This window comes from Crinia signifera, chromosome 6 (assembly GCF_055691185.1).
Source record: "Crinia signifera chromosome 6, ASM5569118v1, whole genome shotgun sequence".
Taxonomy (NCBI): Eukaryota; Metazoa; Chordata; class Amphibia; order Anura; family Myobatrachidae; genus Crinia; species Crinia signifera.
The window spans coordinates 34,880,239-35,148,796 of NC_139222.1; the positions used below are offsets into that span (position 1 = coordinate 34,880,239).

At 46.0% G+C, this 268,558-nt stretch overlaps 5 protein-coding genes, 2 long non-coding RNA genes and 1 pseudogene across 22 annotated transcripts; 5 read left to right on the forward strand and 3 right to left on the reverse strand.

The window, feature by feature from the left end:
* Positions 1-13,881: 13,881 nt before the first annotated feature.
* LOC146007513 (uncharacterized) lies at positions 13,882-232,339 on the forward strand. 8 transcript variants are annotated; one of them, XM_083145918.1, is made up of 7 exons: positions 13,882-13,965; positions 15,244-15,366; positions 218,226-218,420; positions 219,072-219,195; positions 219,300-219,397; positions 219,538-219,847; positions 229,144-232,339. In XM_083145918.1, the coding sequence occupies exons 1-7, from the start codon at positions 13,963-13,965 to the stop codon at positions 230,964-230,966; spliced, it is 2,676 nt and encodes an 891-aa protein (XP_083002044.1). In that variant the 5' UTR covers positions 13,882-13,962; the 3' UTR covers positions 230,967-232,339. The 8 variants fall into 8 exon arrangements, with proteins under 8 accessions (XP_083002044.1, XP_083002049.1, XP_083002048.1 ...); XM_083145922.1 differs by having other exon boundaries at positions 13,920-14,047; XM_083145920.1 differs by lacking the exon at positions 13,882-13,965 and adding an exon at positions 14,061-14,259.
* On the forward strand, positions 38,984-50,303 carry LOC146007532 (uncharacterized). Its single transcript, XR_014444347.1, has 3 exons — positions 38,984-43,670; positions 47,956-48,029; positions 50,240-50,303. It is a non-coding gene; the product is annotated as an uncharacterized LOC146007532 (long non-coding RNA).
* Positions 66,298-66,416, forward strand: LOC146011778 (5S ribosomal RNA; annotated as a pseudogene).
* Positions 67,719-99,773, reverse strand: LOC146007515 (uncharacterized). Its single transcript, XM_083145931.1, is given in 8 exon segments — positions 67,719-74,276; positions 74,278-75,877; positions 86,403-86,547; positions 86,686-86,783; positions 86,888-87,011; positions 88,404-88,598; positions 94,815-94,937; positions 99,307-99,773. Coding segments are annotated over 7 exon segments (2,421 nt in total). The 5' UTR covers positions 94,920-94,937; positions 99,307-99,773; the 3' UTR covers positions 67,719-74,122.
* Positions 99,681-111,221, forward strand: LOC146007525 (uncharacterized). The gene is made up of 2 exons (XR_014444340.1): positions 99,681-99,816; positions 110,881-111,221. It is a non-coding gene; the product is annotated as an uncharacterized LOC146007525 (long non-coding RNA).
* Positions 121,380-134,085, reverse strand: LOC146007521 (uncharacterized). 4 transcript variants are annotated; one of them, XM_083145953.1, is made up of 7 exons: positions 133,623-134,076; positions 131,942-132,014; positions 131,740-131,837; positions 131,299-131,598; positions 130,854-131,163; positions 125,044-125,138; positions 121,380-122,207 (listed from the first exon to the last, which is right to left on the reverse strand). In XM_083145953.1, the coding sequence occupies exons 2-7, from the start codon at positions 131,970-131,972 to the stop codon at positions 121,911-121,913; spliced, it is 1,131 nt and encodes a 376-aa protein (XP_083002079.1). In that variant the 5' UTR covers positions 131,973-132,014; positions 133,623-134,076; the 3' UTR covers positions 121,380-121,910. The 4 variants fall into 4 exon arrangements, with proteins under 4 accessions (XP_083002079.1, XP_083002077.1, XP_083002076.1 ...); XM_083145952.1 differs by adding an exon at positions 123,555-123,615 and having other exon boundaries at positions 121,954-122,207; positions 130,854-131,598; positions 133,623-134,085; XM_083145951.1 differs by having other exon boundaries at positions 130,854-131,598; positions 131,942-132,020.
* LOC146007517 (uncharacterized) lies at positions 133,890-169,080 on the forward strand. Of its 6 annotated transcripts, XM_083145934.1 has the most exons (9): positions 133,892-134,109; positions 134,229-134,360; positions 135,537-135,659; positions 144,580-144,771; positions 145,785-145,908; positions 146,013-146,110; positions 146,243-146,597; positions 159,116-159,229; positions 166,549-169,080. In XM_083145934.1, the coding sequence occupies exons 3-9, from the start codon at positions 135,555-135,557 to the stop codon at positions 167,742-167,744; spliced, it is 2,184 nt and encodes a 727-aa protein (XP_083002060.1). In that variant the 5' UTR covers positions 133,892-134,109; positions 134,229-134,360; positions 135,537-135,554; the 3' UTR covers positions 167,745-169,080. The 6 variants fall into 6 exon arrangements, with proteins under 6 accessions (XP_083002064.1, XP_083002060.1, XP_083002059.1 ...); XM_083145933.1 differs by having other exon boundaries at positions 133,892-134,360; XM_083145935.1 differs by having other exon boundaries at positions 133,893-134,360; positions 166,552-169,080.
* Positions 183,558-204,378, reverse strand: LOC146007522 (uncharacterized). Its single transcript, XM_083145954.1, has 6 exons — positions 204,174-204,378; positions 203,915-204,038; positions 203,728-203,810; positions 203,202-203,586; positions 197,458-197,552; positions 183,558-189,610 (listed from the first exon to the last, which is right to left on the reverse strand). The coding sequence occupies exons 2-6, from the start codon at positions 203,997-203,999 to the stop codon at positions 189,314-189,316; spliced, it is 945 nt and encodes a 314-aa protein (XP_083002080.1). The 5' UTR covers positions 204,000-204,038; positions 204,174-204,378; the 3' UTR covers positions 183,558-189,313.
* Positions 232,340-268,558: the final 36,219 nt, after the last annotated feature.

A 268,558-nucleotide genomic window follows, 5' to 3' on the forward strand; every position in this document is an offset into this window, starting at 1 on the left:
GTAACATACAGGGATCCCCCCATAGTGCAGCGTGTCACATTGTAACATAGAGGGATCCCCCCACAGCGCAGCCTGTCACAGTGTAACATACAGGGATCCCCCCACAGCGCAGCCTGTCACAGTGTAACATACAGGGATCCCCCCCCATAGTGCAGCCTGTCACAGTGTAACATACAGGGATCCCCCCATAGTGCAGCGTGTCACAGTGTAACATACAGGGATCCCCCCCATAGTGCAGCGTGTCACAGTGTAACATACAGGGATCCCCCCATAGTGCAGCGTGTCACAGTGTAACATACAGGGATCCCCACATAGTGCAGCCTGTCACAGTGTAACATACAGGGATCCCTCATAGTAGGATGTCACAGTGTAACATACAGGGATCCCCCATAGTGCAGCGTGTCACAGTGTAACATACTGGGATCCCCCCCCCCCATAGTGCAGCCTGTCACAGTGTAACATACAGGGATCTCCCCATAGTGCAGCCTGTCACAGTGTAGCATACAGGGATCCCCCCATAGTGCAGCGTGTAACATACAGGGATCCCCCCCATAGTGCAGCGTGTCACAGTGTAACATACAGGGATCCCCCCATAGTGCAGCGTGTCACAGTGTAACATACAGGGATCCCCCCCATAGTGCAGCGTGTCACAGTGTAACATACAGGGATCCCCCCATAGTGCAGCCTGTCACAGTGTAACATACAGGGATCACCCCATAGTGCAGCGTGTCACAGTGTAACATACAGGGATCCCCCCATAGTGCAGCATGTCACAGTGTAACATACAGGGATCCCCCCATAGTGCAGCGTGTCACAGTGTAACATACAGGGATCCCCCCCCCATAGTGCAGCGTGTCACAGTGTAACATACAGAGATCCCCCCCATAGTGCAGCGTGTCACAGTGTAACATACAGGGATCCCCCCATAGTGCAGCATGTCACAGTGTAACATACAGGGATCCCCCATAGTAGGATGTCATAGTGTAACATACAGGGATCCCCCCATAGTGCAGCGTATCACAGTGTAACATACAGGGATCCCCACATAGTGCAGCGTGTCACAGTGTAACATACAGGGATCCCTCATAGTAGGATGTCACAGTGTAACATACAGGGATCCCCCATAGTGCAGCGTGTCACAGTGTAACATACAGGGATCCCCCCCATAGTGCAGCTTGTCACAGTGTAATATACAGGGATCCCCCATAGTGCAGCGTTTCACAGTGTAATATACAGGGATCCCCCTATAGTGCAGCCTGTCACAGTGTAACATACAGGGATCATCCCCATAGTGCAGCGTGTCACAGTGTAACATACAGAAATCCCCCCCATAGTGCAGCCTGTCACAGTGTAACATATAGGGATCCCCCCATAGTGCAGCGTGTCACAGTGTAACATACAGGGATCCCCCCATAGTGCAGCGTGTCACAGTGTAACATACAGGGAGCCCCCCATAGTGCAGCCTGTCACAGTGTAACATACAGGGATCCCCCCATAGTGCAGCCTGTCACAGTGTAACATACAGGGATCCCCCCATAGTGCAGCCTGTCACAGTGTAACATACAGGGATCCCCCCATAGCGCAGCGTGTCACAGTGTAACATACATGGATCCCCCCATAGTGCAGCCTGTCACAGTGTAACATACAGGGATCCCCCCATAGCGCAGCGTGTCACAGTGTAACATACATGGATCCCCCCATAGTGCAGCGTGTCACAGTGTAACATACAGAAATCCCCCCCATAGTGCAGCCTGTCACAGTGTAACATACAGGGATCCCCCCATAGTGCAGCATGTCACAGTGTAACATACAGGGATCCCCCCCATAGTGCAGCGTGTCACATTGTAACATAGAGGGATCCCCCCATAGCGCAGCCTGTCACAGTGTAACATACAGGGATCCCCCCCATAGTGCAGCCTGTCACAGTGTAACATACAGGGATCCCCCCATAGTGCAGCGTGTCACAGTGTAACATACAGGGATCCCCCCCATAGTGCAGCGTGTCACAGTGTAACATACAGGGATCCCCCATAGTGCAGCGTGTCATAGTGTAACATACAGGGATCCCCCCCCCATAGTGCAGCCTGTCACAGTGTAACATACAGGGATCTCCCCATAGTGCAGCCTGTCACAGTGTAACATACAGGGATCCCCCCATAGTGCAGCGTGTAACATACAGGGATCCCCCCATAGTGCAGCGTGTCACAGTGTAACATACAGGGATCCCCCCATAGTGCAGCGTGTCACAGTGTAACATACAGGGATCCCCCCCATAGTGCAGCGTGTCACAGTGTAACATACAGGGATCCCCCCATAGTGCAGCCTGTCACAGTGTAACATACAAGGATCACCCCATAGTGCAGCGTGTCACAGTGTAACATACAGGGATCCCCCCATAGTGCAGCATGTCACAGTGTAACATACAGGGATCCCCCCATAGTGCAGCGTGTCACAGTGTAACATACAGGGATCCCCCCCCCCATAGTGCAGCGTGTCACAGTGTAACATACAGAGATCCCCCCATAGTGCAGCGTGTCACAGTGTAACATACAGGGATCCCCCCATAGTGCAGCATGTCACAGTGTAACATACAGGGATCCCCCATAGTAGGATGTCATAGTGTAACATACAGGGATCCCCCCATAGTGCAGCGTGTCACAGTGTAACATACAGGGATCCCCACATAGTGCAGCGTGTCACAGTGTAACATACAGGGATCCCTCATAGTAGGATGTCACAGTGTAACATACAGGGATCCCCCATAGTGCAGCGTGTCACAGTGTAACATACAGGGATCCCCCCCATAGTGCAGCGTGTCACAGTGTAATATACAGGGATCCCCCATAGTGCAGCGTTTCACAGTGTAATATACAGGGATCCCCCATAGTGCAGCGTGTCACAGTGTAACATACAGGGATCCCCCCATAGTGCAGCGTGTCACAGTGTAATATACAGGGATCCCCCCATAGTGCAGCGTGTCACAGCGTAACATACAGGGATCCCCCCCATAGTGCAGCGTGTCACAGTGTAACATACAGGGATCCCCCCATAGTGCAGCATGTCACAGTGTAATATACAGGGATCCCCCATAGTGCAGCGTGTCACAGTGTAACATACAGGGATCCCCCATAGTGCAGCGTGTCACAGTGTAACATACATAAATCCCCCCCATAGTGCAGCGTGTCACATTGTAACATACAGGGATCCCCCCATAGTGCAGCGTGTCACAGTGTAACATACAGGGATCCCCCCATAGCGCAGCGTGTCACAGTGTAACATACAGGGATCCCCCCATAGCGCAGCGTGTCACAGTGTAACATACATGGATCCCCCCATAGTGCAGCCTGTCACAGTGTAACATACAGGGATCCCCCCATAGTGCAGCCTGTCACAGCGTAACATACAGGGATCCCCCCATAGCGCAGCGTGTCACAGTGTAACATACATGGATCCCCCCATAGTGCAGCATGTCACAGTGTAACATACAGGGATCCCCCCATAGTGCAGCCTGTCACAGCGTAACATACAGGGATCCCACACATAGTGCAGCGTGTAACATACAGGGATCCCCCCATAGTGCAGCGTGTCACAGTGTAATATACAGGGATCCCCCCATAGTGCAGCGTGTCACCGCGTAACATACAGGGATCCCCCCATAGTGCAGCGTGTCACAGTGTAACATACAGGGATCCCCCCCATAGTGCAGCGTGTCACAGTGTAACATACAGGGATCCCCCCATAGTGCAGCCTGTCACAGTGTAACATACAAGGATCACCCCATAGTGCAGCGTGTCACAGTGTAACATACAGGGATCCCCCCATAGTGCAGCATGTCACAGTGTAACATACAGGGATCCCCCCATAGTGCAGCGTGTCACAGTGTAACATACAGGGATCCCCCCCCCATAGTGCAGCGTGTCACAGTGTAACATACAGAGATCCCCCCATAGTGCAGCGTGTCACAGTGTAACATACAGGGATCCCCCCATAGTGCAGCATGTCACAGTGTAACATACAGGGATCCCCCATAGTAGGATGTCATAGTGTAACATACAGGGATCCCCCCATAGTGCAGCGTGTCACAGTGTAACATACAGGGATCCCCACATAGTGCAGCGTGTCACAGTGTAACATACAGGGATCCCTCATAGTAGGATGTCACAGTGTAACATACAGGGATCCCCCATAGTGCAGCGTGTCACAGTGTAACATACAGGGATCCCCCCCATAGTGCAGCGTGTCACAGTGTAATATACAGGGATCCCCCATAGTGCAGCGTTTCACAGTGTAATATACAGGGATCCCCCATAGTGCAGCGTGTCACAGTGTAACATACAGGGATCCCCCCATAGTGCAGCGTGTCACAGTGTAATATACAGGGATCCCCCCATAGTGCAGCGTGTCACAGCGTAACATACAGGGATCCCCCCCATAGTGCAGCGTGTCACAGTGTAACATACAGGGATCCCCCCATAGTGCAGCATGTCACAGTGTAATATACAGGGATCCCCCATAGTGCAGCGTGTCACAGTGTAACATACAGGGATCCCCCATAGTGCAGCGTGTCACAGTGTAACATACATAAATCCCCCCCATAGTGCTGCGTGTCACATTGTAACATACAGGGATCCCCCCATAGTGCAGCGTGTCACAGTGTAACATACAGGGATCCCCCCATAGCGCAGCGTGTCACAGTGTAACATACAGGGATCCCCCCATAGCGCAGCGTGTCACAGTGTAACATACATGGATCCCCCCATAGTGCAGCCTGTCACAGTGTAACATACAGGGATCCCCCCATAGCGCAGCGTGTCACAGTGTAACATACATGGATCCCCCCATAGTGCAGCATGTCACAGTGTAACATACAGGGATCCCCCCATAGTGCAGCGTGTCACAGTGTAACATACAGGGATCCCCCCCATAGTGCAGCGTGTCACAGTGTAACATACATGGATCCCCCCATAGTGCAGCATGTCACAGTGTAACATACAGGGATCCCCCCATAGTGCAGCCTGTCACAGCGTAACATACAGGGATCCCACACATAGTGCAGCGTGTAACATACAGGGATCCCCCCATAGTGCAGCGTGTCACAGTGTAATATACAGGGATCCCCCCATAGTGCAGCGTGTCACCGCGTAACATACAGGGATCCCCCCATAGTGCAGCGTGTCACAGTGTAACATACAGGGATCCCCCCCATAGTGCAGCGTGTCACAGTGTAACATACAGGGATCCCCCATAGTGCAGCGTGTCACAGTGTAACATACAGGGTTCCCCCCATAGTGCAGCGTGTCACAGTGTAATATACAGGCAGTGGTGCAAGTAGAAAAAAATTCTTAGTGGTACTGTGCTGCGCGCCGAAGGCGCGCAGTGCAAAAATGGGCGTGGTTAGAGGCGTGGTCATGACACAAGGGGGAGTGGCTACAAGACAAATATGTGCCAGAAATGCCCCCATAATGCCACACAATTGCCCCCGCAGTGCTAGATATGCCTCCACAATGCCACACATGCCCCCCACAGTGCTAGTTATGCCCCCCAGTGCCAGATATGCCCCCACAGTGCTAGCTATGCCCCCACAGTGCCACACATGCCCCCACAGTGCTAGTTATGCCCCTGGTGCCAGATATATGCCCCCAGTGCCAGATATCATATGCCCCCACAGTGCCACACATATGCACCCAGTGCCAGATATCATATGCCCCCAGTGCCACACATATGCCCCAAGTGCGGCATTTGAAGTGCCACACATAAACAGTTGCAGTACAGAGAGCAACTCACTGTGTCAGGTCCTAGGTCCTGTATCCTCTCCGATGCTGTGTCCTCTCCGGTCCTGTGTCCGGTCCTGTGTCCTGTCCGGTCTGGTCCTCCTCTAGTCCCCTGCCGCCGCTGCATGTTTCTGGGGAGGGGAACGCATCTCGCGTTTCTCCTGCCCCACATCTATCTCGCGGGCTGGCTCCTGATTGGCTGCCAGCCCGCGAGCACTGATTGGCTGACAGCCGACTGTGTCACAGTGACACAGGGAGGGGAAGGAGAGACGAGCAATGCGCTCCCCTCCCCTCCGAAGGCAATCAGCTGTGGCGGGGCGGCGGAGGCCACGCCCCCCGCCACTTCCATATGCGCGCATGCGCATTACAGGTATATTTGGCTATTTCTTATGGCGGTACGGGGTACCGGCAATATATCTTTTACCGGTACGCCGTACCACCATACCTGCACCCCTGTATACAGGGATCCCCCCCATAGTGCAGCGTGTCACAGTGTAACATACAGGGATCCCCCCCATAGTGCAGCGTGTCACAGTGTAACATACAGGGATCCCACCATTGCGCAGCCTGTCACAGCGTAACATACAGGGATCCCCATAGTGCAGAGTGTCACAGTGTAACATACAGGGATCCCCCCATAGTGCAGCGTGTCACAGTGTAACATACAGGGATCCCACCATAGTGCTGCTTGTCACAGTGTAACATACAGGGATCCCCCCATAGTGCAGCATGTCACAGTGTAACATACAGGGATCCCCCATAGTAGGATGTCATAGTGTAACATACAGGGATCCCCCCATAGTGCAGCGTGTCACAGTGTAACATACAGGGATCCCCACATAGTGCAGCCTGTCACAGTGTAACATACAGGGATCCCTCATAGTAGGATGTCACAGTGTAACATACAGGGATCCCCCATAGTGCAGCGTGTCACAATGTAACATACAGGGATTCCCCCCATAGTACAGCCTGTCACAATGTAACATACAGGGATCTCCCCATAGTGCAGCCTGTCACAGTGTAACATACAGGGATCTCCCCATAGTGCAGCCTGTGAGGTTATCATACTCACTGTAAATCTGTAATTACTATATTTTATTAGGTGTAGTAATTAATGTACTATTTTAGTCCGTCGGTACCCTCTTGTTCTCCATATATGTCTATATACTCCCTATATGTGTGTGTAGTTCCAGATCAGATCGCTCTTGCCCTAATATGGTCTGCCAGGAAATACCCAGGAAATAATTCACCAAAAGGTTATGTCCCATTACCATACTTTTGTTCCTGCTATCACAGGAGGGTGGAAGCTGAGGGGCAATCTCCACAGGGGGGTTTACAATTCTTTGCAAACCTCTGGGCTCTAGCAGACTTTGTGGAACCGGCCACCACAGGGGGTGATCAGCCCATAATGTAATCAGCCGATTATTGTTCCTGCTGTTTACATGAGGGGGATAGCTGAAGGACAATCACCACAGGAAGTGATCAAATTCCCCTACTATCAACAGGAGGGTTGTCCACAGGGGGTGACCACCACATAATGTAATCAGACTGTGTTTTATATCTTGTGTTGACTCTGCTATGCATATCTTGGCTACTTCCAGACTTTCTGGAACCGACCCCAGCAGGGGGCAGAAGCAGATGGGCAGCAGCAGTACCTGGGAGGGGGGATAAACCTGACTTGAATCCACCAATAGGGATTGAGTGCAAGCCCACTGATGGTATGGAGAAGCGTGGGAAATTGGAAGTTTTTAAAATGACTTGTACACCTGCCAGCTCAGTATGTTAGTCGCAATCCGGTCTCAGGGGTCCTACCCTTCACTGGATCTTGTGGAACACATCGTTTGCCCGGGAAGGGGGCATCCTACCAAGCTCTGGTGTGGAGCGTCTGTGTTGTGTGGATTTACACAGGTTTCGGCTATCACTGCTGTGTGGAACTGATCTGGGACTGTGACTATACAAGGACTGTCTGTTTGGGCCTGCTACCTGAATATCTTTCTACTCTGCAATTTACCTTTGCCACTGTTTATTGTCTATTTGTGCGTGCTGTGGAAAATAAACCATATTTTGGTTTCATCTGCTCGGTGTCTGAGTGATTGAGGAACTCGTACCCTCACATTTGGCGGCAGCGACAGTGGGATCATTCAGACACCAACCATCGAGCACAGAAAGCACAGAGGACAGAGGATCAGACCATATGTAAGGAAACGGAAAATGCAATAAGGTGATGTTCAGCAAGTGAGCAGGTGTCAGTCCTGTGAAAGGGAAAATGTTTCCAAGGGAAGGAGCAGAGGAGCTCAGGGATGGAGGTTCTTCAGTGTATCGGCAGGCTGGGAAGCCGGATCTGTTATTTATTGTCAGGAAGATGCAGTATATCTGGGAGTACTGGGAAGAAGCTCAGCAGATGGTCAGCGGGTGGAGAGTATCCAGCATACAGGACAAGTTGTGTTACCTGGGGGATGCATTCCTGCACTGTAAAGGTCAGGCCACCTCGTGGAATCTGCTGGGGGAGCCAGAGTTTGTAGAATTCACAGAGGAAGTGATTGCTACAGTTACCCAGATGCTACAAAGAGGACAATATTCTGAGGCTGAAGGACAAGTCCAGAATAAATTGATGCCCCAGATAGAACCAGAGGAAGGGTCTAGAAGGGGGCTACTGCAATCTGGGCAGACAACCGAAGGGTCTGCCACGGAATTAATTGTTACCGCGAGAGAAGGGTCGTTGTCAGGGGGGCCCCTAACTGCCCTTGAAGAAATGAGTATGGAGGAGCTGATAGCAGAATGTCAGCTGCGAGGTATACCCATCCAATCCTGCACTCGCGGGGAAATCCTTCAGCAGATCCTTCACGATCAGGGAGATCCTACAAAAGCATTTACCGATTATCGGGCATGTATCCTTTATTTCGGTGCACAGCTGAGTGTGTGGGAACAATTGGAGTGTCTGGAGGAGTGCTTTATTGTGGCAGAGGAAGAGGCGATTGATCGGGGGCTCCTGGATACCCCAGCATGGCAAGATCAGTGTCGCAGGGGGCGTGATGAAAGGCACCGTTTGCAATTGCTTCTCCCCCATCCTAGGGAGGAAGCTGCTCAGTGTTCTCTGCAGGGGGAGGTTATCCCCAAAGTGAAGGAGGTTATTCAGGAGGAGCTGCACTACTGCTTCCCTTTTGCTGAGGTGGGAGATGCAGAGCTATTATCCTGCTGCCAGGGGATCTATGAGGACTGCGTCCAAGAAGAGATCGCCGTGGTTGGAGGAGTATCCGACAACATCCAGGCCACCAGCCCACCAGTCACAGATGACGTCGTGTTTCGGGCTGCCCAGCATACTCAGCTGGGGAAGGAGGCTATCGCGGAGAAGGAGGTGTGCGCAGAAGTAGCTGCAGGTGAGCATCTGGCTTTTAAGGGGACAGAGCTGACACAGCCTGTCCTGCAGCCACCAGCGGAATTGTTTGTGATGGAGGGTCCCTCCTCAGCCCTGGACATTGAGACCAAATGCTGGACTGAAATTTGCCATGCCCCTAGTTTGGGTTTGGGGGAGGAAGGACAGGACGGGGTGGTGGAAGTGCCAGGGCCAGAGCCCCTATATTGGCCTGCTGTTTGGCCCCTGTTCCTTGGGCAAGAGGGGGAGGTGGAAAGTGGTCCCTGCCCCATTGTGCCCGAGGCAAAAGTATTAGTAGGTTACAATGTTGCAGAGGGAGGGTACCCAGAATCCGAAGAAGAGGAATCGCTACATCCCTTGTTAGTTCCAATGTATGACTTAGACTGTAATCATGCCCTTGCTGGTTCTGCAAACCAGCCGCCTTTTACAAGATGGGTTTGGTATGATGTCACCCTGTGGGACTCAGGTGGTAAATCCAAACCCCAGATTCTCTGCTCTGCAGCCCGCTATTCCAGGTTGTTATTGGTTCCAGAACAGCTTGGTACCGGGACTACAATAGTAGGGGAAGGAATGTGAGGTTATCATACTCACTGTAAATCTGTAATTACTATATTTTATTAGGTGTAGTAATTAATGTACTATTTTAGTCCGTCGGTACCCTCTTGTTCTCCATATATGTCTATATACTCCCTATATGTGTGTGTAGTTCCAGATCAGATCGCTCTTGCCCTAATATGGTCTGCCAGGAAATACCCAGGAAATAATTCACCAAAAGGTTATGTCCCATTACCATACTTTTGTTCCTGCTATCACAGGAGGGTGGAAGCTGAGGGGCAATCTCCACAGGGGGGTTTACAATTCTTTGCAAACCTCTGGGCTCTAGCAGACTTTGTGGAACCGGCCACCACAGGGGGTGATCAGCCCATAATGTAATCAGCCGATTATTGTTCCTGCTGTTTACATGAGGGGGATAGCTGAAGGACAATCACCACAGGAAGTGATCAAATTCCCCTACTATCAACAGGAGGGTTGTCCACAGGGGGTGACCACCACATAATGTAATCAGACTGTGTTTTATATCTTGTGTTGACTCTGCTATGCATATCTTGGCTACTTCCAGACTTTCTGGAACCGACCCCAGCAGGGGGCAGAAGCAGATGGGCAGCAGCAGTACCTGGGAGGGGGGATAAACCTGACTTGAATCCACCAATAGGGATTGAGTGCAAGCCCACTGATGGTATGGAGAAGCGTGGGAAATTGGAAGTTTTTAAAATGACTTGTACACCTGCCAGCTCAGTATGTTAGTCGCAATCCGGTCTCAGGGGTCCTACCCTTCACTGGATCTTGTGGAACACATCGTTTGCCCGGGAAGGGGGCATCCTACCAAGCTCTGGTGTGGAGCGTCTGTGTTGTGTGGATTTACACAGGTTTCGGCTATCACTGCTGTGTGGAACTGATCTGGGACTGTGACTATACAAGGACTGTCTGTTTGGGCCTGCTACCTGAATATCTTTCTACTCTGCAATTTACCTTTGCCACTGTTTATTGTCTATTTGTGCGTGCTGTGGAAAATAAACCATATTTTGGTTTCATCTGCTCGGTGTCTGAGTGATTGAGGAACTCGTACCCTCACACAGCCTGTCACAGTGTAACATACAGGGATCTCCCCATAGTGCAGCGTGTCACAGTGTAACATACAGGGATCTCCCCACAGTGCAGCGTGTCACAGTGTAACATACAGCGTTCTCCCCATAGTGCAGCGTGTCACAGTGTAACATACAGGGATCCCCCCATAGTGCAGCGTGTCACATACAGGGATACCCCCATAGTGCAGCGTGTCACAGTGTAACATACAGGGATCCCCCCATAGTGCAGCGTGTCACAGTGTAACATACAGGGATCCCCCCATAGTGCAGCATGTCACAGTGTAACATACAGGGATCCCTCATAGTAGGATGTCACAGTGTAACATACAGGGATCCCCCATAGTGCAGCGTGTCACAGTGTAACATACAGGGATCCCCCCATAGTGCAGCCTGTCACAGTGTAACATACAGGGATCTCCCCATAGTGCAGCCTGTCACAGTGTAACATACAGGGATCCCCCCATAGTGCAGCGTGTCACAGTGTAACATACAGGGATCCCCCCATAGTGCAGCGTGTCACAGTGTAACATACAGGGATCCCCCCATAGTGCTGCGTGTCACAGTGTAACATACAGGGATCCCCCCCATAGTGCAGCGTGTCACAGTGTAACATACAGGGATCCCCCCATAGTGCAGCCTGTCACAGTGTAACATACAGGGATCTCCCCATAGTGCAGCCTGTCACAGTGTAACATACAGGGATCCCCCATAGTGCAGCGTGTCACAGTGTAACATACAGGGATCCCCCCCATAGTGCAGCCTGTCACAGTGTAACATACAGGGATCTCCCCACAGTGCAGCGTGTCACAGTGTAACATACAGGGATCCCCCATAGTGCAGCGTGTCACAGTGTAACATACAGGGATCCCCCCATAGTGCAGCGTGTCACAGTGTAACATACAGGGTTCTCCCCATAGTGCAGCGTGTCACAGTGTAACATACAGGGATCCCCCCATAGTGCAGCCTGTCACAGCGTAACATACAGGGATCCCCCCATAGAGCAGCGTGTCACAGCGTAACATACAGGGATCCCCCATAGTGCAGCGTGTCATAGTGTAACATACAGGGATCCCCCCATAGTGCAGCGTGTCATAGTGTAACATACAGGTATCCCCCCATAGTGCAGCGTGTCATAGTGTAACATACAGGGATCCCCCCCCATAGTGCAGCCTGTCACAGTGTAACATACAGGGATCTCCCCATAGTGCAGCCTGTCACAGTGTAACATACAGGGATCCCCCCATAGTGCAGCGTGTAACATACAGGGATCCCCCCCATAGTGCAGCGTGTCACAGTGTAACATACAGGGATCCCCCCATAGTGCAGCGTGTCACAGTGTAACATACAGGGATCCCCCCCCATAGTGCAGCGTGTCACAGTGTAACATACAGGGATCCCCCCCCCCCATAGTGCAGCGTGTCACAGTGTAACATACAGGGATCCCCCCATAGTGCAGCCTGTCACAGTGTAACATACAGGGATCCCCCCATAGTGCAGCGTGTCACAGTGTAACATACAGGGATCCCCCCATAGTGCAGCGTGTCACAGTGTAACATACAGGGATCCCCCCATAGTGCAGCGTGTCACAGTGTAACATACAGGGATCCCCCCCCCATAGTGCAGCGTGTCACAGTGTAACATAGAGATCCCCCCCATAGTGCAGCGTGTCACAGTGTAACATACAGGGATCCCCCCATAGTGCAGCGTGTCACAGTGTAACATACAGGGATCCCCCCATAGTGCAGCGTGTCACAGTGTAACATACAGGGATCCCCCCATAGTGCAGCGTGTCACAGTGTAACATACAGGGATCCCCCCATAGTGCAGCGTGTCACAGTGTAACATACAGGGATCCCCCCCCATAGTGCAGCGTGTCACAGTGTAACATACAGGGATCCCCCCCCATAGTGCAGCGTGTCACAGTGTAACATACAGGGATCCCCCCATAGTGCAGCGTGTCACAGTGTAACATACAGGGATCCCCCCATAGTGCAGCGTGTCACAGTGTAACATACAGGGATCCCCCATAGTGCAGCGTGTCACAGTGTAACATACAGGGATCCCCCCCCCCCCCATAGTGCAGCGTGTCACAGTGTAACATACAGAGATCCCCCCATAGTGCAGCGTGTCACAGTGTAACATACAGGGATCCCCCCATAGTGCAGCGTGTCACAGTGTAACATACAGGGATCCCCCCATAGTGCAGCGTGTCACAGTGTAACATACAGGGATCCCCCCCCCCCATAGTGCAGCGTGTCACAGTGTAACATACAGAGATCCCACCATAGTGCAGCGTGTCACAGTGTAACATACAGGGTTCCCCCATAGTGCAGCGTGTCACAGTGGGCCAGATGTATCAAGCTTCAAAAAGTGATAACATGGAGAGTGATAAGCAACCAGCCAATAAGCTGCTAACTGCCATGTCACAAGCTGGGTTTGAAAAATGACAGGCAAGAGCTGATTAGCTGGATGTTTATCACTTTTAGAAGCTTGATACATCTGGCCCAGTGTAACATACAGGGATCCCCCCATAGTGCAGCCTGTCACAGTGTAACATACAGGGATCCCACCCATCAGTCTACAACAGGCATATCCAAACTGAAGCCCTCCAGCTGTTGTGAAACTACACATCCCAGCATGCTTTGCCATAGTTTTAGCATTCCTTGATAGCAAAACTGTTGCAAGTCATGATGGGACTTGTAGTTTATTAACAGTTGGAGGGCCATAGTTTGGACGTGCCTGGTCTACAAGAACTAGAAATCCCAGCACACACACCAGTCTCTGCCTTGCAGCACCACAGCTTGGGCTGGGGGGGGACTCAGCTGCCTCTGTCTGGTCCCAGCGATAGCACACACCTGGTATTATACTGCAGCCTGTGTGAGTAGAACAGCAGCTCCCCTGTAAGTGCCCTTATAGCTCACACCCAGCAATCACTACTATGCTGTTACTAGCAGTATAATACCTGGGGTAACCAGGTGCCAGCTGCAGCACTCTCCCTCCTGCCTGCCATGCACACCCTGGTAACACGACAGGTCGGCTCCTCCCACTCTTCCGCACACAGGAAATACACTTTGGTTACAGCCGCGGAGGAGTCTGGGAGCTGAGTACAAACCACAGGAAAATGGCCGCCGCTGTATGAGGACACTGGGACATAACTGCCGGACTGGTAGAAATGGTAATTGCCTGTGTGAATGCATAGAGAGAGAGTTATGTGATGTCATCATGCCAGGTTACCGGAAGATGATAGATTCCATGCTGTAAGTACAATTAGTAAGACTCCATAACAATTGTCCCCGGTGCGAGTGAACGGCGGCCATTTTTCCGAAGAACAGCCCTTACCTGTGGCTGCAGTATCTCGGCTTCCTGCTGAGGCAGCGCTGGTGATCAGACCGGAGGCCTCTCACTTCCAGCAGCCACGGTGTTTAAATTACGGGGGACCGATAGAAGGCATTGCCGTATCTGGTAGCAGGTGATTATGGTGATGTCCTGGTGTTATTATACAGGGGGAGCTGCCTGTGGTGTCCTGTTATACAGGGTAGCAGCCTGTGTAATACAGGGAGAGCAGCCTGTGGTGTCTTGTTATACACAGGGAAGCGGCCTGTGTAATACAGGGAGAGCAGCCTGTGGTGTCTTGTTATACAGGGGGAGTGGCCTGCGTTATCCTGATATACAGGGGTAGTGGCCTGCAGTGTCCTATTATACAGGGAGAACGCCCTGTTATACAGGAGAGCATCCTGCGGTGTCCTAATATATAGGAGAGCAGCCTGTGGTGTCCTGTATACAGGGGAAGCAGCTTGTGGCGTTCTGTTATACAGGGGGAGCAGCCTGTGGCGTCCCTGTATACAGGGGGAGCAGCCTGCGGCGTCCCTGTATACAGGGGGAGCAGCCTGCGGCGTCCCTGTATACAGGGGGAGCAGCCTGCGGCGTCCCTGTATACAGGGGGAGCAGCCTGCGGCGTCCCTGTATACAGGGGGAGCAGCCTGCGGCGTCCCTGTATACAGGGGGAGCAGCCTGCGGCGTCCCTGTATACAGGGGGAGCAGCCTGCGGCGTTCTGTTATACAGGGGGAGCGGTTTGTGGCATCCTCTTACACAGGAGGTGCGGCCTGCAGCTTCCTCTTATACAGGAGGTGCGGCCTGCGGCAGCCGTTGCTATACAGGAGGAGCGACCGGTGTCCCGTCTCGCAGGGGGAGTGGCCTGCGGTCTCCTTTTTATACAGTGAGAGCGGCCAGTGGTGTCCTAGTACATTTATTTTGCGACAACCATTTATTATAATGGACGTTGTAGTGAAATGTTTGCTATAGCGCTTATTAGGGTTACCACCTCATCCCTTTAATTACAGACTCATATTAATTACACAGGTTCTGTGACTGATTAATACAAGGTGAAATGGAGTTTTGAAGTCCGTCAGCTGTACTTTGTGGTGTATATTGTAATTATTATATTTATTCCAGAACAACAGAGCATTGAGGATGAGACCCGTCACTGATTCCTCGAGGATGAACAATAACAAGATTCACATGACTGAAAGGATACTAAATCTTACCCTGGAGATCATCTACCTGCTGACTGGAGAGGTGAGGGGATCTGGGAGTGTCACTGTGACATCACTTATATCTATAGTAATAATACAGGGACATGACTGGGGAGGTGAGGGGATCTGGCAGTGTCACTGTGACATCACTTATATCTATAGTAATAATACAGGGACATGACTGGGAGGTGAGGGGATCTGGGAGCGTCACTGTGACATCACTTATATCTATAGTAATAATACAGGGACGTGACTGGGGAGGTGAGGGGAGCTGGGAGTGTCACTGTGACATCACTTACATCTATAGTAATAATACAGGGATGTGACTGGGGAGGTAAGGGGATCTGGGAGTGTCAGTGACATCACTTATATCTATAGTAATAATACTGGACATGACGGGAGGTGAGGGGATCTGGGAGTGTCACTAACATCACTTATATCTATAGTAATATTACAGGGAGGTGACTGGGGAGGTGAGGAGATCTGGGAGTGTCACTGTGACATCACTTATATCTATAGTAATAATACAGGGACGTAACTGGGGAGGTGAGGAGATCTGGGAGTGTCACTGTGACATCACTTATATCTATAGTAGTAATACAGGGACATGACTGGGGAGGTGAGGGGATCTGGGAGTGTCACTGACATCACTTATATCTATAGTAATAATACTGGACATGACTGGGGAGGTGAGGGGATCTGGGAGTGTCACTGTGACATCACTTATATCTATAGTAATAATACAGGGAAGTGACTGGGGAGGTGAGGGGATCTGGGAGTGTCACTGTGACATCACTTATATCTACAGTAATAATACTGGACATGACTGGGGAGGTGATGGGATCTGGGAGTGTCACTGTGACATCACTTATATCTACAGTAATAATACAGGGACGTGACTGGGGAGGTGAGGGGATCTGGGAGTGTCACTGTGACATCACTTATATCTATAGTAATAATACAGGGACATGACTGAGGAGGTGAGGGGATGTGGGAGCGTCACTGTGACATCACTTATACCTACAGTAATAATACAGGGACGTGACTGGGGAGGTGAGGGGATCTGGGAGCGTCAGTGACATCACTTATATCTACAGTAATAATACAGGGACGTGACTGGTGAGATGAGGGGATCTGGGAGCGTCACTGTGACATCACTTGTATCTATAGTAATAATACAGGGACGTGACTGGGGAGGTGAGGGGATCTGGGAGTGTCACTGTAACATCACTTATATCTATAGTAATATTACAGGGAAGTGACTGGGGAGGTGAGGGGATCTGGGAGTGTCACTGTGACATCAATTATATCTATAGTAATATTACAGGGAAGTGACTGGGGAGGTGAGGAGATCTGGGAGTGTCACTGTGACATCACTTACTGTATTTGCTGGCATATAAGACTACTTTTGGTACTTGTGGAGTATCACGGCTCCCACGATGGCCATTGCATGCGATTTTGAACAGAAATGCATCCAAATGCATTGAAATTTGTATCAAACCTGTTCAATGGCCCCCAAATGTCATTTTTTAGGCTGTACCACCCCCACTATCAACGCGAACCCGAAGCGTGGCGAGCGCTGCGAGCCCGCGAGGGGCGGCTGTACGCGTCCTATTACTTTTTCATACCCCCACTATCCACGTCAGCGTGGAGTTGAGAATAGAAACGCGAGCCACCGAGCCCGAAGCGTGGCGAGGGGACACGGATACCTTCACAGGTATACACGTCCCCTCGCGGGCTTCACAGGTGTCCGCGTCCCCTCGCGGGGCTCGCCACACTTTCTATTCTCAACTCCACGCCGACGTGGATAGTGGGGGTATGAAAAGGTCGTAGGACGCGTACCGCCGCCCCTCGTGGGCTCGCCACGCTTCGGGTTCACGTTGATAGTGGGGGTGGTACAGCCTGAAAAATGACATTTGGGGGCCATTGAACATGTTTGATACTAATTTCAATGCATTTGGATGCATTTCTGTTCAAAATCGCATGCGATCGCATACGATTTCTTCAAAAAATGCTCAGCCATCAAATGCGCAGCCATCTTCTGCATGCAGCCCTCGGGTCTCCTGGAGTGTTGGGTCTGTCTCCCCTGTAAGAACACCTACTGCTGACCGCTTTGTACAGCATTCATATCCTCCTTGCTCCCATAGCAGCGCAGTAGTTGATCAGAGTGCCTTGCAGTTTATTGTACCAGTATTGTACTTATATCTCTGCATTGTCTGTGACTGATGTGCTAGTTGTCTATTGTCTGCTATCTGCTCTATCTAATACAGGTCGATAAGGAATATTTACAGTTTTTGGAATAATTTGGGTTTTTATTACTTACCTGGTCCCTTGGTGGTTAACAAAACTGAGTAGAGATGGCAAACTCGGCTCTTTCCCGTGAGCGGCTCCCAACGTCTCCACTCACGGGAAAGAGTTGGTTCTTTGACTCGGCTCTCAACTCGTCTCTCTTTTTTTTGCAGTAATCATAATAACAGATTTTGTGTTTAATACTGATATTATTAAGTTTTGTTACCCATGGTGGGGCCACGGTGTTCAGAAGAGTATATATATATATATAATATAGACGTCCAGGAATCGGCACTCCCAGTGAAGGTAGATAACTGTAGCCGGTGCCCTCACAGGATAGGGTATGTAGGTGGAGGTGGTGCGGCACTCACGGCGAAATAAAGTCACTCTTACAAGAGATGTGATCAACGTTTCAATTTTTATGAAAAAATTGTCATCAGGATAATACAAACAGGCAAACAGTGGTCTTATATAGGTGCACATCAAGGTGAGATCAGGAGGAAGGGGTGGGGAAACCACACCCTCCCACTGGTTAAGGCTGACATCATTAGCAAAGGCGTCGACTAAAAGTGACATAAGCATTACCATGGTAATGAGTGAATACAAAAATAAATGAAATAAGAAAATGTTAAAAATAGCATATACAAAAGATTTACAAAAATATACAATATAATGTAACACGGACAATAGACTATAGAATGGCATCAGGGCAATGATTACAGTAGGTTCTCTACAGTTTTTTAGCGAAAGATTACAGTAGGTTCTTTAAAGTTTTTAGCGAAAGATGGAATATGTAATCTGTTCATTAAGCCCTTTGGGGGCGATGACACCAAGGCTGTGTATCCATCGCGCCTCACATTGGAGCAACTTCAATGCCCTGTCGCCGCCTCTGATAGATGTCGGCACACAGTCAATCATGCGGTAGAGTAAACTGGACACAGGATGTTTCAATTCGGCAAAGTGCCGTGCCACCGCTTGCTCACTTTTGCCCGTAGTTAGGGCTTGTCTGATAGAGCACCTGTGCATGGCCATACGCTCTTTGAACATACGTGTGGTTTTGCCAATATATTGCAAACTGCAAGGGCAGATAATTTGATAAACCACGTATGAAGATGCACAGGTGAAATGATGCCGGATTTTAATTTTTTGGCCAGTGTGAGGATGGGCAAATGTATCGCCTGTTAATAAATATTGGCAAGTAACACACGTGCTTCTGAAACATCCCTTTTTCACTGGTGCCAACCAGCTACGATCTGGGGTTTCAGGGTGGTATATCACATTGGTTTTGACAAGTTTATCTCTGAGGTTACTGCCTCTAGAAAAACAGGGCATGATGCGTTTGTTGATAAATGGTAAAGTTTTATCTTTTTGCACTATTGGCCATTGAGATTTTGACTATTTTAGTAATTACACCAGAATTTTCATTATACTTATTCACCCAGGGGATGACTTCATTGACAGTGTCAGCTTTAATTTTAGGGGTGAGTAATGTACAGCGGTCAATCTGCATAATCCTATTTTTACAGTCTAGGAGGTGTTTAAGCACCTAGCCTCGTTGTGCCAGTCTCTGGATTAGATCATCGATCTGTTCAGAGCATTTTATTGGATCACTGTTGATTATGCAGATTGACCGCTGTACATTACTCACCCCTAAAATTAAAGCTGACACTGTCAATGAAGTCATCCCCTGGGTGAATAAGTATAATGAAAATTCTGGTGTAATTACTAAAATAGTCAAATCTCAATGGCCAATAGTGCAAAAAGATAAAACTTTACCATTTATCAACAAACGCATCATGCCCTGTTTTTCTAGAGGCAGTAACCTCAGAGATAAACTTGTCAAAACCAATGTGATATACCACCCTGAAACCCCAGATCGTAGCTGGTTGGCACCAGTGAAAAAGGGATGTTTCAGAAGCACGTGTGTTACTTGCCAATATTTATTAACAGGCGATACATTTGCCCATCCTCACACTGGCCAAAAAATTAAAATCCGGCATCATTTCACCTGTGCATCTTCATACGTGGTTTATCAAATTATCTGCCCTTGCAGTTTGCAATATATTGGCAAAACCACACGTATGTTCAAAGAGCGTATGGCCATGCACAGGTGCTCCATCAGACAAGCCCTAACAACGGGCAAAAGTGAGCAAGCGGTGGCACGGCACTTTGCCGAATTGAAACATCCTGTGTCCAGTTTACGCTACCGCATGATTGACTGTGTGCCGACATCTATCAGAGGCGGCGACAGGGCATTGAAGTTGCTCCAATGTGAGGCGCGATGGATACACCGCCTTGGTGTCATCGCCCCCAAAGGGCTTAATGAACAGATTACATATTCCATCTTTCGCTAAAAACTTTAAAGAACCTACTGTAATCTTTCGCTAAAAAACTGTAGAGAACCTACTGTAATCATTGCCCTGATGCCATTCTATTGTCTATTATCCGTGTTACATTATATTGTATATTTTTGTAAATCTTTTGTAAATGCTATTTTTAACATTTTCTTATTTCATTTATTTTTGTATTCACTCATTACCATGGTAATGCTTATGTCACTTTTAGTCGACGCCTTTGCTAATGACGTCAGCCTTAACCAGTGGGAGGTTGTGGTTTCCCCACCCCTTCCTCCTGATCTCACCTTGATGTGCACCTATATAAGACCACTGTTTGCCGGTTTGTATTATCCTGATGACAATTTTTTCATAAAAATTGAAACGTTGATCACATCTCTTGTAAGAGTGACTTTATTTCGCCGTGAGTGCCGCACCACCTCCACCTATATATATAATATATATATAACAAACTTCTGTTAAATGCCGTGACCGCACCATGGGCAACAAAACTAAACAGATTTTTTTTTATATATATATATATTAGTGATATTTTTATTGTGATGATTAACGTAAAAAAAAAAAAAAAAAGAAGAGCTGTGAGGCTTTGAGCGGCCAGCAAACTATGAGCCGCAAGAGCTGAGCCGGGAGAGCAGAGTTATGAGCAGGGAGAGCTGGTGGGAGGAGTCCTTGATCTGTGAGTGTGTCTGAGCAAAGGTTCCTGGAGTGGGACAGGTCTTTCGATCACTGACAGTCAGTGATTGGAAAAGAAGAACTGTCCCACCCTGGGAGCCGCGGGTCAGTTTTAACAGCTCCCAGCTCATTTTGAAGAATCCGCTCTTTGAACCAGCTCCTCTGTGAGCTACCCATCTCTAAAACTGAGGAGATGAGCATGGAGGGAGGTGGGGTTAAGAATCCTAAAAGCTTTGCTGATTGGTGCCTGGTCCTCTGGATCCGCCTACAACCCCGGTGTTAGCACTGTGGCTCCCATGAACCTCAAAGAAAGAGAAGTAACCAGAGGCAAGTCTACAATAACTCTCATTTTCCCAATACACAGGGTTACACAGTAGTGAAGAAGACATCTGGTGAGCATGAGACACCCAGTAGTCACCCCTGTGTGTCAGAAGGACAGAAAAGGACCCAGAGCCCCATAACAGGGCCCACACCTCACTCACTGATACATGGGAGAGACAATGACCAGAAGATCCTGGAACTCACCAACAAGATCATCCAGCTGCTGACTAAAGAGGTGACAGATGGGAATGGGACATTATACAGTGACATCGGGGGAGGTGACTGCTGGGAATGGGACATTATACAGTGACATCGAGGGAGGAGACTGCTGGGAATGGGACATTATACAGTAACAGTAGGGGATGTGACCGGAGAGCTGACTGCTGGGAATGGGACATTGTACAGTGACATCGGGAAAGGTGACTGCTGGGAATGGGACATTATACAGTAACACCGGGGGGGGGTTGGGGGGTTATTTATTCAATGTTATACCAAGTTGTGTCTCCCTGTACTGTTCCTTTGTACGGCGCTGCGAACACTTGTGGCGCCTTTATAAATAAAATTATAATAATAATGTGCCCGGAGAGGTGACTGGTGGAAATGGGACAGTAAAACCGGGGAATGTGACCGGAGAGGTGACTGCTGGGGATGGGGCATTATACAGGAACACCGGGGGATGTGACCGGAGAGGTGACTGCTGGGAATGGGGCATTATACAGTAACACCGGGAGATGTGACCGGAGAGGTGACTGCTGGGAATGGGACATTATACAGTAACACCGGGAGATGTGACCGGAGAGGTGACTGCTGGGGATGGGGCATTATACAGGAACACCGGGGGATGTGACCGGAGAGGTGACTGCTGGGGATGGGGCATTATACAGGAACACCGGGGTATGTGACCGGAGAGGTGACTGCTGGGAATGGGGCATTATACAGTAACACCGGGAGATGTGACCGGAGAGGTGACTGCTGGGGATGGGGCATTATACAGGAACACCGGGGGATGTGACCGGAGAGGTGACTGCTGGGAATGGGACATTATACAGTAACACCGGGAGATGTGACCGGAGAGGTGACTGCTGGGAATGGGTCATTATACAGTAACACCGGGGAATGAGAGCGGAGAGGTGACTGCTGGGAATGGAACATTATACAGTAACACCTGGGAATGTAAGCGGAGAGGTGACTGCTGGGAATGGGACATTATACAGTAACACCGGGGAATGTGAGCGGAGAGGTGACTGCTGGGAATGGGACATTATACAGTAACACCGGGGGATGTGACCGGAGATGTGACTGCTGGGAATGGGGCATTATACAGTAACACCAGGGGATGTGACAGGAGAGGTGACTGCTGGGAATGGGACATTATACAGTAACACCAGGGGATGTGACAGGAGAGGTGACTGCTGGGAATGGGACATTATACAGTAACACCGGGGGATGTGACAGGAGAGGTGACTGCTGGGAATGGGACATTATACAGTAGCACCGGGAGATGTGACCGGAGAGGTGACTGCTGGGAATGGGTCATTATACAGTAACACCGGGGAATGTGAGCGGAGAGGTGACTGCTGGGGATGGGACATTATACAGTAACACCGGGGGATGTGACATGAGAGGTGACTGCTGGGAATGGGGCATTATACAGTAACACCGGGGAATGTGAGCGGAGAGGTGACTGCTGGGGATGGGGCATTATACAGGAACACCGGGAGAGCTGACTTCTGGGAATGGGGCATTATACAGTAACACCGGGAGAGGTGACTGCTGGGAATGGGGCATTATACTGTAATCTCAATAACATCAGACCTTATTAATGTGGTATTTTTTTAGGTTCAGTGTGAAGATTCGTCTGATATTAAGGTAGAAGATACAGAGGGAGAAGAGCTGTATGTGCCTGACATTAAGGTAGAAGATACAGAAGGAGAAGAGCTGTATGTGCCTGACATTAAGGTAGAAGATACAGAGGGAGAAGAGCTGTATGCGCCTGACATTAAGGTAGAAGATACAGAGGGAGAAGAGCTGTATGCGCCTGACATTAAGGTAGAAGATACAGCGAGAGAAGAGATGGATGTGATTGATATTAAGGTAGAAGAAGAAGAGTCTTATGTGACAGATAAGGGAGAAGATACATATATGACGGGTGATCAGCAGTGTAAGGAGGAGGAAATCCCTACAGACATCAGCACAGGTGAGGAATAATCACTTATTACATATTTTCCTTGTTCTGCCAATACATTTTTCTCGGTACTTATGTATTATCTGGACTCCCATGTTAAATGCACCCCATTTTTTCATACCCCTACTATCCAACTACGCATGGAGTTGATGTTATATAGTGTGGCGAGCGCAGCGAGGCGAGCGGACACGGTCTCATAAGAAAACCGGGAGTCCAGATATTACATAAGTACCGTTTTCTCTTATCCTGCAACCTCCTCTGTCAGACCAAACTAATGAGGACAATGCATCTGTTAAGTGGGGGAGTCCAGAGCCATCATCCCCTATTATACTCCTGCTCTCCCCTCACATCATGTCACTGTGTGTTACCAGTCCAGAGATCTGACCAGTCTCCTCCCCACACTCTCTGGTGTATCTTATACATCAGAAGCCATCAGCCCCTATTATACTCCTGCTCTCCCCTCACATCATGTCACTGTGTTACCAGCCCAGAGATCTGACCAGTCTCCTCCCCACACTCTCTGGTGTATCTCATACATCAGCAGCCATCAGCCCCTATTATACTCCTGCTCTCCCCTCACATCATGTCACTGTGTGTTACCAGCCCAGAGATCTGACCTGTCTCCTCCCCACCCTCTCTGGTGTATCTCATACACCAGGTGCCATCAGCCCCTATTATACTCCTGCTCTCCCCCTCACATCATGTCACTGTGTGTTACCAGCTCAGATATCTGACCAGTCTCCTTCCCACACTCTCTGGTGTATCTCATACATCAGGTGCCATCAGCCCCTATTATACTCCTGCTCTCCCCCTCACATCATGTCACTGTGTGTTACCAGCTCAGATATCTGACCAGTCTCCTCCCCACACTCTGGTGTATCTCATACATCAGCAGCCTAGAGCCCCTATTATACTACTGCTCTCCCCTCACATCATGTCACTGTGTGTTACCAGCCCAGAGATCTGACCAGTCTCCTCCCCACACTCTCTGGTGCATCTCATACATCAGGAGCCATCAGCCACTATTATACTCCTGCTCTCCCCCTCACATCATGTCACTGTGTGTTACCAGCCCAGAGATCTGACCTGTCTCCTCCCCACACTCTCTGGTGTATTTCATACATCGGCAGCCATCAGCCCCTATTATACTCCTGCTCTCCCGCTCACATCATGTCACTGTGTTACCAGCCCAGAGATCTGACCAGTCTCCTCCCCACACTCTCTGGTGTATCTCATACATCAGTATCCATCAGCCCCTATTATACTCCTGCTCTACCCCTCACATCATGTCACTGTGTTACCAGCCCAGAGATCTCACCAGTCTCCTCCCCACACTCTCTGGTGTATCTCATACATCAGGAGCCATCAGCCCCTATTATACTCCTGCTCTCCCCCTCACATCATGTCACTGTGTGTTACCAGCCCAGAGATCTCACCAGTCTCCTCCCCACACTCTCTGGTGTATCTCATACATCAGGAGCCATCAGCCCCTATTATACTCCCGCTGGAGTAGTGGTAACCAGTGACCAGGACATGCTGCCAGTGTACCCCACAGCTACTGTGCTGCCACGTGTATAGTGTGTGAGAGAGAAGTGACTGGCTGCACAGTGTCACTGGCTTATGTGGGTTCCTGTCCCATAGTATTAGCTGGGCAATGTGTAAGCTGGGGTAATGTTACTCCCCTCAGTCTGAATGTCTCCGTGGCTGGGTCTATGCAGTCTGCTTGGTGATCCCATTGTATTGTATGCTATGACCATACTTTGGAGGTCTTTCTAGTTTGATCGTCCCCCTGCGTGTTCCCATGGAGGAGCGATGTTTTGCTATTGTGCAGGCTCTGTTTGGGAACGGACGTGGCGACCTGCGTAGTCCCCAGCCATACGTCACCGGATGTCAGCTGCCCGCCCTCCTCCCGTACAAGGGTGCCGCAAATCTGAGTCACCAGAGAGTAACTTATATGTGCGAGCGCTGTAGAAATCATTCGATGGTCAGCGGCCAGCGTGCGGGGGGTGTTCGTGCGGGCGGTGTTTGGTTGACGAATTTCTCAGCTTTGCGAGTCAACCAGAATGACCTCCTTTATCTGTGTAACAGTCACATTTGCTGTATGTACATATAGAGATGTAATAATTATTATTTTTTTAAATATATGCCAACCACGGTGGGCCCCTAGATGGAGGGGGGCCCAGGGGTACTGACCCCTTGTGCCCCCCTTATAATCCGTCCCTGACCCAAACACCATTCTCCAACTACAAAGCTGCATGTACATTCTCTCTATAACAACCTTATGTTTTCCTATGCAGCTACTACAGCCGCCGCTGGGAACACAGATTATAAGAGGGTCTACGAAAATCATCTACTGCAACCCTCAATACTACTACAGCACACACACCAGAAGGTACCTAATAAATTCCACAGACCCTTACTCTGTTACCCCTGCACATACTACAATACATACACTCAAATCAACGCACTTCAATTCCATTTCAAACACACCATCAAAACACACCACTACATACACTTACTACCAATTTACACGCACCTCATCCACACAAACACTACACCCACAAGCCTCCCTATCCAATACATAATACAACTTCACTTACGTACTAAACACACATATACATCCCTCTCCCAGACGAAACATGCACCACTCACTACAACTCCTACACTACGTATACCACAAAACCTTTATTTCTATTCATACTTTTGTAAACAGCATATATTTATTCTACAACAATTTAATAACTATATTGCAACATTCACATCAGTCCCTGCCCCAGTGGACCTTACACTCTAAATATCCACTCAATCGTTATAACAAACACACAATCCTAACTACCACTCCCACACAAAACCAAATAACAACATCACGCCCTACAACTGCCCAATACACGCACGCATCACTGCACACACTCACACAAATGGCCACAATATACACCAACCCATACACCATCTTGCTACTCATACTATCATACACAGCACACCTGCATCTACTCAACTCCTAATACCCCTGCACCCACACTACACAACACAGCACCTTCACATCACGCATCCATACAAAAAACACACACATCCCTGCTACATTTACATCATTTACCACAATTACCATCACTTTGTTGCTGCAACCCCCACCACACACAAATATTCTTTCTCTTTCCTCGGTGACACAGCTCACGATGGGATGTAGGAGGGGTCCGCAGGAGCCAGGTACCTATGCTTCTAAGTCTTTGGGAGCAGGCTCCTCCCTATTGCATCCCACAATGCTTCAGTTAGTTTTAGGTGCCCACAGGAGTGGGTGCGCTGCAGTGTGTGAGGAGAACTGGAGTTGGGACATGTGTGATGAAGCTGATGTTTTAGCTTCAGGCATTGAAGATTTGATTGTGGCTGTATGTAAAACAGACTCTGAATCTTTCAGAGGAAGAAAAAACTCCTGCTCACTGTGTTTTTAGAGTCGCAGGGACCATGTGTGTTTCGCCTCTGATGAGGGAATGATTTCTTTATTGAGTGAAGCAGGAAAGACTCCTGATAAACGGTTGTAGATGGCTAAGAGATATGCTAATAGGTACCCCATGCCGGAGGAACATAGCAAGTTATGGGAGAAGGCCCCAATAGTGGATGCATCAGTAGCTAGGCTGTCTAAATCCACTGCGTTACCTGTTCAGGGGGGGTGCTGCTTTTAAAGATCCAGTGGACAAAAAAGGTAGAAGGTTGCTTGAAAGCTATCTTTTAAAGGTGTGGGATTCACGCTGCGGCCTATTATTGCTTCTGCTTGGGTTACTAAAGCAATGATCAAGTGGGCGGAGGGGCGGAGGAGCTGAGTAGTCTACTCCACCAAAATTCTGAGGCTTTTATACTGTCATAAAAGTTGAGATGTGCTGCGGAATATGTTTGTGAGGCCGGTGAGGAAGGAGCTAAAATGGCGTCCAGAGTGTCTTACCGCTGTTACTGCTCAAAGGGCTCTTTGGCTAAAAGCGTGGGAAACTGATCGCGAGTCAAAGAAGTCCCTTGAAAACTTGCCATTTAATGGTGAAATATTGTTTGGCTCGGAGCTGGAAGCCATCATTAAGCAGGCTACAGGGTGTAAGAGTACATTTCTCCCCACTACTTCCAAGAGTTCAGGCTCCAAGTTTGGAGTTTTCAAACCGTCCTTTCGGGGTGGACTATCCAATAGAGGACATACTGGCCGTGGTAGATTTCAGGCCAACAGAGGAAAGAATTCCAAATCTCATTTTGGGGCCTTTACAAAGAAGCATGCAGCAAAAAGTGATGATAAGTCCTCTGCATGACGTTGCGGAGGCTCCCCGTTCTGAGCTCAGAGTGGGGGGGTTTCCTCCTGCACTTTCAGGGCAGGTGGAGGGAATCTATAGTAGATCCTTGGGTCCTTTCCATCATTTCCGAGGGTTACCGGATAAATCAGAGGCGCTCCACCAAAGAGATTTCTTCCTACGCCTTTGCCTCGGACCGCAACACTGAGGTCCGCACTTCTAGGGGCAGCCTTGTCTCTCAAGGAGAAGGGTGTAGTGATTCCGGTACCTCAGGAGGAAAGAAAAAAAGGATTTTATTTGATCCTTTTCCTAGTCCCCAAGCCAGACGGGTCTTTCAGGCCTATTCTAAATGTAAAATCTTTAAATGTTCACTTATGGGTAGATCATTTTCGCAAGGAGTCTCTGCGTTTTGTGCTCCTGAGCATAGAGCCGGGGGAGTTTCTGGCATCTGTAGACATTCAGGATGCGTACCTCCATGTGCCCATTTACAAGGATCACCAGTCTCTTCTCCGATTTTCAATAGGAGAAAATCATTGGCAGTTTCAAGCTCTGCCGTTTGGTTTGGCAACGGCTCCGAGAGAGTTCACAAAAGTGATGGCGGTCATGGCGGCAGCTCTCCGTCTGAAGGGAATAGTAATTATTCCTTATCTGGATGACCTTTTATTCAAGGCGGTGTCGGCGGGAAAACTTCAGGAACACCTGAGTATCGCTACACAGTTCTTGCAAGATCAGGGTTGGGTGCTAAACCTTCCCAAGTCACATTTAGCACCAACTCAGAGTCTGCAATTCCTCGGGGTTATTCTGGACACACACTTTCACAGGGTGTTCTTACCACATCCCAAGGCAGTGGAGATTAGTCAGATGGTGCTGACAATCCTTCAGGCTCCTGCACCAAAGGTGTGGCAGGGGGTAAGGTTACTGAGCAAAATGGTAGCAACCTTCGAGACGTTGCAGTTTGCCAGATTCCATTAGAGGAGTTTCCAGTGGAACATCCTATCGTGCTGGTCGGGGAATGCAAAAACTATGAAGCAGGAACGGTTCTGTCTCAGGAGTCAAGAGTATCCCTGGAATGGTGGACAGATAGAGACTCTGCAGATGGGGCTGTCCCTTTGCTCTTGGGATTGGTTGGTCATTACGACGGATGCCAGTCTCAGGGGTTGGGGAGCGGTTGTCCTCCACCTACGGTTACAGGGCCTTTGGTCCAAGGAGGAATCCAGACTTCCTATCAACATACTGGAACTGAGAGCGGTATGGAATGCCTTGTGCCAAGCAGAAGAGTTTCTGATGGGATTGCCATTACGAGTTCAATTCGACAATGCCACAACAGTGGCATACTTCAACCATCGGAGGAACTCGCAGCAAGATGGCAATGAAAGAGATAGTGGGGATCTTCACCTGGGCAGAAGTACAGATGCCAGCACTGTCAGCTGTGTTCATTCCGGGGATCCGGAATGTAGAGGCGGACTTTCTCAGCAGGGCGGATCTGCTGTAGGGGGAATGGTCACTCCATCTGGAAGTTTTCCAAGTAATTGTAGACCGCTGGGGACTGCCAGACATAGATCTAATAGCATCAAGGAGAAATTGTTAGGTGCCGAGGTTTTATTCCCGATCGAGGGACCCATCGGCTTGGGCAGTGAATGCCATGACAATCCCTTGGTGTTTCAGTCAGGTCTACATTTTCCCCCCGTTTCCAATGATCTCGAGGGTGTTGAAAAGGATAAAGAACTAGAGAGTACCAGCCATACTGATTGCACCAGATTGGCCCAGGAGGTCATGATACTCACACATGAAATTATCCACGGAATCGTGGCAACTACCTCTTCGTCCAGATTTGCTAAGTCAAGGACTGTTCCTACACCTGGACCTAGCTTGTCTCAAGTTGACGGCGTGGCTTATGAGTCCTCCTTATTAAGAAAGAAGGGATTTTCAGATGCGGTTATTCAGACCATGCTCAGGGCTCGAAAACCGGTGTCAGCAGCCAATTACCATCGGGTCTGGAAGATCTATATCAGGTGGTGTGAACGGCAGAGAGATCATACATCTAGGTTTAAGGTGGCGAGGCTACTGGATAGCCTTTCGTCTGGACTTAGCTTAAAGTCATTGAAAGTGCAGATTTCGGCACTATCCATTTTCTTTCAAAAGAGGGTGGCTCTGTTGCCAGAGGTTCAGACCTTTTTGCAGGGTATGACCAGGATTAAGCCTCCTTACAGGCAGCCGGTTGCACCGTGGGATTTGTCTCTTGTTTTATCTGTGTTCCAAAAACCTCATTTTGAGCCACTGAGATCGGCGGATCTCAAATCTGTTTCTTGGAAACTTACATTTTTGTTGCCCATTGCCTTGGCTAGGCGTGTATCGGAGTTGGGTGTCTTGTCCTGCAAGTCACCATTTTAGATTTTCCATGATGACAGGGCTGTGCTCAGAATGGTACCTAAATTTCTACCTAAGGTAGTATCCTTATTTCATTTGAATCAGGACATTGTGCTCCCGTTTTTTTCCCCGCCTGAGGGAACGAGGGATAGGGACAGTTTGAAAAAGTTAGACGTGGTTCGCGCATTGCGAATCTATGTGAATAGGGTAAAGGATGTTCGCAAATCGGATTTGCTGCTGGTATTGTACGATGTACATAAGATTGGGTGGCCTGCTTCAAAGCAGACAATTGCTCATTGGTTGAGATCAACTATTGCGTTTGCCTACTGTAAGGCAGGTAGGCCTGTTCCATCTCGCATAAATGCCCACACTACAAGGTCAGTTGCTTCTTCGTGGGCGGTGCGTCATGGGGCCACAGCGGAGCAGCTGTGCAGGGCAGCCACCTGGTCCTCTGTTCCCACCTTTACAAAATTCTACAGGTTTCATGAGTTCGTGTTGGAGGACGCTTCATTTGGACGGGCAGTGATGAGAACTGGCAGTCTGAGCGCACCCTCCCAAAGGACCGGCTCGTGAACTTCCCATCGTGAGCTGTGCCACTGGACTGGACGAAAGAGAAAAGGGGATTTTTGTAAGAACTTACTTTTCGAACCCCTTTCTCTGAGTCCAGTCCGGTGACACAGCGATCCCTCCCTAACGCTCAGTAAGTTGTACCGTTCATGGTTGCCATGTTATGAGTTATAAGTTGCATATATGATGTTCAGGCATTGTACTGAGTTGTGTATCCTAGTGTGCTGTTGAAGTTGAACTGAGGCATTGTGGGATGCAGTACGGAGGAGCCTGCTCCCAAAGTCTTAGAAGCATAGGTGCCTGGCTCCTGCGGACCCTCCTACATCCCATCGTGAGCTGTGTCACTGGACTGGACTTAGAGAAAGGGGTTCGAACGGTAAGTTCCTACAAAAATCCCCTTATCTACCCCACATACAAACCACTCAACCAACTACACACTACCAAATACAATTACACTCCACAATACACCAATAACAACACCCTAACACACACATCACACCTTGGCATCACACCTTCACATTGGCAACAACACTACAAACACAAGTTTACAATCTACAACTACACACCATACACCTATACAAAAACACACACTAATGTAGAGTACTCTCTCCACCCACACCCAAACACCATTGTCCAACTACATATCTGGGCATCTACATTCTCTATATAACAATGTTATGTCTACTTACACAGCCACTACAGGCGCCAATACAACCACAGAATATAATACGCTGCACAACACAAACCACACAAGGTAAGTTATATATTCCACATACCCTTAGTGTTTTACCCTGCACATACTACACTAAATATACTCAAATATCCTCACTTCCTTGATAGTTAACGATGTCATGTCTAAACATAAAATCATTTACAAATCCACACCCATGCATCTCCATGTCCGCATTCTCTTACCACAGTACCTACACAGTAATAGCTACAACACAAATAACTACACACACACAATAACACTACTTACAACACTTCCTCACCCCCTACACCACTCTACTTAACATTTCTATTGCACACTTACTCCCTACACAGCCTTATATCAAACACACTGTTAACACATATACTTTAGCGCAAACATACCCCACACAACACCTCAACAGCCAAACAACACGTACACTATACTGAAACACACCCAAAACACACACAACACTATGCCATCTACCTACACCACCAATACATACACCACACCAACATATTAACCATAACCACACACACAAACAATACAACCACACACTACTTACCTCACATATTGTAAACACAACCCACACCTTACAATAACACTGCCACGTCTGCTAACAAACATCCTAAACTCGACTATGCCACACCTTAAATCCTTACTCAAACACCTACACAACTCACACATAATCCTACTATAACACCTTCCCCGCATACACACCTATCCCCCACACACACACACAAACACACACACACTCCCATGCCTCCAACAATCATTGCTAAAAAAAAACCACATGTGCCACTCTCACCACTACTTCAACTGTACCTCCCTTAACCCCTGCACCCTCCAACCTAATTGTAATTTTAAAAAAATCACTACACACAAACTTACAATTAACTATCACATACGCAATACACATGCACCTCACACTACTCCACCCAACACATCCCCACATATATTTATTTATTATTTATTAACAGTTTCTTATATAGCGCAGCATATTCCATTGCGCTTTACAAAGGAGACAGTGATACAACAAAACAGGGTATTTACAGACAGTCAAAGCCTACAATCTATAGGAAAATAGGCATTGATACATAAGGATAGATACTGTATTCTTTATTGCATCGATTCCACCAGAATGCAAGGTTCTATGACTGGTTCTGGAATTTGATAAGCTTGCATGAAGAGATGAGTTTTTAGGGAATGCTTATAGGTTTGGAGACTGGAGGAGAGTCTTATTGTGCTTGGGAGGGCATTCCACAGAGTGGGTGCAGCCCGAAGAAAGTCCTGCAGTCAGGAATAGGAGCGAGTAATGAGTGTTCACAACACCTACAGTATACTTACAAATTTCACAAACCCACACACCCCACTAACACACCAACAACACTTTTGCTTATGCCATTACATTACACACACCAACTTACACCCACCCCTCACCCCCCACATATGCCACACCTTCACTTAAAACATTGACCACCATTCAAATACACTTATTTTTACAATACACTGATACTTTCTCATGTCATAGATAACTATGGACTCCCAAGAAGATCCCCTATTAAGAAAACGAAGAAAAAATGCAGAACGCAAAGCAAGATGGTTAGCAAAACAAAGTCAAGAGTCCCTAAACAAAATTAAAGCTGCAAATGCAAATTCAATGAAACTTCGTCGTGCACAAAAAACAGTACAACAAAGTCAAGTGCGTCGTATTGTAAATGCACAAGCACCACAACGCAGAGTGCAACGCCAAAGAGGGGAACAAGCCGTAGTTCCAAAGGCCGTGGATAACGAGTGTCCCACACCCTCACCTACAGAACAAATAATGCTACATGTCCAACTACCTCAATTTACCAATGTACAATCTCCTACCTACCTACCACCTACCTACCTAATCACCTACCTACCTACTTACAAGCCTGTCTTGGGATATACAATACAAACCTCCCCCCTGGCTTCTGAGGCCCGAAAGGAAAATCCAGCTTACACCCCAAAAAATCTTTTTCCTAGCTGAGAGACTACAATAGCCATAGCAGCTAAATCAACGTGGGTAGTGGTAAGACCCCCTATGGAGAACTTTTTTATGCCACCGATCATACTGTTTATTTGAATGCGCATATAAAACTTTTGCTGTGGAGAATAATTGGTCCTACAATTAGGATACATATCTATCCACAGAGTGACAGTATATCTTCTATTCATACTCAAGTGATACATTGTTAAACTATAGCAGCTAGATCTATTGTGGTAGCGGTAAGACTCTTTTTGAAGGATTCTTACACCATCAACATCTGCTTATTTGGATGTGTATGAAAAACCTTTTTTCACAGAAAATAAATGGCTCTATAACCAAGGCATATTTTCACTTACTGAGTGACATTGTGTTTGATGAATATACTCAAGTGATTAATTGATCTTGTACAATCAATTAGCCATATATTGCCTCCACCTGTACGGAGGGATGGATGATGAGGATTGGCTGAAACCTAAAGCAGAGGCGCGGGGTCTAAGCCGACTGCAGTGTTCACCAGTGACCCCCGTAAGGGGATATGGACTAAGCTGCAACGCCCTCTGCCCAGGTTCCTCTGTGACTTTGGCAGGGTTTGATACTCTGGAGACTGGTAGAGCAAAGATGTTATGGGGTACTTAAACCATCGATGGTGATCGATGGCACTGAATGGTTGGTAGCAACTCAGAGGGCACAGAGGAATGTGGATAGCAAGGTGTACATGGTATAGGGGCCTGAGTACCGTGGGATGCGGCCTGGGAGCCGGTCGATGGTATTCGATGGTGCGGCCTGGGAGCCGGAGGAGAGTACTTGTGATGTGGCCTGGAAGCCGAAGGAAACTCGATGATGCGGCCTGGAAGCCGGAGAAGACTCGATGGGGATCGATGGTGATCACTGGGATGGCTGGAGCGGCCTGGGAGCCGAGAGGTGACGGGCATGGGAACCCACTGGTATCCGGATGCTGAGCAGGTAACCTGGGCTGCACACAGAGAGCTGGATCACACGGCAGATGGAACTCGTGGAAGCTTCTGGCAGGAGTAGAATAACCAGGAACGTTGAGGATGTAAGCCGGTAACAGCGGACAGTTACAGTACAAGGCCGCCTTAACAGCCATTCGTGAAGAATTCAGTCCCATCATGTCTGCCGGAAAATAAACTCAACAGTGGTTAGTCGATTCATATCTTCAAGTTGAAGCTAATAGATTAAACTACATTCGAGTCAATCAAACACGTTTACGAGCAGAACAGTATCAAGGACTTGCTGATCACCTTGCACACAAAGCTGAAAATTGTAACATGCAACCTGGTGTCGCTGTTATTTTGCCATCAACATTCGAAGGATCACCAAGACATATGCGAGAGCGTTGCTGTGACGCAATGTCTATTTTTGGTAAGTGGGGAGCACCAGATGTTTTTGTAACCTTCACTGCTAATCCAACTTGGAATGAAATAAAAGACCATTTACGAGCCGGCGAGAACACTTCAGATCGACCAGATTTAGTAGCACGTGTTTTTCAAATTTAAACTACATTCTCTTATTAAGGATATAACAAACCACGGGGTTTTTGGCAAGGCTAAAGCTTTTGTATATACTATTGAGTTCCAAAAAAAGGGGGCTACCACACGCACACATACTTATTACACTGCAAGCAGAAGACAAAATTACCACCTTGCATGAAAGATGGCAAATGTTCAAAGCTATTTCCAAAACCATTCAATTACGAAACAACGTTAAACATTAATTGTTATCCTATTTACCAACGTCGACCTGGAGAACAAGTAGAAGTTAGAGGTGTCCTTATGTCCAACCAACATGTGGTGCCATACAATCCATACTTATTACTAAAGTACAATGCTCACATAGACGTGGAAGTATGCACTTCACTAACGGCTATCAAGTACATCTACAAATACATTTTTAAAGGCTTTGATTGTGCTAATGTGGCCATTACACCAAATGGAGAAGCCCAACTGCACTACAACGAAATAACCAATTTTATTGACTGTCGCTATGTAAGCCCACCAGAAGCAATTTGGCACCTAGGAGAATCATTAATGCATAATCGGCCACACATAGTCATCAGACTTCCAGTACATCTACCCAACCAGCAAACAATCATCTTTAAACAAGGTCATGAACAAAACGCTCTCTGTACAGCACAAACTGTACAAACCAAACTGGAAGCATGGTTTCACCTCAATGCTAATACACCACATTCACAACAGCGGTTGTACTCCGAAATTCCACTGCACTACGTTTACACACATGGCAAGTGGCAACCAAGACCATGCGGTGGAGACAATATTGTTGCCGAATGTATATCGTCAGTATCAAAAATGAAGAAAGCTTTTATCGACGTATTTTACTACTACATGTTCCCGGTGCAATCAGTTTCCAGGCATTGCAAACTGCCATTGCTGTTCTTTGTGAAACCTTTAAAGCTGCTGCTTTAGCACATGGCCTTCTCGCATCAGATAACGAACGGCATAACTGTTTTAACAGATGCAGCCACATACATTATGCCTAAACAGTTAAGAGAAATGTTTGCCTACATATGTTGCTTTTGTCAACCTGCTGAACCACTTCAGTTATGGAAAGATCACATTATTCAGTAATTATATGTTAGTTGGGCTCCCATAAAGCTATTTGCTTAGTGGGCTATTCTGCGTAGGGAAATCGCATCGCATGTCCAGTTTTAGTGTCACAGGATGCGATGCGATATTACTCATTAATATATTCACTGCTATTTTTCCTGGTGTCATCGCATGGCATTGTAACTCACGCATGCAATTTTACAAAGTTATGTATGAACTGTCCAAAATTGTGTGAGATTGAATGCGATTTTGTAAGGGGTCCTGTACTGGCAATTGTAGGTACCCCTCCTACTACTCACAGCACCCCATAGATACCCCTACACTATCCTCCCACTATCCAAACCACCCTATAGCGTTGCAAGTGCAGCGCTGCCCCACTATCCACGCCACCCCAAAGAGTGGCGAGCGGCAGCGGAATGCGTCCTCTTGACCTTTTCATACCCCCACTATACACGTCGGCGTGGAGTTGATTTTATAGAGTGTGGCGAGCGGACGCAGAAAACATGTAAAGTAATCCGCGTCCCCTTGCGGGGCTCGCCACACTATATAAAATAAAACTCCAGGCCGACGTGGAAAGTGGGGGTATGAAAAGGTCGGGAGGACGTGTTCCGCTGCGCTCGCCACGCTTCGGGATGGCGTGGATAGTGGTGTGGTTTTAGGAACAAATTCACAGCATCCATACAACACATCTGAGGCAGTAATGTGGAGATATCTTAACGTTCAACTTTTAAATTTAATGAGAAATAATGAAGATAATGCATAAGGAATAAATATCAACAGCAAAGACCATGATTAATTAGAACAAGAAGCACAAAAACCTCAATAATATCAGGAACAATTTAATTAAAAAGAAGAAAAAAGTCACTAAGTGGGCACTGCAACTCCTCAAGGTAGGAGGTCAAATGCTGCCTTGCAGTGCCACAGTGTTTTTTGTTCCTCCACTTGGTGGCCCGCACATCCGTTCCAATTCAGGGTCCACAAAATTGTGCTTGTGGTTTACCCTTGCGTGTTCGTAGCCGGCCTTTTCCAATTCATCACTCTTATAGGCCCTCCAGCAGTCACCATAGATCCTGGGGCAACATTTACTGTAATGGCAGTCATTAGTGTTGTGGGATCTCAACGGCTTTCAGGAAGCAGGCCCCCAACTCCCTGCAGATGCCACCGAACACCCACTGCTGTGGCAACATCCTCCCCACGGAATATCATTTTTTGATGCTGCAAAAATGCCAACGCCTCCTCCTCTGATGTCAGCACAGTAAAGCATGACATCTACTGACCTGTTGCCATGCTGCTGTATTCAGTAAACGCAGAAACACTGGGAGCACTCTGGGTAGCATCCATGACTGACACTGTTTTACCTCAGAGTGAGGGACCAGGAGCACTTAAGCAAGTTCTGACTGACTACACTATTTACTTAGCTTAAGTGTATTCACAAAACATAGTTACGCTACTTTAAATGCATACATTAGTACTATATGCATAGAAAGTAGTGGCATCACACGGCACTAAAACGTACCCTTTTTTTCTCTTTCTTGTGCAGTTCCAAATTTTGTCTGTGGTAGCACACCCCTAACAAATATCCTAGAAAGCTATTATTAGCATATGATGGTCAGAACAGGGGGCCTTTTGTTTTTATACAATGAAACATTGCTGTTCTTGTGCGATTGTTCCACACACAGTAACTAGGTCTTGGAAGGCACCGCTGCGCTTGCCACGGAATACATGTAAAGTAATCAGCGTCCGCTCGCCACGCTTCGGGGTCGGTGGCGCGCTGTGCGCGCCACACTATATATATCTATCATTACGCTGTACTGCGCCATGAAAACATCACACTCTATGGGGCATGTCTCATACTGGACTGTATATTGTACAACAACTAAAATTACAGGTTTTTATGGCCTAGCTGTTCGACACCATTATACCGTTAGCAGCAATACTGCTTCGATCCACAGTGGGGTACAATTTATTTTTAAAACATACTACTTTGGTTTTTTTTTTTTAAATCAATAGTTATTTGGTGCTTTGCAAATTCCTTTTACACAAAAATATGAACAATGGCAGGCTACTATGTACACTATACAGTTATTGTTGTTACACACTGTAATTTACAAAGAACGGTGTTTTTTTTGCACGAGTAGATTTCCCACTTCAGGTAAAAGTCCTTACAGTATTTAAGGAGCTGTCTATGATTACGCTGTACTGCGCCATGAAAACAGCGCACTCAGACACAGACCGACACCTCAGATAAAAGATGTTGATTGGAGTTTGCCTTCCTGTTGTTGCCCTGCTATTGGTCGACCATAATTCAAATGCACCTATAAGTATTTGGGTGGGAAGGTTTTCCTTTGTTTGTGCCAGCATACAGTAAATTCAGTTACAGACGCCAATACTGTTAAACTATCCAATTTGTATTCCTTTTGCACAAAAAAAAATTAAGAATGGCAGGCTGCCATGTACAGATAGTTATTGTGGTTACAGACTGAAAGTTACAAAGAATGTTTTTTTTTTTTTTTCCGCACAAGTAGATTTCCCACTACAGGTAAAAGTCCTTACTTTAGTGAAAGAGTACTTGGATAGGATTTGCAGAAGCAGATTTGTCCATGGTAGATTTTGCTAATGCTGGACAACTTTCACATGTTACAGTATTTAAGGAGCTGTCTAAAATTACGTTGTACTGCTTCATGAAAAAAGCGCATTCTACAGGGCATGTCTCATACTGGACAGTATATTGGAGCAACTAAAATCACAGTTTTGCACACAAAGCAGTGTTTTTTTCTGCAGTGTTTTAAGTTGATAAAGATACTGTATTTAGTATGCGCTATTCACATGATATTGTTCCCAGTCTACAGTAGGCACTGCAATATACTGTAGTGTACTGTAGTAGAGTTTGAAAGTCAATGCATGCTTCTGCACCTTCCCCCACAATCACTCATAAGTATTCATTCCCCTTCAGCCCACTGTTTTCTGTATACAGTATGTCAGTATGTCTGTAGCAAAACACATTAGTGAGTGAAGAACTACTGTAAATGCTGCGAAATGACTATGTTCACCCTATTGGGTGTTTGTCCCTATATTGTGTAACTTAATCCGGGACCGCAATCACAGACAAAGCAGTGTCAATTTCTGCAGTGTTTTAAGTTGATAAAGATACTGTATTTACTGTAGTACATTTAAAAATGTTGATTTTAGTAGCTCCATTGGTGTACAATATACAGTCCAATATGAGACATGCCCCGTAGAGTGCGCTGTTTTCATAGCACAGTACAGCATAATGATAGAAAGCTCCTTAAATCATGTACCATGTGAAAGTTATCCAGCATTATTAAAGGTTAGCATGGATTTCATGTCTATACAGTAGCGATCTGTACCAACGACATGTATAACCGAACAGATTTGCTCCTGCAAATTTAATCCAAGTACTCTTTCCCTAAAGTTAGGACTTTTACCTGAAGTGGGAAATCTACTCGTGCGAAAAAGGCAAAAGGAATTTGCAAAGCACCAAATAACTTTATTGATAAAAAAAAACAAAAAAGTAGTGCGCTGAAAAAAAAAAAATTGTACCCCACTGTGGATCGAACCAGTATTGCTGCTAACAGTATAACGGTCTCTGACTGCTAGGCTACAGCAACCTTTGATTTTAGTTCCTCCATTGGTGTAAATATACAGTCCAGTATGAGAGTGTGCTGTTTTCATGGCGCAGTACAGCCTAATGATAGACAGCTCCTTAAATAATGTACAAGTTATCCAGCATTAGTAAAGGTTAGCATGAATTCCATGTTTATACAGTAGCAATCTATACCAACAACATGTATAACTGAACAGATCTGCTTCTAAGCAAGTACCTGAGTCGGGACATTCAGCTTGCAGCAGGTCTCCGGCGTCCGGGGTGCAGACGCTGCGGCCCAGTCATCGGAGGGGATCGCAGTTACAAACTAGGTGGCCGGAGGAGAACACAGCGCTGCTGAAAGAGCAGCCTACTGAGGCCAAGTCGGGACGTGCTATTGGAGACACATAACAGCCTGCTGTGGCCGAGTCGGGAGTACGGCGCATCACAGGGTCAGGTGAGAGCTGACCTGAGCAGTGGCTGAGGCGGCCTGTATACTATTGTGGACACGCATCTGGCAGACACTCCATATGGAGTGAAAGCAGGGTGACTTTCTGGTTCCTATTGCTGAAGTCAAAAGCCTCCCACTAGGCTTCTTCACAGGGGGCTGCGCCCTGCCCCTTTTACAAGCTGGCGAATTCCGCCTTGCCCGTTTTCGGACGCCCTGCACAGTTAATAGCCGCACTGAGAATTAACTTTCCTACCCGGCCGTGGCTGCAGCAAAAGTCTCCACCCACTGACATTGTGTGTGTGTGCGGCTGCTGAGCAGTGGTGGCGTGTGGACCCTCCCCTGCAGTCTCTGTAGCCTGCGCTCCATAGCTATGCCGCAAATCATGCCTCCTTCCCCCTGCTGCGCTGACACCTGGTCACCAGGCTCTTTCAGGTGCCTGCCCACCCCGCCCAGAGTATACAGTATATCACAGCGGCAGCTCCTGATTGACAGGCAGACCACGAACAGGGCAGTTGCGATATTTAAAATAGTCATGGACCTGCTCTGGTGTCTGATACAGTGGCACCACCAGAGCAGCATGATCTCTTCGAGTCTGCCCGGCTCCAGCTGCCTGATCAGTGTGTGACGTTACCACAGCTAGTTTAGTATAGGTAGTCCATTTTGTGCTACCATAATAAGATAAATATATCTATCTATCTAAATAGATCTCGCATCATGTTGCCCTTTAAAATTTAAATGTGCCTTCCTGACTGAAAAATGTGCCCTCACGATTGAAAAAAATGTGCCCTCCCCGTGGTCAGCACCCTGCCTTAAAAAATTTCTAGAGTGAACACTAAATATGTACAGGGGCTTTTAATAATATTTTAGACCCGCTATTGGATAGATGGAGAAGTGGTTCTGCCACAGTCTTGTGGTAGCACCTCTTTTTCTAATTTCATATAAGACCTAGGCTGGGCGGACATCTGGCGGGAGCGAAACCCAAAGGCCTTGCAATTCTCTTGTTTTTCTTTATCGTATCAAACTTTCTCCAGAATTGATGTAATACTGGCATCTCGGTCCTTTATTCCCTCTGTTAGGAATATAGATTATAAATCCCGGGACATATCCGATCATTCACCTATAATCATGGAATTTTCGGATATGCTAGAAAGGGGTCAGAGGTTTTGGAAACTAAACCCGTCATGGTTATATTATATAGGACAAGATGATGATAATATATATAAACTCAGGCGTGAATTCTGGGAAATCAATTGAGTCGGCAAAGGCCGCTATGGAATGGGATGCGTTTAAAGCCTACATGCGAGGGGTAAAGGATAAATAATGTGATGGAGGATAAATGTTTCGAGTTAGAGTCTAAATATTTATTAAATAAATCTGAAATAGCAAAACCGAATTGGCAAGAAGCCCAAAAAACTTGGCTGGCTGCAATTCAGGACAAAAACACAAAATTGATGATCCATCGATCCTGTAAGGCCTATCAAACAGCCGATAAAACAGGGTGCTATCTTGCATATTTGGCAAAAGCTGAAGCCCCCTCCTCTTGTATAGGCCCAATTAGAGACATACAAGGCCAACTGATATTTGACACGCCGCAGTTGGGGAAAATGTTTTGCGATTATTTTAAAGAACTGTACTCCGACGAGCTTATTATTACCTCAGAGGAGATACAGTTCCAGATAGACAAGATCAATCTACCTAATCTCTCTCAAACTGACAGCCAAGAGCTTAAAAAAAAATTAGACATTAATGAAGTCTGTCAGGCCATAAAAGAGCTCCCGGGAAGTAAAGCCCCCGGGTTGGACGGGATCCCAGTAGAGGTTCTTAAGAAACATATAGATGTAATTGCCCCCCTATTCCATGCTACCCTAACTCGCTGCTTTGAGGAAGGTGAGATCCCTGCGTCAATAGTTGAGGCCAAGATCGTAGTTCTTCTAAAACAGGGGAAGGATGCAAGTCATTTAGATTCATATCGGCCCATATCCCTACTATCAAATGAGGCTAAAATCCTTGCAAAAATTTTGGCAAATAGATTTAAAAAATATATCCTCAAAATTGTGCATTCCAATCAGTCAGGCTTTATGCCCGGCAAATCTACATCGGCCAATTTGTGTAGGTTATATACACACCTGCAGCTACCCCTGGAACCTGAAAGTCAACCAGTAGTAGTATCTTTGGATGCTACGAAAGCGTTCAACGTTGTGGAGTGGCCATATCTATGGGCTACCGTAAAGGCGTTTGGACTAGGTACAAATTTTATCAAATGGGTACAATTACTATCTAAATTCCCCACCGCCAGGGTGTTCTTGAATGGGTGGACATCACCCGCTTTCAGGCTTTCTAGTGGTACTAGGCAGGGGTGCCCCCATTCCATTTTATTTGCACTCGCATGTATGCTAAGAACCCACATTGATGTTAGAGGACTGCGAATGGCTCAAGAGACAGACGTGGTCTCTTTATACGCAGACAATGTATTAATATATATTTTCGACTACAGGGCTTCACTCCCTATTGTCATTAAACTGATTTCCGATTTTGGAAAGGTCTCCAGTGTTAAAATCAACTGGAATAAATCATACATCTTGTATTTGGGTACCACGCCGCTCCAGTCACTGCCACCTCCACTTCCATTAGCCTGGGCAACAAAATTCAAATACAAATACCTCCCAATTCTGAGTAAATTGGATACGAAATTTAAATCATGGAGTAAACTGCCATTGACAGTCACGGGTGGATTAATTTAATTAAAATGGTGGTGTTTCCACAGCTGTTGTACATAATCCAGCAATCCTCAATTTTTCTCCCCAAAACGCTATTTAGGAAATTTAATAGTAAACTTTCGTCCTTCATTTTGCATAACACCCGCCCAAAGGTCCAGTTAAATAAATTAACGATGAATAGGGGGGCAGGGGGAATGGGGCTTTCAGATTTTCGTTTATACTATATTTCTGCCCAAATGTCCCAACTACGCCCATGGTTGTCACACCAGGGGGCTGAGTCGACGAGACTGAGACCTCTGGTGGGGACCTGGACCGGGGAGGTTGGAGAGGACCCTTGCGCATGGACTGCGCGACAGTGCACCCGGAGCCAGTAAGTAGTCAGAGGTAAAATACAACCGAGTTTATTTGGTAGATGGTTGTAGTATAACAGACAGTAAAGTATGCAGGAATAAAGACACAGTTCATGCAGATTGCAATACTTTACAGATGTGGTGATAAATGGTATCGATGGTGGAACATCGGATCCGGATAACTGATGTGGAAACTGTGGGTCCGGAATGACGGACGGAAGGCTTGGAAGCTTGACTGTGGGTCCGGAGTGACGGACGGAAGCTTGAGCTGGAGATCCGGAATATCGGACTACAGGTGATGTGGGAACATCGATGGTTGGTGGTGATGCTGGAGCATCGAAGGACCAGAGTCCCGGAGCTAGGCTTGGTCGCTGGGCTGAAGAGGCAGGATCACAGGCGATGGAATAACCTGGACTTCACAGGAGATGGAATAACCTGGAATACACTGCAGCATGGGAGACAACACCAGCAGGAAATACACTTGCACGGAGACAAGGACAGCTGACCATACACTGGAGACAACTGAAGCACTAGCAAAGGTTCTGAGAGCTCCCAGCATACTTATACCCACTGCGTGGCCAGGATTGGCCGGGCAGGTATGACTGGGAGATCAGAACCTTCAGGATTGGACAGTACAGACATGTGACTGGGAAGAACATGGCAGCCCCCATGTCTGCTATGGCGGGAAAGTGTGTTTGTGCACACCATGCTGGATACTGGGAGCAATGGCGGTGGACGGATGGATTGCCGTGCACTGAGTACTGTCACTGGGGACAAGGAGAGCGGTGCGCCGCGCAGCCGCGGACTCAGCAGCGCTGAGCAGACTGGAGGATGGCAGCGGTGATGGCGCACGGCAGACAGAACGCCGGCAGGGATGACGTCTGGACCGCAAGCTGAACCTGCGGAGGCACTTAGCCGGTAAGAAAGTCTGTTTGACAGCTCGGATCGTGACAATGGTTAATAGATGAAGAGAATAGCGATTTGGCACTGGCGGTGGTTTCATTGGCTGCACCACGCTGCCATCCAAAAAATAGAATACTGCAATCATGCATCCACATGCTAGACCCACCATTAGCGAGGCAAGCCATTAAAATCTGGCAGGAGGCTGATAAAATGATGAACATACAAGGTATAGACCCATTGCACCCATTGCACATACAAGGTATAGACCCATTGCATACAAGGTATAGACCAGATGACCCCTTGACATTCAAGGAATTAATAACAATTCAAGTTAAAGAAGTCTGGAATAGCTATTCCATCATAACTCTCGGCCAAATATCCTCCTCTGGTCATCTAAAAACCTTTGCGGAATTGAAGGCTAAATTTGGTCTTCCCAAATCATACTTCTACCGGTACCTACAGCTGAAGGCGGCTATGGTGGCTCAGTTCCAGGGGGGCTCTCCGGTCCTCTGTGAATCTCCAATTAAAACAATAATAAGGTCTGGTGGGAAAAAAAAATTGGTCAGTAGAATTTATAAACTATTTGATCGGGATAAGGGTAACGACAGTATGGAAGCCCTGAGGAATAAGTGGGGGCAGGACGTTGGGACGATAGAGGAGGAGGATTGGCGATTTGCAGTCTCTAATATTGCACATGCTACTAGTGCCCTGAGGGTACAAAAGGTCCAATTCTTCATATTACATAGAGTATATACAAGTATGACATACTTGTATGTCAGTAACCCGTTTGGTAAAATTTAACGGACGGGCGTCCGTACTATGCCCGAAGTGTAATTTGAGTTTGGTCACGTTCTTCCATCTTTTATGGCAGTGTCAAAATGTGACTGCATTCTGGGCGGAGGTTATCCAAACGCTAGTTGACTCGGGCATCCCCAGAGCAGTACTGACCGCAAGAGGCTGCCTTTTAAACATTATGGAAGTGAGGCAGCTCGAACCTGGTGACCGGCAATATATTACTAACCTATGTTCTTTAGCTAAAGTAATAAATCGCCAGAAGCTGGATGGCGAAGAGTGGCCCGAATCCAGCTTGCTGGTAACCACTAGTAAGCTACACATTCAAGCACGAAAAACACCTTTATATCAGTAGAAATAAGATGAATAAACATCATAAAATCTGGCATCGGTGGATCTTTCCCAATACACTAGTATAAAATTTTAGTTAAGATAAGAGAGCAATGGTCACAATATCATATAAGACGCGACAGTATCACGATAAAGCTCAGCCGAATTTAGCGAGCGAGTATATGGGATAATCAATGTACCTGCACAATGCACTTTATTACACAGTAATTAAATATATACAAAGTATAAAAGTAAAAAAAAAGGAATAAGATTTATTAGTTTGCACCCAGTAAGTAGCAATTAGCAAATCACACTTTATTATATATTGATGAAATAGTTGAAAAGAAAGAATATAACGTTTTTGCACGTTGCACTTTATTTTACATTACCAAAATGATATCTATAAAATATAAATAAAATATATTATATACACTTAATAATGGAAATCTTGTCTAGATAAGTGGTACAGAATACCCTGGTAAATATAGGTGATAACGGTACCTTTGACGAGAAATTAGTAAAATGCCCATATGGGGAGGGGGATTTACAAAGGGTTATGTATAAACTAGGTGATTCATCGCGCCCTACGGGCGCTCTTCACGCCGTCGTAAGGGGCTGCTCCCCCCTAATTTGTGAACATTTGTATATGAGAAAGATGCTTAGAATTGTATGAAAGATGCCTGTATTGCAACTTGAGTTATAGGTGAAATGTGTTAAATAGAGAGCATATGATGAGGAAGGGGGTGTGTATTGTTTTGTTTAATTAAAAAGCGGTTACAGAGTAAGATGTACATTGATAGTGTGGATAGTACAGTGAAATTTGTGGGTGGGGGGGGGCTTACGGTTCAGGAGAGCAGGAAGCTGGGTAGTGATAGGGGTGTGTGAGTATACGGGGACTAAAGAGGGGCTTAGGGGTGCCGTGAATTGCGGGAGGGGCGCAGGGGGTGCCATGAATCAAGGGAGGGAGGGGGCGCAGCTGTCCGCGAATCGCGGGAGAGGGCGGGGGTCCGCAAAGCGTGGGAGGGGGCGTGAATTGCGTGAGGGGGGGTTGCGAGTTGCGCGAGGGGGGGGGCGAATTGCGCGGGGGGTCCGTGAATTGCGGGAGGGGGGGCACGGGTGGCGCGATGAATCACCTAGTTGGTTATATATTCTTGTAGAAGGATGGTAGGATGTTGCTGTCATTCAGAATGCATTTACATAAACAGTAATAGTAGCAGTAAAAGGTCTGACTTAGAACACCTACAGTAAAACAGAACAGGTGTTATATATTATACAAAGAATTGGTTGATGATGTCTAGGTTGACGTGCACATAGTTGTCACTGGAAAAAAATTGCTACAAGAAAAAATCAACACAGAAAGGTCAACACATGTAAATGTTGACATAAGTGTGGCTCTTCATTGTTGTCCATGTCGACACATGAGAATAAATATGAAAACATTAAAAAAAAGAAAAATAAATCTTCAAAAACTCATGTCAACCTTTTTCATTGTCGACCATAGCCGTGTCAGTGTTTTGCATGTGCCATTTAATCCTGGGGTTGCCTTGAATCGCGCACAGGGGGGAGGAGGTGAGGGGTGTCCGCGAATCACGGGAGGAGGGGTCGTGGGTGGATGCCGTGAATTGCGGGAGGGGGGGGTCGCGGGGAGAGTGTGGGTGCCGCAAATCGTGGGAGGGGGGTTGCGGGAGCGGGGGGTTGCCGCAATGACAGGAGGGGGGGTCAGGGGGGGGGAATCACGGTAGGGGGGGTCACGGGGGGTGGGGGAGTACCGCGAACTGCGGGAGGGGGGGCCGGGGGGTTGGCGCGAATCGTGGAAGGAGGGGTCGCGGGGGGCCGTGAATCGCAGGAGGGGGGGTGTCACCGGGTGGGGGTGCAAATCACGGGAGTCGCGTGGGGTGCCACGAATTGCGGGGGTGTGTCCTGCGAATCGCGGGAGGGGGGTCACGGGGGGGTACCGCGAATCGCCACAAGAAAAAATCAACACATGTAAATGTTGACATAAGTGTGGCACTTCATTGGTGTCCATGTCGACACATGAGAATGAATATGAAAACATTGAAAAAGTGAAAAATAAATCTTGTCAACCTTTTTCATTGTCGACCATAGCCATGTCAGTGTTTTGCATGTGCCATTTAATCGTGGGGATGCCGTGAATGGGGGGGGGGGGGGGGAGGTGCATACCCAACATGACCCTCTCCAGGAGGGACACATTGCTCTGTTTCTGGACTTTCTTCTTAATTTATGCATTACCATCACCTGTGCTTAACCACCTTTCTTATCAATTACCCAGTTTAAAACAGGTGATGACAATCATAAATTAAGATGGAAGTCCAGAAACATAGCATTCTGTCCCTCCTGGAGAGGGTCATGTTGGGAGGTATGGAGGTGTGGGGCGCTCACCTGGTGTGTAGCTGTGTCTTTGCTGTGTAACATGGAGAGGCAGAGGGTGTCTGGCACTGTCTGTGGGCTCACTGGGCTGGTTCTCTGTCATGTGAGTCAGAGGCTCCACCCAGCGTTATAGCTCCAGACACACTTTGAGTGACAGATGTAGCCAAATATATAAGAGATATGAATTGTGTATGTATGTTATGTATTGTGATACAGGTTGAGTATCCCTTATCCGAAATGCTCTGGACCACAAGCATTCCGGATAAGGGAATATTCCGGTTTTTGGAATACTTTTTTTTAGCCATTCTTACCTGCCCCTGGTGGGTCCCCGATGGTCCCTCTGCGTCCATGGAGTCCTCCGGCGTCCACGGCAGGCCACCAGCACCGTCTCCAGCGGTCCCAGGAGTGCTTTGCGCAAGTTCCCAGGCGCGCCGGTGACGTCACCAGCGCGCGCGCTCGCGCAAAGCACTCCTGGGACCGCTGGAGACGCCGGAGAGGATGCTGAAGGCCTGCTATGGACGCCGGAGGACTTGGTAAGTATTAAAAGAGGGTTAGGGGAAAAAAATAAAAAATTTTGAATTATTCCAAAAAACCACGGTTTTTGGAATAATTCAGATACGGGATGCCCGGATACGGGATACCCGACCTGTATTACCATATCCGTATGTTCCAACTGCGATTTATCTGTTAAATGTGAATTTTTTTTTTTTATAAAGAATAAATATAAAAAATATATATATATATCTGCATGTACATACTCTCTATAACAACCTTATGTTTTCCTATGCAGCTACTACAGCCGCCGCTGGGAACACAGATCATCTACTGCAACCCTCAATACTACTACAGCACACACACCAGAAGGTACCTAATACATTCCACAGACCCTTACTCTGTTACCCCTGCACATACTACAATGCATACACTCAAATCAACGCATTTCAATTCCATTTCAAACACACCATCAAAACACACCACTACATACACTTACTACCAATGCACACGCACCTCATCCACACAAACACTACACCCACAAGCCTCCCTATCCAATACATAATACAACTTCACTCACATACTAAACACACATATACATCCCTCTCCCAGACGAAACATGCACCACTCACTACAACTCCTACACTACGTATACCACAAAACCTTTATTTCTATTCATACTTTTGTAAATAGCGTATATTTATTCTACAACAATTTAATAACTATATTGCAACATTCACATCAGTCCCTGCCACAGTGGACCTTACACTCTAAATATCCACTCAATCATTATAACAAACACACAATCCTAACTACCACTCCGACACAAAACCAAATAACAACATCACGCCCTACAACTGCCCAATACACGCACACATCACTACACACACTCACACAAATGGCCACAATATACACCAACACATACACCATCACTGCTACTCATACTGTCATGCACAGCACACCTGCATCTACTCAGCTCCTAATACCCCTGTACCCACACTACACAACACAGCACCTTCACATCACGCATCCATACAAAAAACACACATCACGCATCCATTTACATCATTTACCACAATTACCATCACTTTGTTGCTGCATCCCCCACCACACACAAATATTCTATCTAACCCACATACAAACCACTCAACAAACTACACACTACCAAATACAATTACACTCCACAATACACCAATAACAGCCTAACACACACATCACACACTTGCATCACACCTTCACATTGGCAACAACACTACAAACACAAGTTTACAATCTACAACTACTCACCATACACCTATACAAACACACACACTAATGTGGAGTACTCTCTCCACCCACACCCAAACACCATTGTCCTACTACATATCTGGGCATCTACATTCTCTATATAACAATGTTATGTCTACTTACACAGCCACTACAGGCGCCAATACAACCACAGAATATAATACGCTGCACAACACAAACCACACAAGGTAAGTAATATATTCCACATACCCTTAGTGTTTTACCCTGCACATACTACACTAAATACACTCAAATATCCTCACTTCCTTGATAGTTAACGGTGTCATGTCTAAACATAATATCATTTACAAATCCACACCCATGCATCTCCATGTCCGCATTCTCTTACCACAGTACCTACAGTCATAGCTACAACACCACAAATAACTACACACACACACACACACACACAATAACACTACTAACAACACTTCCTCACCCCCTACACCACTCTACTTAACATTTCTACTGCACACTTACTCCCTACACAGCCTTATATCAAACACACTGTTAACACATATACTTTAAAGCAAACATACCCCACACAACACATCAACAGCCAAACACGTACACTATACTGAAACACCCCCAAAATACACACAACACTATGCCATCTAGCTACACCACCAATACATACACCATACCAACATATTAACCATAAACACACAACCACCACACACACAAACACACAACACTACTTGCCTCACATATTGTAAACACAACCCACACCTTACAATAACACTGCCACGTCTGCCAACAAACATCCTAAACTCGACTATGCCACACCTTAAATCCTTACTCAACATACACAACTCACACACAATCACAATAATCCAACTATAACACCTTCCCCACATACACACCTATCCCATACACACGCGCACACTCATGCCTCCAACAATCACTACTCAAAAAAACAACCACATGTGCCACTCACCACTACTTCAACTGTACCTCCCTTAACCCCTGCACCCTACAACCTAATTGTAATAAACAAAAATCACTACACACAAACTTACAATTAACTATCACATATGCAATACACATGCACCTCACACTACTACACCCAACACATCCCCACATATATTCACAACGCCTACAGTATACTTACAAATTTCACAATCCCACACACCCCACTAACACACCAACAACACTTCTGCTTATGCCATTACATTACAGACACCAAACTTACACCCACCCCTCACCCCCACATATACCACACCTTCACTTCAAAAATTGACCACCATTCACATACACCTATTTTTACAATACACTGATACTTTTTAATGTCATAGATAACTATGGACTCCCAAGAAGATTCCCTATTAAGAAAACGAAGAAAAAATGCAGAACGCCAAGCAAGATGGTTAGCAAAACAAAGTCAAGAGTCCCTAAACAAAATTAAAGCTGCAAAAGCAAATTCAATGAAACGTCGACGTGCACAAGAAACAGAACAAAAAAGTCAAATGCATCGTATTGTAAATGCACAAGCACCGCAACGCAGAGTGCAACGCCGAAGAGAGGAACAAGCCGTAGTTCCAAAACGAAGCAACAATGCAGAACGCAAAGCAAGATGGTTAGCAAAACAAAGTCAAGAGTCCCTAAACAAAATTAGAGCTGCAAATGCAAATTCAATGAAACTTCGTCGTGCACAAAAAACAGTACAACAAAGTCAAGTGCGTTGTATTGTAAATGCACAAGCACCACAACGCAGAGTGCAACGCCAAAGAGGGGAACAAGCCGTAGTTCCAAAGGCCGTGGATAACGAGTGTCAGCGACCCACACCTACAGAACAAACAACGCTACATGTCCAACTACCTCAATTTACCAATGTACAATCTCCTACCTACCTACCACCTACCTACCTAATCACCTACCTACCTACTTACACGCCTGTCTTGGGATATACAATACAAACCTCCCCCCCTGGCTTCTGAGGCCCGAAAGGAAAATCCAGCTTACACCCCAAAAAATCTTTTTCCTAGCTGAGAGACTACAATAGCCATAGCAGCTAAATCAACGTGGGTAGTGGTAAGACCCCCTATGGGGAACTCTTTATACCACCTATCATACTGTTTATTTGAATGCGCATATAAAACTTTTGCTGTGGAGAGTAATAGGTCCTACAATTACGATACATATCTATCCACAGAGTGACAGTATATCTTCTATTCATACTCAAGTGATACATTGTTAAACTATAGCAGCTAGATCTATTGTGGTAGCGGTAAGACTCTTTTTGAAGGATTCTTACACCATCAACATTATCTGCTTATTTGGATGTGTATGAAAAACCTTTTTTCACAGAAAATAAATGGCTCTATAACCAGGGCATATTTTCACTTACTGAGTGACATTGTGTTTGATGAATATACTCAAGTGATTAATTGATCTTGTACAATCAATTAGACATATATTGCCTCCACCTTTAAAAACTCATTTCCAGATACACAAGAGACAACACACATCGCTCATCGCCCATCAATGCTAAAAGGTGTCACGGCCTGGACTTGCTGTGTTACCGGCACTGACCTGGGTGCACCAGTGGAGGGCGCAGGGAATCGGAAGCTGGGAGGCTTGAGATATCTGGAGCTCATGCACGGAGGGATGGATGATGAGGATTGGCTGAAACCTAAAGCAGAGGCGCGGGGTCTAAGCCGACTGCGGTGTTCACCAGTGACCCCCGTAAGGGAATATGGACTAAGCTGCAACTGCCGACCAGGTCGCTCTCTGCCCAGGTTCCTCTGTGACTTTGGCAGGGTTTGATACTCTGGAGACTGGTAGAGCAAAGATGTTATGGAGTACTTAAACCATCGATGGTGATCGATGGCACTGAATGGTTGGTAGCAACTCAGAGGTCACAGAGGAATGTGGATAGCAAGGTGTACACGGTATAGGGGCCTGAGTACTGTGGGATGCGGCCTGGGAGCCGGTCGATGGTATTCGATGGTGCGGCCTGGGAGCCGGAGGAGAGTACTTGTGATGTGGCCTGGAAGCCGAAGGAAACTCGATGATGCGGCCTGGAAGCCGGAGAAGACTCAATGGGGATCAATGGTGATCACTGGGGATGGCTGGAGCGGCCTGGGAGCCGAGAGGTGACGGGCATGGGAACCCACTGGTATCCGGATGCTGAGCAGGTAACCTGGGCTGCACACAGAGAGCTGGATCACACGGCAGATGGAACTCGTGGAAGCTTCTGGCAGGAGTAGAATAACCAGGAACGTTGAGGATGTAAGCCGGTAACAGCGGACAGTTACAGTACAAGGCCGCCTTAACAGCCATTCGTGAAGAATTCAGTCCCATCATGTCTGCCGGAAAATTAACTCAACAGTGGTTAGTCGATTCATATCTTCAAGTTGAAGCTAATAGATTAAACTACATTCGAGTCAATTAAACCCGTTTACGAGCAGAACAGTATCAAGGACTTGCTGATCACCTTGCACACAAAGCTGAAAATTGTGAAATGCACCCTGGTGTTGCTGTTATTTTGCAATCAACATTTGATGGATCACCAAGACATATGCGAGAGCGTTGCTGTGATGCAATGTCTTTTTGGTAAGTGGGGCGCACCAGATGTTTTTGTAACCTTCACTGCTAATCCAACTTGGAATGAAATAAAAGCCAATTTACGAGCCGCGAACACACTACAGATTGATCAGATTTAGTAGCACGTGTTTTTCAAATTAAACTACATTCTATTATTAATGATATAACAAACCATGGTGTTTTTGGCAAGGGTAAAGCTTTCGTATATACTATTGAGTTCCAAAAAAGGGGTCTACCACACGCACACATACTTATTACACTGCAAGCAGAAGACAAAATTACCACCAGCATAAAAATCAATTAAAAGGGGTTTCTGGGAAGGGAAGTGACGGAATCCCTGATTTGGCGGTGTCGAGACCTGGAGTTCAGGTCAACAAGTCTTCAGCTTTCCCAATATGTCAACCATACGACCGACGCAAGTCGGTCAGGGTGGGGCGCTCATCTGGCAGATCTCCCAGTACTAGGAAGATGGTCGAGAGAGGAGAGTTGTCTAACTTGGAATGTAAGAGAGGCAACTGCAGTGTGGAGAGCAATCTATTATTTCAAGGATCTGTTAAAAAAAAAAACATTTGTTGGGGCTCAAATCTTTTCTACAGCTCCAGGCGGAGTTTAATCTAGCCCAGACACACTTCTTCTGCTATCTGCAGCTAAGAAGTGCATTAGAAGAACATTTCCCAAATATCCCTCCTTCATTCCCCCGATTTAAAATTATTTTGAAATCCAGTAATAAGTAAAAACTAACCTCAAGGCTTTATAGAAACATAGGTAAAAAGAAATACAATGACGGGTTAACGGCGTAGAAGGAGAAGTGGGAGGTGCATGTGGGTACATTGAGTGAGGAGGACTGGATGGCGGCAAAATCGTCCGTGGCTAAAGCCACAAATACACTCCGCGTCCAACAGACGCAACTGTATATACTCCATAGATCATATTTACCCGCCACAACATTATCAAAATTTGCTGGTAGACCCTCTGCAATCTGCCCAAAGTGTGGTCTCCTTCCTGGAACTTTTATACATTTATTATGGGACTGTCAGCTGGTGGCAGACTTTTGGGATAGAGTCAAACAAACAATCATCGATACAGGGTTCGCCAACGAGATTCTAACAGCCAAGGGCTGTATGCTAGGCATTGTTGGAAATGGTATCTCGGGCTGTGAAAGAACATATATAAATAGTCTCTGCTCATTGGCGAAAGTAATAGTGGGAAGAGCATGGATGTATAACAAGGCTCCGGATTTTAAAGGTAGGAAGCTGCTAGTCAATTATATTTTTAGACAAGAAAAATCTCTATACACCGGTAGAAAAAAACAAAACAACATTTGAAGGTCTTCTCAGTCAATATTTCAGTGGTGGCACACCTGAATCATTTCGTGGGTACCAAGAGCAGTTCCATTATGAGAGTAATGAAACAGATAATACCGTGAGCAGAGAAGAATCTGAAGTCCCTCTCAGCAATGTACGTTCCGGGCAAAGAGAACGAAATAGCAGTTTATCTGAGCAGGAAAGATATTCTGCCTGGAGAATGGGCACTGAACCCTGTTTCCTCCAACTCCATTGATAGGCCGTGCCCTCAAGAAGATACAGGAGGACAGGGCAATAGTTATAGCAAACCTTCCTTTTTGGCCCAGGAGGCCTTGGTTCCCGATGATTCTGAAGCTGGTGGTGGAAGAACCTATGATTTTGCCAGTAAGACCAGACCTGTTAGTACAGGGTCCATTATATCACTCCAATCCAGGGATATTTGGTCTCAGGGCCTGGAAGTTGAAAGGAGACACCTGAGGCAAACCGGTGTATCAGATCAAGTACTTTAAGTGTTACTTAAATCTAAAAGGAAGTATCCTCAATGGCTTATTATAGAACTTGGCGTAAATTCTTGTTATGGAATGGAGTCTCTACTACAATGTCAAAGGTTCCTACTGCTCAAGTACTTCAATTTCTCTATGAAGGCTTTCAAATGGGTCTTGATGTTTCTACTATAAAATGTCAAATAGCAGCTCTTAGTGTCTTCTTGGACCGAAAATTAGCCAAAGAAGATTTGGTAGTCAGATTCTGTAGGGCTATTAAAAAAATTCGACCGGCAAGGAAATCTATGGTGGCACCATGGGACCTCAATGTGTTTCTGAATGGACTGATGTGAACACCCTTTGAACCGTTGTCTCTAGCAGAGCTGAAGTTTCTTTCATGGAAAGTTCTATTCCTGGTTGCGATAACTTCTGCCAGAAGAATTAGAGAAATTCAAGCCCTATGGGCAGACGAGCCTTACTTGATCTGTTTCCCCATTAGTTTTGTTAAGAACACACCCAGACTTCTTACCTAAGGCGTCTACAGACCTGATATCTATTAACCCAAAGGAATTCTTCCCCTGAACCTTCTAATAGGGGTATGTCAATTAAATGAAATGAAATGAAATTTTTGAAGTTAAATAATGTTGGCCACGGATTAAATGATCTAATTAAATATTTTCAGACCTAAATATCTTTGCTATCCGCGGATCTACACCCACATCCTATCACCCAGTCTATTTTGGCTTAAACCCTACATCTGGGTATGTAGTCTGGCCTAAATGCCAGCCCCCCTCCCTTTTTATCCTCCTCTTGCTTGCTCTTCATGTTGTTTTGCCATCATTTGTAATCTATGGTTATTTTAATGATTTTAGATTTTACCCTGTACGAATTCTAAAAGTTGATCAAATCATATACTTGAAAATCATTCTGGTATGTATCTTAAACTAAAAGATATACTTGCCATATGGATATTGATATGATGAAATTCAATACTGAAAGTACACCCTTTATTTTCCTTTCTGTACCATTTCTAGTTTTACCCCTGATGAAGTCGTTCTGAACCAAACGTCTACAAAGAGTGAAAAATATTTTTTTCAGAAGAAGAGCAAGCAATTCAGTTCGATGAGGAGGATTACTACTGTTATCTTAACGTTCTAGAGAAATTAGCTGTTAAAGAGGTCAAAGGATGGTATGACATCATGACCATTGAGAAATATATAGAAGTAGGACGTGTACCTCGAGGTCTAAGGATCCAAAAAACACCTACCTTAGGTGGAGGTAGTGAAGCGTTCATGAACAACTGGAATGCCATCCTGGACGAATGCTCAAGGAAACTGATTTCCTTGAACATTTCTGAAAGGAAGGAGGAAGTCTCAAAAATTGAAGATGAGATTAACAAGATAGAAAAAGCTCTAGAGAAATTCGAAAACAGTGAAGAACTAAAAAGGGACATCATTGACCTGCAACAAAAAGTTGAGAATTTGGAGAATGAGGTCATTTCAAAAAAACAGAAAAAGTTCCTAAGGGACAGAAATGACTATATTAGTGGACAAGTCCACAATTGGAACAATCAAGAAAGACGAACTGAGTATAATAGTAATGCCAATCAACGTTTCGACCGTAGACAATATAATACAAGACCAAGGTGGAACGAAGATCAAAAACAGAACCAACTTGATCAAGACCGGTATAGAGGTGACAGGGCTGACCAAAGGCAAAACAGAGATTACTCTCCAAAATTCAAGTATGAGAGAAGACAAATGGGTTCTTACAATAACAACAACTTCCGTAATAGGATCCCATCCTATCAAGGCAGACCAAGAAACAGATACCCGTCGTTTAAGAACAGATACGATACCCTGAGATCACCATCCCCAGGAATACATAACACCAATCCGTCTCATCATTTTTTAGAATTAAAGAAAGACAACGCACGTTCTTTCATCCACAGGAGAGAAGAATTACACACTCGGCTAGATTCCCCTCAAGGGAGGAAACGAAGCCTCCGTGGAGAAAACGAGGTAGAAGAGGAGGAAGAACTAAGCCCAAAACGAAGCCGAGGACCGACACAACCACAAGGAGCTCAGAGACAGGGGTTGTTAACCTCAGTGAGAGGGAACTACAGCCTTCTCAAGTCTCGTTATTAGAAAAAGGGTTGAAGTTTGCTCCAGACTCACATTTGAACAAGTTTGATCTGTTCATAGATCTAAACAAATTTACGAGAAATCTGACGCTGCAACGACATTTTTTAAAGAACCCTGTAACTCCAGCTATCACCTCCACTGAAGTCCCGACTGTGTCTGTAAAATCCAAGTACTACCCGGTTGAATCACGCGGTAGCTACATTGATGTGTTCTATGATTCCGTTAATGAAGATTTTAAAAAGATCAAAGAAACTGATTTAAGATATAAGAGCAACCTCAATCCTCAGGAAATACGTGCCATGAAAGATCTAAAAAAGAACGAAGAATTGGTTATAAAAAGTGCTGACAAAGGGGGAGCAGTAGTTCTCCAATCAAGAGATGCATATATTTCAGAAGCTAATCGTATCCTATATGACGGGGTGACCTATGAAGAGCTGGTTGAAGATCCCACTGAAAAATTCCAAGAAGAACTCTATGTACTACTTAGAGGAGCCCTTAATGATCAAACTATTAATAAGAAAGAATTTGAATATCTGTCCCCAAAATTTCCAAGAACTCCTTTGTTCTATCATTTACCCAAAATACATAAAGGTAAACACCCGCCTCCAGGAAGACCAATTGTAGCAGGCATTGATTCTGTCTCTTCTAACCTTTCACATTTCGTAGATTTAAAGTTACAACCGTATGTCCTGAAGAATCGATCACATCTTAAAGATTCTACCAGCGTTCTATTGAAATTAAAGGATAAGGTTTGGACAGATAATATGTTCTGGTTAACAATCGATGTTGAATCACTTTATCCTTCGATACCACATACGAGTGGGGTGGAAGCCATCAAAAAAAATTCTGACTGAAGATACAACAGTTACACCCAAAATGAGTAAGTTCATATTAGACAGCATTCGTTATATCCTTACCCATAACTATTTTGAATTTGGAGGGAAGTACTATCGCCAAACCCACGGAACCGATATGGGTACAAAATTTGCACCATCTTATGCCAATCTGGTGATGGCCGTGTGGGAGGAGCAGCTTATCTACCAGTCCGAATTTTACCCAAAAATAGGATTTTACCAGCGTTATATAGATGACCTACTACTGATCTGGCAGGGTGACCCGTCAGAAATCGACAGCTTCATGGCTCACCTACACAACAACTTGTTTGGCTTCAAATTCACGTTTAAGACAAACAAAGAAACCATGGATTTCCTCGACCTGGTACTAATGGGCGTACCAGGACAAAAGATCACCACTAAGACCTATTTCAAGGAAGTCGATGCGAATAGCTTTATTCCACAAACAAGCTGCCATCTACAAAGATGGAAGGAAGATGTCCCATATACTCAATTCCTTAGACTGAGAAAAAACTGCAGTAGCGATGCTGATTTTTGGAGTCAGTCTGAAATCCTAGAAAAAAGATTCCTCGAAAGAGGATATAACCCTTTGAAACTAAAGGAAGCACAATGTAAAGCTTACAACCGGGAGAGAGATGACCTGATAAGTAACACACGAGGCAAGAAGAATCCTTCAGATAATAAGGTCAGACCCTTCGTTACACAGTTTAACAGGGAAAATATCCAAGTGAAAAAAGTGTTGGAAAAACATTGGGATATCCTATTAAAGGACCCAATACTGGGACCTACCCTCCCTAAAAAACCTCTGGTAACATTCCGAAGAGCTACCAACTTAAAAAGCATCCTGGCTCCGAGCAAACTCAGAGATATAGCTCCTAAACCTCCGGAGAATCAGATCTTTTTAAGTACACTTAACCGCTGCATACCCTGCAATAAATGCATTTGCTGTAGATACATGGACAAGAAGTCGTTTAGCCACAAAACAAGTATGCATAAAAACTACAAATTGAATGCCAGCTGTACGTGCATAACCACCTATGTAGTCTACAAGATTGTCTGTGGATGTGGCCTTGTATATATAGGTAAAACCAAAAGGCCATTAAAAATTTGCATACAAGAACATATGCGGAATATTAAAAACAAATTCATGTAGCATAGTCTCTCAAGACACTTTCTTGACAAACACGACTCAAAAATAGAAAAGGATAATTTCAGGTTCACAGTAATTGAACACATCAAAACAGATCCAAGAGGTGGTGATCGAGAACTAAAACTGGCCAAACAGGAAAGTTATTGGATCTATGTGCTAGATTCGTTGATCCCGAAAGGGCTCAACGAGAACATAGATATAGTCTCATTCTTGTAAAGTACTGTAATAATACCTTCGGTAAAAAGGGTAATATACCTGTTTTAATTTAGAAGCCCATTATTCTTATATTATGGGTCTTTAACCATCTTTCTGAGGTCTATTAAGTGCCAATTAAGTACAGAGTTATATTAATTATGTCCATAAATGTCCTAAAATGCCCAAAAAATACTATTTGTAACACAGAAATGTGCCCCCCTTATGGGAGGGTTTTTCAGCCCCCCTTTGTTGAATCTCTTTTTCGTTACATTATTCTTATACTGTGATTTATATTTGATGACAACTAAGAGGATGTCTTGATTCATCTAATATTTTACAGCGTGTAATACTTTACAGTGGAAATATTGTATCTTAAAATGTACATTCCAAGGATATGGCTCAACCAGCGTTACTCTATATAAACACTGTCCCCATACCCACATCATAATAAGAAATCCCCATTAATGAGATTAAATCCACAGTAATTGCTAAAAACTAGAAACAAATGTAATTTAAAGGACGGTTAAATATAGAATATTACCCCACCACACATTATTTCACATCACTACACAAATATGGTCACATATCTATGTGTACACTAAATTAGGGGACCACTAATCCCTATAAATGGGAACTTAATATAAGAAGAATTCACTTGTATTCACACTCCAGCTAGATTAATTAGACACATATAGTTATAATGACTCACCATAGTAACACTAAATGTAACACATATATCTACACATCAGTCACATACCAGCTAGGAACACACATTCAGGGAATTGCGGGGAAGCTATTAGTTACACATCCCTATTCAGCTGGGAATTGCGGGGAAGCGATTATTTGATACACCCCATATATATATATATATATATATATATATATATATATATATATATATATATATTGTGACCTATCACATATATATATTTATAAATATAGAAATCCCCATAGAAGATTCACCATAGCGCTATCTAATTGTATACATATTAGCCTGTCACACTGTGCGCGCTGTATACTATTAGCCTTCACTGGGAACCTTATATCAGGGAAGTGCGGGGAAAGATTTAACAATGCACACATAGATTTTCATGCTATTCACCACGCTTATGTGGTGAACCGCATTACGTTTTATCGCACATATATATATAAATATAGGAAACCCCTAGTGATGACTCATTGTAGCACTACTAAAGTCTGACACGAATCAGCCTGCTGTTAGTACCGTGCGCGACATATACTCGCAATAGCCATCACTGGGAACTGTTATTCTGGGATGAGCGGGGAAAACATTGAAGCACACACTTAGATCGCTATGCGGTTCATCGCGCTGATATAGTGAACCGCATAATAATGGAAGTATGGGGACAGTTATTGAAGGAAACACAGCTGCGCCCGGGTATACATGACTTCCGCCTGAACAGGAAGTAGACAGGTGGAACGCACACGAGCGGGCATGCGTTCCACCACTTTTGGTGTAACATTACAGACTAACTATATGCACTTATCTATACATATACCGATAGGGCTTCATGAGAGGAATTAATACACCAGCCCATAACATAAATGCGTTAGAAAAACGGGTCATATGGCTCTATATTGCACTAATGAATACCGGAAGTTAATCTGGGTGCATTTCCCTATATATAGGCTCCATTGCTCACTAGGCAAGTACTACCAGCCAGTGAAGGCGCTACTGAAAACTGCTACATTGTGGTGAGTCTATATCTTTGGAATCCTTGTGGTTACTTTGTTGAGTAACACCCTGTAACATATTCTAACACATTGTTAGAAAACTTGTTTATGAGCATATATGCATATTTTAAATGATGTACAAGTGCAAGCAAATGCATTAATTGACCTATATGAATCTGGCTAATGTGAAATTCTCAAAAAATTAGCAATTTAAATTACATTGCTCCCCTCCCCCCTAATTTTATGGTCTAAGGTGAATTTCACCAATATAACCAATCCATTTCTTTAGGTGATTTTTTGTGAAATCAAGTACTCCATCTGTTTGATTTTCCCATTGGTGTTGAAAAATTAAACCTACGTTGATACGGTACGTTCACTATAAATCTCCCCCCTCTACTTTGAATTAGTGGCTTACATTAGTGGCTTACATTATTTGCTAATTTGGTGCTATGCACTTCTTTTAGATTGAGTGAGTTCTACTCCTGACAATCGTTTTATTCTCTCTATACAAGGCCGGTATAGCCTTTATCCATCTTGCCCACCCTATCGGTACGTGATTATTTCCCTACCCCCTACTTGGAATCATTTACTTTACACTAGTAATTGATGTAATTGTTATATAGGAATGGTGAAATCCTACAATTAAGGACCACATCCACCCACATCCGACCAAAAAGGTTTCTGCACATTAATTCACCTTCTATTCGGTATGTTTCATATATTGGTTGTTACACCTAACTAATCCGACCCACTAAATATAATTAATTAATTACCATATCTGTCATTTAGAATGATCTTCAGAACTACATAACTCAGGACCACACCTATATATATATATATATATATATATATATATATATATATATATATATATATATATATATATATTCTACTGAACGGATCCTATATAAAAAGCCACCTGCTATTGGTAGGTTAATATATTTGACAATCCGTTCCATCTATTTCTATTAATTATTTTGATTGAGTAATTAATTATTATGTATGTCATCTAGAATTATTTCTAGTGCTTCCAGCGTCTACAGACCTGATATCTATTAACCCAAAGGAATTCTTCCCCTGAACCTTCTAATAGGGGTATGTCAATTAAATGAAATTAAATGAAATTTTTGAAGTTAAATAATGTTGGCCACGGATTAAATGATCTAATTAAATATTTTCAGACCTAAATATCTTTGCTATCCGCAGATCTACACCCACATCCTATCACCCAGCCTATTTTGGCTTAAACCCTACATCTGGGTATGTAGTCTGGCCTAAACGCCAGCCCCCCTCCCTTTTTATCCTCCTCTTGCTTGCTCTTCATGTTGTTTTGCCATCATTTGTAATCTATGGTTATTTTAATGATTTTAGATTTTACCCTGTACGAATTCTAAAAGTTGATCAAATAATATACTTGAAAATCATTCTGGTATGTATCTTAAACTAAAAGATATACTTGCCATATGGATATTGATATGATGAAATTCAATACTGAAAGTACACCCTTTATTTTCCTTTCTGTACCATTTCTAGTTTTACCCCTGATGAAGTCGTTCTGACGAAACGCGTTGGGTTTCAATAAAGAACTTTTTTACCTTGAACAGATTGGCACGTCTCATTCGGGAAAGGGACAAATATCAACTGTCACTACACCAATTGTATCAGTGTTGTATATTGTATTGAAGTAACTAGGTGGTACATTCTTCAGCGCTCTCCGATAAAAAACCCCTTTTTGTTACCTAAGGTGGTATCGAAGTTTCACCTTAATCAGGAAATTGCCTTATCCGCATTTTATGCGGATCCAACTACTCCTGAAGAAGAATTATTGCACTCGTTAGACTTGGTCAGGGCCATTTCTATATATCTTCAAAGAGTACAAGGTATTAGAAAGTTCAAATACTTGTTTATAATACCAGAAGGACCAAGAAAAGGAATGGTCCTATCTAAACAGACTTTAGCTTGATGGATCAGAAGTCTCATTTCGTTTGCTTATGAACAAGAAGGAAAGCCAGCTCTTCAGATTGTTAAAGCACACTCGACAAGAGCTATGGCGGTATCATGGGATAGGAAGGCTCAAGCATCAATGACAGACATCTGCCAAGCTGCTACCTGGTTGTCTGTACATACATTCACAAAGCATTATGCTTTGGATATTCCTTCTGCCCACTTTGGGGAAAATGTGTTAGAGTGCCATGAATAAATTATGATTGCATTGATTAAGTTTCCCTCCCTTTCTTGCTTTGGTATGTCCCTAAGTATGGCTGCCATGGGATCGTAGAAGAAACCAGCGAATTATACTCACCGATAATTCCATTTCTTCGTAGAGATCCATGGCAGCCTCAAGAAAGATCCCTCCCATATGGAAGTTGTGATTTTTTTTTTCTCTGGATCATAAGAGGAGACATTCAAAAGACACAGAGGAAGGGGAGGAATAAGGGGAATATCTGTAAGTATGGCTGTCATGGATCTCTACGAAGAAGTGGAATTATCGGTGAGTATAATTCGCTGCCTTCTTTTGGATTAGCAGAGACTGAGCCAGTTTCTTCTAAGTCAGACTCTGACGCTGAGTTTCAGGTGCAGTGACTGAGAGGTGGATCCTCCTCTGTGCACAGTACCCCTTTTGATAGTTTTTCCCTGTAAATTATGCTGTAAGCTCTGAACAGAGGCAGACAATGAACCCCACCAAGAGAGCTCCACAGCAAGGGGAGAGCAAAGCCGACTGAGCCACAGGTGGCATCACAGACTGCGGGGTGGTGCAGAGGATAATCTTCCAGTTTTGCCATTATCTGTGTCATAGACACTGCCCAAGCCGGCTCCTAAGAGGAGGTTGAAGCTGAGGGCTGCTTGTGTGCTGTGAAGCAGCTTGCATACAAGCCATCCTGCACTTTATAGAGACAAGCCAGCAACACAGACTATATATGACAGTAACAATGGAGCCCCTGTCTCTTACCTGGGGCTTACCCCCGGAAGACACAATGCAGGACCTATGTACACTATTGAGATTATTTTGCGCCAAATGGTACAGTGTCGAAAATTAGTTTAACAGCCACACTGTAGTAGCAACTAACTGGGGCCAGGGGGAAACAAACCCACAGACAAAAGGTTGTCAGAGAGAAGCAAAACTGACCCTCTGCCCCACATAGCACACAGTCACATACAATGCGGTATGCTAGCATAGCTCAACTATCCAAAGCCCAGAGGGCTGGTAGTAGCAGCAATGTGTACCCTGACACCTGAATATGGAGATGAGGTACACAGGGGACAGGAGTCCACACTCCAGAAGAACGCAATTGCTGCAAACACACATTGCCCACACCATTCTGGGCAATCTACTCAATAAACCGAGCCCTGAGGCTGGAAGGAGGGAAACTGGTGCGACCTGTCCTGTTATGGAGGAGAGGCACACAGGGGACAACCAAACTCTCAGCGCGCTGCAGCCTGCCAGACTCAGCAACAGTGGCCGCTCCGCATTTGAGGCAGGAAGGAGAGGATGGAGGAAGCCAGCGGCAGGAAACATCTGTGAGGAAACGTGCGCCATTTGGCCATGGGAGGTGCTGATGGGAAGATCTCTAATACCTGTACTAAGATCCCCCAGGGAAATTGCCTCATGGTAAGTCAGTAATGTTGATGGGGATCCGGTAGCTACCGGGCATCCCTGCTACTGACACTATGCGCTCGGGGCTCTTATCCCTGTCGGTCCAGTGGAGAATTGATGTATCCAAATGCCCGCTTGTCAGTGCAGCCCGGCTGTCCCCACAAAGGAGCTGCCAGCCGCTGAGTGTCTCTCACGCAGAAGACGCTAAACACCTTACCTCAACTTCGGGGGCATCTGGTTGCGGGTCCCTTGCCCACGGACCGGCCGATATCACACACGCAGTTGCAATCGGCAGTAATGAGTACACCTGCTGAATGACCTGGGAAATGTGTCCGTGAGTAATGAGTGCATCTGCCAGGTGACGGGAAATGTGTCGGTGAGTAATGAGTTCACCTGCAGGGTGACCTGGGAACATGTCAGTGAGTAATGAGTGCACCTGCAGGGTGACCTGGGAACATGTCAGTGAGTAATGAGTGCACCTGCAGGGTGACCTGGGAACATGTCAGTGAGTATTGAGTGCACCTGCTGGGTGACCTGGGAAAGATGTCAGTGAGTAATGAGTGCACCTGCAGGGTGACCTGGGAATGTGTCAGTGAGTAGTGGGTGTACCTGTGTGACCGAAATGCAAATGGGTTGGGGTGCTGAAGACTGAGTATGAGAGCCACTGGCAGACACAGTAATAATTATGACTGGACGCTGCTACTAGTTTAGCACAACCTCTGTTACCTTTATCTGTGATCACCAAACTCGCTGCTCATTAATGATGTGTTTATTGGTAACACCACCTGGTATACAGCTACTATGGGGGAAATTTACTAAAGGAAATTTGTAAAAAATAGGTGTATTTGTATCCAGAAATACACTTATTTTTTACATTTACTATCCCGAAAACACCAATATTGGTTACAATCTCTCATTTCTCCTCGCATCTTGTCATTAACCCCGCAGCCACCAGCACATGCAATTTAGTTATTCACAGCAGCCATGGTTACCTGATACTCGTCCATTTGGCAGCAGCAAGAGGCTGTCCGCCTCCACTTTCAGACTCTTCCATTGGCCCGCTCATACTATATGTAATCCCTCCTAGCCCTCCCACACTCACACACCCCTGTGACCAAGCCTAAACGCGAAACACGTGTCAGGACACACGTGGCCACGCCCCCACCACTCCCACCAATCCGTTCCATCGTTTTTCTCAACCCGGCGCAGCAGCACGGACAGTGCAGTCATCAGCGGGTACTCCAGCCTCTCACCTCCTCCCCCTGGATCTGACAGCAGCGATACCATTGCCGGCTGCGGCCGGCTTAGGTAACGGGGCAAACCCCCATACCCTGGTCTCCCACATGACGGGTATATCGCACACAGTGCTTATCTCGCTGACACCTATACGGGGATCCCAGCTCAGTGGATAAATTGTTTGTGCACTGTATATGCCCCATATATGCTCTGTATATGTTTGTTATAAACACTGACGGCACATATATTCTTTGAAAACCAAAACACAGACCGTTAATAGCCTTCAATTGCATACTTAGATGGTGATTAAGTTAATAACTCTCATATGTGTCAGTCGTATACAAAGTATATACTTTTTGTTTCATTTATTTGCTTTTCTGTATAGAATAGTATCTTTCATCTTGAATAACACCCAGATACTTAACCCTGCACTCCCAGTTTGTGACATATCTGCTATCACAGGATAGCAATTGATAGTATCTGATCTGTTCATGTGTATGCTCCCTGCTATTTGGATACAGACTATTTGATTGTTTCCACTATACATCTGTGTGAATATTTGCTCAGGGCTTGATGTGCCATAAAAAGTATCATGCAGCACCCATAACCACCAGTAAGGTCACCTGGGAGACCTATGTGCCCTTCTCAATGAGTGCGACATATATTACTAAAAGGACCTAATCACAATTGTTCAGAGTCCTATTATCCCATTCAATATTTGGATTCCCCGGTGGGCTTTTGGTGTTCAGAGTAATAAATACACGGACACCAGGAACAACTCTTTTTCCCATCTTGGGACCGTGGGTACATTTATTCATTTTTTCCAGTTTTTAAAATACATTTTTCTGAATATATATCCCCACATTCCCTTGTCTTTTTCATCTTAGAGGAAGCTATCGCATGACCCTCTGACTCTCATCAAATTATCCAATGCTAGCATGATGATTGACAGCAGAGATGAGGATGAGGTTTGTTAGCACCTCCTTCAATTGCTAAACTATTTAATCTCGTGGCTCTCTCATTCACCCAGTCTGTGCGAGCACCCCTGCAATGCTCAAATGGTAACAGGGTTGCTCTGCTCTGAACTGTCTGAACAGCAGAAGCTCACCTTGGCTCATCCACCTTATTGACATCGGAATCAACCAGGCAGGGTTATACAGCCATACCTCACTGGACCGCCTGTAACCCATCCGAATACAGCAGCTAAGCAGTGATAGGCTGGATTAGTACCTGTATGGGAGACCTATAGGGAATATCCAGTGCTGTATTTAACTACTGGAACAGTATGCATGTCGGTACCGCTGAGGTGCAGCCACAACCTCTTTGACCCATCCCTTCTCTTTTCCTCTCTTTAGAACCGGATTCATTTAGCACCGGATACCCACCAATGCCGACACTGTAGTGGACAACGTAGTGGTGGTGGGCTGTGACCAGTGTCTTATTTTGTTTGCCAGAACTATATTATATATAAAATTGTTATCAGGCAAACAATATCGTAAACATTTTCGCTCTTGTTGCATTTTTTTAGTAATTGACCGAATTATCGGCGGGAGTTCTTCACTAATTTTGGACTCCAAAAGATATACACAAGGTGTGTCGACATAAGTATACATAGCAATTTATTTTAAAAAGCTTAATATTAAAAGTTACGTTTTATTCAACGCCATCTATACATCCATTATACCTCTATAAATACTATATAAAGCGTGCCCCAAAAACCTATTGGTTCTTCTTCAGTCTTCTCTCATAGACTACCCCCCTTTCAGTATCCCGAAAATACGGCAATTCGTATCGATAGCACATCAATACGACTACGAATTGCCGTATTTTTGGGATAGTAAATGTCAAAAATAAGTGTATTTCTGGATACAAATACACCGATTTTTACACCGATTTTTTACAAATTTCCTTTAGTAAATTTCCCATGTGTCTCATGTTATATATGTACAGATCCTGCCACATAGCATCAGACACCTGCATCTGCCCTGTGGGAACACATTATCTTCCAGCTCTGACCCCAGTGAGAGAGTAACAGATCCCACATTATGGGGCTCATGTGGAGGTGGCCGGGAGTTGTGTCTAAGTACCGGATGCCAAATGGGATCCATAAAGCTGCATGGTGCTGGGCTCGTGGGCTGTGAGTACCACGGAATGTGGCCGGCTCGGCAACCCCAGCACATGCACCTCGTACATAGATGTCCGAGGTATGATAAGAGGCGAGAGTCATAGTGATGGCCCAAATATCAGTATACACCACACACATTACAGTACAGGTTCACAGTATATTTAATACATATATAATGCAGATAAGTTATACAAAACAAAAAGCAGTTACAACAATGAGGTAATATGACTCAGTAATACATATACCAGCTGCTGTCCCATATACAGTCAGACTAGGAGACAGTGGGGCAGATGTATTAAGCTTTAACAAGAGATAAATCCAGGGGTGATAAGGAGAGATAAACGCCCAGCCAATCACCTGCTAACTGCCATGTTACAGGCTGTGTTTGAAAAAAGTCAGTAACGAGCTGATTGGCTGGACGTTTATCTCTCCTTATAACCCTTGCATTTATCTCTTGTTAAGGCTTAATACATCTGCCCCACTGAGTCTTATTGCACACTGATTGCTCAGGTCACTGTAACCATGGGAATACATCACAGCAGCAATAGAACTGTAACATTAGCATAAATGGTGCATTCAGCCAATCAGACGTGACCATCGGCCTTACATGTGTGTAACATGCACCAAGGTGGAGACAGTAGGCATTACACGAATTGGGAGTCCATATCAACATTGACACCAAACATTTTTTTTAAATGTATGTAGCACTTTTTATGTCAATATTTTGACCATTAAACTTTCCTATGCCGACCTTTGGTGTAGACTTTTTGACTGGCTATCTAGACACCGTCTATCTAATAATCCACACTAAATCAGCTCATTGAAAAAGGGATTTTTTTAAGAATTTACCGTTCAAATCCCTTTCTCTGATATGGTCCTGGTGACACAGCTCAACATTGGGATGTAGGAGGGTCCGTAGGAGCCAGGCACCTATCCTAAAGCTTTTAGAGAGGTAGGCTCCTCCCATCGCATCCCAGAATCCTCAGTTCAACTTTTAAAGCCCACTGGAATACATTAACTCAGCACAACGCCTGAACATATTATATGCACAAAACATTAACTTAACCATTATAACATGACACATCAAGAAAACGGCAATACTTACTGAGCGTAAGGGAGGGATCGCTGTGTCACCAGGACCATATCAGAGAACGGGATTCGAACGGTAAGTTCTTACAAAAATCCCTTTTTCTCTTTCAATGGTCCTGGTGACGTTCAAGAGCCGGTCCTTTGGGAGGGTACGCTCAGGTCTGCAGCTCTCATCACTGCTCGCCCGAATGATGCATCCTCCGATGCAAACTCATGGAACCTGTAGAATTTGGCAAAAGTGTGAACAGATGACCAAGTGGCAGCCCTGCATACCTGCTCCGCTGTAGCCCCATGGCGCACCGCCCAGGAGGTAGCAACCGACCTGGTGGTATGTGCGTTTATCCTGGCAGGTACAGGCCTACCAACCTTAGTATATGCAAAAGCAATAACTGATCTAAGCCACCTAGCAATGGTCTGTTTTGAAGCGGGCCAGCCTATTTTGTGTACATCGTACAACACCAGCAAAGAATCCGTTTTGCACAAATCCTTAACTCTGTCCACATAAATGCGCAAAGCGCGATCCACATCCAAATTCCTTAATTTGTCCCTTTTCTTGGAACCCTCAGGGGGTTGAAATACAGGAAGAACAATATCCTGGTTTAAATGAAAAGAAGAAACCACTTCAGGCAAAAATGTAGGTACTGTTCTCAGGACAGCCCTATCGTCATGAAAAATCAGAAAGGGAGGCTTACAAAACAATGGGCCTTATTCTAGTTCACTCTTTCTGTCAAAATCCTTCTTAAGGTGCCCATACACGTTACAATTATTGTATACAATATTGTATACAATATCGCATCTCATTGCAGATCGGTTTTGCGATGAGATGAGATATAGTACAAAAAGTATGTGCTACACATACTTTTTATACTAGATCTCATCTTATCTGATCTCATCGCAAACCCGAGATGCGATATTGTATACAATAATTGTAACATGTATGGGCACCTTTAAATGGATAAAACCACGTGCACTGCAGGTGGGGCAGATGTAAAATGTGCAGAGAGAATTAGATTTGGGTTATTTTGTTTCTGTGCAGGGTTAATACTGGCTGCTTTATTTTTACACTGCAATATAGATCTCACTTTGTAGTAAAACCCCGCCCAAATCTAATTCTCTCTAGAAATTTTACATCTGCCCCACCTGCAGTGCACATGGTTTTGTCCATCTAAGAAGGATTTTGTCAGAAAGAGTGAACTAGAATAAGGCCCTATGTTCCCAACTCTGAAACTCTCTTTGCAGAGGAAAAAGCTAACAAAAAGGCTAATTTCCAAGTTAGAAATTTTAGGTCACCCGACCTTAACGGTTCAAAAGGAGGTTTATGAAGAACTTCCAACACCAAGGACAAATCCCATGGTGCTACAGGTTGTTTGTATGGAGGTTTTAACGTGGTAACCCCTTGAAGGAAGGTTTGTCCCTCTGGAATAATAGCCACTCTTTTTTGAAAGAAAATAGATAAGGCTGAAATCTGAACCTTAGGAGACTGAAGACTCAGTCCTGAAGAAAAACCGTCCTGTAGAAATTCAAGAAAGTTAGTCAACTTGAATCTAGCCTTCTGCTGCTCACACCATCTAATATAAGTCTTCCAGACTCTGTAATAATTTGCTCAGGACACCGACTTCCTAGCCTTAATCATAGTACTTATCACCGCCTCAGAGAATCCTTTGTTCTTTAAAATGACGGTTTCAATAGCCAGGCCGTCATAGTTAGTCGAGCTAAATCCTGAAGGAAGAATGGATCTGGTCTTAGAAGGCCTGGCCACAGAGGTAGACGCCACAACTCTACCGATAGTCTCCGAATGCTTGGATACCAAGATCTCCTCGGCCAATCTGGTGCTATCATTATGACAGCATTCCTTTGGGATTTGATCCTCTTCAGTACCCTGGCTATCATTGGAAAAGGTGGAAATATGTATGCGCCAGTCTCCCTGTCCAAGGAACCGTCATAGCATCCACTGCTGACACCAGTGGATCCCTTGTCCTGGAAAATAATCTGGGCACTTCATGATTGAATCTGAACGCCATTAAATCCACCTCCGGGAGTCCCCAACGAGCCACAATCTCTTGAAACACCTGAGGATTCAACGCCCATTCTCCTTAAGAAGTCTGCTTGCACATTCCGAACTCCTGGAATGAACACTGCCGACAAGGCCGGAATATTCTGTTCTGCCCAAATCAGAATCAGTGACACTTCCCGCATTGCCATCCTGCTGCTTGTGCCCCCTTGATGATTCATGTATGCCACCGCCGTGGCATTGTCCGACTGGATTCTTATAGGAAGAACCTTTATCCTGTTCTCCGCCTGGGATAACGCCTTCCAAACTGCTCGAAGTTCCAGTACATTGATAGGGAGAAATGACTCCTCTCTGGTCCACAGGCTCTGAAGCCTCAAATCCAGAACTACAGCTCTCCAGCCTTTTAGACTGGCGTGGGTGGACACCACCAGTCAATCCCATGTCTGAAGAGGCCGACCCCACTGAAGGGAGTCAACGTCTGTCCACCATCTCAATGAGGACCTGGTTTCTGACGTCAGTTTCACTGACTGATTTCATGGTCTTTGGGTTCCCCGACCAACAAGTCAAAATGTTCCACTGAAAAGTTCGAGAATGGAACCTGGCGTACTGGAGAGTCTCGAAGGTCGCCACCATCTTGCCTAGCAACTTCAGGCATCTCCAAACTGATGGATCTGGTAATTCCAAGATCAATGTTACCAGTTGACAAATGTCCCTGGCCTTTGACTCCGGGAGAAACACCCAATGTAGATGAGTGTCCAATGGAACTCCCAAGAACTGAATCCTTTGGGATGGTACTGTCATGTTTCGTGAATTTGGTAAAGCACCAGCCGGAGTGTAACGGAGTCTGGGTGCTTTAATGTAGGGCTGTTGCATGAACGACAGACTGGAGTGAAGCAATTGAATTAATTAAATTAAACCTTTTTTAATGAAGATACTGCGGTACAAGATATGAATGATGGCACAATGAATTACTGTAGATATTGCTAAATTGGAAGAAGACAATAATAATAATATACATACAATGATACATATCATTTACAATAATAAACAATACTTATTGACAAAGCTTGAAGTTGATTGAGAAGTTGAATGATTGGATGATTGAATGAAAGATTGGATGAAGAAGGGAATGAGAACAAGATCAAGTCCAGTTGGAATCTGTGCTGAACGAGATCGTAGTTGCAGAACCAGGGATGCTGGACACGGATAATAACCGTCAGGAAGCGAGGATGAAGATGACACCCTTTGGGGGGGTTAACCTTGTCCTTGTCCTAATAGGCAGCAGAGGATTCCCGTGGACGATATGGTGGAGCAGTAGACAATCAGCAGGAAGATCAAGATAGACTTTCACCAAAAGACAATAGATGCCTGTAGTGGATACTACAGGGATAGGCAGGAATGTCCAATGATGCTAACGGGTGGACATCATTGTACTGACTGCAAGTCTGGCCCGACTAGTCAGTATTTAAGGGTTGAGCTAAGCAGTGATTGGCTGCACGTGTCACATCACACTTGGAGCCGCGCAGCATAGGCTGTGGAAACCAGGAAGATGGTTCCTGCCAGCTGCGGCGACAGAAACCAGCCGGCGGAGAACATACGCGGAGGCGCTGCAGCCGGCGCTTCCCAGCCTGAGGCCTAACATGATACGGACACCATCATGGCGGCTCGTGCCTCACGCCACCCGGAGCCCGCACACCACAACTGTCACCCGGCGGTGACAGAACGCAGACAGCGGCATGGGCATCACAAGCGGAGGTGAGCGCCATGACAGAGGGTAACACATCAGAGGTTTGTGGGACCAGGATACCACAGGGAGCCAGGGTAGCTGAGATGGTGGTCGTGACATGTACCAGATGAAACTTTTGAAAATTCAGCAGCCAGCCGTGATTCTGCAAAAACAGAATAGCCTCTGAACAACAGGTTGTCTAAATAAGGGATCACTATTATTCCCTTCAATCTGAGAACGGCCACCATAATGGACATGATGTTTGTGAATAATGACCAACGCGTTTCGCTCTATGGTAGAGCTTTTTCCGAAAAAAAAGCTCTACCATAGAGCAAAACGCGTTGGTAGACTGACCCCTTCCAATACCACTAAAACAGCTGCCAGAAGCCCTGAGAGACCGGACCAGCCTCCAGACTGAGTTCTGGCTACGACACTGGGAGATTACTAAAATCCAGCCTACAATATACCTATTTGGCATCAAGAATCAGGATCTGCCTGAGTAAGACGCAAGGAGCCAGCGGACTGCTGAGATGATGGCATAGGTCTCTGGGATTCTACCAAGACATCACTCTGTCTGTCCAGAAGCTGCACCAAAGCGTTCACTGACCTGCCTAGGGCACTGGCCCACGCGGGTTCAATCTGCTCTGCCCTCTGAGGTTCACTCCCCATGGGTCTCACAGCAGCGCAAGTATTACATAAGCCCCCCTTGGCCATCTGCTCAGGGACGCGCTCAGTGCAATAAGGGCTCCCTCCCCCAAAACCACAGCATGTTGCTCAGACATGATGAAAAGTGATATATATATACAGTGCATACAATGTACCAGCGATTATACAGGTTTAATGCACTCAGTCACTTAGCTGTCTGTTGGTTTCAGATGCGGGGAAACGATGCCCAGGAAATCCAAACACTCTGCCAGGATCTGTAAGCCAGCTCAGCTCCGCTGCAAGCGTTCTGAAAGGCGCCAAACACAGAGTGAGGGAAGAGACCAAAGTCCCTGCTGCTGCGGGGTCCGTGACTTTTGGCGCCAACCACCCCCAGTCAGCCGCTCCCTTGGTAGGATTTCCTAGTTCCAGTATCTCCCCCTCGACTGGGGACCACTTGGAACATGCCTGTAACAGCGCTGCTGTCCTCTCATATAGGAGCTCAGCGTGTAAGCTCTGCATAAAATGGCCACCGCCATCACGGAGCGCCTGTCCCCCATGATCCCCACCTAAACGTGAAGCCGGTTTCAGGACACTCCGGGGCCCAGGCAGCTTCTTAAAAGAAGCTGTAAGCGCTGCACAGGGAGGCCAGACAGCGTCTCCCTTGTGCACAGTGAGCTGACAGGACGCGCTTCTGTCAGCTCCTGCTGCGCTAGCAGAGTGAGGATTCACTATGAGAATCCTCACACTGTGCCTACCTAGCTAGAGAACAATTAATAAAATTCCCCTAACTACTCTAATTCTTCAGCTGCTCCTGCAGCTCTTTAGAATAGCACCCACTCCAGTGGGCACCTAACACGAACTGAAGAGTCCGGGATGCAGTAGGGGAGGAGCCTACCCTCTAAAAGCTTTAGGATAGGTGCCTGGCTCCTTCGGACCCTCCTACATCCCAGTGTTGAGCCGTGTCACCATGACCATTGAAAGAGAAATGTCTGCCGCCATAACGGAGCGCCCATCCCCCATGATCCCCACCTGCGTGGAGACGGTTCAGGGACACCCCGGGGCCCAGGCAGCCTCTTAAAAGAGGCTGATGGCGCTGCACAGAGAGACCAGACAGTGTCTGCTCCATGCATAGGACGCGCCTCTGTCAGCCCCTGCTGCGCTGGCAGTGTAAAGATTCTAATAGAATTCTCACACTGTTTCCTACTGAAGTATAAAATAAATAAAATCCACCTATCTCTAAATATTCGGCTGCGCAGCAGCCCCTTCAGCATAGCACCTACTCCGGTGGGCACCTAAAACAAACGGAGTATTCTGGGATGAGATGGGAGGAGCCTACCTCTCTAAAAGCTTTAGCATAGGTGCCTGGCTCCTGCGGACCCTCCTACATCCCAATGTCAGCTGTGTCACCAGGACCAATAAAAGAGAAATTATATTTTTGTGTGTGAATTTTCTGATGTCTATAAACAGCTGATTTCTCTGTAAACCATTTCCCACACTCAGAGCATGAAAATAGTTTCTCACCTGTGTGAATTTTCATGCGTAACAAGAGCTGATTTAATTGCAAAACATTTCCCACACTCAGTGCATGAATATGGTTTCTCACCTGTATGACTTTTCTCATGTGTAACAAGAGATGATTTCTGTTGAAACCATTTCCCACATTCAGAGCATGAAAACGGTTTCTCGCCTGAGTGACTTCTCTTATGTGTAAGTAGAGTTGATTTAATTGCAAAACATTTCCCACACTCAGTGCATGAAAATGGTTTCTCACCTGTGTGAATTCTCTCATGTTTAACAAGAGATGATTTCTGTTGAAAACATTTCCCACATTCAGAGCATGAAAACGGTTTCTCGCCTGAGTGACTTCTCTTATGTGTAAGTAGAGTTGATTTAATTGCAAAACATTTCCCACACTCAGTGCATGAAAATGGTTTCTCACCTGTGTGAATTCTCTCATGTGTAACAAGAGATGATTTCTGTTGAAAACATTTCCCACATTCAGAGCATGAAAATGGTTTCTCTCCTGTGTGATGTCTCTCGTGTGTAACAAGATTTGATTTCTGTTGAAAACATTTCCCACATTCAGAGCATGAAAACGGTTTCTCGCCTGAGTGACTTCTCTTATGTATAACAAAAGTGGATTTATTTGCAAAACATTTCCCACATTCAGAGCATGAAAATGGTTTCTCACCTGTGTGAATTCTCTCATGTGTAACAAGAGATGATTTCTGTTGAAAACATTTCCCACATTCAGAGCATGAAAATGGTTTCTCTCCTGTGTGAATTCTCTCGTGTGTAACAAGATTTGATTTCTGTTGAAAACATTTCCCACATTCAGAGCATGAAAATGGTTTCTCACCTGTGTGACTTCTCTCATGTATAACAAAAGTGGATTTATTTGCAAAACATTTCCCACATTCAGAGCATGAAAACGGGTTCTCGCCTGAGTGACTTCTCTTATGTATAAGTAGAGTTGATTTAATTGCAAAACATTTCCCACATTCAGTGCATGAAAATGGTTTCTCACCTGTGTGACTTCTCTCATGTGTAACAAGAGATGATTTTTGTGTAAAACATTTCCCACATTCAGAGCATGAAAATGGTTTCTCACCTATGTGACTTCTCTCATGTGTAACAAGTTTTGATTTCTGTTGAAAACATTTCCCACATTCAGAGCATGAAAATGGCTTCTCTCCTGTGTGACTTATCTTATGTCTAACAAGTTTTGATTTCTGTTGAAAACATTTCCCACATTCAGAGCATGAAAATGGCTTCTCTCCTGTGTGACTTATCTTATGTCTAACAAGTTTTGATTTCTGTTGAAAACATTTCCCACATTCAGAGCATGAAAATGGTTTCTCCCCTGCGTGAGTTCTCTGATGTATAGAACGCTTACCAAACTCAGAACTGGATGATATTGTATCATCTTTATGGTCTGTACTGTGTATAGTAAGATCTGATATATCAAAAGAAGGTTCCTCATGACTAGAAATATCTGCACTGTGAAATGTTGGGTGTATATTTTGGATAATAGATTTTTCTTCTGGAGAATCTTGTCTGATGTGATCTTCTATTATATAACCTGGAGACACAATGAGATCTCCCTCCAAGGTATTCCTGCTTGTGCGCCCATCTACTGGAAACAGATGAATGACAACAGACAGAATTGTTTACATTGTATGGAAGTCGAAATTGCATCTCTACTCCATTAAGGTATTACAACCGCCCTCTGCGCAATTCCAGTACGCCATTTGCGTCTTAGTAGCTTAAACGTAACTACCAAGGTCGGACGTGAAACATTAATGGGTAATTCTTATTGACATGTCCCCTCTTTTTTCTTTGTGTTTGTATGAAACCCCGAGAAAACTTGTTACAATTGCCGTCAACAGTTGCAAAGGTCAGTATAGTGAATCAATCACTATACATGACCTTAGAGATATCTAGTCTGTGTTATCTCCAGATTCTACATGTGAAGACATCAAACAAAAGGAACAATGAACTATAATCCCAGTAGAAACCGGTTTTCCCCTTATCCTCAAGACAAAGGACCACATAGCTCGGACGATACTCTCATGAACAGGAAGACGTCCCCGTGAAGCTGAGAGCCAATGAAGAGTTGCCCAAGCCCCTTTCCTTTACCCAATGACCATCCAGTTTGACCCCACACCCCCTTGCTTTAAAAGCCTAAACCCAGGATCGCTGAGCTCATATGTGATCTAGCCAGAACACATTGCCAGGATCTTGGGGGAATTCTTATCCGATCGTGGTCTCTGCTTCCTCTTGATGGTAATTGCTATTCCTGATATGTGCTAGATCCTATGTGTTAGCTGTGCCTGCATTTGCATCGTTTTGTAATACTGTTTTTGTTATAAGCTGTTCTCGATACCTTTATAGCTTGTATTGTGTGTTACCTTTTAATCATCTGCGTCCACTTTAGACTTAAATATATTGGGACACGGGGTCAGAGCCGTGATCTCCACATAACCAGTGTTTAATTCCATTATTTCTTTAGGAGTGTAACAGCGTATCAGACGCAGCACCAGCATTGATCATAATCAATTTGTCTATCGATTGGTATAGTTAGTATATCGCAGGTGGACTTAAGTCTATAACAATATACATTTTCTGTGAAAGCTCCGTGAGAGGCTCATACGCATGTGCGTCCGAGTTGCACGTGGAAGTGTAAGCGGGGCCTGCATTGTTATATCGTGTAAAGTATCGGTTGCTAAGGGTAACTGAATTATTGCTATAGAAGGTAACGCATACAGTGTAATTACACATTATCCACTGGTCTATTAATATTTAGATATTACCAATTGAGAAGCAAATGTGGTACTTGTTTCCTAGCACGGCCACCTTAACTTAACGTACACGACCAACGCGATGGACCCGATTTCCTTTGAAATCAGGTCCATTTTGCCGGCATTAAAATGGCACGCGACCGACTTGATCAACGCGATTTTGCCATAGGCTTCAATGTTAAATATTTCAAGTTCTAATCGCGTTCATCGCGTCCGTCGTGTGGCATTATAATGGCACAAGATGCGATGGACGCGATTTCACATAGGAAACAATGGGAAATGGGCCAATATGGACCATTTCTCATTGTATAAGCCCCCGTCATGGTTATTAATTAATGCCCCCCATTGTGTTCGCCACCCCACTATTGATGCCAACCTGAAGCGTGGCGAGCGTAGCGAGACCGCGAGGGGTGGCGGTACGCGTCCTCTGTCCTTTTCATACCCCTACTATCCACGTCGGTGTAGAGTTGAGAATATAAAGTGTGGCGAGCAGACGCGTATACCTGTGAAGTTATGCGCTTCCCCTCGAGGGGCTCGCTGCGCTCGCCACGCTTCGGGCTCGGTGGCTCGCTGCGCTCGCCACACTTTATATTCTCAACTCCACGCCGACGTGGATAGTAGGGGTATGAAAAGGTCGGAGGACGCGTACCACCGCCGCTCGCCACGCTTCGGGTTGGCGTCAATAGTGGGGTGGCGAACAAATTGGGGTCTGGGTACATTTATACATTGAATCCAATGTGAAATAGGGTCCCAGGGACCATTTTACATTGAAATCAATGTAAAAATCGGGTCAATCGCGTCGGTTCCATCGCATGCGATTTGGTCGCACACGATGCGATGACGCGATTTTTCCGACCCGATCAAAAAGGGGATTTTTGTAAGAACTTACCGTTCGAACCCCTTTCTCTGAGTCCAGTCCGGTGACACAGCTTCACATTGGGATGTAGAGGGGTCCGCCAGGAGCCAGGCACCTATGCTTCAATTCTTTGGAAGCAGGCTCCTCCCTTCTGCATCCCATCATGCTTCAGTTCAACTTCAAGAGCACACTAGGATACATAACTCAGAACAATGCCTGAACATCTTTTTTATGTAACATAACATAACATAACCATAACATGGTAACACATGAACGGTACACTTAACTGAGCGTAAGGGAGGGATCGCTGTGTCACCGGACTGGACTCAGAGAAAGGGGTTCGAACGGTAAGTTCTTACAAAAATCCCCTTTTCTCTTTCGTCCAGTCCGGTGACACAGCTTCACATTGGGACGTTCACGAGTCGGTCCTTTGGGAGGGTACGCTCAGACCAACAGTTCTCATCACTGCCCGTCCAAATGAAGCGTCCTCCGACGCGAACTCATGAAACCTGTAAAATTTGGTAAAGGTATGAACAGAGGACCAGGTGGCAGCCTTACACAACTGTTCTGCCGTAGCCCCATGGCGCACCGCCCAGGAGGAAGCAACCGACCTGGTGGTATGTGCATTTATCCGAGACGGAACTGGTCGACCTGCTTTACAGTAGGCAAAAGCAATGGTAGATCTCAACCACCGAGCGATGGTCTGCTTCGAAGCAGGCCACCCAACCTTATGCACATCATATAGCACCAAGAGCAAATCCGATTTTCGAATGTCCTTCACCCTTTCAATGTATATTCGCAAGGCGCGATTTTTTAACCCCCTCTGGGGGAGAAAACACCGGAAGTACAATGTCTTGATTCAGATGAAAAGACGACACTACCTTAGGTAGAAATTTAGGGACTGTTCGCATCACAGCCCTGTCATCATGAAAAATCAAAAAACGGTGACTTGCACGACAAAGCACCCAACTCAGACACTCTTCTGGCTGATGCAATGGCCAACAAAAAAGTAAGTTTCCACGTCACATACTTCAACTCCGCAGATCTTAATGGTTCAAAAGGAGGATTCTGTAACATGGATAAGACCAAAGACAAGTCCCAAGGCGCCACCGGCTGCCTGTAAGGAGGTTTAAGCCTAGCAACCCCTTGTAAAAAGGTTTGAACCTCAAGTAGCAAGGCTACTCTTTTTTTTTTTTTTTTTTTAAATATGGATAAGGCCGACAACTGCACCTTTAAGGATTGCAGACTAAGGCCTGATGAAAAACCATCCTGTAAAAAATTCAAAAGTCTTGATAATTTGAATCTTGACGTGTGAAGATTCTGTCTCTCACACCATCTGATGTAAATCTTCCACACCCGATGGTAATTAGCTGCAGACACCGGCTTACGAGCTCTCAGCATGGTCTGGATGACCTCATCAGAAAACCCCTTCTTTTTCAATAAGGAGGTTTCATAAGCCTCGCCGTTAAATTGAGACGACCTGGGTCCTCGTGAAGAAACGGTCCTTGGCTCAACAGGTCCTGTCGATGAGGAAGCCTCCAGGAATCCTTCGACAACCTCAGTACAGTGGAGTACCAAGACCTCCTGGGCCAGTCTGGAGCAATCAGAATTGCTCGTACCTTTTGACTCTTTATTTTCCTCAACACTCTTGGCAACATGGGAAATGGAGGAAAGATGTATACCATCTGGAAGTCCCACTGAACTGTCATGGCATCTACTGCCCAAGCAGAGGGATCCCTCACTCTGGAACAGAATCTCTGATCCTGACGGTTCGATCTTGTCGCCATCAGGTCTATGTCCGGAAGACCCCAACGACTCACAATCTCCTGAAAGATTTCTTGATGAAGGGACCATTCTCCCTCCTGAAGGGATTCCCTGCTGAGGAAGTCCGCTTCCACATTCCTGACTCCTGGAATAAATATCGCCGACAATGCTGGTACGTTTGTCTCCGCCCAGCTGAAAACCTTGGAGACTTCCGCCATCGCCATCCTGCTGCGAGTCCCGCCTTGATGGTTCAAATAAGCCACTGTTGTCGCATTGTCCGATTGTATTTTCAGCGGAGACCCTTTCAGCAAGGATTCCGCTTGGAGTAATGCATTTAGAACTGCCCTCAGCTCCAAAATGTTTATGGGTAGTCTCGACTCTTCTACTGACCAAAGGCCCTGCAATCTCAGATGAAGAACTACTGCTCCCCAGCCCCTTAGACCGGCGTCGGTCGTTATGACCAGCCAATCCCAGGACCTGAGAGATCTCCCCAGTTGCAAGTTCTCCACATCCGTCCACCACAAGAGGGACTCCCTGGACTCCGGTGACAGGGATAGAACTTCCATTTTCATTCTCTTGGCATTCCCTGACCAACGGCTAGGATGTTCCACTGGAAAATTCTGGAATGGAACCTGGCTAACTGTAAGGTGTCAAAAGTTGCCACCATCTTTCCTAGCAATCTCACACCCTGCCACACCGATGGTGTTGGGGCCTGTAGAATTTCCAAGACCATCAGTCGAATCTCTACCGCTTTGGACTCTGGGAGAAACACCCTGTGAAGATGTGTGTCTATGATCACCCCCAAGAACTTCAAGTTCTGTGTAGGTGTCAACTGGGATTTTGGTAGATTTAAAATCCAGCCCTGACTTTTCAAAAACTGTGTCGCCACTTCCAGGTGAACCTGTAACAATTCTGCCGACTCTGCTTTGAAAAGCAGATCGTCCAGATAAGGGATAACAATTATCCCCTTTAACCTGAGAGCTGCAGCCATGATGGACATCACCTTGGTAAATACTCTCGGAGCCGTTGTAAGTCCAAACGGAAGTGCTTGGAACTGCCAATGTCTTCCCCCGATTGCAAAGCGGAGTAAAGACTGGAAATCTGTGTGGATCGGGACATGGAGATATGCATCTCGAATATCCACTGACGCTAGGAACTCCCCAGACTCTATGCTCAAGAGCACTGACCTTAGAGATTCCATTCGAAAATGATCCACCCACAGATGAGCATTTAAAGATTTCAAATTTAGAATGGGCCTGAAAGACCCGTCTGGTTTTGGAACTAAGAAAAGTATCGAATAGAAGCCTTTTCTCCTTTCCTCTCGAGGGACAGGTATAACTACCCCTTTCTCCTCTAGAGATAAAGCAGCACCCAGAAGTGAAGCTCTGAGAGATGCGGTTTTCGGTAAGGGAGTGGGAAGGAATCTGTGAGGGGAGTGACCCCTGAGCTTTATTCGATATCCCTCTGAAACAATCGAGAGTACCCACGGATCCTCCGTGGTCACCCTCCAACTGTCCTGAAAGTGCAGGAGGCGACCCCCTACTCTGATTCCAGAACAGGGATTCTCCGCCCAGTCATGCAGAGGGCTTATCTTCCCCCTTGGCGGTATGCTTCTTAGCAAAGGCGCCAAACTTGGACTTAGACGCTTTACCCCTGCTGGCTTGGAAACGTCCACGACCTGACTGACCTCTGCCAGTAGCTCCCCCTCTAAAGGAGGGACGAAAGGACTGCTTAAACACTCCAAACTTTGATCCAGTCGCCTTTGAGGTAGTGGGGAGAAAAGTGCTCTTACCCCCGGTAGCCTGTTTGATAATCTCATCCAGCTCTGAGCCAAACAAAAACTCTCCTTTCAAAGGAATAATTTCCAGAGACTTTTTAGACTCACTGTCAGACTCCCAGGCTTTCAACCAGAGAGCTCTCCTAGCAGTAACAGACGTGACCGAAACTTTGGACGCCATCTTGGCACCCTCTTCGCTAGCCTCACATATGTACTCAGCAGCACATCGTAGCTTTTCTGCCAGAGAAAAAGCCTCTGCATCATGTTGGAGAAGACTCCCCAAAGTCTCTGCCCACTTGATCATGGCCTTCGCCACCCAAGCCGAAGCAATGATAGGCCGCATGGTGAAACCAACACCTTCAAAAACTGCCTTGAGACAGCCTTCAACCTTTTTGTCAACTGGATCTTTAAAGGCCGCCCCACCCTGCACTGGCAGAGCCGTGGCCTTAGATAACCTTGCCACAGAGGAATCCACTAATGGAACTTTCTCCCAAATCTTAACATGGTCCTCAGGCATAGGATACATGTTAGCATACCTCTTTGCCATTACCAGCCTTTTCTCCGGAGACTTGCCAGCCTCGTCTAATAAGGCAATCATGCCTTTATCAGAGGGAAAGGATACAGGATCTTTACGGCTCCTTTTAAACACACACTGTGCAGCAGCCTTTTCCTCCGCAGGCAAATCCAGAGTCTGTTTAACAGCCAAAATGAGGTCTTCAATACCAGAGGTAGAAGAATCTATATCCTCCCCCTGTGACCAACATAAATCATCTTCATCAACTCCATCATCTGTGTCTGCAATTAATGGAGGTGCCATAGAAGAACTCTGTCTAAACATGACATCATCAGATACTTTTGTGAACTGCTCTAAAAGAGAAGACATTTTATGCACACCCTGTGCCGTGTTCTGCATAGCTTGCAGCAATATAGGGTCTCCCTGTGAAAGGGTAAAGATCCCTGAGATGAAGGTATAGGACCCGGTGATCCCACCAAAGATCCCCTCTGCTTATTTAAAGCCTCTGTCAAAGCCTTGACAGACTGTCCCAAAGCTACAGCCCACTCAGCTCCACCTGGGCTATGAGTCCGTGACCCAGAGGGTACAGCTTCACAGGAAGGGCACAATTCCCCCTGGTCCAACTGTTCACAAGATAAATTTACATTACATTTTTTGCAATGATAAAACATCTCCAGCGCTCCCCCCCCAGCAACAGAACTGTACTCGTCCGCCATGTTAATATCAGAATATAACAATACTGTTTAACGTTCAGGCAAAGTCACAGAGTAATGCACACAATGTACTTATCTGTATCTGTTGCCAGTATTCAGCGGGGGAAGCGTTTTCCAGAGAGACTTCTCAGCAGGTCTGTCTATTTCAGCTCCGCAGCAAGCACAGGAAATGGCGCCAGGATCAATGGGAGAAACCAAGTCTCCCTTCAGTGAGGGTAACCGCCGTCTTTTGGCGCCAAACTCACACACAGGCGCTCCCACTGTGTCTCTCTACCTCCAGTAACTCCCCCTCTAGGGACCACTTGGAGTTGCCCAGAAACGCTGGGCGTCCTGTAAGAAGCTTCAACTCCCCTGGGGGATTTCAGCTTCTAAACTCTTAAAGATGGCGGCCGCCATCGCTGGGGGACCCGTCCCCAAGATCCCCTTCTATGCAAGGCGCTGGATGGGGTCCCCCGGAGCCCAGGACAGGTCTCCGCTTGAGCGGAGCTCAGCGCTGTGCAGAGCGCACATTCCTCAGTGAATGTCCCTCTCTGCACACAGAACACTGACAGGACGCGCTTCTGTCAGCGTCCTGTTGCGCTCTCAGCGTGTACTGACTTCAACAGAAGTCACACGCTGGCAAAACCTGCATCTAAGCTAACTGTTAATAAAAAAATAAAAGCCTTTCTGACTAAAAATCCAAAGAAAAAGTGTGGCTGCAGCGCAGCCACTCAGCATTGCACCCACTCCTGTGGGCACCTAAACGAAACTGAAGCATGATGGGATGCAGAAGGGAGGAGCCTGCTTCCAAAGAATTGAAGCATAGGTGCCTGGCGGACCCCTCTACATCCCAATGTGAAGCGGTGTCACCGGACTGGACGAAAGAGAAATCGGTGTGGTCGTGCTAGGAAACAAGTACCGCCAAATGTTCATGGATGTTTTAGTACTTAAACTGAACATGTCTAATGCTGCTCGGTCAGCCAGCGATAGGCGTGTGAACGACACTGGTCAGACATAGCACATCAGCTCTGTAACGCAGCCGATGGTCAACATACCTAAAGCTAGATGGTGCATCGTGCTGTGTGTAAGGGCAATCTCCTGACCACCCGTAACAGTAGCCAGTGCTGATCAGCAGCTGAATTAGCAGGCACATGATATTGCACCCGCCCAGTTGTGACATTAGTCACCATGGATTGGGCAGGGTGTATGGAGAACACGCTGCCCGATCCGTCCACAGATATATCTAAAGATCTATTGTTCTGCAGATAAATCTATAAGTGTGTGCCCAGCCTGAGGGATATATTTACTAAAGGGCGATGTTGATCGATTTAAACTCGCTTAATCGATGCCGGACTTCCTGGGCTAGGACACATTTACTAACATTTAAAAATGAATATAAAAATCCAACTGTCAGTAAATGTGTGTTTTAGCCCTGGAAGCCCAACATCGATTAATATTGAATTTTAAATGAACCTTTAGTAAATATTCCCCTAAGACTGAGCTGATTGTCTCCCGCCATCTGCGATCCCCTCACTAACCTTGATGTTACTATCCACTGACACCTCATCATCGATGCTGCAAGGCTGCTGTCTTAGCGTCATCCTGACCTCCACCCTTTCTTACAATCCCCACAATCAGTCCCTGTCCCAGTATTGGCAGCTTCCAGGATCAGACCCTTTCTCACCCTGGAGACAACTAAGACCCTCATCCACTCACTGGTCATCCCTAGACTGGATGGGATACGGTCATTAGGTGTACAACAACTAGGTCAACAAGCATTGGGTCGACACCACTAGGTCAACAGACTGCAAGGTCGACATGGGGGTTTCAGTTTTTTGAGCCGACAGGCTGTATTTCATGCCCTACCATCCACTAGGGCGTGGTGGGAGAATAAAATAGTGTGCTGAGCGTAGCGAGGGGATGCGGTGCACTTCAAACTGTGTCCATGTCGACATTCGGGTCAAAAAATAGTGAAAAACCCCATGTCGACCTTTTGACTTGTGTCAACCTAATGTCCTATCGACCTAGACCCATGTCGACCTAGACCCATGTCGACCCAATATGCTTGTTGACCTAGTTGTGGTCGACCAAATGATCCACACCCAACTGGATTACGGTAACCAATATTATATTATTTATACTATTTACAGTGTGATTGTTACCGTGGGTTTATAATATACTAATGCTATACCATATGTCTTACTTTGTAAAGACCATCTAATTTTTTATTAACTTTTTTTTTCATATTTATTTCCAGCATTGTTCTTTTGAATTGGTTTAGCACTACTTCTTTCTTTTTCCCTGTATGTAGGATTGACTACCCTGTTTCTATAGCAGCTGCTGAGAAGCTACCCACAATAAGCGCCCCCAGTTCCCACCCCCGTTAGAGATCTGGTTCGGTATTTATTTTCCTAGGTGTCCTCCCCAACGTCCATCTCTGTCCACAGCTCATGTTCTCCAACTGACGGCTTCTGCCCCCCTCTCCTACAGGCCCTGCACTGGCTCCCATTCCTTCCGGACACCTATTTATAATGCAATGTTCTGTACCATTGTTTCCCTATTTCTTGTTATGTTTGCAGTGTTTCTGTTATATACTGTGTAAGGCGCTGAGGACCCCATATACATATAGGATAATACCATGAGTGAGTCCATGATGTCTAATATGAATTTACCAACCACAACCACTTATTACATCTCTATATGTACATACAGCAAATGTGACTGTTACACAGATAAAGGAGGTCATTCTGGTTGACTCGCAGAGCTGAGAAATTCGTCAACTAAACATCGCCCGCACGAACACCCCCCTCCCACGCATGCGAATGGTTTCTACAGCGCTCGCACATATAAGTCAACTCTCTGATTTATGGCACCCTTGTACGGGAGGAGGGCGGGCAGCTGACATCCGGTGACGTATGGCAGGGGACTATACAAGTCGCCACGTCCGTTCCCAAACAGAGCCTGCACATGCAAATCAATGCTTATATGCGTGCACAATAGCAAAACATTGCTCACCACGTGAACGCGCAGGGGAACGATCAAACTAGAATGACCTCCAAAGTGTGGTCATAACATACAATACAATGGGATCACCAAGCAGACTGCATAGACCCAGCCACGGAGACATTCAGACTGAGGGAAGTAACATTACCCCAGCTTACACATTGCCCAGCTAGTACTATGGGACAGGAACCCACATAAGCCAGTGACACTGTGCCGCCAGTCACTTCTCTCACACACTATACACGTGGCAGCACAGTAGCTGTGGGGTATACTGGCAGCATGTCCTGGTCACTGGTTACCACTACTCCAGCGGGAGTATAATAGGGGCTGATGGCTCCTGATGTATGAGATACACCAGAGAGTGTGGGGAGGAGACTGGTCAGATCTCTGGGCTGGTAACACACAGTGACATGATGTGAGGGGAGAGCAGGAGTATAATAGGGGCTGATGGCTACTGATGTATGAGATACACCAGAGAGTGTGGGGAGGAGACTGGTCAGATCTCTGGGCTGGTAACACACAGTGACATGATGTGAGGGGAGAGCAGGAGTATAATAGGGGCTGATGGCTCCTGATGTATGAGATGCACCAGAGAGTGGGGGGAGGAGACTGGTCAGATCTCTGGGCTGGTAACACACAGTGACATGATGTGAGGGGAGAGCAGGAGTATAATAGGGGCTGATGGCTCCTGATGTATGAGATAAAGCTGTATTGGCAGAACAAGGAAAATTTGTAATAACGGATTACTCCTCACCTGTGCTGACATCTGTAGGGATTTCCTCCTTCTTACACTGCTGATCACCCCTCATATATGTATCTTCTCCCTCTGTATCTTCTGCCTTAATATCAGTCACATCCGTCTCTTCTGCCTTAATATCAGACGAATCTTCACAATGAACCTAAAAAAATACCACATAAGTAATGTCTGATGTTATTGAGATTACACAGTAGAATATCAGTGTATAAGACACACAGCTGCTGCAATCATATAGTGCCAGTCACTTTGATATACAGAGGAGACTGTAAATCCTACCTACCTGATCCTCCTGTGGGGTCCTGGGATTCTCCTCTGTACAGTGCTGGGTATATAGAGGACAGGGACATCTCTCTGCGGTATCTCTGTTACTGAGCCCATCTGTAGGAAACACACAGTGACTGAGGATATTGTACAGGTGTGATTAGCAGATGATCTGTGTATATCTGCTGTACCCTGTACAATAAAATGAATTCTCCTCTTACCCAGTGATGTGAGTGGCCAGTGATTCTCCATTATCACGTCCTTGTACAGACCCTTGTGTTCCTCAATATACTCCCACTCCTCCATGGAGAGATAGACAGTGACATCCTGACACCTTATAGGAACCTGACACATACAATGATACAGTCATTACCCAAACACCTCCCCGGTTATACTGTATAATGTCCCATCCCCAGCAGTCACCTCTCTGGTGACATCCCTCCGGTGTTACTGTATAATGTCCCATTCCCAGCAGTCACCTCTCCGGTCACATCCCCCAGTGTTACTGTATAATGCCCCATCCCCAGCAGTCACCTCTCCAGTCACATCCCCCGGTGTTACTGTATAATGCCCCATTCCCAACAGTCACCTCTCTGGTCACATCCCCCTGGTGTTACTGTATAATGCCCCATTCCCAGCAGTCACCTCTCTGGTCACATCCCCCTGGTGTTACTGAATAATGTCCCATTCCCAGCAGTCACCTCTCCAGTCACATCCCCCGGTGTTACTGTATAATGTCCCATTCCCAGCAGTCACCTCTCCGGTCACTTCTCCCGGTGTTACTGTATAATGCCCCATTCCCTGCAGTCACCTCTCTGGTCACTTCTCCCGGTGTTACTATATAATGTCCCATTCCTAGCAGTCAGCTTTCCAGTCACATACCCTAGTGTTACTGTCCCATTCCCAGCAGTCACCTCTCCGGTCACATCCCCGGTGTTACTGTATAATGTCCCATTCCCAGCAGTCACCTCTCCAGGCACATCCCCCGGTGTTCAGGGGTGGGGTCCTGGGGTGCACACCAATTGAGAGGTGCGACCCTGTGGAGACCTTTCAGTAGAACTGCATACAAAGTCAAAGGTGCAGGTGCACAAATTAAACTCCCAATTTAAACATTTTGCAATAAAATTTTGCATTTTTAGCGAGGTTCTTCGCTTATTTATGGCCATAAGTAACGGCTTGCCCACCGCGTCCAGGTGACCTCATTAGTCGGGCAAGTCCCTAACATTTTGGGGGGTACAATTCTAGGGCACCCCAAAATGGTGCAGCCGAGTGACCCCAGGGCAACACAAGACTGAAATAAATATATAGTGAAACAAAGTGAGGATAGGTTAGTGAGAGAGGCTGCTAAAGATAGCAGGGGTAAGTAAGTGAGACATCCAACCATCCTGGTCACATCCAACGGTGTTACTCTATAATGCCCCATTCCCAGCAGTCACCTCTCCGGTCACATCCCCCGGTGTTACTGTATCATGCCCCATTCCCAGCAGTCACATCCCCCGGTGTAACTGTATAATGCCCCATTCCCAGCAGTCACATCTCCAGGCACATCCCCCGGTGTTACTGTATAATGTCCCATTCTCAGCAGTCATCTCTCTGGTCACCTCCCCCAGTGTTACTGTATAATACCCCATTTCCAGCAGTCACATCCCCCGGTGTTATAATTTCCCATTCCCAGCAGTCACCTCTCCAGGAACATCCCCCGGTGTTACTGTATAATGTCCCATTCCCAGCAGTCACCTCTTTAGTCAGCAGCTGGATGATCTTGTTGGTGAGTTCCAGGATCTTCTGATCATTGTCTCTCCCATGTATCAGTGAGTGAGGTGTGGGCCCTGTTATGGGGCTCTGGGTCCTTTTCTGTTCTTCTGACACACAGGGGTGACTACTGGGTGTCTCATGCTCACCACCAGATGTCTTCTTCACTACTGTGTAACCCTGTGTATAGGGAAAATGAGAGTTATTGTAGACTTGCCTTCGATTACTTCTCTTTCTTTGAGGTTCATGGGAGCCACAGTGCTAACATCGGGGTTGTAGGCGGGTCCAGAGGATCAGGCACCAAACATCAAAGCTTTTATCATTCTATAGCCCCGCCTCCATGCTCATCTCCTCAGTTTTGTCAACCAGCAGGAAGTGAATAGGAAGAAGAAAGGTAATGGACACCCTAGTGCACTCACAAATAGAAAGAAGGGAACTAGTGTCCATGGTCACACCCAAATATACCAATATATGCCATATGCTATCAGACGTGTTAGGGTGGGCGCCCTGTTGCAGACATGAGCTTCGAAGAAAGAGTTAACCCAAGGTAGCTTTCATTTTCTTCTTCGGGTTTCATGGTCCCCGCCACATTTTTTAAATTCAATATTTTTTATTGAGATTTTGAAATGTGCATACAAAAACACCCTATATGGACATAGGGTATAATAGACACAGACAACAAACAACAGGTATGGTGAGATAACGTCACAGGGTACTTATACAATAGAATATGGTCAGGATACCGTTAGCAATATAACCTCGAGGGAAAACAGCAGTGGATCAATGGTGTTATGTGTGGACATAAGTCGCTTCGTTGCAGGATATACGAGTTCCTAGTACCCAAAGGCGCCAAGCTGAACCAGCATTGTGATGTAAATAAATTGCTAATCTGGCCATTTCTCAGTCTCGCAATGGAGCAAAAATGGGTTCTTGTAGGTAGGATTAGTCTCCTGTCTACATCTGAAGTAGCATCCGGAGCACATGTAGTGCCATGTATAGGAGGCGAACATAGGCTTCAGTATCCTAACATAAAGCTTAAGGCAAACTAGAACATCGTTGATGCATACAGGGGTAATATCCCAATCAGTCATAAGCTCATATAGGTCAGCAACGAAGTATGAGTCCATTGGAGGTAATCATACCCGTATCAGGAAAGGCCAAAGGAATTGTAGACTTGGAGACCTCACACGCATTTGTTGCATCGCATGTTCTGGAGATAGAGAAAGAGGATGGGTCTCCCGTCCAACCTTCAAACAGGATTTTATAATCCAGGATTGTAGCAGGAGAGTCCAGAGGTTTCATGCATGTAGTGATATCGCCCACATCGACCACATCCCAGTTATCAAGGTGGCACTGGAAGATGAATACGCCTCACCTTAAATCAGGGGTGGCCAAACCGGTCCTCGAGATTTTCCATGTTACCTATCTGGTGCACAGCTGTAGTCATTACTGACTGTCACATTTTAAAACCTGCTGCATTCATTCCTACTATAGATCCACAGGTTGCCTGAAAAACAGTCAGCGTTGGTAGATCTTGAGGACAGGTTTGGCCACCCCTGCCTTAAATCATCCAGCTGCCGACATAGTCTAGTAGAGGAATCCGAGATCTCTTGCAGGATCTGTTGTAAAAGAAAGTCCATCTTTATCCTAGCTGGTATTCGTTTTAATTGTGTCACAGAAAACAGCGATAGACAGAGACTGGTAATGTAGTTACAGGAAACGAAGCACTATCACCAGTGCCGCCGCCAGGCCTTGAGTCAGGAAAGATGGCGTGTGCGCGCCAGATATGTTGCCGCCGTTGCCACTCACTGTAACAGGGATCGTAAGGTATAAATGCTGTAAGGCAATGGAGGGATGCGGAGTCGCTCTTATAGTATCTGGCAATATCAGGGTTTGTGTCGATCTTCGTGCAGCCCCGCCGTCCGATGGCCCCGTGAGTCAGGCAAGATGGTGCTGGCTCTCCCCGTGTGGACCGCGGCAGCAAGCACAGCACAGACCGCTAGCCGCTTACTCTGCTAAACTACTCCGAAGAGGGCACCAGCGCCAGTCCCCCCAGTCCACTCCACCACCCGGGAGCAGGACGGCGCGCTCCATGCAGGGCAGCTGTCCACGAGCGTCGGAGCTGGAGTGACAGTAGGCCGCAGCAAATATTGACACCAGGAAGGCAAATAAAGACAGCAACAGCGTTGTAGTAGGGGCGCCAGGTGGTCATGTAGGTTATCTCTAGTCAGCACCAGTTACAGAGCCGTCTGTTAGGGCAAAGCAGGGTAGTAAACAGGATGGGATTCAGGAGCTCCGAGAAACTGCTGCCTGCTCCTAGCTCGTGCAAGCCACGCCCCCCCTCATTAAAGCAATACTTAACCCTTTGAGTGCCTATATCTCTGTGAGAGGTGTTCAAAATATCTACTAAAAATGCCACCTTCGCTTACATTTTTTATATAATTTCAAATAAAACATGTTTACAAAAAGTTTATATTTTCTATATAAAAAGATAAATATTCCAGATCACTGTGATGAATAAAAATCTTTGCTTGGCAAATTTTTACACCAATTTTGACAAATTCACTTGGCACTCAAAGGGTTAAGGGAGGGTACTCGCCTGAGGGACCAGAAGTATCTGGCAAGTTAAGGAAGCCCCCTGGGAGGCGAACGTATCAAAGGCATAGAATCTAATGAATGTGTGGATAGAGAACCACGTTGCCGCCTTGCCCATGACGGTCCCATGGACCTGGTAGAATGTGCAGATATATATGTAGGTAATGGAAGCTGGGCCTGTTCATAAGCCTGCGGAATTACCAGCCAAATCCACAGAGCTAAAGTCTGTTTGTTGCTGGCCACGCACGCTTGTGAAATCCATATAAAATGAATAAGGAATCGGTCTAACGTATAGAAGTGGTTCGGCGGTCTACATAGATTTTTAAGGCTCGCACTAGGTTCAGAGAACACTCCTCACAAGCCATCTCCATAGAGTCCAAAGCTGGAACCACAATTTCCTGATTCATATGTAATTTGGAGATAACTTTCGGTAAATGAGCAGTCGTGATCCCAAGGACAGCTCTGTCCTCATGCAAAATCATAAAAGCAGACCTGCACGATAGTGCACTTGAATCAGACACACATCTGGCAGATGCTATGGCAATCAAGAACACCGCCTTCAGTGAGCCACCTAAGTTCCACAGTTTCCAGTGGTTCAAACGGGTGTTTAGTCAGAGCCTCAAGGACCATAGATAGATAGATTCCATGGAGTTGTAGGAGGGACATAAGGAGGTTGAATGTGTAACACTCCCTGAAGAAACATATGTTACGTAGTGATGCAATCTTTCTGTGGAGCCATAAAGATAGGGCTGAGATGAGTACTTTGTAGACAAGGAACCTGGCTAAAACATATGGACATTGAGGCAGTGGGAGTGGTTGATCCACCAATAGTCCATGAACCAATGGCATCTGGGCCACGCTGGAGCCACCAGTAAGAGATCTCGGCTCTTCTGTTTGACTTTCCAGAGCACCTGAAGGAGCATGGAAACCAGAGGAAACACATTAGATTATCTGTGAATGCTGCCTGAGAATCTCTGTACCGGGACCCGTAAGCAAGCACGTAATTGTGGCATGACACAATGAGGTCCACATCTGACAGACCCCAGCACGGCACTTGAAGCGAGAATACATCTGCATGATGCAACCATTCTTACGAGTGAAAATCCTGGCGCCTTAGGAGGTCCACCTTCCAGTTCAGAATTACCAGGATGACCACAGCCGATAATGCTGGTATGTGTTGTTTGGCACATGTGAGAATTTTGGACACCTCCCTCATTGCTCTGGACTACGAGTGCCGCCTTGATGGTTTATATAAGCCACTGTTGTGGTGTTGTCTGACCGTACCTGTACCAGTCTGCCTTGCAAAATGTCCTGCACCTGAAGCAATGCATTGTACACTGCCCACAGTTCCAGAATATTGAGCTTCCACCAAGGTCCACTTTCCTTGCAAGGATCAGGATTTACCATGGCTCCCCATCATAGTTAGAAGGACCAGTCCTTGATTCAGCTGATCAGAGGCTGACCATACCACCTGGTCAGGATCAGGCACTGCAGATCACTCGACCATGTCAAACGACAAGTGTTCGCATTGCCAGGTGAATCGTGACTCTGGGGTGTCGAAGAAACATACATATCCGGGACAGCAAATTCTGACACTTGTCTGGTGTCTGAAACAGATGCAAGAAAGTGGAGTCCAGTACTGCCCTCAAATGCAGCATTCTTTGTGACAGGACCAGATAGGATTTTTCCCAGTTGAGAAGCCACCCATGCTGCTGGAGGAATGTCAACTTTGTAAGTGTTTGGACAACACCTCCGGAGAACTGGCCAAGAGAAGAAGGTCGTCCAGTTAAGGGACACCCTTATTCCCTGATGATGAAGACACCTCGCCATGAATTTGGAAAAATATTTGGGGGCTGTGGCGAGGCCAAATGGGAATGACTGGAATTTAAAGTGTTGGTACATGATGCCAAGGCGGAGGAACCACTGATATGAGAGAGCAATGGGGAGACACCATGTAGTCCCACGGTTCCTTTGCGAAAACAATAGCCCACAACATTTCCATCTGAAATTTGGGCACCTTTACAAATTTGTGGAGGGATTTTACATTTAGTATGGGCCTGTAAGTCCCGTTTGGGGACCAAAATAAGAGTCAAGTAATATCTGAGTCCCCGTTGGTGTTGGAGAACTGGAATAATGACTTCGGACTGCACTATTACATGGAGATTGTCTGTCTGCATTATGAGGTGCTGGCGGGAGGCCCATACAGCAATATTTCTGTGGAGGGCGTCTTTGAAAGACAACAAATATCCTGGGGTCACAATTTATCTAACCTAAGCATCGGAAGTGGTACTGACCCATTCCTGTGCAAAGCGAAAAAGTAAGCCTCCCACCCTGAGATCCCCCAGAGGGAGGCCCACCCCATAATGCGGCAGGCTTGTGTGACTTCGCTGGGAGCTGTCTAGTGACCCACCATATTATTAAGTTCTTCCCAAAAGGGCAGCAATTGTAAAGTTATCTTGGACTCTAGATCAGCTTTCCAAGGTCGCAGCCAGAGCATGAGACATGCCAATACTGAGGTAGCTGGAGCTATAGCAGCCAGCACACCAGCGTCTGAGAGCCTCGGTAATATACAGCACAGCCTGTCTAATATGAGAAAGACATAGCTTACAACCCTCTGAGATCTCAGCTGGTAACTCATCCTCTAGCACCTTCAGGGAGACCGACAGGGTTAACAGGGTTAGGCGGGCGAGCAGGGAGGCAGTGGGGACCCGGGGGGAAGCGCCGTCGGAAGGGGACGCGCGCGCATCTCCTTTCGCAGATCAGATGGCGGCTGGCCGGGGATGGTGGATGGCGAATCTTCCGCCATCCCCTGCAAGAGCGAGGCCGGCTCCATCTGTAGCACATCAGTCACAGACAATGCAGAGATATAAGTACAGTAGTGGTACAATACACTGCAAGGCACCCTGATCAACTACTGCACTGCTATGGAAGCAAGGAGGATATGAATGCTGTACAAAGCGGTCAGCCATAGGTGTTCTTACAGGGGAGACAGACCTAACACTCCAGGAGACCCGAGGGCTGCATGCAGAAGATGGCTATAAGTGATGTCACAGTGACACCCCCAGATCCCCTCACCTCCCCAGTCACGTCCCTGTATTATTACTATAGATATAAGTGATGTCATAGTGACACTCCCAGATCCCCTCACCTCCCCAGTCATGTCCCTGTATTATTAGTATAGATATAAGTGATGCCACAGTGAGACTCCCAGATCCCCTCACCTCCCCAGTCATGTCCCTGTATTATTAGTATAGATATAAGTGATGTCACAGAGACACTCCCAGATCCCCTCACCTCCCCAGTCACATCCCTGTAATATTACTATAGATATAAGTGATGTCATAGTGACGCTCCCAGATCCCCTCACCTCCCAAGTCATGTCCCTGTATTAGTACTATAGATATAAGTGATGTCACAGTAACGCTCCCAGATCCCCTCACCTCCTGTCACGTCCCTGTATTATTACTATAGATATAAGTGACGTCACAGTGACACCCCCAGATTCCCTCACCTCCCCAGTCATGTCCCTGTATTATTAGTATAGATATAAGTGATGCCACAGTGAGACTCCCAGATCCCCTCACCTCCCCAGTCACATCCCTGTAATATTACTATAGATATAAGTGATGTCACAGTAACGCTCCCAGATCCCCTCACCTCCTGTCACGTCCCTGTATTATTACTATAGATATAAGTGACGTCACAGTGACACCCCCAGATCCCCTCACCTCCCCAGTCACGTCCCTGTATTATTACTATAGATATAAGTGATGTCACAGTGACACTCCCAGATCCCCTTACCTCCCCAGTCAGCAGGTAGATGATCTCCAGGGTAAGATTTAGTATCCTTTCAGTCATGTGACTCTGGTCATTGTTCATCCTCGAGGAATCAGTGACTGGTCTCATCCTCAATGCTCTGTTGTTCTGGAATAAATATAATAATTACAATATACACCACACAGTACAGCTGGCTGACTTCAAGACTCCACTTCACCTGGTTTTATTCAGCCACAGAACCTGTGTAATTATTATGTGTCCGAAATGAAAGAGATGAGGTGGTAACCCTAATAAGCGCTATAGGAAAAAGTTTGGTACTTGTGTATTATCACAGCGCCCGATTTTACTACGTACGCAAACGTAGTGAAATCGCATCGCATGCCATTATTGTATGGCATACGATGCGATTTGACCTGTTATAATGGCATCTAATGTACTATACCAATAAATGACATATAGGGGGAAATTGACTAAGAATACAAAAATTTTGGGTAATTGTTTCCTAGCACGGCGTCAACGATAAAAATTGTATCCTTCGGGACCCCAAAAATCACGTCGATCGCATCGCATGCAGCCAAATCACATGCGATGGACGCGATTTTTACATTGGAATCAATGTAAAATGGTCCCTGAGACCCAATTTTACATTGGCCCCAATGTTAAATGCCCCCCAGACCCCAATTTTTATTGTTTCCCAACCCTGATGGGTGAAATCCCCCCCATTGTTAATGCCACAACACGATGAACGCCAACCCGAAGCGCGGCGAGCGCAGCGAGCCCGCGAGGGGCGGCGGTACGCATCCTCCGACCTTTTCATACCCCCACTATCCACGTCGGCGTGGAGTTGATTTTATATAGTGTGGCGAGCGCAGCGAGCCACCGAGCCCGAAGCGTGGTGAGTGCAGCGAGCCCCGCGAGGGGACGCGCATTATTTCACAGATATGACGCGTGTGCTTGCCACGCTTTGGCTCGGTGCGCTCGCCACACTATATAAAATCAACTCCACACCGACGTGGATAGTGGGGGTATGAAAAGGTCGGAGGACGCGTACCGCCGCCCCCCGCGGGCTCGCTGCACTCGCCACACTTCGGGTTGGCGTTCATCGTGGGGTGGCGTTAACAATGGGGGGGGCATTTGTCATGTAAAATACCCATAAGGGTGGGTATACAATGAAAAATCGGGTCCATTGGTCCATTTAACATTGTTCCCTATGTAAAATCGCGTCCATCGCATCGGTCACATCGCATGCCTTAACTTAAGGCATGCGATGGACGCAATTTTTTCATTGTCAGGGAAAAGGCTAAAAATAGCCCTAAAATCGCGTCGGTCGCGTCCATCGCATACCTTAAGTTAAGGTATGCAATCACCTGCGACAGGCGCCGTGCTAGGAAATAAGTACCAAATTTGAATTCGTATTCTTACTACTAATGAATACGACTGCATACGTCGTATGCAAAGTCGTGTTCCGGAGGGGAATTTACAAAGCAGTCAAATACGACTGCTTTGTAACCCTCCGATGTCGTATATACGGCCGCTTATACGAACTCCTGAAGGCAGTCTGCAAGGATCAGTCAAGGATCAGTCAAAAAAATAGAAAAATAAATACATTTAAAAAAAATACGGCGTGGGGTCCCCCCCACAGCTGTAACCAGCACCAGGCTAAAAGAGCCGGGGCCAGTAATAAAAAAATCAGGAAACCCGACAAATAGGGGTTCCCCGATATTTTAAAACCAGGTCCGGGGCTGGTTCCCAAAATACGGGGGACAAAATGACTAGGGGTCCCCCATATTTTAATAACCAGCCCCAGGCCAAACCAGCCAGCAGAGTAATGTCACAGCCGGGGGACACTTATTATATAAGGTCCCGCGGCCAAAACATTAACTCTACCGACCAGTCAGCCTGGCCAGGGGCCCTGGGGGAGTGGGGACCCCCCAATTAAGGGGTCCCCCCTCCAGGACTTACCTGACCAGGCTGGTGCTGTCCTCGATGCCCCTGGGCATCGAGCTGATTGAGTGTAAAAAAATAGAAATAAACTATTGTTTAATACTGTAAAACTATGAGTCCCAGCAAGCCTCCCCCGCAAGCTGGGACTTGGAGAACCACAAGACCCAGCCTGCGGGCATTAAAGGGCCCGCTGGTACTTGTAGTTCCACAGTAATAAAAATAGTCAAATAAACACACTGACACACAATAAAAATAAAACTTTAATACATCCAAAGCCCATACATACTGATACTTACCTATCTTGAGCCCGTAGGTAGGTCCCTGGGTCTTGGTCTGGTGCCTTGTCCTGGTCCATGTCGGCGTTCGGATCCATGTCGACGTCCAGGTCCATGTTGGCGGCGTCTGTGTCGGCGTCCGGTCCGGGTCCGAAGAAATCCATGGGGTACCTGTGGAAGGAAATCCAACTCACCCAGGTCCACCTGCGAAGATCTGTTGTCTTGATCCGCCGTAGTCCTGGTCTTCTGGCATCTTCTGTCACATTCCAGCAGCTCCCCACATCGGACTGATGAGAGGCGCAGCGATCTTTTATCTTCCGCGCATCTCCACTGAATGATTCTATTGGCCGGATGGGGGCCAATCAGAGCCGCTTAGTAAATCAGGAACCACCATTCTTTTGAATGGTGATTTCTGTCGTATTCTTTCGATGGTGTATTCATTCGTATTTTTAAATACAAATATGAATGTCCCATTATTAAGAATATGAAAATACGTATTTTTGGCATAGTAAATGGCAAAAATACGTATACACCCAAAAAAATCGTATTTTTGTATGAAAATGCGATTTTTTTTTCCACAAATTTTGGTACTTATGTATTATCTGGACGCCCGATTTTCTCATTGCATCGCATCACATGCAATATAGTGGCATACAATGCAATGCGATTTTTCATTGTAACGAACCAATTTTTAATTGTATAGTCACCCAGGGGGGGTTTCATACTCCCACTATCCGACTATGCAAGGAGTTGATGATATATAGTGTGGCAAGCGCAGCGAGACACCGAGCCCGAAGCGCAGCGAGCCCCGCGAGGGGACGCAGAATACATGTAAAGTTATCCACGTCGCCTCGCTGCGCTCGCCACACTATATAAAATCAACTCCATGCGTAGTTGGATAGTGGGGGTATGAAACCCCCCCTGGATGACTATACAATTAAAAATCAGGTCTTTACAATGAAAAATCGCATTGTATTGCATGTCTTAAGTAGTGGCATGCAATGAAAAAATCGGGCGTCCAGATAATACATAAGTACCCAAATTATTGTTAGTAAATTTCAACCATACTGTCATTTATTTAGGCCCCCCCCCCTTCCCCCCAGTATCGACGTCATCCCGAAGTGTGGCGAGCGCAGCGAGCCCCGCGAGGGGACGCGTATTATGTTACATGTATTACGCGTCCGCTCACCACGCTTTGGGCTCGGTGGCTCACCACACTATATAAAATCAAATCCACGCCGACATGGATAGTGGGGGTATGAAAAGGTCGGGTGAACGTGTTCCGCTGCCACTCGCCATGCTTCGGGATGACGTGGATAGTGGGGGGGGGGGGCCTAAATAAATGACATTATATGTCATTTAATGGTATAGCACATTAAATGCCATTATTGTATGTCCAATGAGAACCGATATCTCATCGCATCGTATGCCATACAATAATGACATGCGATGGGATGGGATTTTTTATCACACCCCATCGCATCGCATGCCACACAATAATGCCATGCGATGCGATGCGATTTTTTATCGCAACCAATTTTTGTAATGTATTCACTGACAGAGAGCAGTGAATACATTACATAGGAAAATCGCATTGTATACCATACAATAACGGCATGCAATGCGATTTCACTACCCTGAATAGCCCACTATGCAAATGCCGTAGTGGGCGCAGTGATAATACACAAGTACCAAAAATTTCACTACAACATCCATTTTAATAAATGGTGGTCTCAGAAGAAATGTAATAAGACACCACTGGCCGCTCTCCGTGTATAAAAGGACGCCGCAGGCCACACCCGCTGCAAGATGGGACACCGCAGGTCGCTTCTCCTTTATAACACGGCTGCCACAGGCCGCTCCCCTTGTGTAACAGAGGACGCCGCACACCCTGTATAAGAGGAAGCAGTAGGCCGCTCCCCCTGTGTAACCAAGGATGCCACAAACCGCTCCCCTTGTATAACGCAATGCCGCAGTCTGCTCTCCCTGTATAAAGGGATGACACAGTCTGCTCTCCCTGTATAACGGGACGCCACAGGCTGCTCCCCCTGTATAACGGGACACCACAGGCTGCTCTCCTATATATTAGTACACCGCAGGCCACTCCCCCTGTATAACAGGATATCGCAGGACGTTCTCCCTGTATAACAGGACACCGCAGGCCACTACCCCTGTATAACAGGATAACGCATGCCACTCCCCCTTTATAACAAGACACCACAGGCTGCTCTCCTGTATAATAGGACACCACAGGCTGCTCCCCCTGTATAAAAACACCAGAGAATCTCCATACTCACCTGCCACCAGATACAGCAATGCTTTCTATCGGTCCCCCTGTAACTTAATAACCGTGGCTGCTGGAAGTGAGAGGCCTCAGGTAATCACCAGCGCTGCCCCCAGGAAGCCGAGATGCTGCAGCCACTGAACGTAAGGGTAGGTCTTCGGAAAAATGGCCGCCATTCACTCACACAGGGGACAATTGTTATGGATCCTTACTAGAAGTACATACAGCATGGCATCCATCAGCTTCCGGTGACCTCGCATCACATAACTCTCTCTATGCTATCACACAAGGCAATTACCGCTTCTACCATTCCGGCTGTGATGTCCCAGTGTCCTCATACAACGGCGGCCATTTCCTTGTGGTTTGTACTCAGCTCCTAGACTCCCCCGCGGCTGTAGCCAAAGTGTATTTCCTGTGTGGGACAGAGTGGGAGGAACTGCGTTACCAGGGAAACGTTACTTCCTTCCTGGTGTGCATGGCAGGCAGGAGGGAGAGTGCTGCAGCTGGCACCAGTTAACCCCAGGTATTATACTGCTAGTAACAGCATAGTAGTGATTGCTGGGTGTGAGCCATAAGGGCACTTACAGGGGAGCTGCTGTTCTACTCACACAGGCTGCAGTATAATACCAGGTGTGTGCTATCACTGGGACCAGGGAGAGGCAGCTGTTACATGCTGCACTATGATGGGGATCCCTGTATGTCACTGTGACACACTGCACTATGTGGGGGATCCCTATATGTCACTATGACACGCTGCACTCTTGGAGGGATCCCTGTATGTCACTGTGACACGCTGCACTCTTGGAGGGATCCCTGTATGTCACTGTGACACGCTGCACTCTTGGAGGGATCCCTGTATGTCACTGTGACACGCTGCACTATGGGGGGGAACCCTGTATGTTACACTGTGACACGCTGCACTATGGGGGGGATCCCTGTATGTTAAACTGTGACACGCTGCACTATGGGGGGATCCCTGTATGTTACACTGTGACACGCTGCACTATGGGGGGATCCCTGTATGTTACACTGTGACAGGCTGCACTATGGGGGGGATCCCTGTATGTTACACTGTGACACGCTGCACTATGGGGGGGATCCCTGTATGTTACACTGTGACAGGCTGCACTATGGGGGGATCCCTGTATGTTACACTGTGACACGCTGCACTATGGGGGATCCCTGCATGTTACACTGTGACACGCTGCACTATGGGGGGATCCCTGTATGTTACACTGTGACACGCTGCACTATGGGAGATCCCTGCATGTTACACTGTGACACGCTGCGCTATGGGGGATCCCTGTATGTTACACTGTGACACGCTGCACTATGGGGGATCCATGTATGTTACACTGTGACACGCTGCACTATGGGGGATCCATGTATGTTACACTGTGACACGCTGCACTATGGGGGATCCATGTATGTTACACTGTGACACGCTGCACTATGGGGGGATCCCTGTATGTTACACGGTGACACGCTGCACTATGGGGGGATCCCAGTATGTTACACTGTGACACGCTGCACTATGGGGGGATCCCTGTATGTTACACTGTGACACGCTGCACTATGGGGGGATCCCTGTATGTTACACTGTGACACGCTACACTATGGGGGATCCATGTATGTTACACTGTGACACGCTGCACTATGGGGGGATCCCTGTATGTTACACTGTGACACGCTGCACTATGGGGGGATCCATGTATGTTACACTGTGACACGCTGCACTATGGGGGGAACCCTGTATGTTACACTGTGACACGCTGCACTATGGGGGGGATCCATGTATGTTACACTGTGACACGCTGCACTATGGGGGGGATCCATGTATGTTACACTGTGACACGCTGCACTATGGGGGGGGATCCATGTATGTTACACTGTGACACGCTGCACTATGGGGGGATCCCTGTATGTTACACTGTGACAGGCTGCACTATGGGGGGATCCCTGTATGTTACACTGTGACAGGCTGCACTATGGGGGGATCCCAGTATGTTACACTGTGACACGCTGCACTATGGGGGGATCCCTGTATGTTACACTGTGACACGCTGCACTATGGGGGGATCCCTGTATGTTACACTGTGACACGCTACACTATGGGGGGATCCATGTATGTTACACTGTGACACGCTGCACTATGGGGGGATCCATGTATGTTACACTGTGACACGCTGCACTATGGGGGGAACCCTGTATGTTACACTGTGACACGCTGCACTATGGGGGGGATCCATGTATGTTACACTGTGACATGCTGCACTATGGGGGGGATCCATGTATGTTACACTGTGACACGCTGCACTATGGGGGGGATCCATGTATGTTACACTGTGTCACGCTGCACTATGGGGAGATCCCTGTATGTTACACTGTGACACGCTGCACAATGGGGGATCCCTGTATGTTACACTGTGACATGCTGCACTATGGGGGGGATCCATGTATGTTACACTGTGACACGCTGCACTATGGGGGGGATCCATGTATGTTACACTGTGACACGCTGCACTATGGGGGGGATCCATGTATGTTACACTGTGACACGCTGCACTATGGGGGGGATCCATGTATGTTACACTGTGACACGCTGCACTATGGGGGGATCACTGTATGTTACACTGTGACATGCTGCACTATGGGGGGATCCCTGTATGTTACACTGTGACATCCTGCACTATGGGGGGATCCCTGTATGTTACACTGTGACACGCTGCACTATGGGGGGATCCCTGTATGTTACATGCTGCACTATGGGGGGATCCCTGTATGTTACACTGTGACACGTTGCACTATGGGGGGATCCCTGTATGTTACACTGTGACACGCTGCTCTATGGGGGGATCCCTATATGTTACACTGTGACAGGCTGCACAATGGGGGATCCCTGTATGTTACACTGTGACACGCTGCACTATGGGGGATCCCTGTATGTTACACGCTGCACTATGGGGGATCCCTGTATGTTACACTGTGACACGCTGCACTATGGGGGGGATCCCTGTATGTTACACTGTGACATGCTGCACTATGGGGGGATCCCTGTATGTTACACTGTGACATCCTGCACTATGGGGGGATCCCTGTATGTTACACTGACATGCTGCACTATGGGGGGATCCCTGTATGTTACACTGTGACACGCTGCACTATGGGGGGGATCCCTGTATGTTAAACTGTGACACGCTGCACTATGGGGGGATCCCTGTATGTTACACTGTGACACGCTGCACTATGGGGGATCCCTGCATGTTACACTGTGACACGCTGCACTATGGGGGGATCCCTGTATGTTACACTGTGACACGCTGCACTATGGGAGATCCCTGCATGTTACACTGTGACACGCTGCGCTATGGGGGATCCCTGTATGTTACACTGTGACACGCTGCACTATGGGGGATCCATGTATGTTACACTGTGACACGCTGCACTATGGGGGATCCATGTATGTTACACTGTGACACGCTGCACTATGGGGGATCCATGTATGTTACACTGTGACACGCTGCACTATGGGGGGATCCCTGTATGTTACACGGTGACACGCTGCACTATGGGGGGATCCCAGTATGTTACACTGTGACACGCTGCACTATGGGGGGATCCCTGTATGTTACACTGTGACACGCTGCACTATGGGGGGATCCCTGTATGTTACACTGTGACACGCTGCACTATGGGGGATCCATGTATGTTACACTGTGACACGCTGCACTATGGGGGGGATCCATGTATGTTACACTGTGACACGCTGCACTATGGGGGGGGATCCATGTATGTTACACTGTGACACGCTGCACTATGGGGGGATCCCTGTATGTTACACTGTGACAGGCTGCACTATGGGGGGATCCCTGTATGTTACACTGTGACACGCTGCACTATGGGGGGATCCATGTATGTTACACTGTGACACGCTGCACTATGGGGGGAACCCTGTATGTTACACTGTGACACGCTGCACTATGGGGGGGATCCATGTATGTTACACTGTGACACGCTGCACTATGGGGGGGATCCATGTATGTTACACTGTGACACGCTGCACTATGGGGGGGATCCATGTATGTTACACTGTGACACGCTGCACTATGGGGGGATCCCTGTATGTTACACTGTGACAGGCTGCACTATGGGGGGATCCCTGTATGTTACACTGTGACAGGCTGCACTATGGGGGGATCCCAGTATGTTACACTGTGACACGCTGCACTATGGGGGGATCCCTGTATGTTACACTGTGACACGCTGCACTATGGGGGGATCCCTGTATGTTACACTGTGACACGCTACACTATGGGGGGATCCATGTATGTTACACTGTGACACGCTGCACTATGGGGGGAACCCTGTATGTTACACTGTGACACGCTGCACTATGGGGGGGATCCATGTATGTTACACTGTGACATGCTGCACTATGGGGGGGATCCATGTATGTTACACTGTGACACGCTGCACTATGGGGGGGATCCATGTATGTTACACTGTGTCACGCTGCACTATGGGGAGATCCCTGTATGTTACACTGTGACACGCTGCACAATGGGGGATCCCTGTATGTTACACTGTGACATGCTGCACTATGGGGGGGATCCATGTATGTTACACTGTGACACGCTGCACTATGGGGGGGATCCATGTATGTTACACTGTGTCACGCTGCACTATGGGGGGATCCCTGTATGTTACACTGTGACACGCTGCACTATGGGGGGGATCCATGTATGTTACACTGTGACACGCTGCACTATGGGGGGATCACTGTATGTTACACTGTGACATGCTGCACTATGGGGGGATCCCTGTATGTTACACTGTGACATCCTGCACTATGGGGGGATCCCTGTATGTTACACTGTGACACGCTGCACTATGGGGGGATCCCTGTATGTTACATGCTGCACTATGGGGGGATCCCTGTATGTTACACTGTGACACGTTGCACTATGGGGGGATCCCTGTATGTTACACTGTGACACGCTGCTCTATGGGGGGATCCCTATATGTTACACTGTGACAGGCTGCACAATGGGGGATCCCTGTATGTTACACTGTGACACGCTGCACTATGGGGGATCCCTGTATGTTACACGCTGCACTATGGGGGATCCCTGTATGTTACACTGTGACACGCTGCACTATGGGGGGATCCCTGTATGTTACACTGTGACATGCTGCACTATGGGGGGATCCCTGTATGTTACACTGTGACATCCTGCACTATGGGGGGATCCCTGTATGTTACACTGTGACATGCTGCACTATGGGGGGATCCCTGTATGTTACACTGTGACACGCTGCACTATGGGGGGATCCCTGTATGTTACACTGTGACACGCTGCTCTATGGGGGGATCCCTGTATGTTACACTGTGACAGGCTGCACTATGGGGGATCCCTGTATGTTACACTGTGACACGCTGCACTATGGGGGATCCCTGTATGTTACACTGTGACACGCTGCACTATGGGGGGATCCCTGTATGTTACACTGTGACACTCGGCACTATGGGGGGATCCCTGTATGTTACACTGTGACATGCTGCACTATGGGGGGATCCCTGTATGTTACACTGTGACACGCTGCACTCTGGGGGGGATCCCTGTATGTTACACTGTGACACGCTGCACTATGGGGGGATCCCTGTATGTTACACTGTGACACGCTGCACTATGGGGGGATCACTGTATGTTACACTGTGACACGCTGCACTATGGGGGGGGATCCCTGTATGTTACACTGTGACACGCTGCACTATGGGGGGGATCCCTGTATGTTACGCTGTACTATGGGGGGGATCCATGTATGTTACACTGTGCCACGATGCACTATGCGGGGGGTGGATCCCTGTATGTTACACTGTGACACGCTGCACTATGGGGGGATCCATGTATGTTACACTGTGACACCCTGCACTATGGGGGGGGATCCCTGTATGTTACACTGTGACATGCTGCACTATGGGGGGATCCCTGTATGTTACACTGTGACACGCTGCACTATGGGGGGGATCCCTGTATGTTACACTGTGACATGCTGCACTATGGGGGGATCCCTGTATGTTACACTGTGACATCCTGCACTATGGGGGGATCCCTGTATGTTACACTGTGACACGCTGCACTATGGGGGGATCCCTGTATGTTACACTGTGACAGGCTGCACTATGGGGGATCCCTGTATGTTACACTGTGACACGCTGCACTATGGGGGATCCCTGTATGTTACACTGTGACACGCTGCACTATGGGGGGATCCCTGTATGTTACACTGTGACACGCTGCACTATGGGGGGGATCCCTGTATGTTACGCTGTACTATGGGGGGGATTCATGTATGTTACACTGTGCCACGATGCACTATGCGGGGGTTGGATCCCTGTATGTTACACTGTGACACGCTGCACTATGGGGGGGATCCCTGTATGTTACACTGTGACATGCTGCACTATGGGGGGATCCCTGTATGTTACACTGTGACATCCTGCACTATGGGGGGATCCCTGTATGTTACACTGTGACACGCTGCACTATGGGGGGATCCCTGTATGTTACACTGTGACACGCTGCTCTATGGGGGGATCCCTGTATGTTACACTGTGACAGGCTGCACTATGGGGGATCCCTGTATGTTACACTGTGACACGCTGCACTATGGGGGATCCCTGTATGTTACACTGTGACACGCTGCACTATGGGGGGATCCCTGTATGTTACACTGTGACACTCGGCACTATGGGGGGATCCCTGTATGTTACACTGTGACATGCTGCACTATGGGGGGATCCCTGTATGTTACACTGTGACACGCTGCACTATGGGGGGGATCCATGTATGTTACACTGTGACACGCTGCACTCTGGGGGGGATCCCTGTATGTTACACTGTGACACGCTGCACTATGGGGGGATCACTGTATGTTACACTGTGACACGCTTGCACTATGGGGGGGGATCCCTGTATGTGACGCTGCACTATGGGGGGGATCCCTGTATGTTACACTGTGACACGCTGCACTATGGGGGGATCCATGTATGTTACACTGTGACACCCTGCACTATGGGGGGATCCCTGTATGTTACACTGTGACATGCTGCACTATGGGGGGATCCCTGTATGTTACACTGTGACACGCTGCACTATGGGGGGATCCCTGTATGTTACACTGTGACATGCTGCTCTATGGGGGGATCCCTGTATGTTACACTGTGACATCCTGCACTATGGGGGGATCCCTGTATGTTACACTGTGACATGCTGCACTATGGGGGGATCCCTGTATGTTACACTGTGACACGCTGCACTATGGGGGGATCCCTGTATGTTACACTGTGACACGCTGCTCTATGGGGGGATCCCTGTATGTTACACTGTGACACGCTGCACTATGGGGGATCCCTGTATGTTACACTGTGACACGCTGCACTATGGGGGGATCCCTGTATGTTACACTGTGACACTCGGCACTATGGGGGGATCCCTGTATGTTACACTGTGACATGCTGCACTATGGGGGGATCCCTGTATGTTACACTGTGACACGCTGCACTATGGGGGGGATCCATGTATGTTACACTGTGACACGCTGCACTCTGGGGGGTATCCCTGTATGTTACACTGTGACATGCTGCACTATGGGGGGATCCCTGTATGTTACACTGTGACATCCTGCACTATGGGGGGATCCCTGTATGTTACACTGTGTCATGCTGCACTATGGGGGGATCCCTGTATGTTACACTGTGACACGCTGCACTATGGGGGGATCCCTGTATGTTACACTGTGACACGCTGCTCTATGGGGGGATCCCTGTATGTTACACTGTGACAGGATGCACTATGGGGGATCCCTGTATGTTACACTGTGACACGCTGCACTATGGGGGATCCCTGTATGTTACACTGTGACACGCTGCACTATGGGGGGATCCCTGTATGTTACACTGTGACATGCTGCACTATGGGGGGATCCCTGTATGTTACACTGTGACACGCTGCACTATGGGGGGGATCCATGTATGTTACACTGTGACACGCTGCACTCTGGGGGGGATCCCTGTATGTTACACTGTGACACGCTGCACTATGGGGGGATCCCTGTATGTTACGCTGCACTATGGGGGGGATCCCTGTATGTTACACTGTGACACGCTGCACTATGGGGGGATCCATGTATGTTACACTGTGACACACTGCACTATGGGGGGATCCCTGTATGTTACACTGTGACAGGCTGCACTATGGGGGGATCCCTGTATGTTACACTGTGACACGCTGCACTATGGGGGGATCCATGTATGTTACACTGTGACAGGCTGCACTATGGGGGGATCCCTGTATGTTACACTGTGACACACTGCACTATGGGGGGATCCCTGTATGTTACACTGTGACACGCTGCACTATGGGGGGATCCCTGTATGTTACACTGTGACATGCTGCACTATGGGGGGATCCCTGTATGTTACACTGTGACATCCTGCACTATGGGGGGATCCCTGTATGTTACACTGTGACATGCTGCACTATGGGGGGATCCCTGTATGTTACACTGTGACACGCTGCACTATGGGGGGGATCCCTGTATGTTACACTGTGACACGCTGCACTATGGGGGGATCCCTGTATGTTACACTGTGACAGGCTGCACTATGGGGGATCTCTGTATGTTACACTGTGACACACTGCACTATGGGGGGATCCCTGTATGTTACACTGTGACACGCTGCACTATGGGGGGGGACTCAGTTTAGGATATATAATTAGCAGCTGTTGTTATAGAAACAGGATATAGGGCCTGACTCTGGTTCTGTGTGGAGTTTGTATATTCCCCATGTGCTTGCATGGGTTTACTTTGGGTACTCCGGTTTTCCCACAATCCAAAAGTATACTGGTAGGTTAATTGGCTTCCACCAAAAATTAACCCTAGAATGTCTGTGTGTGCGCATGTCCAGGTGGTAGGGAATATAGATTGTATTCTCTGTGCAGCGCTGCGGAATATGTATGCACTATATAAGAAACTTAATAAATAATAATAAATAAATTGTAACCTTACAGTATATAGGAGATAAATTAACACAACTGCGCTCAGCTTGTATGTAATCTAGGCTAATTCCAGGTGCTGCTAGTCTCGTTAAGGGTATCCCAGTCCCTTTTTACTTAATTATGGAGATAGTTTGGGGTGAGACAGCGCTATCCTGTTTGTGTTGGTGTTTGGGAGTGTGGAAATGAGAAAAAAATGCAGATTGGAGAATAGATAAAATAAATAATGTAGATTTATTTAATGGTTAATAGGGAAAAGTAAATACCGTATATACTCGAGTATAAGTCGACCCGAATATAAGCCGAACCACCTAATTTTACAACAAAAAAACTGGGAAAACTTATTGACTCAAGTGGGACCCTCACTCGAGTATAAGCCGAGGGGGGCTTTTTTCAGCATAAAAAATGTTCTGAAAAAGTAGGCTTATACTCGAGTATATATGGTATATATGCAAGCAATTTAAAGTGAGATGTTCATTTATTGTGCTTGCACCAGACTCTGGTGTAATGGGGATGCTGAAGGTAGTGAATTACACTTACCCTAAGGGTAGAAAAGGGGGGGTACCTCTGAGGGTATTTAATTGGTGTTTTAATTACACCTGTGAGGGGTCCCCAGAGTGGGGATTCCTGTGGCAAGTGTCACCAGAAGAGTATTCCCAAACGGGTTTTCAGATAGTCTGTCCTAGACTTCTTTAGCTCCCGTAGGCCCTGGGACAGGACCTACGGTCTCTCCTGGTGATTTGTCCCAGGAATAGAGTCTGGGTGATGGTGTTTGTGTTTTTAGCAGGGAGGTGCCTTATGGGCTTCGGGCGATTCGTATGAACCCCCTTACAATCTCATAGGTAAGATTACCTATGCCCTCTCTGCTTTAACACTGTCCAGTTAACAAAGGGTTAACAAAGGGAGACACCCTTTGTTAACTGGACAGTGTTAAAGCAGAGAGGGCATAGGTAATCTTACCTATGAGATTGTAAGGGGGTTCATACGAATCGCCCGAAGCCCATAAGGCACCTCCCTGCTAAAAACACAGACACTACCACCCCATCACCCAGACTCTATTCATGGGACAAATCACCAGGAGAGACCGTAGGTCCTGTCCCAGGGCCTACGGGAGCTAAAGAAGTCTAGGACAGACTATCTGAAAACCCGTTTGGGAATACTCTTCTGGTGACACTTGCCACAGGAATCCCCACTCTGGGGACCCCTCACAGGTGTAATTAAAACACCAATTAAATACCCTCAGAGGTACCCCCCCTTTTCTACCCTTAGGGTAATTGTATTTCACTACCTTCAGCATCCCCATTACACCAGAGTCTGGTGCAAGCACAATAAATGAACATCTCACTTTAAATTGCTTGCATATATATTTACTTTTCCCTATTAACCATTGAATAAATCTACATTATTTATTTTATCTATTCTCCAATCTCCATTTTTTTCTCATTTCCACACTCCCAAACACCAACACAAACAGGATAGCGCTGTCTCACCCCAAACTATAACCTTACAGTATGCCTATGTCACACTCTCCAGTTATAGACAACCCCCTATCTATTGATCTAGTGCTGTGGTAACCAACTCCAGTCCCCGAGACCTACCAACAGTTCACATTTACCAGACAACCTGCTGCTGCACAGCTGCACTCATTACTCACTGACACAATATAAAAGATCCACAGGTGGAGCTAATTACTTCACTTGTGATTCTGTGAGGAGATCTGGAAAACATTAAACGTTGGTAGCTCTTGAGGACTGGAGTCGGCTACCCCAGGTCTAGTGTATACAAAGGTGACTAACCTGCACATGGCGTAAGCCAGGCATTCCCAACCACGGTTCTCAAGGCACACTAAAGGTGCTCATACAAGGTTTGTTTAACGGATCTGTTCGGCACTTAATTAGCACACATCGCATCGCATTGCATGCCTTGTGCATGCAGTGTGCATGCAATGCGATCCGATGTGTAGCTAGTACAAAAAGTATGTGCAGCACATACTTTTTGTACCGTACGATGAGATGCGCGGGATCGCGCATCTCATAGTACAGAACGGACGGTCCGGGAACGGACCGTCTATGGGCACCTTTACAGTGCAGGTTATAGTGATGTCCAGGCTTCAGCACAGATGGTTTAATCAGAATCACTCAGGTACTAATTAAGTCACCTGTGCTCAAGCCTGGATAGCACTACAACCTGCACTGTTAAGCTGTGTACACACAGGGGCGTTTTAGCACATATCGCTGGCAATATGGTCGCTGAGCGACCGTTTTGCTAGTGATTTGTATTACTGTGTGCTCACGTGAGTAGCCCCTAATGATTGCAGAAGCATGTGGCTTCCGCAGCATGTCACCCGGGTCAGCAGTGGCCAACCATCCCCTGGAGCAGGTGGTCTGCGGCAGACACCCACCCCCAATGTGGCGGAAACCCCACCGCTGATGAAAAGGACACACTGCCGGGTATATCCGAAGAGGGACACAGCCAGGGCTGATTTGTGGTCTATTTTATTATGTTGTATCGATATATGTGTTTTACAGATATCTTGATCACTACAAAATGTATATGATGAAATGATGTGATTGGCTGCTGAGGTCTATTCTGTTCTGCCCACCTGCTGAAGAATATGAGATCATGATTGAGCCTGGGGATATAAATTCCACACCCAGAGGCAATGCCACACCCCCTGATGAAGTCAACCCTGGCGAAGCGCGTTGGTGGTGGCCTAGAGGACGCTGCGCACAAGTGCTGGTGAACTCCTTGTCCTACTTGTATGAGAAGCTGATTCTACTATGGATAGACGCTGGAGTGTGACTGGCGTTTTCCGGAGACACTGTTCACTCCAATCCGAGGCTGGATATTAAAAACTGAGATGTATGTATATGATACTGGGAGGCTGTATTAGGAATATGGAAGGGTGAACATTCACACTGAGTGAAATATCACCCATGCATCCACTGGGGGAGAAGCCTCCCACTTAGGCCCATCTTCAAAAAAGAGCAGGTAAAAAGGCGAAAGACTAAATCTGAGTACACACGGGCAAAAATCACTGGCAATATGGTCGTTTGGGCGACCGTATAATAACATGCGTCTGCTCCCCCGCCCGGCCAAGCCACGCCCGTGTACTCCCGTTTTTAGCTCCCTTATGATCGCTGGTCGCAGCAGCTTGCTCCTGCGACTAGCTGATTCCCTCTGCGGCTCCCCCAGCAGAGGTTCCCTTTCATCAGCGACCATCTCTAGTCGCTGATGAAAACGGGACAATGAGTGATATATTGCTCATCGATATATTGCCCCGTGTGTACGCACCTCTAGGAAAATAGGTATTATCCTATATATAAAGATAAGGACCATTTGGATCAAGAGGATAACTGGAACACTTTAATGTACACAACCTCTTTATCTTCCTTAGCCAGAGACTAAAGGGAGTTTCTTTTGGATTAGTAGAGACTGAGCCAGTTTCTACTAAGTCAGACTCTGACACCAGTGGTGCAAGTAGGAAAAATGACTTTGTGGTACTGTGCCGCACGCCTAAGGCGTGCAATGAAAAATGGGTGTGGTCAGATGACACTAGGGGGAGTGGCTGGAATATTGCACGCCGAAGGCACATGGCCAAAATTTACACAGTAATGCCTGTTACGCGTCACACACCCAATACATATGACCCATGCCATAATGCCCATTACACATTATGCCCCCCACCATAATGCTCATTGCACCGCACAACTGATGCCCATTACTAAAATGCCCCCACAGTGCCAGATATGCCCCCACAGTGCCAGATATGCACCCACAGTGCCAGATATGCCCCCACAGTGCCAGATATCATATGCCCCCACAGTGCCAGATATCATATGCCCCCACAGTGCCAGATATCATATGCCCCCACAGTGCCACACATATGCCACCACAATGCCACACACATGCCCCCACAGTGCCACACAAATGCCCCCGTAGTTCCAGAAGTAAGCAGCAGCATAACTCACCAGTGCTGGCTGTGTCCAGTCAGGTCCTCTCCCCCCCCTCAGTCCCCCACCACTGCTGCCTGCTTCTGTTCTACTTCCCTGGGGAGGGGGGCGCATCTCCCATCTCTCCTGCCCCGGCTTCACTGACTCCATCTCATAGGCTGGATTCTGATTGGCTGCCAGCCCGCGTGCTCTGATTGGCTGTCAGGCGACAGCCTAGTCTCAATGACACACGGAGGGGAAGGAGAGATGCGCAATGCGCTCCCCTCCCCTCAGAAGGCAATCAGCTGTGGCGGGGCAGCGGTGGCCCCCGCCACTTACATATGCTCGCATTCGCATTAAACACTTGGGGGGGGGGTATTTGTTATGGCGGTACAGGCTACCGGCAATTTAGCTTTACCATACTTGCAGCATTATACAGTAACACCGGGGGATGTGACCGGAGAGGTGACTGCTGGGAATGGGACATTATACAGTAACACCGGGGGATGTGACAAGAGAGGAGACTGCTGGGAATGGGACATTATACAGTAATACCGGGGGATGTGAGCGGAGAGATGACTGCTGGGAATGGGACATTATACAGTAACACCGGGGATGTGACCGGAGAGGTGACTGCTGGGAATGAGATATTATACAGTAACACCGAGGGATGTGACCGGAGAGGTGACTGCTGGGAATGGGACATTATACAGTAACACCGAGGGATGTGACCGGAGAGGTGACTGCTGGGAATGGGACATTATACAGTTTCACCGGGGGATGTGACCGGAGAGGTGACTGCTGGGAATGGAACATTATACAGTAACACCAGGGGGATGCGACCGGAGAGGTGACTGCTGGGAATGGAACATTATACAGTAAGACCGGGGGATGTGACAGGACATAATACAAAAAAGGTGAAATAGTCCCTAGGCGCCAAGCCTGAATCCTGCAGCCTTACAATGGAAGAAGAGGATCACCACAGACCTCTAGTCGTCGAAATGTTTGGAAAAACCAGTGTAGGGTGGGCGCTGGATTCTTGTTAACCCGATATAGTAGCTGTCCAATAGATATGCATAAATAATTTGACTCCTATAGAGGTATCTTTAGGTCCCAGTGTGACAAATGGTATTTCAGCAGGTACCCCCAATACGCTCCAGTATAACATGAAAGGAAACAAGGTTCTCTCTCAGTACAAGTATTCTTTTATTCATCAAGGTAAAACATAGGTGGTGTGCATAAAAACAATCTGCACCGAGTTGGTAAACAAGAAAGGCGGAACAGTACCTGAACAAGCAATGTATGGCCATCCACCGCTAGCCAGGTAGTCCCCAAAAACGGTACAGATGATACAGATGCACAGCTCCTCTCCACCAAACGCGTTTCGACAGATCCACTGTCTTTTTCAAGGCTGGAGAGAAGATGTGCTAAGTAGAGGCATTTATACCGATGGTTCAATCATTCCAGTACCTCCCACAATGGGGAGGGAATAAGACCGGAAGTTCCCAATCTTACTTGGAAACTATCATAAGGCATATTCCCACAATATCCACACTATGTGTGGGAATATCACTAGGTTTATATTCTAGTATAGTGAGAATTTGGTACAAAGACAAAAATTTTGCAATTGTTTGCGCTAATGCCCGGAGGCAGCCAGCACCAGCGAAAAAAAGTTCACCAACTTTTCAAAGACATGTAATACAAAGAAGATTACTAGTGCAATAGGCGCTTTCCAGGATAAAACTTACACTGATTTTATGTGTAAGTGTTCATAGAGGTATGAGTTCTTTCAAGGATTCAGCTGGTTCTATAGGTATTTCATATAAGTAACCGGAATCAACATATACTGTGAATTGTGCTCTATTTCCAATGTCTATGTAGGAGGACCAGTTGGTGGGGAAAGATTTTTTTCCAAACAATGTTGCTATAAAAGATTCCTTTCTCCCTTTAAACAACAATTTTCCAAAAAGGAGCCTTTAGGGGTGGCTATACCTATAGTGGATAAAAATGATGATAACTGTCTTCCTAAAGGATCTGGGGGGAGCCCAGTTGGTTTAAGAGCTAGATATCAGGTAGGTCCAGCTTAATACAATTTAAAAAGCGATAAATTCAGTACAGAATCAGGGGTGCTCCAGGAGGCAATCCTCACCCTTAGTAGATGTGCTCTGGTCACTGGTTCAGTCTGAATGTGTACTGAATTTATCGCTTTTTAAATTGTATTAAGCTGGACCTACCTGATATCTAGCTCTTAAACCAACTGGGCTCCCCCCAGATCCTTTAGGAAGACAGTTATCATCATTTTTATCCACTATAGGTATAGCCACCCCTAAAGGCTCCTTTTTGGAAAATTGTTGTTTAAAGGGAGAAAGGAATCTTTTATAGCAACATTGTTTGGAAAAAAATCTTTCCCCACCAACTGGTCCTCCTACATAGACATTGGAAATAGAGCACAATTCACAGTATATGTTGATTCCGGTTACTTATATGAAATACCTATAGAACCAGCTGAATCCTTGAAAGAACTCATACCTCTATGAACACTTACACATAAAATCAGTGTAAGTTTTATCCTGGAAAGCGCCTATTGCACTAGTAATCTTCTTTGTATTATAGTGAGAATTTGGGTAAGTGAATAACAACCTTTAGTAGGTTTTAAAGCAATAGGACGGAACAAGGAAGCGGCCAGTGACACGCATATGGAACGCATTCGTCACTTCCGCAATTCTCCTTTACCAATTACCAATGAGATCTCTGTCCCGGGAACCGGAAGTCGCGTATGGTCCGCACAAAGGGCGCAAAGGACTCCATGCATCCCTAACATTGGGTTCCTCTAAGCGATCTAAGGTTGCCGGAAATGACAGAGCGGCGGGTGACACGCATATCAGCAAATAACGTCACTTCCGCCGCTCGTTTCTATAGTGCTAGGTGGGTATCTAAATCCCGGATCCCGGAAGTGGCGAATGGCATGCAAATGAAGCGCACTCGTCACTTCCCCATGTACTGGTGCCGGGACACTATAGTAATGATAGAAAAAAATTGACACGCAATTGAAGCGCACTTAGGCGTAGATATAGCGCCAAGCAAAACTAGAATTGAGTGCTGTAATAAAGTGTCTTCTAGCAGTCTGGCGTTGAGGGGCCGGGCCATCGATCAACCGGTGGCCCGTCACTTTAAGGCACTGAATCATCCCCTAGAATCCCTCCATTACTTCATGATTGATCATGTCCCAGCTTCACTGAGGGGTGGGGACCGTGCCAAGACCCTGTTGATTCGAGAATCACAGTGGATAATGAGATTAGGGACCACCAATCCTGGGGGTCTTAATGAGAAAATTAATTGGAACAGCCTGACGTAGGTTCCATGGTGGTAGGCCCTACAGCTAGTTCCTTGCTCATTCTTATGCTCACCATTGGAACTACATTCACATATAGCTACATTGCGCTCTGTATTAGTATGATTACTATGATTAGTTCTATTTCCTGAATACCTACATTTGCCATTACAGTTTAATATATTGTCTGTGTTTTTGTTATATGTTTTCTGCACATTGTATTATTCTTTATATGTTTAGATGTGATGCACAGTCTGTCCGGTATTAACCGTGTCACTTAGTGTCCTTAAGGTGCAAGGCGACAGACCTGGCCGTGGAGATCGCTTCCTGGACAACGGTGGAACGCAAGCCAGAGACGGGTGGAACGCATGAACGCTCCCCGTTGGCTGACAGTGCGTCTCACCGGAAGTACCGCAATGACGACTTCCGGCAGGTCGGACGCCGGCGCCTGGCGCGAATGGACGGCTTCTGGACAGGTAAGGGTATTTATTTGCGATATGTTCATGTTATTGGTTGTTGCTATTGTGCCCTGAGGAAGGGGCTGTGAACCCCGAAAGCGGTTGGCGCTATAATACAGCCACGTTTTTCTTTCAAACTGGAGTGCCTCTTTCTTTGGACTGGTATTTATGATTGTGGAGTGCACCTGGATTCACCACTTAAGCGAGTGCCGACCAGCAGTGGACATTATATATATATATATATATATATATATATATACACACACAGATGTGTTCTCATACATCATGGCTGCGTACTGCATATATATATATATATATACACACACAGATGTGTTCTCATACATCATGGCTGCGTACTGCATAACGTGCGCTATGTGAATTGCGCCTGCTCCTTCCGCTATAGTCCCGCTCCTTCCGCTATAGTCCCATTATAATTTGCGTTAGAAATAGAACGTAATGTTGTAAATTTAACCTGCAATACTACTCACTGACCACCAGATGTCACTTTTCCTAAACAGTACACCACATGCCTGTACATGTCATTGGTGTGTTCTGTAATACTGCATACAGTAATTCACAAATACTGCACAGTACTCTGTAACGCTTGTTTATAAGGTATAAATACGGGGGACAAAAAAAGCTGGCCAATAAACTTTTTTTTATAAAAGAAAAAAAAAAATCCGTCTTCTACAAAACGCAATGTCTGGCTGCCATGTAACTTCCCACTACAGATTTTGTCCTTAATTTGGTGAAAAAGTACTTACGTTAGGGAAAGAGTACTTGGATAAAATTCGCAGGAGCAGATCTGTTCCATGCTAACCTTTACTAATGCTGGATAACTTGTACATTATTTAAGGAGCAGTCTATCATTACGCTGTACTGCGCCATGAAAACAGCGCACTCTCATACTGGACTGTACTACTTTTTTTTTTTTTTAATTAATAAAGTTATTTGGTGCTTTGCAAATTCCTTTTGCCTTTTTCGCACAAGTAGATATCCCACTTCAGGTAAAAGTCCTTTCTTTAGGGAAAGAGTACTTGGATTAAATTCGCAGGAGCAAGTCTGTTCTGTTATACATGTCGTTGGTACAGATTGCTACTGTATAAACATGGAATCCATGATAACCTTTAATAATGCTGGATAACTTTCAAATGGTACATTATTTAAGGAGCTGTCTATCATTATGCTGTACTGCGCCTTGAAAAAATTTTACACCAATGGAGCAACTAAAATCACAGGTTTATGTGGCTTAGCGGTTAGAGACACAGTTATACTGTTAGCAGCAATACTGGTTCGATCCACAGTAGGGTAAAAAAAAAACATTTTTTATTAAACTTACTACTTTCTTTTTTTTGTACTACAGTAAATGCAGTATCTTTATCAACTTAAAACACTGCAGAAAATGACACTGCTTTGTCTGTGATTGCAATCCTGGATTACACAATGTAGGGACAAACACCCAATAGGGTGAACATAGTCATTTCGCAGCATTTACAGTAGTTCTTCACTCACTAATGTGACCATGCATGACATACTGTATACAGAAAATAGTGGGCTGAAGGGGAATGAATACTTATGAGTGATGGTTGGGGAAGGTGCAGAAGCATGCATTGACTTTCAAACTCTACTACAGTATATTGCAGTGCCTACTGTAGACTGGGAACAATATCATGTGAATAGCGCATACAGTATCTTTATCAACTTAAAACACTGCAGAAAATAACACTGCTTTGTGTGCAAAACTGTGATTTTAGTTGCTCCATTGGTGTACAATACAATATACTGTCCAGTATGAGACATGCCCTGTAGAATGCGCTTTTTTCATGGAGCAGTACAACGTAATTTTAGACAGCTCCTTAAATATTGTAACATGTGAAAGTTGTCCAGCATTAGCAAAATCTACCATGGACAAATCTGCTTCTGCGAATCCTATCCAAGTACTCTTTCACTAAAGTAAGGAATTTTACCTGTAGTGGGAAATGTACTTGTGCGAAAAAATAAATAAATCATTCTTTGTAACTTTCAGCCTGTAACAACAATAACTATTTTTTTGTGCAAAAGGAATACAAATTGGATAGTGTAACAGTATTGGCATCTGTAACTGAATTTACTGTATGCTAGCACATACAAAGGAAAACCTTCCCGTCCAAATGCTGATAGGTGCATTTGAATTATGGTTGACCCATAGCAGGGCAACAACGGGAAGGCAAACTGCAATCAACATTTTTTATCTGAGGTGTCGGTCTGTGTCTGAATGCGCTGTTTTCATGGCGCAGTTTAGGGTAATCATAGACAGGTCCTTAAATACTGTACCATGTGGAAATTATTCAGCATTAGTAAAGGTTAGCATAGATTCCATGTTGATACAGTAGCAATCTGTACCAATGACATGTCAAACAGATCTGCTCCTGTGAATTGAATCCAAGAGCTCTTTCCCTAAAGTAAGAACTTTTACCTGAAGTGGGAAATCTACTCGTGCAAAAAAAAAAAAAAAAAACAACTGTTCTTTGTAACTTACAGTATGTAACGACAATAACTGTATAGTGTACATGGCAGCCTGTCATTGTTCATTTTTTTGTGCAAAAGGAATTTGCAAAGCACCAAATAACTTTATTGATTAAAAACAAAACAAAAAAAAGTAGTACGTTTTAAAAATAAATTGTACCCCACTGTGGATCGAGCCAGTATTGCTGCTAACGGTATAACTGTGTCTCTAACTGCTAGGCCACAGAGACCTGTAATTTTAGTTGCTCCATTGGTGTACAATATACAGTCCGGTATGAGACATGCCCTGTAGAGTGTGATGTTTACATGGCGCAGTACAACGTAATGATAGACAGCTCCTTAAATAATGTACTATGTGAAAGTTATCCAGCATTAGTAAAGGTTAGCATGGATTCCATGTTTATACAGTAGCAATCTGTACCAACGACATGTATAACCGAACAGATCTACTCCCGCGAATTTAATCCAAGTACTTTTCCCCTAAAGTAAGGACAAAATCTGTAGTGGGAAGTTGGACAAAATCTGTAGTGGGAAGTTGCGTGGCAGCCTGGCATTACGTTTTGTAGAAGACAGAATTGTTTGGTACTTGTTTAGTTTCACGGGCGGCAGATATTGCATGTGATATCGTATGCGATGCGATATTGCATCCGATTTGATGCAATTTTGGACCAGTTCATAACCCCACTATCCATGGAGTTGATGTTATATAGTGTGGCACGCACACAGCGCGCCACCGAGCCCGAAGCGTGGTGAGCGGATGCGGATTACTTTACATGTATTCCGTGGCGAGCGCAGCTTCGGGCTCGGTGGCTCGCCACACTATATAAAATCAACTCCATGCGTAATGGATGGTGGGGTTATGAACAGGTACAAAATCGCATCAAATCGGATGCAATATCACATCGCATGCGATATCACATCTGCTGCTGTGAAACTAAACAAGTACCATTTTTTTCTTTTATAAAAGGGAAGAACGTTGATTGGCCAGCTTATCACAGAACAATGTCAACTCCAACATCGTATTCAGCACCGTAGTCTTAACGAGGAACATTTGTCACCCAGTGGTTAAACTATGTATTACATGGTGTGGGACATACCACAGGCCATAACGCAATCTACAACTTGCGAGGCCTAAAAAGCACGTTTTTAGCCACGATGTATGAGGACACATTATATATAGGCTGCGGTGCCTTCCAAGACCTAGTTACTGTGTGTGGAACAATCACACAAGACAAGCAATGTTTAATTGTATATAAACAAAAAAAAAAAACCTGTTCTGACCACCATATGCTAATAATAGCTTTCTAGGATATTTGTTAGGGGTGTGCTACCACGGACGAAATTTGGAACTATACAAGAAAGAGAAAAAAGGGTACTTATATGTTAGTTGGGCACCCAATTTACCTACATATGCTTGTGGAATGAAATCGCATCGCATCACATCGCATGTCCCGTTTTAGTGCCGTGCAATGCGATGAGATGCCACTACTTTATTTGCATATAGTACTGTTGTATGCATTTAAAGTAGCGTAACTATGTTTTGTGAATACACGTAAGCTAAGTAAATAGTGTAGTCAGTCAGAACTTGCTTAAGTGCTCCTGGTCCCTCACTCTGAGGTAAAACAGTGTCAGTCATGGATGCTACCCAGAGTGCTCCCAGTGTTTCTGCGTTTACTGGTGACAGCAGCATGGCAACAGGTCAGCAGATGTCACTCTTTAGTCTGCCGACATCAGAGGAGGAGGCGTTGGCGCAAACCTGCATAAATGGCCACCCCATGAAGCGGTCGGTCAGAGAAGATCAGTGGAGGTGCCATATCAAGGCCTGTCGCCGAAAGGTGACAGTGCGAGCAAGGTTCTGGTACCCTGGTTGCCGTCTGCTATTTGTGAAGCTGATACGCTTTGTGTACTCGTGGGCACAGGAACTCACCAGTGTAGCCTACTATGAAAGGGAGTTGGGAATGTGCATTGCCACGACGGTGCAGTATAATGCACTGATGAGGGAGGCTTGCACCGTAGATCTCATTTCATAGCCTCAGTCACAAATAGGAGGACCGGGACTTGTGGTGGAGGTCGATGAGACCCTGTTCTCCAAACGCAAATATTCCATGGGGAGGATGTTGCCACAGCAGGGGGTGTTCGGTGGCATCTGCAGGGAGATGGGGGCCTGCTTCCTGAAAGCCGTCGAGATGCCACAACACTTATGCCATTACGGTAAATGTTGCCCCAGGATCTATAATCTATAGTGACCGCTGGAGGGCCTATAAGAGTGATGAATTGGAAGCTGCCGGCTACAAACACGCAAGGTAATTGTGGTAAATGATGTAAATGGAGGACATATATACTCTATGTAATATGAAGAATTGGACCTGTTGTACCCTCAGGGCACTAGTAGCATGTGCAATATTAGAGACTGCAAATCACCAGTCCTCCTCCTCTATCGGCCCTACGTCCTACCCCCACTTATTCCTCAGGGCTTCCATACTGTCATTACCCTTATCCCGATTGAATCGTGTATAAATTCTGATTGGCAATTGCCTTTGCAGGGAAATGTCACCACAATCGTGAATGAGTGTGCCCAGAAAGTGATAATAGGTAGAGAAGATCAGTTCCACTCAGTGACTCCTCAACATGCTGCTTTCTCCCATATACCTTTTAGCATTGATGGGCGATGAGCAATGTGTGTTGTCTCTTGTGTATCTGGAAATGAGTTTTTACAGGTGGAGGCAATATATGTCTAATTGATTGTACAAGATCAATTAATCGCTTGAGTATATTCATCAAACACAATGTCACTCAGTAAGTGCAAATATGCCCTAGTTATAGAGCCATTTATTTTCTGTGAAAAAAGGTTTTTCATACACATCCAAATAAGCAGTATGATAATGTTGATGGTGTAAGAATCCCTCAAAAAGAGTCTTACCGCTACCACAATAGATCTAGCTGCTATAGTTTAACAATGTATCACTTGAGTAGGAATAGAAGATATACTGTCACTCTGTGGATAGATATGTATCCTAATTGTAGGATCAATTATTCTCCACAGCAAAAGTTTTATATGCGCATTCAAATAAACAGTATGATCGGTGGTATAAAGAGTTCCCCATAGGGGGTCTTACCACTACCCACGTTGATTTAGCTGCTATGGCTATTGTAGTCTCTCTCAGCTAGGAAAAATATTGTATTGGGGCGTAAGCTGGATTTTCCTCTCGGGCCTCAGAAGCCAGGGGGGAGGTTTGTATTGTATATCCCCAGACTGGCTTGTAAGTAAGTAGGTAGGTAGGTAAGTATGTAGGTAGGTAGGAGATTGTACATTGGTAAATGGAGAAAGTTGGTCATGTTTGTTCTGTATGTGTGCGTCGCTGACACTTGTTATCCACGGCCTTTTGAAGTAGGGCTCGTTCCTCTCTTCGGCGTTGCATTCTGCGTCGCTCTGCTTCTGCATGTACAATACGACGCATTTGAGCTTGTTGTACTGTTTCTTGTGCACGTCGAAGTTTCTTTGTATTTGCTTTTGCAGCATTAATTTTGTTCATGGACTCTGGACTTTGTTTTGCTAACCATCTTGCTTGACGTTCTGCATTTTTTCTTCGTTTTCTTAATAGGCGATCTTCTTGGGAGTCCATAGTTATCTATGACATGAGAAAGTATCAGTGTTTTGTAGAAATAGGTGTATGTGAATGGTGGTCAATGTTTTAAGTGGTGTGGTATATGTGGGGGTGAGTGTAAAGGTGGCCATACATCAGAAAGATATTGTACCCAATCATACAATCTCAATTGATTGTAAGATGGATTGTATGCAGATTGTGTGCACATCTTGTGTCATATCATACAGCAGATGGATTGTATGACTGATTGTAAGATGGATTGTGAGTAGCTTGTGTGTCCAAAAACCACCAAGGACTGCCGGGGATTTCAAGGGAAATTGTACACAATCAATCTTAAGATCACTCTCTCTGATGTATGGCCAGCTTAAGTTTGGTGTGTGTAATGTAATGGCATAAGCAAAAGTGTTGTTGGTGTGTTAGTGGGGTGTGTGGGTTTGTGAAATTTGTAAGTATACTGTAGGTGTTGTGAATATATGTGGGGATGTGTTGGGTGTAGTAGTGTGAGGTGCATGTGTATTGCGTATGTGATAGTTAATTGTAAGTTTGTGTGTAGTGATTTTTGTTTATTACAATTAGGTTGTAGGGTGCAGGGGTTAAGGGAGGTACAGTTGAAGTAGTGGTGAGAGTGGCACGTGTGTTTGTTTTTTGTGTAGTGATTGTTGGAGGCATGAGTGTGTGTGTGTGAGAGATAGATGTGTATGCGGGGAAGGTGTTATAGTAGGATTATGTGTGAGTTGTGTAGGTGTTTGAGTAAGGATTTAAGGTGTGGCATAGTCGAGTTTAGGATGTTTGTTGGCAGACGTGGCAGTGTTATTGTAAGGTGGGGGTTGTGTTTACAATATGTGAGGCAAGTAGTGTGTGGTTATATTGTTTGTGTGTGTGGTGGGTGTGTGGTTATGGTTAATATGTTGGTGTAGTGTGAGTGATGGAGTGGTGTATGTATTGGTGGTGTAGCTAGATGGCAGAGTGTTCTGGGGGTGTTTCAGTATAGTGTACGTGTTGTTTGGCTGTTGATGTGTTGTGTGGGGTATGTTTGCGTTAAAGTATATGTGTTAACAGTGTGTTTGATAGAAGGCTGTGTAGGGAGTAAGTGTGCAGTAGAAATGTTAAGTAGAGTGGTGTAGGGGGTGAGGAAGTGTTGTTGGTAGTGTTATTTTGTGTGTGTGTAGTTATTTGTGGTGTTGTAGCTATGACTGTAGGTACTGTGGTAAGAGAATGTGGACTTGGGAGATGCATGGGTGTGGATTTGTAAATGATTTTATGTTTAGACATGACAGTAAACTATCAAGGAAGTGAGGTTATTTGAGTGTATTTAGTGTAGTATGTGCAGGGTTAATAAAACACTAAGGGTATGTGGAATATATTACTTACCTTGTTTGGTTTGTGTTGTACAGCGTATTATATTCTGTGGTTGTATTGGCACCTGTAGTGGCTGTGTAAGTAGACATAACATTGTTATATAGAGAATGTAGATGCACAGATATGTAGTAGGACAGTGGTGTTAGGGTGTGGGTGGAGAGAGTACTGTACATTAGTGTGTGTTTTTGTATAGGTGTGCGGTTGTAGATTGTAAACTTGTGTTTGTAGTGTTGTTGCCGATGTGAAGTGTGTGATGTGTGTGTTAGGGTGCTGTTATTGGTGTATTGTGGAGTGTAATTGTATTCGGTAGTGTGTAGTTTGTTGAGTGGTTTGTATGTGGGGTAGATAGAATATTTGTGTGTGGTGGGGGTTGCAGCAACAAAGTGATGGTAATTGTGGTAAATGATGTAAATGGAGGAGGGATGTGTGTGTTTTTTGTATGGATGCGTGATGTGAAGGTGCTGTGCTGTGTAGTGTGGGTGCAGGCGTATTAGGAGATGAGTAGATGCAGGTGTGCTGTGCATGATAGTATGAGTAGCAGTGATGGTGTATGGGTTGGTGTATATTGTGGCCATTTGTGTGAGTGTGTGTAGTGATGCGTGCGTGTATTGGGCAGTTGTAGGGCGTGATGTTATTTGGTTTTGTGTGGTAGTTAGGATTGTGTGTTTGTTATAATGATTGAGTGGATATTAATACCCCTTTCACTCTGCACTTGTTAAACGGTATTTTGCCGTTTTTCCCACTTCAAAACGTTTAAGGCTGCAGTGGGAAAGTGCCAGAGTTGATTTACCGGTTAAAGATAACCGGTATTTCAACACGTTTAAAAAGCAGAGTCCTACACGTTTCAGAGCCGATTTTTATGCAGTGAGAATGGCTCTGAAACGGTATTTAGTAAAAACAACAGACTACAGACCTGTGATAGGCTGTCCCCTGCATTCTGCCTTGAAACATGTTCAGGGGGATTAAACAGGTTGACTGATGTGAATGGTACTTAAACTGTATTAAAAACGGTAATCTACTGCAATGTGAAGGCTCAGACCCATTTTTAAATACCGTTTAAAAATACCGGTTCTTTAAACGTTTTGGCAGTGTGAAAGCGGTATTAGAGTGTAAGGTCCACTGGGGCAGGGACTGATGTGAATGTTGCAATATAGTTATTAAATTGTGTAGAATAAATATACGCTATTTACAAAAGTATGAATAGAAATAAAGGTTTTGTGGTATACGTAGTGTAGGAGTTGTAGTGAGTGGTGCATGTTTTGTCTGGGAGAGGGATGTATATGTGTGTTTAGTATGTGAGTGAAGTTGTATTATGTATTGGATAGGGAGGCTTGTGGGTGTAGTGTTTGTGTGGATGAGGTGCGTGTGCATTGGTAGTAAGTGTATAGTGGTGTGTTTTGATGGTGTGTTTGAAATGGAATTGAAGTGCGTTGATTTGAGTGTATGCATTGTAGTATGTGCAGGGGTAACAGAGTAAGGGTCTGTGGAATGTATTAGGTACCTTCTGGTGTGTGTGCTGTAGTAGTATTGAGGGTTGCAGTAGATGATTTTCGTAGACCCTCTTATAATCTGTGTTCCCAGCGACGGCTGTAGTAGCTGCATAGGAAAACATACGTTTGTTATAAAGAGAATGTTACATAGTAGGTGAGGCTAAATAAAGACTTGCGTCCATCTAGTTCAACCTAGGTTTATAATAGTTTATCCCTTGTTCCAATATTTTACAGACAGATTATGTTATTCATACCCGTGGATGTTTTTAACCAATAAATGTTTATCCAACCTTATTGTAAACGTATTTATAGTATCTGCCGACACCACTTCTTCAGGAAGAGAGTTCCAAAGTTTGACTGCTCTGACCGTAAAAAAAAAAAAATTCCTTCTAGATGAACAAAATCTTTTTTCTTCTAATCTAAACTCGTGCCCTCGCGTCCTAGATTCCTTTCTAGCAGAAAAAAGGGTGTTTGATAGTTCCTTATATTGGCCCCTGATTTATTTGTACATGTTGAGCATGTCCGCCCTTAAGCGTCTCTTCGCTAGTGTAAATAGTCCCAGCTTGCTTAATCTCTCCTCGTAGCTTAAATTCTCCAGTTCCCTAATAAGCTTTGTTGCTCTTCTTTGGATTTTTTCGGTACTTGTTTCCTAGCACGGCCACAATCGCGGGCATCGCGGGTAATTTTTAGTGGCCTACGATGCGACCGACGCGATGCCCGCGATTTCCCATTGAAAAAAGTCAAAGTCGCATCGCAGGCGGCTAAAAAAGGCTTAAATGGTCCAGACGCGATGCCCGCGATTTCTCATAGGGAACAATGTTAAATGCCTCAATTTACCCAAATCAACATAGGAAACAATGGTAAATTGGCCAGAAACCCCCCAAAACACCCCTGAACAGTGAAATGGCCCCCCAAAATTAGTTAACGCCACCTCACGATTAACGTGAACCCAAAGCGTGGCGAGCGCAGCGAGCCCGCGAGGGGCGGCGGTACGCGTCCTCCGACCTTTTCATACCCCTACTATCCACGTCGGCGTGGAGTTGAGAATAGAATAGTGTGGCGAGCGTAGCGAGCCACCGAGCCCGAAGCGTGGCGAGCGCAGCGTGGGGACGCGGATACCTTCCCAGGTAAACGCGTCCCTTCGCGGGCTTCACAGGTATCCGCGTCCGCTCGCTACGCTTCGGGCTCGGTGGCTCGCTGCGCTCGTCACACTATTCTATTCTCAACTCTGCGCCGACGTGGATAGTAGGGGTATGAAAAGGTCGGAGGACGCGTACCGCTGCGCTCGCCACGCTTCGGGTTCACGTTGATCGTGGGGTGGCGTTAACTAATTTTGGGGGGACATTTCGCTGTTCAGGGGTGTTTCTGGCCCATTTACCATTGTTCCCTATGTTCATTTGGGAAAATTGAGGCATTTAACATTGTTCCCTATGGTAAATCGCAGGCATCGCGTCGGTCGCATCGCATGCGATTTTTTTGCCCGCATGCGATGCGACCAACGTGATTTTTTTACCTGCGATGCCCAAGATCATGATCGGTGTGGCCGTGCTAGGAAACAAGTACCATTTTTTCTAATTCTACGATGTCCTTTTTTTAGTGTGGGGCACAGAATATTACTCCGTATTCGAGATGAGGTCTAACCAATGATTTGTACAGAGGCATAATTACCTTTGAATCCCTTGTTTCCATGCCCCTTTTTACACATGCTAGAATTCTGTTGGCCTTTTTTGTTGCTATATTACATTGAGCACTACACCCCAGACTGTTGTCTATTTGGACTCCTAGATTCTTTTCAAGTACTGAATTACCCAATTCCTCCCCGCTTAGGTTATACCTAGCACACTGGTTATGTCTCCCAAGGTGCATGACCTTGCGTTTGTCCACATTGAACCTCATCTTCCACTTTTTTGCCCACTCATCTAGATTGTCAAGATCATTTTGAAGCGTGGTGACTTTGCAGGTATCTGCACCAGGGGAGAAGTGACACAAAAATACAAAAAGAAGATAGTAGCGCTAGACAATATCAGATAAAAAATTAGCAGGGTTTATTACACACAATAAAAAAGCACAAGAAATGAATAATAATATGCAATGGGCTAGGCACCTAGTACGCTAGTATTGGTCCATTCCTAGTACACCGCCAAATAATTGGTTCCAATATAGTGTCCAGAGTTGAAAAGTGGGTATAGTTACCGCAGGGAAGTGTCCACATAGAAGATAATTAATCCTTAGTGAGGAAAAGCAAATGCTGAAGTCTTCAGGTGGTTAGATGGAGTTCCCAAATATTGGTGCGGAGATTGATATAACCAACGATCTGTTCTGGTGGTGGCTGGTCTGGGCCAGGTGATAGCGAAAATCGCTTAGGGAGGTGCCAAGATGTCTGCTCTGACGCGTTTCGCTGTATCAAGGTACAGCTTTATCAAAGATAACTTTCCTTTGATAAAGCTGTACCTTGATACAGCGAAACGCGTCAGGAGCAGACATCTTGGCACCTCCCTAAGCTATTTTCGCTATCACCTGGCCCAGACCAGCCGCCACTAGAACAGATCGTTGGTTATATCAATCTCCGCACCAATATTTGGGAACTCCATCTAACCACCTGAAGACTTCAGCATTTGCTTTTCCTCACTAAGGATTAATTATCTTCTATGTGGACACTTCCCTGCGGTAACTATACCCACTTTTCAACTCTGGACACTATATTGGAACCAATTATTTGGCGGTGTACTAGGAATGGACCAATACTAGCGTACTAGGTGCCTAGCCCATTGCATATGCATATTATTATTCATTTCTTGTGCTTTTTTATTGTGTGTAATAAACCCTGCTAATTTTTTATCTGATATTGTCTAGCGCTACTATCTTCTTTTTGTATTTTTGTTTTCCTCTAGGGCAGGGGTGGCCAACCGGTCAGAGGTAAAGAGCCGAAAAATATCAGTAGTCAAGCTAAAGAGCCGACACCATGCGCGCGCCGAAGGCGCATGCGCCAAAAAAAGGGGTGTAGTCTATTTTGACCCCTTGGGTGGGTGTGATACAAATATGCCTCCAATAGTGCAGTGCCATATATACATATGCCCCCATGGTGCCAGGTATGCACCACACGGTGCCGGGTATGCCCCTACGGTGCCAGAAATCTGGTATGCCCCCACAGTGCCACAAACTGCTATGCCCCCACAGTGCCACAAACTGCTATGCCCCCACAGTGCAAATTTCCCAGCAGCAATCACCGTTGTTGCAGCTTCTTCCGGGCAGGGAGAGGACAGTCTGGCGTCCCCCTGCAGTCCGACTCCTGTCATGTCACCGAGGGGAGGGGAGGTGAGCACACAAGCACAGCACAGTGCACGTCTCCTTCCCCCCTCACTTCCCTGTGACTGGTCCGTCCACCAATCAAAGCTCGCTGGCCGGCTCCTGATTGGCTGCTGGCCACGGCCCAGTCACAAGGATGCACAGTAAGGGGTAGGAGAGATGCGCAATGCGCGCTGGGACGGACGGTGGGCGGCGGGCAGCAGTGGGAGCAGGAGCCACACTTTACAAGGGGGAGAGCCGCATGAGGCTCAAGAGCCTCGGGTTGGCCACCACTGCTCTAGGGGCTCTCACCCCCTTTCCTAGTAGCAGCTCCACAAACCATCCCACCACAGGCGCCTAATAGGTTGGCACCACAACCACCTTTTTCGAGAAGTGACACAAGCTGTTATGGCCCTGTAGACCATTCACCTCTGGCTTGGAACTTCCGGATATAACATTCTGTCCCCAACTACATTTCCTCTGGATATTGGTTAATTATTCCAGCATTAGGCCGACCACATGGACGGTGAGCGGACATTGTTCTCCTGCCAGCACATCCAGGGGCGGTAACTATATACTTGCTGTCCTTATAGGGTATAACTAGGAACGGACTCTCCAATTCATTGCATTCTCTTAATTATGAGTACACATTTTATATAATTTACCCTGTGATTGTTACCATGGTTTAGAATACAGTAATGCTATACCATATGTCTTATTATAACTTTGTAAGGACCATCCAATTTTTATATATTGTTTTCATATTTTTTATATTTCCAACATTGTTCTTTTGAATTGGTTTAGTGCGGCTTCTTTCTTTTTCCCTATATGTATATGCAGGATTGTCTTCCCTGTTTCTATAGCAGCGGCTGAGAAGCTACCCACAATAAGCGCCCCCAGTTCCCACCCCCGTTAGAGAGCTGGTTCTGTATTTATTGTCCTATGTGTCCTCCCCAACGTCCATCTCTGTCCACAGCTCATGTTCTCCAACTGACGGCTTCTGCCCCCCTCTCCTACAGGCCCTACACTGGCTCCCATTCCTTACGGACACCTAGTTATAATGCAATGTTCTGTACCATCTTTTCCCTATTTCTTGTCATGTTTGCAGGGATTCTGTTATATACTGTGTAAGGCGCTGAGGACCCCATATACATATAGGATAATACCATTAGTGAGTCCATGATGTCTAATATGAATTTACCAACCACAACCACTTATTACATCTCTATATGTACACTCAGATTTGCGGCACCTTGTACGGGAGGAGGGCGGGCAGCTGACATCCGGTGACGTATGGCAGGGGACTATACAAGTCGCCACGTCCGTTCAGGAACGGAGCCTGCACATGCGAATCAATGCTTATATGCATGCACAATAGCAAAACATCGCTCCCCATGGGAACGCGCAGGGGAACGATCAAACTAGAATGACCTCCAAAGTGTAGTCATAACATACAATACAATGGGATCACCAAGCAGACTGCATAGACCCAGCCACGGAGACATTCAGACTGAGGGGAGTAACATTACCCCAGCTTATACATTGCCCAGCTAGTACTATGGGGCAGGAACCCACATAAGCCAGTGACACTGTGCAGCCAGTCACTTCTCTCACACACTATACACTGGCAGCACAGTAGCTGTGGGGTATACTGGCAGCATGTCCTGGACACTGGTTACCACTACTCCAGCAGGAGTATAATAGGGGCTGATGGCTACTGATGTAGGAGATACACCAGAGAGTGTGGGGAGGAGACTGGTCAGATCTCTGGGCTGGTAACACACAGTGACATGATGTGAGGGGAGAGCAGGAGTATAATAGGGGCTGATGGCTGCTGATGTATGAGATACACCAGAGAGTGTGGGAAGGAGACTGGTCAGATCTGTGGGCTGGTAACACACAGGGACATGATGTGAGGGGAGAGCAGGAGTATAATAGGGGCTGATGGCTGCTGATGTATGAGATACAGCAGAGTGTGTGGTGAGGAGACTGGTCAGATCTCTGGGCTGGTAACACACAGTGACATGATGTGAGGGGAGAGCAGGAGTATAATAGGGGCTGATGGCTGCTGATGTATGAGATACACCAGAGAGTGTGGGGAGGAGACTGGTCAGATCTCTGGGCTGGTAACACACAGGGACATGATGTGAGGGGAGAGCAGGAATATAATAGGGGCTGATGGCTCCTGATGTATGAGATACACCAGAGAGTGTGGGGAGGAGACTGGTCAGATATCTGGGCTGGTAACACAGTGACATGATGTGAGGGGAGAGCAGGAGTATAATAGGGGCTGATGGCTACTGATGTAGGAGATACACCAGAGAGTGTGGGGAGGAGACTGGTCAGATCTCTGGTAACACACAGTGACATGATGTGAGGGGGAGAGCAGGAGTATAATAGGGGATGATGGCTCTGGACTCCCCCACTTAACAGATGCATTGTCCTCATTAGTTTGGTCTGACAGAGGAGGGTGTAGGATAAGAGAAAACTGTATTGGCAGAACAAGGAAAATATGTAATAAGTGATTATTCCTCACCTGTGCTGATATCTATAGGGATTTCCTCCTTTTTACACTGCAGATCACCCCTCATATATGTATATTCTGTCTCTGTATCTTCTACCTTAATGTCAGGCACACACAGCTCTTCTCCCTCTGTATTTTCTGCCTTAATGTTAGGCACATACAGCTCTTCTCCTCCTGTATCTTCTACCTTAATGTTAGGCACATACAGCTCTTCTCCCTCTGTATTTTCTACCTTAATGTCAGGCACATACAGCTCTTCTCCTCCTGTATCTTCTGCCTTAATGTTAGGCACATACAGCTCTTCTCCTCCTGTATCTTCTACCTTAATATCAGGCACACACAGCTCTTCTCCCTCTGTATTTTCTACCTTAATGTTAGGCACATACAGCTCTTCTCCCTCTGTATCTTCTACCTTAATATCAGGCACACACAGCTCTTCTCCCTCTGTATTTTCTACCTTAATGTCAGGCACATACAGCTCTTCTCCTCCTGTATCTTCTGCCTTAATGTTAGGCACATACAGCTCTTCTCCCTCTGTATCTTCTACCTTAATGTCAGGCACATACAGCTCTTCTCCCTCTGTATCTTCTACCTTAATGTCAGGCACATACAGCTCTTCTCCTCCTGTATCTTCTGCCTTAATGTGAGGCACATACAGCTCTTCTCCCTCTGTATCTTCTGCCTTAATGTCAGGCACATACATCTCTTCTCCCTCTGTATCTTCTGCCTTAATATCAGATGAATCTTCACACTGAACCTAAAAAAATACCACATAAGTAATGTCTGATGTTATTGAGATTAAACAGTAGAATATCAGTGTATAAGACACACACAACTGCTGCAATTCATATAGTGCCAGTCACTTAGATATACTGAGGTGACACTAAATCCCACCTACCTGATTCTCCTGTGGGGTCCTGTGATTCTCCTCTGTACAGTGCTGGGTATATAGAGTACGGGGACATCTCTCTGGGGTACCTCTGTTACTGAGCCCATCTGTAGGAGACACACAGTGACTGAGGACATGGTACAGGTGTGATTAGCAGATGATCTGTGTATATCTGCTGTACCCTGTACAATAAAATGAATTCTCCTCTTACCCAGTGATGTGAGGGGCCAGTGATTCTCCATTATCACATCCTTGTACAGACACTTGTGTTCCTCTATATACTCCTACTCCTCCATGGAGAGATAGATAGTTAGTGACATCCTAACACCTTATAGGAAACTGACACACACAATGATACAGTCATCACCCAAACACTTCCCCCGGGGTCACTGTATAATGTCCCATTCCCAGCTGTCACCTCTCTGGACACATCCCCTGGTATTACTGTATAATATCCCGTTCCCAGCAGTCACCTCTCCAGTCAGCAGCTGGATGATCTTGTTGGTGAGTTCCAGGATTTTCTGCTCATTGTCTCTTCCATGTATCAGTGAAGTGAGGTGTGGGCCCTGTTATGGGGCTCTGGGTCCTTTTCTGTCTTTCTGACACACAGGGGTGACTGTGTAACAGAGGATGCCACGAACCGCTCCCCCTGTATGATGGAATGCCGCAGGCCGCTCCCCCTGTATATTTGGACACCGCAGGCTACTCCCTCTGTATAAGAGGATACTCTCCTTGTATAACAAGACACCGCAGGCCACCCCCCCAGCATAAAAGTATACCACAGGATGTTCTCCCTGTATAACAGGACACCGCAGACCACTACCCCTGTATAATAGGATAACACAGGCTGCTCCTCTGTATAAAAGGACACCACAGGCTGCTCCTCCTGTATAATAACACCAGGTCAGCACAATACTCAGAAAAAACAATTTGTCAGAGCGCAAAAGTGCAAATATATAACTTTGGATCTGCTGCTGTCACTATCAAGGGCAGGGCTGGGCAATTGCGGCCCTCCAGATGTTGATGAACTACACATCCCAGCATGCCTTGCATCATCAGCATGGCCACATAGCAAAACTAATGCAAAGTATCCTGGGATGTGTAGTTCATCAACATCTGGAGGGCCGCAATTGCCCAGCCCTGATCAAGGGGATACTCCACCCCTTGAAATGCACGAAAAACCACAGGAAAAAATTAGAGACAGCGCTGATTCAAGTTTTTAAACAATATACATAATTTATTACAAATTCATAGCATTTAGCAATTATACATTAATCACCGGCCAGTAATATATAAAAAATAATTGGTCATAAATATGAAATGTATTATAAAAAAAAAGGGGGGGGGGGGGAAGAGGTTAATTAAGGGACAATCCCTTTAGGGAGTTGCTTATTGTATTATCAACCCAACTTGGATTTAGTATGCTCGCATTCTTGTAATAGCCTATGTAAGGCAGTTTTAGTCCAGTTAGTATAGGTAACTCTCTCACAGCTCCTATAAATTAGTAGATGTTAATGTACAATGTCCAAAGAATATTTGCTAATTAGCAATAGCATCAACCATATTAGTAAGGTTATTTTTTTTTTTTTGGGGGGGGGGGGGGGGGGGGTGTAGTAACCTGAAGCTTGGCAAGTTACTACCACCCCCCCCCCCCCCCCCCCAAAAAAAAAAAATAACCTTACTAATATGGTTGATGCTATTGCTAATTAGCAAATATTCTTTGGACATTGTACATTAACATCTACTAATTTATAGGAACTGTGAGAGAGTTACCTATACTAACTGGACTAAAACTGCCTTACATAGGCTATTACAAGAATGCGAGCATACTAAATCCAAGTTGGGCTGATAATACAATAAGCAACTCCCTAAAGGGACAGCACAATACTCACCTGTTACCAGATACGGCAATGTCTTCTATCGACCCCCGTAACTGAAACACCGTGGCTGCTGGAAGTGAGAGCCCTCTGGTGAGATGATCAGCAGTGCTGCCCCGGCAGACAGCCGAGACGCTGCCCGCCACTGAACATGGGGATCGGTCTTCGGGAAAATGGCCGCCGCTCACTCGCACAGGGGACAATTGTTATGGCTTCTTTATAGTAGTAGTTACGGCATGGAATCTATCTGCTACCGGTGACCTCGCATCACATAGCGCTCTCTATACATTCACACAAGGCAGTTACCGCTTCTACCATTCCGGCTGTGATGTCCCAATGTCCTCATTTAGCGGCGGCCATTTTCCTGTGGTTTGTACTCAGCTCCCAGACTCCCACGCGGCTGTAGCCAAAGTGTATTTCCTGTGTGGGGCTGAGCGTGAGGAGCTGTGTTACCAAGGAAATTACCAAGGAAATACACATCACAGCCGGAATGGTGGAAGCGGTAACTGCCTTGTGTGAATGTATAGCGAGAGTTATGATATGCGAGGTTACCGGTAGCTGATAGGTTCCATGCTGTAAGTACAACTAGTAACGATCCATTAAAATTGTCCCCTTTGCGAGACTGCGAGTGAGTGGCGGACATTTTTCCGAAGACCGCTGGGGCAACGCTGCTGATCTTACCTGAGGCCTCTCAATTCCAGCAGCCACGGTGATAAAGTTACGGGGGAGCGATAGAAGGAATTGCCGTACCTGGTAAGTATTGTGCTGCCCTGGTGTTAAATCCCCTCCAACATGACCCTCTCCAGGAGGGACACAATGCTCTACTCCTGGACTTTCCTCTTAATGTATGATTGCCATCACCTGTTTAAAACAGGTTTATTGACAAGAAAGGTGTTTCATAAATTGAGAGAAGTCCAGAAACAGAGCATTGTGTCCCTCCTCGAGAGGGTCATGTTGGGAGGTATGCCCATTACATTAGGTACAAAATACTCTGTTGCTGGACTTCCCTTTTATTTTGTACCTAATGGAATGGGTCATGTTGGAGGTTATGGTGTTATTATACAGGTAGAGCAGCCTGTGGTGTCCTGTTATACAGTGGGAGCAGCATGTGGTTTCCAGTTATACGGGGAGTGGCCTACAGTGTCCTGTTATATAGAGAGAGCGATCTGCAGAATCCTGTTATACAGGGAGAGTTTCCTGTGGTGTCCTGTTATACAGGGGGAGTGGCCTGCATTGTCCTAATATATAGGGGAGCAGCCTGTGGCGTCCCGTTATACAGGAGGAGCAGCCTGTGGCATCCAGTTATACAGGGAGAGCGGTTTGTGGCGTCCTCTGTTACACAGGGGGAGCGGCCTGCGGCGGCCGGTGTTATACAGGAGGAGAGACCTGCGGCATTCCTTTATACAGTGGGAGCGGTTTGTGGCATCCTGTTATACAGGGGGAGTGGCCTGCAGTGTCTTAATATATAGGGGAGCAGCCTGTGGTGTCCCGTTACACAGGAGGAGCAGCCTGTGGCATCCAGTTATACAGGGAGAGCAGCCTGTGGCATCCGTTTATACAGTGGGAGCGGTTTGTGGCGTCCTCTGTTACACAGGGGGAACGGCCTGCGGCGGCCGGTGTTATACTGGAGGAGAGACCTGCGGTGTCCTGTCTTGCGCGGGGAGCGACCTGCGACGTCCTTGTATACAGGGAGAGCGGCCAGTGGTGTCCTATTACATTTCTTTTGAGACAACCATTTACTACAATGGACGTTTCCTATAGCACTTAATCTTATACTATAGGTGCGCCCATTGTTCTCTACATGATCTATATTTGTATGTGCGGAAACATTAGAGGCTGCTGTTGGGCCTCTGTGTGGATTCTCTAATCTTTACCTAATATGTCACATGTACTTTGTGGTGTATATTTTAATTATTATATTTATTCCAGGACAACGGAGCAGTGAGGATGAGACCCGTCACTGATTCCTCGAGGATGAACAATGACCAGAGTCACATGACTGAAAGGATACTAAATCTTACCCTGGAGATCATCTACCTGCTGACTGGAGAGGTGAGGGGATCTGGGAGCGTCACTGTGAAATCACATATCTATAGTAATAATACACATACATGACTGGGGAGGTGAGGGGGATCTAGGAGTGTCACTGTGACATCGCTTACATCTATAGTAATATTAAAGGGACATGACTGGGGAGGTGAGGGGATCTGGGAGTGTCCCTATGACATCGCTTACATCTATAGTAATAATACAGGGACGTGACTGGGGAGGTGAGGGGATCTAGGAGTGTCACTGTGACATCACTTATATCTATAGTAATTTTACAGGGACATGACTGGGGAGGTGAGGGGATCTGGGAGTGTCCCTATGACATCACTTACATCTATAGTAATAATACAGGGACGTGACTGGGGAGGTGAGCGAATCTGGGAGTGTCACTGTGACATCACTTATATCTATAGTAATAATACAGGGACATGACTGGGGAGTTGAGGGGATCTGGGAGTGTCACTGTGACATCACATATATCTATAGTAATAATACAGGGACATGACTGGGGAGGTGAGGGGATCTGGGAGTGTCACTGTGACATCCCTTATATCTATAGTAATATTACTGGGACATGACTGGAGAGGTAAGGGGATCTGGGAGTGTCACTGTGACATCACTTATATCTATAGTAATAATACAGGGACGTGACTGGGGAGGTGAGGGGATCTGGGAGTGTCACTGTGACATCACCTATATCTATAGTAATAATACAGGGACATGACTGTGGAAGCGACGGGGTCTGGGAGTGTCACTGTGACATCACTTATATCTATAGTAATAATACAGGGACATCACTAGATAGGTGAGGGGATCTGGGAGTGTCAGTTACATCACTTATATCTATAGTAATAATACAGGAAGATGACTGGGGAGGTGAGGGGATCTAGGAGTGTCCCTATGACATCACTTACACCTATATTAATAATAATACAGGGACGTGACTGGGGAGGTGAGGGGATCTGGGAGTGTAAGTGATATCTCTAATATCTACAGTAATAAAACAATGACATGACTGGGGAGGTGAGGGGGTCTGGGAGCGTCACTGTGACATCACTTATATCTATAGTAATAATACAGGGACGTGACTGGGGAGGTGAGTGGGTCTGGGAGTGTCACTGTGATATCACTTATATCTATAGTAATAATAAAGGGACGTGACTGGGGAGGTGAGGGGATCTGGGAGTGTCACTGTGACATCACTTATATCTATAGTAATAATACAGGGACGTGACTGGGGAGATGAGGGGATCTGTGAGTGTCACTGTGACATCACATATATCTATAGTAATAATACAGGGACGTGACTGGGGAGGTGATGGGATCTGGGAGTGTCACTGTGACATCACTTATATCTATAGTAATAATACAGGGACATGACTGGGGAGGTGAGGGGATCTGGGAGTGTCACTGTGACATCACTTATATCTATAGTAGTAATACAGGGACATGACTGGGGAGGTGAGGGGATCTGGGAGTGTCACTGTGACATCACTTATATCTACAGTAGTAATACAGGGACATGACTGGGGAGGTGAGGGGATCTGGGAGTGTCACTGTGACATCACTTATATCTATAGTAATAATACAGGGACGTGACTGGGGAGGTGAGGGGATCTGGGAGTGTCAGTTATTTCACTGATATAGAAATACTACAGTGACCTGATCTTGGTAGTGTCACAGTGACATCACTTATAGTAATGATAGAGGGTGATGACTGGGAGTGTATGCAGTGATAGTCTATTTCTTCTTTGGGTTTCATGGTCACCACAGGGTTAACATCGGAATTGTAGGCAGATCCAGAGGACTGGACACCAACCAGCAAAGCTCTTAGGATTCCCAGAATACACCGCTCCTCTCCCCTATAACCCCGCCTCCATTCTCAGCTCCCCGGGTTTTGTTGATGCCAGCAGGAAGCTGGTGCACCATGTATTCCAGCAGGGATTATCTCAGGCACTCCCTCAGATTTATTATTATAGTTTATTATTTTCTTTTTATTCTGAGCATGCGGCGCTGTCAGTCCGGGGTGACTACAGCGCTGCAGCTCCATCACCCCGACCGGTGCCGAAACTCCCCTAAGGCCTGGGCCAAGAACGGTACTTGTGGCAGATGTGGTGCCCGGCATCTAGCCCCGCCCGGCCTCGGTTAGTGTGCCCAGAACATCGGGGGCAGGTAAGAGCTTTCCCTGAGAGCGGCTAAATCTGTGTCATACCACAGGCCTGGGAGACGGCTCGCGGTGCTGGAGTGGACACTGTCCCCAGAGGCAGGGACTTCACTATGAATAAACAGATGTTCTAAATAGCGCAACCAGTGATAACCAATCACCATAACACTAATATTGTGCCAACACTTTCCTTCTATCAGTTCTCAGGAATAATTTATTGGTTCCTTTCCTTTTCAGTTTATTTCTGACAAACTTCAAACGGAACAAAATAGCGCAATATTGTCTGTATCAGGTTATGGCTTATTATACAAGGGTTCCACTCACATGTAATGGTATGAAAATCGCATGTCAGTCCACAAATCTGGATAATCAGCCTCCCGCTTCCTATTCCTCCATGAGTTGGACACTGAGAGGAACATAAAGTGCAGAGAGAGAGAGAGCAGTATTGTCTTTCAACAAAATAACAATTTATTAATAAAGTGCACTCACAAAATGAAACATTATAATCGCATATCACCATATATTATGGTCTTCTCTCCTCCTGGAGACCAGAACAATGGGGAGCAGAGTTCCAATGGTGTTCAATGGGGGGGGGATTACGGTCCAGTCCAGGAAACTGTCCCACCTCCTCCGTATCAGACTCACCAGCCCGTTGTCCATTTCTCCAGCCAAATTCCAAGTCTTTCAGACAATAATGTCCTTTCTCAGGAGCATAAGACTGGATCACCAGGGCAGTGAGCACAGGCTGGGTGTAATCACCCATTTTACACAGGGCTCATAAGTAACGGTGGGGGAAGGGCAGCATAGGGGAGGCGGCACTGGCTTGTAGCCCCTCCCCCAGCTTCAGACGCCAGTCCACTGCAGATTTCCAGCCCTCAAGCTGCTCTCACTTCCCTCCTCCTCTCTGAGACGCCGGCAGCCATCTTCTGCATGCAGCCCTCGGGTCTCCGGGAGTGTTGGGTCTGTCTCCCCTGTAAGGACACCTACTGCTGACCGCTTTGTACAGCATTCATATCCTCCTTCTCCCATAGCAGCGCAGTAGTTGATCAGAGTGCCTTGCAGTGTATTGTACCAGTATCGTACGAGTATCTCTGTATTGTATGTGACTGATGTGCTAGTTTTCTATTTTCTCTGTCTAATACAGGTCGAGTATCCCTTATCTGAAATGCTCAGGACCATGAGCATTTTGTAAAAGGGTTATTTACGATTTTTTTTTCTTAAACTTACCTGGTCACCTGGTGGTGCCTCGATGGTCCCACAACGTCCACAGTGTCCCCCGGCATCCATGGAGGCCTCAGGATCCTCCTCAACGGTCCCAGGAATGCATTGTGTGAGTACCCGGGCATGCCGGTGATGTCACCGTGGCACTCGCGCAATGCACTCCTGGGACCGCTTAAGACGATTGTGGAGGCCGCTCTGGATATCTGTGGACTTGGTGAGTATGAAAAAAGGTGCGGGGGTGGGGGGATTGACAAAAAAAATCGGAAGTATTCTAAATAATACAAGTTCTTTGGAACATTTAGGATAAGAGTTCTACAGATGCGGGAGACTCGGCCTGTATATAAAAGCAAATATTTGTCCTTCTATACAAATCCGCAGTTTACAAGGGAAGATCATGAAATTTTACATACGATGGCGTTAAAGCATGGCCGTGGCAATTAAAAAATAATATATTTTTTATTATCGAAAATAATTACTGTTACTTTTTTATTAATTAAAACCATATTTTTTGCTGTACGCTCATATGCATGTTCCAGCATAACTCTGGAATGACTGCAGCAAGTTACACCAAACTTAGGACACATATAACTTACAATCTGTGAACAAACACTGTGGGGGTAATACACCCCTAGGGGGGAGGCAGCTGCACAGACTAGATCAGGACATGCATGGTCTGTCAGTGATGACAGGGTTGCATATAACAGGGACAATGACATGATGTGAAGAAGAGAAAGAAGATAGCACAAACCCCCACACTGAGTAATATAGTGGCAGTAGCAGGGTCCCCCAGCAGCACAGAGTATATCAGGAGATGCGTAATGTGCTGCGCTCCAATGTAAATTAACAAACAACTAGAATTCTAATTTACCATCATCCCTTAGTGAAGTACGGTTTTTCAGCTAGTATAATATATTCCTGTCTACTTTTCTTTATTTACACTCTGTGACCAGAAGTGTTGGAGGTTACAAATCCTCCTGTCACATATTATATACCACTATATGTCACCATGACTTCTAGAAAATGGCGCAATCAGACAGAATCCCTAAACTGCTTTCATGTAAATCACGTGCCGCAGGTCTGTCTGAGCCGGATGTCATTCATGATGTCCTGTGTGTAACTGTTACCTTCCCCCCGGTCAGTCCTCTGCTCCTCTCCCTGCACAAGAGCCTCCCTGGGCTGCTATTACACAGCTCCTAGGTACTGTAGTGGATCGCCTTATTCCTACTATGGCTCCCCCAATGCATGCATGTGCAGCAGCATATTCCGTACGGTGCATGTGCTGGGCACCAGGCCCTATGGGCTGCTTTGGCAGCAGTCCATAGTAGCATATTCACGATCCCAAATTCGGCACATGCACCGCATCATGCTCGGTGCTCCGCATGCGCAGAACCCGTTTTTATGGGCTGTCGCCGCTTGCAACCCATAGAGGCATCCCAGAGGAAGGGAACACCTCCCAATGGGATTGCCATGGATGACTGGCAGGTCAGACCTCCAATAGGAAGTCGCTGCCAGTGCTGTCTCACAGAGGGCATCTGGCTTCACACAGGGGCAGATTATACCGGGGGGGGGGGGGGGGGGGGGGGGGGGGGTGTCTGCAGCCCATAGGTAAAAACCGGCTCTGGTAGTAGATGTACCGGCTCTCATTGATGCCATCAAACTTGTGCTTTTGTCTGATGATGATGATGATGATGATGATGTACCTGTACCCTTTGCAAAACAGACTGATGCTTTCAAAAAACAGAAAGTCATTAAAGCACAATTTCCACACTGCGACTACCTGATGGACATTAGGGCAGATTTATGGGACACGTTGGGTGAGAAGTTTCCTAGTTTTAATAGATTGGTCTCTAGAGATCCACTCCCACCGGAAGATGGTAAATGATGGGAGACGCCTCCCCCTGTCTATTCTCATGTTACTCGGCTGGTAAAACCTTCGGTGCTCCCTGTTACTACTGGCTCTAATAGAGACAACGGAGAGATGAAGGGAACAGTGTGTAAAGTCTTTACGCTCACAAGGGCGATGCATAGACCCACTGTAGCTGCGTCCTGGGCTGAGGCCGTTATCCCCTGGCTCAAGGTGCTAGAGGATGAGTTACCAGCTGAGATCTCAGAGGGATGTAAGCTATGTCTTTCTCATATTAGACAGGCTGCATTGTATATTACCGAGGCTCTCTGACGCTGCTGTGCTGGCTGCTAAAGCTCCAGCTACCTCAGTATTGGCACGTCTCATGCTCTGGCTGTGACCTTGGAAAGCTGATCCAAGAGGACTTTACAATTGCTGCCCTTTACAGGTGAAGTTCAATTTTGGGAAGAACTTAATAAAATGGTGGGTCACTTGACAGCCCCCAGTGAAGTCAGACAAGCCTGCCGCATGATGGGGTGGGCCTCCCTCTGGGGGACCTAAGGGTGGGAGGCTGACTACTTTGCTTTGCACAGGAATGGGTCAGTACCACTTCCGATGCTTGGGTGAGAGAAGTTGTGACCCGGGGATATTCGGTGACTTTCAAAAGATGCCCTCCGCAGAAATATTTGGGGACGGGCCTCCCGTCAGTACCTCAAAAGGCAGACAGACAATTTCCAGGTGATAGTGCAGTCCGAAGTCATTATTCCAGTTCCCCAACACCAACGGGGACTCAGATATTACTTGACTCTTATTTTGGTCCCCAAAGGGACTTACAGGCCCATACTAAATGTAAAATCCTTCCACAAATGATGTGGGTTATTGTGTTAGCAAAGGAACCGTGGGACTACATGGTGTCTCTGCATATCCCCATTGCCCCCTCACATCAGGGGTTCCTCCGCTTTGCCATCATGTACCAACACTTTCAATTCCAGTCGCTCCCATTTGGCCTCGCCACAGCCCCCAGAATTTTATAAAATTCATGGCAGCATGTCTTTGTTGTCAGGGAATAAGGGTGTCCCTTACCTGGACGACCTTCTCTTGGCCAGTTTTACAAAGGCGTTGTCTAAACACTTACTGACGTTCCTCCAGCAGCATGGGTGGCTTCTCAACTGAGAAAAATCCTCTCTGGTCCTGTCACAAAGTATGCTGCATTTGGAGGCAGTACTGGACTCCACTGTCACGATTCATCTGGCAATGTGAATACTTGTCGTTTGATATGGTCGAGTGAGCGCAAAATCACTCATGCCCTCTGCAATGTCTGATCCTGACCAGGTGGGACGGTCAGCCTCACTGATTAGGTCTCCATGACTCTGACCCCAGGAGTTCTGATCACCTGAATCAAGGACGGGTCCTTCTAACTATGATCACCAGCCTACAAGGCTTGGGAGCTGTGGTAAAAGCCTGATCCTTGCAAGGAAAGTGGACCTTGGTGGAAGCTCAATATTCTGGAACTGTGGGCAGTGTACAATGCATTGCTTCAGGTGGATGCGGGACCATTTGTCTACAACAAGAAGATAGACAGCCATTAGGTCGACACCATTAGTTTGACAACTCAATAGGTCGACATGTCATTGGGTCGACACTGCCATTAGGTCGACAGTATCTAGGTCGACATGGGTTTTTTCATAGTTTTTTGACCGAAATGTTGACACAGTCGACATGGACACAGTTTGAAGTGAACCGCAGCCCCTCGCATTGCTCGCTTCGCTCGCAATGCTTCGGGGACGGTGCCTCGCTGCGCTCGGCACACTATTATAATCTAACTCCACGCCGTAGTGGATAGTAGGGCATGAAATACCACCTGTCGGCACATGTCGGCTCAAAAAAACAGTGAAAAAAACCCATGTCGACCTGTTGACTGTCGACCTAATGACATGTCGACCTATTGAGTTGTCGAACTAATGGTGTCGACCTAATGGCTGTCTATCTTCTTGTTGTAGACAAATAGTCCGGATACCGCTTCAGGTGAAGGACATTTTGCAAGGCAGACTGGTACAGGTACGGTCAGACAACACCACAACAGTGGCTTACATAAACCAAGGCGGCACTCGCAGTCCAGAGCCATGAGGGAGGTGTCCAAAATTCTCACGTGTGCCAAACGCATACCAGCGTTATCGGCTGTGGTCATCCTGGTGATTCTGAACTGGAAGGTGGACCTCCTAAGGCGCCAGGATTTTCACTGGTAAGAATGGTTGCATCATGCAAATGTATTCTCGCTTGTAGTGCAGCGCTGGGGGTCTGTCAGATGTGGACCTCATTGTGTCATGCCACAATTACGTGCTTGCTTACGGGTCCCGGTACAGAGATTCTCAGGCATCATTCACAGATAATCTATCAATGGTGTAAAAGTTTCGTCTTCCATATGTGTTTCCTCTGGTTTCCATGTTCCTTCAGGTGCTCCGGAAAGTCAAACAGGAGAGCCGAGATCTCCTACTGGTTGCCATAGCATCTGACAGACGTGTGTCTGATCTAAGTGCACTATCGTGCAGGTCTCCTTTTATGATTTTTCACAAGGACAGAGCTGTCTTTGGGATGAGGACTGCTCATTTACCAAAATTGATGTCCAAATTACATATGAAGCAGGAAATTGTGGTTCCAGCTTTGGACTATATGGAGATGACTCCCGAGGAGTGTTCTCTGAGCCTAGTGCAAGCCTTAAAAATCTATGTAGACCGTGCCACTTCTATACGTTAGTCCAATTCCTTATTCATTTTATATGGATTTCACAAACAGGAATGGCCAGCAACAAACAGACTTTAGCTCGCTGGATTTGGCTTGTAATTCCGCAGGCTTATGAACAGGCCCAGATTCCCTTACCTACATATATATCTGCACATTCTACCAGGTCCGACGGACCGTCATGGGCAAGGCGGCAACGTGGTTCTCTCTCCACACATTCATTAGATTCTATGCCTTTGATACGTTCGCCTCCCAGGAGGCTTCCTTAACTTGCTGGATACTTCTGGTCCCTCAGGCGAGCACCCTACCTTGACTCTGAGTGCTAAGTGAATTTGTCAAAATTGGTGTGAAAATTGGCAAGCAAACATTTTTATTCATCACAGTGATCTGTAATATTTACCTTTTTATATAGAAAATATAATCTTTTTGTACAAATTTTGTATTTGAATTTATATAACAAATGTAAGCGAAGGTGGCATTTTTAGCAGAGATTTTAACAGAGATTTTGGCACTCAAAGGGTTAAGTATTGCTTTCGAACATCCTCAATGTGGCGGTGACCATGAAACCCGAAGAAGAAAATGGAAGTTACCTTGGGTTAACTCTTTCTTCGAAGCTCATGTCTGCCACAGGGTGCCCACCCTAACACGTCTGATAGCATATGGTATATATGGGTGTGTCACGTGTGACCATGGTCACTAGTTCCCTCCTTTCTATTTGTGAGTGCACTAGGGTGTCCATTACCTTTCTTCTTCCTATTTGCTTCCTGCTGGTTGACAAAACTGAGGAGATGAGCATGGAGGCGGGGTTATAGAATCCTAAAAGCTTTGATGTTTGGTGCCTGATCCTCTGGATCTGCCTACAACCCCGGTGTTAGCCCTGTGGCTCCCATGAACCTCAAAGAAAGAGAAGTAACCGGAGGCAAGTCTACAATAACTCTCATTTTCCCAATACACAGGGTTACACAGTAGTGAAGAAGACATCTGGTGAGCATGAGACACCCAGTAGTCACCCCTGTGTGTCAGAAGGACAGAAAAGGACCCAGAGCCCCATAACAGGGCCCACACCTCACTCACTGATACATGGGAGAGACAATCACCAGAAGATCCTGGAACTCACCAACAAGATCATCCAGCTGCTGACTAAAGAGGTGACAGATGGGAATGGGACATTATACAGTGACATCGGGGATGTGACCAGAGAGGTGACTGCTGGGAATGGGAAATTATACAGTAACACCGGGGGGGGGGGGGGTGACTGCTGGGAATGGGACAGTAACACCAGGGTATGTGAATGGAGAGGTGACTGCTGGGAATGGGACATTATATAGTAACACCAGGGGATGTGACAGGAGAGGTGACTGCTGGCAACGGGGCATTATTCAATAAAACCTGGGGATGTGACCGGAGAGGTGACTGCTGGGAATGGGACAGTAACACCAGGGTATGTGACCGGAGAGGTGCCTGCAGGGAATGAGGGATGTGACCAGAGAGGTAACTGCTGGGGATGGGACATTATACAGTAACACTGGGGGATGTGACTGGAGAGGTGACTGCTGGGAATGGGACATTATACAGTAACACCGGGGGATGTGACTGGAGAGGTGACTGCTGGGAATGGGGCATTATACAGTAACACTGGGGATATGACCGGAGAGGTGACTGCTGGGAATGGGTCATTATACAGTAACACTGGGGGAGGTGACCGGAGAGGTGACTGCTGGGAATGGGACATTATACAGTAACACTGGGGGATGTGACCAGAGAGGTGACTGCTGGGAATGGGACGTTATACAGTAACACTGGGGATGTGACCGGAGAGGTGACTGCTGGGAATGGGTCATTATACAGTAACACTGGGGGAGGTGACCGGAGAGGTGACTGCTGGGAATGGGACATTATACAGTAACACTGGGGGATGTGACCAGAGAGGTGACTACTGGGAATGGGACGTTATACAGTAACACTGGGGATGTGACCGGAGAGGTGGCTGCTGGGAATGGGACATTATACAGTAACACTGGGGGAGGTGACCGGAGAGGTGACTGCTGGGAATGGGACATTATACAGTAACACCGGGGGATGTGACTGCTGGGGATGGGACATTGTACAGTATCACTGGGGGAAGGTGTCTGGGTGATGACTGTATCACTGTATGTGTCAGGTTCCTATAAGGTGTCAGGATGTCGCTGTCTATCTCTCCATGGAGGAGTGGGAGTATATAGAGGAACACAAGGGTCTGTACAAGGATGTGATGATGGAGAATCACTGGCCCCTCTTATCACTGGGTAAGAGGAGAATTCATTTTATTGTACAGGGTACAGCAGATATACACAGATCATCTGCTAATCACACATGTACAATGTCCTCAGTCACTGTGTGTCTCCTACAGATGGGCTCAGTAACAGAGATACTGCAGAGAGATGTCCCCGTCCTCTGTATACCCAGCACTGTACAGAGGAGAATCCCAGAACCCCACAGGAGAATCAGGTAGGTGGGATTTAGTCACCTCTGTATATCAAAGTGACTGGCACTAAATGAATTGCAGCAGTTGTGTGTGTCACAATATTCTACTGTGTAATCTCAATAACATCAGACATTACTAATGTGGTATTTTTTTAGGTTCAGTGTGAAGATTCGTCTGATATTAAGGCAGAAGATACAGGAGGAGAAGAGCTGTATGTGCTTGACATTAAGGCAGAAGATACAGAGGGAGAAGAGACTGATGTGACTGATAATGAGGCAGAAGATACAGAGGGAGAAGAGACTGATGTGACTGATAATGAGGCAGAAGATACAGAGGGAGAAGAGACGGATGTGACTGATAATAAGGCAGAAGATACAGAAGGAGAAGAGACGGATGTGACTGATAATAAGGCTGAAGAAGAAGAGTCTTATGTGACAGATAAGGAAGAAGATACATATATGAGGGGTGATCAGCACTGTAAGGAGGATATCCCTACATATACCAGCACAGGTGAGAAGTAATCAATTATTACATATTTTCCTTATTCTTCCAATACAGCTTTCTCTTATCCTACACTCTCCTCTGTCAGACCAAACTAATGAGGACAATGCATCTGTTAAGTGGGGGAGTCCAGAGCCATCAGCCCCTATTATACTCCTGCTCTCCCCTCACATCATGTCACTGTGTGTTACCATCCCACATATCTGACCAGTCTCCTCCCCGCACTCTCTGGTGCATCTCATACATCAGAAGCCATCAGCCCCTATTATACTCCTGCTCTCCCCTCACATCATGTCACTGTGTGTTACCAGCCCAGAGATCTGACCAGTCTCCTCCCCACACTCTCTGGTGTATCTCATACATCAGCCATTATACTCCCGCTGGAGTAGTGGTAACCAGTGACCAGGACATGCTGCCAGTATACCCCACAGCGACTGTGCTGCCACGTGTATAGTGTGTGAGAGAGAAGTGACTGGCTGCACAGTGTCACTGGCTTATGTGGGTTCCTGTCCCATAGTACTAGCTGGGCAATGTGTAAGCTGGGGTAATGTTACTCCCCTCAGTCTGAATGTCTCCGTGGCTGGGTCTATGCAGTCTGCTTGGTGATCCCATTGTATTGTATGTTATGACCCAACACTTTGGAGGTCATTCTAGTTTGATCGTTCCCCTGCGATGTTTTTCTACTGTGCATAACCATTGATTCGCATGTGCAGGCTCTGTTTGGGAACGGACGTGGCGACTTGTATAGTCCCCTGCCATACGTCACCGGATGTCAGCTGCCCGCCCTCCTCCCGTACAAGGGCGCTGCAAATCTGAGTCACCAGAGAGTGACTTATATGTGCGAGCGCTGTAGAAATCATTCGATGGTCAGCAACCATCGATTCGTATGCGTGCGGGGGGCGTTTAGTTGACAAATTTCTCAGCTTTGCGAGTCAACCAGAATGACCTCCTTTATCTGTGTAACAGTCACATTTGCTGTATGTACATATAGAGCTGTAATTAGTGGTTGTGGTTGGTAAATTCATATTAGACATCATGGACTCACTAATGGTATTATCCTATATGTATATGGGGTCCTCAGCGCCTTACACAGTATATAACAGAAACACTGCAAACATAACAAGAAATAGGGAAAAGATGGTACAGAACATTGCATTATAACTAGGTGTCCGGAAGGAATGGGAGCCAGTGTAGGGCCTGTAGGAGAGGGGGGCAGAAGCCGTCAGTTGGAGAACATGAGCTAGAAAAATAGGAAGATTGCTCTAGTAATGAAAAGGAGATTTTGTACTTACTGTTAAATCCTTTTCTCAGACTCCATAGGTGACACTGGAGAGTTACAGTGGGGAATAGAAGGCGACCACAGGGAGCTTGGGCACTTTAGAATAAATTAACAGTGACTAACTCCTCCCCTTCTACTTCCTCTCCTAGGCAGTCTAGGTATGTGCCCGGAGGGAGCTGGAAGAAAGGAAAAAACAACACACTTCCGAGAGGAGGTCAAATATAACATAACAAGTCACACACACACTCACATAGAGTGAAAATATAGTTTGAAGAATAGCATTCATAACAGAATGAACCCATCCATAAAAAACTTGGTAACAACTCAGAATTCAGACTAAGTATAACAGTCTCTTAACTTCAGGTAATTGAACCAACCTGAAACCAAACAGTAAAAGGAGAGACAGCGTCGGGTGGGCGTCCAGTGTCACCTATGGAGTCTGAGAAAAGGATTTAACAGTAAGTACAAAATCCCCTTTTCTCTTTCCTCCACTAGGTGACACTGGAGAGTTACAGTGGGGACGTCCAGAGCTCCCAACACGGGTGGGATGACGCTGAGAGCCCCTTAACACAGAACGGCCAAACCGCGAAGCAGCTGCCGCAAAAGTGTCAAACCTGTAATAGCGGACAAAGGTCTTCTGTCCAGACCACGTAGCCGCTCTACATAGATCCTGTATAGAAACTCCACGGGCAGCCGCCCAGGAGGTACCCACCGACCTTGTAGAATGGGCGGATATCGAAGAAGGTGGCACTCTAGAGGAAGCCACATAAGCTTGACGAATCGTCAACCTGATCCACCTGGCCAGGGCCTGCTTGGAAGCGAGCCAACCAGGACGCAGGGAGTCATAGAGGATAAACAAGGCATCCGACTTACGTACAGACTCCGTTCTGGCCACGGAAATGCACAAGGCCCGGACCACGTCTAGCGCCCTAGACTCCTGTGAGTCCTCCCGAAAGGCCGGCACCACAATAGGTTGGTTAATGTGGAATGCCGAGACCACCTTTGGGAGAAAAACACTAGAGGTGCGCAGCTCCGCTCTATCCTCGTGAAAACGCAAGAAGGGTGCCTTACAAGAGAGAGCACTCAGCTCCGACACCCTTCTGGCCGAAGCCAAGGCCAACAGTAAGACAGTCTTCCAAGTGACATATTTTAGGTCCACCTCCTCCATGGGTTCAAATACAGAGGACTGGAGGAAGGCCAGTACCAAATCCAAGTCCCATGGAGCAGTAGGAGGCCTGAAGGGAGGTTGCAGCCGCAACACCCCCAGGAAGCAAGTCTGTACCTGAGGAAGAAGAGCTAGCTTCCTCTGGAAAAAAATGGAGAGGGCGGATACTTGAACCTTCAAGGACCCCAGCCGGAGTCCTGAGGACAGGCCCTTCTGCAAGAACAGCAGCAATCTGGCCAACTTGAAGTTCACAGGAGAGACCCTCCTGGATTCGCACCAGGCCACATAGGCCCTCCAGATGCGATGGTAATGCACCGAGGTAACCTGCTTTCTAGCCCCTATCATGGTTGGTATTACCGCTTGCGGGATCCCTGCTTTCCTCAAGATGGACCTCTCAACAGCCATGCCGTCAAATGTAGATGTTGTAAGTTGGGACAGGTGAACGGACCCTGTGTTAGCAGGTCGTCGCAGAGATGTAGGGGCCACGGTTCGTCTACTAACAGGCCTGAGGTAGTCTGCCTCCCAGTTTTCCACGCCTGGTATGAAAATGGCAGACACGGCCCCTGCGTACTCCCGCACCCAGCAAAGAATCCTCTTCACCTCTCTCATCGCCGCACGGCTGCGAGTGCCTCCTTGCTTGTTTATGTAAGCCACAGCCGTGGCGTTGTCTGACTGCACTCTGATGTCCTTGTTCCGGAGAACGACTTCCGCTTGGAGGAGGGCATAGTATACCGCTCGGAGTTCCAGCACATTGATGGACATCTGTGCTTCCTCCTGGGTCCACAGTCCCTGGAAGTGGAGGCCCAGCGTGACCGCTCCCCAGCCCCTGAGGCTGGCGTCCGTGGTGAGGAGCGTCCAGTTGTGTATGGCGAACCTCCGCCCCTCCTGCAGGTTGCTGGAGTCGAGCCACCACGCCAGTGATGCTCGAGCCTGATGGGAAAGAGAGATTCGCTGATGTAGAAAAAGGTGCGAACCTGTCCACTGGCGGAGCAGACACAGATGAAAGGGGCGAGATCGAAACCGCCCGTACTGCACCGCCTCGAACGTGGCCACCATCCTTCCCAGCAGCCTTGTGCAGAGGAGAACTGAGACCGTTCGATGCTGCAGCACCAGGCGAACCGCATCCTGCAAGGACAAAATCTTGTCCATGGGAAGGATAACCCTTCTCTGGACCGTGTCCAAGGTCATCCCTAGGAACAGAATCCTCTGCGATGGGGTCAGCTGTGACTTCTGGATGTTGAGCATCCAGCCATGGGACTCCAGAGTCTGACGTGTCAGGTGGATGTTGTGCAGAAGGATTTCCTTGGACGGAGCCTTCAACAGGAGGTCGTCCAAGTAAGGGACAATGGTAACTCCTTGAGCCCTGAGTATCTCCATCATGACAGCCATCACTTTGGTAAACACCCGGGGCGCAGAGGAGAGGCCGAATGGAAGGGCTCGGAACTGCAGGTGACAGTTCTGGACAGCAAAACGCAGGTATGCCTGGTGAGGGGGCCAGATGGGGATATGCAGGTATGCATCTTTTATGTCGATGGATACGAGAAACTCCCCCGGTTCCAGGCCTGCAATGACTGACTGCAGAGACTCCATCTTGAAGCGAGTGAACCGCAGAAAGGGATTGAGCTGCTTCAGGTTCAAGATGGGCCTTACTGAGCCGTCCGGCTTGGGAACCAGAAAAAGGCTGGAATAGAATCCCTTTGCCTTTTCCGTTTCCGGGACTGGGATAACCACCCCCAGGTCCCTGAGCTTTTGAATGGCGGCCTGCAAGGCCCTGCCTTTTTCTTGAGAAGCTGGCAAACCTGTGGGAAAGAAACGTAGAGGAGGAGGCAACAAGAAATCTATCTTGTAGCCTACTGCCACCAGGTCCTTTACCCATGCATCCTGGCATGACCTGGCCCAAGCCTGATGGTAAAACAGCAGCCGGCCCCCCACCCTGTGTTCAGGACAGAGGCTAGGAGAGTCATGCCGAGGGCTTTGAGGTAACATTTGCATCCAAGATTGGAGCGCTGGCTGAACCTCTTCCTCGGAAGCCTCTGGAACTGGTAGCCGTTCCCCTAGACCTACCCCTGAATCTGGGGGTGGGCCGAAATGACCGAAAGGACTGCCCTGCAGTAGTTGGAAAGGACCTATGTGGGGGAGGGGCTGCTGTAGGCAGGAACTGAGACTTACCCCCTGTAGCCTGTGAGATCATCTTGTCCAGCTCTGGACCAAAGAGCGCCTCACCAGCAAAGGGTAATGCTTCCACCGCCTTCTTGGAGTCGGCGTCTGCATTCCACTGTCTCAAGCAAAGAGTACGGCGACCTGAAACTGAGAGGGCAGAAATACGAGCCGCAAGCATACAAACATCTGAAGAGGCTTCTACTAAGTAACCTGCAGCCTCACGTATGTGTTCCACTAAGAGCAACATTTGCCCCTGGGTCTAGAGAGGAGGCCACCTGGGATGCCCATACCTCCATGGCCCTATTGACCCAACAGCCCACTTGTGCTGGCCTTTGTAAAAGACCAGCTGCCGAATAAATATTCTTCAGGGCACTCTCTAACCGCCTATCAGATACATCCTTAAGGGTAGAGGCTCCCGGAATGGGCAACACTGTCTTTTTGGACAAGCGTGATACTGAAGAATCAACAGCAGGTGGCGTTTCACATGACTTCATAGCATCCTTAGGAAAAGGATAGGCAGTGAAAAACCTCTGTGACACCTGAAACTTTTTGTCTGGGTGTAACCAAGCTTTTTGCAAGTGGTCATCCAGCTCCTCTGAGGCTGGGAAATATGCAGACTGTCTCTGGTTTTTAGCAAACACGCTAGGGGCGCGCAGCAGGCCTCTCTTCCTCCGTGACATTAAGGGTTAACCGGACTGCTTGTATCAAGTCCTCTAGACCCTGAGAGGGGACATCAGTGTCCTGTAACAGAGGGGCCTCGGGCTCAGCCTCAGGCTCATGAAATTCACCCTCCTCTAGAGCTGGCATGTCGTCATCTGTATCATCTAACAGAGGGACTTGAGGAAAAATCCTATTAGCAGAAGCCAGTCTAGGGGGAGGGGGTGTAGAGGGGTCTGCATGTAATGCTCTAGACAGACCCTCAACGGCAGAGGTTAATTCTGCCTGCTGATCCCTGGCTGCATCCCTATCTTGTCTGGCCGAAGATAACTCAGAAGCTAGCTGAGAAATGACTGGACAACTGGGAAGCCCATACAGGCATATCCTGCCCCGCCGTTGAAGGAGGGGGGGCTGGGGATGCAGCACATGAGGGACATAAAATGGCGCCCTCCGCGTGTGGGGTGAACTTAGTGCTGCACTTCTTGCAAGCAATCTTTTTAGTAGCCCCACCGGCCATCATACACTCAGCAATCTTTCACAGAGAGGAGAGAAAGGTGTTAAAACCGGACAGGAGAGGAGGTATAGAAAAAGGCAGAGTCTGCCACAAGCCAGAAACGCGCACTGTATATAAATATAACTTGCGCCGGCTAAGGGACCTTTTTGGACTCAGTCCAAGCCGCCCTGACCTCCTATGTCCCGCTGTGACTCACTGAACCAGGGTCACCTGCACTTCACAGACACCTCGAGGGAGCCGCGGATCACGCTGCTGCTTCAATGGCTGCCGCTCCTATGAAGAAGGAGGAAGCGGAAGTACCCAGCATGCCGCGCTCTACTCCGCTCCTCACTAATGGCGCTGTATTTAAAAGTGCGCTGCCGCGTCTTTTACACTGAATCCCCCGCTAACGGGGGATCAGTGCTATACTTACCCCTGCCTTGGCTGTCGGGTGCGGCGTGCTGACTGGTCCTCGAGGCGCGCTGCGAGCAGCGGCGACGGGATCTCAGGATCTGTGGATCCTGCAGCCAGGTACCGGAGGCAAGCTGCATGCAGCTGAGACCGGACCCGCCGACAGCGCCCTCGTCGCAGGCAGGTAGGGACAGGGGGCTACCTGCCTGTCCTCATGCTGATTGCAGATCATAATTAAAATAAAAAAGCCCAGTAGTGAGCATTGAACGCACCCAGCTCCCGCAGGGCACATGCTAAGACTGCCTAGGAGAGGAAGTAGAAGGGGAGGAGTTAGTCACTGTTAATTTATTCTAAAGTGCCCAAGCTCCCTGTGGTCACCTTCTATTCCCCACTGTAACTCTCCAGTGTCACCTAGTGGAGGAAAGAGAAACATCAATTTAAGATATCAATTAATCCAAAATGGTGAGGTGTATGGCAAAGAAAATAACAATTTAATAATGATACATTAAAAACATGTATTAGTCAAAAAATGACATTTAGATCAATAGTCACCGTTTGTTTTCCATAATGCCAGAATTTGGAGAGCCTCAGGATAATATTGTGAAAGAAAAGGTGGTTTTGGTTGTAATCACACTCTTAGGTATGGGGACTCAGGTGTTGGTAGGTCCTTTTCCACAGACGGTACCGGGCCTTCGATGCTGCTTTCAGACCGCAAACGTTTCTTCATCTATATCCTATATATATATATAGACTTGTAGAATGAAGCGGCACTCCAATCGATATAGCAGTGAACAAAAGCTCTTTTATTGGCAACGTTTCAATACGGGTGTATTATCTTCAGGCTCAAAAATACAAGTGATGCAAACAACATTTATAGCGTGCAGGTGTCACATGCGTCAGAGGGTTGGTCTGATGAACCACCCACTCACGCAACAACGTGTAGGTGTGACCAGCCCATCGGACACAGACCAATCATAGTCTGCTCCCAGGGCAGGCCCCCTTATCCAACATACATAGAAAACAGCATACAATTATTTAAAAAACAGAAACAAGGGTATAGAGTGTACCGCCAATATATAACAAATTAGGAGGGTCATATCAGACCCAATGTGTCAATAAATATAAAAAAAAATATATATATATAAATGTATAAAAAAGACAATTATCAAATAGACTAACAGTGTACATAGTACCTAGACATTACCAGTGCGAAGTACATATGCTGATGCTGACCATATCGCTAGTGCAGAATTTAGAAGCAGATTATATCGGTGTGCCAGAACACATCTGAATTTAAAATACTCATAACAGGACCCCAATACCTGAGTACTCATTTAGACCCCGAGGGGAAGTTGTACCTAGTTTTGCTATCCAGCGGGCTTCACATTTCAAAAGCAACAACCCCCTGTTACCCCCTCTGGGGGACAGGGGAATGTGATCAATCATCCTATACTTCAAGGATGATAAATTATGGTTAAATTCCAAGAAGTGCCGCGCGACCGGCTGGTCGCTCTTTTTCTTCAGAAGTGCATTTCTAATAGATGACCTGTGGGCTGCTATACGTTCCTTAAAGGGACGCTCCGTTTCCCTATGTATGACAGCCCACAGGGACAAATAATTTGATACACTGTAAAGGGGGTGTTACACGTTAACAAGTGTCTAATAGGGATGGACTTGCCAGTCTGGGGATGATTGAATGAGGCACCAGGGATCATAAATGCACAGGTGGTACACAAACATCTTATGCACCCCACCCGGGTGCGTTGTCTATTGGTATTACTGGCGGACGCATCAGATTTAACCAGGATGTCTCAAAGGTTTTTAGACCGTTTGTAGCTGGGTAGAATTGAGGTACGGGCCAGACCGAGATGAGGATCGGCCTGAACCAATGGCCAATGATGTTTCACAATTTGAGTGGTATCCGGACTATGATGGTTATAGGTGGTAACCCATGGGAGTTTGTTCTCAGTACTTTTAGCCGTAGGTACAGGGTTAAGTAAGACATTTCTATCCAGCAACATAGCCTTTTCTTTAGATGCCTTCAGTTCCCGAAGTGGGTATCCCCGATGGACAAAACGTTCAACCATTTGATCCATCTGGGTGTTAGCCACTATCGGGTCGGATACTATTCTTTTAACTATAAGTAAATGAGAGTATGGCAAACTTCTCACTGTGGATCTGGGGTGGCAGCTGTTATACGCCAAAAGATTATTTCTATCGGTCGGCTTGGAGTAGAGCCTAGTGTGTATGGCCCCATCCTGAATCTGTAATAACACATCCAAGAAATGGATTTCACTTTGGCTGTGCGTATAAGTGAATTTGATGGTGCTAGCCGTAAGGTTATGATTATCAATCACATTACTGAGGTCTATCGAGGGACCCTCCCAAAAAATCAGGAGGTCGTCGATATAACGATTGTATTGTATGATCCTACCTGCAGTCTCCGGGTTATTAAAAAATAGCTCTTGTTCAAGTTCGAACATAAAAATGTTGGCATATGAGGGGGCCACCGCCGCCCCCATAGCCACGCCCATGAGCTGCAGGTAGTATCGATCCCCATATATAAAAAAATTTTTTTGTGAGAACCATGGACATAAGGTCAATGACCAAATTGACATCTGGGCCTTGGTAATCAGCATTACCGTTGAGGAAACGCCTCAATGCTGATAGACCTAGGGCATGCGGGATGGACGTGTACAGTGCACTTACGTCAATTGAAAACATAGAAACATAGGTGGTAAACTTAGACAGTTTAGCTACATTGTTAAGCAAGGCAGTGGTGTCAAGCAAATATCTGGGGTGTTTTCTGATACAAGGTTGCAACAGGCTGTCAATATAGATGGATGTGGGTTGCATCAGGGAACCCCGGGCCGCCACGATGGGACGGCCAGGGGGGTCCTCCAAGGCTTTATGTATTTTAGGAATACAATAGAATTGTGGCACCAGAGGATACAAGGGCAATAAAGCTTTCATTACCACCTCAGATATAGTGCCAGAATCCACCGCTTGCTGCAATACATTGTGTAACTCGGTTACAAACATTTTGGTCGGGTCACCCCTAAGGCATAGATACGTACTGTCGTCACTAAGATGTGTCATAACCGAGGCCTCATACTTGTCGACATCCATGATCACCAGTGCTCCGCCCTTGTCGGCAGGACGGAACACTAGTGATCTGTCGTCTGACAATGCCTTGAGAGCCCTGCGTTCTTCCCTGCTAACATTCAATGGAACAATATCATGCTTCTTAACTTTATTGGCAACTTCAAAGTTGGTGACAGAGGAAAACGTCTGTATAGTGACATTTTGAGACACAGGATCAAATGTGGAGCGGGGCAAGATTTTACGTAATTGGGGAGGAATAGCGTCCCTGGGGGGTATATCAGTACTCACAGTCTCGTACAGTAGATTACTGGATTTATTAAAGAATTCCTTGAGGCGCAATTGCCGGGAGAGGCGATGCTGGTCAAGAGTCCATTCAAGGTCGTTGTGGCAAGTAGATGGAATAAAGGACAGTCCACGGGACAATATCTGTGTCTCAGAATCGGTGAGGATATGTGATGATAAATTCACCACTAAGGTTTTCTGGGCTTCGGTGGCTTGCTTGCTCTCTTGTCGGCGGTTCTGTTGTCCGCGGCGGGTGAAGCTTCTGCACCTCCGAGCCGGGCCCGGGTGGTCACCGCTAAAGGGATGACAGCCTTGCGGTTCCTGGGGTTTCTGGAGGTACGACCGCTTGCTTCGCTGTTCGATGAATTGAAATCTGTGGAGCTTTGTTGCTCAGTGGTATTAGTATATCCTCAGCGAAAAAAAGGTTTTTTGTTATCACGGTCCTTGAATGGACTCGTCCATTGGTAGACTGTTTGTAGATCATAGTCCTTATCAACTTTAAAACCTTAGAGACATCCTGGTTAAATCTGATGCGTCCGCCAGTAATACCAATAGACAACGCACCCGGGTGGGGTGCATAAGATGTTTGTGTACCACCTGTGCATTTATGATCCCTGGTGCCTCATTCAATCATCCCCAGACTGGCAAGTCCATCCCTATTAGACACTTGTTAACGTGTAACACCCCCTTTACAGTGTATCAAATTATTTGTCCCTGTGGGCTGTCATACATAGGGAAAACGGAGCGTCCCTTTAAGGAACGTATGGCAGCCCACAGGTCATCTATTAGAAATGCACTTCTTGGAATTTAACCATAATTTATCATCCTTGAAGTATAGGATGATTGATCACATTCCCCTGTCCCCCAGAGGGGGTAACAGGGGGTTGTTGCTTTTGAAATGTGAAGCCCGCTGGATAGCAAACTAGGTACAACTTCCCCTCGGGGTCTAAATGAGTACTCAGGTATTGGGGTCCTGTTATGAGTATTTTAAATTCAGATGTGTTCTGGCACACCGATATAATCTGCTTCTAAATTCTGCACTAGCGATATGGTCAGCATATGTACTTCGCACTGGTAATGTCTAGGTACTATGTACACTGTTAGTCTATTTGATAATTGTCTTTTTTATACATTATATATATATATATATATATATATATATATATATATATATATATATATATATATATATATATATATAGAGAGAAGCCAGGGGCGCGGCACTCCAACCTTTTCTTTATCAGCGATAAATAACACGCAGGACTGCAGTGTATATATTAACGTTACCTACCTTACCGGATGATTGTCATCTGGTAACCATTGATGTGGTTAACCTTTATACCACCATTCCACACGATATGGGACTGTGTTCGGTTAAAAGGTTTTTGGAGACCAAAAGTGCATTTAATACCGATAAAATTCAATTTATCCTATGTTTACTGGACTTAATTCTTACTAACAACTTTTTTGTTTACAATAATGAATTTTATTTACAGGTTCGTGGCTGTGCCATGGGATCTTCGGTGGCACCAGCCTATGCTAATATATACATGTTTTCTGTTGAATTTGATTTGTTTTTCTCTAATCCTTTACTTTCACCCCACATTTATTTTTTTAAAAGATATATAGATGACCTCCTGGTCATCTGGTGTGGTAATAGTGAGATTTTGTCTGAAGCGATCCAGACATACAACACCCGTGAGAATCCCACTAAATTCACCTTTGAAATAAGCAAACATCAAGTGCACTTTTTTGATGTGAATATTCAACTAGTTGATAACAGCCTTAATACATCTGTGTATACTAAAATCACAGATAGGAATACACTCCTTAAACCCCAAAGTTGCCACCCAAAAAATCTGATAAATGGGTTACCTTACTCTCAGATGATTCGAATATTCCGTATTAACAATAATATGGATATTTGTATGCAGCAGTTGGAAAATCTTGTAAAGAAATTTATTACTAGAGGTTATTCTCTACAGGTACTGGAGGATTGTAAGAAACGGGTTCTTGCTTTGGACCGTGCTAAACTACTTGAGGAGTCTAAATCAGCAGCGGTTAATAAAAACATTAAAGTAAAAAATACTTCGGATACCCGCATGGCATGGGTTAATAAATATAACGTCAATTCCCCACATATTATATCTTCAGTTAAAAAACATTGGCCCATTATCAAAAGTGATGGCAGCTTACCATTTTCTAATAAAAACATTATGCCATGCTACTCGAGAGGTCGCAACCTTCGTGACATGTTAGTAAAAACTGAAATTCAGATGCCCAAAACAAAACCCTTACCCACATTTCTTGGAATACCCAAACTGGGTTGCATCAAATGTTCCTGTGTCACTTGTCAGTTCTTACTCCCAGGTGATTCGTTTTCCCATCCACATACGGGGGAAAAATTCAACATACGACATCGTCTCACATGTGATTCGATGTATGTTGTTTATCAAATAATCTGCCCCTGCAGTCTAAATTATATCGGTAAAACCGATAGAAAATTTAAAGAACGTATGGGTAATCACCGTAGTGCCATTAAACAAGCTCTTGCTTGTGGTCACAGCGAACAGCCGGTGGCACGCCATTTCGCTGAGAACCGTCACCCGCTTAATAGCCTTCGCTACAGAATGATCGATTGTGTGCCCCCCTCTATTAGAGGTGGGGATCGATCAAAAAAATTACTCAGACTTGAAGCACGCTGGATTTATAAACTTAATGTTATAGCACCTTATGGTTTAAATGAGAATCTTTCGTTCTCTGCGCTTAAATAAATCCAGCCACTCTGCGTGGGTTCATAACTGTCCCCACATGTCTTTTATACTGCGGCTATATTTATCTATAGTGATACTGTTGCTTTATATTCTTACTGTGTATTGTTATTGTCATTATTTTGCTGTTTGTTTTGGAGCTATATCTCTCAGTACATGAGTTCCGCTTTGTTGTTATGGTGATTGTTTATGTGTCGTTGTCAGGCTGCGCCGTAGGGTTGCGGGCGCCGCAAGATGACGTCACTCCTTTCCGGCGCGTGGACGGGTGGGTGGTCCCGCTCCTGCACGCTGACTACGGTGATGGTGTATACTATAAAGGTATGTCTCTTTTTATGTCTGTATTATTCTGAAGACAAATTTAAATATTTGAAACGTTAATATATACACTGCAGTCCTGCGTGTTATTTATCGCTGATAAAGAAAAGGTTGGAGTGCCGCGCCCCTGGCTTCTATGTACCCCCTTTGTGAGGGCACCCGCCGCAGCTGATTCCTGTCATTGGGAGTGCCTATCCCTCCACTTGTGTGTGTGTGTGTGTGTGTGTGTGTGTGTGTGTGTGTGTGTGTGTGTGTGTGTGTATGTATATATATATATATATATATATATATATATATATATATATATATATATTTTTTTTTTTTTTATATTTATTGACACATTGGGTCTGATATGACCCTCCTAATTTGTTATATATTGGCGGTACACTCTATACCCTTGTTTCTGTTTTTTAAATAATTGTATGCTGTTTTCTATGTATGTTGGATAAGGGGGCCTGCACTGGGAGCAGACTATGATTGGTCTGTGTCCGATGGGCTGGTCACACCTACACGTTGTTGCGTGAGTGGGTGGTTCATCAGACCAACCCTCTGACGCATGTGACACCTGCACGCTATAAATGTTGTTTGCATCACTTGTATTTTTGAGCCTGAAGATAATACACCCGTATTGAAACGTTGCCAATAAAAGAGCTTTTGTTCACTGCTATATCGATTGGAGTGCCGCTTCATTCTACAAGTGTATATATATATATATAGTAGAGATTGGATGATCGGCACTCCAGATAAATGGTGTAATGCCGCGGTGCCTTCCAAATGGCAATATAACACAGAACACCCACAGTGTCTCCCCGCAGGGTGGTGAGATTAAGAGGCGGCACTCCACGGGCTTGTGACAATAAATTTTTAGTGGTACATCGTGTTCTGTGATATATATATATATATATATATATATATATATATATATATATATATATATGAGAAACCTTGGGGGAGTAAGCACTCATTACAATTTACTGACATAGCGGGTGCAGAACAGCCTGAAGAATTTGTAGAGAAACAGAATATCCAAAGGATAGGAGAGGCAGCACTCCTGATGAAACTTTAAAAGTTTTTTTATTTCATATGTCACCTGACATTTAGTTAGTATATAGTACTGGAGTACAACTGCAACTGATGGAATACGCAGGTACAACAAGACATGGGTTTCAGATCAATGAATGGAACATAATCACCATTATGGCAGTCAACGGAGCCCGTTTCGGCTTATCCAGCCTTCATCCTGGACTGACCCACACTAAATCAGTGCTCCAGACACGTATATATATAGCCGTCAATAATCAGGTTAATTCACACCACACTGTGTAGATTATTAGGTCCAATTGCGCTACTCCGTGTTAATGTGCATACATATCACCGCCTCCCGGATCTCCAAATATGGAGTATCCCGTCTGTGTTCCAATCAGGGGCTGTAGAACAGTGCACACCTCCGTGCGTGTCACGGAGCCCAGCCTGTGTGACGTGGGCGTGCGTCCGATGCGTCATGACGTCATCGCGTATCCACCCGCTCGTCTATATGCCGGGGAACCTCCGTGTCAGGAAGATTACTCCTCCCTTAACTCGGCGTCATGTTGACGTATTGCTTAGACAACTTGTTGTTACGTTGCCCTGGTAACCCGCTGCCACTAATGCACGCTGCAGTAAGCAGAGCCATCAGGGCCGGGTCTCATCAGGTTTAAACGTACCATTGTAAGGCAGCTGTCTGGTACAGGTATTAATCCAAGGCACCTCCTGGTATCTCGTAGCACCGGTCAGTTAACACCATTCAGTGTCACCCACCGTGCCGAGCCTCATCAGGATTCGGGGATAGCGGTCTGTAACCATTAGGGACCACCTGGAAGACCTCAGGCATAAGGAGGTAAAAAGTGTACATTGAGAAAAGGGTAGGGGTAATTTGGATGGCATATGCATCACAATAATCAAAGAGTCGCGCAATCTATGACCACCAATCAATAATAGTTTGTAAAAAGTATACATATATAGCCAAATACCACAAATATATAAAGGAGAAAAAATTTAGAGAAAAAATCAGCAAAAAGTGCTGAAAAACGTAAAAAATATACAGATATATAGGGAAGCATTGCATGAGATATCCATATCTCCCAAGAGAAAAGCACCCATATCAGGGGATATAGATGACAGTCACCATATGTAGTCTAGTTAATTATCATTCAACCACTGGGGGACGTGTTAACTTGAAGACGATGGTTCCAAATCATGGACTGAGGGTGATCTTTTGTAAGAGAGCGGTTGGAGATCTATAGGAAGGATGACAACGGAAATTCTTCATTTAAGCCAAAGGGTGATAAGGTTTTTAGTTTCTTTATCCATTGGCATTCTCTTTGGAGAAGAATTTTATGTCTATCACCCCCCCTCCGCAACGGCGGTATGTGATCTACCGGAATATAGAAAAAGTCTCGTAGAGAGTGTCCTGCTTCATGGTAGTGGCGAGCCACTGGTGGGGTGGCTTGATCAATGCCAATTAATGCCTTTTTAATTGAGGACCTGTGCATGGAGATCCTCTCCTTGACCATTCTGATGGTCTTACCGATGTAGATTTTTTTACACGGGCACAAAATGGCATAAATTACAAACTTAGATTCACAATTCAACCGGTGGAATATTTTATATTTTACACCCGTTTCAGGATGTACAAGGTGTGCTCCCGTGATGACAAAGGGACAATTCGCACAACCTGTGCATACAAATGCACAGGTTGTGCGAATTGTCCCTTTGTCATCACGGGAGCACACCTTGTACATCCTGAAACGGGTGTAAAATATAAAATATTCCACCGGTTGAATTGTGAATCTAAGTTTGTAATTTATGCCATTTTGTGCCCGTGTAAAAAAATCTACATCGGTAAGACCATCAGAATGGTCAAGGAGAGGATCTCCATGCACAGGTCCTCAATTAAAAAGGCATTAATTGGCATTGATCAAGCCACCCCACCAGTGGCTCGCCACTACCATGAAGCAGGACACTCTCTACGAGACTTTTTCTATATTCCGGTAGATCACATACCGCCGTTGCGGAGGGGGGGTGATAGACATAAAATTCTTCTCCAAAGAGAATGCCAATGGATAAAGAAACTAAAAACCTTATCACCCTTTGGCTTAAATGAAGAATTTCCGTTGTCATCCTTCCTATAGATCTCCAACCGCTCTCTTACAAAAGATCACCCTCAGTCCATGATTTGGAACCATCGTCTTCAAGTTAACACGTCCCCCAGTGGTTGAATGATAATTAACTATACTACATATGGTGACTGTCATCTATATCCCCTGATATGGGTGCTTTTCTCTTGGGAGATATGGATATCTCATGCAATGCTTTATCACGGCCGGAGGATCTTGAGGACCCACCTCAGGTTCAGATTCAGGCGAGACTGGGGCGGAACGCCCTTGGAACTTGGCAGGTTGGATATACGACCTCTGCATATATTTTGGGCAGTGGGTTTTGACGAATACTCCAAAGTGAGGGCGCGGAGTCTAACTGCCCAGCGGTCTTCTCCAGGGACCCCCGCAAGGAAGTTTGGTTTTCGCTGCGTCTGGACAGCAGGTCGCGGCCCCTCACTTGGAGCACCCACGGGTGCCCTAGATGGAGCGGACAGGATGAGCCGCTCAGGGTAGGGATCAGGACAGGAGTAGGAGGGTCGTAGGGAGTACCGGGATGTTTGAGGCAAAACTGAGATGTGAATGACGTAAACCGGAGAATGCTGACGGAGGAACTGACGACTTGACCGGATGGCTACTGTAACTGAAAACGGCACACTTGGCTTTAGAATAAATGAGAACTGAAAAGGACCAAACTTGGTTTAAACGTAAACTGACAACTTGTCCAAAAGATGAGGCTTGAAACTGAAGACTGCCGACACGGCTACAGGAGATGTTGACGGAACTGGAATATCAGGATCACAGGAAGGAACGGGTTAACACACAGGAGCAGGAACAGGATCAGAGCTGGGACAGGAGAGCTGGATTCGGCAGGAGAGCAGGATCAGCAGAACCATACACAACCAGGAGCTGCAGAGAGATGCTGACAGCTGACGAGTTGTTCCAGCAATGAGGCTAAGAGCCTCCTGGAATTTATACCTCAGCCCAGCAAGGTCCGGCCCCCTAGTGGAGAGAGGAGGTATCAAATAGAAGCACTGAGTGCCGATCACGTGACCTTCCCAACATGGCTGCGCCCAGTCCCGGGAGCCGGCGTCTGTGCTGCTGCCGGACCCGCCAATAGACTGGGGAGCCTCCGGACTATCCGCCGCCTGCCTCCAGCCAGCCCCGCACCATCACGGCGCCAGGACCGGTGAACGCGGAGGGGTGAGTAGCCGGTGCCAGGTCTGGTGCCGCGCCGGGTTGTGACATGCTTCCCTATATATCTGTATATTTTTTACGTTTTTCAGCACTTTTTGCTGATTTTTTCTCTAAATTTTTTCTCCTTTATATATTTGTGGTATTTGGCTATATATGTATACTTTTTACAAACTATTATTGATTGGTGGTCATAGATTGCGCGGCTCTTTGATTATTGTGATGCATATGCCATCCAAATTACCCCTACCCTTTTCTCAATGTACACTTTTTACCTCCTTATGCCCGAGGTCTTCCAGGTGGTCCCTAATGGTTACAGACCGCTATCCCCGAATCCTGATGAGGCTCGGCACGGTGGGTGACACTGAATGGTGTTAACTGACCGGTGCTACGAGATACCAGGAGGTGCCTTGGATTAATACCTGTACCAGACAGCTGCCTTACAATGGTACGTTTAAACCTGATGAGACCCGGCCCTGATGGCTCTGCTTACTGCAGCTTGCATTAGTGGCAGCGGGTTACCAGGGCAACGTAACAACAAGTTGTCTAAGCAATACGTCAACATGACGCCGAGTTAAGGGAGGAGTAATCTTCCTGACACGGAGGTTCCCCGGCATATAGACGAGCGGGTGGATACGCGATGACGTCATGACGCATCGGACGCACGCCCACGTCACACAGGCTGGGCTCCGTGACACGCACGGAGGTGTGCACTGTTCTACAGCCCCTGATTGGAACACAGACGGGATACTCCATATTTGGAGATCCGGGAGGCGGTGATATGTATGCACATTAACACGGAGTAGCGCAATTGGACCTAATAATCTACACAGTGTGGTGTGAATTAACCTGATTATTGACGGCTATATATACGTGTCTGGAGCACTGATTTAGTGTGGGTCAGTCCAGGATGAAGGCTGGATAAGCCGAAACGGGCTCCGTTGACTGCCATAATGGTGATTATGTTCCATTCATTGATCTGAAACCCATGTCTTGTTGTACCTGCGTATTCCATCAGTTGCAGTTGTACTCCAGTACTATATACTAACTAAATGTCAGGTGACATATGAAATAAAAAACTTTTAAAGTTTCATCAGGAGTGCTGCCTCTCCTATCCTTTGGATATTCTGTATATATATATATATATATATCCTTTTTTTTTGCCTTGCACACAGCACGATGCACCATCTAGCTTTAGGTATGTTGACCATCGGCTGTGTTGCATAGCTGAAGTGCTATGTCTGAACAATATCATTAACAGACCTATGACTGACGGACCAGCGATATATCGGCCAGTGTGTACGCAGGGTACTTGTTTCCTAGCACGGCCACACCGATTTTGATCGGGTTGGTCGTGTCGGAAAAAATTGCGTCAGTCGCATCGCATGCGACCAAATCGCATGCGATGCGACCGACGCGATGGACCCGATTTTCACATTGACAATTTACACTCCTCCGGCAATTTAGAAGTCTAGATTTAGACGTCTAAATCCAGACTCCCTGCAGTCCTGCGCACCGTAGACAACCCGGCATTTTACACTCCTCCGGCAATTTAGAAGTCTAGATTTAGACATCTAAATCCAGACTCCCTGCAAACCGCTAAGATGGGGCATCTAAATTTAGTAGGGTCTAGTCGACGTAACAGCTGTCGACCTTGTTAATTCCACTATCCACGCCAACCCGAAGCGTGGCGAGCGTAGCGAGCCCGCGAGGGGCGGCGGTACGCGTCCTACGACCTTTTCATACCCCCACTATCCACGTCGGCGTGGAGTTGATTTTATAAAGTGTGTCGAGCGCAGCGGATACCTGTGAAGCCCGCGAGGGGACGCGGATACCTGTGAAGGTATCCGTGTCCCCTCGTGGGGCTCGCTGCGCTCGCCACGCTTCGGGCTCGGTGGCTCGCTGCGCTCGCCACACTTTATAAAATCAACTCCACGCCGACGTGGATAGTGGGGGTATGAAAAGGTCGTAGGACGTGTACCGCCGCCCCTCGCGGGCTCGCTGCGCTCGCCACGCTTCGGGTTGGCGTGGATAGTGGAATTATCAAGGTCGACAGCTGTTACGTCGACTAGTGTCATTGTGAACAGGTTTAATAGTGTACCCCTAGACCCTACTAAATTTAGATGCCCCCATCTTAGCGGTTTGCAGGGAGTCTGGATTTAGACGTCTAAATCTAGACTTCTAAATTGCAGGAGGAGACTGCAGGGAGTCTGGATTTAGACGTCTAAATCTAGACTTCTAAATTGCCGGAGGAGTGTAAATTGCCGGGTTGTCTGCGGTGCGCAGGACTGCAGGGAGTCTGGATTTAGACGTCTAAATCTAGACTTCTAAATTGCCGGAGGAGTGTAAATTGCCAGGTTGTCTGCGGTGCGCAGGACTGCAGGGAGTCTGGATTTAGACGTCTAAATCTAGACTTCTAAATTGCCGGAGGAGTGTAAATTGCCAGGTTGTCTGCGGTGCGCAGGACTGCAGGGAGTCTGGATTTAGACGTCTAAATCTAGACTTCTAAATTGCCGGAGGAGTGTAAATTGCCAGGTCGTCTGCGGTGCGCAGGACTGCAGGGAGTCTGGATTTAGACGTCTAAATCTAGACTTCTAAATTGCCGGGTTGTCAGCGGTGCGCAGGACTGCAGGGAGTCTGAATTTAGACGTCTAAATCTAGACTTCGAAATTGCCTTATTTTAACACTGAAGCCTATGGCAAAATCGGATCCATCGCGTCGGTCGCGTCACGTGCCATGTTAATGCACACGACCGACGCGATGGACCCGATTTTGCCTTTGCCGGCAAAATGGACCTGATTTCAAAGGAAATCGGGTCCATCGCGTCCATCGTGTACCTTAACTTAAAGATACACGATGGACAAGATTGTGGCCGTGCTAGGAAACAAGTACCGTACGCAGCATTAGACATGTTCAGTTTAAGAGAGTGCTAAGTATCCATGATCATTTGCTTCTCAATGTAAACAATTCTGTCTGTCATTCATCTGTTTCCAGTAGATGGGCGCACAAGCAGGAATACCTCAGAGGGAGATCTCATTGTGTCTCCAGGTTTTATAATAGAAGATAAGATCATCAGACAAGATTCTCCAGAAGAAAAAAACAATATCCCCAATACACACCCAACATTTCACAGTGCAGATATTTCATCTGGCCTCTCTAGTCATGAGGAACCTTCTGATATATCAAACATTACTATACACAGTACAGACCATAAATATGATACAATATCCTCCAGTTCTGAGTTTGGTAAGCGTTCTATACATCAGTTAGATTATGTTTTACATCAGAGACATCACACAGGGGAGAAACCATTTTCATGCTCTGAATGTGGGAAATGTTTTCTACATAAATCATCTCTTGTTACACATGAGAGAATTCACACAGGTGAGAAACCATATTCATGCTCTGAGTGTGGGAAAGGTTTTCAACAGAAATCATGTCTTGCTAGACATGAGAGAAGTCACACAGGTGAGAAACCATTTTCATGCTCTGAATGTGGGAAATGGTTTACAGAAAAATCATCTCTTGTTACACATGAGAGAATTCACACAGGTGAGAAACCATTTTCATGTTCTGAATGTGGGAAAGGTTTTGGACATAAATTTAGTTTTTTGCAACATCAAAGGAAACACACAAATGAGACATTTTCATGTTCTGAGTGTGGTAAATGTTTTACACACAAATCATATCTTGTTAAACATGAGAGAAGACACACAGATGAGAAACCGTTTTCATGTTCTGAATGTGGGAAATGTTTTGCAATTAAATCAGCTCTTGTTACACATGAGAGAAATCACACAGATGAGAAACCATTTTCATGCTCTGTATGTGGGAAATGTTTTGCAATTAAATCATCTTTCATTACACATGAGAAAAATCACACAGGTGAGAAACCATTCTCATGCTCTGAATGTGGGAAATGTTTTCAACAGAAATCATATCTTGTTACGCATGAGAGAAATCACACAGGTGAGAAACCATTTTCATGCTCTGAATGTGGGAAATGTTTTGCAATTAAATCGGCTCTTGTTACACATAAGCGGATTCATACTGGTGAGAAACCATTTTCATGCTCTGAATGTGGGAAATGTTTTACACACAAATCATCTCTTGTTACACATGAGAGAATTCACTCAGGTGAGAAACATGCTCTGAATGTGGGAAATGTTTTGCATTTAAATCAACTCTAGTTATACATGAGAGAGCACACACAGCTGAGAAACCATTTTCATGCTCTGAATGTGGGAAATGTTTTACACACAAATCATATCTTGTTATACATGAGAGAATTCACACAGGCGAGAAACCATTTTCATGCTCTGAATGTGGGAAATGTTTTTCATATAAATCAGGTGCTTGTAGACACCAGAAAACTCACACACAAAAAAAGTAATTTCTATTTCGTCCATCCTGGTGACACAGCTTAAACATGGGATGTAGTCGGGTCCAGAGGAGCCAAGGCACCTATACTATTCTTTTAAGATGCAGGCTCCTCCCCTGCTGCATCCCAGAAGACCTCAGTTTCGTTTAAGGTGCCCACAGGAGTGGGTACATAGGCTATGGGGCTACGTAATGCAGCCAGATTAGAGTTAGTTAGAAAATTTTTATTTTAGTAATTTTTCTTAGCAAGCAGCAGGCTCGGTGTGAGGTTTCCTCAGGAAACCTCTTTACACTGTTTTTTAGCACTACAGGGGCTGATAGAAACGCTTCCCTAGTAGGGAAAAGGAGAAAGTACTCTCTTTTGCTGGGGGCACTGTTCTTGAAAAAAGTTTTAAAACTTAGCTTTTAATTTATTAAACAATTTTATAAGACTAAAATGGACACACGTAGATACTAACATAACATACAAAAAACATTAAACATATAATAGGAGTGTGTAGCACTATGCCTCACAATCTATCCAGTAAGCATTTTGTGTAAATAAGTTGTATAGTGTGTACAAGAATTCAATGTGCACACTGAATGCTTCTGTAACAGAGAAATGGCACAAATAATTTGACGGATATTTACAAATATCCTATTAGCAGAACGCTGCGAAATATTGAGGTTGTCACAATAAGAAAATCTGCTGACACTATCTGGTATCTCACTCTATAGAAAATAGACGCCGTTTATTACTGTTCAAAATGGTATTTAACCAGTGATTGTAAATGCTGTCTAATAAATTCTCTGCTTTAGAAACACTGTGTATCAATCTCCAAGTTCTATATTACCTGGTGATACAGAAATCAAGAAATGAACATTGTATTTCTATGTTGCAAATAAAGACCGTCTGGCAGATAACTGCTCAGTTTGAAATGCACCATTTATGCTAATGTTACAGTTCTATTGCTGCTGTGATGTATTGCCATGGTTACAGAGACCTGAGCGATCAGTGTACAATAAGACTTCATGTCTCCTAGTCTGACTGTATATGGAACAGCAGCTGGTATATGTATTACTGAGTCATTATATAACCTTATTGTTGTAACTGCTTTTTGTTTTGTATAACAGCCTCTCTGCATTATATGTATTAAATACACTGTGACCCTGTACTGTAATGTGTGTGGTGTATACTGATATTTGGGCCATCACTAGGAATCTGCGTCTCTTGTAACACCCCCGGCACCAATGTAGGAGATGCATGTGCTGGGGTTGCCGAGCCGGCCACATTCCGTGGTACTCACAGCCCACGAGCCCAGCACCACGCAGCTTTTATGGATCACATTTGGCATCCGGTACTTAGACACAACTCCCGGCCACCTCCACAAGAGCCCCATAGTGTGGGATCTGTTACTCTGTCACTGGGGTCAGAGCTGGGAGATAATGTGTTCCCACAGTGCAGATGCAGGTGTAGCAGCATCCAGTCATAATTATTATTGTGTCTGTCATTGGTTCTCATACTCAGTCCTCAGCACCCCCCAAACCGTTTGCATTTCCAGGCCACACAGCAGGTGCCCTCCTTACTCACTGACACGTTCCCAGGTCACCCAACAGGTGCACTCATTACTCACTGATGCTTTCCCAGGTCACCCGGCAGGTGTACTCATTACTAATACCCCTTTCACACTTGCTAGCCGGGTTCTATGTTCCGGGTGCGACCCTTTTTGCAAGTGCTTTCACACTGACCACCCGACCCGGAATGAAGTTGGGCGCTTGGCCGGGGCGGTGCTTGAAGATGCTTGGAGATGCTTAGCCTCATCTGGAGGCTTGGCCGGGGCGGTGTTTGGAGATGTCAGCACCTTCCAGCGGCGCATTTTCACTGCAGTGAACGGGATCTGGGTCACGCTGACTCGGAATACCCGTTCACACTGACCGCATCCCGTGTCAATTCTGGAGTCTACCCAGGTCGGGACCTGGGTAGAAATCCCGGAATGCTGAACACGGGATGCGGTGACCAGACCCTTTCACACGGACCTAAATCCTGGGTTGATGCGTGTTCATGTCCAAGAACCCAGGATATTTTTGCAAGTGTGAAAGGATATCACTGACATGTTCCCTGGTCACCCAACAGGTGCACTCATTACTCATCAACATTTTCCCAGGTTACCCGGTATGTGTACTCCTTACTGACTGATACAGTTACCATCACCTGGCAGGTGTACTCATTACTGACTGACACGTAAAAGATCCACAGGTGGTTGTTAAGCTGCATACAATCTCTAATCAATGTTGGAGGAATTGTGTGGAATAGAAGATATTTTCTGGTCATGTCCTAAAATCCTCCAGCTCTGGACAGATTGTAGTTTTGCATCCATATACCTATGTCGCCCTCATTGGCCTTATTACATATTTATCCTAGCACTTTGTCTATCGCAGGTTGTTATATACTAGGCCACATCCTTATTGCTTCCAGAGCAGTAATTGCACAGGAATGGACAAAGCCTTCTCCCCTGCCCTTACTAAAATTGTTCGAAAGACCCACCATGCCTTCTTGATGGAAACTTTGGGTTTGTTCCTATTCCCTTAAAGCCAACTCCCCATTAGCTAAATAGTTGAGCTGGCATGAATACACATTGTCAAGGAAAGGAGCTGATCCTCTTCTGGATAGTGATTGAATGATGATATAGATTCATAATGTTTTCTAGATTTCTAAAGGTGCCCATACACTGAGCCGATTCCGACAAATCCGGCCGTGAACTGAACTTGGCTCAGTTTGATGTCCCCTCAGGTCCGATGCTCGGGCCCGTGCGCATTGGATTTAATCAAATGGTCAGACCTGCTGCCTGTCCGACCAAGGACCTCCCTCCCCGTGCTGTGGGAGGCGAGCAGTGGGGTCCAGCCAACTAGCGGCGGAGCAGCGGAGGCTGGGATCTTGTAATTTTATTTAGTCCTTTTTAAATGACTGGCCAGACGTTTATTGGCTGAGCTCTGAAAATATTCTGCAGCCTTATCCCACCACCCGGCAAAATGCGGCTGCACTACAAGATCCCAGCCACTGCTCCAACGGACCCCGTTGCCTGCCACTACCAGCTGCCCGCCACCACCACTAGCTGGCCGGACACCGCTGCCTGCCCCCCTCCTGCTGCAGCCGCTACTACTGCCTGCCCCCCTCCTGCTGCAGCCGCTCCCCAGGAGAAATACATGCAATAAATCGCATGTGAGCATGGCGAGGGGCTCTCAAGGGCAAATTGATCCAATTTGTTCTTTACTCCATAGGAGACACAGGGCTGACGCTGGGTAGTAGGATTGGAGGATGGTCCTGGTACCAATCAGGCTAAGCTTTGCTTCCAGGCAGCCCAGGCTCCTCCTCCCCTCTACACCGCCCAAGAAAGCCAGCTCTCAGTTTATTTTGGTGCTGGCAGGAGCCAGGTGCACCTTTCTAAAGGGGGGCTGCATTACGTGACCTTATTTAGTATTCTGATTTGTTTTAATTCTCTTTTTCACTGAGTATACAGCAGGGCATCCCGGGGGATGCCTGTGCTGTTACTCCTTCATCCAAGTAGTCATTCGCAACTGTGTGTGTGATTTCGGCCGGTCCAATGTGGCGACAGCCAGGTTGCACTGACAAGCGGGCATTTGGATACACCAATTCTCCACTGGACCAACAGGGATAAGAGCCCCGGGTGCGCAGTGTCAGTAGCATGGACGCCCAGTAGCTAACTGATCCCCATCAACATTTCTGACTTAGGGCCTTATTCTGGTTGGTGCGGCCGGGCCGTACGCGTACGTTCCGGTGGTTTTCATGATCTGCGCATGCGTACATTCGCTAATGCACAGGCGCGAACACTCCACAACGCTTACGGACGGGTCTCTCCGTGCGAAAAAACCTGTACGCGAGAGTACGGGCATTGGGGGCGGCATAGGGGCGTGTTGAGGGGAGCGGCCGAAATAATGAGGGAAAATGGGCGTAAATATGGGCGTACACGGGGGTGTGCACCAAAAATGAGCGGTGCTACTACCGCACGATCGCCTAAAGCACCGTTCATTTCGGACACAAAACAGGCGGCCGCCAACCGCCAGCTCAGACCACCCCTACAGATACCGCATGCCTGCGTGCGCCTGGGTTTGCTAATTAACGCTGATTACTACTCAAACACATACACCTGAATGTAATAAGCAATGCTGCAGTCTATTAAGTCCAAACCATGATTTCACTACCTGCAAGCCACACACAGCACTCAAACACATTGGAAGCTTATCTTTCTATACTTCTCTACATTTAAAGGTTTGTTTAATTTAAGGTAAGAATCTTTTTAAGACCTGCTTATATATGCTAAGGTAGGTATTTGTTAAACAGTTAGACACATTCACTACGTGCTTTCATAGACTTTACACAGTAGCACACTCAATCTACACAAGTCGACATGTGTCAACGTGTTCACTCTAATACAAACATAGCTTTTGTATTTATGATACAATAACATAAACCACATCTAACACCTACAAAGTATGTTTCAGCAATGTTTTAAGCCCATGCCCACTATTTTGCACACAATCTTTGTATACCCAAAATACAGAACTGTACCACTATCTGATCTGCTATGAATTGGATCTTACTACACTCTGGATGTAAGATGCCACCAATCACATTATTGCACTCACATCTCTCTAACAAAGGATTCCTACATCTGCTTATGACACTGTAAAATCATATATATTTAAAAAGTTATACATGTTTGTTCACAAGCAATTTTATCATGTTTGGCCGATTCACACATCTTTTTTTAGGGAGGACACATATGCATTCCTACACAAATGTACCTTTTGACCCTTGTTTGTCTGCCTCACCCACTCCATGAGGAAAGCATTGTTCTGGACCTGCTTTTACCTACTACTGTAGGAGCTACCTCACCTGCACACAAACTGCTTTCTCACCTATTAACAAACAAACTAATTAGCAGGGAAAAGTTGGATAGGAACATGGGAATGGCCATGGAGAGGGTTACACATGGGAAACTTCTACCACACTTCAACAAATGTTCAAAAATACCCTGGTCAGTAAGTACACATAAATCTAGTATTTGTTTCACACAAGAAATTACACATACAACAATTTTGTTTTAATTGGTAAAATAAATTTATTTGCTGTTCAGCATCACAGCTTATTTGACACTTTAATGTCATAAATCAAATAAACAAATAAAATAGACACAAAAATAAAAAAAAACAGCCAGAACAAGAGGTTGCATATCTCCAAACATGTGTTACCCTGCAAATGCAATGGTGAAAGAAATGGGGACACCAGAATACGTACTGCAACAACCAGGGTGAATACTAAGCAAGATACACACCACCAAAAATTTATCCTGCATTTGTAGAGGTCAAAATAAGAACTTTAATGCCCATGGCACGAAAATGGATCGATGGCCAACTCAGGAAGTGGATGTCCAGTGCAATTTAAACATTTGGGGTCCAACCACAGAGGAAGTGAACCAGGTCTCATTATTTGGGCCCTTTTTTCCCCCTTTTAGATGGGGCCTTGGGGACAGGAGCCTTTGGCTCAGATGGCTTCCCCTAGTGGACACAGAAGGGTCAGCAGAGGTGGAAGGTTGGGGAGCAGCTTGGGGTGGGCCAGCAGATGGGGGATTGTCCCTTAGGGACCTGGCGGTGGTCAGCAGCTCCGCAAGAATTTCATTCTGGCGGCTGAGGTGTTGGCCAATGCTTTGCATGCCAGCCGCCAGAGTGTCATTCATGCGGTTGAAGGCCTCACACTGCTGCCTGTTTGTGGCCTTCCAATCCGCCAGAAATTCCCCAACCTGCTGCTGACGGATCGCAGCATCCACCCCTTGCTGCTCGATCCTCTCCAGCATCACCATCACGCTCTCATCCCATGTCTCCTGTGGCTGGGGGTGTCGTCTTGGTGGAGGCTGGACCACTTGCTCCACCTGTGGCTCTGCAGAGGAAGATGCTGCCGGTTCATCCTGGGTTTCTGCTTCTTCTAGGATAATAATTGAAAACAATGTCACCATCACATACGCTCAAAAAAATATCTTTCAAAATACAATGCATTACTGTGACTTACCATCAAAAGCAGCAGCAAAGACCTCCGCCGGGAGCTCACTATCCATATTGGATATCCCCCTGACCTCGGCCACATCAATGACGTCCAAGGCGTCCTGCTCCAGGGGGGTATACTCCAAATTATCTGGCATAGGACCTCTCCCGGTGGACATGCTGTGGTTGTACCGGTCAGTCATCTTCCTCTTCAGTGTCGTTTTGAAGTCTGTCCACCTACAAGTTTAAAAATACAAATATCACCATGAGATATGTGCACCACTGTGCTACGTGACATTTCCTAGTGTGGGTGATCTTATGTTTTTTAGCCATATGTGTCCCACACACACATTAATGTCTCCATTAGGAGGCATTTCAGTGTCTCATCTCATTCATTAGGCCACTAAATGCACATACATAGATCACTATGCAGAAATGACATCATCCATGGCCAAATTATGCACCTCCACCTGTTGTGAAACTACACATTCCACCATAGCTTGACAGTGTGGTTATTATGGAGTAATTGAACTATGGGATGGCATACTGGGATGTGTAGTTTCTCACCAGCTACATGTGCACAGTTTGCTCATTCTTGTTTCAGTAGCATCATATGGAACATGTTACAACAACTCTTTCAAAAACACACTTTCTCTTGTCCCATCACATACTTCACATGAGCAGAACTGTGCCCATAACCTCACATCACACCAATGGTGCATGTTTCATATATCAATGTGGGTTATTAGACATGGTTGTGTTCACATGTGACATTGAAGTGTAGCACTATCTACAAACACACCTTTCTATTATTCTCAAAACATACATGTAACATATGTACACACATATGACATTATCAGGGGGACAAACACACTTGCCTTTTCTTCACCGCTAGCCAATCTCTGACCACTGGTGACACCTGGTTCACTTCCTCTGTGATCTTGTCCCAAAGGTTTCTCCTTGCACTGGCACCCGGCTTCCTGGTTGGCAATTCGATCCATTCGCGTGCTCTGGGCACTAAAATTCTTAATTCTGCCTCTACAAATGCAGGGTTTCTCTTTTTGGTGGTGGTATCCTGCTCAGTCCTCACCCTAGATGTTGCAGCTCATTTTCTGGTGGCCCCAGTTCTCTCACCATGCACCTGCTGGGTCACACCTGTTTGGAGAGATGCAACCTCTTGTTCTGGCTGGTTGCTTGGCCCTTGTGGAGCTGGTGGAGGTTGAACAGGGCCTGTTAGTGAGGGGCCCGCTTGGTCTTGCAGGCTACTTCTCTCTTGAGCCCTCCTTCTCCGCTCCTGTTCCCTCTTCTGCAAAGCTTCAAGCAGGGATTCTGCTGTAGCTCTCTGTAGAGCGTCCTCAGCTGCGGAATCGTCTGAGTTAGACATGTTTGCAGCAATTCTGGCCTGCATCTGACTGAATATTTTTATGTTAATCTCCCGCCATGAACAAGGGGGCGTATATTTTTCCCCGCAATGTAGTTGCTAATGTACGCCGATATTTCCCGCCGATAATTGCCGCTTAAATTACGCAGGTCTCAACGCACCTGATCAATCACCTGTATATGCACATACACAGGTTGTGGAGCATTGTGTGCTACATCGTGAAATGTGTGCACCTGTCATTCCAATGATGAGTGTTGTCAGCTGGTATCGGTTGGAGTTCGTGTATGCTTTGTGAGTCACATTTCAAAACATCACGTTATAATGCTTTCCTTACATATGTAATGAGTATGAAATTGTCATACACCAACATGTTGCATTGTGCCCCTTTTAGCAGCGTATTTATTAGTAGACGGTTGCGTGTATTCTTTTACGCACACTGTATATACAGTTCCTCTCTATACATTGAATGCATGCTGTTGGTTATGGTGTGTGTATATCGGAACGGTCCGCGTAAGTTTCTATTCGCATCCAGTTTGTTAATGTAAGAAGGATTAATAAAGTTAATACTAAACAAACAATTTTTTACACCAATCAGCAAGCACCAAAAGTGATATATGTACCTGCAATTAATAACTGCGCCATTGCCACTATGACTTCAACCAGGGCTAGGGCGTTTTCTACCCAGGAGCTGTTGGCCTTGGTTGAGGTCATGGACCGGCGCCTGGGGCCCAGGGGCCCATATGTGTCCAACATGGACAAGCGGCGGGCATATAATGCTGCCCGCCGGCTAATCTACGCCCGGACCGGCGTCCACAGAAGCCTGGCCCAAGTTGAGCGGCGCTGGTCTGACCTGCACCGGCGGCAGCCAGTGTTGCTTTCTACACTTCGCCGCCATATTGCCCGATGTAAGTTTTTATTTACTAGTATGTCTGCGTTTTTTTGCAATGTTTTCTGTACTTTTTATAAATATGTTCCTGAGTATGTGGGTGTATATGGGGTGTATAGGGGGTGTATATGGGTGTATATGGGGTGTATAGGGGGGGTTTAAGTAGTTGCTCAGTTTTTGGGTGTAGCATATCAATTAGTTTGCATGATAAATGTCTGAAATATAACAGCAATGATAATTTGGAAGGTTATGAGCATGACTAATGTGAATTTTTCTTTCCCCCTTTTTTATGAAACCCAATCTTCGATTTCTATGCCATCAACATGAACATTTCAGCACGGGCAAGAGCACGCATAGAAGCACGGGAGCAGGCAGCCCAGGAGCAGCCAGACGAGGAGGAGGAAGAGGAGGAGGAGGAGGAGACAATGGGTCCAGCTGGGGCCCACCAAATTTCGCCATCCCCTTCCACCAGCCACAGTCCCCCAAAACCAAACTACCAATTGGGATACAGCATACATTCATCCAATAAGGAGTAATTTTTTTATTTGTATGTAATATGTACAGTATGTGTGTGTCAACAGAATAGTATTTTGGACCATGTTTACAGCATACCCATCTTCAATGTAGTGGAAAAATGTATGTGGCCTTCACACTTAACTCACAAATTCATATTATGTTACAATGCAATAAACATTTATGTATATGATATATTAATTATAATGTGTTTTTCCCCTTCACTACAGACACTGAACAGCACCAGGAGGAGGTGGACAACATTTTGCGGGAGATATTCCTCACGTTATTTTATTTGAATATTCTTTTTTTACGTTTGGAGGCCCTCATTTAATTTATTTTTATTCCACCCCCCCCCCCCCCTTATTATGTTTGTACTAAATAAAAGTTTTTGTTGAGTTAGAAGTTGGCTGTGTTTTTAATCATAAATATGTTATAGGGTTTGTAAGGGTAGGTACATACAGATGTGTAATGTAAGTTATATTTGTAATTTGAGGTGAGGGGTAACGATTGCTGTGTGAATGTGTTTGTTTTTTAGTTAAATAACACATAGTGAAAATGCATGAATGTTCGATTAAAACATCACACATAACATCAGGGTAGGTATACATGGTAAAAAAATCAGATCAAACTAATTATGGACATAATTTAGTACATACACACAAACACCAACATAAATTTATTTAACCCATTCCTGACAGAGCCAGTTTTTGCGTTCCTGACAGAGCCCTTTTTTTCAAATCTGACATGTATCACTTAAGTGGGGATAACTTTTTTTGGCTTTTACTTATCCCAGTGATTTTGAGATTGTTTTTTCGTGACACATTGTACTTCAAATTAGTGGTAAATTTGGGTCGATACAGTCTGTGTTTTTTTGTGAAAAATACCAAAATTTCGTGAAAAAATGGAAAATTTTGCAATTTGCAAAATGTTAAATTTTCTGCTTGTGAGACAAATAATCATACCACTCAAAATAGTTAATAACTAACATAGACCATATGTCTACTTTATGTTTCCATCATTATTTCAACTTCCTTTTAATTTTTTTGGACACTAGGAGGCTTACAATATGAATAGCAAATTCTCAAATTTTCAAGAAAATTTCAAACACTGATTTTTTTAGGGACCAGTTCAGTTCTGATGTGACTTTGAGGGACTTGTATGTGAGACACCCCCATAAATGATACCATTTCAAAAACTGCACCCCTCACAGTATTCAAAACAGCATTTTGGAAGTTTGTTAACCCTTTAGGTGTTTCACAGGAATTAAAACAAAGTGTAGGTAAAATTTCAAAATTTCATTTTTTTTGCAGATTTGCAATTTTAATACATTTTTCTAAGGAACACAGTACATTTTACTAGAGAAATGTGACTAAAAATTGATTCCCCCAATTCTTTTGTTTTCATAAATATCCTATATGTGGCCCTAGTGTGCACGTTGACCAAACCACAGGCTTCATAATAGAAGGAGTACCTACTTGATTTTGGAGCCTCCTTTTTATGAGATTATTTTTTAGGCACCATGTAGGTTTCTAGGCACCATAAAATGCTAAAATTTAGGAACCCCCCCACAAGTGACCCCATTTTGCAAACTACACCCCTCAGGGAATTCATCTAGGGGTATAGTGTACATTTCAAACCCCCAGGGGTTTCACCAATTGTGGTACAACTGGGCAGTGAAAATGAAAAATTAAATTTTTTACACAAAAATGCAGTTCTGGCTCAAAATTTTTCATTTTCAGAAGGTATGAAGGAGAAAAAGCACCCCAAAATCTGTGCCCCAATTTCTCCCGAGTACGGCAATGCCTCACATGTGACCAAAAAATACCATTTGGGTGCATGGCAGGACTCAGAAGGGAAGGAGTGATTTTTGGTGGTGGAATGTTGGTGGGTGCTATGTCGCATTAGCAAGACCCCCAAAGCACCAATACAGTGGAACCCCCCACAAGTGACCCCATTTTGCAAACTACACCCCTCAAGGAATTCATCTAGGGGTATAGTGTACATTTCAAACCCCCAGGGGTTTCACCAATTTTGATACAACTGGGCAGTGAAACTGAAAAATTACATTTTTTTACACAAAAATGCAGTTCTGGCTCAAAATTTTTCATTTTCAGAAGGTATGAAGGAGAAAAAGCACCCCAAAATCTGTGCCCCAATTTCTCCCGAGTACGGCAATGCCTCACATGTGACCAAAAAATACCATTTGGGTGCATGGCAGGACTCAGAAGGGAAGGAGTGATTTTTGGATTTTGCAGCTCAGATTCTGGTGGAATTTTGGTGGGTGCTATGTCGCATTAGCAAGACCCCCCAAGCACCAATACAGTGGAACCCCCCAAGTGACCCCATTTTGCAAACTACACCCCTCAGGGAATTCATCTAGGGGTATAGTGTACATTTCAAACCCCCAGGGGTTTCACCAATTTTGATACAACTGGGCTGTGCAAATGCAAAATTACATTTTTTACACAAAAATGCAGTTCTGGCTCAAAATTTTTCATTTTCACAAGGAATGAAGGAGACAAAGCACCCCAAAATCTGTGCCCCAATTTCTCCCGAGTACGGCAATGCCTCACATGTGACCAAAAAATACCAGTTGGGTGCATGGCAGGACTCAGAAGGGAAGGAGTGATTTTTGGTGGTGGAAGGTTGGTGGGTGCTATGTCGCATTAGCAAGACCCCCAAAGCACCAATACAGTGGAACCCCCCCACAAGTGACCCCATTTTGCAAACTACACCCCTCAGGGAATTCATCTAGGGGTATAGTGTACATTTCAAACCCCCAGGGGTTTCACCAATTTTGATACAACTGGGCAGTGAAAATGAAAAATTACATTTTTTTACACAAAAATGCAGTTCTGGCTCAAAATTTTTCATTTTCAGAAGGTATGAAGGAGAAAAAGCACCCCAAAATCTGTGCCCCAATTTCTCCCGAGTACGGCAATGCCTCATGTGTGACCAAAAAGTGGCAGGACTCAGAAGGGAAGGAGTGATATTTGGATTTTGCAGCACAAATTCTGGTGGAATGTTGGTGGGTGCTATGTCGCATTAGCAAGACCCCCAAAGCACCAATACAGTGGAACCACCCCACAAGTGACCCCATTTTGCAAACTACACCCCTCAGGGAATTCATCTAGGGGTATAGTGTACATTTCAAACCCCCAGGGGTTTCACCAATTTTGATACAACTGGGCAGTGAAAATGAAAAATTACATTTTTTTACACAAAAATGCAGTTCTGGCTCAAAATTTTTCATTTTCATAAGGTATGAAGGAGAAAAAGCACCCCAAAATCTGTGCCCCAATTTCTCCCGAGTATGGCAATGCCTCATATGTGACCAAAAAATACCAGTTGGGTGCATGGCAGGACTCAGAAGGGAAGGAGTGATTTTTGGATTTTGCAGCTCAGATTCTGGTGGAATGTTGGTGGGTGCTATGTGGCATTAGCAAGACCCCCGAAGCACGGTGAAATGATGAACCTAATAATCCATAGATGTGTGGTATATTTTAAAACACTCCTTTATACATAGGCCGGGTTTGTCGGGGCAAGTTTCACAGTGGAAAATAGTTTCCTTTCTTATTCCCTTTTTATAGCAAACTTTGCACCTTTTTTGTGTCCTGCCCTTTCTTGCAGTGGAGGGGATTTCGTTCGGAAAATGCTGCCCTGGTACAATACGGGGGCCAGTACTAGAAGTACTGGGGCCCTCTGCCTGCTGGTTCCCAAATACTAGGCCCTTTATGACTTCCTCTTGAAAGTGCATAAATGTCCCCCTCTGGCCGGTAGAACGGAATAGCACGTAAGCGTTATATCTGGATGATATACACGGCCAGCTTCTTGTACCAGATTTTTGTTTTCCGCAGGGCACTGTACGGCTTCAGTACCTGATCTGAAAGATCCACTCCGCCCATGTACCTATTGTAATCCAGGATACAATTAGGTTTTGAGGTGTGGGTACTGGTACCTCGTACAGGGACGGAGGTGGTACTGTCTCCGTGAATTGTTGTCAGTATAAGGACATCCCTCTTGTCCTTATATTTGACCAACAACATATTTTCGGTGCATATTCCCCTGCTTTCACCCCTTCTCATTACTTGGGCAATGTGCGTTTTTGGGAGGCCTCTTTGGTTCTTGCGCACAGTACCGCAAGCTGCTGTACCTCTTGAACCAAGGGCCTTAAACAGGGGGATGCTAGTGTAAAAGTTATCCACATAGAGGTGATAACCTTTATCCAGGAAGGGGTGCACTAAATCACAGACAATTTTTCCACTTACACCTACGAGGGAGGGGGGGCATTCTGGCGGTTCAATTCTTGAATCCTTCCCTTCATATACCCTAAACCTGTGAGTGTACCCTGAGGTGCTTTCACACAGCTTATACATTTTTATGCCATACCTTGCCCTCTTACTGGGAAGGTACTGGCGGAATTTAACCCTTCCTTTAAAATGTATAAGGGACTCGTCTATGCAAATGAATTTATCTGGGATGTACATCTCTTCAAATTTGGCACTGAAATGATCAATGACCGGCCTGACTTTGAATAGCCGGTCAAAGGTGGGATCATCTCTGGGTGGGCACTGTGCATTATCGTTGTAATGCAAAAATTTAAGGATCGTCGCAAATCGAGCCCGGGGCATGGCCATACGGTAAAATGGGGTGCTGTACAGAACATCTGTACTCCAATATTGCCTAATTTCTGGCTTTTTTACTATGCCCATATGAAACACCAGACCCCAAAACGTCATCATCTCTACTGCATCTACAGGGGTCCACCTAGCAAATGATGACGTGGGGTTTTGAGCAATAAACTGCTGGGCATATAAATTAGTTTGGTCCACCATTAAATTTATAAAATCATCAGAGAAAAATAATTTGAAAAAGTCAATTTCTCTGAGACCTGTGGAATCAAATTGGATTCCTGGCATGGCCAAAAACTCAGGAACCTGGGGCTCAAAATTGTCTGGTGGTGGGGTCCATACGAGATCAATTATTGGGGGGGGGTCTCAGCTGCTCTACGGGGGCGTCTTTGAGGGGGTCCCTCATCACCAGAGGAGGAAGAGGAGCTTAAGGCGAATCCTTCAAATTCCCCGCTTGCATCACTGGCTGTGTCAGAGTCAGAAGCAAGCATGGCATATGCCTCCTCCGCTGAATACATTCTTCTGGATGACTGGGATGACATTTGGGATGACATTTTTATTTTTGTGTTACTGGTAGTGAAATGTTTCAACACGTGTATAGTGTAGGGGGGGTACAAACTTTATTTCAACCCGGGGGGTATGTAGTGTGTAGTGTGTATGTAGTGCAGAAAAAAAAAAATACTTTATACAAAAAAAAAAATTGAAGGGGTTAAAAAAAAAAAAAAATTGAAGGGGTTAAAAAAAAAAAATTGAAGGGGTTAAAAAAAAAAATTGAAGGGGTTAAAAAAAAAAAAAAAAAAGGTCCTGCGCCAAAAATTGAGCACAGATGTTGGTCAGTAACGTCCGTCACTGAACAGCGCTCAAAGGCAACAGGAATTTGAAAAAAATAGATCAACCCTGTGCCGAAAAAGATGATCAGTGATGTACGTCACTGATCAGCGCACAGTGGCCACAGGACACCCACAAAATCACAGTGTGTGTAAAAAAAAAATTAAAAAAAGACCCCACAGCACACACAAAATAAAAAAAAAAGGTGATCAGTGATGCGACACTGATTACCAGTGAGGGGCAGCAGGTGCACAACCTTTGGTGCAACTGACAGTGCAACTGGCAGGTATATATAAAAAAAAAAAAAACCTCTGCACCCCCAAAAAGTTGCTGATCACCTCAGATATAGTGATCAGCACAAAAGGCGGGGGCAGCAGACACAAAATTTAGCACTCTCTATCACTCTCTGTCACTATCTCTCTCTATCTCTCACTATCTATCACTCTATGACACTGCAGCAGCAGCACTGACAGTTATATATATATGAAAAATAACCCCTGCACCCCCAAAAAGTTGCTGGGGGTGCACAAAAGGGGGGCAGCAGACACAAAATATAGCAGTCTCTATCACTCTCTGTCACTATCTCTCTATCTCTCACTATCTATCACTCTATGACACTGCAGCAGCAGCACTGACAGGTATATATATATAAAAAATACCCTGCGCCCCCAAAAAGTTGCTGATCAGTTAATTTATACTGATCAGCACAAAAGGGGGGGCAGCAGTCAGTTATATAAAAAATATATAGCACAATCTGTCACTATCTCTCTCTATCTCTCTCTATAACTCTATTACACTGCAGCAGCACAAAATATAGCACTCTCTGTCACTAGGCCTCTCTATCTCTCTCTATCTCGCTCTCTCTATCTATAACTCGATGACACTGCAGCAGCACAACACAGCACAACACAGCACAGTATGTCACAAGAAGAAGCAAGATCCAGGCAGTGATCAGGTAAGTATTTAGCAAGGTTCTGGTCAGTAAATGGCGACAGCTGGGCACGGTGACCGCACTGCACGCTATTCCAGACCGGAATGGCGTCTGCAGTGCAGTCACCGTTAGTTTAAACCCCCCTCCATGGCTGTGATTGGTCCGTCGGTCCGACGGACCAATCACGGCCTTTGGGGGCGGGCGGGGTGAGGTGGGGTGACACCAGTGTCACCCTTACACCCCGCGGTGATTGGTGCTGTACTTTACAGCACCAATCACCTCCGATCCCGTGTCACCGGCGAACGTTATTCGCCGGTGACACAGAAAACGTAATTGGCTGTTCACACTGAACAGCCAATCACAGCGATCGCCGACGGGGGGGCGGCATCGCAGCCCCCCCTGGGCATGCAGGGACATGTCTGCTGTCAGACGCAGTGACAGTTAGAAGTCATGACGTATATATACGTCATGTGTCGGGAAGTACTTCCCGGCCATGACGTATATATACGTCAAATGTCGGGAAGGGGTTAAAAGTAAAAGCAATGTGGGGACACATAGATAGTGATTAAAATGCCACATTAGAACATAACTGAGGGTTAAAATGTTGTTTTATTAGGGTCTTTATTAAGGTAGACAATTGAGTTAATAGAAAACAATAATTGAATAACAATTAGAATAATTAATTAATTGTCAGAATTGTAGTTGAAAGGCAAGATTTGCAGGTCCATATATGTGAAGGGTATGCCAGCGTGCACGGACGTACGCTCACTCTCACGAGCGGTGACATAAGCTGAGTTTTCTATTGAAAACAATAGGGACCCGTCCGTACAAGCTGGCGTACGCTCAGATAGCCGCAAGAAGTCGGCGGGAAGACGGACGAGAGACGTCCGTAAACGGTGGCGTACGCTCTGTTGTACGCCAGTTGTCGGAGTGTAAGGGCTGGTCCGTCCGTGTACGTTGGCGTACGCTCAATTGTACGCCACTCCCCTTAGGCGTTGTTTCTGGCCGTACGTATGCGGCTGATTTGTGGGTGGACTTAAACTCAACGGCCGCGTACGGATAGCGTACGTTAATATGGAACGTACGCACGTTTGGCCGCTACGATCAGAATAACCTCCTTAGTACCATGAGACAATCTCCCTTGGGGATCTTAGTACAGGTAGGAGAGCTCTTCCCGTCAGCACCTCCCATGGCCAAATGGTGCGCGTTCCCTCGCAGATGTTTCCTGTCGCTGGCTTCCTTCACCCTCCTTACTGCCTCAAATGCAGAGCGGCCATTGTTGCCCAGGCTGCAGCGCGCTGAGAGTCCCCCAGGTGCCTCTCCTTCATAACAGGACTGGTCACACCAGTTTCCCTCCTACCAGCCTCAGGGCTCGGTTTGTTGAGTGGATTGCCCAGAATGGTGTGGGCAGTGTGTTTGCAGCAATTGTGTTCTTCTGGAGTGTGAACTCCTGTCCCCTGTGTACCTCACCTCCATATCCAGGTGTCAGGGTACACATTGCTGCTCCTACCAGCCCTCTGGGCATTGGTTAGTTGTGCTTTACTAGTATACCACATTGTATGTCCCTGTGTGCTATGTTGGGTAGAGGGTCAGTATCAGTTCACTCTGACAACCCTTTGTCTGTGGGTTTGTTTCCCCCTGTTCCCAGTTAGTTGCTACTACAGTGTGGCTGTTAAACTAATTCCATACACTGTACCATTTGGTGCAAAATAATGGCAATAGCGTACATAGGTCCTGCATTGTGTCTTCCGGGGGTAAGCCCCAGGTAAGAGACAGGGGCTCCATTGTTACTGTCATGTATAGTCTGTGTTGCTGGCTTGTCTCTATAGAATAGAGTGCAGGATGGCTTGTGTGCAAGCTGCTTCACAGCACACAAACAGCCCTCAGCCTCAACCTCCCCTCAGGAGCCGGCTTGGGCAGTGTCTATGACACAGATTTGGCACAGCTGGTAGATAGATTATTGTCTGCACCACCCTCGCATTCTGTGATGCCACCTGTGTTGGCTTTGCCCCACCCCCTTGCTGTGGAACCCTCTTGGTGGGGTTCATTGTCTGCCTCTGTTCAGAGCTTACAACATAATTTACAGGGTGAACCTGTCATAGAGGAGGATCCATCTCTCAGTCACTCTGCACCTGAAACAGTGTCAGAGTCTGATTTAGAAGAAACTGTCTCAGTCTCTAATCCAAAAGAAACTCACTTTAGTATTATTGTGGAGTCTCTGATTAAGATAAATAGGTTTTGTACATTAAAGTGTTTCAGTAACCTTCTTGATATAAAGGGTTCGTATTTTTGGGGATAATAGAGGATAATACCTATTTTCCCAGGTCTTCGCACTTTTTACCTGCTCTTTTTAAAAGATGGGTCTAAGTGGAAGGTTTCTTCCCCAGTGGATGCACGCGTGGCATGTCACTCAGGGCCTTATTCTGGTTCACTCTCAGAGGCAAATATTTAATTTGTGATTCTGTGTGGAGACATGGAAAACATGCACTGTTGGGGATACATGAGGACCAAGGTTGAGAACCAGTGTATTGGAGTACCTGGTTGACTCGTTTATTACGGCAGTCTGCAGAAAAGCTGGCCAGGGACAACAAAGATTTTGTCTTGTCTTGTCCGGATTGTGCACGTTCTCGACCATTAGGAGAATTGTTGCCCCTGTCCGTTCCCTGCAGGCCTTGGTCCCATTTGGCCATGGATTTTATCGTTGGTCTTCCGATCTCGTCCCATTGTCAGGTCATCTGGGTCGTCATCGATAGATTTTCCAAGATGGCACACTTTGTGGCCTTAAGACAGTTACCCTCGGCTAAGGAACTGGCCACTTTGTTTCTTCAGCACATTTTTCGATTGCATGGGTTGCCCAGTGATATTGTGTCTGACCGTGGTCCACAGTTTGTGGCACAGTTCTGGAGATTGTTCTGTGCAGCCTTAAAAGTAAAGACCAGTCTCACTTCTGCGTTTCATCCACAGGCCAATGGGCAAACGGAACGTCTCAATCAGTCTCTCAAACAGTACTTGAGGGTCTTTGTTTCCAAACTGCAAAATGATTGGGTCAGTTTTCTGCCGTTAGCTGAAATTGCGTATAATAACGCACATCATTCGGCCTCTAAGACCTCACCCTTCTTTACGGTATATGGATTCCATCCACGGGCTAACTCTTTGGGACCTGATGCCCCCGGTTCTCCATCAGCTGCCTCTAGACTCAGAGTCATATGGAAAAAGGTCCATGTTGCTCTTAAAGAAGCTTCTCTAAGAGAGAAGGTATTTTCTGACAAATCCAGACATCCTTGCCGTTTCAAAGTTGGTGACTGGGTGTGGCTATCCACCCGTAATATAAAGCTTCACCAACCATCGGCAAAATTGGGGCCTCGGTTCATTGGTCCTTTCCAGATTGTCAGGAGGGTTAATCCGGTAGCGTTCCGTCTTTCCCTACCTAATTCCCTCAGAATTTCAAGTACCTTCCATGCTTCGCTTCTCAAGCCAGTGTTTTTTTCACAAAAATTTCCACGCAGACTGAGGAATGGCTCTGCTCCGGTGATGGTGCAGGGGCAACAGGAGTTCTGTGTGGAGAAAATCCTTGATTCCAGACTCATGAGAGGTTCTTTGCAGTTTCTCGTACACTGGAGGGGGTTCGGTCCCGAGGAGAGGTCTTGGGTTTCGGATAAAGACTTGCATTCGCCCAACCTTAAAAGGGTTTTTCCGACAATTTCCTAATGAACCCGGTGGAAAAGGGTTGTTAAACCTTCCTCAATGGGGGGGTACTGTTGCACGCCGCTGCCCGGGCTGCAATGCACCCGGACGGACGGCTGATGCGGCACTGAGTGACGTGGCTGGGGACATTGCCGGGCTTCCGCCCGGCGGCCGCGCGCGCCTAGCGTCAGTCAGGCGGCGCGAAGTTCAAATAAATAGCCGGCGTCTGCTGAGCACAGACGCCGGTTATAGCTTTCTGCCCCCCTTAGCAGTTAAGCATTTAATTCCGGTCCCCGTGGCATCCAAGTCCTCGGTCTTTTCTTGCCCTGCTACTTGTTGCCTTATTTACTTCTTCTCCCAGCCTTCCTTGGTGTGTCCTTTCCGGAGTCCTGCTTCAGCCAGAGTCCTGCTACTGCCAGAGACCTGCTTCAGCCTGAGCCTGCGTTTGGCCGACAGTCTCCATCTTCTCGTGGGTCACGTAAGTGCTCCAGTGGAGCTTTGGTCTTTATTTCTATATTCAGTGGCCCGCCGTGGCCGCGCCCCTCCGTGGGCTCATTATTCTCTTTCCTTCCTAACCTTGTGGCCCGCCGTGGCCGTGCCCCTCCGTGGGCTCATTTATTCTCTTTCCTTCCTAACCCTGTGGCCCGCCGTGGCCGTGCCCCTCCGTGGGCTCATTATTCTCTTTCCTTCCTAACCCTGTGGCCCGCCGTGGCCGTGCCCTTCTGTGGGTTCATTATCATCATCATCTGTAATTTTATCTCTCTTTTTGCTCTGGTTCTTTCATTCTTTCGTCATTAGTAGTATCCTTAGGCAGGGAGTGCCCTCTTTCATTATCCTTGTTTTGGGGAGTCGCTGTCCCTGTGGCGTATCCTGCTGGGGACTCCTCTTCTGGTTCACTTGTGTCTGCGACTTGGTCGCATCCCGGTTTAGCCAGGTGCCGGCAGTCAGGGGTCAACCCTCAGCTAGGCCCGGTAGTTAGTGGTCCTCTTGGGTACCCTTTGGCGATCGTCTACCCCTTGTCTATTCCTAAGACCTAGCTGCATCGGGGTCGGAGCGGGCCTAACTCGCTCCTTCGGACGCGACGGCCACAGGTGAAGCCTAGCTCTGCAGGGGTTTACCATCTGCCTCAGGGACTCAATAGAGTTAGTGTAGCATCCGCTGTAGCCGTCCTAACCGGCGGTACCGGCTACGGGCTCACGCCTGACTTCCTGCCTTCATCTGCCAACAGTTACTCCCTGTGCCCCAGAGGGCAGCGTAACACCCTAGCCATGAATGTAGAAATTTGACACACATCTCAAGGTGTATTTGTGAGTATTGTGGACAGCCACCTGAGGAGACCTGTATAGAATGGTCTAAGGCCACTACTGGAGAAAACCGAAATATGTTGTTGCAATTACATAAATTGGTAGGGAATGCCCTTAACACTACAAACTGTTGGATCTGCTCTCAAGGTACTACCTCAGGAGGAGGAGGAGAGTGGACATTTATCCCCATCACATTTGAAGAATGGGCACTATTTGAAGATAACCGTGCAGATAGTGAACCATTCAAAGCATCAGTAAGCCAATACTATATATTGGTAGGTGAACTCTATAAAACTGTCTGAACAACAATAATTTGTAGGCACCTTAGTAAAGATAGTGGACCACAAATGATTCTAACAAATAAGGGGTCAATATCAGAATTAATATATTCTGTCATATAAACAGAGAGCACCCATGATATATGAGGAATTTCAACAGCTTTCTAAGGAATAATGATTGTATTATATTTGTACACCTTTAGTGCCATCTAGTGGTCTCAATCAACATTGCGTAATTCAATAGGATAAGTGAAATCAAAAGAAAAGGACAGAATGAATGTTCAAAAATATCCCTGCAATGTGTTTGTTATACGGTAACTGCTACTGATTGTCGTATATGGATTGGTTTAACCAATCCCACAATTGAGCGAATTAATCCGTATGACAGTAGCAGATGTGGATATGAAAGAAGGGGGTAACTTCTTTTCACGTTAGAATAAGCAGTATGATAATGTTGATGATGTAAGAATCCCTCACAAAGAGTCTTACCGCTACCACAATAGATCTAGCTGCTATAGTTTAACAATGTATCACTTGAGTATGAATAGAAGATATACTGTCACTCTGTGGATAGATATGTATCCTAATTGTAGGACCAATTATTCTCCACAGCAAAAGTTTTATATGCGCATTCAAATAAACATATGCATAAAGTATGATCGGTGGTATAAAGAGTTCCCCATAGGGGGTCTTACTACTACCCACATTGATTTAGCTGCTATGGCTATTGTAGTCTCTCTCAGCAAGGAAAAATATTTTGGGGGGGGCGTAAGCTGGATTTTCCTCTCGGGCCTCAGAAGCCAGGGGGGAGGTTTGTATTGTATATCTCCAGACTGGCTTGTAAGTAGGTAGGTAAGTATGTAGGTAGGTAGGAGATTGTACATTGGTAAATGGAGGTAGTTGGTCATGTTTGTTCTGTATGTGTGCGTCGCTGACACTCGTTATCCACGGCCTTTGGAACTACGGCTTGTTTCTCTCTTCGGCGTTGCACTCTGCGTCGCTGTGCTTGTGCATTTACAATACGACGCATTTGAGTTTGTTGTACTGTTTCTTGTGCACGTCGAAGTTTAATTGCTTTTGCATTTGCAGCTTTAATTTTGTTTAGGGACTCTTGACTTTGTTTTGCTAACCATCTTGCTTGGCGTTCTGCATTTTTTCTTCGTTTTCTTAATAGGGTATCTTCTTGGGAGTCCATAGTTATCTATGACATGAGAAAGTATCAGTGTATTGTAAAAAAGCAGGGATTTTGTACTTACCGTAAATCCTTTTCTCCGAGTCCACAGCTGTCACTGGAGTAACAGTGGGGATAGAAGGGCGACCACAGGGAGCATGGGCACTTTAAATATAATTAAGTGTGACCAACTCCTCCCAACCTAGGCAGTCACAAGGATGTGCCCGAATGGAGCTGGAAGAAAGAACACGCTTTCCAGAGGAGGTTAGTATAGCACACAAGGTAACAATCAACCAGAAAAGATTGAAACATAAAAAGAAAACAGTGGAAAACACTGAATCAAACATGCCACACATATAACATAGCAGGCAGTTCCCACAACAGAAGTGGAACTTAACCTAGCAACATAACTGTAAAGTCTTAAGGCAGGAATTCCTAATAACAAAGGAACAGCGCCGAGGCAGGTGTCCAGTGACACCTGTGGTCTCGGAGAAAAGGATTTACAGTAAGTACAAAATCCCTGTTTTCTCCTTCATCCACCAGGTGTCACTGGAGTAACAGTGGGGACGTCCCAGAGCTCCCAACACAGGTGGGATGGCGCTGAGACCCCCTAAACACTGAGCGTCCAAACTGTGAAGCTGACGCTGCAAAAGTGTCAAATCGGTAGAACCGAGCAAAAAAGTCTGACGACCAGACCAGGTGGCAGCTCTGCAGAGCTGCTGAATGGAGACCCCTCTGGCAGCCGCCCAAAAGGGGGCCCACAGAGCATGTAGAATGTGCTGTGATGGATGCAGGAGCGCGTTGAGCACGAATGGTCAAGCGGATCCAACGAGACAACGTCTGCTTTGAGACTGGCCAGCCCCGCCTGACCGGATCATACGTAACAAAAAGAGCATCCGATTTCCTTAGCGATGCTGTTCTGGAAACATAGATTCTCAGGGCCCCGACTACGTCCAGAGTACTGTTCTCAGGAGAGACGTCTTGGAAGGCCGGTACCACAATTGGCTGATTTATGTGGAAGGCCGATACCACCTTAGGCAAGAAGGAACCGCTGGTGCGCAGTTCTGCCCTGTCTGGATGAAAAATCAAAAAACGGGGGCCTGCATGACAGAGCCCCCAGATCTGAAACTCGCCGTGCCGATGCTAAGGCCAGGAGAAGCACTGTCTTCCATGTGAGGTAACGAAGGTCCACGTCCTCTAGTGGTTCGAACACCGCAGACTGTAAGAAACTTAGAACAAGGTCTAAGTCCCAAGGAGCCGTGGATGGACGAAAAGGAGGTTGCAGACGTGAAACTCCCTGAAAAAAGGTATGTACCTCAGGTAAAAGGGCCAATTTCTTTTGAAAAAAGATCATCATCGCTGATACCTGTACCTTCAAGGTGGAAAGACGCAACCCTGCAGGAAAAGAAGAAGCCTGGCTTTTTTGAAAAGAGTGGTAGGCACACCACGACTCTCGCACCAGACTACAAAAGCCCTCCAGATGCGGTGGTAATGCCTGGAGGTGACGTCCTTCCTGGCCTTCATCATGGTAGGTATCACCGCCCGCGGGATACCTGGCTGTCTCAGGATGGACCTTTCAGCAGCCACGCCGTCAAATGAAGCCGACTAAAGTCAGGAAAGACGAAAGGCCCTTGGCTGAGCAGATCTTCTTGAAGAGGCAGGGGCCAAGGCTCGTTTATCAGAAGAGACGTGAGGCTGGTGTACCACGACCTGCGCTGCCAGTCCGGAGCTATCAGGAGGACAGTGATCCCCTCCCTCCAGATTCTCTGCAGCACCCGAGGTATCAGCGGAAATGGAGGGAAAATGTGCACAAAGTAGAATGGCCAAGGGGCCACCAATGCATCCACTCCCACCGCCTGAGGATCCCTCGTGCGGGCAAAGAACCGGGGTAGCTGGCAGTTGTGGCGAGACGCCATGAGGTCTGTCTGGGGACACCCCCACCGGTGGACCAGCTGCTGGAACACCTGGGGATGGAGACACCATTCTCCTTGGTGTACGTCCTGCCGACTTAAGCCGGCCTCCCAATTTTCTACGCCAGGAATGAATATGGCGGAGATGGCCAAGGCGTGATCTTGAGCCCACAGCAGGATTCGACTGACCTCCTTCATGGCAGCGCGACTGCGCGTGCCTCCCTGCTTGTTGATGTAGGCCACCACAGTGGCATTGTCCGACTGCACTCTGATGGCCTGACCCTGAAGGAGATGATGGCCCTGCAGGAGAGCATTGTATACTGCTCTGAGCTCCAAGATATTGATGGAGAGCCGGGCCTCCTGCTGAGTCCAACGGCCCTGGAACTGATGGTCCAGAATGACTGCTCCCCATCCGCGAAGACTCGCGTCTGTGGTGAGCAGTATCCAGTTCCAGATGGCAAACCTCTTTCCCTCTCTGAGGTTTGCTGGGTTCAGCCACCACAGGAGAGTGCCGTGCCCGCACAGACAAACGTATCCTGTGGTGAAGGTGCAGGTGAGATCCGGACCACTGACGCAGAAGGCAACGCTGGAAGGGTCTCGAACTGAAACGACCGTACTGGAGAGCCTCGTAAGAGGCGACCATCTTCCCCAGAAGCCTGGTACATGTGAGGACCGACAACTGCCTGGTCAAGTCCTGGAGGGACTGTATCTTGTCCTCTGGAAGAAACACCCTCAGAAGAGTGTTATCCAGTACCATCCCCAGGAATTGTAACCGTTGAGACGGCTGGAGCTGGGACTTCTGAAAATTGAGTATCCATCCATGGCGAATGAGAGTACTCTTAGAGTCAGGGCTATGTTGACCATGAGGGCCTCCCTGGATGGGGCCTTCAGCAGAAGATCGTCCAGGTATGGTATGACCGTCACTCCCTGTTCCGCAGAATCTCCATCATCACCGCCATGACCTTGGTGAAGATACTGGGGGCTGAGGAGAGGCCAAATGGAAGGGCCTGAAACTGCCAATGTTGGCTGCGTACTGCGAACCGAAGGAAAGCCTGATGAGGAGGCCAAATAGGGATATGGAGGTAGGAATCCTTGATGTCGAGTGACACCAAGAACTCGCCCTCCTCCAACCCTGCGATCACCGATTGCAGGGACTCCATCCTGAACTTGACCGGTTGGAGGTAAGGATTGAGGTCCTTCAAGTTCAGAATGGGACGTGCCGATCCGTCTGGCTTGGGGACCAGAAAGAGGCTGGAGTAGAACCCCAAGGTCCTTTGGTCTACTGGGACCGGGATGACCACCCCTGCCAAGACCAACTTTTGGATGGCCGCAGTTAGTAGCATGCTTTTTTCTGCTGAAACTGGCAAACCGGTTGTGAAAAACCGGTGAGGGGGTGGCTTTTGGAAATGTATCTTGTAGCCGAAGGCCACAAGATCTCGCACCCAAGCGTCTTGGCAAGACTGCAGCCAAACATGCCTGAAGTCTTGAAGACGCGCTCCCACCTTGGGATCCCCCAGCTGGGCCTGAAACCCGTCATGTGGCGGGCTTGGTGGTAGCCTTGGCCTCTTGGGTGGAAGAGGCAGCCCCTCTGCCACGACCTCTGGAGCCTCTCTGAGAGGCAACGCCTCCTCTAGAGCGACCACTGAACTTTGGCTGGGGCCGAAAGGATGTTCCCTGAAAGGTCCTACGAGTAGAAGGAGGGGCCGTGGAAGGGAGAAATGTGGATTTTCCACCAGTGGCTTGTGATATCCACTTATCAATTTCGGGCCCAAAGAGCACCTCACCCGTGAAGGGGAGTGCTTCTACTGCCCGCTTGGACTCAGCATCAGCCTGCCACTGGCGGAGCCAGAGTCAACGGCGTGCCGATATGGACAGAGCAGATATGCGAGCTCCTAAGATGCAAACATCATTGGAGGCTTCCACCATATAGGATGATGCCTCAGAAGTATGGTCCGCTAATTGCACCAGAACATCCACCTCACCGCCATGCTTCAGTTGATGAGCCAACTGGGAGGCCCACACCCCAATGGCCTTATTGACCCAGCATCCGACCTGAGCTGGATGCTGAACTACCCCTGCCGCAGTGTAAATAGATTTTAGCCTAAGTTCAAGCTTACGATCTGAGGCGTCTCGAAGAGTGGTGGCCCCCGGTACTGGGAGGACAGTCTTTTTGGAAAGACGCGTGACCGAAGGGTCAACTACAGGTGGAGTTTCCACCAGCTTTCTGCCTACAGCCGCTAGGAGGTATGAAGACAGGAGTCTCCGTGAAATCTGGAATTTATCGGGGTTTTTCCAGGCCTGTAGCACGTGGTCATCTCACTCCTCTGCAGGAGGAAAAGAAGCTGTCTGTTTTGGCTTTTTACCAAACAGGGAGGGGTGACTGTGGGCAGATGCCCCTTCTTCCACATCTAATGCCAGTTTGACCATATCTATAAGGTCATCTAAACTTTGCGCAACTGGCTCCTGTTGCTGTGGCTGCAAATCCTGTTGCACATCCACCTCAGGGGCAACATATTCCCCTTCCTCAAGGTCAGGCATATCATCATCCGTGTCAGTGTCTAAGACCTGTGTGAGCAGTCTCTTTAACCCTGGAGGGCCGTATAGGCTCTGGGGCCAAGGCCTTGGTTAAACCCTCCACAGCTAGGGTTAATTCCCGCTGCTGTGACATAGAGGATTCTCTATCCTTCTGTGCATCAGAGATTTCAAAGGACACCTCAGGGGAGGGGCTGCTGGGAAGTGGAAGGGATGGGCTCAGGGGTGCATTTTTCGCGGAAGCGGTACATCTGTCAGAACAGACTTAGGTCTACAGTCGGCTCAAAAAACAGCGAAAAACTCATGTCGACCTAAAACCATGTCGACCTTAAGTCATGTCGACCTTGGGGACAGTCGACCTTCCGGGGTCGACCTAATGACTGTCGACCTCAGTCTGGTCTGACAGATGACCGTTTCCCGCATACCAGAACACCCTCAGCAGACTGTGTAAGTCTGGCATTACATTTCTTGCACTTCTTTGAGCTGCCTCCTGCCATGCTATCAGTGATTAAGCTATACACAATATATGAATATATATGCAGCAATCAACAGGTTAATCAACTGTACACACACACCAGGGATAGTACAGTCAAAAGCCAGAAGAAAAGACTGGACAGGAGAGACAGTATCAGGAGGAGAAGCTGCCAGAGGCCATCAACTACGCTATGGTATATACCAGAAAGCGCAATTTACATACAGCCCAGAACTGTCTCACCCAGCTCCAACCCCACTGTCTGCATGCAGGGCTTGGGGAAGCTTTTAGCAGGTCTGGACACCGGGAGGAAGGCTGTGCTTGAGTCCGTGACTGTCTCTGCTGCAAGCGGAGACCCTCAGCGTGTCAGCAGCGGTGCGCACTAAAAAGATGGCCGCCGCAGCTTTCAGTCATGCTGGGGAGATGCCGGGGCTGCTGGGAGCGTACCACACGGTAACTCCGCCCCCTCCTTTGGTCCGTGCTCCCAAAATGGCGCTAGTTTTAAACCTGCTCTACCGCCATGTTTTAAACACTGACCCCCTCGCTAAGCGGGAGGTCAGGAATACATTACCGCTGCCTTGCTGCGCTCATACATTACCGCTCCCACGATGCAGACAGGCAGCGGCAAACTGCCTGTCTTTTGTAGTATATATATATATATATATATAAAAAAAAAAAAAATTCAAGCTTTTAAAAACTTGTGCCCTGGAGCAAGCCAGAAGTGTGACCAGCTCCCATGAGGGCACATTCTACGACTGCCTAGGTGGGGAGTAGAAGGGGGAGGAGTTGGCCACACTTAATTATATTTAAAGTGCCCATGCTCCCTGTGGTCGCCCTTCTATCCCCACTGTTACTCCAGTGACACCTGGTGGATGAAGAAGAAATAAGTGCACGCTACAATTGAGACGCTTTAGCGTCTGAATCCCGAGTCCTTGCAAGCCGCTAAGAAGGGGGTTATCTGGATTCAGACGCTAATGCGTCTCAATTTGGTAGGGTGTAGGGGTACATAGGGGTGCACTGTGCAAAACACTCCTAAACCTGTTCACAATGACACTAGTCGACATAACAGCTGTCGACTTTGTTAATTCCACTATCCACGCCAACCCGAAGCGTGGCGAGCGGTGGCGGTACGCGTCCTACGACCTTTTCATACCCCCACTATCCAAGTTTCTGAAACAGACTGTGCGTGCGGTGGCGCCGTGAAACTACACAAGTATCGTTAAAGTGTGTTTGATAGAAGGCTGTGTAGGGAGTAAGTGTGCAGTAGAAATGTTAAGTAGATTGGTGTAGGGGGTGAGGAAGTGTTGTTAGTAGTGTTATTGTGTGTGTGTGTGTGTGTGTGTGTGTGTAGTTATTTGTGGTGTTGTAGCTATGACTGTAGGTACTGTGGTAAGAGAATGTGGACTTGGAGATGCATGGGTGTGGATTTGTAAATAATATTATGTTTAGACACGACACAGTAAACTATCAAGGAAGTGAGGATATTTGAGTGTATTTAGTTTAGTATGTGCAGGGTAAAACACTAAGGGTATGTGGAATATATTACTTACCTTGTGTGGTTTGTGTTGTACAGCGTATTATATTCTGTGGTTGTATTGGCGCCTGTAGTGGTTGTGTAAGTAGACATAACATTGTTATATAGAGAATGTAGATACCCAGATATGTAGTAGGACAATGGTGTTTGGGTGTGGGTGGAGAGAGTACTGTACATTAGTGTGTGTTTTTGTATAGGTGTGTAGTTGTAGATTGTAAACTTGTGTTTGTAGTGCTGTTGCCGATGTGAAGGTGTGATGCAAATGTGTGTTAGGGTGTTGTTATTGGTGTATTGTGGAGTGTAATTGTATTTGGTAGTGTGTAGTTTGTTGAGTGGTTTGTATGTAGGGTAGTTGTAAATGGAGGAGGGATGTGTGTGGTTTTTGTATGGAAGCGTGATGTGAGGGTGCTGTGTAATGTGGGTGCAGGGATATAGTATGGGGTTGAGTAGATGCTGGTGTGCTGTGCATGATAGTATGAGTAGCAGTGATGGTGTATGGGTTGGTGTATATTGTGAGTGTGTGGTGATGTGTGCGTGTATTGGGCAGTTGTGGGGCGTGATGTTATTTGGTTTTGTGTGGTAGTTAGGATTGTGTGTTTGTTATAATGATTGAGTGGATATTAATACCCCTTTCACACTGCACTTGTTAAATGGTATATTGCCGTTTTTTTCCCACTTCAAAACGTTGAAGGCTGCAGTGGGAAAGTGCCAGAGTTGATTAACCGGTTAAAGATAACCGGTATTTCAACACGTTTAAAAAGCAGAGTCCTACACGTTTCAGAGCCGATTTTTATGCAGTGAATGGCTCTGAAACGGTATTTAGTCAAAACAACAGATTACAGACATGTGATAGGCTGTCCCCTGCATTCTGCCTTGAAACATGTTCAGGGGGATTAAACAGGTTGACTGATGTGAATGGTACTTAAACTGTATTTAAAACGGTAATCTACTGCAAAGTGAAGGCTCAGACCCATTTTTAAATACAGTTTAAAAATACCGGTTCTTTAAACGTTTTGGCGGTGTGAAAGTGGTATTAGAGTGTAAGGTCCACTGGGGCAGGGACTGATGTGAATGTTGCAATATAGTTATTAAATTGTTGTAGAATAGGTATACGCTTTTTCCAAAAGTATGAATAGAAATAAAGGTGTTGTGGTATACGTAGTGTAGGAGTTGTAGTGTAGTGTTTTGTCTGGGAGAGGGATGTATATGTGTGTTTAGTATGTGAATGAAGTTGTATTATGTATTGGATAGGGAGGCTTGTGGGTGTAGTGTTTGTGTGGATGAGGTGCGTGTGCATTGGTAGTAAGTGTATGTAGTGGTGTGTTTTGATGGTGTGTTTGAAATGGAATTGAAGTGGGTTGATTTGAATGTATGCATTGTAGTATGTGCAGGGGTAACAGAGTAAGGGTCTGTGGAATTTATTAGGTACCTTCTGGTGTGTGTGCTGTAGTAGTATTGAGGGTTGCAGTAGATGATTTTCGTAGACCCTCTTATAATCTGTGTTCCCAGCGGCGGCTGTAGTAGCTGCATAGGAAAAAATAAGGTTGTTATAAAGAGAATGTTACATAGTAGGTGAGGCTAAATAAAGACTTGCGTCCATCTAGTTCAAACTAGGTTTATAATAGTTTATACCTTGTTGTATAGTATGTTCCGATATTTTACAGACAGATTATGTTATTCATACCCGTGGATGTTTTTAACCAATAAATGTTTATCCAACCTTATTGTAAACGTATTTATAGTGTCTGCCGACACCACTTCTCCAGGAAGAGAGTTCCAAAGTTTGACTGCTCTGACCGTAAAAAAAAAAAAAAAATTCCTTCTAGATGAACAAAATCTTTTTTCTTCTAATCTAAACTCGTGCCCTCGCGTCCTAGATTAGCAGAAAAAAGGGTGTTTGATAGTTCCTTATATTGGCCCCTGATTTATTTGTACATGTTGAGCATGTCCGCCCTTAAGCGTCTCTTCTCTAGTGTAAATAGTCCCAGCTTGCTTAATCTCTCCTCGTATCTTAAATTCTCCAGTCCCCTAATAAGCTTTGTTGCTCTTCTTTGGATTTTTTCTAATTCTATGTCCTTTTATTAGTGTGGGGCCCAGAATTGTACTCCATATTCGAGATGAGGTCTAACCAATGATTTGTACAGAGGCATAATTACCTTTGAATCCCTAGTTTCCATGCCCCCTTTGACACATGCTAGAATTTTGTTGGCCTTTTTTGTTGCTATATTACATTGAGCACTACACCCCAGACTGTTGTCTATTTGGACTCCTAGATTCTTTTCAAGTACTGAATTACCCAATTCCTCCCGCTTAGGTTATACCTAGCACACTGGTTATGTCTCCCAAGGTGCATGACCTTGCGTTTGTCCACATTGAACCTCATCTTCCACTTTTTTGCCCACTCATCTAGATGGTTCGGTATTTCTTTTCCTATGTGTCCTCCCCAACGTCCATCTCTGTCCACAGCTCATGTTCTCCAACTGACGGCTTCTGCCCCCCTCTCCTACAGGCCCTACACTGGCTCCCATTCCTTCCGGACACCTAGTTATAATGCAATGTTCTGTACCATCTTTTCCCTATTTCTGGTTATGTTTGCAGTGTTTCTGTTATATACTGTGTAAGGCGCTGAGGACCCCATATACATATAGGATAATACCATTAGTGAGTCCATGATGTCTAACATGAATTTACCAACCACTAATTACATCTCTATATGTACACTCAGATTTGCGGCACCTTGTACGGGAGGAGGGCGGGCAGCTGACATCCGGTGACGTATGGCAGGGGACTATACAAGTTACCACGTCCGTTCAGGAACGGAGCCTGCACATACGAATCAATGCTTATATGCGTGCACAATAGCAAAACATCGCTCCCCATGGGAACACGCAGGGGAACGATCAAACTAGAATGACCTCTAAAGTGTGGTCATAACATACAATACAATGGGATCACCAAGCAGACTGCATAGACCCAGCCACGAAGACATTCAGACTGAGGGGAGTAACATTACCCCAGCTTACACATTGCCCAGCTAGTACTATGGGACAGGAACCCACATAAGCCAGTGACACTGTGCAGCCAGTCACTTCTCTCTCACACTATACACTGGCAGCACAGTAGCTGTGGGGTACACTGGCAGCATGTCCTGGTCACTGGTTACCACTACTCCAGCGGGAGAATAATAGGGGCTCATGGCTCCTGATGTATGAGATACACCAGAGAGTGCGGGGAAGAGACTGGTCAGATCTCTGGGCTGGTAACACACAGTGACATGATGTGAGGGGGAGAGCAGGAGTATAATAGGGGCTGGTGGCTCCTGATGTATGAGATACACCAGAGAGTGCGGGGAGGAGACTGGTCAGATCTCTGGGCTGGTAACACACAGTGACATGATGTGAGGGGGAGAGCAGAAGTAGAATAGGGGCTGATGGCTCCTGATGTATGAGATACACCAGAGAGTGTGGGGAGGAGACTGGTCAGATCTCTGGGCTGGTAACACACAGTGACATGATGCGAGGGGAGAGCAGTAGTATAATAGGGGCTGATCTCTCCTGATGTATGAGATACACCAGAGAGTGTGGGGAGGAGACCGGTCAGATCTCTGGGCTGGTAACACACAGTGACATGATGTGAGGGGGAGAGCAGGAGTATAATAGGGGCTGATGGCTACTGATGTATGAGATACACCAGAGAGTGTGAGGAGGAGACTGGTCAAGTCTCTGGGCTGGTAACACACAGTGACATGATGTGAGAGCAGGAGTATAATAGGGGCTTATGGCTCCTGATGTATGAGATACACCAGAGAGTGTGAGGAGGAGACTGGTCAGATCTCTGGTAACACACAGTGACATGATGTGAGGGGAGAGCAGGAGTATATTAGGGGCTGATTAAGATTAAGCCTTGACAAAGCTTAAAGACAGCGAAATGCGCATTGGCATTGCTGTAAACTGTTTATTTATTAATACCTGTGTGATGCTGTAATATGTATTAGAATAGATCGCAGTGAGGCAGGAGAATTAGCGCTGTCGGCAGCCAGCGTGATTAACACGCGAGTACATGCAGTTACTATAAGGGAACATATCCCCAGATCACGAACTGCACTGAGCAACGGAGATCTGACATAAAAGACTCCGGCAGCTCAGCTTTGTAATAGAAGCCGGCGCATACAGTTAGCCGAAGGGAATATTTACCCAGGCTAGGAAGGTGCCTCTGATGCCTGCTGCCCAAGTCACTACATTCCAAACCGCTACAAGTACTGATCATATGTGTCAGTCGCGGTACTGTATACAGGTCGAGTATCCCGTATCCGAATATCCGTTATCCGAATTATTCCGAAATACGGACATTCCAGAAAGTGAAAATTTTTTTTTTTTTGCTAAAAACTCACTGGGGACATATGTAACAGCACTACTGGGGACATGATATGTAACTGGCACTATATATGTGCAAGACAATGATTGCTTGGCATTCAAATTCAGTGCTGAGATAGTACACACATTTTGTTTCACGTTTTGAAACCTTGTTTTTTGAACAATTAAAATATGTTTGTGTGTATTTTATGTGGTAATAAAATATATTTGTGTGTATATTATGTGTTTATACAGCATAAATGCAAGATACTTCAAAATACATCATTGAAATGTTAAAATATTCCGAAATACGGAATAATCCGTTATCCAAAATTCTCCTGGTCCCGAGCATTTTGGATACGGGATACTCAACCTGTATATGCACATTGATACATTATAACATTTATACAACTGTTGCAGATGCATTAGAGACACTAGTTATACCATCACTAGTGAAGATCTCTCTGCCATCGCAGTATTTATATCTGACTGTTGGGTAATAATATATGTAAAATCAAGCTGTGATACATCTAATACAGCACCTTACTACACCAGTAACATCCCTGACTGGGCATAAAATAATACTGCCCTTATAATCAGTCGGATATATATTCAGTTATCCCACTTGGAGGTTAATATAAAAAATTGCAACAGTGTATGTAAAAGAAAGACTCCGGCAGATTAGCTATGTACTAAAAGCCGGGGCATACAGTCAGCCTAAGGGAATACATACTCAGGCTGGGAAGGTGCCTCTTATGCCCGCTGCCCAAGCTGCTCTATCATTGCTATAAAAGCTGATTATATGTGTCAGTTGCTTTGCCGTGTATATGCACATTGATGCAATATAATATTAATGCAATTGTTGCAGATGCAGTAGAGACACCAATTACACCTTCACTAGCGAAGATCTCTCTGCTGTCCCAGTACTAATATCTGATTGTCAGGTTGGGTAAAAACTTATGCAGAACAAAGTGGTTATACACTGAACACAGCATCTCAATACACCACCAATACCCCTGACTGGGCATAAAATAATACTGCCCTAATAATCAATCAGATATATACATTTTTGTTACCCCACTTGGAGGACAATATTAAAACATTGCAATCAGTGTGTGTTAAAAAAAAACGTGAATAAACGCAACATTCATCCTATAAGCCGTATCAGCATTATGAATGTGGAAATGGCATAAAATACTGCACACCGAACAGCTTCAAATCATTTATCTTACAGTTGACACAGGTATAATTTTACTGACACTTATCAAAGAAGTGACAGAATAAACCTCATCATTAATAACAGTTTACAGATTTTAATCTTCTTGACTTTCTTTTCTAATCTTTATTCACTACTTTGTTTTTAATACTTCGCCATCAATATCCCTGACACAGGGACTCAATATCAGGTCACCTACAATTAATACAATTGACCGATAATAATAAAGTAACGGATGGCCTTTTACCTTCAAATTGTGTGTTAATAAAGATATAATTAAAAAATTGTTTCGGTCCGGCAGGACCACGTGGATGAGGAGTGCATCCCAGCAGAACTGATTTCTTTTTTTTCTTACTTTGTATAATTCATATTCTTAAATCAGTCGATAGCACCCACAATCTGAGAGGAATATTATATATAAAAATCCTCTCTGTTTGAACAGAAATTGGACATCCACGGGATTATACTCCGAGTACATCACTTGGTGCGGGTCAACTTGTCTGTGTGAGTGTGGGGAGGAGACTGGTCAGATCTCTGGGCTGGTAACACACAGTGACATGATGTGAGGGGGAGAGCAGGAGTATAATAGGGGCTGATGGCTACTGATGTATGAGATACACCAGAGAGTGTGAGGAGGAGACTGGTCAGATCTCTGGGCTGGTAACACACAGTGACATGATGTGAGGGGAGAGCTGGAGTATAATAGGGGCTGATGGCTCAGGACGCCCCCACTTAACAGATGCATTGTCCTCATTAGTTTGGTCTGACAGAGGAGGGTGTAGGATAAGAGAAAACTGGGTACTCTTTACCTAGAAGGGCGCCCATCGCGGTGATCGCGGGCATCGCGGGCAGTACATTAACGGCCGCGACGCGATGCCCGCGATCACCGCGATTTCCCATAGGGTTCAATGTTAAATTTAGTGCTGACCGCGATTTTACATTCAATGCTTCAATGGCCGCGATTTGGCCATAGGAATCAATGTTAAATGGGCTACAGAGCCCAAATAGGCAAAATTAACCCTTAAATGTCCCCTTCACAGGTAAACGCGTCCCTTCGCGGACTTCACAGGTGTCCTCGTCGCCACGGACACCTGTGAAGCCCGCGAGGGGACGCGTATAACTGAAGGTATCCGCGTCCCCTCGCGGGGCTCGCCACACTATTCTATTCTCAACTCCACGCCGACGTGGATAGTAGGGCATGAAAAGGTCGGAGGACGCGTACCGCCGCCCCTCGCGGGCTCGCTGCGCTCGCCACGCTTCGGGTTGGCGTGGATCGTGGGGTGGCGTTAAAAATTTGGGGGGACATTTAAGGGTTAATTGTGCCTATTTGGGCTCTGTAGCCCATTTAACATTGTTTCCTATGGGAAAATCGCGGCCATTGAGGCATTTTACAGTAAAATCGCAGTCAATCATCCTTTTTAACATTGTTCCCTATGGGAAAATCGCGGTCATCGCGGGCACCCGATTTTTATGTACCCGCGATTTACCCGCGATTTTTTACCCCCGACGCCCGCGATTCCAATCGCGGGCGCCCTTCTAGGTAAAGAGTACCGAAAACTGTATTGGCAGAACAAGGAAAATATGTAATAAGTGATTATTCCTCACCTGTGCTGATGTCTATAGGGATTTCCTCCTTTTTACACTGCTGATCACCCCTCATATATGTATATTCTGTCTCTGTACCTTCTACCTTAATGTCAGGCACACACAGCTCTTCTCCCTCTGTATCTTCTGCCTTAATGTCAGGCACATACAGCTCTTCTCCTCCTGTATCTTCTGCCTTAATGTCAGGCACATACAGCTCTTCTCCCTCAGTATTTTCTACCTTAATGTCAGGCACATACAGCTCTTCTCCTCCTGTATCTTCTGCCTTAATGTCAGGCACATACAGCTCTTCTCCCTCTGTATTTTCTACCTTAATGTCAGGCACATACAGCTCTTCTCCTCCTGTATCTTCTACCTTAATATCAGATGAATCTTCACACTGAACCTAAAAAAATACCACATTAGTAATGTCTGATGTTATTGAGATTACACAGTAGAATATCAGTGTATAAGACACACACAGCTGCTGCAATTCATATAGTGCCAGTCACTTAGATATACTGAGGTGACACTAAATCCCACCTACCTGATTCTCCTGTGGGGTCCTGTGATTCTCCTCTGTACAGTGCTGGGTATATAGAGTACGGGGACATCTCTCTGGGGTACCATCTGTAGGAGACACACAGTGACTGAGGACATTGTACATGTGTGATTAGCAGATGATCTGTGTATATCTGTTGTACCCTGTACAATAAAATGAATTCTCCTCTTACCCAGTGATGTGAGGGGCCAGTGATTCTCCATTATCACATCCTTGTACAGACACTTGTGTTCCTCTATATACTCCCACTCCTCCATGGAGAGATAGATAGTGACATCCTGACACCTTATAGGAAACTGACAGACACAATGATACAGTCATCACCCAAACACTTTCCCCCGGTGTTACTGTATAATGTCCCATTTCCAGCTGTCACCTCTCTGGACACATCCCCCGGTGTTACTGTATAACATCCCGTTCCCAGCAGTCACCTCTCCAGTCAGCAGCTGGATGATCTTGTTGGTGAGTTCCAGGATTTTCTGCTCATTGTCTCTCCCATGTATCAGTGAGTGAGATGTGGGCCCCGTTATGGGGCTCTGGGGGTATGGGTAAAAACCGGACCATGACAAAACCCCCGGACTGCCGGACCAGACATCAAACTCTGCATTTTGGAGCTTGTAGCGTCCAGTCCGGGGGGTGTCCTGTCTGGGGGTTCTGCCTGTGACACCTGTCACCAGGTAAAGGAGGAGGGGTAGAATAAAGTCTCCCTGTATGGTCCGGGCATGTAGCAAAAACCGGACGGTCCGGACCACAGGGGGAGGCTGTAATCTCCCCATCCCCATGTCCCTGATAATAGCTATCACAGGGACCCCCCGGACAAGACACCCCCCGAACAGTACACCCCCGGACCGGACCCTATAAGCTCCGGACTGCAGATTTTGATGTTCTGTCCGGCGGTCCGGAGTCTAGTCCGGTCCGGTTTTTACATAGTCCCGGCTCTGGGTCCTTTTCTGTCCTTCTGACACACAGGGGTGACTGTGTAACAGAGGATGCCACGAACCACTCCCCCTGTATGATGGAATGCCGCAGGCCGCTCCCCCTGTATATTTGGACACTGCAGGCTACTCCCTCTGTATAAGAGGATACTCTCCTTGTATAACAGGACACCGCAGGCCACCCCTCCAGCATAAAAGGATACCACAGGATGTTCTCCCTGTATAACAGGACACTGCAGACCACTACCCCTGTATAATAGGATAACACAGGCCACTCCCCCTGTATAACAGGAAACCACAGGCTGCTCCTCTGTATAAAAGGACACCACAGGCCATTACCCCTGTATAACAGGACACCACAGGCTGCTCCTCCTGTATAATAACACCAGGTCAGCACAATACTCACCTGTTACCAGATACGGCAATGCCTTCTATCGACCCCCGTAACTGAAACACCGTGGCTGCTGGAAGTGAGAGCCCTCTGGTGAGATGATCAGCAGCGCTGCCCGCCACTGAACATGGGGATCGGTCTTCGGGAAAATGGCCGCCGCTCACTCGCACAGGGGACAATTGTTATGGCTTCTTTATAGTAGTAATTACGGCATGGAATCTATCTGCTACCGGTGACCTCGCATCACATAGCGCTCACTATACATTCACACAAGGCAGTTACCGCTTCTACCATTCCGTCTGTGATGTCCCAGTGTCCTCATTTAGCGGCGGCCATTTTCCTGTGGTTTGTACTCAGCTCCCAGACTCCCCCGCGGCTGTAGCCATGGTATATTTCCTTGGTAACACAGCTCCTCACGCTCAGCCCCACACAGGAAATACACTTTGGCTACAGCCGCGGGGGAGTCTGGGAGCTGAGTACAAACCACAGGAAAATGGCCGCCGCTGAATGAGGACACTGGGACATCACAGCCGGAATGGTAGAAGCGGTAACTGCCTTGTGTGAATGTATAGAGAGAGTTATGATATGCGAGGTCACCGGTAGCTGATAGGTTCCATGCTGTAAGTACAACTAGTAAGGATCCATTAAAATTGTCCCCTGTGCGAAACTGCGAGTGAGTGGCGGCCATTTTTCCGAAGACCGCTGGGGCAACGCTGCTGATCTTACCTGAGGCCTCTCAATTCCAGCATCCACGTTGATAAAGTTACGGGGGAGCGATAGAAGGCATTGCCGTACCTGGTAAGTATTGTGCTGCCCTGGTGTTAAATACCCTCCAACATGACCCCAGGAGGGACACAATGCTCTGCTCCTGGACTTTCCTCTTAATGTATGATTGCCATCACCTGTTTAAAACAGGTTTATTGACAAGAAAGGTGTTTCATAAATTGAGAGAAGTCCAGAAACAGAGCATTGTGTCCCTCCTCGAGAGGGTCATGTTGGGAGGTATGCCCATTACATTAGGTACAAAATACTCTGTTGCTGGACTTCCCTTTTATTTTGTACCTAATGGAATGGGTCATGTTGGAGGTTATGGTGTTATTATACAGGTAGAGCAGCCTGTGGTGTCCTGTTATACAGTGGGAGCAGCATGTGGTTTCCAGTTATACGGGGGAGTGGCCTACAGTGTCCTGTTATATAGAGAGAGCGATCTGCAGAATCCTGTTATACAGGGAGAGTTTCCTGTGGTGTCCTGTTATACAGGGGGAGTGGCCTGCAGTGTCCTAATATATAGGGGAGCAGCCTGTGGCGTCCCGTTATACAGGTGGAGCAGCCTGTGGCATTCAGTTATACAGGGAGAGCGGTTTGTGGCGTCCTCTGTTACACAGGGGGAGCGGCCTGCGGCGGCCGGTGTTATACAGGAGGAGAGACCTGCGGCATTCCTTTATACAGTGGGAGCGGTTTGTGGCATCCTGTTATACAGGGGGAGTGGCCTGCAGTGTCTTAATATATAGGGGAGCAGCCTGTGGCGTCCCGTTACACAGAAGGAGCAGCCTGTGGCATCCAGTTATACAGGGAGAGCAGCCTGTGGCATCCGTTTATACAGTGGGAGCGGTTTGTGGCGTCCTCTGTTACACAGGGGGAACGGCCTGCGGCAAGACAGGCCGTTCCCACAGGTCTCTCCTCCTGTATAAGGAGGAGAGACCTGCGGTGTCCTGTCTTGCGCGGGGAGCGACCTGCGGCGTCCTTGTATACAGGGAGAGTGGCCAGTGGTGTCCTATTACATTTCTTTTGAGACAACCATTTACTACAATGGACGTTTTCTATAGCGCTTAATCTTATACTATACGTGCGCCCATTGTTCTCTACATGATCTATATTTGTATGTGCGGAAACATTAGAGGCTGCTGTTGGGCCTCTGTGTGGATTCTCTAATCTTTACCTAATATGTCACATGTACTTTGTGGTGTATATTTTAATTATTATATTTATTCCAGGACAACGGAGCAGTGAGGATGAGACCCGTCACTGATACCTCGAGGATGAACAATGACCAGAGTCACATGACTGAAAGGATACTAAATCTTACCCTGGAGATCATCTACCTGCTGACTGGAGAGGTGAGGGGATCTGGGAGTGTCACTGTGACATCACATATCTATAGTAATAATACACGTACATGACTGGGGAGGTGAGGGGGATCTAGGAGTGTCACTGTGACATCACTTATATCTATAGTAATATTACAGGGACATGACTGGGGAGGTGAGGGGATCTGGGAGTGTCCCTAGGACATCACTTACATCTATAGTAATAATACAGGGACATGACTGGGGAGGTGAGGGGATCTGGGAGTGTCACTGTGACATCTCATATCTATAGTAATATTACAGGGACGTGACTGGGGAGGTGAGGGGATCTGGGAGTGTCACTGTGACATCCCTTATATCTATAGTAATATTACTGGGACATGACTGGAGAGGTAAGGGGATCTGGGAGTGTCACTGTGACATCACTTATAGCTATAGTAATAATACAGGGACGTGACTGGGGAGGTGAGGGGATCTAGGAGTGTCACTGTGACATCACCTATATCTATAGTAATAATACAGGGACATGACTGTGGAGGCGACGGGGTCTGGGAGTGTCACTGTGACATCACTTATATCTATAGTAATAATACAGGGACATCACTAGATAGGTGAGGGGATCTGGGAGTGTCAGTTACATCACTTATATCTATAGTAATAATACAGGAAGATGACTGGGGAGGTGAGGGGATCTAGGAGTGTCCCTATGACATCACTTACATCTATAGTAATAATAATACAGGGACGTGATTGGGGAGGTGAGGGGATCTGGGAGTGTCAGTGATATCTCTAATATCTACAGTAATAAAACAGGGACATGACTGGAGAGGTGAGGGGGTGTGGGAGCGTCACTGTGACATCACTTATATCTATAGTAATAATACAGGGACATGACTGGGGAGGTGAGGGGATCTGGGAGTGTCACTGTGACATCTCATATCTATAGTAATATTACAGGGACGTGACTGGGGAGGTGAGGGGATCTGGGAGTGTCACTGTGACATCACTTCTACCTACAGTAATAATACAGGGACATGACTGGGGAGGTGAGGGGGTCTGGGAGTGTCACTGACATCACTTATATCTATAGTAACAATACAGGGACGTGACTGGGGAGGTGAGGGGATCTGGGAGTGTCACTGTGACATCCCTTATATCTATAGTAATATTACTGGGACATGACTGGAGAGGTAAGGGGATCTGGGAGTGTCACTGTGACATCACTTATATCTATAGTAATAATACAGGGACGTGACTGGGGAGGTGAGGGGATCTGGGAGTGTCACTGTGACATCACCTATATCTATAGTAATAATACAGGAAGATGACTGGGGAGGTGAGGGGATCTAGGAGTGTCCCTATGACATCACTTACATCTATAGTAATAATAATACAGGGACATGACTGGAGAGGTGAGGGGGTGTGGGAGCGTCACTGTGACATCACTTATATCTATAGTAATAATACAGGGACATGACTGGGGAGGTGAGGGGGTCTGGGAGTGTCACTGTGATATCCCTTATATCTATAGTAATAATACAGAAACGTGACTGGGGAGGTGAGGGGATCTGGGAGTGTCAGTGATATCACTTATATCTACAGTAATAATACAGGGACGTGACTGGGGAGATGAGGGGATCTGGGAGTGTCACTGTGACATCACTTATATCTATAGTAATAACGTAGGGAGGTGAGCGAATCCGGGGGTGTCACTGTGACGTCACTTATATCTATAGTAATAATACAGGGACGTGACTGGGGAGGTGAGGGGATCTGGGAGTGTCACTGTGACATCACTTATATCTATAGTAATAATACAGGGACGTGACTGGGGAGATGAGGGGATCTGGGAGTGTCACTGTGACATCACATATATCTATAGTAATAATACAGGGACGTGACTGGGGAGGTGAGGGGATCTGGGAGTGTCACTGTGACATCACTTATATCTATAGTAATAATACAGGGACATGACTGGGGAGGTGAGGGGATCTGGGAGTGTCAGTGATATCACTGATATATAAATACTACAGTGCCTGATCTTGGTAGTGTCACAGTGACATCACTTATAGTAATGATAGAGGGTGATGACTGGGAGTGTATGCAGTGATAATCTATTTCTTCTTTGGGTTTCATGGTCACCACAGGGTTAACATCGGCATTGTAGGCAGATCCAGAGGACTGGACACCAACCAGCAAAGCTCTTAGGATTCCCAGAATACACCGCTCCTCTCCCCTATAACCCCACCTCCATGCTCAGCTCAACGGGTTTTGTTGATGCCAGCAGGTAGCTGGTGCACCAGGTATTCCAGCAGGGATTATCTCAGGCACTCCCTCAGAATTATTATTATAGTTTATTATTTTCTTTTTACTCTGAGCATGCGGCGCTGTCAGTCCGGGGTGACTACAGCGCTGCAGCTCCATCACCCCGACCGGTGCCGAAACTCCCCTAAGGCCTGGGCCAAGAACGGTACTTGCGGCAGATGTGGCGCCTGGCATCTAGCCCGGGCACCGGAGCCTCGGTCAGTGTGGCTGGCACATCGGGGGCAGGTAAGAGCTTTCCCTGAGAGCGGCTAAATCTGTGTCATACCGCAGGTCTGGGAGACGGCCCGCGGTGCTGGAGTGGACACTGTCCCCAGAGGTAGGGACTCCACTATGAATAAACGGATGTTCTAAATGGCGCCACCAGTGATAACCAATCACCATAACACTAATATTGTGCCAACACTTTCCTTCTATCAGTTCTCAGGAATAATTTATTGGTTCCTTTCCTTTTCAGTTTATTTCTGACAAACTTCAAACGGAACAAAATAGCGCAATATTGTCTGTATCAGATTATGGTTTATTATACAAGGGTTCCACTCACATGTAATGGTATTAAAATCGCATGTCAGTCCACAAATCTGGATAATCAGCCTCTCGCTCCATATTCCTCCATGAGTTGGACACTGAAAGGAACATAAAGTGCAGAGAGAGAGAGAGCAATATTGTCTTTCAACCAAATAACAATTTATTAATAAAGTGCACACACAAAATAAAACATTATAATCGCATATCACCATATAGTATGGTCTTCTCTCCTCCTGGAGACCAGAACAATGGGGAGCAGAGTTCCAATGGTGTTCAATTGGGGGGGGGGGGATTATGGTCCAGTCCAGGAAACTGTCCGCACCTCCTCCGTATCAGACTCACCAGCCCGTTGTCCATTTCTCCAGCCAAATTCCAAGTCTTTCAGACAATAATGTCCTTCCTCAGGAGCATAAGACTAAGTGTTCCCTGGACCACCAGGGCAGTGAGCACAGGCTCATAAGTAACGGTGGGGGAAGGCCAGCATAGGGGAGGCGGCACTGGCTTGTAGCCCCTCCCCCAGCTTCAGGCGCCAGTCCACTGCAGATTTCCAGCCCTCAAGCTGCTCTCACTTCCCTCCTCCTCTCTGAGACACCGGCAGCCATCTTCTGCATGCAGCCCTCAGGTCTTCGGGAGTGTTGGGTCTGTCTCCCCTGTAAAAACGCCTACTGCTGACCGCTTTGTACAGCATTCATATCCTCCTTCTCCCATAGCAGCGCAGTTATTGATCAGAGTGCCTTGCAGTGTATTGTACCAGTATTGTACGAGTATCTCTGCATTGTCTGTGACTGATGTGCTAGTTGTCTATTTTCTCTGTCTAATACAGGTTGAGTATCAATTATCTGAAATGCTCAGGACCATGAGCATTTTGTAAAAGGGGTTATTTACGATTTTTTTTTTTCTTTAACTTACCTGGTCACCTGGTGGTGCCTCGATGGTCCCACGACGTCCACAGTGTCCCCCGGCTTCCATGGAGGCCTCAGGATCCTCCCCAGGAATGCATTGTGTGAGTTCCCGGGCATGCCGGTGATGTCACCGTGGCACTCGCGCAATGCAATCCTGGGACCGCTTAAGACGATTGTGGAGGCCGCTCTGGATATCTGTGGACTATATATTTTATTATCGAAAATAATTACTGTTACTTTTTTATTAATTGAAACCATATTTTTTGCTGTACGCTCATATGCATGTTTCAGCATAACTCTGGAATGACTGCAGCAAGTTACACCAAACTTAGGACACATATAACTTACAATCTGTGAACAAACACTGTGGGGGTAATACACCCCTAGGGGTGAGGCAGCTCCACAGACTAGATCAGGACATGCATGATATGTCAGTGACGACAGGGCTGCATATAACAGGGACAATGACATGATGTGAGGAAGAGAATGAAGATAGCACCTACCCCCACACTGAGAGTTATATAGTGGCAGTAGCAGGGTCCCCCAGCAGCACAGAGTATATCAGGAGATGCGTAATGTGCTGCACTCCAACGTAAATTAACGAACAACTATAATTCTAATTTACCATCATCCCTTAGTGAAGTACGGTTTTTCAGCTAGTATAATATATTCCTGTCTACTTTTCTTTGTTTACACTCTGTGACCAGAAGTGTTGGAGGTTACAAATCCTCCTGTCACATATTATATACCACTATAGGGTATATACCTATTGTGTGGTTGCACCCTTATTTCTTGTCACCATGACTTCTAGAAAATGGCGCAATCAGACAGAATCCCTAAACTGCTTTCATGTAAATCATGTGCCGCAGGTCTGTCTGAGCAGGATGTCATTCAGGATGGCCTGTGTGTAACTGTTACCTTCCCCTGGTCAGTCCTCTGCTCCTGTCCCTGCACAAGAGCCTCCCTGGGCTGCTATTACACAGCTCCTAGGTACTGTAGTGGATCGCCTTATTCCTACTATGGCTCCCCCAATGCACGCATCTGCAGCAGCATATTCCGTACTGCGCATGCGCTGGGCACCAGGCCCCATGGGCTGCATTGGCAGCAGTCCATAGTAGCATATTCACTATCCCAAATTCGGCACATGCACCGCATCATGCTCGGTGCTCCGCATGCGCAGAACCCGTTTTTATGGGCTGTCGCCACTTGCAACCCATAGAGGCATCCCAGAGGAAGGGAACACCTCTCAATGGGATTGCCATGGATGACTGGCAGGTCAGACCTCCAATAGGAAGTCGCTGCCAGTGCTGTCTCACAGACGGCATCTGGCTTCACACAGGGGCAGATTATACCGGGGGGCTGTAGCCCATAGGTAAAAACCGGCTCTGGTAGTAGATGTACCGGCTCTCATTGATGCCACCAAACTTGTGCTTTTGTCTGATGATGATGATGATGTACCTGTACCCGTTGCAAAACAGACTGATGTTTTCAAGAAACAGAAAGTCATTAAAGCACAATTTCCACACTGCGACTACCTGATGGACATTAGGGCAGATTTATGGGACACGTTGGGTAAGAAGTTTCCTAGTTTTAATAGATTGGTCTCTATTGGTCCGGAAGATGGTAAATGATGGGAGACGCCTCCCCCTGTCTATTCTCATGTTACTCGGCTGGTAAAACCTTCGGTGCTCCCTGTTACTACTGGCTCTAATAGAGCCAACGGAGAGATGAAGGGAACAGTATCTAAAGTCTTTACGCTCACAAGGGCGATGCATAGACCCACTGTAGCTGCGTCCTGGGCTGAGGCCGTTATCCCCTGGCTCACGGTGCTAGAGGATGAGTTACCAGCTGAGATCTCAGAGGGTTGTAAGCTATGTCTTTCTCATATTAGACAGGCTGTGCTGTATATTACCGAGGCTCTCTGACGCTGCTGTGCTGGCTGCTAAAGCTTCAGCTACCTCAGTATTGGCACGTCTCATGCTCTGGCTGCGACCTTGGAAAGCTGATTTAGAGTCCAAGAGGACTTTACAATTGCTGCCCTTAACAGGTGAAGTTCTATTTTGGGAAGAACTTAATAAAATGGTGGGTCACTAGACAGCCCCCAGCAAAGTCAGACAAACCTGCCGCATGATGGGGTGGGCCTCCCTCTGGGGGATCTCAGGGTGGGAGGCTGACTTCTTCGCTTTGCACAGGAATGGGTCAGTACCACTTCCGATGCTTGGGTGAGAGAAGTTGTGACCTGGGGATATTCGGTGACTTTCAAAAGACGCCCTCCGCAGAAATATTGCTGTATGGGCCTCCCGCCAGCACCTCAAAGGCAGACAGACAATTTCCAGGTGATAGTGCAGTCCAAAGTGATTATTCCAGTTCTCCAACACCAACGGGGACTCAGATATTCCTTGACTCTTATTTTGGTCCCCAAAGGGACTTGCAAGCCCATACTAAATGTAAAATCCCTCCACAAATGATGTGGGCTATTGTGTTAGCAAAGGAACCGGGGGACTACATGGTGTCTCTGCATATCCCCATTGCTCCCTCACATCAGGGGTTCCTCCGCTTTGCCATCATGTACCAACACTTTCAATTCCAGTCGCTCCCATTTGGCCTCACCACAGCCCCCAACATTTTATAAAATTCATGGCGGCATGTCTTCGTCGTCAGGGAATAAGGGTGTCCCTTACCTGGACGACCTTCTTCTCTTGGCCAGTTCTCCGGAGGTGTTGTCCAAACACTTACTGACGTTCCTCCAGCAGCATGGGTGGCTTCTCAACTGAGAAAAATCTCTCTCTGGTCCTGTCACATAGAATGCTGCATTTGGAGGCAGTTCTGGACTCCACGGTCTTACGTCTGTTTCCGACACCAGACAAGTGTCAGAATTTGCTGTCCCGGATATGTATGTTTCTTTACAACAAACAAAAAGTGGTGTAGTAAATGGCGCTGCAGTCCCCTCTTAATTGGATGATGGAGTCCTATCACCAATGGGATATATATCCACAATTCTTCCGTCCAGTCGTTCTTAAAGAAATAGAGACTGACCTGGGAGAATTTCCCTATGTGCATATAACGGTTTCTTTAGATTCTCGTGACCTCTGCGTACACAGCAACTGATAACCAGACAGATAACATCAACAGGGACCCCTTGAGGTGTACACTCACCAGGAATAGGTGCCCTATGTGCGCTGAAAGGTTTCTTTGCATCCGACCCTTCTCCTCACAGAACACAGGTGGACAGCTGACTTCAAAATGTTTTTTGTAAAAATCCAAAATTTATTTCCAAAACGATAAGACAGGTAAAACCAAGTCTAAAAAAATGTGGGAAGGGAATCCCAAGGTATGTGGTGGTCTGGGTACCTTCCAATCCGGATAGAAGGCCACCCAGTTTGCTGAAGATCGCAACCAGCACCTGTAACGATCAGATCAGGTGATCGATCAAATTAACGTATGCCTCCTGTTATGATTATCTGTTCAAGCAATGTATGTCTGGTATGTTTGGTAAAATCATGCCGCCTGTGATTATAATGTGGGAGATCAGAACATGTCATGTATTATGTGTGTAAACTGTAGGTGACCCTGGTTTGAGTTTGAGGCCTGTATTCCCTCAGTGTGACATCTGTGGACTCCTCCGGAGTTAGGATGTAAGATAAGATCTGAGCCCCTCATAAACCATGGTCCAGAAGGAGAGGTTAGAGTTTGTCCCCTTCCTTCACATCTCTTATCAGTGGGTCTGCTATGCAAGGAAGGAGGATCAATCACTTTGAAAACAGCAGACTGTAGAAGATACATTGCCAGGGACCTTCCACACTCCTTCAGCATGGAAAGAGTGGAATCCCAAGGGTGGGAGGGATGAGGGAGTCTTCAAGGTATAACTGAGACCCTTCTCCCTATAGTCAGTGTCACTACCTGGGGGTCTAGCAATCAGGCTGTAAGCGACCAGAGATTTCTTGTGGAGAACCCCCCCCACTTCAGGATTGTCAAGATACGGTTCTGTCTTTTTTCCCTTTTTATTTTATTTCTGAAATTGCATTTAAAACTCGTGTGTACTTTTAAAATCACTGTAAAATCTTGTAACTATTTTCTAAAGCTCTGTAGTATTTCTAGGAATAAATAATACATATTCTCAGTCCTGGTTCTGTGTTCCTAAGACTCATTAGCCTCAGAAGAGAAAGGCTGGAAAACGTTACCATTGTTATCTTGTATTGTGTGGTCAGGGGCGAGCCAAGCCGCCCTTGTGCAGTTTCAGGCGCTAAAATCAGGTTTTGGCTGGTGGCAGTGTACCTCAAGGAAAGGACCCGAGTGTCCTGAGTGAACCCCAGTCCCGGCCGGCGCTGCTCAGATTGACGTATCGGAGCAGGCGACCGGTGGGTCCGTGACAGCACCTAACCACAAACCTCTAGGGTATTCACTCTGGTGATTGGAGGAGAGAGTGAATACCCTAGAGGTTTGTGGTTAGGTGCTGGTTGCGATCTTCAGCAAACTGGGTGGCCTTCTATCCGGAAATAAATTTTGAATTTTTACAAAAAACATTTTGAAGTCAGCTGTCCACCTGTGTTCTGTGAGGAGAAGGGTTGGATGCAAATAAAACTTTCAGCGCACATAGGGCACCTATTCCTGGTGAGTGTACACCTCAAGGGGTCCCTGTTGATGTTATCTGTCTGGTTATCGGTTGCTGTGTACGCAGAGGTCACGAGAATCTAAAGAAACCGTTATATGCACATAGGGAAATTCTCCCAGGTCAGTCTCTATTTCTTTAAGAACGACTGGACGGAAGAATTGTGGATATATATCCCATTGGTGATAGGACTCCATCATCCAATTAAGAGGGGACTGCAGCGCCATTTACTACACCACTTTTTGTTTGTTGTATGGTTAGATTCAGGAATTTTTGGGTGTTGTATAGGCTGCAGCAGTTCAGGCGCTGTCACTATTTTCTTTCTTTGTTCAAATGTATGTTTCTTTGACACCCCAGAGTCACGATTCACCTGGCAATGTGAATACTTGTCGTTTCACATGGTCGAGTGAGCGCAGAATCACTCATGCCCTCTGCAATGTCTGATCCTGACCAGGTGGGACAGTCAGCCTCACTGATTAAGTCTCCATGACTCTGACCCCAGGAGTTCTGATCACCTGAATCAAGGATGGGTCCTTCTAACTATGATTGCCAGCCTACAAGGGGAGCCGTGGTAAAGGAAAGTGGACCTTGGTGGAAGCTCAATATACTGGAACTGTGGGCAGTGTACAATGCATTGCTTCAGGTGAAGGACATTTTGCAAGGCAGACTGGTACAGGTACGGTCAGACAACACCACAACAGTGGCTTATATAAACCATCAAGGCGGCACTCGCAGTCCAGAGCCATGAGGGAGGTGTACAAAATTCTTACATGTGCCAAACACATACCAGCTTTATCGGCTGTGGTCATGCTGGTGATTCTGAACTGGAAGGTGGACCTCCTAAGGCGCCAGGATTTTCACTGGTAAGAATGGTTGCATCATGCAGATGTATTCTCGCTTCTAGTGCAGCGCTGGGGTCTGTCAGATGTGGACCTCATTGTGTCATGCCACAATTACGTGCTTGCTTACGGGTCCCGGTACAGAGATTCTCAGGCAGCATTCACAGATAATCTATCAATGGTGTAAAAGTTTCTTCTTCCATATTTGTTTCCTCTGGTTTCCATGCTCCTTCAGGTGCTCCGGAAAGTCAAACAGGAGAGCCGAGATCTCATACTGGTTGCCATAGCATCTGCCAGACGTGTGTCTGATCCAAGTGCACTATCGTGCAGGTCTCCTTTTATGATTTTTCACGAGGACAGAGCTGTCTTTGGGATGACGACTGCTCATTTACCGAAATTGATATCCAAATGACATATGAATCAGAAAATTGTGGTTCCAGCTTTGGACTCTATGGAGATGACTCCCGAGGAGTGTTCTCTGAACCTAGTGCGAGCCTTAAAAATCTATGTAGACCGTGCCACTTCTATACGTTTGTCCAATTCCTTATTCATTTTATATGGATTTCACAAACAGGAATGGCCAGAAACAAACAGACTTTAGCTCGCTGGATTTGGCTTGTAATTCCGCAGGCTTATGAACAGGCCCAGCTTCCATTACCTACATCTATATCTGCACATTCTACCAGGTCCGACGAACCGTCATGGGCAAGGTGGCAACGTGGTTCTCTATCCACACATTCATTAGATTCTATGCCTTTGATACGTTCGCCTCCCAGGAGGCTTCCTTAACTTGCCGGATACTTCCGGTCCCTCAGGCGAGTACCCTCCCTTGACTCTGAGTGCTAAGTGAATTTGTCAAAATTGGTGTGAAAATTGGCAAGCAAACATTTGTATTCATCACAGTGATCTGGAATATTTACCTTATATAGAAAATATATTATTTTTGTAAACATGTTGTATTTGAATTTATATAACCAATGTAAGTGAAGGTGGCATTTTTAGTACATATTTTGAACATCTCTTACAGAGATTATAGGCACTCAAAGGGTTAAGTATTGCTTTAGAACATCCTCAATGTGGCGGTGACCATGAAACCCGAAGAAGAAAACAACACAAATTACCTTGAGTTAACTCCTTTCTTCGAAGCCCATGTCTGCCACAGGGTGCCCACCCTAACACGCCTGATAGCATATGGCATATATTGGTACAGCGGCGTAACTATAGCACCGCAGCCCCCGCCACCGCGGGGAGGCGCTGTGCATGTGGGGGCGCCAGGGGGCTACACACACCCCCCAATCCCCCGCAGACTTACCTATCTCGCTGGTCCCGGTGGATTCGTTCTTCTGCTGAGGACCACCACAAAATGGCCACCCATATATAGCACACAGTTCTCTGAAACTGTCTGCTGTACGGGGCGGCCATTTTGTGGTGGTCCTCAGCAGAAGAACGGAGCCACCGGGACCAGCGCGATAGGTAAGGCTGCAGGGGATTGGGGGGGGGTTTGCTTGGGCGGCAGGGGATTGGGGGTGCTTGTCGGGGCAGGGGGGGGCGCCCAAAACTTAGCTACGCCACTGTATTGGTATATATGGGTGTGTCATGTGTGACCATGGTCACTAGTTCCCTCCTTTCTATTTGTGAGTGCACTAGGGTGTCCATTACCTTTCTTCTTCCTATTCGCTTCCTGCTGGTTGACAAAACTGAGATGAGCATGGAGGCGGGGTTATAGAATCCTAAAAGCTTTGATGTTTGGTGCCTGATCCTCTGGATCCGCCTACAACCCCGATGTTAGCACTGTGGCTCCCATGAACCTCAAAGAAAGAGAAGTAATCGAAGGCAAGTCTACAATAACTCTCATTTTCCCAATACACAGGGTTACACAGTAGTGAAGAAGACATCTGGTGGTGAGCATGAGACACCCAGTAGTCATCCCTGTGTGTCAGAAGGACAGAAAAGGACCCAGAGCCCCATAACAGGGCCCACACCTCACTCACTGATACATGGGCGAGACAATGACCAGAAGATCCTGGAACTTACCAACAAGATCATTCAGCTGTTGACTAAAGAGGTGATTGATGGGAATGGGACAAAATAAAGTGACAATGGGGATGTGACCGGAGAGGAGACTGCTGGGAATGGGACGAAATACAGTAACACCGAGGGATGTGACCGTAGAGGTGACTGCTGGGAATGGGACAGTAACACCAGGGTATGTGAATGGAGAGGTGACTGCTGGGAATGGGACATTATATAGTAACACCAGGGGATGTGACAGGAGAGGTGACTGCTGGGAATGGGGCATTATTCAATAAAACCTGGGGATGTGACCGGAGAGGTGACTGCTGGGAATGGGACAGTAACACCAGGGTATGTGACCGGAGAGAGGTGCCTGCAGGGAATGGGGGATGTGACCGGAGAGGTGACTGCTGGGAATGGGTTATAATACAGTAACACTGAGGGATGTGACTGGAGAGGTGACTGCTGGGAATGGGGCATTATACAGTAACACTAGGGGATGTGACCGGAGAGGTGACTGCTGGGAATGGGGCATTATACAGTAACACCGGGGGATGTGACCGGAGAGGTGACTGCTGGGAATGGGACATTATACAGTAACACCGGGGGATGTGACTGGAAAGGTGCCTGCTGGGGATGGGACATTGTACAGTATCACTGGGGGAAGGTGTCTGGGTGATGACTGTATCATTGTATGTGTCAGGTTCCTATAAGGTGTCAGGATGTCACGGTCTATCTCTCCATGGAGGAGTGGGAGTATATAGAGGAACACAAGGGTCTGTACAAGGATGTGATAATGGAGAATCACTGGCCCTTCTTATCACTGGGTAAGAGGAGAATTCATTTTATTGTACAGGGTACAGCAGATATACACAGGTCATCTGCTAATCACACATGTACAATGTCCTCAGTCACTGTGTGTCTCCTACAGATGGGCTCAGTAACAGAGGTACCCCAGAGAGATGTCCCCGTCCTCTGTATTCCCAGCACTGTACAGAGGAGAATCACAGGACCCCACAGGAGGATCAGGTAGTTGGGATTTACAGTCACCTCAGTATATCTAAGTGACTGGCACTATATGATTGCAGCAGCTGTGTGCGTCTTATACACTGATATTCTACTGTGTAATCTCAATAACATCAGACATTACTAATGTGGTATTTTTTTAGGTTCAGTGTGAAGATTCGTCTGATATTAAGGCAGAAGATACAGGAGGAGAAGAGATGGATGTGACTGATATTAAGGTAGAAGATACAGAGGGAGAAGAGATGTATGTGCCTGACATTAAGGCAGAAGATACAGAGGAAGAAGAGACTGATGTGACTGATAATAAGGCAGAAGATACAGAGGGAGAAGAGACGGATGTGACTGATAATAAGGCTGAAGAAGAAGAGTCTTATGTGACAGATAAGGAAGAAGATACATATATGAGGGGTGATCAGCACTGTAAGGAGGAAATACCTACAGATACCAGCACAGGTGAGGAGTAATCAATTATTACATATTTTCCTTATTCTTCCAATACAGCTTTCTCTTATCCTACACTCTCCTCTGTCAGACCAAACTAATGAGGACAATGCATCTGTTAAGTGGGGGAGTCCAGAGCCATCATCCCCTATTATACTCCTGCTCTCCCCTCACATGCTGTCACTGTGTTACCAGCCCAGAGATCTGACCAGTCTCCTCCCCACACTCTCTGGTGTACCAAACCAGCTCTCTAACGGGGGTGGGAACTGGGGGCGCTTATTGTGGGTAGCTTCTCAGCAGCTCCTGCTCCCCTCCTAGTGTCCCCTCCTGCGGACATTTTAAATATTACGCGTGCTGTTGCGCCATGAATGACGGTCCGTGACGTCGGGGGAGCACGCCGACACCACATGGTTAAAGAGGCTGCTACTTCTGCTGGAGAGGTGGAAGCGGGGAGAAGAACTGGAGCGGAAGCTGCAGTGGTAGCGCTGCCTGCCTACTCGGCTACACTACAAGCTAAGGACAGTGGTGGCGCTGCTCTGAGGGTGCTGCCAGAAATAGCCACATTGCCGGGCAGCGCTGCGGCTTCCGTTCCACTTGGCAGTGGGCCAGGCAGAATCTGTTCGCGGGCCGGACCGTCCTTTGCCCACCCCTGCCCTTGTGGATAGTAGGGCACAGAGGCATAACCATGACTTGGTGGACCCCATAGCAAAATTTTGAAGGGGCCCCCCTTCTACAGGGAGCGGAGGTGCACAGGTTGATTGGGGGTACAAGGCATCACAAACACATAGGGATAGGAGGGTACATGGTGTCACACACACACACACACACATAGGGGTAGTGGGAGTACAGTGTCACATACAGTGAGGAGGGGGTTATAGGGTGTAACACACGGGTAGGGTATAAACATTTAAAATCCTATTAGCGTCAGTGACATGACAACACTGCTGGCTTCATTTGGATTGAGAGAGAGAGGTGTAGAGAGAAGGAAGAAATAGGAAGGGAGTTAAGAGAAAAGTTACCTTATAACAGCAGCCCTGAGCATTGGCAAGTAAGCCAGAGAGGTGAGGTCTCTGATGGGGGCGGGGCCTTACCGGCATTAAGCCCCTCCCCCTAAATGTCCGAATTGCATCGCAGACAGAAACCCGAAGCGAGGCCTGCCACCTGACTTACAGTGTGACAGGCTAGTGAAAACTTTGTGGGGGGCCGGGGTATGGCACCGCCGCTACATCCTCTGCGGCTGCTGCTTGCGGGAGCCGGGAGGAGCTGGCTCTGCTCTGGCAGGGAACAAGTGTTGAGCTTTGACTACAGTGTGTGCAGGGGGAGCTGCGGGCCCTGGAAACAGCTCGGGCCCCATAGCAGCTGCACCCACGGTAGTTACGCCACTGGTAGGGCATGAAATACCGCCTGTCAGCACAGAACTGTTGACCTTTCCCATGTCGACCTAATGCTTTTGTAGAACTAGTGATTGTATGTATTAATTGTTTTCATATTTCTTTTGAATTGGTTTAGCGCTGCTGCTTTCTTTTTCCTTTTTGTTGAGGACAGATAGGAGCAGGTTACAGTAACCCAGTCTAGGGATGACCAGTGAGCGGATGAGGGTCTTAGTTGTCTCCAGGGTGAGAGAGGGTCTGATCCTGGAAGCTTCCAATACTGGGACAGGGACTGATTGTGGGGATTGTAAGAAAGGGTGGAGGTCAGGATGACGCTAAGGCAGCAGCATCGATGGTGAGGTGTTAGTGGATAGTAACATCAAGGTTAGTGAGGGGATCGCGGATGGTGGGAGACTATCGGGGAATATTTACTAAAGGTCCATTTAAAATTCAATATTAATCGATGTTGGGCTTCCAGGGCTAAAACACACATTTACTGACAGTTGGATTTTTATATTCATTTTTAGATGTTAGTAAATGTGTCCTAGCCCAGGTAGTCCGGCATCGATTAAGAGAAAATTCGAAGCAATGAACATCGCCCTTTAGTAAATATATCCCTCAGGCTGGGTACACACTTACAGATATATCTGCAGAACAATCGATCTATAGATATATCTGTGGACGGATCGGGCAGCTTGTTCTCCGAACACCCTGCCCAATCCATGGAGACCGATGTCACAACTATTGGCAGAGTATTTGTATGATCGTGCTGTGTGGTTGTTAGACGACACACTTAGAAGATATAACCAGCTTTAGATTTATTCAAGTGATAAGCTTGCAGTGTACAACGGTACTTCAGTGGTTAACTTCACATGCAATATAACTGATGCAGGAATCAGTCACGGGTGTTACTTATCTGATCCGTTCAGCTTGTGCAGGGTTAATGGCAATGACCGGTTTACGCTGGCGGTATCTCTCCCAGTAACGCTGCTGCTACACAGGATGGATCTCCCTGTGTAAGTGACGCGCTGGTAACGAGGAATGCAGCGGGGCTTGCTATTACACGCTCCGATGCACGTGGAGCGGTGAACCGGCATGGAGGATAGGACACACGCGCTAAAGGCACACACTATCACTTCCTGACGGAGAGGAAACCGCGCTGCCAGCAGGGTCAGGGGACTCTGCCCTGCTATTCGCTTCGCAAGCTGTCACTCAGGGTGACACTCTAACTACAGTGGCTGCAGAGGGACAAGGCAGTCTGTAGGCTGCTCACTAACCAGGGATATGGAGACAGACGCGGAGCGCTGCTTTCTAACACTCCCCCTCGCTCAAGGCTGTCTTCGGCTACATAAAAGAACATGATACAATACTTTGTCCTTTGTTATACCTGTAACCGAAAAATATGGTTAGAGAGAAAGACACTCAGAACATCAAAAAACTTCAAATCAACATTTTTGGATTTAAACAAATCCACAGTCCTTCACGAACTTAATAAGCAAGTTTGTCGACAGTCCTTTTGTAAGCATGTCAGCAACATTCTCTCCGCTTGCAACATATTCGACATCGATGGACTTGCTCTCCACTAGTTCCCTGATGAAGTGATGTCTAATCGCGATGTGTTTTGACTGTCCATGGTGCTTGGTACTACAGGAAAGATCTATCGCTCCCCTGTTATCACATGCGATGCTGATAGTCTCCTCTTCATAGAGTAGGCCTAATTCACACAAAGTCTCTTTGATCCAGAGTGCTTCCTTAGTTGTCTCTGTAAGAGCCATGTATTCGGCCTCAGTTGTTGACAGGGCAACAGTTGGTTGCTTTCTACTTGCCCAGCTAACTGCTGCTCCAGCCAATGTGAACAGATAACCGGTGTGGGAACGACGATCATCTTCATCTGCTCCCCAGTCGGCATCACAAAAGACCTTTAAATTTGAGTTGCCTGTCTTTGTGAACTTTAATTTCAAGGAACTTGTACCTTTTAGGTATCTCAAAATCCTCTTCACTGCGATCCAGTGTTGCCTTCCAGGATTTATTGCAAATTGGCTCACCCGACTGACTGCATGAGTGATGTCTGGACGGGTTCCAATACTTGCATACATAAGACTTCCAACCACGTTTTTGTAAGGAACATCTTGCATTTCCTCTACCTCTTATTGTGTGGTTGGTGACATACCTTTTGTCATCTTGATACTTTTGTCAATTGGTGTATTTACTGACTTGGATTCTGCCATCCCATACTTCAAAATTGTTGCCTCGATGTACATTTGTTGGTCGACTGTGACTGTTCCCTTTTGTAAGTCTTGAACAATTCTCATTCCCAATAAATGATTGGCTGGGCCTAGGTCTTTCAACTTGAATCTCTGTTTCAGTTGATCCCTCACACCTGCGATGTGATCTTCGTGACCTGCTATAAGTATGTCATCCACATAGACTGCTATGATGAACAACTTTTCTCACAGAGTTTTGTGATAGAGGCAGTGGTCAGTCTCTGATCTAATAAAATTCATTTCAAGTAGTGCTGCATCCAATTTTATGTACCAGCAATGACCACTCTGTTTTAGGCCGTATATGGATTTCTTCAGAAGACACACCTTCTCTGTCTGAAGCTCATTCTCATTGTAATGATCTGGCGATTCCATATAGATTTCTTCAGCCAGTTCTCCATTTAGGAATGCTGAATCGAAGTCTAGTTGGTATAGCAGTAAGTTATGTAAGGTGGCGACTGCAATTACTAATCTAAGAGTGTTATACCTTGCAACTGGTGAGTATATCAACACATAGTCAATTCCGGATCTCTGTGTGTATCCCTTAGCAACAAGACGGGCTTTGTAACGGGCAACTTCTCCGTCCGAATTTAACTTCTTGCAGAAGACCCACTTGTTCTTGACTGTCTTGCGGTTGCTTGGCCTATCTACTATGGTCCAAGTATTGTTCTCTTTCAGTGCTGATAGCTCTGTGTCTATTTCCATTTTGCCCAATCACTGCACGCTTTCGCTTCTCGAATACTCTGAGGTTCACTGAAAACAATGTTCGCATACTCTTCATCATACCTTCTAGCTGGTATGCCCTTGTTGCTTCTTACGGAAGCCCTGTTTGTTGGTTCGCTTCCCTCCTCTGTATTTTCCTTTTCAGGCATGCTTTCTATTTCGCACACCTCTACTAGTGCTTGCTTTTCTTGCTCTTCTGCTTTTGTGAGTGGTGCTGTTTCTTGAAATATCACATCTCTTGATTTCAGAAGACGTCTGTTCTCTGCATCCCAGAGCCTGTACCCTTTGCTCTCCTCACAATAGCCTAGCAGTATGCACTGTTTTGATTTTGGGTCGAGTTTCTTTCTCTTCTCCTTTGGTATATGCGCATAAGCTCTGCTCCCAAAGACACGGAGGTGACTGATGTCTGGCTTCTTCCCAGACCAGGCCTCTAAGGGGGTCTTTCCCTTCACGGCCACTGTAGGTGTTCTGTTTTTCAGGTATACTGCAGTAGATACAGCTTCTGCCCAAAAACTCTTCTCCAGGCCAGCATCGTTTACCATTGCTCGTGCTCTTTCAACGATTGTTCGGTTCGCCCTTTCACTTACGCCATTCTGTTTAGGCGTATAGGCCATCGTCAGCTGATGCTTTATGCCATTCCTTTTGAGAAAATCAGTTAGTGCTTCATTTTCGTACTCTCCCCCATTGTCGGATCTCAGGGCTTTTAGCTTTAGGCCCGTCTGAGTTTCCACTAGGTTCTTGTACTCTACAATTTTCTTGACTACTTCACTTTTCTTCTTCATGAAGTATACATGTGTCATCCTTGTGGCATCATCGATGAGAGTCATGAAGTACTTCTAACCACTGGTTGACTCCTCTTCCATCGGTCCGCACACATCTGTGTGCACCAGAGCTAACTGTGATTCTGCTCTACCTGCTGACTTGGGAAATGGGTTGCGGGTCTGCTTGCCTTTTATGCAACTCTCGCACACAGGTCTTTCGGTGTCTTTCACTGTGATCTCTGTTGCCATCCCATCAGCTAATTTCTGGACATTGTCATATTCTAAGTGTCCCAAACGTCTGTGCCAGAGTTCCATCGACTCATTTTCACCAGATGCTGCCAAAGCTACACATTCATCTGTGTCTAGGACGTATAGTTGGTTGCATCGGGTTGCTGAAGCAATTACAGTCCCTCTTTCATTATGCACCATACACCTGCCCTTTGCAAACTGGACTCTGTAGCCTTTTGCCTCGAGTACGCTGATAGCGATGAGGTTACTTCCCAATTCTGGTACATACAGGACGTCTTGGATATCTGTGACTACTGTCTGTCCCTCAATTCTTAGTCTCACCGTGATTGTCCCAACACTTGATGCAGTAAGGACCTTTTCACCAATCCCTGTAACTGTTGTGGGTGTACACTGTGTTAAAGAATTGAACCACTTCTTGTTGCAGCTGAAGTGTCTAGAGGCTCCCGAGTCCATATACCAGCAATCCCTCCTTGGCTTGTCTGCTACATTCAGTGCTGACTCGTTTTTCTTGTCATGTCACTTGTGTGTACCACTAGTGTTCTTCATCCTGCATTCTGAAGCCTTGTGCCCTACTTTGTGGCACACATAACATTTGAACGTGCATTTCTTGGGTTTTGCACCCTTTGCTACTAAGGCAGAACCCTCAGCTATGGCGTCCTTGTGAATTCTTTCTTGGAACTGAAGTAGCTTAGCCCTCACAACTTCTGTTGTAAGCTTGGTTTCATTTGACTCTAGTGCGACAACTAGGAAGTCAAATTCTTCTGTCAAGTTCTGCAGCATTACCATCGCCACTTCTTCCTCATCCACTCTTGCTCCTACACATGCCAATTGCTGAGCTATCGATAGTATTTTATCGATGTAATCGTTCATGTCCTTGCATGCATTCAACTTTGTTCAATATAGTGTGCGTCTCAGGCTTATCCTTCTCATCAGGCCTTTATTCTCATAAGCACCTTGTAGAGTTGTCCACATGTCCTTAGCGGACTCTTTCCCACAGATTGTAGAGTAAACATGCTGCTCCACAGCCAGGCCTATTGTGCCAATGGCCTTGTCTACCTCTTCTGGGTTTGGACTATCTCCTGGGGCTATTGTGACCTTCCATAGCTTCTCCCTTTTAAGCTGCATTTCCATAGCAAACTTCCATGTAGTGTAATTCTCTGAGCCTTTGAGTTTAGGAAAGTTCATGCTATGCCCTGTACTGTGCATTCTCGTTAACTCTTTCACAAATGTCAATTCAGAAATATTTCTTTGTGTTCTTTTATGTACTAGCACTTGGTCTTTAGGGGGTTAATCTTCGCGCACGTGACGTGCTGGGCCCATAACCTATTGGCAGAGTATCTGTATAATCGTGCTGTGTGGTTGTTAGACGACACACTTAGAAGATATAACCAGCTTTAGATTTATTCAAGTGATAAGCTTGCAGTGTACAACGGTACTTCAGTGGTTAACTTCACATGCAATATAACTGATGCAGGAATCACAGTCACAGGTGTTACTTATCTGATCCGTTCAGCTTGTGCAGGGTTAATGGCAATGACCGGTTTACGCTGGCGGTATCTCTCCAAGTAATGCTGCTGCTACACAGGATGGATCTCCCTGTGTAAGTGACGCGCTGGTAACGAGGAATACAGCGGGGCTTGCTATTACACGCTCCGATGCACGTGGAGCGGTGAACCGGCATGGAGGATAGGACACACGCGCTAAAGGCACACACTATCACTTCCTGACGGAGAGGAAACCGCGCTGCCAGCAGGGTCAGGGGACTCTGCCCTTCTATTCGCTTCGCAAGCTGTCACTCAGGGTGACACTCTAACTACAGTGGCTGCAGAGGGACAAGGCAGTCTGTAGGCTGCTCACTAACCAGGGATATGGAGACAGACGCGGAGCGCTGCTTTCTAACAACAACTGGGCGGGTGCAATAACATGTGCCGACCAATTCAGCTGCTGATCAGTGCTGGCTACTGGTGTGGGTGTACGGGAGGTCAGGAGATCGTCCTTACGCACAGCACGTAGAAAAATAGTAAGACATGTAGATTGCTCTAGTAATGAAACATCAATTTAAGATATCAATCAATCCAAAATGGTGAGGTGTATGGCAAAGAAAATAACAATTTAATAATGATACTAATAAAACATTAAAAACATGTATTAGTCAAGAAATGACATTCAGATCAATAGTCACCGTTTGTTTTCCATAATGCCAGAATTTGGAGAGCCTCAGGATAATATTGTGTGTGGATCCAAGGAAAGAACGTTCTTTCAGTTTCAGGCGCTTCCACCTGCCACATGTCTGCATGATTCTCTAATCCAGCCTCTTCAATTGTGTGGGAGTTTTGCTAAGGAGCTACAGATGGCCCCGGCTTTATCTTTGCCCGGCGTTCGCCAGAGACTCCTCTCTTGTGTGCGCCGGCGATAGATACTGGGACGTGTGTGCGTCTCATGTGCGTCCTAGTATCACGGCGGCTGGGCAGCGTCTCCCTGCCCGTCCCCGCTTCAGGGAGACCCTGGCCAGTTCGGGGGGGTTGGGGCGGCGAGTGGGACAGGTGGCAACGGCGGGGGAGGCAGCGGGGACCCCCCACCAAGCTCCCCTGGCTGTAGCCGGCCGCTGGTGGGGGATGGCGATAGAATCGTGATCAGGGAAAAGGGGAGCGAGGGAATTGGACCAGTGCACAGGTATTACAATAAATGAAAATTCTGCAACAGTATGTTTAATCCACAATAGCTTGGATATACCGGAGAGGACGACGCTCTCTGGATGTGTCAGGGAGCGAAGGTGCCCTCTAGAGGGTAATTAGGAGTATAGGGCCTATGGCGATAGAATCGCCGTCCCCTGCAAGGATGGATCTGACTTCATCTGAACACTATACTCTCCGAATGGGACATTTTCTTATCAGGAAACCAACCCGTTCCCTTTTATTCCACTTCGAGCCACCAATGCCCCTTTCAGACCGCACTTTTTACCCGTTATTTTGCCGTTTTTATTTTTACCGTTTAAAACCGGTAATTTGTGCAGTCTGAAAAGTGCAGAGTGAATTTACCGGTTCTATAGAACTGGTATTTCTAAACGGTAATAAAGCAGGGTCCTACCCATTTCAGACCCTTTTTTTTTCATCCACTTTTTTCAATGGGTTAAGACGGGTTCAGTGTTGTGAAGGAACAAAAACTGCATTGAAATACCGTTTAAAGACATGCGGGTGAAAGGGTTTTTATCTGGCAGACCCGTTTTTAGAAACGTTTTAAAATACCGGGTCAAAGCCGGTTTTGCTGTCTGAAAGCAGCATCAAAGGCCCGGTACCGTCTGTGGAAAAGGACCTACCAACACCTGAGTCCCCATACCTAAGAGTGTGATTACAACCAAAACCTTCTCTTCTTTCACAATATTATCCGGAGGCTCTCCAGATTCTGGCATTATGGAAAACAAAGGGTGACTATTGATCTGAATGTCATTTCTGGACTAATACAGGTTTTTAATGTTTTATTAGTATCATTATTAAATTGTTATTTTCTTTGCCATACACCTGACCATTTTGAATTGATTGATATCTTAAATTGATGTTTTATCACTAGAGAAATCTACATGTCTTCCGATTTTCCTACCTACTGTATTGGGGTTGACTCTCCCTTTTTCTTAGATTGCTGCTTATAGCCAAGCACACTCGTACTAAAGCGCTTTTAGTGATATAGTATCTATATCCTATTTTTTGCCTTACACACAGCACGATGCACCATCTAGCTTTAGGTATGTTGACCATCGGCTGTGCTGCAGAGCTGACGCGCTATGTCTGAACAATATCATTCACAGACCTATGACTGACTGACCAGCGATATATCGGCCAGTGTGTACGCAGCATTAGACATGTTCAGTTTAAGAGAGTGCTAAACATCCATGATCATTTGCTTCTCAATGTAATCAATTCTGTCTGTCATTCATCTGTTTCCTGCAGATGGGCGCACAAGCAGGAATACCTCGGAGGGAGATCTCATTGTGTCTCCAGGTTTTATAATAGAAGATCAGAACATCAGACAAGATTCTCCAGAAGAAAAACCTATTATCCAAAATATACACCCAACATTTCACAGTGCAGATATTTCATCTGGTCCCTCTAGTCATGAGGAACCTTCTGATATATCAGAGATTACTATACACCGTACAGACCATAAATATGATACAAGATCATCCAGTTCTGAGTTTGGTAAGCGTTCTATACATCAGTTAGATTCTGTTTTACATCAGAGACCTTACACAGGGGAGAAACCATTTTCATGCTCTGAATGTGGGAAATGTTTTCAACAGAAATCATGTCTTGCTAGACATAAGAGAAGTCACACAGGTGAGAAACCATTTTCATGCTCTGAATGTGGGAAACGGTTTACAGAAAAATCATCTCTTGTTACACATGAGAGAATTCACTCAGGTGAGAAACCATTTTCATGTTCTGAATGTGGGAAAGGTTTTGGACATAAATTTAGTTTTTTGCAACATCAAAGGAAACACACAAATGAGACATTTTCATGTTCTGAGTGTGGTAAATGTTTTACACACAAATCATATCTTGTTAAACATGAGAGAAGACACACAGATGAGAAACCGTTTTCATGTTCTGAATGTGGGAAATGTTTTGCAATGAAATCAACTCTAGTTATACATGAGAAAGCTCACACAGGTGAGAAACCATTTTCATGCTCTGAATGTGGGAAATGTTTTACACACAAATCATCTCTTGTTACACATGAGAGAATTCACTCAGGTGAGAAACCATTTTCATGCTCTGAATGTGGGAAATATTTTGCAATTAAATCTGCTCTTGTTACACATAAGCGGATTCATACTGGTGAGAAACCATTTTCATGCTCTGAATGTGGGAAATGTTTTACACACAAATCATCTCTTGTTACACATGAGATAATTCACTCAGCTGAGAAACCATTTTCATGCTCTGAATGTGGGAAATGTTTTGCAATGAAATCAACTCTAGTTATACATGAGAAAGCTCACACAGGTGAGAAACCATTTTCATGCTCTGAATGTGGGAAATGTTTTACACACAAATCATATCTTGTTATACATGAGAGAATTCACACAGGTGAGAAACCATTTTCATGCTCTGAATGTGGGAAAGGTTTTCAACAGAAATCATATCTTGTTCTGCATAAGAGAATTCACACAGGTGAGAAACCATTTTCATGCTCTGAATGTGGGAAATGTTTTGCAATGAAATCATCTCTTGTTATACATGAGAGAATTCACTCAGGTGAGAAACCATTTTCATGCTCTGAATGTGGGAAATATTTTGCAATTAAATCTGCTCTTGTTACACATAAGCGGATTCATACTGGTGAGAAACCATTTTCATGCTCTGAATGTGGGAAATGTTTTCAACAGAAATCATCTCTAGTTACACATGAGAGAATTCACACAGGTGAGAAACCATTTTCATGCTCTGAATGTGGGAAATGTTTTGCAATTAAATCGGCTCTTGTTACACATGAGAAAGCTCACACAGGTGAGAAACCATTTTCATGCTCTGAATGTGGGAAATGTTATGCAATGAAATCTGCTCTTGTTACGCATGAGAAAGCTCACACAGGTGAGAAACCATTTTCATGCTCTGAATGTGGGAAATGTTTTACACACAAATCATATCTTGTTATACATGAGAGAATTCACACAGGCGAGAAACCATTTTCATGCTCTGAATGTGGGAAATGTTTTTCATATAAATCAGGTGCTTGTAGACACCAGAAAACTCACACACAAAAAAAATAATTTCATTTCGTCCATCCTGGTGACACAGCTTAAACATGGGATGTAGTCTGGTCCAGAGGAGCCAAGGCACCTATACTATTCTTTTAAGATGCAGGCTGCTCCCCTGCTGCATCCCAGAAGACCTCAGTTTCGTTTAAAGTGCCCACAGGAGTGGGTACATAGGCTATGGGGCTGCGTAATGCAGCCAGATAAGAGTTAGTTAGAAAAAAAATATTTTAGTAATTTTTCTTAGCATGCAGCAGGCTCGGTGTGAGGTTTCCTCAGGAAACCTCTTTACACTGTTTTTTAGCACTACAGGGGCTGATAGAAACGCTTCCCTGTCAGAGTCCTGTGAGCTGCTGAGAAAGCACTGCTTTCTCCCAGCTCAGTGCTATGACCTCCCTGCCTTAGAAATGGAAAGGTCTCCTGGGCTCTGGGGGACACTTCACCGGCTTGCTGTTCGATGGAAGGCTCTGGTGATAGTACCCCCTGCTATGGCGCTGACAATTTAAAGGGACAAGCCAGTTACAGGAGCCCCACGCAGCAGTGCACTCCAAGGTGATCCTTTATGGTGAATCTACTATAGGAGCGTTTGAAGGGCGAGGGTGCCAAAATGCACATCCTCCCCGCTGAAGCAGGGACTTGGTCTCTTCCTGGCTGGGGACTGGGTGCCATTTTTCCTCTACATGCAGAGCTGAAAAGGGGCCTTGCCATATCACAGTCCTGCAGCTGAGATTCTTCTGAGCAGTGCCTTTCCTGTGACCACGGTGGGTCTGCAACAGCAGCAGCAGCTTACTGATAACTACCACTGGTTTATTACTCTGTGTAGCGCCTGACTTTGCACAGTGTTTCTTAACACTATGACAGAAGGGTGTAGATCTGCTGTTGCTGAAGGAGGGGCAGCTGCCATGTTAGTTTACTGCAAGTTTTGCATCATTAAATTAACTTGTGGACCGTTGGACCAGGGGGATTTGTGCCCCGCTTGTGGAGCTGTTCCTAGTGGGGAACACTAGTAGTGATAGCACATCAATACGAATTGCCGTATTTTCGGGATAGTAAATGTCAAAAATAAGTGTATTTCTGGATACAAATATACATTTTTTTTTTACAAATTTCCTTTAGTAAATTTCCCCGATTGTCTAAATGATTCACCTGAGTGTAATTATCAAGCTAAAAACATTACAAAACTGAGAACAGTCTGTAAATTATACAGGTTGGATACCTTATACAAATGTGAGGCAGTATATAGTGAAATATATTTATTTGAACCACAATGGGCATCTTTTTAAACAATGCAAATTGAACTCTGTCTAATGATTCACATATCATTGTATTAGATTATTATATTGTATTTGTGTTTTTATTATTATTAAATTTATATCTTTTTTTGAGAACCGTCTGATCCATTTATTGGTACAGCCAGCGCTGGCACACCCTCTTTCAGTCCAGGAAGTACCTGTGCACACCTTTGGTCACATGAGTGTCAGAGCAACAAGGTCACAATCATTGGACAACAGTCATGTGACTGCAGGTGTCATGGCGGCACCTATGTGGCATGGCCCGACCCAGAACCAGCGTGGGATACTGGCAATAGTTAAGGGCAATGCCACTCAAATCCTGCCATGGAGAGTACCAGGGGACAGCACAGGACAGGGCCTGCGCCGCAAGACACACCAGCGAGCTGGTACGGAACGCGGACGCCGATGTGAATGTGCACCGCGGTTTCTGACATTCTCTATCCTGTCCATCAGAATGCCAACAGCAGCACCCAATGGAAGATTTCCAGATTGACCCTGATAAGTACCTTAGCACTAACCCACGCCCTCCCTGCCCCCTATTGCTTCAGCCCATTACTTACTGTCAGGATTCTGCTGTCCCAACTCAGCTTCTTACAGTCCTTTATACAGCACATCATGGAACATTGTGTTGTACTTGGAGTACAGACCATTACAGTATTGCATCCTTACCGCACTAGCATACTGTGGCCGCCATTTATGTCTGCATATTTACGTGAAGCGTGTACAGGAGCGAGTAGGAGTATTGTGCGAACGCAAAGGGCAGCCATACTAATACACATAGAATCATACTCCACAGTCACAAATAATAAAATATAGTTATAAGGTTTAATGGGGCAGATGTATTAATCCTTAACAAGAGATAAATGCAAGGGTGATAAGGAGAGATAAACGTCCAGCCAATCAGCTCCTTACTGACTTTTTTCAAACACAGCCTGTAACATGGCAGTTAGCAGGTGATTGGCTGGACGTTTATCTCTCCTTATCACCCGTGCATTTATCTCTTGTTAAGGCTTAATACATCTGCCCCGATATCACAATACATACCGGTAGTATTAAGGATAATACACTATTCGTTTCTGTGTAATCAGTCTCTCACTCACAGTTCTCCGGTGTTTGTTTGCAAAGCGCAGTATATACCATTTCATTAGTTATGGACATTACATATAATAATCTATACATTTCCACAAGGAAGGGCTAACTGAAGAAATCCAGTTGAAACCAGATGCACAGCAGGGACCCCGGGACATGATGTCGAAGCCTTGAACAAAGAACCAGCTTTGCATCCTTACTGTACCAATAACGAGAGACGAAACCTGACCACTTGACCAATGAAGAACTTTATTGTACCCCATTGTCTGGACCCTTTATATTGCGGGACAATCTACTAGGGACAGGGAGGTCCAAGGAGATAAGTGGGTGAAAAGACTCTGCTGGCGATAATAGTTTCGGGAGATGCTGAGGATTCATTATTGGCTGCTGCAGCGCACACAAGATCAGGAACCCGCAGCGCGTCCTGCAGGACCAGCTCAGTTTTAAAAATAAGGTCCGTCTGCCTGTAGCGCATAAAAATGCATTATGGTGCGTATATTTTGGGATCATTTAGGGAAGGGGGTGGAAAAGAAAAAAAGAGACAGCTGTCTGGCAGAAACATTCACTGTGTGACAGCAGGGGGAGAGGAGAAGAGGTACAGCTGATTGGGTGGAGAACGGAGAGGTGGGGTGGGGGAGATGCCTGTAGGAGAGGGGGTGGAGGAAGAGAGACATTCCCTGGGTAACATAGGTGGGGAGGGGGGCAGCTGATGGGCGGGACAGGGAGAAATAGAGGGCATATGCGTGGAAGAGACAGCTAACAGGTTGGTGGGACAGATTAGGGTCATTCCGCGGTGGTGGTGGGGTCTCACACTACACTGCCCCCTGGCACTCATCCTGAGTGTCTGTCTCCAAGTAGATCACCCCCTTGCTCCGGCATGCTGCTGCTACTGTCAATGCAACTTGGTGGGACTGCTATGCTATTACTGGTGCCTGTATGTTTCACTCATATGTTCCCTATAGACTGTAAGCATGCAGCAGGGCTCTCCTACCTCCAAGTCTGTCGGTTTTACCCAGTTTGTTTTATCACTGTCTACTATTGTAAAGCGCAACCGAAACTGCTGCACAGGGGCGTAGGGAGGATTGAGCCGGCGCAACACAAGCTCCAAGCACAAAAAAGGGAAGGAAAGCATGACACAGCACACTCGCTGCCCACCCGTCATCTCGGCTGCTCTCGCCTGTGGCTCCCTCCTATACTTCCTCTGCACCCGAGGCAGAGAGAGGCACGCCGCTGGGCGAAATAAAAGAGAGGGCATAGGTGTAGAAGAGACAGCTAACAGGTGGGTGGGAGGGATGAGTCATTCCATGGTGATAAGCAGGGGAGGGGGGGTGAAAATACATTCACGCACCACACTACTCCTCATCCTGTTAGTCTGTTCACAAAGTAAAACACCCCCCTTGCTCCGGTATGCTGCTGCTACTGCTACTGCCAGCACCATTTTTTTGTTCTCAACTCCTACCTGGAAGCGGAGGAGTCAGCATCCCAAAGGTGACGGTGAGACTTCTGGGCCATATTGAAGGAATAAAATGCACTTCTGCTGTGTATTCTGTATATGATGTTAGAAGCCACCGTCTGTGACTAGGAGATGGGCTGCTAATGACCATTCCCTAAGCAGGAGATCTGATGAATGAGGAGAATGTCTGATAGTTGCCAGCGCCATGGCTGCAAGAGGGGGAGGGAGCAGGTACTAATTACCCAGGACAGGGCTTGAGGGAGGGGCCCCGGTCATACACTACAGCATGGTGTGATAAGATGGCCGGTCTGATGGCTATACAGATGCTACAGGTATATCGTACAGTGTGGTGGGATAAGATGGCCGGTCTGATGGCTATACAGATGTGCAGGTATATCATACACTACGGCGTGGTGGGATAAGACGGCCGGTCTGATGGCTATACAGATGCTACAGGTATATCATACACTACGGCGTGGTGGGATAAGACGGCCGGTCTGATGGCTATACAGATGTACAGGTATATCATACACTACAGTATAGTGGGATAAGACGGCCGGTCTGATGGCTATACAGATGTACAGGTATATCATACACTACGGCGTGGTGGGATAAGACGGCCGGTCTGATGGCTATACAGATGTGCAGGTATATCATACAGTACAGCGTGGTGGGATAAGACGGCCGGTCTGATGGCTATACAGATGTGCAGGTATATCATACACTACGGAGTGGTGGGATAAGACGGCCGGTCTGATGGCTATACAGATGTACAGGTATATCATACACTACGGCGTGGTGGGATAAGACGGCCGGTCTGATGGCTATACAGATGTACAGGTATATCATACACTACGGCGTGGTGGGATAAGACGGCCGGTCTGATGGCTATACAGATGTACAGGTATATCATACACTACGGCGTGGTGGGATAAGACGGCCGGTCTGATGGCTATACAGATGTACAGGTATATCATACACTACGGCGTGGTGGGATAAGACGGCCGGTCTGATGGCTATACAGATGTACAGGTATATCATACACTATGGCGTGGTGGGATAAGACGGCCGGTCTGATGGCTATACAGATATATCATACACTGCAGCGTGGTGGGATAAGACGGCCGATCTGATGGCTATACAGATGTGCAGGTATATCATACACTACGGCGTGGTGGGATAAGACGGCCGGTCTGATGGCTATACAGATGCTGCAGGTATATCATACACTACGGCGTGGTGGGATAAGACGGCCGGTCTGATGGCTATACAGATGTACAGGTATATCATACACTACGGCGTGGTGGGATAAGACGGCCGGTCTGATGGCTATACAGATGTACAGGTATATCATACACTACGGCGTGGTGGGATAAGACGGCCGGTCTGATGGCTATATAGATGTACAGGTATATCATACACTACGGCGTGGTGGGATAAGACGGCCGGTCTGATGGCTATACAGATGTACAGGTATATCATACACTACGGCGTGGTGGGATAAGACGGCCGGTCTGATGGCTATACAGATGTACAGGTATATCATACACTATGGCGTGGTGGGATAAGACGGCCGGTCTGATGGCTATACAGATGTACAGGTATATCATACACTATGGCGTGGTGGGATAAGACGGCCGGTCTGATGGCTATACAGATGTACAGGTATATCATACACTACGGCGTGGTGGGATAAGACGGCCGGTCTGATGGCTATACAGATGTACAGGTATATCATACACTACGGCGTGGTGGGATAAGACGGCCGGTCTGATGGCTATACAGATGTACAGGTATATCATACACTACGGCGTGGTGGGATAAGACGGCCGGTCTGATGGCTATACAGATGTACAGGTATATCATACACTACGGTGTGGTGGGACAAGACGGCCGGTCTGATGGCTATACAGATGCTGCAGGTATATCATACACTACGGCGTGGTGGAATAAGACGGCCGGGCTGATGGCTATACAGATGTACAGGTATATCATACACTACGGCGTGGTGGGATAAGACGGCCGGTCTGATGGCTATACAGATGTACAGGTATATCATACACTACGGCGTGGTGGGATAAGACGGCCGGTCTGATGGCTATACAGATGTACAGGTATATCATACACTACGGCATGGTGGGATAAGACGGCCGGTCTGATGGATATACAGATGTACAGGTATATCATACACTACGGCGTGGTGGGATAAGACGGCCGGTCTGATGGCTATACAGATGTACAGGTATATCATACACTACAGTATAGTGGGATAAGACGGCCGGTCTGATGGCTATACAGATGTACAGGTATATCATACACTACGGTGTGGTGGGACAAGACGGCCGGTCTGATGGCTATACAGATGTACAGGTATATCATACACTACGGCGTCATGGGATAAGACGGCCGGTCTGATGGCTATACAGATGTACAGGTATATCATACACTACAGCATGGTGGGATAAGACGGCCGGTCTGATGGCTATACAGATGTACAGGTATATCATACACTACGGCGTGGTGAGATAAGACGGCCGGTCTGATGGCTATACAGATGTACAGGTATATCATACACTACGGCGTGGTGGGATAAGACGGCCGGTCTGATGGCTATACAGATGCTGCAGGTATATCATACACTACGGCGTGGTGGAATAAGACGGCCGGTCTGATGGCTATACAGATGTACAGGTATATCATACACTACGGCGTGGTGGGATAAGACGGCCGGTCTGATGGCTATACAGATGTACAGGTATATCATACACTACGGCGTGGTGGGATAAGACGGCCGGTCTGATGGCTATACAGATGTACAGGTATATCATACACTACAGCGTGGTGGGATAAGACGGCCGGTCTGATGGCTATACAGATGTGCAGGTATATCATACACTACGGCGTGGTGGGATAAGACGGCCGGTCTGATGGCTATACAGATGTACAGGTATATCATACACTATGGCGTGGTGGGATAAGACGGCCGGTCTGATGGCTATACAGATGTACAGGTATATCATACACTACGGCATGGTGGGATAAGACGGCCGGTCTGATGGCTATACAAATGTACAGCTACATCATACACTACGGCGTGGTGGGATAAGACGGCCAGTCTGATGGCTATACAGATGTACAGGTATATCATACACTACAGCGTGGTGGGATAAGACGGCCGGTCTGATGGCTATACAGATGTACAGGTATATCATACACTACGGCATGGTGGGATAAGACGGCCGGTCTGATGGCTATACAGATGTACAGGTATATCATACACTACGGCGTGGTGGGATAAGACGGCCGGTCTGATGGCTATACAGATGTACAGGTATATCATACACTACGGCGTGGTGGGATAAGGAGGCCGGTCTGATGGCTATACAGATGTACAGGTATATCATACACTACGGCGTGGTGGGATAAGACGGCCGGTCTGATGGCTATACAGATGTGCAGGTATATCATACACTACGGCGTGGTGGGATAAGATGGCCGGTGTGATGACTATACAGATGTGCAGGTATATCATACACTACGGCGTGGTGGGATAAGACGGCCGGTCTGATGGCTATACAGATGTACAGGTATATCATACACTACGGCGTGGTGGGATAAGACGGCCGGTCTGATGGCTATACAGATGCTACAGGTATATCATACATTACGGCGTGGTGGGATAAGGAGGCCGGTCTGATGGCTATACAGATGTACAGGTATATCATACACTACGGCATGGTGGGATAAGACGGCCGGTCTGATGGCTATACAGATGTGCAGGTATATCATACACTACGGCGTGGTGGGATAAGACGGCCGGTCTGATGGCTATACAGATGTACAGGTATATCATACACTACGGCGTGGTGGGATAAGACGGCCGGTCTGATGGCTATACAGATGTACAGGTATATCATACACTACGGCGTGGTGGGATAAGACGGCCGGTCTGATGGCTATACAGATGTACAGGTATATCATACACTACGGCGTGGTGGGATAAGACGGCCGGTCTGATGGCTATACAGATGTACAGGTATATCATACACTACGGCGTCATGGGATAAGACGGCCGGTCTGATGGCTATACAGATGTACAGGTATATCATACACTACGGCGTGGTGGGATAAGACGGCCGGTCTGATGGCTATACAGATGTACAGGTATATCATACACTACTGTGTGGTGGGATAAGACGGCCGGTCTGATGGCTATACAGATGTACAGGTATATCATACAGGGATGCGGTCATTTGGTCTACTGCATTATGGTAGAAAGTCATTAGGTCGAATCCATTAGGTCGACATGCTAAAAGGTCGACATGACTCTAGGTCGACATGGGAAAAGGTCGACATGATTCTAGTTCGAAAGGTCATTAGTTCGACAAGGTCATTAGTTCGACAAGGTCATTAGTTCGACATTGTCTATGTCGACATTCACAAGGTCGACATGGAGTTTTTCACTGTTTTTTGAGCCAACATGTGCCGACAGGCGGTATTTCATGCCCTACCATCCACTAGGGCGTGGTGGGAGAATAAAATAGTGTGCCGAGCGTAGCGAGGCACCGTGCCCGACGCATAGCGAGCGCAGCGAGCGATGCGAGGGGATGCAGTGCACTTTAAACTGTGTCCATGTCGACTGTGTTGACATTCAGGTAAAAAAACAGGGAAAAACCCCATGTCGACCTTGTGAATGTGGACATAGACAATGTCGAACTAATGACCTTGTCGAACTAATGACCTGTCGAACTAATGACCTTTCGACCTAGAATCATGTCGACCTTTTCCCATGTCGACCTAGAATCATGTCGACCTTTTAGCATGTCGACCTAATGGATTCCACCTAATGACTTTCTACCATAATGCAATAGACCAAATGATCCCAACCCATCATACACTACGGCGTGGTGGGATAAGACGGCCGGTCTGATGGCTATACAGATGTACAGGTATATCATACACTACGGCGTGGTGGGATAAGACGGCCGGTCTGATGGCTATACAGATGCTGCAGGTATATCATACACTACGGCGTGGTGGGATAAGACGGCCGGTCTGGTGGCTATACAGATGTACAGGTATATCATACACTACGGCGTGGTGGGATAAGACGGCCGGTCTGGTGGCTATACAGATGTACAGGTATATCATACACTACGGTGTGGTGGGATAAGGAGGCCGGTCTGATGGCTATACAGATGTACAGGTATATCATACACTACGGCGTGGTGGAATAAGACGGCCGGGCTGATGGCTATACAGATGTACAGGTATATCATACACTACGGCGTGGTGGGATAAGACGGCCGGTCTGATGGCTATACAGATGTACAGGTATATCATACACTACGGCGTGGTGGGATAAGACGGCCGGTCTGGTGGCTATACAGATGTACAGGTATATCATACACTACGGCGTGGTGGGATAAGACGGCCGGTCTGATGGCTATACAGATGTACAGGTATATCATACACTACGGCGTGGTGGGATAAGACGGCCGGTCTGATGGCTATACACATGTACAGGTATATCATACACTACGGCATGGTGGGATAAGACGGCCGGTCTGATGGCTATACAGATGTACAGGTATATCATACACTACGGCGTGGTGGGATAAGACGGCCGGTCTGATGGCTATACAGATGTACAGGTATATCATACACTACGGCGTGGTGGGATAAGACGGCCGGTCTGATGGCTATACACATGTACAGGTATATCATACACTACGGCATGGTGGGATAAGACGGCCGGTCTGATGGCTATACAGATGCTGCAGGTATATCATACACTACGGCGTGGTGGGATAAGACGGCCGGTCTGATGGCTATACAGATGTACAGGTATATCATACACTACGGCGTGGTGGGATAAGACGGCCGGTCTGATGGCTATACAGATGGACAGGTATATCATACACTACGGCGTGGTGGGATAAGACGGCCGGTCTGACGGCTATACAGATGTACAGGTATATCATACACTACGGCGTGGTGGGATAAGACGGCCGGTCTGACGGCTATACAGATGTACAGGTATATCATACACTACGGCGTGGTGGGATAAGACGGCCGGTCTGACGGCTATACAGATGTACAGGTATATCATACACTACGGCGTGGTGGGATAAGACGGCCGGTCTGATGGCTATACAGATGTACAGGTATATCATACACTACGGCGTGGTGGGATAAGACGGCCGGTCTGATGGCTATACAGATGTACAGGTATATCATACACTACAGTATAGTGGGATAAGACGGCCGGTCTGATGGCTATACAGATGTACAGGTATATCATACACTATGGCGTGGTGGGATAAGACGGCCGGTCTGATGGCTATACAGATGCTGCAGGTATATCATACAATACGGCGTGGTGGGATAAGACGGCCGATCTGATGGCTATACAGATGTACAGGTATATCATACACTACGGCGGGGTGGGATAAGACGGCCGGTCTGATGGCTATACAGATGTACAGGTATATCATACACTACGGCGTGGTGGGATAAGACGGCCGGTCTGATGGCTATACAGATGTACAGGTATATCATACACTACGGCGTGGTGGGATAAGACGGCCGGTCTGATGGCTATACAGATGTGCAGGTATATCATACACTATGGCGTGGTGGGATAAGACGGCCGGTCTGATGGCTATACAGATGTACAGGTATATCATACACTACGGCGTGGTGGGATAAGACGGCCGGTCTGATGGCTATATAGATGTACAGGTATATCATACACTACGGCGTGGTGGGATAAGACGGCCGGTCTGATGGCTATACAGATGTACAGGTATATCATACACTACGGCGTGGTGGGATAAGACGGCCGGTCTGATGGCTATACAGATGTACAGGTATATCATACACTACGGCGTGGTGGGATAAGACGGCCGGTCTGATGTCTATACAGATGTACAGGTATATCATACAGTATGGCGTGGTGGGATAAGACGGCCGGTCTGATGGCTATACAGATGTACAGGTATATCATACACTACGGCGTGGTGGGATAAGACGGCCGGTGTGATGGCTATACAGATGTACAGGTATATCATACACTACGGCGTGGTGGGATAAGACGGCCGGTCTGATGGCTATACAGATGTACAGGTATATCATACACTACGGCATGGTGGGATAAGACGGCCGGTCTGATGGCTATACAGATGTACAGGTATATCATACACTACGGCGTGGTGGGATAAGACGGCCGGTGTGATGGCTATACAGATGTACAGGTATATCATACACTACGGCGTGGTGGGATAAGACGGCCGGTCTGATGGCTATACAGATGTACAGGTATATCATACACTACGGCGTGGTGGGATAAGACGGCCGGTCTGATGGCTATACAGATGTACAGGTATATCATACAGTACGGCGTGGTGGGATAAGACGGCCGGTCTGATGGCTATACAGATGTACAGGTATATCATACACTACGGCATGGTGGGATAAGACGGCCGGTGTGATGGCTATACAGATGTACAGGTATATCATACACTACAGCGTGGTTGGATAAGACGGCCGGTCTGATGGCTATACAGATGTACAGGTATATCATACACTACAGCGTGGTGGGATAAGACGGCCGGTCTGATGGCTATACAGATGTACAGGTATATCATACACTACGGCGTGGTGGGATAAGACGGCCGGTCTGATGGCTATACAGATGTACAGGTATATCATACACTACTGCATGGTGGGATAAGACGGCCGGTCTGATGGCTATACAGATGTACAGGTATATCATACACTACGGCGTGGTGGGATAAGACGGCCGGTCTGATGGCTATACAGATGTACAGGTATATCATACACTACTGCATGGTGGGATAAGACGGACGGTCTGATGGCTATACAGATGTTGCAGGTATATAGGGAAGCATGTGACTGTGCTATTGTGTCATGTGACTGTAGTGGGGGCTGTGAGCCCTGAGATCTCTCCTGACAGATATTGTGCTGCTGTAACGTCTTATATGTGGTGACCGGTCTTTAGCACCTGTAGTGACTGAGTTATGGTGCGTACACACTGGGCGATATAATATCCGGTATCACTTATTCTGTCACTTCTAGGGATATGGGTCATTATATCGCCCAGTGTGCGCTCTGCCAGATGAAAGATGCGTTCTCCTACGGGTCGTAAACAACCATCTCCATTGTCTGTGCAAGTACAGATGAAGGAGCGCATCATTACCTAGGGCCATGCTGCAGAATGCAGGGTGGCACCCTCTCCCCTGACCCCCCACCCTGTCCCAGCAGCCACCGATATCCGTCACCGCCTGTCCTGGGGTGAGCCCAGTGTCTCCAAGCTCTGCCCGTCAGCTACTGATGCAGGGGCCTGGCCAATGCTCAGCGACCCCATATATTGACAAAAGTCAGTATTTACCCTGTCAGGATGTGAAATGTCAGGAATGCCCTTATCATGCTTTACAAAGTGCTGCGTCCATCTCACTATGTCCTATACTTAGGGCCTTATTCTAGTTCACTCCTTCTGGCAAATTCCTTCTTAGATGGACAAAACCATGTGCACTGCAGGTGGGGCAGATGTAAAATGTGCAGAGAGAGTTAGATTTGGACGAGTTATTTTGTTTCTGTGCAGGGTAAATACTGACTGCTTTATTTTTACACTGCAGTATAGATCTCGCTTTGAAGTAAAACCCCACCCAAATCTAATTCTCTCTGCACAAGTAACATCTGCCCCACCTGCAGTGCACATGGTTTTGTCCATCTAAGAAGGATTTTGTCAGAAAGAGTGAACTAGAAGAACTCCCTAAGTACCTGTCTACAACAGACTATGCTGCACCGCAGGTGGGGCAGATGTAACATGTGCAGAGAGAGTTAAGCTGGGTACACATCTATACAATCGTCAGGCCGTTCTTCCGTTCTGGGTCGAACGGCCGTTCAATTGTATATGTGTGTACACTGTCCCGATTCCCTCTGTACGATCGATAGACGGCCCAAAAACTGTCTCACTTTGTCAATACTTGGTCGGTCGAAGGTTCAGTGCTGTTTAATATTCATCCGACAGGACGGGCCCATATCGGAACAAAAGTGCAGTGTGTACGCACGTTCGATCGATATGCTGGCCGTTCTTGCAATTATACTCCCAGAGCTGGAACGCCCATGTGGGCGTTCCCTAGCTGCATGATCTCTCCTACAGCACAGCATATAAACAAGAAGTGTTCACCTCCAGGGGCCAGACATATGGCAAACTGCAACATACAAATATTGACAAACAAAGGGGGTTATTCTAGTCCATTCTTTCTGACAAAATCCTTCTTAGATGGACAAAATCATGCAGTCAGTATTTTCCCTGCACAGAAACAAAATAACTCACCCAAATCTAATTCTCTCTGCACATGTTACATCTGCCCCCCTGCAGTGCACATGGTTTTTGTCCATCTAAAAAGGATTTTGTCAGAAAGAATGAACTTGAATAAACCCCAAAGTGAGGTAAGTGCGTGTTTAAAAACAGCACGTGCAGGGCTCCTGTGTATACTAAATGGTCTCTATGATTTTTTTTGACTGACTGCAGCGTTTAAATGATGCTCTGTCATAAATATAGGATTCCCCAGGAATAAATCACTTTCTGTTACAATATGGCAACAGAGTATATGTTTCTTGAAATGTAAAACAATGTTTCAGTCTCAGCAGAGACTAATAAGTTTCTGACTGTCAGTTAAGAGGAAATGCCGGCGAGGACTGTATGAATTAACGGGGGTTAACAGTGACTACTGTGACTTCACAGGAACCTTAAGCAGAATTATCCTGTGATAGTTCTCTAATGAGTTTTAAATAAACACTGTTATCACTTCGCAGTCTGGCCCCGCAGTTAAAGTATAGACGCTGACTAGTCACAATATAAATAAAGGAGACGTATCACAGACTCTATGTGTTCCGTCTATGGTCTATGTGTTCCGTCTATGGTCTATGTGTTCCGTCTATGGTCTATGTTGATAAACCAGATATTTATCTGATAAGCTTAGATATGATAAATAACCCAAACCAAATTTATTTACTTTATTACCTTTAAATATAACGGCAACGCTGAAATGATTGCACACCCACACAACCTTGTTATAAAAGGTATGACAATGCTTTACTTAAAGAATAGCTTCATTACAGATATTTTGCAAATGCAGACTAACACAAGAAACATAAAATTGATTAGCTAATACTGAAACAGTAATTCTGAATCAAATCAAAATGGACACCTTTCAAGGACAGTGATCAGCCATGATTAAACCTCCTTCATAATTACCTCCAGCCCCCTGTGCTTCCTTGTTCTTTCTCAACTGCCTTTTTCCTCCTTCTATCACTCTGATATTTAAACCTTTATCACATTAATTAATTAATTACTCATAAGCATTGAGTCTTATTGGAAAGCTCTGCTTTCAATCATGATGTCATAATTAACCCAACACCCAACTTCAGTGGCCTTGTGGGTCTACGCATGTGTGGCCTTGTTCCAATCTTATTCAGTTTGTGGAGTTTAGATTCCTGTCCTTGCTACATTATACTGTCAACATCACATTCTTAAGCTTCTAAAACCAAAAACAATATTCTATAAGAAATCACTTTTACAGCTCTGTTCTGAATGATCAGCCATTTTAATAATATTATTATGCAAGTCATGCCTAACAAAATGGCTGCTGCTTCTAACATACAGCATTATAACTGTTTAGCGCAAAGGGAAGGCCTCATACGCAGTGAATAGTACAGTGTGCAACAAGCTAAAGTCATCTGCAGCAATAATAGCGGCAGTCAGGAAAACAGAATATAATAAAAGCATAGATTTATTGATTAGTTGATTTTCTGTATTATCAGTCCATCCTCAACTTTTTTCATATCTCCGAAAAAAGTTCATATCTCTCGTACTGTGCATCATTTGTTTCTCTCTTAATACATCGGAAAACCAGCTTGAAGCATTTCACTAGTATACAGAAAAATCAATAATATTATCTTGGCAAAAACATTAAACTTCTTAAAGCATATATGACATTGACTTATGCGAACCAGTTATTGGGGTTCAACCAAATAAACCAACTGTAGGGAATCACATCACTCACACCTGTTCAATAAACTAAATTTTTAACCCAAATAATTTCATTCAACTTTCCTTTTAACGTCATTATCCGTTTAGTACCATATTTTAATTATATTCACAAATTCAAACACAATTTTATAAACTTGGGATAATGTAAATAAGTGTGTTTCTTTAATATACCATGTGTTACTTTCAAATCTTCATGTTGAATCACCACTGTATTAATTAGTAAAAGTAAAATTTTATTACAATAGATCTTGTTTGTAACCATTTAGAAACCTTAAGTGTGTAAATATAATATAATCCTTGTGGTAATGTCCATATCTTAAGAGACAGTATGTTTGAGAAAACATCATAAGAAACAATTCAATGAGTACTCTTTTTTTATCTAGATTTTATACTAGCACACCCAACTCTGTCACATAACTACATGTTTTGTTGTACTCCAAAATATCTCCTGTTATTACACTCCTTACCAATTTTAAACCTAGGGAGAGTCAGTAACCTTATAAGATTCACTTGTGTAAATCCTACATAGAAAATGAAGTGTTGTTTGATTTGACTGCATATATAAGTAGCCATTAACCCAACATTACCGGAGTGATACCGTAGATGACAATATAACCAACAATCAGTTTACCTTATTGTTCTTTTTATCAGCTCATGATGAGCATCTTAAAGTAGAAATGTCAGTTTGCATATAGATATTATGTTTGCACCATTGTTACCATCCTTATTTAGAATACCTCTTCTTTACTGATACCTTACTAGATGTATTCTATCAATGGTTCTGGTTTGGATGTTCTTAGTTACTTTTATGTTATTACTTATATATTTATTTTAAACCTTCTAATTAGTTTAACATATTGGCTATCAGTATTTTATTACCATCCTCTGATGCATACCGAAACCTGGGAGCATCAGTAGTATGATGTATATGTGTGTCTGTTATGATTATTACTATACTTGTGGGATTAAAATTAAAAGCAGAAGTAGAATACACCACCATGACTCTAGTAATACCTCTTTGATAACTATACACACTGTCCTTGCCAGCAACCAATCCCTGGTAACCCTCATTCACTATAAAAAAATGAAAACTTAAAAAAACAAAAAAATAACTTCTTCAGTTAGTTAATGTATGGGAAACTTGGTCACTCATGGGGATCATTGTTTTACACCTTGTCCACAACCCGCAGGGACACCACTAAGGGTATCCCCCGATTCCGTGGACCTCTTCTTGCCCACAACCCGCAGGGACACCACTAAGGATGCCCCCCGATTCCGTGGACCTTGTCTTGGTCTGTGTGGGGGCCCTGGACAGGCCCATCATCAAATAACTTTATTAAGTTAGAATCACAGTCACAATATTTATCTGCATCAGTTTCTATTTCTTTCAACTGATATCACCACCAGGTCGGAAACCTTCTTGCAGTGAGACGCATTAATTCAATTGGTTTGTTTCACAGGGACGGGTCTTGCCTTTGATCTATGAGACATTTAATTGTAAGAATTTTCTCACCATTGCATAGTCTCCAGGCTGGACCTTATAACAACATCCCTTCATAAGCTTGTTTGCTTTTCTGGTAAAAGTATTTAGATGATGTGAGAATTAGAGTGACAAGTCTGCTGCTGGATATTGAATAGGGTTTGCTGGTCTCCCCCCAAAAAAATAAAAAAAATGTATATATCAATTAAAATAATGATCTTATAAGGGGACAGGTTCAGTGGCTGCTGAGGAGTAGTGTGAATGTTATACAAAACCGAAGACAAAACTTCAAGTCAACTCATGGTAATTTCCACACCCACCCTAAATTATGTGTTCTCAATGTGACTTTGTTAACATGTTCAATTTTGACTAAAACCTTTTAGTGTGTGGTGAGTGCAACCAAATTTTCATACCCATATTTTGACTTATTCCTTAGAATACCTTTCCTGTCAAATATGTACCTCTATGATTTCTTTAATAGCATATACCTTATGGGATAACCTATCTGAACACAAATTTCTCAAAACATTTCTTTGCTGTAAAGGATGCTGTACATGGGACAGCTGGGATGTTCCTTCTAATCAAGATAACATATCAGATACCATTTAAATATAATGACAATTTTGTATGCATGTAAATTCAATACATTTATTTTTAACCTTATCAATGGACCAGTGGTAGGAGAAATGTTTGATGGTTCTATAGGAATAATTTTCCTGAGTTCATTCTTCTGCAGATGCGTTTGGGCCTCTGCATAAGATGAAATCAACATACATGCCCTCTCTCCTTACATGGGTCATCCCATGGGCAGCTTCCGCATATGCCAGGAGGAGGGGTTTGGGGAGCTACTGGTCTGCCCCCACCATCTTTACATAGGCCATTAGCCTTTTGACTGTATCCATTCATCATCCATTGGCACATTCCTTTTAAATACACAACTCTTGATGTTTTATGAGATTCTGCTGGTCAATTTTAAAAACATTAAATTGTATAGTGGTGTGATTCACAACAGTGGCCATCTTATTTGTTACCAAGTGCAACAAGATCACTTTCTAACATGTGAGCTTGACACTTAACAACTACTGCCTTTGCAGGGAGTTGCACAGCCTCAATGAGCTCCTTTACTTGCTGTGATATTAGCGTATTATATCATAGCAAAATCACGATGGAAAATGAGGATCTCTAAATCCAATACTACCGCATATCCCGTATATGGCCATCCTGAGTCTCCTTGTTGGTGACAACTACAATCTTTGCAGATGGTAGTGGCGTGTCAGAGATATCAGGTCTAATTGGAGAAATTTTGCTTTAAATATTCCTCACAATCATGTTCTAAATCCTGCCTCTCATCCATCCTCTGGGACTCCCGTGTCCCACCAGGTAGCAGAGTAGCAGGATTTAGCGTACCACACCTGACAATAGTCAGGTCATGTGGCGCTGGGAGAAAAGTTCCCAACGAGAGAACCATGTACTGGAAATGTGTCTTGTCCGTGAGGAATTCAGTAGAAAAAATGTAGCATTAGAGACACATAGTGTGCGGTGTTCTGTAATTTCTATACAAAGGCTGCAGCAGCCGCCACAGTCCTTAAACATGTTGGTAAAGCAGATGCCACTCGGTCAAATGTGCAACTGTAGTACCTGATGGGTCTATGTGAACCCCCATGTATATGTGTTCAAACTCCCAAGGCCGCTGCTTGTTGTTCATTACAGTAAAGACAGGTATATGATAAATCTGATATATCCAGTGCTGTGGCTTCTGTCAGTGCGTGTATCAGAGCCTCAAATGAAGCAATGATGTCAGTATATTGTACTTTGTCAGCTCTGTGTCAGTTAGATTTAGTGGTAGTAATAGAAAAGGTGTCAGTAAGAGAATCCTGTAAAGAATTTAAACACATCATTAGATCATAAACATATTGAATCAGCATTGTGGTAGCAATCATGCAACTCATTGTGGGACATAGTGGGGCTGTCCATAAAACTTTGGCTTAATTAAGTCCACGTATATTGGACTGTGCTGTAAATAAATGTAGTCCTGACTATCTGCTTTAAGAACTATGCAGATCATAAATCAATGATTAGATGACTGTAATAATCACATTGGGCAGATAACCTGCAATAACGGAGTGTTGCAAATACTATGGGTATTAGATAATATGCCTTGTTGTAAAATCTGGAAAAAAACTATTTCTTGTGGTCCATAGATGTTCAGAAACTTGTGACATGATTAGTAATGAAAAACTCATCAAAATCCTCTAACCCCGTGAGGGTCCTCATATCGGTTAGTGCCTTCTGACAGCAGTCTCTCATGGATTCCTGTTAATAATACACAATTTCTTCCAAACCACTCTGAGAAAAAACAATCATTAAATCATTACAAATATTTGAGAGAATATCATGATTAGTTGTGCAGCAAATGCGATTTACTAGTAGCAGAACCTAGTAGTGCTGTGCCTAATTGTGACCTCCATTCCTTATTTGTGGGCTTATATGCATGACCAATGGATCAAATAAAGTGGCAACATGCAATCAGATAAATAAGTAAGCATAAAAATGCAACTCAATATGCATCTTATAATAATCACTATAAAATCTGTATTTTTCAATAAGGGCTTTGATAAGGATTCTGCAGAGGTACCTGCAGACTCAATATTTTTTATAAATAATTTCTAGTGGCTCAGTAGTAATAATAATAATAATAATAATAATAATAATAATAATAATAATAATATTTTTTTTTTTTTTAAACACTTGCTTTTTCTGTGCAAAATGAAATGCATCAATTTGTAAATTAATCTTTTCTCTGGAATGGTCACACCTCTATTGGCTGGGATTTAATTTAAATAAAACAAGCAAAAGCAATAGCATTATTAAGCTCAGACATCATATTAGCATTTGTCAATTGGAAAAAAAAATGGCAGTTTTTAAACAGATGTTGACAAAACAACATTATCACATGAGGGAAGCAATGGGGAGGGGGCTGGAGGTCATCCTTGGGTATGGCTGATCACTGTCCCATACAAACATTGCAATAACTTTAATCTATTCATTGTGCTTTTTCAAAAGGGTAAACAATATCTTTAATTCTAAACACATAATTGTTTAAATGTCCTTGTTATGGAAAACAGTTCTGTAGCACTCCTTGGATATTTCACATCATTTAGGAATAAAACTTTACTCTCTTATCAATCTCATTAACCATTTCCTGCCTTTAATCTCCTACAGAGTTATTTCTGATGTTACTCTCACCTCATCACTGAAAAAAACTTATTACCTTCTGCTTTTTCAAAAATAAACAAAAATTTCAAAATTATTCTTTTTTTTTTTCCCATTTTTTTTTTCTCCCTAAGGCTCTAAAAAACATATCACCTCTCCTCACTTCTCACTGAACAGAATTAACCCCTCAGTGGGACAGTACAATCTTTCCAAACATATGTGGGTTAGTGGGATATACTATCTCAATTCTTGAAGCTTTCACCACCTGTCACCAGACCATTGCGCGTTCACTCTCATCAAATAATCATTACCTCACAGGTGCATCATCATCGCCAATTCCAACTAACTATGACCAGCATAGTATTTTCGGTACTTATGTAGTATCTGGGCTCCCGTTTTTCTTATGAGACCGTGTCCCCTCGCGGGGCTCGCTGCGCTCGCCACGCTTCGGGCACGGTGGCTCGCTGCGCTCGCCACACTATGTAAAATCAACTCCATGCGTAGTTGGATAGTAGGGGTATGAAAAAATGGGGTGCATTTAACATGGGAGCCCAGATAATACATAAGTACCGTATTTTCTATTCCTTCTCACTTGCTCACACTAGTCACATACTCAGAGAACTTTCTGTGATCCCATACAAATGCTTAAAAAGGTGTTACCTCTTTCAAAGACAAAAATGTAAACAAAATAAATGAAAAATTTCCCAAAAAACCTAACCTTGCGTTATGTGTCTGTCACTGTTATCACACCTACGCCTTCCACATACTGTCCTTCTCTGTTATCAGTATAGTGGGCCACCTACTGTCCATCTCTGTTATCAGTATGGTGTTTCATCTACTGTCATTCTTGTTACCAGTAGTCACGTGTCCCACCCCCACCCTGTCTTCTTTTATTATGTTTCCCCATATATTCTACCTTGTACGTAGGTGGCAGATACCCCCCTGTGAATCTCGCTACCGGTCAGCACTGTCACAGGAAAAAATCAACTCATCAAATCAAAAAAAAATTATATGCAATATGTCATTCTTTGTTACCATATCTGCACATTGTCTAAGCAATCATTACACGCTTAGATCACTATCCCCCTTGGTTATCTAGCTAACTGTGGCCACAGTATTAACCCCTTAAGATACTCTATCAATTTAGTACCCTCCCCCTTTCAAAACAAACAAAATTAAATTAACACAAATCAAAAAACAAAACAAAAATTGGCTTAAAGAAAACCCCACAGCCTTGAGTCAGTTATCACTGATTACCTTCCATTCATAAGAATAAAAATAAACCCAAGATTTATCTGCGCATTACTCAAGGTATATCTGATTCAATATATGTATCCAGATTAAGCAAATAGGCAATAGAAATTGCCAACAGAAAACACGGTCTAATATATCAATATGAACCTTTAAGAATAGATGTTATATTGGACTTATATCTCATCGATATATATATATCACTTTTCTTATCCAAAATGTATTACTCATTAAATGAAAAAAACATTGAATTCACATGATCATTTCCTGTTTCTTCACCTAACATGGACAACTCCTTATCTCGCATTACATCAACTGAATCCATCACTTTAGAGTTTCAAACTCACAGCTGCTTTGTTTAATAAACCAAAAAAATTAAATCAAAAACCCATAGCAGAAAAACATCAGTCCTACATTACGGACTTCATCTCCGCAAGACAGGAGACCAAAAAAACTTTACAATGAGATAAACTCGATCTTTCTTTGTTTGTTATAAACAATATTCCAATTAACTTTATTTATTCTGGTGGTAAAAATGAACTGTTACTTGGCTTACAATATTAGCGTCTAGTCCTTTAAACTCTGTATTTTAACTGACCTCTGTCTATGGATATAAAGAAACTATCTCAAATTGTTATTGTAATCCGACTGCTTGCTAGCTCTAACAATGCAACGTATACTTAATTATTTATTAACATTTTCTTATATAAACCATATACAGTAGACAATCCTTGGGTTTCCAAACAATACAGATTATGGATAAATCATGCATTCCATTTCTTCCACATGTTGCTGGCCAGACAACCAGAAAGAAACGTAAATGCACAATCTCCTCTACCTATCTCTAATCACCAAATTATAAGCACGGGAAAACCTACAACAAATATATGCAACTTCTTTCAAATTTATAGATTGGACAAACAAAGAAACTCTAATTATCAAAACAACCGCTACAGATTAGTTACTTCAGCAATATCCTCAGCAGACAATATACACCAAACAATCCAACCGCGGTCCAAAAATAAAAACAAACAACAAAAAAAAAAAAAAATACTGTCATTTAAAGAATATTTTTTTTCTAAAAAGTAGAAAATTTATTGCCAGCATAACCTTTATACCAATATGCTTGCTATAGTCTGCACGCTTTGCAAATAAACTAAAGAAATACTCTTCCTGACCCAAGCAATGTTGTTTACAACTTCTTGCCAAGTTTCTCGCTGCTCTCCTTATCTATTCTCTGACACAGAGAAGAAATGGGCGATGCGGGGGGGTTTAGCAAGCTGACAGTCTGCAAAATGCAGCATTGTCTTTCCATGCCTTAAATTACGATCTATTTGTTTTATAATTAAAGATCGAAGTTGCTTCAAGTAATTGTGGATTACATACCTTAACAGATGTTTGAGAAGATTAGGGTACACAAATGCACCGACTTTTAAAAAAATTCTACACATTTTTTTTTTTTTTTTCCAATAGCTAATTTATTTTTCAAACTTTGATCTTCTCAATAACTGATAAAATATGGACACCAACCATCATTGAATCTCGCTGGGGCCTCCAACTGATAAACCAGATATTTATCTGATAAGCTTAGATATGATAAATAACCCAAACCAAATTTATTTACTTTATTACCTTTAAATATAACGGCAACGCTGAAATGATTGCACACCCACACAACCTTGTTATAAAAGGTATGACAATGCTTTACTTAAAGAATAGCTTCATTACAGATATTTTGCAAATGCAGACTAACACAAGAAACATAAAATTGATTAGCTAATACTGAAACAGTAATTCTGAATCAAATCAAAATGGACACCTTTCAAGGACAGTGATCAGCCATGATTAAACCTCCTTCATAATTACCTCCAGCCCCCTGTGCTTCCTTGTTCTTTCTCAACTGCCTTTTTCCTCCTTCTATCACTCTGATATTTAAACCTTTATCACATTAATTAATTAATTACTCATAAGCATTGAGTCTTATTGGAAAGCTCTGCTTTCAATCATGATGTCATAATTAACCCAACACCCAACTTCAGTGGCCTTGTGGGTCTACGCATGTGTGGCCTTGTTCCAATCTTATTCAGTTTGTGGAGTCTAGATTCCTGTCCTTGCTACATTATACTGTCAACATCACATTCTTAAGCTTCTAAAACCAAAAACAATATTCTATAAGAAATCACTTTTACAGCTCTGTTCTGAATGATCAGCCATTTTAATAATATTATTATGCAAGTCATGCCTAACAAAATGGCTGCTGCTTCTAACATACAGCATTATAACTGTTTAGCGCAAAGGGAAGGCCTCATACGCAGTGAATAGTACAGTGTGCAACAAGCTAAAGTCATCTGCAGCAATAATAGCGGCAGTCAGGAAAACAGAATATAATAAAAGCATAGATTTATTGATTAGTTGATTTTCTGTATTATCAATGTGTTCCGTCTAGCGTTTCAAAGGTGCTCTGTTCTGAACATAAATTTCCCAGACATGGTACACATTATGTTACTCTGTGGTATCATGGGCACCTTCTCATACCACTTCACCCTGATGATATGGTCCCTCATGGGCTTGATGTCCTGGAAGCTCTGCTGGTTCACCAGGCTGTACACTAGGATGAAAAAAAATTCCAGGCTTCCACTAAAACATCAAGGTCGTGCGTACTGTATTTAGATCAGGGGGGAAATGCCTGGAGATCATTAACCCAAATACAATAAAGATAATGGGTGCTTATTTATAATAGGTTTAATTCTGGATTTTCATCAACTTCTTTCCCGCAGTGGCTACAGACGCTCTTGTATTAATGAGGTGTCAGATTTGACACATTGGAGTCCGCAGTCAGACATCTGGGGAAGGTGCTAATCCGTATAGTTATGGAGAACCCTGAGCGATCCTGGCACCAGCCTATGCCCCTTCCCGATTTGTTGTCCAGGTAATTGAGCTTGAATTAGTGCTGAGTATATACTGTAAAAATAAAATTAGGATCAACACAACTGTGACAGGTTTAACATTTTGGAACCGTGTTTATTTCTGAGGATAGTCCTTGCCCTATGTATAGGATATTACTTCTCCGGCAATGACTGGCATCATCACGCTACCATGTATGCCAATTACAGCTAGTTCTCAATTGCAGCCGAGGGCAACACAAACTGCCGGTGTACTATATTCTGCACATGGGAACCATTAAGAGTGCAGGGGTCATTGTTATATGTCCAGGATCTCCAGCACCGAGGGCGACCAGTCCACCTCGATCTCCTTCCTGTAGAAGTCCTCAATGGTGGGGTCATACTTCTCTGTGAAGGATCCGGTCAGTGAGGGCAGACTTGCCCACCGCGCCGGATCCCAGGACAACTACTTTGCATTCTCTCATTGCTCCTTGCTGTCTGTTGCTGCCGCCTCTCGCCTGCAGCTTGGAGGGAAAGCAGCTCTCACCCAGAGCCACTCACTTCATCAGCTCCACATGTAACAAAGAGAGGGGGGAGCGGCCAGACGTACCCCACGATTGCTGCCGGATGAGCTCATGTATTACCGTGCAGAATGTGCCAGAGCAGCCTCACAGCTCCCTGCCACTGCCCTTCTCTCCATTCCTCTCATGGTCTATGTGTTCCGTCTGTTCTGAACATGAATTTGCCAGACATGGTACACATTGGGTGACATTTATTAGAGATCGATGGTGGGTTTTTGGCGATTTTTATCGCAAAAACGTCCGTTTTCATTTTTTTCCCAAATCGATTTTTTAATGGGTGGCGATTTGCGGCATAAATCGCACTTTTTGCCGCGAAATCGCACTTTGTAAAAGTGCAATTTTTTTTTTACTCCGGAATTCGCATCCAGATGTTTTCCCCATTGAAAAAGATACAATTCGAGGGGGGGATGGGCGTGACCACGGCAGGACGTGCGTAAGGGCGGGCCTCTGACCTCCTCCATGGCTACCGTCTATGTCGGCGTCTCTCCCCATGTACCGATGAACCTACCCAGCCTGTGATTCCCTGCTGCCGCCGGGTCTGTCTGCAAGAGAGGAACGATACTCGGGCCGCTGTGTTTATGTGTACCTTTGTGCACTTTCCGTGCTCCCCCGTGTCCCTTCGTGTGATGCACCGTTGACCCGGAAGGAAGCTGAGAACGCCGGCGTGTGACGTAACGGCCGGGCGGCTTTTCGTGAACAGCCGCAGACAAGCTCCGGGCGCGTGTGAGAGACGCGAGCCGGACAAGTTATAGCCGCAGGCGAAGAGGCGCAGACCCAGTACTCTTGGGTGCCCATTAGATCCTGCAAGTGCCTGCCTGGTGGAGTGAGAGGCTGCCGGAGCAAGGCACGAGTACTACAGAAGCTGGGGCTGTGACCAGGGCGCGAGTGAGAGGCGCTGCCATATGAAAAAGTTTGAACACAGTGAGTGTGACTTGCAGAAGGAGCTACACGGCTGGTGGGAGCAGAAAATCGGAGGCTGGAGGGTCCTTGATAACGTGGAAGGCAGACAGTTTATCGGCTGCAGGAGATAAGCATAAGAGATCAGCAAGCGGTGAGCAAAATTGAAATTGACCGGTTTTGGAGTTGATGTATGATAAATACTGTGAGCCCAGAGACTGTATAACATTTACAAATTCGTGACTTTAAATACATTCTTAAACGGGTATACTCCCAGGGCTGAGAGTACCTCAGTTAAAAGACTGCTCTGAGTATATAGTGACATACATCTTGCTGAAGTAAACCAGTTTTTTTTTTTTTTTTTTTTTTTTGTTTTTTTTTTTTTTTTTTTTGAAAAATCTTCTCTGACCAGCTCAGTCAAAGAGGAAGTAAAGAACTGGCCTTAAGTAATTTCCATTTGTGCTAATACACATTAACAGGCATCAGCATGGGCAAAACAGGCCAGAATACAGCTGCGGCCAGGCTCGAGAAATTTGCCAGATCTCAGACGGGTAATAGCTCACAAACAAGTACCCCCCAAACAACTCCGATTAAAGAAAATAAGACCCCGCAGCAACCCGAAGTTACGTTGCAGCAGTTATTGGAGGCAATCAATACATGTGAGACCCGTCTCTTGGTACAGATACACAAAGTGCAATCAGATATTACCTTGCTCAGAGAGGATGCACAAAAAATTCGTGAAAGAGTGGGAGAGGTTGAGAATCGAGTGGCGGCGGTGGAGGATATGGTGGCCCCATTACAGAAACAAGTTAACTGGGTGTCAGGACAATTGGCAGATGTACGTCTAAAAATGTCTGATATGGAGGGAAGATTAAGGCAAAATAACGTCCGCTTTATTGGTTTTGAGGAGCGTATTGAGGGTAATACCCCTGAAAAGTTCTTGGAGGACTGGTTAATACAGCTGTTTGGCAAAGAGGCCTTTTCAGGACAATTTTCTATAGAGCGAGCTCATCGAGTTCCTGGACGGGCACCTCCCCCGGGGGGACCCCCGCGCACAATGATTGCCAAATTGCTTAATTTTAGGGACCGGGACTTGGTACTAAGATTGGCACGAGAGAAAGGGGAGCTTTGCTTCAATGATAAAAGAATTTCGGTCTTTCCAGACTATTCGGTGGATGTACAGAGAGACCGAGCAAAATTTAAAACCATTAAAAGCCGTCTTAGAGAACTGGGACTGCACTATTCAATGCTCTATCCCTCTAAATTAAGAATAGTGTCAGATGGCGCGACCAAGTTTTTCTCAACCCCAGAGGATGCGGCCGGTTGGCTTGATAGTACACACCCGGGGAGAAAACAACTGGGGTCCAGCTAGACCTTCATAACTGGGGGTCTGATATTGTTGATCAATTGAAATATGCATCAAGTGAATTATGCTATGTTTATGCTTTCTTTCTTTTTCTTGTACCCCTCCTTTAAAAAGTGGGGATACAAGTGTCGATATGGGGATTGACCGCAGTAAGTTTATTTTTCTTGTGGTACAAAAATTTTATATCTGAGCGGTGAGCTATGGGGGGGGGGGGGGGGTGGAGGGGTCGGCCCCTTTGGTGGTCATTAGTTTATTGCTCTGTGTGCAATTTAGGGGTTAAGGGGTAATTTGTAGGGGGGGATTGCTGATAGAAGGTATGCCTAGGTGTTTAGGTTATACAGGGAGGGGGGAGGGGTGGGGAGCGAGGGAGGGTGTTTGTTTGTCTTTGTATATGTATAGCGAGTACAGAAGAAATATATCAAATGATATGGTGGGGTTTGCTGTTGATGAGTATTTGGCGAGCAGAGGGCATGATCCCTATTTCAGGAGCATAGCCCAGGGGTGGGCAGATATATATATATATATATGTATTTATCCGTCTTTTGTCCTTTGTATGTTAGCATTCCAATATGGTTAGAATAATGACCTGGAACGTCAGAGGACTGAACAATAGGGTTAAGAGAGCCTTAGTTCTTAAGCAGTGCAAGAATATGGAAGCAGATATTATCTGCTTACAGGAGACACATCTATGTGGGGATCACTTGGCCTCCTTGAAACGACCATGGATAGGTCATTTGTATCATTCACCTTTTTCATCCTCCTCTAGGGGAGTGTCAATATTGATAAAAAAATCCTTGGTTTTCAAGGCCGGAACAATAAAGATAGATAGTGGGGGAAGATTCATATTCTTGCAGTGTTCTGTTCAGCATGTAAATATGTGTATTCTTACAGTGTATATCCCACCCCCGTTTGCATATGATGTAGTTAAACAAGCTGTGGAATTTGCAGCATCATTCCCGGATGATGGGGTTGTCTGCCTGGGAGATTTTAATAATGTCTTATCGACATGTTTAGACAGATGGAATGGGTCTGGTAATAATAAGGTTAAAGAAGACAATAGATTCGCTAACTTTGTGAGTGCAGTTGGATGGCAGGACCCGTGGAGGATGAGGAATCCTGAACTTCAGCGGTATTCCTGCTATTCATCTGCACACAAGGTTTTTTCAAGAATTGATATGATACTGGTCTCTAACCAGATCATAGATAAAGTCACCCAGGTAGAATACATGGCGCGGGGAATTTCCGACCATTCGCCAATATGTATACAAATCAACCTGACGGTAGAGACGGGATACCGCTACTGGAAGTTGCAACCGTATTGGCTCTCTCAAATAGGAGATCAAGATGAAATTGAAGCGATAATAGTAGAATTCTTTGGTGAAAATAGGGGTACAGTTGATAATAAGTGTTTGTGGGATGCCTTTAAAGCATATTTAAGGGGCATCTTTATTAAAAGAATCGCTTTTGCCAAACAGTCAAATCGTAAGAGGGTAAAAGAATTAGAGGCAAGGATGGTTGGGCTAGAAAACAAGTTTTTGGGAAGCAGACTGGAAGTGGATAGAATAGCCTGGCAATCGGCCCATAATGAGTGGGTAGAACACCTTCAGGATGTGACGTGTCGTAGGCTGACGGCTAAGTCTCATGCGTGGTACGCTAATTCAGACCGCGCTGGAAAATTTTTAGCCTTCCTAGTAAAACAGGATAGACCACCAAACATAGTGTCAATGTTAAAGACAGAATCAGATGAGGTAATATGTGAAACACCTAAAATCGCTGAAGTCTTTGCGTCACATTTTGAAAGTGTGTATAGGTCTCATTCTAATTATAATGAAGAATAAATAGGGACTTATTTGAGGAGGCTCAACCTATCTAAAATATCTTCCTGTGCAAGGGAGTCCTTGGATTCACCACTGACGTTAGAAGAAGTGACAATAGCAATTAACTCTTTCCCGAAAGGAAAGGCACCTGGACTGGATGGCCTCCCTATGGAGGTGTATCAGAGGTATATCAGAGATTTGGGTCAAAGGCTTTTAAATGTTTTTTCGACTATGGAGGAGGAGATGCGCACTCCTACCTCAATGACAGAAGCCACGATAATTGTAATCCCGAAGAACGGGAAGGACCCGACCAGGGTTGATTCGTATCGGCCCATTTCTCTGATCTCCTCTGATGCAAAAATTTATGCAAAAATATTAGCAAATAGGCTTAGGAAGGTAATTCAACAAGTAGTTCACCCAGACCAGACGGGTTTTATGGCCGGGAAATCGACAATGATTAATATTCGAAGGGCTTACACGTATCTCCAATGTGCGGAATACGAGGGGTCGGACGCTTTGCTCGCATCTTTTGATGCGTGTAAGGCGTTCGACTCGGTCGAGTGGAATTTTTTATGGCAGGTACTTCATGAGTTTGGAGTGGGTGATGGGTTTATAAGACGGGTATCGCTTTTATACCAGAATCCGATGGCTAGAGTGACGATTAATGAATTTACTTCTCCCCCTTTCCATCTCTATAGAGGTACCCGTCAGGGGTGCCCCCTTTCTCCTTTTTTATTTGCCTTGGCAATGGAACCCCTTGCCTGTCAGCTAAGATCGATACTCAAGAGGGACCAAGAGACAGGGAACGCTAGGAGGAATTTAATATCACTATATGCGGATGACCTATTGGTAGGACTGGGGGAACCGCATGATTTGCATGTGGTGATAAGAGACCTTCAGGAATTTGGGGAGTACTCCGGGCTGAGGATGAATTGGAATAAATCTAACTATATGCAACTTAATAGACAAGAGGACCTAACCTTGAGTAGTGAAATTGCATTAAATAAGGTGGAAAAGTTTAGATATCTGGGAATTGTAATGTCGAATAATTCAGTAGATTTCATCATAGATAATGTTGTTCCCTTTATAAGTGATCTTAGAGCTAAATGTCGTAGCTGGTCTAAATTACCATTGTCCCAAATAGGGCGGGTAAATCTGCTTAAAATGATAGTGTTGCCTAAATTTTTGTATATTGTACAGCAGTCCCCAGTTTTTATTAATGATCAGTACTTTAGGAAGATTAAAAGTATCATTTCATCCTTTGTTTGGAGGGATAAGCGACCCAGGGTAAGGTTGGACACTCTGAGCCGCGATAGAAATAAGGGCGGCCTTGCCCTACCAGAATTTAAAATATACTATTTTGCGGCTCAGATGGTACACCTATGCTCATGGGTACAACCTGAAGAGGTTACAGAGGAGTTGATAAATATCTTAAGGTGTGTGAATCCAGGGATTGCCCCTATACAGAGATTGATGGTGAAGGGGTTGGGTAGGAATCTGCCTCCGATAATTTGCCAGGCTGTAAAAGTCTGGATATGGGCATGTAAGCTTACTAAATATGACGGGTTGGACCCTGATACTCCCTTTATGTATTTACAAACGGTGAGCCACTTGAAAGAACAACAGGGTGCTAGTTGGTGGAACGATAAAGGGGTTAGCTCCATTGGACAATGGTATGTTGAGGGGGGGTTGAAGTCCTTTACCCAGATGATGGTAGAATATGGACTACCTAAGGAAGCATTCTATAAATACCTGCAGATAAGGAGTGCCTTGGTCCAATTTGTAAAAGAGGATGGGCGAACGATAGAGGACTCCCCATGTAAAAGATTCATTAAAACAGTAGGGCAGGGAGGAGGTGGTAAACGTCTATCTAAAATGTATGGGTTTCTCCATGCTTATTTACAATCGGAGGAATTGGGGACATTAGAGTCTAAATGGAAGGTAGATATTCCCCTCCTGGACGAGGCGAGCTGGTGCTCTGCTCTGAATGGACTTAAAGAGGCGACCAATTCTATGAGGGTACAACAGATACAATTCAATATCATCCATAGGATATATCTGACACCTGTTCGAATGAAGAAATATACGCACTCAAGATCAGATAAATGCCCTAAATGTGGTATAGTGGCTGCGTCTTTTATACATTTGTTATGGGACTGTAAAATAGTGAGTCTTTTTTGGGGAGAGGTAGGTAGTATTCTCGAACAGATTGGAATTCCAAAAGTCGCCTTAAACAAACTTAACATGATTCTGGGGGTATGTAAAGAAGTTGGAATAACAAGAGAAATGAAACTGTTATTTAAAAATCTGACCTCACTTGCTAAGGTTATAATTGCCCGCCAATGGCTGGCTCCTAAAGGGCCGGTAGTGGCAGAATGGATTATGCTGGTAAACTCCATTAATAGACATGAGAAATTTGTATACGCATCCCGGGGGGGATCCCCAAAATATCATAGTATATGGAACAACTGGAACCGCTCTATTTATTATAGGGTGTGTAATGACTCAAAGGATTAGAAAGGGTATTTTTTTTTTTTTTTTTTTTATATACAGGCATAGAAGGTATTACACAAATAGATGTTACACTGAGGAGAATTAGCATTTAATTTATTGTTTTTGGTTGTAAGCCCGTAGGAGCTAGTAAACACAATTTAAAAGGAGTTCTAGAATATTAAGATTTGTGCACAATGAGTTATATGGATATAAGGAAAAATAGATATAGACAAATCGGTCACATACACAAGATAATCGGTTGGAACCTAGAAGAAGTTAATAAACACAATATATAATAAACGGTAGAATATTATAAATAGGTGCACTATAAGAAACAGGTGTACATAGAAGTGATGAAGGGTTTTTTTTTTTTTTTATTGGGGATAAGGGAGAAGAGTTTTTTTTTTTTTTTTTTATTAGAATGAAGGGAAGATGAAATAGGATGCAAAAAGAAAGGAATGGAGGACCAATTAAAGATTAAAATTGTAAACTCATTTATAGGAAAACTATTAAGAAGACTCAACCATTGTAATTATTGATATAAACATTATGTGTAATGAACTCTGTTATGTGCTCGCTTTTATGTATGTGTATTGTATTTGTATTTGTGTATTGTTATGTGATGGTATATGTATGTAAATGTTTTTTTTTTTATGGAGAAAATACAAAATAAAGACTCAATTAAAAAAAAAAAAAGAAAAAGATACAATTCGCATTTTTAATGAGATGAGAATTTGGAAATCGCCAAAAAAATGGTCTAAAGTTCCCAAAAAAAATAGACCTGATCCTGACTGGCGGTTTGGCGATTTTGTCAGAACCATGCACAGATCATTGTGATCGGTGTATGGTTCTTTGGTAAAATATGTGTAAAAGTTTAAAAAAAAAATGGCGTGAGGTCCCCCCTCCTGTACATAACCAGCTCCGGGCTCATTGAGCCGGACCTGGTTCCAAAAATACGGGAGACAAAAAGCGTAGGGGTCCCCCGTATTTCTGAAACCAGCCCCGGACTCTTCGACCGGTCCTGGTTCCAAAAATACGGGGGACAAAAAATCTGGGGGTCCCCCGTATTTTGAAACCAGCACCGGGCTCCAACAGCCCGCAGGAGGAGTGTGAATGTGTATGTAATTAAGTTATACTTTTCTGTGTGTGTGCTTTATTTTAACATTCTTTTTACAGGTGGACTACAAGTCCCAGCAGGCCCATTAATGCCCCGCATGCTGGGACTTGTGGTTCTCCAAGTCCCAGCCTGCGGGGGAGGTCTGCTGGCACTTGCAGTTCTCCTGTATTAAGCAATGTTAGGAATGAGAATTTAACCCTATCAGGCCGGCGTCCAATGGCCAGGGACGCCGGTGACAGCCCCGGACGGGTGAAGCCTGGGGGGGGACCCCTTTATTGGGGGTGTCCCCACTCCTCCAGGTACCCTGTCCAAGGCTGACCAGCCACGGTGCTCATGGTACGGCCGGGGGACCTTGTGTAAAAAGTGTCCCCCGGCTGTGGCATGACACTGCGGGCTGTTGGAGCCCGGTGCTGGTTTCAAAATATGGGGGACCCCCAGATTTTTTGTCCCCCGTATTTTTGGAACCAGGACCGGTCCAAGAGCCCGGGGCTGGTTTCAGAAATACGGGGGACCCCTACGCTTTTTGTCCCCCGTATTTTTGGAACCAGGTCCGGCTCAATGAGCCCGGGGCTGGTTATGTACAGGAGGGGGGACCTCACGCCATTTTTTTTTTTTCAATCACAAAATTGCACATTTTAAAGAAATCGCACCTTTTCATGACTAAAAAAATCGCACTTTTCATCCCGAAAATCGCCCTACATCGCACTTTCTCGCACTTTTCATGCCGGAATACACACCACATTAAATATTCAATTTTTGAAAAAAATGCGATTTAAAAAACGGCGATATATGGCGATTTGAGCAAAAATCGCATTTTCGGTAAAACGGTAAACATAAAGGGGGAAATTTACTAAAGGAAATTTGTAAAAAATAGGTGTATTTGTATTCAGAAATACACTTATTTTTTTACATTTACTATCCCGAAAATATGGCAATTCGTATTCGTATTGATGTGCTATCAATACGAATACGAATTGCCATATTTTCGGGATAGTAAATGTCAAAAATAAGTGTATTTCTGGATACAAATACACCTATTGTTTTACAAATTTCCTTTAGTAAATTTCCCCCAATAAATCTCGCCCATTATGTTACACTGTGGCAATATAATGTGTAACATAAGGTGTACCATGTCTGGGAAATTCATGTTCAGAACAGAGCACATTTGAAACGCTAGACGGAACACATAGACCATAGATGGAACACATAGACTCTGTGAGGAAGCAGTATGAAATCCCGGCAGTCGGGATCCTGGCGTTCAATATCCCGACAAGGGGGGGACGTGGATCGCCCCCCCTTGCGGGCTCGCTGCGCTCGCCACGCAGCGGGCCCGGTGCCTCGCTACGCTTGGCACACTAATTTATTCTCCCTCCAGGGGTGTCGTGGACACCCACGGAGGGAGAAAGTGTCGGGATTTCGGCGGTCGGAATCTTGACCGCCGGGATTTTAACTGCATCCCCTCTGTGATACATCTCCTTTATTTATATTGTGACTAGTCAGCGTCTATACTTTAACTGTAGCTGCTACGCTGTACACATTTAACCCTCTTGATTTTTTTACTACAATTACTGCTGCCCCAGCTGTATATTTACTGGGAGGGAGGAGAAGCCTCTTCTTCTATTGATTTCCAGCAGCGAGCAGCGGCTCTAAGGGTGCGCGGATGATGGTTACGCACTGATTGTACCAGTCAGTCAGCTGCTCACTACCAGCGATGCTACTAGCTTCTGGATTTACTAATGATGCAGATTTATCTCCTCCCTTCTAGTAAGTAATCTTTATTATCTGCATCGCGATCACTGTGGCCAGCAGTAATCAGGCAGCCTGTGACGATCAATCCCATTTTAACTCCCGTCCCCTTCTCCCGCTGGCTTCACACAAGTAGCGTGTGTCCTGCGGCACCCCACTTCCCTACCTGGCGACTGCAGATTGCAGCATTTGGAATACCTATTTATGGCATTTTCGTACAAAAGTAGATCAGCAGCTGCCTGTGTCAGGACTGATAGAAACGTTGGGAAATAGATCCCACTGTTGCACTAATAGCAGGTTCATCCTGCAATATGTGCTGCGCTGCCAGCGGTGGAATGCTTAAAAGTGACCTTGCCCCACTGCAATGACAATGGCTGCATGCACTGTATATCTCAATCAGCACATCCGCTCATAAACCAGTACTTGTAGTTGTTGAGGAACCTTATTAAAACATACTGTGTACGGGATGATCGGTTGGACCTGTGGTAACATCAGTGTGACCAGCAGCTGCTATGCGCCCTGGACAGGAGCCCAGGACAGGTGAGTAGTGGGCTGAGGAATTTATGAGGACAGAGGATGGTGCTGGAGGGCTGAGGGAGGTAATGAGGGCTGAGTACAATAGTGAGGGGCAGAGAAAGGTGGTGAGGGGCTCACCACCCCAGTCTGCCTAACCGCCACTCTCCTCTTAACCTTGCCGGCTGACTAATTTTTAGACGCGTACCCCGGCTATATAGAAGTTTAGTCACCTTGCCGGCAGACTAATTTTTAGACGCGTACCCGTCTATATAGAAGTTTAGTCACCTTGCCGGCTGACTAATTTTTAGACGCGTACCCGTCTATATAGAAGTTTAGTCACCTTGCCGGCTGACTAATTTTTAGACGCGTACCCCGTCACTTTTGTTTACACTCTGTACTCCTCTATGTTTTGGTATGCCCTTAACCCAGCCCATTATTAAATTTTGTTTATATATGACGTGTCAATAGCCCAAATCTTTTTCTTGCGACTGTTTGGACGGGAGTAGATCGGACGTCGCAAGTAAAATTATGCAGGTGTCTACGCACGTATCGGCTGGAATTTGTGGACGGTCGGTCGCGTGTATGGACGGTCGAATGGTCGCAAGAAAACAGGGATTGTATAGATGTGTACCCAGCTTTAGATTTGGATGGAGTTTGTACTCAAAACCGATATCTATATTACAGTGTAAAAATAAAGCAGAGAGTATTTACCCTGCACAGAAACAAAATTGCCCCCCCCCCCCCCCCAAACTCTCTCTCCACATGTTACATCTGCCTCCATTGAATAATCCATAGTGCAGCGTGTCACAGTGTAACATACAGGGATCGCCCCATAATGCAGCCTATCACAGTGTAAAATACAGTGATCCCCCCATAATGCAGCCTGTAACAGTGTAACATACAGGGATACCCCCATAGTGCAGCGTGTCACAGTGTAACATACAGAAATCCCCCCATAGTGCAGCGTGTCACAGTGTAACATACAGGGATCCCCCCCCCATAGTGCAGCGTGTCACAGTGTAACATACAGGGATCCCCCCCATAGTGCAGCGTGTCACAGTGTAACATACAGGGATCCCCCCATAGCGCAGCGTGTCACAGTGTAACATACATGGATCCCCCATATTGCAACGTGTCACAGTGTAACATACAGGGATCCCCCATAGTGCAGCGTGTTACAGTGTAACATACAGGGATCCCCCCATAGTGCAGCGTGTCACAGTGTAACATACAGGGATCCCCCCATAGTGCAGCGTATCACAGTGTAACATACAGGGATCCCCCATAGTGCAGCGTGTCACAGTGTAACATACAGGAATCTCCCCATAGTGCAGCGTATCACAGTGTAACATACAGGGATCCCCCCATAGTGCAGCGTGTCACAGTGTAACATACAGGGATCCCCCCCATAGTGCAGCGTGTCACAGTGTAACATACAGGGATCCCCCCCATAGTGCAGCGTGTCACAGTGTAACATACAGGGATCCCCCCATAGCGCAGCGTGTCACAGTGTAACATACATGGATCCCCCATATTGCAACGTGTCACAGTGTAACATACAGGGATCCCCCATAGTGCAGCGTGTCACAGTGTAACATACAGGGATCCCCCCATAGTGCAGCGTGTCACAGTGTAACATACAGGGATCCCCCCATAGTGCAGCGTATCACAGTGTAACATACAGGGATCCCCCATAGTGCAGCGTGTCACAGTGTAACATACAGGAATCTCCCCATAGTGCAGCGTATCACAGTGTAACATACAGGGATCCCCCCATAGTGCAGCGTGTCACAGTGTAACATACATGGATCCCCCATAGTTCAGCGTGTCACAGTGTAACATACAGGGATCCCCCCCATAGTGCAGCGTGTCACAGTGTAACATACAGAAATCGCCCCATAGTGCAGCGTGTCACAGTGTAACATACAGGGATCCCCCCATAGCGCAGCGTGTCACAGTGTAACATACATGGATCCCCCATATTGCAACATGTCACAGTGTAACATACAGGGATCCCCCATAGTGCAGCGTGTCACAGTGTAACATACAGGGATCCCCCCATAGTGCAGCGTGTCACAGTGTAACATACAGGGATCCCCCCATAGTGCAGCGTGTCACAGTGTAACATACAGGGATCCCCCCATAGTGCAGCGTGTCACAGTGTAACATACAGGGATCCCCCCATAGTGCAGCGTGTCACAGTGTAACATACATGGATCCCCCCATAGTGCAGCGTGTCACAGTGTAACATACAGGGATCCCCCATAGTGCAGCGTGTCACAGTGTAACGTACAGGAATCTCCCCATAGTGCAGCGTATCACAGTGTAACATACAGGGATCCCCCCCCCATAGTGCAGCGTGTCACAGTGTAACATACAGGGATATCCCCCATAGTGCAGCGTGTCACAGTGTAACATACAGGGATCCCCCCATAGTTCAGCATGTCACAGTGTAACATACAGGAATCCCCCCATAGTGCAGCGTGTCACAGTGTAACATACAGGGATAATCCCATAGTGCAGCGTGTCATAGTGTAACATACAGGGATCCCCCCATAGTGCAGCCTGTCACAGTGTAACATACAGGTATCCCCCCCATAGTGCAGCGTGTCACAGTGTAACATACAGGTATCACCCCCATAGTGCAGCGTGTCACAGTGTAACATACAGGGATCCCCCCCCATAGTGCAGCCTGTCACAGTGTAACATACAGGGATCCCCCCCCATAGTGCAGCCTGTCACAGTGTAACATACAGGGATCCCCCCCATAGTGCAGCGTGTCACAGTGTGACATACAGGGATCCCCCATAGCGCAGCGTGTCACAGTGTAACATACAGGGATCCCCCCCATAGTGCAGCCTGTCACAGTGTAACATACAGGGATCCCCCCATAGTGCAGCGTGTCACCGTGTAACATACAGGGATCCCCCCATAGTGCAGTGTGTCACCGTGTAACATACAGGGATCCCCCCATAGTGCAGCGTGTCACCGTGTAACATACAGGGATCCCTCCATAGTGCAGCGTGTCACCGTGTAACATACAGGGATCCCACCCATCAGTACAGTCATATCCAAACTGAAGCCCTCCAGCTGAAACTACACATCCCAGCATGCTTTGCCATAGTTTTAGCATTCCCTAATAGGAAAACTGTGGCAAGGCATGATAGGACTTGTAGTTTCACAACAGTTGGAGGGCCATAGTTTGGACGTGCCTGGTCTACAAGAACTACAAGTCCCAGCATGCACACCAGTCTGTGCATTGCAGCACCACAGCTAGGGCTGGGAGGACTCAGCTGCCTCTCCCTGGTCCCAGTGATAGCACACACCTGGT

What these genes read in the sequence shown, in the direction of transcription:
- LOC146007521 (XM_083145951.1), bottom strand. Translation starts at nt 131,972, where the DNA reads ATGGAGAATCACTGGCCCCTCACATCACTGG. An exon ending in GGACCCCACAGGAGAATCAG is followed by an intron (nt 131,599 to 131,739) that starts GTAGGTGGGATT and finishes GTATTTTTTTAG; the next exon opens with GTTCAGTGTGAAGATTCATC. An exon ending in CCCTATAGATATCAGCACAG is followed by an intron (nt 125,139 to 130,853) that starts GTGAGGAATAAT and finishes TTTCCTATGCAG; the next exon opens with CTACTACAGCCGTCGCTGGG.
- LOC146007517 (XM_083145933.1), top strand. Translation starts at nt 135,555, where the DNA reads ATGAGACCCGTCACTGATTCCTCGAGGATGAACAATGACCAGAGTCAC. An exon ending in TCCAGCTGCTGACTAAAGAG is followed by an intron (nt 144,772 to 145,784) that starts GTGACAGATGGG and finishes TGTATGTGTCAG; the next exon opens with GTTCCTATAAGGTGTCAGGA. An exon ending in CTGGCCCCTCTTATCACTGG is followed by an intron (nt 145,909 to 146,012) that starts GTAAGAGGAGAA and finishes TGTCTCCTACAG; the next exon opens with ATGGGCTCAGTAACAGAGAT.
- LOC146007522 (XM_083145954.1), bottom strand. Translation starts at nt 203,999, where the DNA reads ATGGAGGAGTGGGAGTATATAGAGGAACACAAGTGTCTGTACAAGGAT. An exon ending in CTGGCCCCTCACATCACTGG is followed by an intron (nt 203,811 to 203,914) that starts GTAAGAGGAGAA and finishes TGTCTCCTACAG; the next exon opens with ATGGTACCCCAGAGAGATGT. An exon ending in GGACCCCACAGGAGAATCAG is followed by an intron (nt 203,587 to 203,727) that starts GTAGGTGGGATT and finishes GTATTTTTTTAG; the next exon opens with GTTCAGTGTGAAGATTCATC.
- LOC146007513 (XM_083145917.1), top strand. An exon ending in CTGGCCCTTCTTATCACTGG is followed by an intron (nt 219,196 to 219,299) that starts GTAAGAGGAGAA and finishes TGTCTCCTACAG; the next exon opens with ATGGGCTCAGTAACAGAGGT. An exon ending in ACCTACAGATACCAGCACAG is followed by an intron (nt 219,848 to 229,143) that starts GTGAGGAGTAAT and finishes TGTTTCCTGCAG; the next exon opens with ATGGGCGCACAAGCAGGAAT.